The following is a 274615-nucleotide window of genomic DNA, read 5'->3' as shown; positions in this document are numbered from 1 at the left end:
CAACAACCAGGTAGGCGGTGCGGCGGCTCGCCAGCCCCTCCCGGGCCCGGCCGGGGGCCCCGCGCGGCTCGCACCTCAGGCGGGTGCGGGCGCCCTTCCTCTGCACACGTGCCCCCTCACGCCCCGTGGTCGCGGGTCGGGAACCGGACGTTGTCATCGGAAAGGGTCGCTTCGAAATCCACCCCGTGGCGGGCACCCACGGCCGTCCCCGCCCCGCCGGGGCCCGGGGCCCTGCCCGCGAGCCCGTTCCTCTCGGGTCCGGCGCCGTCCTCTGCGCCCGGGGCGCGTGGGGCAGGCGCGCAGACCGGTGCGCCTTGAACCGTCTTCCCGAGAGGAGCTCTTTCCCGTTTCCTCGTAGTCTGGCCCCAGGGCCCGCGCCCTGCCGCAGGGGGGGGGGCGGGGCGCCCGGGCGGGGGCGAGGGGCGGGGGGCCCGGGCCGGGGCGCCGGCCGCCGGTGACGCCCGTCCTGCTGCAGGAGATCATCCTGAAGCGGGCGGCCGACATCGCCGAGGCGCTGTACAGCGTCCCCCGCAACCACAACCAGATCCCCGCGCTGGGCAGCACGCCCGCGCACGGCGGCATGATGGGCGTGAACTCCTTCAGCAGCCAGCTGGCCGTCAACGTCTCCGAGACCTCGCAGGCCAACGACCAAGGTGCGCGGCCCCGCCCCCTGCGTGCGCTGTCGGGGCGCAGCCGCAGCTCGTGCGGGGCCCGTGCGGGGCGCGCTCGGAGACCCCCGGCCCCGGCCGCGGCTCCATCCACCGGGGGCTCCCTCGCGAGTGACCTGGCGTTCCTCGAGAGCCCGGGGCCAGCCTCAGGGGAGCCGGGACGGAGCGAGAGGCGGGGCCCCCCTGGGTGCCCGCGTGGGGGGGTCCGGCGTCCCAGTCAAGGGCGAACACGCGGGAGGGGCCTCCGCGGCCGCCCCGTCGCGCGGCGCCCCAGGCGGCCAGTGCCGAGCCTGCTTCAGGTGCCCCGGGACGTTCCGCGCCGGCAGGCAGCCCCGCCGCCCCCCACGGCAGGCACGAAGCCCCCGCTCCCGCCCCCCGCCCACAAACACAGCCGCAGCGACGAAGGCCCCGACGGCGCTTCGCGGGGCGCTGCGGCCGCCCGCGCGCTGTCCCTGCCCGCAGCAGCGCAGAGGCCGGCGGTCCCCGCAGCGGGGTTCGGGCCGGGAAGCCCCGCGGCCGCCCGGGGTTCGGGCCGGGAAGCCCCGCGGCCGACCGTTGCTCCCAGAGAGGAACGTGGAGGCAGCTGGCGCTTAGGCCGCAGCCGCGCGCCCCGGCCGGGCCCGGCGGTGACAGGTGCAGGGGTTGGCGTGACGAGGCTGCCCGAGCCGCTCGGGGCCCAGGGCCGAGTGACGCCAAGGTCATCCAGGAATGTTTATGATACAGATTTGCGGGGAACCCCCCCCTCCCAGTGTGTCTCCCTGATAATAACGTTATTTTTGGCCGGGGGGGCGGGGATTTTAACAGTCGGCTACAGTCGCAATACAAGCAGCGTGTCCCCACGAGGCTACGTCCCCAGCAGCACCCCCCAGCAGTCCAATTACAGCACAGTCAGCACTAGCATGAACGGATACGGAAGTGGCGCCATGGCCAACCTAGGGGTCCCGGGCTCGCCTGGATTCCTTAATGGCTCCTCCGCCAACTCTCCCTACGGCAGTAAGTGTCTGTTTTTGTCACACGTCATCACACAGCGTCACTTCCACCGCGAGGTCAAGCGTGTGCATTGCTCGGGTGTTGTGTGGCGTGAGCTGCTGGACACAAGGAAGGGTGGCTCTGAGGCTGGGCGTGCGCGCCGCGCCCCGCGCGCTCACGCCTTCGCTTTGTTGCAGTCGGGCCGGCCAGCCCCACCGTGCCAGCCTCTGCCGTCACCCTGCCTTCCAGCTGTAGCAGTGCGCACGGCATTTTCTCATTCTCACCTGCCAATGTCATCTCCGCAGTGAAACAAAAGAGCGCCTTCGCGCCCGTGGTCCGGCCCCAGGCCTCCCCTCCTCCCTCCTGCACCAGCGCCAACGGGAACGGGCTCCAAGGTGAGCGGGCGGCGGTCCCCGGGGGGCGCGCTCCGGATCCCGTGCGCGCGTGGTGGCCGCTGCATGCGGGGGGCCTGCCGCGGTGCCGCGCCCCGCCCTCCGCGTGCTCCCGGGAGTGACGCGCCTCTGTCCGGGGCCCCGAGTGCTGGCTTCTCCCCGCTGCTCCCACGGAGCCTTGAGTCCTTGCACGCAGCTGGCAGCTGGGCAGCTTGGGCCGCTCGGGGGCGGAGCCGGGGGCGTGGCCAGCGTGGCGGGGTCTGCCCTGTCCCTCTCGCGAACAGGCCTTCATGGCCGGAGCTCCCGCAGCCCCTGTGGGCAGGAGGCAGCGACGTGTCCCGTGGGGACAGGCTGGCGGGTCACCGTTCCACCCACGGAGCCCGTCTCAAACCCGGCCCGGCCTCAGAGCCTGTGGGTCCCAGTGGGCTGTGCCCCTCGGAAGGGGCTGCTTGTGCACATCAGTGCCTCTGCCTGGTCTCTGCCAGATCCTCGGGGCAGAGGGGCCGGCCCGAGGCCAGAGGGAGGTCCGGCCTGGACACAGCTGCCCACAGAGGGGGCCATAGGCCCCCAGCGCCTGCCCGGGGCCCTGCGGGACCTCCTGAGGCCCACAGGCACCGAGACCAAGTGGCCGTCATCGGCCTTTCAGACACCACCTGTGGTCCATGCTCCTCCCGGTGAACATCAAATCCAGTTACTCCTTTAGAAAACGAATCCCTTCCACCAGTATTTACTGAGCGCCTACTATGTGCCAGGCTCTCTGCTGGGTGCTGAGGACGTTCCCGTGGAGAAGACAAACTGGCCCTTTTGTGAAGTCGGTGGCATATTTCACTTTGATGAACTAATGCTCAAAAAAGGAACTGGAAAGGTATCAGTGATTTGAAATTGTCTTCGCAGCACCCGTTAGCATAGGAGAGGGACACCCAGGCCCCCGGAGGGCCACCGACTAGCCCGCGGGCCGGCAGCGGCCGCCAGAGCTGCTTGCGAGGCCGGTGGCCAGGTGCCACGGCCTGTCCTCCGTCCACACAGTGTGGACGCCTCCCGAGCGGCGTGCACACACGCAGGCCTCACACCCCGTAGTGGTAACGGTGAGTCGGAGACAGGTCCTCAGCGTCGAGACGGACGCAGTGAGCGCGAAGTGTGCATCGCCGCACGAACGAAGGTGCCGACACGCTGTAGGTCGTTCTGGCAACAGTCAAACGCCACTGAAGTTAAAAGATTTTAAGTTACGCTCGTGCCAGGAGCTCGCGGGGTCGTCCGCCGCGCTTGGCGGTTCAGCCCTCAGTGTCTATTCCGGTGAGCCTGCCCAGGCGGAGCCGTGGCCCGCGTCTCTTCGGGGCCCTTGCCCTCGAGACGGCGGGGCCGAGTGGCTTTCACGCCGGAGGACGGGTGACTCACCATTACGATGCAGAGCGATCAGCAGGAGGGCAGAGGCGAGGGCTAGCGCCGAGGGGAGACTGAGGCAGGCGGTCCCGCTTTCGCCAGGGAGGGAGCGCAGGTCGGTCCACAGGTGTGGGCAGAGGCGGCCTCGGGGGAGCCCGGGCCTCCAGCCACTGTGAACCAGCCACCGGGACGCGCGGGAAGCCTGGCGTCCGCCCCAGAAGGGCCAGGAGCCCTTCCCCTGCCACAGGAAGTCTGAGCAGGGCCACAGGGCTTCGTCCCCTCTCCCCGCCCCGCACACGCAGTAGGCGCCCCGCGCCGTGACCGAGCCCCCGGCAGGTTACCGGCGAGCCGGGCAGACCCGCCGGCACCACCGACCAGAGCGCGCAGAGAAGGCCGGCCGCCCGCGCGCCGGCCCCGGTAACGGCTCCTCTCTCTCTCTCTCGCAGCTATGTCTGGGCTGGTAGTCCCGCCCATGTGAGCATGTGAGGGCCCTCTGCCTACCCCCGCAGCGCCCAGCACCCACGGACGGACTTCGGGGGGCACGTCCAGGACACTCAGACGTGCCGAGGGAGGCAGTGTCCAACACGTCGGCAGCGGTCGAGATGCTACGAAAGACTTTGTTTAAAGATTTTATTTAAACTATTAAGAATCGACATGCAAACAGCCTACTTCTTCATGAACAATTCCATTTTATTGACTGAACTTTTCTCATATTTTCACACTTCTCGGTCCTGAAGAATAAGGAAAACAAAGCGACGCCTATTTTGTATAAAGTTTCCGACTCCGTCTTGGCCATGTCTAGTACTTGCTATGTGTTGGGAGAAACTTTGTGAATGCACCATGCTGAGTATCATGAAACACTGATGAAAAACGCCTCCAAACATTTTTCTGTACTCATACTTAGATTCACAATGGTTGTGTATCTCTATAATGTGAAATATTTTTTTGTGGTGGAAAAAGGGGGCCAAGGAGGTATGAGCCATCAAACTGGAAGGAAGGATGACTATATGAGGAGGAGGATTCGGGGTGGTGGGGTGGGGGGAGGGAGGGTTTATCATTGCTTACCTTCATCTTAATGAAATGAAACTTTGTAACTTATTGTAGTTAGAAATTGTAACTTTGATATTGAATTCTCTTGCCTTCAACAAGCACACTGACAGAGAAAAAAAAAAACGCTACTGTCTGTTGGTTAAAATATTCTCCCACTGCTAGAGCTTCCTGTTAAGCAAGTGTGATCTGCAACATTTTTCAACTTTTGCTAGCACTGTATACTATTGCATTCTTAGGCTACTGTGAGGTCCATGTTTCTTGTACCAGAAATTGTCCTTTTGACTTCTAGATCCTTCCTCCCTAATGTGTTTTGTATGTGGTTATAAAATTGTAGACTTTTGTGATTTTGCCAAAGTTGTAGCTAAATATTTATACACTTGTCTTGAATTTTTTTCAGATCCACTTAAATATTTAGAAAAAGGTTTTATTCCTTATGCGTCTCATAAGGAGTGAAATGGTCTCCATTCGACACTTTTCCATGAACACTTGCAGTTGCTAAGGGACTTTATTTTGTAACATATCAATTATAAATATTGTATTTATCTTTGAAATTTTGTACATTGCTTTTCCCGCCGTTTTCTTTTCCTCGTCCGCATTGGTTTTGGGTCAGGGCCTGGGGCGATGCTGGGAAGAGCATTCAGCCAAGAACTGTCTCTCCGATCTGTTTCCTTCAACATGAACCAGCGTCCTTGCATTTCATTTGTACGTAAAGAATTTGCTATTGTTTAGACTTTCCATCTTTTTTTTTTTTATTATTTTGAGGAAAGGTCAAATTCATTGTTTATTTTTATATTATTTTTAAGTTATCTGAACAAATACTTTTGAGAAAAAGAAGTTTGTTGTATCGTCCGAAGGGTGCCCCCGGCTGCGACGCGTCCCGTAGACCCTGTGCATGTGGAGAGCCGGCGGCGCCGGGGGCTGCGTCCGTATTTTATTTTTCTGTAGAATGTAAAGAGTCATTTTAGCTGCCACCCACGACTTTGCCACATAGCTGACCTGTGTTTACTGGAAAAATTCAGAGGCCTAAAGTTTAAAATAAAATTTACTTCTGACGTTTTAATTAAAATGTTTGCCACATTAACTTCTCTGATGCCTTAAAAGTGGACTTCTTTAAAAAACAAACAAACGAAAAAAAACTTTTGCTCTTTTATCACAGGCTTACACAATTGTTAACCAATTTTTCATTTGGAGATTTATGGTGTCAAACACACACACACGACCACAAGCACAAACCTGGTGCCTCGTGGGGCGCTCTTCCCTGCGTCCTTCCGAGCTCAGGTTCACAGAGGTTTCGAGGGAGTCGGGAAGACTGCTGGCTTAATTTTTTTTTTTTAAACAGTACCTTTTTGGCGTGGTCAGCCCCAGCAGCACGGTCCGTACTTTTTACACTGAAATGACCTCGTTCAGACCCTGTGCCTGTCAGTGCCAAACCCGCAAAGAGACCAAAGGGGTCAGCGCCCCCCGCCCCCGCCCCCATGCGTGGCTTTTAGGTACAGCAGAGCAAATGTTTTGCGAACTGCAGCAGAAATCAAATTTAAAACAAAAAGGAGGGTCTTTTTTAAAACTTAACAAAAAGCAAAACAATGCACAACTTAGTAAAGTGTTCAAGGGGCTCAGTGAACACGCAGAATGTCCCCAGAGGTCAGCAGGCCACAGCCCGGCCCCGCGAAGGCCGACAAGGCTCAGCTACGTGGAAAAGCCTGAGATGTGACTTGGGAACGAAGCTGCCTCCGTTTCGCTGTGTGCGAGCCAGGGTTCGAGCGGAAGGCGAGCTCGCGGGTACCCGCCGACGCGTGCCTGCGCGCGGTCCGCATTCTAGATGGTCAGTCGACGCCCGCATCGCCTCGTCGTCTCAGACCTGAGCGCTTCACCGGTGGGTACATCTTACCGTTCAAAGACCCCACAATACGATGGTTTTTCTGTACATTTTTTTCAGATATTTGTATAAAAATGTTCATTTTACACACTATTTAATTAAAGTATTTCTTGTCTGTGAGTTTCACTTTGGGTAGCTTTATGTTTTGATGACTAAAACGACTGGGTGGACGCACGCGGAAGCCCCCGGCCCGCCATGTGCATACCGTGGGATCCAGGGCGGCTCCTGGCCGAGTCGGACGTGGTTCAGAGCCGCAGACGCGCCTTCAAGCAGAGTGACCGACCCTCATGCACTCGCGCACCTGCAGAGAGAGACGTGTGCAGCCACGTGGGTGGTCCGCCCCCCTCCCCCGCGTGTGCGGCGCCCCGACACTGCCTGCACGCGGCCGCCAGACGCGGGGCCCCAGCAGCTCTGTGGCACCCACACAACCGGGCGGCCCCTGGGGCTAGGCCGCCCTGCCCCCTCGGCGCCCGCTTCTGAGCGGAGGGGCCGGCAGCAGGTGAGCCGCACGGGGGTGGGAAGGGGCCTCAGGGCAGCGAGTCGGCAGAGGCTGGGGGGCGGGGGCGGGGGGGCACCAGACGCCCGTGCCACCGAGGTCTGATGAGACGGCGCCGCGCGGGCCACCGTGGGCAGGCGGGTCGCCGCCGCTCGGGCCGGGCCGGTGTGTTCAGCACGCCCAGCCACGTCGTCATTCCATTTCCTCCTGAATGGGAGGCTGGTTCACGTGTTTTGGCTTGCAGCTCCACAACACACACGCACAAGTGTGATCCAAATTAGCCCTCACAAAAGTCCTCTTAATTACTTGTTCTGCTGAGCAAAACAGGAAACAATTATTCAAAACATAAAGAAACTTGTGAATGCCTTTCTCCCCTGTCAGTGACAACCAGCCTCCTTTGACTAGTTCTTGTTTCGGCCTTAAAGAGACAGCACAGAGGGACTCATGGGGGTACAAAGCTGCAGCCCACCCGCCCCCCGCCCCCCGCCCCCAGACTCCCGCCCACGGTGCTGGGGGCGGGGCTGGGGACTCTATTCACCCCCTTTCCTACTCTGAGCCGGCGCCAGGATGCCAGCCCTGGGGAGGGGGCCCGGGGGGGCTCCCTGGAGTAGGCTTTCGGGGCGCTGTAACCTGGGGAGGAATTATTTTCTGTTTGCGTTTCGTTCTGAGTCCGAAGCGGGAAGGAACGACCTCTCGGAATGTATGCCGATTATTGTCAGGCCGCCTTTTAAGACCTTTCAAGCTTTCAAAGATTATTCAAAGCACTTGAAATGGGCTTCAATCTAATGCCTCATTTCATTGCATTAAACAGCCTAGTTAATAAAGAATCGATATATTCAGAGGGCAAGGTTATCTTTTGTCTATAAGGGGTGGTGTCGTTCTGAACCTTTTATAGTTCAAATGCTGAAAAAGACCTCACGGAATCCATACCCATCAAGCGGGTCAGCGGGAGCAAGGAGGCGGCCGGGCGGGAAGAGGGGCCCCCTCCCCTGCGCGGCTGTGGCCGTATCTTCTCGCTGGGGCCACGGAAGTCCTCAGAAAACGTCAATTTCTCATCAAGACGAGAGGCCACGATGATCAGTTTTCCAGAGAATGCGGACAATTAAGAGAAGGCAGAGGCGGCACCGCGGCCCTGGGCGGCGGCCGCTGTCCTCGGGGCTGCGTGTGCCCCCCCTCCCCCCCCCCTCGGAGCTGCATGCCCCCCGCCCCCCGCCCCCCCAGATGATGAGAGCCGTTGATAACTCGAGTGTCAATATGCCGGAGAGAGACTTTTGAATGCGAGCCCTTGTGTTTCCGGCTCCGCCGATCTCAGGCCCGATAACGGCCCGGCTGTCCGCGGCCCCCGAGCCGGCCTCACAATTAACGCGACGAGCAAGTCACACAAAAGAGGGGGCCGCTTTATGCTGGTGAGACAATCCCGTTTTACCCTTCAAGGGTTCCTTTTATGTCGGAATAAGGTTGCTTTTAATGAAATTTAAACTCATCAGAGGAAATCAAAAACCTCCAATCAGATTACAAATTGATTTTTTGGTCATTTGTCATTTCCCAGTGTGGAGCCGCAGGGTTCACAGGGAGCCGATGCGCACGCAGCTCCCGGGCCCGGGGGCAAGCGGGAGCGGCTCGTCACTCCCGTGTGGGCTCCAACACGGTTCGACTCCGCCCGCCGCCGGCTCTGAGCCCAGCCAGCGCCCAGCCTGGCGGAGCGGCCAGCGGCTTCCAGGTGCCAAGCGCGCTCCACCCGTGGCCAACGGAGACGCGGAGTCTTGGGGCTGCGGGCAGTTTGGGGTCGTACCCATGTCCGGAATCTGCACTGCGTTGCTTCCACGAGCAAGTCACGCACAGAGCTCAGGACCTGGGCTGACGACCCAACATGGCCGACTCCTGCCCAGACTTTGCCCTGAGCCCAAACGCCGCTCCCTGGCGAAGCCGGCCCTGCCCCGCAGGCTGATGGCGGTCCTTCCTAGGACGCGCCTGAGGCTGCCCGCGCCAGCCTCCCGAGGTGCTCCTGCGGCACCGACCGGGACGGACTTCGGGCTTCTCAAGGTCGAGACAAGGCCGTGCCTTCCTCGCCTTCCGCTCCTGCGTTGGGGGTCGAGGCCGAGGGGTCCCGCCGAGAGCCTGGGACTTGGTGTGCGCTAAGAGCGCTTTGTCCCTCTTGGAAAGACTGGGGCCGGGGACAGAGGCGGGTGGTGTGACCTCGGGAGGGCAGTGGACCCTCCTGGCCCAAGGCTGCTTGGGGCCGCCCTTTAAGTTGTAATCTCTAAGGGGAGTCGAATCCACACGTTTTCACACAGCAAATAAGCGGGGCGCGTACTGGCCACGTCGCCGCGTGGGCTGTCCCCGGGTGTGCTGCTGGAGTTGGCCTCCTCCCTCAGGGGACAAGGCTGCAGTCTGGAGAAGGGAGAATCGGCCCCAGGCCAGAACGCTGGAGGGACCAGCGTCGGACGGGGCCTCCTCTCCCCAAACCCCCCGCCGGTTTCTCTGACAGGTTCCAGCAGCAGAGAGACCATCTCGTGGGGTGAGGACCACGGCTCCCGGGAAGGTCGCAGCCAAGCTCAGGGGGGCTGCATGCTGCCCCCAGGGCTGAGGGGCCTGACCCAGCCGGACCCCTGGACAGGCCGCACGATGGGGACTGGCTTCTCCAGCTGGTGTGGCCGGGCCGCAGGAGCCTTTTGTCAGGACACAGCCAGCGGCACACGATTACAACCCCGCAGGGCAGGCAGAGGCCCACGCCAGGGCCTGCGGCACGGGAGAATCCCGAGGAGCCCCTAGCTTCCCCCCGCGCCCTCGGCTCACGCGCTCCCCATGGCCGAGGGGACAGGCTGCCTGTCCCCAGATGCCCCTGTGCCAGCCAGCACGTGTGGCGTGGGGTCCGCGCCCCCAGTGCCAGGACAGGAGGGGTGCAGGCTGGGGCCACCGAGGGCCCACAGGAGGGGTGCAGGCTGGGGCCACCGAGGGCCCCCCTCTGCCAGAGGGGCTGGGCCGCAAGGGCCGAGCCCGTCAGTCGCCTCCCAGCCGGGGCCCGGTGACCGGCAAGGCGACGACGGAGCGGGCGGCAGCGCGAGAGGCGCGGGGGGCACCCCGGGCGTCAGGCCGCCGCTGCCGCCGAGCTGACGGGCGCTCCTGACGGCCGCGCCCCGCCGAGCCGCCGCCGTGGGGCCACCGGGCCCCGGCGCACAATCCTGCAGCCGGCGCGGCAGGTCCACGGTCCCCAGACACCACGAGCTGCTGCCGATCAGTAAACCCGGAAGGAAACGCGGCCAACGCGGCCAACTCACACGGGGACAGGAGATCGATAAGCTTAGGAAAACATTTGCGCTCACTTAAAAATGAGTATCAGGACTAAAATCACGGGATGAAAAAAATTTTGTCACTTGCAAAATTAGAGAAGATTTTTCTTACAAGGTAACAGTCCTCTCGAGCTTTCTTGACGGCCGTGGACGGGAGAGTAAGCAAGCAGCCGCCTCCGGAACCCAGCCGCGCTCCTGGCCTCCGACACGCTCCCTCCCTCCCAGGAATCGATCCTGAGGAGCTAATCGGGGATTAGATAAGACTGTACGTACAAGAATGTTCGCTGCTGTAATATTTATTTAAAAAAACCGGAGAGAACCCAAACGTCTCACAGTGGGAATCATGAACTGTACTATGGTCTAGCCATGTGATAGAGTATTACGTGTTCTACTGCGTTTGTAAGATCACGTTTTTAAAGTACATATAATGAAATGGTAAATGCTAATGACAAGCATGTAATGCTGCGCGTATAACATAACACGGTTGCGACCGGTAGATTTCTACACAGAGAGAAGAAATACGCATTGCGAAGACACGTGGGAAGATCGTGGCATTGGGAGCCGCGGGCTCACCTGCTGCGGGCTCACCTGCCGCGGGCTCACCTGCCGCGGGCTCACCTGCCACGGGCTCACCTGCCACGGGCACGGGGGTTGGGGGGGCTCCGGGAGCATCCGCCCCCTGCGCCACGGAGGGTAGCCATTCGCCGGTGCCTGACTCAACACCCTGCTCCTGTCACCAGCAGGGGGGCCAGGCGCCTGGCTCACAGCCCGTCGGGGTGCCCTTGGCGGTGAGGCCAGGGGGCCCAGGGGCGCTGGTGCCGCAAGGCCCGTGGCCGGAGCCGAGCCACCCCTGGCGACAAACCCTCCAAGCCCGCAGGCCGGTCCACACAGGGCGGGGTGGGGCCCAGGGCTGGGGGTCCCAGGCAGGGACCCCCACCAACGGCAGCTGACGCCCCTGGCTTTCCTGGCATCCTGTGGAGCCCGGTTCCAACGTCAGCTCATCTGCACTTCCTCGAAGGGATTTCCGCTTCTTGTAACCCAATGATTACTGGCCAAATTAGGGAAGTTATTTTAAAATCAGTGTTATAAGAAAATTCAAAAGAAGCTACAAAGTATTAAGTTTAGCAAGACTGATGGATACAAGGTCAAGAGGCAACCATATACCATATTTCTGTATCAATAATTAGGTAATGGAATTTTAAAAATCGCACCATTTCTGGTAGCATAAAACTATCAGATACCCAGGAAGATAGTTATGTAAGACGCCTGCACAAGCAACCGTAAAATCGTCCTGAGAGGAAATGTAAAAACCATAACAGGCGGAGGCATGGGTCACATTCATGGATTGGAAAACGACACGCCGAAAGGATGCCGATTCCCCCAAAACGGCCGACGCATTCAGGGCGGCCTCGGCCACGTCCCAGCCGGCTCCTTCCCGACGTGGCCGAGCTGGTCCCGAGGCGCGGGCGGAAACAGCGCGCGCCGTACACTAAAGCGACTCAAAACGGATCGAAGGTCTGAAGGAGGAGCTGTCACCGTAAACTCCTTAAGCAGAGGGAGGGGCGCCCGCACGACCCCGGTTCTGGCCGCGGGGGGACACGGGCCCGGCGATCGCGTGTGGGGTGTGACGCACGTCTCGGACGTGAACCGGACGAGAGCACGAGCCGCGGGAGGCGACACACACTGGACTCCACGACGTCAAACACGCCCGTCCGCAAAGACGCCCCCGAGAAAGGGAAAGCAGCCCGCCGGCCGGGAGAGGCGCTCTACCCACACGCCGGCGGGGACGTCGCTCTAGAAGCAGTGAAGAGGGTGCTCACACGCGCCGGGAGCCAAGCGGCCCCAGGTAGAAACGGGCAAATGGCCTGAACGGACGCGTCCCCGGAGTGGGCACACACAGGGCCCGCACACGGGCGCTCGGTCAAGGTCGCCGGCCCTGAGGGGTGCGGCTGGGGCCCACGGACACACACCCGAGTCTGGGGCGCCTGCGGTCGGAGAGGCAGCCGGTGGCCCCCGCGGGAGAGGAGGCGGGGACATCGGGCCCCGTGGGCCCTGCCGCCGCACCCAGCCAGCGCCGGGCTGCCCACGCCTAGGAGGTTACGCCGAAGACACGAACACATCTTCACACAGCAACCTGCGTAGGATGCTCGCAGCGGCGTTACTCGTGACGGCGACGGCGGGAGCCACCCCAAGACCCACTGCGAGTGGAGCTTCAGGATTTGGTGGGCCGCACAATCAACGTCATTCAGCCGTGGAAAGGAACGCGATGGGGTGAACTCTGAAAATGTGGCACGTGAAAGAGCCAGCCACCAAGAGCCACACGCTGTACGTTGCCGTGTGTGTGGCAGGCGCAGAGCAAGCCGTCTACACACGCAGAAAACAGGTTCGCGTCTGCTTAGGGCTGGAGCACGTGGGCGGGTGACAGCTAAGGACACACGGGTTCTTTCTGAGGTGAGGAAAACGTTCTAAAATTGACTGTGCCAAATACACTAAAAACCACTGAATTGTACATTTTCAATAGGTGAATTGTATGGTGTGTGAATTATTTCTCAATAAAGCTCTTACAGAAAAGGTCCTGCGGTCTGATCAGAGCATAAAAAAGCCCAACGTTGCTCTTCACGGAGAATCTCTCCTACGGGTCCCGGTTGTCCTGGGAAGCAGGACTTCCTGCGGAAAGGGGCCGGGGCTCCCGGCTGGGGCGAGGAGCCGCTGCGTCCGTGCCCTTGGGCGCCAGGGCCTTCCCGGCCGTTACTCCCGGGAGGGGCCGCCCAGTGTCCGCATACGTCAGAGGGGAAGCTGGTCAGACGGACCCTGCTCGGCGTCTCCAGGGAGTCACGGCCACGGCCCCCAGCTCCTGCTGCTCCCTTGCTGGGCTCCCTCTGGCAGAAGCTCCCACTGCGCGCTCCGCTCAGGGGCGCGTCCCCCCCCCCCACGCCCGCGTCCGACCGGCACCGCCGCCCCCGCCTCCTGCTCTTTCCCTTCCTCGGCACTTACGCTGCCCCGTAAAGCATCGGCCTCACTCGGGAACCTCTGCCGCGTCCCCCACTGCACCGCAGCCGCCTCGCGGAGGGGCCCGTCCCGGGTTACGGCTGCGTCCCCCGCCCCCCGCGTTCGCAACGCAAGGTTTCGAGGCGGCGCCGCTCTCGACCATGTTCCAGCCGCGGCGGGGGCCCTGGCCGGGGTCCGTGAACTTGAGTGGGAAACGAGTTACATCTTCGTTTCCACGACCTTCTGCAAAGGCTAGCGTCTCCTTCCCTCGCGGACAGAGGTGACCAACTCCAGCACTGTTGGATTCCAGGGACGTTCTGCAGAGGTCTTGGCCGACCGGCCACGGCTACCGCGGCCTCAGAACTCCGGCGGGCGATCAGCGGGCCTGCTGCGAGGTGTTCCGGTGTCCGGCGCCGAGAACAGAGGCGGCCGCACGACAGAGCCGCGGCCAGGACTTCCGACGTCTCGATGGCGGTTCGGTACAGTTAATTTCCTGTGGAGTTCTGTATGTTCGTTCTAGTTTACACATTTAAAAGGCGGCTCTGAGCCAGGGCCCAGGGCCCGGAGACGATCGAGGGCGCCCGGCCCGAGGCCCCTGCGTCTGGGCCCGGGGCCCGCGCACTGCGGGCGCCGCGTGGGGCTGCGGGGGGTTCGCGTTGGCGTCTAGGGCTCGTTCTTCACCGTCACAGACATAGAACGTGGGGCGAGGCCCACAGTCCCCGGGGCCCCAGCACGGAAGCTCCTCATGGGACGGACTGCGCCCCGCTAAGTGTCCTTGGGGATGCGCCTTTGTGGGGGGCCCCCATCGCTCAGTGCTGAGGGCCCTGCTCCGCAGCAGACGGGGGCCCCTGAACAACATGGCCGACGGCCCCCGCGCCGTCCGGCGCTTGGCCGTAATGCAGAAAGTGGACCGGCCGCCGCTTCTGCCCTGGAACTTTCTAATCAGGATGGATCCCGCTGTCAGGAGGCCCGGCGGCTGGCGGGGTGAGCGCCGGCCCGGGCGGCTCTGCACCTGCCGATCGCGGGGGCCCGGGGCGCTTGGGCTGTTTTTTTTTCAGTCTAACAAGAATCAATATTTAAGATTATGCAACGTCCGTACCAGCCCGGAGCAGCTGCCAACCCAAGGACAAGGGCTGGATAATTTACAATGCAAGGAATCCATCCTTTTTGAGAGGGGGAAGGGAAAAATCAAGATTTAAGCTTTTTATCCCGGGCTGAATTTTTCTCCTCCATTCCTAATGGCACCAGACGTAAATAAAACATCCATTTTGCTTTGTACGAGCGGGCTGCGCTCTGCAGACTCCGGACGGACGCCGGGCCAGTTTCAGACCCCTGACCCCGGGTCTGAGCGGTCACTGCCTCGCCGGCTCCCCTCACTGACACGCCCCCAACTCACGGCACTGTCACTGAGCCCGAGCAGGATCCGCCCCGGCTCCTCTGCCCCTGCGGGCGGCACAGGAAGCCTGTTCATTGTCAGCTACTAATGGTCCCTCTGCCCATGTTTTTAATGTGGAGATTAAATACTTATATGCCTCGTCGATAGCATCCCATAAGCTGACCCCAGAAGCCGCAGACGCGGGCCGGGCTCACTCACACGAGTCGGAGGTCGCGGGCCGAGCGGCAGGCTGCAGCGGCTGCCACCAGGACCCGGCCATCAGCCACGGGGCAGGGCTTCCTCCTCAGAAGGCCCGTGTCGCCGCTGGGGACAGTCTCCTGCCTCCAGGTACTGGAACCGCTGGCCTCTGCCTCCCGGAGAACACCTGCCAGGCGACCTGCCGGCGACCCACCCGGATGTGGTTTGAGCAAGAACAGCCAGAGGGCAGGACACCGTCCGCGAGCGCCAGCGGCCGGGGAGGGCGCCCGCGAGCCCTGGGCGCCGGTACGGCCACGTCCGGCCAGACTCAGCGGCGTCTCCGGCGCCGCTCATGGCTCGCGGGCCCCACGCTGCTGCTCCCGCGCCTGTTGGTTCCAGCAGGCGGCCATCCACCCCGCGGGCGGCTTGGGCTTCGCTCTGACCAGCAGCTGTGACCGGAAGCCGGTTCTGCGCGCGCTGCGAGCCTGTGATCTCGGGGCTGAGCGGACAGCAGGACAAGGCCCCGGAGTGGGGGACCGTGAGCCGGCGGGTGCACGGAGGTGTCATGGGCAGGGCCTTAAGGGGACACAGGCTCTGCCCAGGGGCAAGGTGGCACCCCGGACAATTCAGCAGCCCGCAGAACGGGGAGTGGGGGGCGGGCTGGAGCCAGGGCCTGGGGCCACGCGGCGGGGCCGGCAACTGGGAACGGGCGCCCCAATGCGGGCAGGGCCGGCTGGGGCCGCTGGTGGGTTTAGGAAACGGAGTGAGCGGCCGTGTGCCGAGGGCCTGGGCACCTGGGGGACAGGCATGAGGGGCCAGGGCCGCAGGGGTGCATCCCCGAGGGGGGAGGCAGGGGATGGCTCGGACCAGCGCAGCCTTTGAGCAGAGCAAGGAGGCCGCTGTGGGGCTGACGGACGGGCAGGACAGGCACGGCCGCCCCGAGCCGGAGCAGAGTCCACACCAGCCACCGCAGCTCAGCCCTCCGGGGACCCCGCCATGCAAGCCCGCGGCACCCCCTGACGTGGGTGTGCCTTCTCCGGGCCGGGATGCGATGGGGGAGCAGGAAGCTTGGGATGATCTGGGGCGAGCCACACAACCTCCGCGGGACGCGGCTGACCCCCGAAAAGTGGCCTGTTTCCCGCACGCCAGCAGCCTCGGCAGCGCGGCAGAGGCGGGGTGTCCGGTGCGGGGACGAGGGGGGCGCGGCCTGTGGGCTCGCTGGACCCGGGCCCCGCACCCTTCATCTCCCGGCACAGTCTGCGTCTCACGACCACGCAGAGGAAGGTCTGAGGAGGGACTGTCGGAGCTGGACCAGGAGCCGCCTGCATCGGGCAGTCGCAGAACCAGGGCGTTAAACTCGGAAAATAGAAAACGTACCTAAAGAACTTGTAAATGTGAATGAAACATGCTTCTAGGAAGACCGTTGAGAGTGATCAGCTTCCTGTCACTGTGTGGAGGCGGCGGGGGGCTAAGAATCAAGGACCGAGGACGAGGCCGCCTCTTGTGAGCAGGACTGAGAGAGACGTAGACGAATCGGGGCGAGCTGGCTGGTTGGAAAATAAATGCATTTCACGTCTTAGTTTGGACCGTCAGTGAAACATTCCTAAAGGAAGAAACGGCTCAGCGCATAGACCAAACTAAGCGTGTGGCCGCAGGACCTCGGAAAGATGAAAGGCGGCGCCTCCGGGGCCCCCCCGACCGGAGGGCAGGGGCTTCGCGCAGAGCCACACACGGCTGACGTAGACGGGCCTGTCCTGCGAGGACTCACGGGGCACAGAGGGAGCCCCACTAGATTCACGGGAGACCCACGACACCTCCAAGAGAATCATGTTAACACAGGCGTCTTCAGAGGTGCAGAAAAAACATTTGATAAAATCCGACTCATTCACTTTCAAAACTCTCGGCAGGCAAGGAGCGAGAGGCGAGGTCCTCGGCGAGGCTGCGGCATCCACGAGGAGCCCGCGGGGGTGTCGCGTGTGGCGGTGCAAACGAGGACACGTCCCCCCACCCCCGGGCGGGGCCACGGCGAGGACGTCCACGCGTCCGGCACGGACGGGAGGTTACGGCCAGCGGAATGAAGCTCAAAGGAGGCTCGAAAGGCACAGACGGAGGGCAAGAGGGAGTAAAACTCGTGTTCGCCCACAGGCGACGGGATTCTGCGCGTGGGGAAGCCTAAGCGATCGCAGAGAAAACCGCCAGGACTGGCGAGTAGACCCTGCGAGGCTGGGAGAGTCGGGGACACAGTGAAGCCGGGAAACCGGCGGCGTCCAGGCCGTGGGCGAAGCGCCGCGGCGGGGGGCTGTCGCAGCTCGGTGGGGACCGGGGGTCTCGTCCCGGGACGGCGTAGGGTCGTTGGTGGGGAACCTGGAGAAACCCGAACACAGCCTGCAGTTTCGTTTAGTCGCCCGTTCCACGCCCCTCGGGGGCACCGGGCCGCTCCCGCTGCGGCTGCTGTGGGTGGGGGCGCGACGTCTGTCTGTCTGTCTGTCTGTCTGAGGGATGCGCGCTGTCCTGCTCGGGGTGCTGGCTGCGAGGGGCACACATCCCACCTCGCTCGATGGCACGCTGCCGCTGCGCACGCTCGGGTCTCACACCCGGGACAGGCCCGGGTCCAGGGCACCACCCCCTCTGCCCACCCCAGGGCTGGGGGGACAGCCCCACCCACCCTGCCCCCCACTTCCTGGAGGCCTCCTGGAGTCAGGGTGCATGTGGGGCGCGCCAGGCTTTCCAGGAGGTCCCGGTGGCCGGCCCGCGCATGTCGCTCGGGCCTTCGCGGGTCACCCCCGGGTCCTCGCGCCGTGCGGCTGGGCCTGGAGGCGGCCTGTGACTTCGGTGCAAGCACAGCCGGGGAGGGGGGAGCGGGCGCCTTGGCGGCACCGTCCTGGAGGCGCGATCGCTCCTAGTCTTGCGCTGGCCACGCTGCCCCAGCCTGAGGGGGGGAGGAGCTGGGCGAAGCTGCGTGAGGACCAGAAGCCGAGCGGACACAGCGCTGGCCGTGGCTTGCGAGCCCCGCAGCCCCGTCACGACGCCCGACTGTGAACCTGGCCCCTACAAGGTTTTCCCCTTACTAGATTTTTAGGTGCAACCAGTTTTCCGGTTACGATGGGAATCACTGGGAAAAATGACCATCTGCTCATGAGCTACATCTAACGAAATCTAGAAAAGTTGAAACGAAGGGATATCGAATACCATGCGATAAAAGGCACCGGCAGGCAGTGGCCCTGCGTCTAAGGAGCCGTGAGCCCAGCGGGGGCCCTGGCCGAGGGCTGGGCTGGAGGGACAGTGTCGGGGCCAGCGACGGTGGAGGGGACGCGGCCCGCAGTGTCAGAGGGCGGCGTGGGGAGGGGACGGCACTCGGCGAGGGCGGCGGGGGCGTCCTGGACGCCGGCAGGAGGCCGCCCTTCGTCTGCGCCGGGGGAGCCCCACTCTCTTCGTGCTCCGAGGAGGGGTGCGCTTTGCCGCCCTTGGACGCCCACCGTGCGGGGCCCCCAAGCAGAGGCCGCAGAAGCGGCCGCCGCGGTCACCTGCCGTCAGTTGCTACGGCGACTGTACCCTGACACCAATAGCAGAGCGCATTCATCAGGGCCTGAAACTGGGGTAACCACCTCGCACGCCGTAGGTGACTTTCCGTGGTGCCAGAGCAGGCGGATTCCACACCACTCCTGAGTGAGGAAAAGAATCGCAAGGCCCGTGTCATCAAATGCCCTGAGTCTCCTGGTTCAACCACGATGGCCACGTCCACGCAGACATCTCCAGCCCCCGGATGGATGGCAGGGGTCACTCGTTCTGGAGGTCAAGGGCATCTGCGGAGAAAGGCAGGCTTTGCCATCCACCCCGAGCCCTGTTTCCAGAATCTGGACCCCGGCTGCAGCCTCGTAAAGCACTGGCTGGCAGGCAGCTTCCCGGCCTGCCCCGGCCCCTCCCGCGGTCACCGCGTTGCGAGGTCGGCAGGTGCGCGCGCCGCCCTTCCTCTCTTCTCCACCGGGTGGGACCCCACGGGGGGTGGGGCGGGGACTTCACCTGTCCTGCTCAGCGACGTCCCTAGACCCCAGAACAGTGCCCGGCCCGTGGCGAAGGCTCAGAGCCTTGCTGGGGAATGAACCACTGGTCTTCCAGACAGCAGCTGCTGGGTGTCACGGACTGTGGGTCCCTTTGAAAGAATCCGGTTCAAGGCTCTCGGGGAAAAGATCAAAACTTCAGTCAAAAGGCCCGATTCAAGCTCTCCTCCCGGCCCGACTGCTTGAATCGGTGGGTCCTGGCGAATTTTACATCGCAGCCTCAGGTTCTCTGCTGTGAGAGGGATTAAGTCTCCGCCTCGCAGCCCTGGAGGGCTCAGTGGGAAACACACAGTGACCTCGGAGGGTCCGGGACTCCACGGCCTCTGGAGAGGGTCGCTGGCTGGGGCTCAAATGTGATTTTTGTTTTAGGACTTTCTGTACTGAAAACTATTATGAAGTGGTTGGAATCACATTTTTAAAAGATTGCTACACACCCAAGGTATCAATATCAGCATTTAGGAAAGAAAAGGACAATTTTTTTGTTTGTTTGTCTGGAGTACCAGCTAATTTATAACAATAACTTACTTGTGAAAGGATGCATGTGAACGCTTTTGGGATAAAAATCCAAAAGACGACAGCAGTTTGGAAGTTTCCTCCCATTTAAACGCTGAAGTTTAACTCATGATGCACTTCGAGTGTGGAAACTCTGACACGACTTTGTGACAGCGCAGTGCACGGGCTCGTCAAAAAGACGCGGATGGAGGGAGGCGTTCAGGGCAAGTGTTTAGTGCAGGGGCCTGGCGGCTTTTAAATTTGCATCTCGATCTAAATGTATCCGCTGACTTTCCATCTGCTAATACTTCCCCATCTGCTAAATACCTGCCGTCTGGGGAAGAGGACGCCTTTGTCATTCCCCCGCTCGACCTCCACGTCCTTCACTGAACTTGGGACCAGCACCAGCCCTCGCCAGAGCACAGACGCACACACGGCCCCAGGCTCGGACCACGGGCACCCGCCCAGGAGTCCGGGCAGGGGCACTCAGGGTCTGGCCTCTGACAGGCCGCCCCTGGGTGCTGTGGGACTCGGAGCTGAGGAGGTGGCAGCTTCCTAGGGGGCAAAGCGGTCTGCTGGCCTGCCTGGCAAGCACCCACCACAAACCACACACCCCGCGAGGCGAGACCGCCCCGCCGGTACCCCCCTCCCGGGGTGGGAGGAAGTGTTCCGGATCCGCCTTCCGTGCCCAGCTGAGGGCTGGGGCCTCGGCGCAAAGCACGCCGTCCCCGTCCCACGTTTGACATCAGACCCCACAGCGGCAGCGGCGCCGGGGTCCTGCTCTCTCCCACACCCCGCACCGAGCGCACGGACCCTCACGGTCGGTGTCCGTCACTTACACCACGACGGGCTCCCCTTTTCTCAGTTTTAAGCCCCAAGAAGCCTCGGCACCAGCTGCTCACCTCGGGGGGGCCCCGAGAGCGGGCTGGCCGAAAAGGCGCTGCTGTGCGCGGAGCACCCCACTGACAGACTGGAGCACGAGACGGCCCCGAAGAGCAGGGGCGCGTTTTATGCTGAAAATCCGGTCCATCCCACGAGGTGCCGACCGCGGAGATGCCTGATCGACGGAGCAAACAGCGCCGCTGTTCTGCCGGGAGCCGCAGAAGCCAGGACGGGGGGACAGATGTGCGCACTCCAGACGGCGCGAGGACCGCACACTGCGCCTCGCGGACGGCGGCGGGGGCGGGGGCCCGACCTCGGTCCACGCCGGGTCCGTGTGCAAACGGGGGACGGCGCGTGGACGCCCCCGGGGGCCCTCCGCGTCGGGGAGCAGCTCCTTAGCGGGAGCGTCTGAGCAGGTGGTTTCTCCCGCCTCTAAGCTCCTGGGCACGGGCTCAGCCGCCGCCCCTGCTCCGGGCCCTGGGGCCCCTCCCCAGAGAGGCCCTGGCGACGCTGTCCCTCGCTCTCAGCCCCGCGGGCTTTTCCCTGCCGGCGTGAAGCACGTGCTCCCCTGGGCTCCGCTGTCCTTTACCTTCGGGACGCGGACACTCACGCCTGCGGGCTTTGCTGTCAGCGCTCCGAGGGGCAGGGGTCCAGGGTGGCGGGCGGGCGGAGGGGGGAGAAGCGAGGCGGGGGGAGGGGTGCGGGGAGCAGCGGGGCGAGGTGCCAGGGACGGAAGACGTGGACGGGTTCACTGGACGTTCGGCATTTGGAGTTCTGGGTTTGCCTAGGGGAGGTTCTACTGGACGTTCGGCATCATTTAAGAGGGAAGTAAATATCTGGCAAACATCTACACGCCGCCACCCAGCTGCGGCGCCCGCTGCAGACAGAACGCATCCCGAAGGGCCACGCAGAGACGGAGGCGGGCCCGGCGCGCGGCTGCGGGCGGATGGTCCCCGCCGAGCCCAGGCCATCACACCGGGCGGTGCAGATCGACACGTGGAACCAGGGCGGGGGTCAGGCGGCACACGATTCGGGGACGGGGGCCTGCCGGGGGCTGGGCTCTCCTGCAGACGCGCTGGCCCTTTAAGGCGGGTGTGACGGGCTCTAGGGCGGGCTGAGCACCGGCTGGGAGCAGCTCTTCTCCCGAGAGCGCTTTCACGGAAGACGAAACCTGGTGACAGGCAGGGGACTGTGCTAGGGTGACCAAGGGGCCACGGATGGGAGAGGCACGCGGGCGGGGCGTCCGTGCCGGCGGAGGAGGCCGGCCTCTGCGTCCCCGCCCCCTGCCCCCCCCCCCCCCCGCCTGTGCCGGAGGCGCGGCCGAGAGCGTCGGTGCCGCCGCCGAGAGCGTCGGTGCCGCCGCGTGTGCACACGTGCATGCGTGTATGTGTGCATGTGCGTGCACGTGTATGCATGTGTGCGTGTGTGCATGCGTGTGTATGTGGGTGTGCGTGTGTGCGCGCACGGCCCAGCGCGCCCCCAGGCTGCCGTGGAGCCTGTCGGGGGGCCAACGGGCGGACACCTGCTCGAGACCTCGGCCTCGGCCACGACCCGAGCTGCTTCTCTGGCTGTGGGGGCCGCGGTGCCTCCCGAAGCCACCGGCCTGGCAGGAACCCACTTCCGCCGGGGCCTTCCCGCCCCGAAAGGCGAAACCTCTGCAGCCTGCAGCTGCCTCCCTCGGTCACGTCCAGAAAAGCGGGCATGTGATTTCAATTTGAAATTAAAAGTCGTGTCTGAATAACAGAACTGCATTCTCATTTCCTAATACCCTGGTTTTTACTACTTTGCATTCAACTGTGAAAAGTCTTTTAAAACTCGGAACAGCAGTAAAACTTGAATGAATTTTTGACCCATTATGGCATAGCGGGCGTGCCTTCCAAGGCCTGGAGACTGCCAGCTTCTCCCCACCTAATATTTCCACTTTAATTGTGCCACTTGAGAAATTTACGTGCCTCAAAATATGGCATGAATCTTAGGCTTATTGCAGCATCATTAGCAGCAACATTTAAGCAACATCTGTGTGCTATAGAACTAATTGAAGTAGCAGAAGTGGCAGCTGTAAATCCACGGGAAGATGGCAGTTTGCGCCCACCACTGCTGAGCTAGCTGCTAACTGTCAGCCTGTCCCCGCAATCTGCTCCGAGCGCCGCGCACAGGCTCGCGGTGCCCAACAAAATGCGGCGCGGACGCTAATGGTCCTGTTAACCACTTTGCCGCACCAATTTGGCTGTTTTTCCAGTTTCCTCGTTGAATTTCATTATAAATTTCTCCATCCCTGTAAAAAGTCCAGTATGAGACGTGTCTGAATTTAAACTACTTACCTGAGCCGAGAAACGCTCGCCTGGCCAGATGCAAGCGAGGATTGATTTTCGTGTTATTTAATAATTCTGCTCCCCCTTCCAATCGCTTAAAAATTTTTATCACACACGTCTCCGTAAAAAATAACTTTAAAACTCCTAGTCATGTTGATATTTAAAGCGATGGCATTTTCTTCCCGTGGACATAACATTTTCAATAATCAATACAAGATGGCAACCGTAATTCATGACCGGGAGGGGTTGGGGAGAGAGGCCCGGGGTGCTCGTGGCTGGCAGCGCCTGCCGCAGCCCGAGGGGGCGCAGGCCGGCTGCTCGGGAGGCGGGCAGCGCCGCGTGGACCCCCGCCCCTGGTCCACACACCACGGCCCGCGCACGGGAGGCCGGCCGCACCCCGCGGGGGCCCGGAGGGCGCTGGCCACGTTCCCGCCTGCGACGCTCAAGCCAGGCCCCGGCTCCTCCGGCAGGGAGCGAGGCGTCGCCGAGGCCTCTCCGTGGGGCGGCAGGGCGTGGGGCCAGCGCTTTCATCCGGGACGTGGTCTCCGTGCGGCACGGCTGGGGTGCGCACGCCTCACTCCCCCACGGACGGGAGCCCGTTCTCGTCCCTCGGCGCTCGGCCCTCGCACGGCGACGCGGCTGCTGACTTTGGAAGCTGGAAACACACCGAAGACCTCCTTCCGTCTACGACGACCGCTGTGTTTGCCAACAACCCGACTTCATTAGAAACTTGGCACGTCCACCCAGCTGCCATGTGACATGCCGTTAACTGTGGACATTTGTCGTCTTAATGCTCAAACACTCAGGGACTCGACTGATAAGGGGGAAACTGCCTGGGAGCTGCTGAACCCCACGCTCGGTGTGGCACGCCACCTCCCGGTATTGAAAATCAATAGCCGTGCGACTGCGGAGAGGTCGGAGGTCGCCAGAATCAGCTTTCCAGTGCTCAATTACCACCCTCGTCCCTTGGTTTACTTTCCGACAATAACACATTTCCAGGGCACCTGGTTGGAAACCACGCACGGATCGCGGAGGGAGAGGGCGGCGGCCCCGGCCCGCAGCGGCCCCCGTCCCCGGCCGGCTCCGCGGCTCGCGGAAGGCGGGCGCCACGCTCCGCCCGTCTGCGACGCCCGTCTGTATGTGTGTTTTTTAAAGCTATTTCTTCTCCTAGTGGTGGTACTTTAATTTTTACAGGAAAGGGTAAGGGCTGGTTTAGAAACAACCCATCCATCTCTACCACAATCACGCCGCCCAGTGTTCACGCGAGTGCTGCTCCCGCCCGGGGTGTGACGGGGACTTCGCGGCACGAAGCGGGGTGACAGGAGCCCCGGCCCAGTCACGACACCGTCTCTTCGGCCGTGACTCCGAATGCCGTCCCTGCCTTGCCCCTTCGCGCTCAGAACCGAGGCCCCGGCGGCAGAGGTGGGGGCTGCCCCCCCCCAACCCCCCCCCCCCCCGTCGCTCCTTCCATTGCTTAGGATGCTGAGGAAGTTACTAATTTCCTAAAAATAACAAAACCAGTGGGCGGAGTGGCTTTCCAGTCACGTGACCCCCAGAACCTGTCTTGCCGAGGACACGGCCGTCCCTCAGACTGCGGCGACCGTGGTCTCGGCTGCAGCGCGAGGCAGAGGTGGCCTCACGGGGACAGGTCGCTCGGGGGGTAAGGGTGTCTTCGGAGCCGCGGCTGTTCCTCTGCCCGACGCCCCCACGCCACGGCCGGAGTTTCTTCGGGTCGGGGCCGCGTGGCCAGCTCCTGCTCTGCCCACCTCCGGGGCCCCCGCTCCGTGACGGGGCCCGTGACCGGCATGTGGTTTGGTGACACTGTGGCCGGTTCTCGGGGTCACACGGGTCTCCCGGGCGCTGGCACATCTTGCGTCGTGACAGAGAAGGCCACCGGGCTCCCGGGAAAAGCCCAAGGACTCAGACGCTGCGGAGCTCAGAGTGGCGGATTTGAGTTTCAGAGTTCACGTTTTTGCCCAGGAACGTAGATTTGTATCATTGGTGACAAGGACCTTGAGGGGACAGCCACGGTGTTCACTTTTCATGCCACGTCGGGCACACGTCTGAATCGCCATCGTCAGCGTGAAGACCCGTCGCTGGCAGGGTGGCCAGCCGCCCCCCAGCCCACGGCCCCCCGACTCCCGCTCTGGCCTGACGTCTGCGTCACCTTCGCTGTGCCCTGAGTCGAGGCACTGAGCCCATCGGGTTTGTGGGTGACAGTTCTACCCAGATACGGCGCGCCTCGTCTCGCTAGGCCACCGGCCTCGGAACTCCTGGGGCCAAACCTCGTCCCCCAGGCAGGAGACCCCACTGCCAGCCCGGAGGCGGCGCCTGCTCGTCCCACGTGGCTGCTCCGACGTCTGGGCGGCGAGAGTGAGTGCCGGGCTCAGGCGGGTCAGGGGGCAGCGAGTCGCAGCCGGCTCGCCCGCCCCGGCGCCCATGTCGCTTCTTCCTGAAAAGGGGCACAGGACCTGCCAGCCAGCCCCGGGGGGTCAGGACAGACCCGGCTCACGAATGCCACCACCCAGACGACTCTCCTGCCAGAGGCCCGTGGCTCCGTCGGGGAGACGGGAGAACCGGCCAATTATGCTACACATCTGAATTTCTTATGTCTCCAAAGTGTTTCACACTAATTACTTAGTTATCGTTAGCTCTAAGGATTAGTAGCTTCTCTAACAAGACACAGCGACACTAAGCGACTCACCTAATTACGTGAGACCTGGGACGCAGGGGCCAGACCCGGCCTCTCCGCCCCGGGCTGGGCCTCTCCGCCAGGCGGGCGCCCACCACGCCGGTCCTCGTGGGTCCCGGGGAACGGGTGCCGCGGGCCTGACCTGGAGGACAGAGGGCGGCGGCTGCCCGGTGCAGACTAGACCAACGAGTCAATGTTTCCCTTGCAGCTTCCGGGTTATTTTCCGAGACGTCGCCACAGACACGGCAACAAAAATGCTTTTACAATGTTTCGATCGCTAGTGTCGCGGGGATTCCGCTTTCACTCTGCTCGGCCAGGCGTCCCGATCGCGTCTGTTGGACCATCCGCTGCCCCCCTGGGCTGAAAGGCCGTACTGGACCCCGAGACCCCAGGTGCCCCCTGGCCTGTGGTCATGCCACTCCGACCTCTGTCTCTTCCCAGGGCGTCCCCTGCGTCCGTAGCTCTCCTCTTCCGTTCCTTAGAAGGGACACACCTGTCATTAGATGCAAAGCCCACTAGGAGAATCCAGGGTGGTCTCACCTCAAGATTCTCTGCTTTGTCACTCTGCAAAGACCTTTTCCCCCAAATGAGGCCGTGTGTGAAGCTTCGTGGGTTGGAACGCCCCTCCTGGGGCCCCCGAGTCCACCGCAGCAACGAAGATGTGGACAGGCCGTGTAGCCCACGGCACAGAAGGCCCTGCGGCCAGGGGTGGCCTCGGCCTCTGCTTGGCCGCGCCGCTGTTCGCGAGAAAAGCAGCAGCGGCGGCAGCGTCACCGTGAGCAGACGGGGCAGCGACTGGGGGGCGGGGGGGATGGGAGCCTGCGCGCACGGGGCCCGCCCAGGCCGGGGCCGCCCCGGACCCCCGCCCTCCCGCCCGCCCCCACCAGCGTCTGGCACATCCCCTGCGAGGTGGCCGGGGGACTGAGGTCTCTTCCCGAGGGCTCTGCGGCCCCGTCTGCTGCCGCGAGGACACAGCACGGGCGATTAATTCGCGTTGGGGACCCGCGTGGCAGGGGCTGTCCTGCCGCTCGGGGCACGTTCTCACGCTCCTGTTGCGGCCACACTCTGGGCACGGGCGTAAAAGCAGCAACTGACAAAATCTCGTCAGGATCACAGCTGGCCCCGGGGGCAGGCGTGGCCCGGCTGTGCGCACCACTCCATCTGCCACCTCTCCCCGGACCCTGTGGTTTTCCCTAAGAAAATAAAAAAAAAATTCACACATTTTCCCATGAGCCTCCTGGGGAACCGCCCCCACCCTATGGAGAGCTTCAGTAGCCAGGGTCCCCCCCCCCCCAAACCTGAACCCCACCCCGAAGCCCAGACAAGCCGTGGCCGAACCCCTTGGGTGAGTGTCAGTTTGCAGGTCTGGACATTCTCGGAGACCAAGGGTCACGGAGATGGGCGCCCACACAGATGCCGGCCCTTCTCCCCGCCAGAGTTTTCTCATTAAAATATGTTGACTAGCTCCTCTCCTCTCCCGGCCCCCCAGAAAGAGCACACGTGCCCTCGGAAGTGTGGCGGCCGCCATCTCGCCAGGCTCCTCCTTTTGGGGCAGATACCTACCTTTGGTCTGGCGTTCGGGGCCACCTCCTGCCCCATACTGCCACACAGGGATGGGCGTCTTTCCAGGGGACACACCCAGGCTGGCAGCATGCACGACACCCCACTGCTTGGCTCTAAACAGGCTTCTCCGGCCCCTCGCCGTCGGCGGCCAGACTGGTGCCACGTTCCGCGTGACAAACGCCCTCGGCCGAGTCTCTTCGCACGCGAGCCATGAAGAGATGCTCCCACCACCCGCTCTCCATCTGCGTGGGCCCGGCAGGGGTCCCAGCGGTCTCGGCATGCCTGGGGACACCCCGATGCTGTCGGCCACTCCGAGGTGCCCTGTCTACGACGCTGCCACTGGGTGAGCCTGCCCCCGGCCGGGCTCGGCGCTTCCTCCCGGCCCTGCCCCCACCTGGCTGCAGGACGCCCACCGGGCGGGGCGCTGCGCGGCCGCGGAGGGGGAAGGGGCCGGGGGGCCGGGGGGCCGGGCCTCGCCTCGCCCCGACACCAGTAGGGCGACATGAGCCACGTGAGCCGCCGGGGGACGCGCAGGCGCGAGCCGGGCAGCAGGTGGCTCCCCGTAACGGTGGCGGTTTTAACTATGAGGGGCCACTTTATCCCCCTGAAAGACACACCGGCAGGGACCGACGGGGAACGAGATGAGCTGGGTGCGCGGCACGGCCTCCCCCGTCCGCGGGGCCCGGGCGGGAGGCGCCCCCTGCTGATGGACAGCGCTGGGCGCCCCGCTGGGCCACGGGGAGCGGTGAGCGCCCCGCTCTGCTCTGTGCTGCTGTGCCCGAGCTGGGGAAGGGGTGCGCCGAGCTGTCCTCGCCTCGGGCGAGCCATCGGGGCTGGGGCGCGGGAGTGTCCACGGTGCCGGCGGTCGCGTCTGAGCGCGGACCCCACCCGCCGTTCACGTGAGGGCAAGCTGAGCTCTGGGACGAGGGGTCCCCTGTCTGAGGGGCGCTTTAACCCAGGCCTGGCTGAACCTGAGGCTGTTTTCTTCCCTCCCCCGGGATAAGACCCCTCCCCTCTGCAGGCCCCTCGGAGGCCTGGGGGGCGGCCGGGATGCCGCCCGGCGCAGAGCTGTCCCCGGGGCCTGGGGCCGAGTCCGCCGGCTGGAAGACGCCTCACCCCAGCCCCACGCGGCTTGCCAAGGCTCCCGCCTGCGGCCCCTTCTCCCCGTAGCTATGGCAATCAAAACAGGCAAAAGCAACAGTTTTTGCACGGCATCACGTGTTGCTTAATGTTTGGACACTGATATTTTCTCCAGTTGGGTTTTTCTTAATTTACGTCAACAAACGAATCTGGAAGCAAACACACTATTTGCGTTTGGGTGCCAAACAAAAACACTCAGTAACAGGCAGATCTGAGACGTGTCCGGGGTGCGTGTGGGGAGACGGCCTGAGAAACAAGGCAAGGAGCCGGACAAAGCCCCCGCCCGGGCCTGGTGCACTGTCGAGGGTCCGCATACAGCGGAGGGGCCTCCGGGGGCCCCCGGGTGGGACCACAGGGGTCGCCGGGGCCCGGCGCTCACGTCTGTCCTGCGCCGCAGGCTCCCCGGGCTCCTGCACCCACGCTGGAGCTCACGACAGTGACTGCTTGGCACCTCCCAGCTGCAGCCCTGGACCACAGGGACTCCTACTCGAGAGTCCCACCACCTACGTCCACAAACTGGCCACCACCAGCCGCCTCAGTCGCCCAGGACGGCGCTCGGACCCACGGCATCAGTGGGGGAGCCTCCGAAGGCGCCCGGTGCCGCCGAGGCCGGTGCTCAGGGTGACCCGACTGCTGCCTGCGTGGCATTCTGTGGCTTTTCTCAGTCAAAACAACGCGAACGAGGAGCCGCTTCGGGCTTGCTAACGACACCCTTTCACCAGCCACGGTGCCCTCAGGCTGGGCTGGGCCCTCACGTGCACCTCGGCCCCCCTGTCTACGCTCCTCTCCCCCACCTCGCCCGCCAGGGTCCTGTCGGAGCCGACCTGGTGACGGAGGCCAGACTCTCTGTCTGTCGGCGGCTGGAGCCACGGGGTCCAGGGACTCTGGGCAGCTGCCCTCAGTCACTTAGGGACGCGCCGGGACCTGCAGTTTCTCCAGCTCCTGGCCTCGCTTTCAACTGCCACCCCTGTTCCATCAGAGAGACAGACAGACGTACGAGGTTCTGGGCCGAGCTCCCTTTAGACCTCGTCTTTCAAACTGATAACGGGAAAAACTGATGTGACCTTCAGCTTCCTAAACACAGACTTTCAATCAAACGCCCATGAACGAGAAAGGAAAAAACGCTGCAGGGGCTGAAGGCGGACCAGCCGTTAGCCCCCGGTCGCCCGAGGACCTCCGAGGGCCTCTGTCCACGACCCCTCCGCCAGGACCGCGCCAGGATGCACGCGGGGGCCCAGACGCATGGCAGGGCGTGGAGCCCGCGGGGACCGCCCGGCGTACGAACGGCCTTCTGGGAAAATCTTGTGCGTGAACTAAAAGGAATTCTTCTTTTCCCTTGGGTCCCACATTAAGCCAATTTACTGACCACTCCGGAATCTTCCCGTGCGCGGAAACCGCAACAGCACGCAGCTCTGTGGCCAGCCCGCGGTGGCGTGAACGGTGTTCGCTGACTGACACGTGACTGCCGCCCGGGCCAGTGGCGGCGGAGGGCTGAGCGGGTGCTGCGGCCTGGGGTCAGGGGTCAGCGCTGCTGGTGTGCGGTGGCCACGGCGGCCACGTGGTGCTGCGGGGAGGGGCCCGGACACCCCCGTGGCGCCCCGTACGTCCCGTGAGGGCCGCGCCGGCGACGACCTGTGCAGGTTCCCGCACGCGGCCACGTCGGTCGGCCACGTCCTCGCCCGGGGCCACCCTCACGCCGCAGCTGCCCAGGAGGTGACGTCGGGGAGGAAGCTGCCGTTCACAAAGGGCCAAGCGGCGAGAGCGACGGTCCCCCGTGAGCACGCCCGTGCCGGGGGCGCTCGGCCACGCAGGAGGAGACGGCGTGGCGGCCGGCGGGGGGCGCGGACCAGCGGGGCGCCAAAGCCGGGTGGGGACCGACGCCGCAGCCCCAACCCGGCCGAGGGCCACGCTGCACGGGGTCGCTGGGCAGACATCCGCGGGGCAGGAAGTGGACACGCGCTCCACCCCCAGGTGCGCCACGAGCTGGTGAGGCGGCTCACCTCCCCGGAAATGCACCCGGCCCCCGTCTCCAGATGCTGCTGGGCCCTCCGGCCCCCGGGGTCCCCGCTCCTCGCTGGGCCTCGGCGCGCCCGGTGCCCCGTGTCTGGACAGCCCGGGCGAGGCGGCGGCAGGCTGGCACCGTGGCTCCACCGCGGGACGCGGCCGCAGTGCGCAGAGGACAGGGCCGGGGCCGGAACACGACGACCCTGCGGAAAACAGCCTCCCGCGTGGCCCAGGGCGCCTGGCTCACTCCAGTGGTTCCGGGAAAAGATACTGTTTCTGCATCTTCCATCGCCTGGGTGTCTGGAAATGGGGGGGAGCAGGGGGTGGTGTGGCCAGCCGCCCGTGGACCCGCGTCGGCGTTCAAGGCTGCAAGTGCCGGAGGGCTGGGGGCCAGGGGCCGGGCACGGCTCCCCCGTGCCGACAGCCCGCTCGTTGGGGGGCCGGAGCTTACTTCTCTGCGCCTTTCCCGCCCCTCTTGATTTCCACGCACCCTGCTGCAGCCCGAGCTGTGGAAGCGGCTCCAGGCCACCCGCGCTGGCTTTGCACGTCCCTCTGCGGAGCTTGTCCTTGGAGTGGTGCGTGGCCACGGCGCGTGAGCCCGGCGGCCACTTCTGTCGGCAGGAACCTCGGGGCGCGTGTCAGGCCGGCTCTGACAGGGCCAAGGCACCCCGGAGACGCACCGCGGACATGCGTGTGCTGCAGCGAGGCCGAGGCCCAGACGGCCGGGGCGGGGCCACCGCGTGGCGGGGTCACCTCGGATGGCTCTGACGGTGGGTGGGTGGGGGGAGCCTGGCTGCACGTGAGTGGCCGCTGAGCCTGGACCCCTCGGAGCCTGCTGGGACCCAGTGACCAAAGATTGGGGCTCCCGCGTGAGAGGCCCGCAGTCCCCTGGCCCGGGAGGCGGCCCCGGGAGCAGAGCGCGTGGCGGTGTGGGGCACCCGGAGCATCGTCGGGGCCTGACGGTGTCGCCGACGGCCCTGCTGACCCGCCCGGGGGCTCCGTCCTCCCGTGGCGCGGAGCCGGGGTCTGAGGCTGCCTGTGGGGACGCGTTCGGGAGACCCGCGCGGCAGACGGCCGAGCCGCCCTCCCACTCCCCCCCAGCCCTGCGCGAGCAGACGTCAGGGATGACCCGCAGCGGCGAGGGGACAGAGCGCGCGCAGGATGGACGGCTGGCCCCCCGAGCCCACGGCCGCAGACGTGACAATGAGGACAGACACGCGCCCCGCGGGATGTGCCAGCTCTTTTAATGCAGCACGGCCGCCACGCGGCCACTCCGACGGGTGGTGCCGTCTGAGCACGTCACTCGCGTGCTCCAACCACACACACTCGACTTCGGCCCGCGGGCTGCGAGGCTCGGGCCAGGCGGGTGCCTCCCGCACGGGCCAGCCTGCCCGCCAGGCTGCCTTCGTGGGTCAGAAGCCACTCCTTCACGGCCGGCCCTCCGGTGTAGTTGCCCACGGCTCCGCTGCTGCAGACCACTCGATGGCACGGGACGAGGATGGGGACCTGCAGGACAGTGAGGGCCACTGTCAGTCTGTGCGCAGCACCAGAGGCTGGGCACACTGACCAGGGCCCGCCCTGCGGGGTCGACTGCCAGCAGGTGCTGGCGAGGGGCTGGGACATGTCCCCAGGCAGCTGTGTCGGGGACCCCCCCCGGGGGTTTCTACGGAGGGCCAGGGCAGGGACACCATGCCCAAAGGTGAACCTGCAGCGGGCTCTTCCGGCAAACCCTCTGCACCAAGCTTTGGGAGGAGAAAGGCTCGTCTGGTCAGGGACTCGTAACGTGCGCTTACGAGAATCACAGTTACGCTCCCAGATGGTGGCCGCGCGTGAAGCTCTCACACGTCGCTGGGAGTGACGGAGACCTCGGCGAGGACGGTCCTCGCAAAGGCCACCCCGCCCCGGGGCCGGCAGCCTGCCTCTGTGCATCCAGGTTTGTGGGCACACGGACCCCCAGCGCGGCCAGCCGGTGGCCGCCTTGGCAAAGCCCCTCGCAGGAAAGGCTGCTGCCCGCCGCCACGCCGCCGCGCCCCAGGATTCCCGGTCCTCTCCCGCCTCTGGAGCCTCAGGACGTCCGCGAAGCTCCGGCGTCCTTCCTCCCCGGCCGAGTGGCTGCAGCCGCTGTCCCCACCCCGGGGGCAGCGACAGGCCAGCAGCTCTTCCACTGACCCCTCCCACAGGCACCAGCCTCCCCCGACCCCCAGACAGTGTGCTGTGACCCCGCCCCAAGGGCCTCTGAGACGTGGCCGGCGCCCGCCCGAGTGGGGCTGGCGGCAACACCGGGGGCCTCGCTCTAGCAGGGGCTCCGGGGGGCCCCCTACGGCTGTGCCACCTCTCCCTGAAGGCCCCGACACCTCGAAGCCCTCTGTCCAGTTCTCAGGGCGCTCGGAACACAGCAGCAAGAGGAAGGGCGTGATTTACGGCTCCCCGAAGCCACAGGGCGTCGAGTCGTCTTGGGTGGCGGGCCTCTCCCCCCGAGCAGTCTGCGGCCACACGCCACGGAGCGCCACGTGCCCCGTCTGCAGGGGCTCTGGGGATCACAGGGTGACTGCCTGGAGATCCCAGCAAGCAGTTCGCAGACATGGGCAGAGCACTCCTGGGGGGCTTCTGGAAAGGGGTGCAGTGGGGTCTCTGCAGGCTTCAAGCTCAGAAAAGGGTCTGCCTGAGGGTCGGGGAGACAGCCTCACGGCTGAGTCATTCCGTCATGACGCTCTGCGGTCACAGGTCTCGTCACCGTGTGCCACATCACGGTGGCTGCTCCACGATGGACGTCACCACCCGCGAGCACAGGAACGGGGCCGTCCCGAGAGACGGGACCCGGGGCCCCCGCAGACGGCACTCGGGAAGGCGCGCCACACTCGCCGTCCGCCCGTGTCCCACGGTGCGGGACACGGCGCTCACGGCAGGCCCCCGCGGGGAGGGCCTCCGGGGCTCCGCCGCCTGGCTCCTCCTTCCCCGCGCCCCCGCCGCGGCCAGAGAGGAAGTCCGCGGCCCGCCTCCATGTTCCACCTCCAGGGACAGCCACGCGGACCGGGTGAGGAGTGTCTCGGAAGCGGCTGACCGGCTGCCCAGGATGTCCTCTCGCAGCGTCTGGTGCCCGCTGCTCCCTGGGGTGGCCACTCCCACCTCCGCTATCCCTGAACACCCCCACCCTCCGCAGTGACCGGAGCTCAGGCGTCACCGCTGGGCACCGGTCCCTCTCGGTGAGCCGCACACACCCGCTCAGCCAGAGAGCCGAGCATGCTCGCCCCTGAGCGATGGGGTGAGCCTCGCCCCCCACCCTGGACGTGGCGCTTGGGACCGGGGAGGGTCCGACAGGGCACGTCGCGACATCGGATCCTCCAACGCGCCCCGGGCCAGGCACCGTCAGCCTCACGTCCAAGTTCCCAAGGCCGTTCGGAGGCGGAGGAGGGTCCAGGCCGGCAGAGGCGGAGTCCAGCCCTCACGTGCCCCTCCGGTCCCGGCACAGCCCGGCGGGGCCTGCGAGGTGTGGCCGGGGGGCCCGGGCTTGGAAGGGGGGGTCTGACCGCCCCACGTCACACACGCACCCTGATTCCCGCTGTGAGTTCGGGTTGCCATGGCAACGCGTGCAGGCTCAGCTGGCCGGCACCGTGAGGGCGAGAGTCGATTTCCTGCGTGGCATAGTTTCACAGGCCCAAACGCAGTAATGCTGCCTGGAGCCCCCTCTGGGAAGGGGCGACAGATTTGAAGAATGGGGTGTGCACTCAGACGATACCATGGTCACGTTGATAACTGCTGTGAGGACGCGATAAGCTAGCAGGCCACTCGACCTTTCGACTGACTGATCAAGAGGTAGGCACTGAATTCAATTCAGTTTTGCAAACATTTAGGCACCAATTCCGCCTTCCTGCCTCACAGGCTTCACACGTGGACTCATGGAACGTGGACCTGTCTCTTTCCGCGAAGGTGCTGGGCCCAGGCCTGTCTGCCAATGGGAACCTGCGGCGACCTGTCGCGACGGCTGCGGAGCAGGCTTCGCGGGCGACACCCCAAACGCACAGCACTCTCACCGCCGGACGTGGGGAGCACTGCTGTGCACCCTGGAACCCGGCGGCGGGTTCTGCTGCCGAGATGCTCCGGCGCCCGAAGGACGTTCCGAAGGAGCGGCGCCCTCCTCGCCCAGGCCTGTGCCGCATGAAGCGCCGTTGTCGCCGATAACCAGACGGCGCACGTCACAGCCGCACGGAAACCTTCACGCTGCGCGATCCGGCTCATCCGACACGCCGCCCGTCACTCGCGCGGGCCCTCTCGCAAGCGCTGTGAACCTTCCAACCCAGAGATCTGTCTCCAGCGGAACGCCGCGGAGGGGTCTCGCGGTCGATGGCGGAGCCCGGTGCGGGGGCCGCGCTCCCGCCCACCCCGCCTTTGTTCTCCGCCTGCGGCCCACGGGGAAGCTGGTCTTCACTCGCGGCCTCGTCAATACCTAAATCCTGGCGAACGAGTGACACCGAGAAGCTGTAATCAATAGTTCCCTGTGCGTTTTCTTCTTCTGGTCAAATGGTTCAGCCCCACTGACAGCCCTGACACTTAGAACACGATGCTAAATCTTTATCAACAGCCATCTGGGTGACGGGCAGACGAGGCTCGGGGTCATTAACGCTCTCGGCAGTCTGTGAATAAACTAATCCTCCGGAATGCGCTTTGTTTAGAGAAAGGTGGGGAAACTCCCCCTGCACGGTATTGATTGCCTTTGAACTGCATTTAGCAAATTCTGTCTGAGGATGAGCAGAGGGTGCTTTGTGGGGGGTGGGGGGGTCTCCGGTCTGATCTGCTAGGAGCTGACTGTCCTCCCAGCCGGGCCCCAGAGCGCCTTGCGGAAGGCTGCCAAACTGTCTTCCCGGGCCAGTGAGTCCCTCCTGGAAAACTCTGGAAAAGTGAGGTGTCTGGACGGGACGAAACTCCCGCACAGCGGAAACCGCCGCCTCCTCCGGCGGGAGAAGGGAACGATGCGGGCGGCAACGTGAGCCGCCGAGGGGGCCCGGGCTCGGCCGGCGCGAGGAGGCTGACGCGCTCCCCACACTGCAGGCCCCTCGCCCCCCAGCCCCGCGCACGGGCGCTCCGTCCAGCCCGCAGGGCGCCGTGCTCCACCTGAGCCCCCGCTGCGCACTGTGCGGGGGCCCCGTGTGGTCCTGCCCAGCCGTGCCGCCGGCACCAGGGGACGGACACACCGCACGGGCCTCCGACGTCTGCCACGGTCCGGCCCGGCCGGGCCCCTTCCGTCCTCAGCGTGGGTCGCCTCTCGGCTGCCCCAGCCCATCCGCCCTCCGGAACCCACGGGGGACCGCGCTGCGGGCGGCCGCTGCGGGCAGCCACGTGTCCGGAGCCCTCTGCGGGAGCACCCGCGACGTGCCCGCCCGGAGCTGGGCGCCCCTCTCGGGTCCTGCGGCCGCCACACTCCTGCGATGTCCCGTCAGGTGACGGTCCCTGCAGGGGTCAACGCAGTGCCTGGCTGCAGAGGAGAGGGGCCAGGCCACCAGGGGCGCAGAGGGGGCAGGTGCTAACAGGGACTCCCAGTGGGTCCTCCTGCCCGGTCCGCGGTCACCGCCGGGCTCGGCCCCCGCCCACGACAGGCACGTCAACACGAGGACTTCACGGACATCAGAGTTTTAAGCCCTGTGAGACCCTATTTCACAAATTCCAGGGGCTGTGGCCACACTTGGACAGAGACAGTCGCAGAGATTAATAGCAGGAGGAGGGGGTCACTCTGGTTGCAGGACAATGAATGTCCCTGAACAGCGCCACGGGCGCGATCACGGGACTGCGCCCGCGTCTCCGCGGCCGAGGGGGGCGGCGGGCGATGCAGGTGAGCGGCCGCCCGTTTGTACCTGTCGGTTAGGAGGCTGCTCGCTCCAGCAGGAGGCGGGACGCAGACCCACGGAGGGAGCAGGTGGTGTCCCCACGGTCCACGTGCCCGCGTGGGCTGCCACCCTGGACGTCGGGGGGGGGGGGCGAGAATGAGCGACCTTCCCCAAGGGACGCGGACCACAGGGGCGCGGCCGGGGACAAAGGGAGAGCCGCGGGGCGCGGCACCGCACTGGTGGCCGGGGCTGCCCGCTCCGCTTCCTGCTGTGACCCCCGGCAGAGTGTCGGGCACACTGGGCGCCCAGCTGTCGACTGAATGGGTGGGTGTCCCCCTGCCGCCCCCCCAGGCTTTGACCCCGTGCTCCCTGTGACCAGCGGCAAGGGGGAGGCCTTCCAGCGCTATGTGGGAAGGCTTCTGTGCCCCCTCCCCAAAGGCGCGGCTCCCCCCGCCCCCACCACAGCTCAGGCTGCTGAAAACAGACTTAAACCAGACGACAGTTGGCCCGTCCTCCCTGCCGAGGCCCCTGCCAGCCCCCCACCGGCCCCTCCCAATCCCCACTGGCCCCGTGGGCCCCCCACCGGCCCCTGCTGGCACTCCACCGCCCCCCCAATCCCCACCGGTCCCCATGGGCCCCCCTCCAGTCCCTGTGGGCCCCCCACCGCCCCCCCCAATCCCCACCAGTCCCCATGGGCCCCCCATCAGCCCGGCTGGCCGAACTCACCGGGTTGCTCCTCATCGCTCCGCCCACTGCCCGCGAAGCCCTGGGGTGGCCTGCCAGGGCCGCTAACTGCTGGTAAGAAACCACCTCCCCGAACTGGACGGCCGTCAGCAGCTTCCGCAGCACCTGCCCGGTGAACGCGTCTGGAAGGAAGAGCACAGACGGCGTTATTCGCGCCGACGGCTGTGGCGGAGCTGACGCGCGCAGCTGCCGGCCGCGGACGGGAAACGCACGGACACAGACGGAGCCGTCGCGCTCAGGTAAGGGGCGGGCTCCGCGCGCGGTCGCCATGTCGCTGGCGCAGGGGAACGAGAGCGAGGCCGGGCACCGAGCGGGCCTCCCCGACGCAGGCCACGGCCTCGCGGCTTCTTCCCCGCAGCGCCCGCTGCCGCCCACGCTGTCCGGTCGGGCCCCGTCGGGGCGCAGGGGTCGGCCTGCCCCCCGCTTCCAGCCTTGCGCGCTGCTGGTTCACTCCCAGCCTCGGCTGGGACGCGGCAGGAGGAGGGGCCGCGGACGCGGGATGCCAGGCGCCCCGGACAGGTGCGGGCGGCGGCCTCGGCTGCAGTAAGAAAGTCACGTTATTCCCCTTTCACTGGATTAAGCGCCTCAAATTGTGTTTGGCCTTCGCCGTGCCGCAGGACCGGCCGGCGAGTGCGGAGACATGCCCTCCCTCGCCCCCAGGTGCTGCAGCTGCTTCCTGGGCCCGAGTTCGCGGGACGGGCCCGGGCGCGTGCGGGAGGCTGGCATGAGTGGACGCCTGTTGTCTCTGCAAAGGGGACACGTGGCTGGGGAGCACTGGACCCGGAGCTGCGTCCCCCACGGCGGGGCGCCGAGCCCGCCCGTGGCAGGGGTCCTGACGGTGACAGAGGGGCGGCCTCCTCGGGCAGGAGCTGGGCCCGGAGTGCGCCCGCGACCACGCCAATCCCACCCGGGGCCAAGCCGGCCGAGTGCAATTTGGTGCTTAAAGGAAACGCACCCTTACATGCGTGTTAAATAATAAAAATCACTTTTTAACTGAAGGGAACGATAATCACTTCACTGGGAAAAAAATCTGTTTAGTCTTTATTATAACATTAAGCAAATTAAACATCAGCATAATCCAGGTGATACGAGGAAAGGGTCAGCAGAGAAATTAACTTTGTTGTTCATTAATTTACACGGATTAGGAGAGGGCAGAAGATAGCGCATGTGCTCCAGTTTTTTATGATATAATTTCAAACTATACACCATTTGTGGCAGGAGGGTGACTCTGGGGTTAATCAGACTGATTTGTCCTTTTAATTGCTTTCTATTCAAAGAAAATTCATTAGATAATGTTCTCTTCAAAATTCATGAATCAATTTAACTGAAGAAACCCCATTAACGGCTTTGGGTTCATTAGCAGGCGGTTGCTTGCTGGCAGGGTTTCCTTAGGCAAACAGACTCTGTTTACTGTGATTTCTTCAGAAAGTGTTTTGAAACCAAACTGTTAATCATTATTATTGTTGCTGTTGTTATGCCTAACTTAAAAAAAGAAAAAAACACGAAAGGAAACAGCGAGGCGGCCTGGCGGTAACTCGGTAACTTGGAGGAGGGAGAATTCGGGGGCAGCCGCCTTGGAAAAGAGACGGCGAAAGCCGCGGGTCTCGTGGCCGCCACGGTGCGCGCTGCTTCCCGGGGAGGGGCCGCGCAGGACCCCGCCCAGCCTGTGGGGCCGGCAAGAGGGGCCTGGGAACCCCGCGGCCACACGCCTGCCCGCCTGGGGTGGGGGGGGGCGGCAGGCCACCTTCCTCTCCCTGTGCAAAGCGACCGCACGCATCACACCAGCACCACGCGCCCGCGCGCACGCAGGGTTATCAAACATTTTCGGGTCCGTCGTCAACTTTTCACGGGAAACGTGTGCACTCCGGGCAAGGTGCCAGGGGGAAGAGCTCAGACCGGGCGGCGGCCCGCGGCCGAGCACGCCGCGCTGTGAACGCTTCGGAAACGCAGCGCCGCCCCGCAGGGCGGGTCGCAGTCATCAGCTGAAGCGGCGATCGGATCAGGGACGGTCCGGCAGCCCCGACCCGGGCAGAATCAGACGCGGACTTCATGCCCGTCTCCGAGGAGGGGCCAGCGCTTTGGGTTGCTAAGTATCATCCGAAAACGTAGTAAAACTCGGTCATAAAAATTCACATAGTGATATTTTCTTGACGGTGAGGTGGCCACATGTGTCGCCAGTGGCTGGTCCAGGGCCCCTGAGGGGCACTGTTAAAATATTACTCTCCTTCTCCCCATGATGGTCCCCCCCCCACCCCGGCTCCCAGCCAGCGGGCTGCGAACCCAGGGCCACATCCGGGAACCTCCCCTCCTTCACTCGCCCCCTGATCCCCTCTCTGGCCTGTTCTGGGGTCTGCCTGCCGCTGGCCCCGTGCACACTGCGGGGTGCAGGCGGGACCTGCTGCAGGCGAACCCCCGCCCCAGGGCGCCCGGACCTTAAGACATGCCGTTCGTACTTCGCTTGGGGTGGCTACTTAAAACGCATGCACTGTGACCACCCAACCCTGCGGACACTGTTTCCCACATTCTCTGCCTGGACTGTACGTCACCAGCCAGGGGGTGACGAGGCTGGTTTTCGACACTGGCCGTGGGAGACGCCGTCCCATGTCACGGACGCCGGGACCTCATGAGACCGCTTCTGTGCCCCGTGTGGGCGTGGGCATCGGGGTGGACTTCCCTGACACGCCTGGGCTGACACGGGTGTGTGCGCTCTGGGAAGGGTGCCCTAGGCGGGGCACCGCACACCAGGCACAGGGCAGGAGACCCTCGGCCCCCCGGGAGGAAGGACCGACAGACGCGAAGGCGCAGGTGACCCGGAGGCTGGACCTGCCTGACGACCTTCTGCCCCCGCTTCCTGAGGTGTGACGGACCAGCGTAGCGGGTGCCACACGACGACCTGATGTGCATCATGTGACCACGTACAGGTCCAATACGAGTGCCGCAAGGTGGGAAACCACTGTGTCACAGACAGGAAGTTAAGAACGAAAATTTAGTACTGAAGAAAAAAACAACCAAAAACAATGAACACCATTTAAGAACTGCAGAGCATGGGCTACCAGCAGGAGAGAGTCGATGGAACTGAAGGCAAATTGACGGGAAGGATCTGACCTGAAAAAGAAAATGTTAAAAACAAACAACGAAGAGCCAAAAAAGCCGTGGGGACATGGGGGACAGAGCCAGAAGGCCTGACGCTTGTGTTGCTGGAGTTTCGGAAAGAGAGGAAGAGTGTGGAATAGAAAAACACAGCTATAAGATGTCCGGATTTAGCCAAAAATATACAACTACAGATTTACGAAGTCTAGCAAAGGACAAACAGGACAAACACCCCGAGACACCCCCTCCTGGACCTGTGCTCCAGCCGCCAAAGTCTAAAGACTCAGAAAACGCTTTAATCGGCCAGAGGAAAACGCTGCATTGCTCACAGTGGAGCAACTGGGGGACAGAATCCCCCTCGGAAACGGCTGAGTCCGGAAGAGAAACAGCAACTTCAAAGCGCAGGGAGGAGAGAAATATCAACTCAGAAGTCTAAAGAGAGCCTTCGGAATTAAAATACTGACATTTGCAGGTAAAAACACAAACAAACAAAGATAATGCGTTCCCAGGAGACCCGCGCCGACGGGAGGGCCACCCGGACGCTGGGGGACGGGGACGGGGGACGGGCGTGGAGGCCGCCGTCCCGCCAGGGGCTGCCGACGGTCTTTAAAATGCCTTCGACGGAAGCGACATCGTGACGTTGTCGGGAAAGGTTTTCGGCGTGTGTGGGGCTGACACCTGTCGCTGTGACGTCACGGACCGCGGCCGAAGGGCCTGCTGGTGCTGGGGTCCTACGTGCGAGGTGGGAGAAAACCGACTCCAGCTGGCTGCTCAGAATCGTGCCGCCCAGAGCAAGGGCTAGTAAAACTGCAAAAAGGGGGAACCAGCAGAAAGCTAACGGGTAAACGAAAACGCCAAAGACAGGCTAACACAGCTGAAGGAGAGGGAGGAAAGGGAAAACGAACGACAGCGGGAAAGGCAGAAAACAATGAATTGTGTAATGATCGCAAAATGTAACACGGACAGATAACGAAATAAATGTTTTTACCTAAATCCAATCATATCAGTAATTATATTAAACATAAATGGTTTAATTTTACCAGGGAAAAGATAGTGAGTGTCAGAATGGATTAAAAAATCACGCTCGTGTGTGCCGTCTACAAAATAACAGCTATAAGTGAGAGAAAGCTAAAGAAATGGGAGACAATATACCATGTAAACTAATCTGGAAAAAGTTAATAATAAAGCCGTTAAGAGCAAAAAACCTTTCCAGGGGTAAAAGCAGCATCACATAGCGACAAAAGGGACAGCTCTCGAAGACGCCACACCAACCGCAAGGTTTACACGCCGAACGAGACGCCTCCTCCACGCAAAGCAAAGCCCGACAAAAACCGAAGGAGACGTAGGCGAATCGGTCTGCGGCTGCACGTGGGGACCCCGCCACCTCCCCCTCAGTGAGTGACGCGGGGACCCCGCCACCTCCCCCTCGGCGAGTGACGCGGGGACCCCGACACCTCCCTCTCGGTGAGTGACGGAAACAGCTGACAGAAAATCGAGGACACAGAAATGAAAAACACCATCAACTAACCAGCTTTAACCGACATATAAAGAGCACTCAACTCGACTCGACAAAGCAGAACACAGACTCTTTTCAAATGCACGTGGGATACTGACCAAGGTACACCACGCTCTGGGTCATAAAATACATTTTAACAAATTTAAGGTAACTGAAATCAAGTTATGTTCTCTGATGACAATGGAATTAAGACTAAATATTAACAAAAACATAATACAAAATTTCTGAACATGTGGACAGTAAATAAATCACTTCTAAATAATCGATGAGTCACAGAAGTCTTAAGTGAAATAAAATACACTGAACAGAAGCAATCTGAAAATATAGCCTATCGTAATCTATAAGATACCTAAAGCAATACTTAGAGGGAAACTTATAGTAGTAAATGCATGTTTTAGAAAGAAGAAGGGTCTCAAATCATCTGCGCTTCCAATGTAAGAAACCAGAAAAAAGACGAGCAAAAGAAAACCAATCCAAGAAGAAAGTAAATAAGTAACGACAGGAACCAACGAAATTGAAAACAGAAAAATGAGAAGAGCGAAAAACCCAAACTGGGTTCTTTGAAAAGAGCGATAAAATTGGTAAACCTCTAGCAAGACTGCTAAAGAAAACAGAACAAATTACCAATATCGGAAGTGAACGAGGGGATGCCGCTCCTGACTTCGCAGACAGTCAACGGGTGACCGAGCGCCAAGGGCACAGACGAAACGGGCCGATGTATCAGAAACTACAAGCTACCAAAACGCACCCGAGGGGCAGCAGAGAACTGGAACAGTTCTGTAACCACGGAAGGACTTGAATCCGTAGTTTACTATCTGGAATCATTAAGGCCAGATAATTTTACCAGTAAGTTCTATCAAACATTTAAAGGAGAAATATGTCAATTTGGCGTCATCTTTTCCATAAAGCAGAGAGGGAACACTTCCCAAGGCATTTTGTGAGGCTACAATTACTCCAATATCTAAACCAGAAAAAAAACAGGAACCAGAAAGGACAGATAAATATCTCTCATGGACACGGAGGCAAAAATTCTCTACAAGATATTGGCAAATCGAATTCTGTAACAGATAAAAATAATAAGACACCAAAACTAAGCGGAGTTTGTCCCACGAAGCAAGACTGTTCAGCATCTGAAAACTCGAGTATCCGAAGCCACAGTAATTGGCAGGGTGTACTGGCGAAAGAATGGGTGCCTGATCAGCGCAGCAGAAGGGAAACAGACCCGGGATGTAAGCGCCAGGGTAGTGCCCCGGAAAAAGGGCGGTCTCTCCAACGGAAGGTGCCGGGACGGGGAGGTGCATGCAAAACAAACAAGTGAACAGATAGACAGATGGACGGGTGGACAGAGAAGGAAAAAGAGAGCCTAGCCGCAGGTCGCACATCGTTTATAAACTAACTCAAAGTGGATCGTAGATGTAAATCTAAAACGCGGACCTTCAAAACATTTAGAAGTTAACACAGGAGAAAAATCTAGGTGGCCTTGGGTTTAGGGAAGAGATTTTAGATACAGCGTGATCCATGAACGAATAAACTGGTAAGCCGGACCTTACGAAAACGAAACATTTCTGCTCTGGGAAAGAGACTGTGAAGACGCTGAAAAGCAGCCCCGGGCTGAGACGCGTCCGATGCGGGGCGTGTCACCACGATGTACAGAGACGCTGAAACCCCGACGGCAAGGAAGCGAGCGAGCCGATGAGGCGGCGCGCGGAAGACGGCAGCCGACGTCTCACCGGAAAGACGCGGCCGGGGCCGCCCGCACCGCCTGTCGCCGGGGGTGACGGGCGGACGGACACCGCGGGGTGCGCCCGCGCGGCCAGGGAGGCGCCCGCAGAGCCGCCCGCGGGACCCGGACCGGCGCAGCTGTTCTGGAAGACGGTTTGGCAAGTTCTCGCAGAGCTAAACAGAGGCTCGCCGCGTGAGCCGGCGGCGGCACTCCTGGGTGTTTGCTCGGCGGGTCTGAACACTTCCGTCCACGCGAAAGCCAGCACGTGACCGTTTCCAGCGGCCCCATCCACCTGTCGCCAGCGTCCGGAAGCAGCCGACGAACGGCAGAGGCGAACGAGGGGCCGCTCCGCCGGCAAGCCTGCCCCGGCTCCCGGAGACACGGAGGCGCCTTAAACCCAGACGGCTGCGCGAGGGGCGCGGGGGCGGCGGGCGGTGCGGCCTCCGCCACGCGACGTCTCAGCGAAGGAGACGGGGAAGAGCTTCCCCGCGGCGCACGCAAGTCGCCAACGGAAACACCGTTTTGGGGGGGTCCCAGGAAGGAGTGCGGAAGGCGCTGGGCGTCTGTGTGTCTGACACGCGTCGGAACAGCGGCCCCGGGGCGGGCGCGAGGGCAGAGCCGCTCTGGACCCGCCGGGGCCTGTGAGCTGCAAGGCGGGAGGGGCCGCACACTCGCCGGACTCCGGCGGTTCCCCGTGGGGCACAGGTCAACACCGCGTCGGCTCTCCAGAGGATGGGAGGCAGGCGCCCGTGCCTCGCCGGGGGCCCGCGGGCGGGCCGGGACCAGCCGCTGGCGCTGCGTCAGGGCTGGGGACGGGCGGGTGACCCGAGGCTCGCCGGCCGAGGGCGACGGCACCCTCCGTCGCGTGACCCTCGACCCGATGCCACGAAAATGGCACTTCACGCCTGTGGCCCCCTCAGGACCCACCGCCTCAGCCTAACCGACCAAGAGAAAAGTGATGAGCTCATCGGGTCAGCTCCAGGACGGCGGCATTCTACCAATCTCCTGACCGGTACTGTCGACGCCACTTAAAACGAAGAAAACCGGAGAAAACGCCCCAGCTAAGAGCCGCCTGAGGAATGTGACTTCCTAAACAGAACCCGGGACGCCGGGCGAAGCTCGAGGGGGTCCGGAGGAAGACGCCGCAGGCAGCACCGGCACCAACGTGCCGGGTCGCTGACGTGACACGTGCACCGAGGTCACGTGAGAAGTGAGGTGCAGACGCGACAGGTGTGGGCGTCGGGGAGCTGCGCCGCGTCGCGAAGTGTCCTGGAGCCCTCGCGCCGTCCTGAGAGGCCGGTGCGTAACAAACCGGTGGGGTGCACGTGGACGGCCTGATGAAGGGAAACGCCTGACTGTCTCAATTGGCTGGACAGTGAATTCAACAAAATTCAACGTCGATCATGATGTGCGCCCTCGGCCATCTAGGACATTACCTTCCAGAAACTTCCTCAACCTGATAAAGGCGTTGACAGAAAGCCTTCAGCTAACAGCACACCTAAGTGTGAACCGCTGAACGCTCTGCCCTCAGGACGGAGGAAACAGCAAAGACCCCGCAAGCTCAGTGTCACAGCTGCGTTTCAAAAGGCAGCCACGCCGCCCGCGCAGGAGGAGACTGACCAGCGCCACGTGGCTCCGGGCGGCCACCCCGACGTCGGACGAAGACCTGCCAGGAACGAGCTGGGGCTCTGGACGGCGACCCTTCAGGGGACGCGCTGACCTCTGTGAAGCCTCTTGGGGCGCACACTGCTGGCCGGGCCTGGTTAGCACTCTGGGGGGTGCTCGGCTGCCCTGGGGACAGTGGGGTCCGGGGGCACATGTGCCTCTGGGCCGGCCAGGAGCAGAAACGCTCCCGCAGGCTCGTGGGTCCGGGTCTGGGTGCCCGAGCAGAAGCTCAGAGCTCACCCGCAGACCAGACTGGCTGCCGGCCCCCCCAGGCGCGGGCGAGGACGCGCTCGCCTGGGCAGGCCCGCTCAGGTGACGGGAGGCGCACCCGCATCACAGCTGCCCCTGGTGGTCGGGGCGCCCGAAACGTATGCAACACAAGAATTATGCCCAAGACTGCGAGCTCGAACTCACGGCAGCCCGTGGAGAAATGATTAGGCTGCGACTGTCCTGGAAGGAATGGGATTTCACGCGGACGCCGCCACCATCCAGACAATCGCCGGTCGGCTCGAAGCTGAGGAACTGACTTCCGAGCAGGTGCGAGCGGTTTCTGAGCGCTGCGGGACAGCGGAGCAGCACCCCGTGCAGACGTGCGGGGGCGGGGCGAGTGTTCAAGGTCAGGGTCACCCGCCCCGGGGGGCGGGAGGACAGGAGGTCACGATCGGGTGGGTCCTAGTTCCACACCCCTTGAGGGCCCGTCCTGAGGACTTCCTCTGGGCGGGCCCTGCTTGGGGACCCCACGCTCTCTCCTCTCCCTAAACGCACGCTTGGGGCTGGGACACTGTGCCCCCTGACCCTTGGGAGCCCACGGGAGGAACTGCACCCTCTGTTCACAGGGCCTTGACTCATGGAGCCATTTCCACCCCCTCCCCCAAAACCCTTGTATCAAATCAACGAAAGAAGAAAATCAGATTTAAAATGGCACAAGGTTGTTTACGGCCACGCCACCCTGAACACACCCGATCCCGCCTGATCTCCGCAGCTAAGCAGGGCTGGGCCTGGTTAGCGCTTGGATGGGAGACCACCTAGGAAGCCCAGGTGCTGTAGGTGTGAAAAATAAAAAATAAGGGATTGTAAGCTGACAAGGTCCTGGCAATCTGTGAGGTCGACTCGCCTAACTAACAATAATAATAAAATGAAAAAATAAAATGGCATGAAGTTATCAACACATGCAAGACAAGGTCCCTTCACCCCACCCAGAGTCAGCCACGAAAAGGTGACATCGAATCAGCCTTCCCTTTGGTGGCTTCGGTCAAGCGGCAGAAAAGGGACCAGCTTCTGATTTCAGACCCGCTTCATGAGAAACACCCCAGTGCCCTCAGATACGTGTCAAGGAACCCACAGACCCTGGTGCGTGCACTGACTCGCCAGCCCAGTTCAGGGACTCCCACGCATTCCACCATAAAGTTCTAGAAGCCTCCTGCTAGCCCTCGTCAGCATCCAGGAGCGGGGGCACAAGCCCCGCCAGCTTTACTGGCAGACGTACCTCGCCGCCCCCGCGAGTCTAACCGTGTGCCTCCTGCAAGACCTGGGCGGCGCCCCAGGGTCCCGGCCCGGCAGGCAGAAGCGTCCGTCGGCGTCACTTGGCGCATTTCTGGGAGTCCTGGTGCATCTGGGGGGATGGGGTGTCTGAGTGGCCCCGCCAGGGGCCCTCTAGGGCTGGTCTGAAACAGCCCTGAGTCTGACCAGTAATTTTCGCTAACTTGTGAAGACCAACCCAACAGAAGGGGGCTGAGCCCCCCAACTCCTTAACGAATGCTCGTTACGGCAGGACGGGGTCTGCGTGGAGGCCGCGTGCCGCCCCTGACAGCCGTCAGCACGGGCAGGGGAAGCCGGCGAGCATTAATTTCTCTGCAGAGGACTGAGGGGCTCATCGGGGATTAATCCCGGTATCAACACGGAGCCTCTGCCGCGGGGCAGCCGAAGAATTCAAAAGAAGTCGTGCCTGGTTTCCGAGGGCTGGCATCTCGCTCCCACTGCGCAGCCGAGTCTGGTTTCTCACCTGTTTGGGGGGGCACGGGGCTGAGCGGGCGCGGGAGGGGCTCCCCGCGGACGGTAACCGCGTGCCCTCGGGCAGGGCCACACACGGACCCGCACGGGATGCCCACAGAGCAGGAGGGGAGCGGTGGGCAGGGTCGTCACCGCCTGTCGCCCAGCCGGGGCTTTGGGCCCCAGTGCTAACTGCCCCGCACGCGGCCGCACCGGGGGCGGACGTCCCGTCCAAGGCCAGCGACGCACCTCGGCACCGTGGCCGAGGTCCTCGCGGGGTCGAGAAGACCACCGCAGAGCCCGGCGCCTGGGTCGCTCGCCGCCACGGGGGGGAGGGGGGCGAACGTGCCGGCCGCGAACGCAGCGCGCCCCCTGCTCGGTCTCCGGCGGCCCCGCCTCGCCCTCGCGACTGCTCTGCGCATCGCGGCACTGTCCCCACTTTGCGGATGGGGTAGCAGAGGCTTTGAGAGGCTTTTTGGGGGGGGTCTGTGTCCCCACAAAAATTGCACGACGTCCTAACCCTAGAGCCTCGGGATGGACAGACCCCTGAAGAGCTGGTTGGGCTGAGACGCGGCCTTCTGGATGGGCCTGCGTCCAGGCTGACGACTGTCCTTGCAGGAAGGAGACGGGGCCAGACACCCGAGGGCGTCTGTGCAGCAGGACGGCCAGGTGAGGAGGCAGCCACGGGCGGCCGCCTGCAAGCCGAGGAGAGGGCTCGGAGGAGCCGCGTGCAGCCCGCCGCCCGGCCCCCAGGGCGGGGCGGGGACCCTGCGTGCTCTGTGAGCCACCAGCCTTTGGTGCAGCCCGCGCTCAGGCACAGGCGAGGACGTCCGGGCTGCTCGGGCCAGAGGTGGCGCTGGCCCCCGACACGGCACGGGAGCCTCCACGGCTGTTCCCCAGGCCCCGGGCCACCTGAGGCCCCGGCACGAAAGCGAGGACCCGCGTGGTGATGGCAAGTGTGGCTTGTGGACCGGCTCCTGGCCACCTCTGATGGAGGCGCTCGCCGGGGAAGGTCACAGGGCAGCGAGCAGGGAGCTGGGCCGCAAACCCGCAAACCCTCGCTGGACGGGGTTGTGTCGCGGTCGCTACCCAGAACCATGCTGCCTAGAAACGTCCCTCATGCAGCGGCTCCGGCCTGCTGCGAAGAGCTGCCTGTGGACACTGTGGGCCCACAGGGCGCGGGGCCTGGGCCTCACCTGGCTCCCCGGGGGTGGCCAGCCGCACACCGCCACAGGCTGCTGGACCCCAAGGCTCCAACAGCACGAGCTGCCAGCGCGAGAACCCGCTGCCCGCAGACCCAGGCCCGTCACAGGCCAGAGCCCGGAGCGTCCGGAGCTCACTCAGCGCACGGAGCAGAGTCGCTGCTGTTGGCCGTGCAGCTCTGGCCACTGAGTCCCATGCTCTGCAGGGCCCAGAGCTGTCAGCCTGAAACCAAGACATCGCAAAGCCCAGAGCGCAGGCAGGTGCCCTGGCTCTCGCTGTCCAGCTGTGCTCGGCCCCGGTCAGCTGACTGACGCAGAGGCGGCCCATGTCTCAGACAGCCAGGGTGCTGGGGGCGCCTCTCAGGGGACCAGAGCGAGGCAGGAGCTGCGAGCACCCCCGACCTTCGCCGGACGCTTTTGTTAATACAAACTGGCCCCCGCTGACACGTACACGCATCACCTTCAACACGAACAGACGAGACCCCCAAAGAAATACTTTACATGGTTCCTGTACTCTAGGAACGAAAACGCGGCCCGGTGAAGATTGAGGGGCCCCCGGCCAGGTGTCAGCGCCCTGACCCCGGTGAGCCGTGTGAGTCCGGGACGGACAGGGACGGACATCAAAAGGCGTTAATGGTTTCAATATTTATCTGCTGCAGGGAAGCACTCCACAGACAGAAAAAAATTCTGCTAATGGCTGCGTCTCTGCCATTAAAATGAAAAGCTTAATGCATCTTATAATCAGAGGACAATTTGCAAATCATTAAGAGAAATGTAAAATTCCATTAAAATACAAATCAAGAGACTCTCCCTGGACTAATAATCTTTTTGATATTATTTTGCATTTCACTATTTCTGTTCCAATACCCAGGCCCCACAAATGATCAGGTCCTGAACACGCTGCTCACCACAGCCTGGTTCTTTAACGAGGGACCGAGAGGAGAGTAATCTGCTATTCAGAGCAGGTACTAATGAAGAATTCCATATATTCTGAAATTTAATTAAAACCCCAAAGATTTCAAATTAGATGCAATTTGAAATGCCTGGGGCAGAAAGACATGCACCTCCACGGCGAGGGTGCCGTGCTGAAAGTTGATCCCGTAATTGGTCTTGATGTATTTTTGTGTTGCTGGGCTGAGACGCGGAGCTCATAACCATATAAAAATTCTCTGCAGATCACCTGCTCATTGCGAATGCCATCAGTCAGGTAGCTCTCCACTAAATTACCGCGCTGCTAAAATGCACAAAGTGATTCGGGGAGAGAGGCACAGCTGGCCGGCACTGCCGATGAGTTATGCACGCGTCGGCGCGGCCTTTTTTCTTCGTAAAATATGCTCGGTTGAATATTAAAATATAATTGGCATTCACCCTAAGTAGCTTAAACCATTTTGTTATCTTCTTTTAAACCGATTTGGCTCCTCCACAGTTATTTCCAAGGATGCGATTCACAAACTAATGACACCATCGCATTCAGCCAGATCCGTGCCGTCTCACGCTGGCCATAACCAGGCGCGGCTCCCACAGCCCGCTGGGGAGGCCGCTCGCACTGGCCGCTCTCGGACACCCAAGGCCCACTTCTTAGGGGGAAAAGCCGGGGCAGGATATGCTGTGTATGCTGGTTCTTGCATGTTTTATTCTAAAAAGAGGCAGGGATGCAAATTTCCTATGAAAAGTGGATGTCTGGGCCAAGCGGTGCGCCGGCCGCCATGGCCCCCGAGCTCTGCCGCGGAGAGTCCCTCCCGCTGCCGGGCGCCCGCCCAGGAGGGGCGCGGGAGGGTGGCATGTGCACGTGTTTAGAAGCTGACGATGTGAGCGCGCACGCACGCACGCGGTCCGGGAACGGGGCCTCCCGTTCCCACAGCGAGTTTGGTACAACGACTAACGGCAGTGCTCAAGAAAAGGAAAAGTAGTTGCCATAGCAACGAAGGTTGAGCGTGACTGTGTGTATTCATGCTGAGGGGCGGGGCTCCCGGGAAACACCGGTGGAAGCGGGAGCCTCGGGAGCCGGGTGACGGGGCTTCCTGCCCCCACGTCGCTCTTCGGCGAGCTGGGTATCGGCACCGCAATGTCACCTGTGGCCCAGCGAGCCCGGCTTCCAGGAGGTCGGCTGTCCTGGATGCTCCCTCCCACGGAGTCGCGGGGGCCACAGACAGGGCCGCACGTCCCCTCCCCCGCAAGTACCCGATTCCGGTGTCCGGCAGGCGGGACAGGAACTTTCAAGGGGCTGCCCCGTGAACGACGCGTTCCGAGTCACTCGGAACGTGAGGGCTACAGGTAAGAGGCCGTGGGGGTAAAGCATGTACATTCAGTGACACCTCGTACACTCTCGGCTCCTACAGAGAGTTCTACAGCATTACAGCCATTAATTTGATATCGGTATTTACATATTTAAATATTTATAAGCTACAGTACAATTCTGTGTAATTTTTATTAAAACATTTTCTCTAAATCCCGGGCAGTGGCGAGAACTCTCGTCTCGCCAGGATGATCTCGAAACGTACCGAGGCCGCCTGCAGAACGCGGGCACACGGCGCTCGTTACGACAGGGGGAGCGCTGGAACGTTCTCTTTGGACACACTGCGGGTTTGTCTGATAACTACGAGGAATGAAACATTTAAAAGCACCTTTAAGTGAAAAGTCTGTTTCTTAATTTAAAATACAGATGATAGAAAATTCGTACTTTTTAAAGTGCATTTCGAATGCAAAATCACGGAGCAGAGCGACCGATCGGCAGAGGCCGACTCCCCGGTCCCCGCCGAGCGGACGCACGGCCAAGGCCAACGCGGCCGTGCAGGGTGGTTTGCACGTGTGAGTGGAACCAGGGCGATCTCGTTGGGGGGGGGGGGGTCGCCGCCGCCCGCGGGACCCCGCTCTGACTCCAGACAGCGGCGTGTCTTCCCAGCACCCAGGAGTCTGACCCGGTCGCCTGATTCTCACGCTCCCCAGCTCCAGCCGCTGCAGGCCGGGCCCAAGTGTCCTCATGCGTCGTCCCTGAAAAGCCACACGGCAGCTCCGAGGCCGAAATTCAGAAGCCGGTGCCTTCCCGCGCAGGCACGGCGTCGGCGAGTTCTCCCCGGTAAACGGGCATCGGGCGGTTTGCCACCATGCGGCCCCGCCGGGCGCCGTCCGGGCGAGGCCAGCCGCGCGAGCCCCGAGGTGGGGGGCGGCGACGGCTCCCCAGCAAACGCAGCTCCTGTGGTAGCTGTTCTCTTCCCTTTAAATTGGCGATGTTTTAAGTTCGGAGACAAATATCGGTATGACCTGGCGAGAGCACAAACCTGCCTGGGGGTGCACGGGACACGAAGGGGGAGCCCCCGCAGGCAGCGCAGGAGGCCTGTGGACAGGTGGCTGCCCCCCGCCCCCCACGAAGCAGCTCGAGGGGGGCTCGGTGCCCTGCCCCGGGGGACCCGGCTGCTTCCGGACTCGAGCCACATGGGGCGGAGGGGCTGGGTGATTCTCCCCGGGACGGACTTGTCATTTTGAAGGGAGGCGTCCGGGGAGGGTCTGAGGCAATGGCACGACTGGCCCCCTTGTCGCGGGCCCCCCCCGCCTTCGGGGGCTGACTCGGCCTCCCCTGGAAGGCAGGTGCGAGACACAGGCGGGCCGTGCCCAGGACACAGGAGCAGGTGAACTGATTCACCCCGGAAGGGCCTTTAGAAAAAAGAGTCTGACAGAGACGCAAATACGAGAATCCTGAGAATCCTTTCCGAGGCTCTGAGACAGAAGTTACGAAAACTTACTTCCAGCCAGCAGGCGTAAAAAAAAAATGCAGATTTCGCTACTGTCATGCAACTCGGTTTCATAGCGACGTGCTAATAGCTGTGGCGAAGGAGTTATTACAGTGTCAAATATTTCATTTAAGGGGCAACGCTACAGTCACCTTAAAAAGAAAACTCAGAACCCATCTGCTGAAAGCCGCCGCCTGCAGGCTGGCCCCGGGGAGGACGGCTGAGGTCGACCAGCACTCCCGCGGCGGGCGGCCTCGTGTGGGCGTCCAGCGCACAGGCCCCCGGCCTGGCCTGGCGGGAGGAGCGGGGAGGCCCGGGATGAGTGGCCCAGCTGCCCCCTCCCCGGCCGCTGCGGCCTCTGCAGTGTCCCGCTAGGACGGCGCCCGCGGGCAGGGGGCCCGGGACGAAGGCGGCGTCTGCTCGCGCTCCGCACCCGAGCGGCCTCCGCCGCCCGCCCTTCCCGACTTCACTGCGCAAGGCTGCTGTGGGGACAGCGCTGCCTGTGCCCTTCCGCCACTGACCTCTGAGGCCACTTTAAGACGCACGTTATGTAAAGAAGCTCGTTTTTTTATACGTTAGGGAGTGTTAACGGAAAAGAAGTCTAAATGATGTTTCACCATGAAAGAAACATTAACTGAAGATTTATTTCAACACGAAGGGCGTCATTAAACGACTACTTCTTGGAGATAAATGAATTCAAAACAAACAAGACTGACCTCTGAAGGTTCGTGGGGAGGAACGGACCTCCCTGCAATGCCTCGCTGAGCTACCGGACTCGCGAGCGGCCGTCACGGAGTGGCCAGAGAAATGGCTCTGCTGACACTTTTAGTAAACCAGATTAGCAAAAACAAAAACCGACCCATGCCCTCCGCCCCCCAAAAGGAAATATTTTTAGAGCAGGCTCTACAACTAAGACAATGTTCTCGCAAGGAGTCTCCCCCCTCAGCAGCTCTAATTTCTTCACCGGCACAAGGACCCCGCTTCCCGCCCAGACCCGCACCCCCACGGAGGCCCCGTGCACCCGACTTCCGGTGGGGAAGGGCTGCCGAGCGTTGCCTGGCCGGGGGTGGGGGGTTGGGGAGAGCGCAGTATAACGGACATGTTACCAGTCAGCCTTCGGAAATTCTCCAAGGAGCTGAACCACGGGAAATATCCAGCGTTTGATGTATTAAACATGAAAAAACAGCAATCTCGTGTGGGTCACCCCAGCACAGTGGTCCCCGACCCCCGGTCGCAGACCAGTGTTAGTCCCTGTCCTGTCAGGAACTGGGCCGCACAGCAGGAGGTGAGCGGCGGGCGGGCGAGGCTTCACCTGGGTTTGCGGCCGCTCCCCAGAGCCAGCACGGCCGTCCCGGCTCCGCCTCGGACCGCCAGGCATCAGATGCTCACAGCAGCCCCGGGCCCTGGCTCTGCCCCAGCACACATTTTTGTGACTCTTTAAAAAATGAACCTAGAAGAAAACATAGGAACTAAACCCAAGGACCTTGGACTCAAAGAGGATTTTATAAATCTGACCTCAAAGGCAAGGGAAGTAAAGCCAAAATAAATGAATGGTACTCCATCAAACTAAAAAGCTTCCGCTCAGCTAAAGAAACCATCAACGAGGTAGAGAGACAACTGTCCAAATAGGAAAATGTGTTTGTAAGCAACGCCTTCGATAAGGGTCTAATATCCAAAATGTACAAAGAACTCATACAACTCCATGACAACAAAAAAAAACACAAATGATCCAATCAAAAAATAGGCAGAGGACCTGAAGAGACACTTTTCTCTAGAGGATAAATGGCCAACAAATATATGACAAGATGCTCAACATCGCTAGCTATTAGGGAAATGCAAATCAAACCACACTGAGATACCATCTCACACCTGTTAGAATAGCTGTAATCAACAGGAAAACTAACAACAAATGTTAGAGAGGATGCGGAGAAAAGGGAACCCTCATACACTGCTGGTGGGACTGCAAATTGGTACAGCCGCTATGGAAAACAGTGTGGAGGTTCCTCAAAAAACTAAGAATTGATCTGCCATGTGATCCAGCAATCCCTCTACTGGGTATTTACCTCCAAAGACTTGAAAACCTGTATCTGAAAAGATATTTGCACATCCATGTTCATAGCAGCATTATTCACAGTGGCCAGAATGTGGAAGCAACCGAAGTGCCCTACGATAGAGGACTGGCTAAAGCAGCTGCGGTACATATGCACAATGGAATATGACTCAGCCATAAGAAGAGATGAAATACCGCCATTTGCGACAACATGGATGGACCTTGAAATAATCATACTAAGCGAAATAAGCCAGACAGAAAAAGTTCAAAATCACATGGCGTCACTTATATGTGGGATATAAACCTAAAAGCAACAAATGAACAGGACAAACAAACTCATGGGCACGGACATGGACTAGTGGTTACCGGGGGGGGGGGGGGAGGGGGAGGCAGATGGCGTGAAAGGGGTCAAATCTGTGACAGAACGAAATCTAGCTATGGGAGGCGAACACACAGTGTGTGTGTGTGTGTGTGTACACGCGCCTCACTGTTAAAACGTACAGCTGAAACTTACCCGATTTCGTTAACCAACGTCATCACTGAAAAAAATATTAGAAGAAAAAAAAAAAAAAGACCTGACCGCGAACAGCACAGTCGCCTCACATGAGGACCCCGAAAGAAAAATGGTCTCGTCCCGGCACAGGCCACGCCCGGCCTGCGGAGGGGACACGGAGGGCCAGCGGCCGCGGTCACGACTTACGGGCGGGGCTTCGGCACGAAGGACTCACTGGGCCGTGAGGGGGGCTCGCCTATGGTACTCTCCCTCAGCAAGTCGAGATCGGGGGACCCGGCGTAAGCTCAAAGCAGGAGCGTGATGCGAAAATGCTCGGCGGACTCAGACTCGGAAGGAGAGCCTGGCGAGGGGCCTGGTTCCAGCTTCCACAGGGGGGCCGTTCCTCGCGAGGACTCACGGCTTCCTGAGCTGAGCCGGCCTGCGATGTCCGTGCGGGGCTCGCCGTGTCCCCGCGACGCCACCGGCTCCCAGACACAGAGCAGGAGGAGAGCGGAGCCCAGCACCGTGGGGCAGAAAGGGGGTGTCGCCACACCTGGGGCTAGCTAGGGCCAATGAAGTCCGCGCTGGCCACTGTCACAGCCCCTGCCGCCTCCCTCCTTCACCATAAAACCCGCACCTGGCCGCGGCTGGAGAGAGCGTGACTGAGCCCAATGGGAGGCGGCGGCGTGGGGAACCCTGGCCCTGCAGCCGAGTGTCAGCAGGAAGGCGCCGCCCGCCCCTGGCCGGCCGCACGGCCTTCCTCCTTGCCCAGCGCCACGTCCAGCTCGTCCTGGTCGCCGGGCCTACCGTGGCCGTGGCTGGCTGGCCAGGGGGACGGGCCGGCCCGGCCCGCGTGCGCCTAGAGCCGGGAAGCGGCGTGACAGCGGCCGGCCCCAACCCTCCTCGCGGGCCGAGGACGGGCCCCCCAGAGTTCACAGTCGACCCGCCCCCCCACCCCGCCGGCTACACAGCCCCTTCCTGCTCAGCCTTTGAAATTTCTCTCTTCTGAAAATGTCACAGCCTCGAATTTCCAATTGCTTATCTGACAGACTTTCAGGGGAGGACAGCGGCTGGAGAGCAGCTGGACAGCGCCCTGGTTCCTGGCGGCGGAGCAGGAATCCCGGAGGGCGGCGGCGGCAGAGAAGCCACGGGTCCTGGGCTCCTGCCTGGCGCGCCGCCTCCGGCTCCGTCTCCGCGCGGAGGGTGTAGAACACCAACGTGAGCTGTGACGTCGGTGGCGGCTGACGAGCCGGGCTCCCCGGGGGCGGGGCGCGAGGCGCCGAGTGACTGACCTTGCTGGAAGACGGGGTGGTGCAGGGCAGGCACGGGCAGCGCCGGCAGGGCCGCGGGCTCGTGGAAGTAGCTGGCCAGCCAGGCCGCGCACTGCGCGAGGGGCTCTGGCACCTCCCCCGGGTCGTCGAGCGGGTCGCGAGGCGCGGGGGCCGCTGTGGGGCTGCAAAGGCAAGGACAGGAGCTCAGCGAGAGGAGCGCACGGAGACCAGCGACCATGGCGCGGCCCGGGGTGCGCCGGGCAGGCCGGGGGGTGAGGCCCCTGCCCCCGCCTTCGGCTTGACAGGCTTTGCAAACGCGGGCAGGGCGACCCCCGGGAAGCGGCGTCCCAGCCCACGGCTCTCCGTCTGGGGCTCTGCGTTCGCGGTCACACCGCGAAGCTGACGCGATCGGGCGGAGTGGGCCCCTCTGCAGGGCAAGTGCGGGGCAGACAGACGTTTGCACCTGCAAAGTCACCCACTATCCATCACCAGAGCACTTTCCGGAAACGCCCCCGACTGCACGCCTCGCCCCCCCGCCGCCCACCGGACTCCGGCCGCAGGCCCGCGCATTCGGCTCCCCCCACTCTGTGCTGCGTTTGGGGGGCCCTCCCCCGGTTTGTTCTCCATCTCCCGATCCCCACCCTGCCGAGCGTCTGACCCCACGAAGGTCGTTCGCGAGTCGGGTCGACCGCGGCCCTGAGGCCAGGTCGTCCTGCTCCTCGTCCACGTCCTCCGGTTTGCTCGTCACGGCCGCCGGTCCCCTTTCTCCCTCCGGTTCGAGCCCCCGTGTTTAGGACGTGCTTCCGGCAGCTTCGCGGCTTCTCCCAGTTGGGGCACCAACCCTCCCGCTGCAGCCCCCGCCCCCCATGGGGCCGGCGCCCTGGCAGCAGAGACTGGTTTTCTGGGCTGACCCACCGGACCGAGAAACCGCCCCGTGGACACGGTTCACTGCGCTGCCTCTGCAGCTCCGGGACGGGCCGCGTCTCGGCTCCCTAGGCCCCACTCGTGGACGGCGGGAAGTGACCGCGGGGCCGGTGCACGGAGCTGTGCACGGAGCTGTGCCCGGGCCCGCTCGCACACGCTGCCCTCACCAGGGCCCAGGGAAGCGGGGAGGCCACCGTCGCTTGGCAGGTGCGGCCGGGCGCCCAGGTGTGCGGGGAGTGGCCGACGCCCTCCCGGGTCTCGCAGACGCCCTTGTGCGGCCTGAGGCCCTCGTCACGGCGCTGTGCAGGTCTCCGCCGAGGTTCCCCACTGGGACACGCACAGTCCCTTCTACGGGTTTTCTCGGTGGAAGGGAGATGGGTCAGGGATGGCACTGAGGAAGGAACCAGGGGACAAACAGGAAGAGAAACGAGCCCCCGCAATGACCAGCGACCAAGTGGCGGCTGAGACTCAGGCCCCACAGAGCTGGCCGGAGTCGGGCAATCCTGCGGATGAAACCACTGGGCAGAGCGGGCCCGGGCCCCGGCCAGCGGCCACCTGCCCTGGACCTCTGCGAGGGGCAAGGCACGGAGACCTCGAATCCACAAGGATCTCATGGGACCCGGTCACCAGGAGGCCCCACGGGGTGCGAGCTCCCTGCACGGGCAGAGAACGGGGCCTGGGGAACGGGGGACGGAATGGCCTCGCAGACACCCCTGGGCCCGAGCTGACTAGTCACTGCCCTGGTTTTCCTCTCCCTTCGAGCGTCTGCACACAGAAGGGAGAACTGTCCCCAGGTGGCTTAGACAGTATTCAGGGTCAGGGGGAAGCTCCCGGCCCCCGCTCTCGTCTGCCCCTCACTCACTGGATAAACAGACCGACGGTCCCTGGAAAGGAGGATGAGAATCACGCCACCTGCTTCGTGGTCATGCTCCCGGGGGACGGAGAGCGCGGGGGGGGGGGGCCATGGGCGGAGCTCCCGCCAGACAGCCGAGGCCCCGCGGCCCCGCGGCCCCGCGGGGGACGCGCACTCGGCCAGCACTGCGCGTCGGCCGCCTCCCGGACACGGCGCCTGCTCAGGCGGGAGGTGCCAGGGCTGATGTGCCGGCGTCCGGCTCAGCCCGCGGGGACTTCCTGAGGAAGCGGCAGGGGGACAGGGACCTCAAGAGCCCCGCGTGGAGCCGCCTTGGCCCCGGGCCTCCGGCAGCGCCCACACGAGGCCGGGGGGCCGGCCAGGGACGGCCTCGCAGGCCACGTGGTCTTCAGGGCTGTGGGCTCTGCTGCCCCGTCGCCGACACCCGCGGCAAACGGGGCTCCGGTGCGGCTGGCCCCCCAGCCGCCGCCTCTGCTCAGGCGCCCCCAGGGCCACAGGGCCCGTCCGGGCGCCCCGAGGCACTGCCCACACGGGGCCACGGCCACAGGGCGCGAACACAAGCTGCGTTTCCAGCGTCGCCCACTCTTAGCGGCGCATCTGAAGAATTTTCATAGTAGTAAAATTCATCTAAAATTGATTTTTTATGCCTGTGCTAAAGATCCCAACCCCTGATTTACTCTGTGGTTCTCCTTTTTAACTCTTTCTCCATTGGCATTAGATTACTATTCATGGGTGAAATATAATTAAACAGCTTTGATTCTGAAGCCAGGATTTATGATCCTACATTTCAAATGAATGGCATTAAACACACACACGAAACCAGATTTTTGAAGCCGTGACGCAGGTTTCCGTTTCTACAATAAAATGGAATTTATTCTCCGCCCTGCCCCGTCCTCCCCTCCGACCTTGCTCTGCTCGTCGCCGAAGGAACAGTGGTGTGAGTGACATCTCCCGGCACCGCCGAGGGCCGCTCATCGGGAGGGAGTTCCTCCAGCCTTCCTGCTGACGAACCCTGAAACCCCAACAATTATGGGCTCCACGGCCCATGTTTATTTAAATCCCACGTCCGCGTTGTCTCGAGAGCCTCGCAGCCCCCTACCACTGATGTGCGAACACCTGTGGCCGACTTGCCATGGCCAGGTGAGCCCCCGGCAAGCGGGGAGCTGCAGGGGGACAGACGTGCAGGAGGACCCCGTCCCGAAGCCGGCAGTGACCACGCAGAGCGGGGGACAGCTGCCGAGACCTCCTCCTGGGGCGTCATCGACGGCGTCCCTGAGGCAGGTGCTGTGATACCGGAGGCTCCTACTTTGTCTTTTACTTCTGGCTCAGCACGGGAGGGCTGGCCAGCAGCTGGAAAAGGCCCTGGGCTCTGTGGAGCTTCCGGCAGGTGACGACAAGAGCACGGGGAGGCCAGCTCGGCGCGGCGGCCATCAGATCACACGCGTTCAGTCTCAGTTTTTCTTCAAGAAGCACGCGACTGTTGGCGAGCCGGGGGCTCCGTAAGCAGCAGGACCAGTGCGCTGTCGCGGGAGAAGCTTCCAGAGAGCCATCAGGGTGGAGAGCCCATGGGCCGTTCTCCTGGGGCTGTGACCTGGGTCCACTGCCCCCCTGGCCGTGGAGGAGGAGCAATCCCGGTGTCGAGTGCAGTTCAGATGCGTTTGGACAGAATCCTGTCCCTCGCCCCAAACCAGGACACGGAACGGGGTGGGGGGAGGTGCCACGGGTCTGAAGCGCCCGGGGGCGGCGTGGCAGGGCGTGAGGCGAGCGGAGCAGCCCCGGACCACGGCCTCCGGTCCCCTCCCACGCCACGCGCGGGCTCCGCGCTGCGAAGCTCGACCAGGATGGCGGGGGATCTGGGGGCTGGGTTCCGGGGTGCTCCCGGCTTCATCGGCACTGCAGACTCACTACTGCCTCAGTTCTGGGTTCTGCTCCCCAGACATTAACGCGCCACACTTTTGGTTTACGTCTCGATTGACGCACACACACCGGCCGACGGCGCTCAGTGCTCACACCGGCCTGCACCGCCGGCCACCCCGTGGGCGACCGCGTGCCACTCGGCATGGGGAGCACTGTGTGCCCCAATGACGCGCCTTCCGACCCCAGCACTTCTTCGACCGCCCTCCCCCCGCAGGATGAAACCGAGTCTCGCGTTTTGGGAGTGTTGACCGGTGTTGCTGGAGGGTCAAGGGTCACCCGACAAGGGTTCTGCAGACGTGGACTCTCCCACATTTACCCAGAGGGCGACGGGGAGGCGACCGGGACGTGTCCTTCGGCGAGGCCGGGCGGTCGCCTGCGTGGGCATGCGTGGCCACCCGGGTCCGACGTCTGGCAGAGGCAGAGCCCGGGGCCTGGCAGTGGGGCATGTGTCCCCTGCTGAGCCCGTGGAGCAAATCGCGCCGTCCCTGGCTTCCAGGACACGGCGCGGAGAGACTCCGGGCACAGCACGTGCCAGGCCTCGCAGCTCAGGAAGGCACGCCCTCTCAGCCAACATCTAAAACGGTGGCATTCGAGGTACCTTCACAACCATCGCATGGATACTCTTGCTAAAGACACTGGAAAACACAATTACGTCCAATTTAACAGACCTCTAGTGGATTCGTCCTGCATTTAATTACACCTTCTCACTAAAGCTCTGATGCTTTTCTTCCAATGGTGGAAGTGGAGACAAGAAGTAAATTATGCCACCTGCTAGCGATAAAGACCTTTCTAAATGGAGAAGCGGAATAAAGCCTCTAAACTCTATGTTCCAGCCGAGTTCGGGGGCCTGACCCCACCCGAGCATTTACTGAGGACGCGCTGTGCACGTGGCTGACTGGCCTGAGCGCCAGCTCAGGGTTTGCTGTCTGACCGGGCAGGCGGGGCAGGCGGAGGTGTCGGCAACCCTCCCCGAGTTTCACTGATGCTCCCGCGGAGCCCGGCCCCCCTGGTGAGGACCGTCGCGTGTCACCTCGCGTGGCGGCTGTGACACTGGTGGCCAGCGGCTGTTTAGGCAACATCACCATGTAGGTGCAATAGTGTTTGCGCACGTATTCGAACATTCTCGAGTTGAATTAGGACATGGAGCAGGAAAAGAAAAAATTACGGTGTTGGTGCTAAGATAAGCAGCGACCTCGGGCAGCACAAGCGAGCCAGAGGCGAAAGGCGGAGGCGCGAGGCGCGCCGGCCAGCTGCACCCGCCACACGCCGGGCCCTGTCGCCGCTGCTGCGGGCGGCGGAGGTGGTGGGGCCCGCCGGCCGGCGCTCTGACCATCGGCTGGGCCAACCCCGAGCTTCTGTTCGCGTTCATCACAGACGGGACACGAATCCTGCCCCTCGCCCGACACCTTTCATCTCACAACCACACCCCCAAAACGTGGTCTGCGTTTACCGTCCCACCAGAGGCCACAGCGGCCCACGTCCCAAGGCCAGCGACAGGAGGAGGAGGCAGGGTAAGATTTAGCTGCGCCCCCATTCACGCGCTTTCTGGGGGGTCATAGGTATGTTGCTTAAATTGGATAGCAGTTTCCAACTGACATCCTAAGCTGTCCAAATCTAGGGCTCAAATTAATGTCAGAACCCCAAAGAACCACAGAGGAATTTATTGCAGTATTTTAAAATGCCCATGAAAAACACAGAAAACTTTATGTAAATTTTCAACTCCTCCCATATAAGGTATGGGTCATAAGAACTGTATATATTTTTAAAATAATCAATTCTTAAAAATACATCAATAAAACATTTCAAAAAGACAATTTAAATAGTATACTTGGCTGACCAGAATGCCTTAAAAATCCTATTTCCTTTCTCCCCTAAATGTTCAAATTGTTAAAAGGAAAACCGTTTTATCAACACTTTAACATATCATTAAAAATCTCTACCATTTGACAGATGAAGATAAAAACACCCCAAAACTATGGATGAATTATCAGGTCCCTAATGATTCCAAAACAATTACAGGATGCGGAGCAATCTAGTTAAATTTTATTCAAAAGCTTACTACACTTGTGTTTTCTTTTATTTTTCTATCAAGAAACCCATGAGGTTTAAGCACAATTCATTATGTATGAGACCCTACTTGGAGCGCTCGGCTGTTGATTAATAGCAAAGTTGGCTGTATGTACATTTGCAACATTAGATGCATACAATATGCTAACTTATTCTTTCACTGAAACTAATTATTTACAAAAATGACTACTTGAGACTACAATTTATTAAATGCATGCATCCAGTCTCAATTTGGCCCCCAAAGACAGCCCGGAATGAAGATCTTTTACTTGATGTGACAACTTCTAGAAACGCAGTTATTAATATTGTAAATGTGGCAAATAAGGAGTTCAAACAGCCCCGTGTCCATGTGGCGTTGGCCTTGCACCGCGGTGAGCACAGCGGCTTTTTAACATTTCACACGCGTGTGAGGTGTGTTCCTCTTCCCCAGCCTAATTTGGCTTCTTATAAATAAAATGCTTATGTATTAGCAATGAAACAGCTTGTAAATGGAATAACGGCTAACACAAAAGAGGAATAAAAGGTCTAATCAAATTGCCGCTTAAGTAGATTTATTAGGATTCTGTCAGGAATTTAGTTTATTTGCTGAAAAAGATCTGTAGAAATATAAAACTTTCAGAGAATCATTCCGTCAGTCTCATCGAATTATTGGTCCTCCCACAAGGGCACCTGTCCCCAAAGGGGTCCCTGGTGCTAGGGAGCTGGGCACGATTTGACACTTCTCCCGCTCCCAGAGAAGGGGGGACAGAGGGGCTTCAGTCCAGACAGGAGTCACAGACGTCCTGCGCTTGGCTGGAGAGTCGGGTGGGGCATCTGGTCAACCAGCAGTCTTTCAGGGTAGCTCCGTGACGCGTGCGGCCCGGCACGGGGGCCGCCCGCTCCGAGCACCCTCCTCCGGCCCGGCCTCTCTCTGCAGCTGCCCCCTCCGATGCCCCGGAGCCTGTGTGGCCTCGCCCCGCGCTGCTGAGGGCGTGTGCCCCTGCAGGCTCCAGAGGCAGAGAGAGGACTCGGATGCCGCCCCTCACACGCCTGAGGAGGAGAGTCGACATCTGTACCTGGGGGGCAGGGTGGCCGCTCCGCGTCCCAGAGGCCAGCGGGGTCGTCGAGGAAGAGACGGTGCGGGTCTGCCCGAGGCCAGCGCCGGGCCACAGCGTTTTAGGGACGAGAGGACCTGGGACGCCAGTGAGGGGCTTTGCTTTTCACCACAAAAAAGTAGGGAGCATGAGAACGGAGGATCTCCGGGGCGCGGTCGAGACGGGTCAACGGCGGGTGGCTTCCTCCCGCGCCGCCGAATACCTGACACCCGGATGGGACGTGCTGACTCCCGCGGGGGCACGGCCGAGGCTGGCGCGGCCAAGGCAGCGGAGCGCACACCTCGGGGCCACCGCCGTGACGCGACGTGGCGCCTCGGAAGGGGGGTCCGCCCGGAGCAGCCGAGGGCCGACTGCGCACACGCCCAGGGCGGCCCTTGCTGCGGGCCTGACCCGCGCCGGGCTCGTGTTTGGACAGCAGCCAGCACCCGCTCCTCCCGGCGGCCCTCGCGGGAGGCGTCGGCACCTCCGCGCCCCCAAGCCAGCCCCAGGGCCGGGGGTCACGCAGCAACCTGCCCCCCGCAGAGGAGTCTGAACCGACCTCACTCCCTGGACCATCTCCATGGAACCGACGTCTCTGGAACGGGAACCCACGGTCACCCCTCACCGTGAGAAGCCCGCGTGTTCACACGCTCTGTTCCCGGCTGTGCGCACGCGGCGTGGTGTCTGCATGGACTCTCCCGCATGGGGTCACCTCTGTAAACTCTGCCTCGGCCCCGGGGCCATAGCCCCAGCGTTCAGTGACCACGGGACTCGGGGGCGAGTCCAGCTCCCCCAGCACCCCAGGCTCGTGCACAGCGCCCGCTGGGCATCGCTGGCCCACGCCCTGAAGGCCGGCCGCGCTGGCGCTCCGCGCCTCGGTGCCCAGCACGCTCGGCTCGTCACGCTCCCCGACGCGGAGAGGAGGCCCAGGTCCCGGAGCCTTTCGGGCCCCTCATCCTCCCCACCATCAGGCCTGCGAGGCCTGGCGAGGCCGGGGCCCAGGCCCGCGAGGAGGCCGCCTGGTGCCAGACGTGGAGCCACGCACACCGCCGAGCTCGCCGGCCCCCGCCGCCCGGCCTGGGGCCCTGCAGGGCGCGTGCGGTGCACGGGCGTCGACGCGGCCACCACGGCAGGCACTGGATGCGCCCGCGTCCCGGAGTTCGTTCTTCCAGCGAAGGGCCTGCTGAAAACCACCCGGGGGAGAGACCGCACGGCCCCGAAGGGCGGGTCGGGGCGACGCAGCGCGGAGTCGGTCAAGCCCAGGGGGCCGGCGTCGCCCCCAGGGCTGCTCCCAGACGGGGGGCCCAGGCGCAAGCCGCGAGCGTGTCGGATGCGCAGACGCACACCTACGCGGCGGCCCGCCCTGGCCCTGGCCGTCCCGCTCCCGACGTGAGGCAGGCACCGCGAAGCGAGAGGAAACCGGCGGACAGTGGGGCCGAACAGCGCCCCGGAGCCTCCCCACGTCCCGTGGCTGTGGGTGGGTCTGCCGAATGCCACAGCGGTGATGGCGCCGACTCTGCGAAGGCCACGTCCCCTCTCGGCTCCTCGGCCGTCCAGGAGGAGCCCACTGGGTCCCCATGGGGAGGAGCCCTCGACCAGTGGGGCCACCAGCAGAGCTGCCTGCAGGCACGGCCTTCCGGCCGACACTGTGCAGCCGAGACGAGCCCACCGCGAGGAGGGGACGCGCCGCCGGGCCCCCCGCCACGCGCGCACGGGGCGGAGGATGACAGGTGGGGACGCGTGGCGGGTGGCGGCCTCGCCTCCAAGGCCGCCTCCGGGGCCAGGCCACCTCGCCCCGACGAGCAGGTCTCGACTCGCCGTCTCAGTAAGGACGTCTCCTTCTTCTCTGAGCCCGCAGTGAGAGATGACATTTTGGTACCAACAGGGCTAAAACACAGCCATCTCTAAAGACGTTTAGAAAACCCATCTCTGCACAGGTTCAAGACCGCTCTGCTACGATCCCGTTCAGAAAAACGCCACTTTTCACCTTAGCGAGGGAATACGGTCTAATTTAGGAGTTAAAATCATAACGATTTTCTGAACACACGGCCTCTTTTTTTTTCTCTCCCTGAAAGCATGTATTACATGAGGACTGACCCCATTAACTTGTGTACTGGCTCATTAATAAATAATCCTGCCACCGAATTACCTGTCTCGCAAATTGGTTTGTACAGTTCCAAATAAATAATGGATAGTTCCCTATGATCAAACGCCATGGAGTTTTGGAAGAAAAGCGCAGCTCGTGGTGTGGCCGTGGCCCTGTCCGCCGCCCGCTGCCGCGGAAAGGCTCCGCGTGGCCCGTCTCCTGTCGCAGCGGCAACGCGTCGCCGGGCAGCGGGGCCGAAAACACCGCACTTAACGTCAGACAGGTGCATCGACTGCACGTTCGTGGCCAAAAAAATCTTAGGCAACCATTAAATGGACAGTTAACGTAATTGTGTTTTAAAACACTGAAGTCATATTTAATTTCAAATTGAAACTCTTAAAATGTGCTTTCTGGCAAGGATCTAGAGCAATAAAACAACATTAACTGCAGAACAAAACTAAAACGTTACTGAAATAAATCTTTCTTCCGGAGCACCGCCGTGTGCGAGACGTAGATCGTACGAAGCGGAACGTGGAGGTGCGTCTCCCACGGCTCCGCCGCCGGCCCCGGGAACCCAGACTCCCCCCGAAAGGGCGACATCGCCGGCCCTGGGAACTGAGACTCCCCCCTGAAGGGTGACGTCGCAGTCCCCGGGGCACAGACGCTGCCCCCACCGCTCCCGTGCGAGGGGCTGAGGTCCGGGGCGCTCGCACGCGGCTGAGCAATGCCCTGACGTCTTCCGGTCACGAGCGTCCCCGCGGAGAGCCCAGCTCCGTCGCGGGGCAGGCAGAGAGGCCGCCGGGGCCCAGCGTGTCTAACGAGGGGGAGCAGAGGCATGGCGGACAGCGAGGGGCAGAACGGGGCCGAAAACCTTTTAGCTGCAAGGGCGGCCGATTAAAAAACCCCTTCAGGAAGCACCAGTTTCTACTCAAAGCAGGTTGGAAAGTCCGATTTTACATGCCTTTTTCCTCCTCGTAAAAAATCAATGCGGCCGTCTGGGAGGCTGTCATGGTTGCTGGACCGTAAGCTTCCCGCCTGGACCCGGTTCACGGCCGTCCCAAGGGGGGAGAGAGGGGACAGTGACAGAGATTTCAGCAGAAACGACGCAGCGTTACTTCCAGGTGTCTGGTGACAGCCAGGACCAGGGGGACCAGGGGGAGGTCCTGCCAGCCGAGCCCGGCGCCAGGAGGCAGCGCTTCCGGGGGCCCACGTCCTGCACGACCCCGAACCCCGAGCCCGAGGCGGGCAAACGGGTCGCGAGACCCCCCCGCTTCCCGCCCGTGAGAATGATTCTCACGGCAGCTGGAAGGCGCCCTCTCGGTGCGTCTGGGTCTCCCGTCCCCGAGGCCGGAGCACGGGCCTCTGGCCGCCACCTCCTGCCACCCGCGGCCACTCGGGAGCGGCTAACGCTGCGTCCCCCTCGTCACCTCCGGTCCTGGTCTCCAGCCCTTTCGTGGGGCACACACCGCCTTTACCTCCCGTGAGGACGTGCGCCCCAGAGGCCTGAGGGCCCCGAGTTTGCGCCGTTCTGGCTTCACTTACCTTTGGCTTTTCGACCCGAGTGTCAGGCCTAAGTGTGGGAAGAAAAGGATTCTCAGATGCTCCAGAAACTCAACGGGAGAAACAGTGACTTAGAAAAGGGAGGTTCTGTCACGTGGAAGCATCTTTCGGCTGTCATCTAGTTCACAGAAGCAGCATTCATTCAAGATGTTCGTGAAAGGTTTTTGCGGCAACGCAAACAGGCGTTTCAAAGCCCCACGGGACTCGCGGGTCCTGGACGTGCAGACGCCGCCCGCGCGGCGTGTTGGAGCCGGGCCGAGCGCCGGGTGCCCCGGCCCCTCGTCCAGGCCCGTCAGCGCCGACCGGGCTCGGAGAGGCCCAGCGACCAGAACCCGCAGCCGCCTCTCCCCGCCGTGCGGCCCTGCCCCACGCCACACACATGCCGCGAGGCCCGGATGACACGTCCTCCTGGGCGCTCTGCCGGGAAGCATGGTCGCACCGGGTCACTGCGTGCAGCGTCACCACCCCACGGGCACGATGGACGCCCCGCCACCCAACGGGAAAACCCAGGGCCCCCGAAGCCCTTCCAGAGAGACCGCTCGCTTCACGCGGTGACGGCGCGGTTTGCCCCTCCAGCTGTCTTTGCGCCCGGATGGCGACGGAGCTGCTGCCCTCCGTCCCCGCAGCCTCTCGCCCCAGACCCCGGCTCGTGCCGGGCCGGCGCCTCAGCAGCCGCCTGCACCCCGCCCCTGCTGACCGCCGCTCGGTGCACACCGGTCACCACACAGAGCGTCACGCGCTCCCCGGTCGCAGGCCCCAGGTGCAGATGCCCGCAGTGCACAGCCCGACCCAAGCGCTCTGCCGCCCGGCCCTGCACCCCGGACCCCAGCCCCAACTCAACCCCCCTGCCCCCCGCCCTGCTGCTGCTGCCGCCAACCACCGCGGCCATCTGGGGCGCCTGGTGTGGCCGCTGCATGGGCCCCCCCCGAGGGGCTGGATGGGCCGCCCAAGCGGAAAGGCGCTGGGCGGGGCTGAGGGGACCGCCGCCCGCCAGGAGCTCACGCCGGCTGCCGGGCCGTGTGTGGCCGGGCGCCCGCGGCCGGGAGGGGCCTGGCAGACACCGGCAAGGTTTCCTGCTCATTGCCGGCAGCACCTCGAGCCTCGGTCACGCCATCACACCCCCCCGCGAGACAGTCCCGCTAGAGTTTTCTCGCTCGTTCTCGTAACTGATCAATTCGATACCTGCGGCGTACCTGAAAATCAGCACATTGCGTGTGTATCTGACTTTCAATCCATCACCTGCTTCCGATTCAGCTGACCAGTGACATCAGCTCAACCGCTGCACAGAATGACCTGGGAACCTCCGCGTGGCGACGCTCAGGGCTCCCGGGACGGCGCCGACGCGTTTCCGCGGGCCGCCGAGCACCAGCTTCACAGCCCAGACTCAAGCCCCTCAGCAGAGCCCAGTCGCCTGCAACTGAGGAGCCCAGGGAGGGTTTCCCGAGGGACCGTCACCGTGAACGGTGACCGTGCAGGGGACAAGTCCATGCGGGAGGTCCGAGAACTGGCTCCCGTGAGGACTGCACCGCCTCCAGCTGGTGGTGCTGACCGCGCGTGGGCCTGCGGCAGACACCTGTCCCCCGACAGGTGCGAGGAGCCCCGCGTGGCACCGAGGTGCGGGCCCTGCCCCCCCTCTGGTCCGCGGCGGGCGGCGCCCCCGTCAGGCTCACGGCCAGACCACTCCGGTCCGTCCCTGCCCCATCGCACGTGACCAGCGGGAGCGGTCACTGCACACACCACCATCACCTGCTCTTACTCGTAGATTTAATTGGATTTTTTAAAAAAGAAACGAGATTTGAAAACACACAGTTGCCCTTGGAGGGGCATAAATTAGGTGCAGATTTAGATTTGCAGAGAGAGGAAGCTGGCCTGCCCCGCGCACGGGCTCCCACAAGCCCCCCGGCCTGAGCCCCGTGCCGCGCGGCTGTGTCCACAGCTACTCCCAACGCCGGCGACGGCCCCAGCCTCCCCATCGGCCACCTCCCAGCGGTGGCTCGCGCGCCCCCCGCCCCCCAGCACGCAGACACGACAAGCGGCGCGGTCGTGGGGTGTCTGCGAGTCCGCGCTGCTCGGCCACGCGGGGCGCGGTGGCTCCGAGGGCCGCCGCCGCCGAGGGGCTTATTAATAGGCAGAAATTAATTGTATGTAGACTGAATTAACGAGATGGAAAACATGCACACGTCCCCCCACACGGAGGGGCCCGGCCGCGGCGCCTGTAATGAAGTGGCCAGGCCGCGGGGCGAGCGCACGGCCGCCACCCGCCAGCCAGGGCCCGTCTGCGGCCGGGCGGGCGGGAGGGACGGTTCATAAAACACGCTGCCGAACGTAAACACCGGGCGAGGCTGGCGCGCGAGGCTGACCCCGCGCGCGCTGCGACTGCCACCTACGATCCATCAATAAACGACTAGATGTGAAACCTCCAGAGGCTTCTGCTCCTCCACAGCAATCACAGGAGCGGGTTATTACCGTTCCCGGGATTCCCGGGAACGCTCCTCGACGGGCAGGAGTCGCTCGCCGCCATGACAGGGAACGCAGTGTCAGCGAGGGCGGGGACGCTGTCACCAGTCAGGGCCGCACACACTGAGGGGACGCGTCCTCCAGCAAAAACGCGTTGGCGCCAGTGGCAGGCTGAGGGACGCGTGGAGCTTTGACCATGATCAGCGGCAGGAAGTCGCCCGTGCCCCGGCGGCACACGGCCGCACGCTGGCGTGAGCGAGGACGCCGCACGCCCATGCGCGCTCCGCGCGGCACCTGAGCCCACGCGCGAGTCGGCACACGAGGCCGTGAGGCTGGTCAGAGGCCGGCGGCGAGCAGCGCCGACTCCGCCATGCCGCGTTCCGGCCCGAGCGCTGCCCTGCTTCCTGAAACTGGGAGAAAACCCGACTTTCAGCCGAGATCGGCGCTGAGTCCGCGCCCACATCTGCACGTGAACGCCGGGTTCCCGGGGGCTCGGCGGCGGAGCCAGCAGGGCCCCTCCCCATGTCTGAACCGTTTGCTCTTTTATTTTTAAAACTGGTATCGCCTGGAAACGGATTTTGAAAAACCCTTTAATTCGAGATTCACCAGAAATCGCAAACAAGGCAGGGAGAGTTCCCGTGTGCCTGTCAGTCAGCATTCCCCCGGCACCTCGAAGGAACCGCACTGCGTCATCAAAACCTGGACGGCGACATCCGTGCAAAACTGGTAACGAAACCACAGACCTCGTTTGGATGTCAACACGTCTTACGCAAGTTATTTTCTAAAACTTTATTTACTTCCATTTTGAAACACCTTATGTGTGTTTACTTTTACGTGCAGTTTTGTCCCACATTCGGACTGACGCACCCACGACCCCACGCAGGACGAGCGGTGTCCCCCCGGCACACGCCCCGTCACGGCCCCTGACGACCCTGACGTGCCGCCGTCGTCTGAAGTCTGTCACTTCGAGAGTGACAGGAAGCCACGCCTGGGGGCCGGCGGGCCACCGGGCAGGACGCCTGCCCCGCGCCTCGCCGCGTCTCCTGGGACGCGCCCGCTGCATGCAGGGAGCCGCTCCGTTTCCTATTTGCCTTTGGAAAAACCTGGCTGGTCCCGATTTGGGGCCACCGTAAACACAGCCGCTGTGGCCATCACGTGCAGCTCTGTGTGGTCCTCGTCTCCACTGCTCTAGGCCACGGGACGGGGAGTGTGCGTGCCGGGCCACATGGATCCCAGCTGCGCTCGCGAAACGGCCACCTGCCCGGGTGCCACGCTGTGCGACTCCCTGGTGGCAGGAGTGACCTGTCACGTGCTTGCCTGCGGCCAGACGCGCGTCCTCTCTGGTGCGGTGTCTGTCCCGCCATCTGCCCACTTCCTGGTCAGGAGGCTCGCGGACCCGCCGGGCGGTCCAGAGCTGGCTGTGCGGCCTGGGCACGCCCCTTCCCGGCCACGGTCTGCAAGTCCCTGCGTGTGTGTGTGTATGCATGTGCCTGTGTGTATGCGTGTGAGTGTGTATGTGCCTGTGTGTGCATGCATGTGTGCCCACGCATGTATGTACATGCGCACAGAGCGCAAGCTCAGAACAGAACTTCAAAGGGGACACATTTGATTGCTGATCCTGAGCGGCCCCGGGGCTCATGGAGACCCTGCCCCTGGAAAACGGGACACAGCGTGCTCTCAGCGCACACGGGGCAGGCATCGTCGGAGTGGAGGCCGCATGCACCACACTGGGGTTCCACGTGCGACTCTGCCCACGCAGGTGACTCCCGGGGAAGCCGTGGCAGCGATGTGTGAGCCCTGACGCGTCTGCCGTGGGCGAGGGGCCGTGGACACGGCACAGGACAGCCCTTCTACGTGCCACCTTGGGTGCGAGACGAGAATCCTCCAGTCTGTCTCCCCTGAAAGCTGCGTTTTCCCAAGGGAGACGCGTGGGAGGTTAAAGGTTGTCCCCATGGCTGAGGTAACTGGGGGTGACCCCTGCTGTCCCCTGGTCCACTGTCGTGTGCCCCAGTAGTGGCAGCCCCTCCAGCAAGGGACGAGAGACCCTGCGCCCCCCACCCCCCCACAGTATCTGTCCGCCGGTATCTGGGAGACTTAAACCAGGGCGCTGAAGGCGCCCAGGAGCGGTTTCATTTTTTCCAGAAGACACACCCTTGGTGCCCGGCCCAGGGCTCCGCTGCACTGTGCACGAGGCAGTCCGCGTGCCTGAGCCGTGACGGGTACGCACGCGCTCCGCCCCCAAGGTCGGCGCCCGACGAGTGCGGCTTACGAGACATGTCGCCCCTCACATGCTGCTCCTGTGGTCACTCTGCGTGGTTCCTTTCACTTACAAGAATCAACGTAGCAGCTTAAAAGTGATGGCCAGAATCAAAGGGTTACTTCCCATCAGGCTGTAACCTGGTCTGCGGACTGGGTGCCCGGCACACAGCCGACTCTCCCTGCCGCTCCCACGGTCACTGTCACGGGCGTGTGGCTGCCGAGCACTGGGGGCCGGGCTTCTGCAGGGGGCCCCGCCATGCTGGGTCTGCTCTGCTCCCTCTCGAGCCCACTTTCGAGCCGGGGTACATGCCCTCCGGTGACCCCATGGTCCCAGGGCGGCCTCCACGACACTGCGCCGTGTTTATCTCCCAGGAAAGGGACCGGTGAGGCACGCCGCCAACGCCCAGCTGGGCCGGCCGGCCGCTGACGGAGTCGCCGCGTCTCTGGGCTGGAGCACGGAGCACGACGACTCTCGCCGAAGCAGGAGCGAGAGCTGCCCAGGACAAGGACGCGACGGCGCGGGGGGCGGAGGGAACGTGGGGACACGCGCGGCACAGGGCGCGGCCACACGCCCCCGGGAGCGGGGCGCCCGCCGGCCGGCCTTCCGTGTGCACGGCCGCCGCGGGCCGGTTCTCTCCCAGGAGGAGGAAGCTTTGGTCTCTTTGGGTCTCCTTTTGTTTTCTGTTTCCAATTTCATCGGTCTCTGCTCTCTATTACGGCCTTTCTTCTTCTTGGTGAGGGTTTAAATTTTCTCTTCTCTTTGTAGTTTCTCATGGTGAAAGCGAGATCAAGGCGAACTACGACCATGGCAAGAATGTTTTCACGTTAATAACTGCATGATCCATTGGTAGAAGCTTTGCAAAAAATACGAATCTATCATGTTATTGGAAAACTATAATCATTTGTTCTATACTTAACCATCATCAGTTCTGTGAAATTCTGTCAGAAACCAAAGCTGGAAATGCCGATTCCCCGCCACAGCACACGCTGGCGATTCAGAAGCTGCAGTAAAGGCTCATGGCAATTTCTGTAGCTCAGAGCTGATACTGAAAACACTCTCAGTCAGAACTGCCTTCAAGCCCTATTATCCAACAATAAATATCTCTGGAAATCAGCTTTTGCTAAGGGCTTGATAATGTTTCTTAATGAACTCAACCCCAGATCACAAGGCAGAATGGCACGTATACGCCCGCACTGCAGCAGAGTCACTTTGATGACAAGCAACGTTTGAATCATAAGGAATGTCAAGCGGTTTTGTACACTTCTCGAGATCTCAATTTCCACCCAAATTTGCAGTGGGTATATTTTCTGAGCATAAATTACTGTTCCGGCAGCTTCTGTTGGATCCCAAGGCAAGTACAAAGGAGATTTCCATATTTCAAAATCCTTTTAAATGTACAATTGAGGAGCTTTCACTTAATCTTTAATTGGAAGTGATTAATTTGCAGTGTAATGACATTCCAAAACTAAATCATCAAGAGGAGAATCCGACGGAACTTTATAAATGCCTTCCAAGTGATGAAAACACTCAAATAAAATTATATCTCTAACGACTGATATCACAGAAGAAATCAATGAAATAGAAAACAGGAAAATAGACCAAAAAAAAAAAAAAAATGAAACCGGGAGTAGGATCTTGGATAAGATGAAGAGAACTGACAAACATCCAGCTACGCTGATCAGGAAACGAAGAGACTGAGTGTATTCTCCCTGAAATTGGGGACAAGATACGGACATCTATGCTCATCGCCTCTAGGGAGCATGATGCAGGAGGTCCTAGCTGGTCCAATTACTCCAAGGAAATGAGTTGCTAAAAAAATAACCTAAAGAAAAACAAGAAGTCTGAAATGTCCTATAATTTTTAAATTTCCTTATTGGGAAACAAAAACAAAAACAAAAACTTTGGAGTTACATTCCGACAAACATTTAAGGAAGCACTGCCGATTTAAAAAACATGCCATTTACAATAGATCATACATATTTAAACACTCAACCAGCAATAGATCCGACAAAATGTGTACGAGACCTCTCCAGAAAAACACTATAAACCATTGCAGAGAAAAACGCAATCTCGGGACATGAAGGAATATCGTGTGTTCACAGATTTGATGACTGACCATTGTAAAGATGTCGATTCGCTTCCAGCCAATCTACAGAGTCAATCCAATGTCAATTTAAAATGTAAAAGGCAGATTAAAAGAAAATTCTTTGGGATGTGACAAACCAACCACAATGCGTATGCTACCAGAAGGTCTCGGCCACCGCGGCTGTGGCAGGAGCGCTGAGGGGCACCCTCCCGTGGGTGTGACGACCGGCAGGGGCTGCGGTGACCAGGACAGCGTGAGGGGCAGGCGAGCAGCCGACGGAGCAGCGACGCGGAGCGGAGCGCCCAGGGGCGGGGGCAGCCGCAGCCGCTGGCCCGACGCGGGCGGGCTCGGGCTCCCGAACGGCGCTCGTTCGGACACTGCACCCAGCCTTCGTCACGGAACAGTACCGAACCACCGGCTGCAGGGGGCTGTAGCTCTGAACGAGAGCAAAATGCCAGCTTCCAGAATGGGAACGGGCAGGCCACAGCCGCAGACCAAGAACGTGACGGAGCCATGTGCGGTTCGCAAGGACCGAGGTGTTTCTCCTCTAGCCCTTCACAGAAAACGCTCGTCAGCTTCCGTTCGAGAAGATAACACGAGGGGATACTGTCACTATCTGGGGGAGAGAAAAGCCTTCTTAAATATGACATAAAACACACTAATCATCAATAAGAAGATTGATAAAATTTGACTACTTTAAAATGAAGACCTTCTGGTCACCAAGACGCCACTAAAAAAATGAAAAGGTAAGCCATGGAATGTCATATATTTTTGGCATAGGTGGCCAGCAAAGGATTCATACATAAAGAATTCCTATATAAATAAGAAAGAAAAAGACAACCCAACAGGAAGACGAACGAGTCCTGCACGATCACTTCAAAGGAGCGTCAACACGGATGGCCACTGGCCCCATGAGAATGTATTCATTGTCGTCATCGCAGAATTACCAACTAATGCCACGATGGTAAAGGAAACGTACGGGGACGGCTAAAATTCAAAAGCTCATAGAACCAAACGCTGGCGTGCATGTGCCGCAGGAAGTCCCGGAAACTGCTGGCGGGAGTTACATGGACTTGGTCTCGCTGGAAACTGGCATTGCCTGTCAAGGACAGTTACCCCTGCACCCCACGACGAGCGCCCCCGGTGCCCGGCACACGCCTGACAGATACGCACGCAGGCGTGCACCGAGATGGGAGTGAGCACAGGGCACACGCGGCTGCAGCAAGAAGCGTGCGGCCACCGAACGTCCATCGGCAATGGAAGATACATGTTGGTGATTCGCACGATGGGAGAAATTACAACAATGGACATGAACGAGGCACGGCTACGTGCATTTGTATGTGTGCATTTCACAAACATAATACTGAATGAAAGAAACCTAAGTGAAACAACACATCACATGATTTACTCACAGACGACAAAAAGTATAGAGCTGTGGTGTTGAGGGCTGCATGCTTCCCCGATAAGACTATGGAGAACAATCAGGAACTGATTCCTAGAAAAATCCGAGTGGGGGTGGATTTGGGGGGAAGGAGGGGAGAAGGATGGGGAGGCAGCCCCCGGGGGCTTCCGCAGGCTGCCCGGGATCGCGTCCTTGGTCTGGGCAATGTTCACAAGGATACCACTTGTGTTGGGCACGGCTTTCCGTGTGCATTCCCCCCCACCCCACACACAACACAAATAGTTTAAAAACATCGTTGACATTTCAAAAGTCTGATTCCCAAGACAGGACAGACACCACTCCGGTTTGGGGGGCATCGTGGCCACACTGCAGCCAAAGCACATGCTGATGACGCAAGGCGAGGCCACCCTCGCCACGCCGCGGTTCTCAGCACGGCCGTTCCTGTCCGCTCAGAGCGGAGCCAAGCACCTGCTGACTAATCAGCACCTTGCATTTAACACGTAGCGATCAAGACCAGGGACACCAGCTTCCAGAAGAGTCTGTGTCGGCACAGCCAGCATCGGCGTCACTGCTCCGGGTGTGACTGCCTGGAGCTCGGCCCACTCACGACAACACGGAGAAGTAACAGATACACCAACAAGAACAGACGAAATGGTCCGTACTTCCAGACGTGACTGTCTGCTGACTAAAGGAATCATGTGAGAATAAGAATTAAGCAAAGTGGCCAAATACAAGTCAATAGCTTTCTTTATGTCAAGAATACCCAATTAGCAACTTAAAAATTAAAACGATAAACATAAAAAAGTATACAAGTAAACTTAAAAAATATGAATTCTAAGAATAAATGTATAAAATTTTAGAGAAGGGTAAAAAGGAATTGCCGAATAAATGAATACAGCACGTTCCTGAATAGAAAACATCACATAGAAAGTTTTCAGAATTAACATAAAATTCGTGGTGATCCCAAATCCATCTACAGTCGGTGTATTCTGAATCATATACAGCCGGAGGCGGGGAAGTGGTTTCTAAAAATCATAGAAAAGAATAACTATATGGGCAAGGATATGTAAGCAGATTTTCTTCATTAGTTAAAATTCTTCTTTCGAGTAATTTCACACAGACACGAAAGGAGCTGTCACTCGCTTGTCACTCGCTCGTCACTCGCCATCTTGCTCCAGGCTCATTTGCATCTTCCCCGCCCAGCCCTAGAATTAGGCATTTGTCTGAGAGGCACTGGGTCCTCTGAGTGAGTGGTCGGTGACGGTCAGAAAGCAGGGCTGGGGACGCGGGGCGCTCCCCGCAGGCAGCGCGGGAGGCGAGTCCTCTAGCGACGCGGCGTTGGGGCGGCGGCTCCGCGCCGCAGGCCCCGCCCCGCTCCACCCCGCGTCCTCCACCCGGAGAGCCGCTTCCGCAAACGCCGGCGCTTCAGTCACGTGCTCACGTCTACGGATAGCTTCGCGCCACCGGGAAAAGCCAACTCGCCAACACCGGCCGTCCCCGCACCGCTGCGCGTTGTGCCATCGGCTAAGTGCTTGAAGATTTGCACGGGCTCCTCTTCCCCGCCCCGCGATGGTCATGACTTTCGTCTGCAACGCAGTTACCAGATCTCCTAATATCAAGCCAACCTTGCATTCCTGGGTATAAACCCAACTTCCTCGCGCTATATTACACTGTCAATGGGCTGTCAGAATTTCGCTGTCGGAATATTTTATAACTTAGGATTTCTGCATTAATGTCCCCAATATTCCCATGTGGTATTAGAGTGGACTACCTTTGTCTGTTTAAGTTTCAACGTTAGACTTGTCTCATAAAAATGTTAAGTTTCCTTATACTTTTTATGCTCTGAAATAATTTATGTGGCACTCGCATGACCTGTGCAAAAGATTTCATAGAATTCCCTTGTGAAATCAGCCAGGCCTGGTACTATTTTGTGAGAAAACTCCTTGAAAAAGGTTTTCTATTTCTCCCATGTAAATTGGTTTATTTAAGCTTTATCTCTCTACTGAGGTTAATTTTGGTAAAACTGACTTTTTTCTAATTATGCATTTCAAATAGGTTTTCAAATGTATTTGCAAAATAGGTCTGTGCTTTCTAAAAATTTCTTCTATATCAATATTTCCCTGGTGCCATTTCTTATTCTGTTATATGTTTTAGCCATTATTTTCTTAAGTAGCTAATGATTTTATCTATTTTTTTCCCAAGGAACCTGGACTTTGATTTAGTGTGTGTGTGTGTGTGTGTGTTTTCTTTCTCTACTTCATTTTTCTGCTTTTATCTTTATTATTTCCTTTCTTGTGTTTTTTTGGGGGGAGCTTTCCTTTCTATTATTTCTAGTTTCCTGAGTGTGGAATTCATTTTTCTTCTTTCACAGTTGTTGATTTCGGTGGCTACAGCTGTCAATTCTCCTCTGTTGCTTTAAACACGTCTGACACGCAACTGCTGTTTTACAGAAATTCCGTGATGCTGGCTTGTGCTGGCGCTCTCGCCCGGCTTTAACAGTGGCTTTTAAAATCTTGTCTGTTAACAATTCCCAGCTTCACTGCAGCGAGATCAGAGAACGTTGTTTACAACAATCCGAATAACACTCATGTTTTCTCTGTCCCCTAATTTTGCTAAGTGTTTGTAAATAGCGCGTGTGCTGGAGAAGACGATGCGCCCTCTACTCGGGCGTGCGCTCCGGCCCGGGCCGTCGCGGGCTGTGCGGCCGCGCCTGCCACGTCGCTGCCCGCGCGCTCGGCCCGTGGCCCCTGAGAACAGCGAGCCGCGCCCTCTTGCCGCTTCTGTGCCGCTCTGTCTCCTGGCACGCGCTCCGCTCTCTGCTAACAGGTGGTTTCTGTGTAACAGGGCTTCTGTTGTCTTTACGAATGTGTTCGAGGGTCCTTATTTGTCTCCCAGAGTGCTTTTCTGTGCCTGATTCCTACTTAGTCCGATGCCAGGGCCGTGACCCCGGCTCTCCCACCCATCTCGTGTGCCTGAGTGTCCGCCGTCCCTCCCTTGCTCGCATTCTCCCGGGGTCGCTGTGTGTGAGAAGCGCGGCTCGTGGGTTTTGCCTCGCAGGCCGGCCTGGAGTCTTCCCACGCGCGTGGGCGGGTTCCGGCCAGCGGCTGCTATTAAGATGGCTTCACGCTGCTGTCACTTTATGACGTCACCACTGGGCTTATTCTACTGCTTCTCTACCCGCCTGGTCTTCTTCACTGAGAAAGCACGGGTTTTGTTTCAGTGGTGACCTCTGTGCCTGTTATAGTGCTGAGAACGAGGGTGGCCCACGTGTCCCGTTTTTCCTGGGACTCCCTAACTTCAAAATTGGAGTCCTGTGTCTTGAGACCCCTTCGGTCCCAGGCCAGCGGGCATGGTGGTCGCCTGGTTTTAACGCATCTTCCTTACCTCATCTTTCACTTTCTGCTCAGTCTGCCGTCCGTCTACTAAGTCCATACCAGCCATTACCTCCTTCTCCTTCCCCCCTCTGGCCACACTGCCCCTGCCAGACCATTTGTACACTCTTCTTCCTCCTCTGCCCCCTCCGCCAAGTAAATTTTTAAAAATTACACTGGAAGGAGTCGCATCCTGTCACGTGCCAAGCTGTCGGTAGAGCTGCACGTGTTAGGGGTGGCCCAGGGCTGAGCGAGGGCAGCGGTGGAGCTGAGCGGAGTCACGGGGAGCCCCGCAGGGCAAGGTGACATGAAACCATGCGGACGTGTCAGCTAAGAGGGTGGCTGACGCTGCAGAGGGGTGGCGTGCAGAAGCTGAACACCCGGATCTCAGACCATGCAGGAGCGATTCCCTGACGTATTAAACACATGAACACGAGACCATGAAAAGTCCCAGAAGCAGAAGCCAGAGGTTTTTGCAATCCTGCAGCAGTGATGACCTTTCAAAGCCAAGACTCAGAACTCAGAAGCGCCAATAAAAGGACTGTCAGGTGGGACTCCATAAAAATTTAAAACTCCAGCATGCCGAAGGCACCTTTGGAGACGAGGATAAAATATTTAACACCTATCAGACAAACGACTAATAGCCACGCTTTAGAAAGTTACTAAAGTTAAAACTAAAACGGCAAACAATGGGGGGAAGTGAAGAACACGCGTAAACACGTCAAAGAAGAAGAAAAACCCAGTTGGCTAAGAAATACAAAAAACATGCATGAGCTCAATGGTCGTCAGAGAAATGTCGATTTTTTTGAAAAATAAAAAGCTGTTTAAAAATGTCACATTTGTGAAGAAACAGAAACGGACACGCTCTGTCACTGCTCACGGCCGCGAGCGTGCTCGGCCTGGCGCGGGGCGTCTGGGCTGCGTCCGTCAAAACTTTAAACGCACCGGCCCTTGACCCGGCAAAGCTTCTAGACATTTATTCCACAGAAACACTTGCAAAGGGCGCAGAAATGCAGACACACGTGAATGCTCGCGAAAAGGGAGAAACAGAAAGGCTGTAAGTCAACTAACTTTCCAAAGGAAAGGGGACAGGTTAAGAAATTGCAGTAATCAATAACACGGAACAATGTGCAGCTATGGAAAATCGGCAATCATCGTGATGTTAAAGTCCCAATTACTAAGAAAACACTGTACACTGGTCGGTCAGGGTCTGTAAGGATAGGGATGTTTGTTTACAAAAACAGAAGCAGATCTGCAAGGCTTTATTCTAGCAGATCGCGACTGACCACCCCTGGAGAGAGCATTTCGTTTTTTTACGCTCTTATATTTAAATTTTCAAAGCAATAAGCTCGTGTTACTTTAACATTTTTTGAGATAAAGGAAATACCAGTGAAGATCCACAGTGACACGTAGGCGGCTCCCGGAAAGGGACGCGGACCCCACTGGGACAGAGGTCCTCCCGACATCGCCCACGTGCGGGGTCGGCTGCGACCTCGGCAGAGGCGTCTGTTTCACGCGACGGACACCCAAAGCGGAGGAGAGAGACGGAACCGGTTCCGGGCTGACGAGGGGCCACGTGAATCTCTTAATCCTCAGAACACAGTAGGTTCTCATTAAGTATTTATTAAAGGAAAAGCTGGTGTATCTCTGGCACATTTCAAACAACATTACTTGCCCATGAATAGGTGGCCCGGTGGTGACTTCCTGAACTTGGGGAGGAAGCAGAGGGTGGGCCGGGAGCACAGGGCAGCACTCGGAACCGTGCGGAGAACCAGGGCTGCAGGCCGGCAGCCTGCGGCAGCCGCGACACACATAGACCCCGGCACACGGTGTGCGTCCCCAGGCGAGGCGGGGCCGTGTTCCTCGGGACCCGCTCCAGTCACTTAGAACTTGACGCTGGTGACAAACCCCTGACCCAGTTCACAAGGTCCAGGCAACTCGCCGGAGCTTTGTCGATTTTAGGTCATTTGGAATAAGGGTGTCACCATTTTTGCTGTTCTTTTGGTCTAGTTAGGGAGCCGTTTCTGTAAAACGAAGGGTTGATTTCAAAAGGGGTCTGGGCATTCTGGAAAGCCCCCTCCCCAAAACGGCCACACTGAGCACCGTGTCCCGGGCCTGGGAGGCAGGGACCAGGCCTGAGAGGAGCCGGTCAGTGGAGGGAGGGCCACCGCGTGCTCGGGGACGCCAGCCCATGTCACTCACAGAGGAGCACGGGCCCTGCTGCCCCGTGCGTGGACCGAGACGCACACGAGCGACCCGCAGCCCCGGCGCGTCCTGGTGGGTGGGGGCAGCGCATGTGACAGTCGGTGTGAGGAGGCCATGCTGCTCAAGCCCACAAGAACCCCCCAGGGCACTGGGCACGCGGCACCTGGGTCCCCCTCCCTGGCTTCTCGTCTGGGTTCCTGAGACAGAGGGTTTACATCTGTGATGTGGCCAGTCCAGGGCTGGTCTTGGAGGAGAACTGCCCCCTCTGTGGTGTGACCTCAGTACTGGGCTGTGACTGCTGCCCCGTCGCTGGCTTAAAAGAAACGTCACCTCTCACCCACACTCCCAATGCAAAATCAATGCCTCTCCTTCGACACTGCACCTTTGCGCCCAGAAAACGCACGTGCTCCTGTTTTTACAAAGTGCTTTTGCAATATTTAGTGAGCATGAGCATCAACCGAACCCAAATCCACCCGAAGTGCGTTCCCTCCTGCTTGTGAAGTGACAACCTACGGCTGCTTGAGGAACAGCTCCCTTCCTGCACTCACTGTTCAAGATGATTTACATTTATATTTTTCTCCTTTTCAAAGGTTCACAAAGTGTTTCACAAGCTCTTCCCACGTCTGTTTATGCCACTCACTCGGCCCAGGCAAGTCCCATTCACAAAGGCACGGGAAGCGACAGAATGCTGTCAGCGCCACAGTCAAAAAGGAAGTCACCGACACCAGATGTCAACACCGAGGGGCACACCTGGAGATGGAGGGGCCAGGAGCCCAGTGGGCACAGGCCTCGCCCTGGGCCAGCTCGCCGGGGCGGGGCTGGAGCAGGCGGAGTCACTGGCGGTGTCGTGGGCAGTGTGACAGGTGCCCCTTCCCTCCACTTCATAGGACCCTCTCCCGTCCCCTGTGCCCCTGGCTCCGCTTACATTCATCTGACCTGACCTCTGCAGCTCTCCCCAAAGCCCCCGGATGCGAGGTGGGAACAGACCCTTCCGGCAGACGGGGCCAAGTCAGCTGCCGTCCACCCTGAGGCCGTCCCGTCCACCCTCAGGCACGAGTCCCTGTCCCTCCTGCTTCTCACGGGCACTTCCACCTGCGTCACCCAACCTCCTGAGCTTCCCAGGTCCTGCGAGGGTGAGGCGATCGCTGCCCACCAGCGCCGAGCTCCGGTCACCGGGGAGGTCGGACCGGATGTGGCGTTTGGCAAGTGGGTCTCCCTGCCCGTCCATGCCTCCCACGTGGGCTGTCACAGTGGGACCTCAGCACAGAGGTGCACTGGAAATCTGTGGAAGGTTCCGGCCCTCCCCATAAAAGCCATGTACTGTTTAATGATCAAATTGTTTCAGGGTGTGCGTCAATGAGTTCGCTCTTAACAAGTCTGGAGTATTCAAAACCACGAGGCCACGCCGGCCGCCCGCCTAGGTGGTGGGGGCTGGAAGTACTCGACTTCTTCTAGTATGGAAGGACAGGACCTAAGGGTGCTAACTCCGAAGACCTGTGCGTCTCCCTCGAACTCTTTAATCGGGATATTTTAAGTTTAATTTCAAAGAGCAGACGTTACGGCAGGTGGAGCGCTCTCCGTTAGCTCTTCGTTAGCCCAAAGTCCTCGACAGCGGATCCTCGACGCTGAACAGGTGTGCAGAGGTTATTACAAAGAAAAGGAGGCATGAACTTGAATGCTTTTATCCTTTCCCCATTGACGTCATAACCGAATAATCTGGGCAGGATCAGTGCCCCTCCCATTGCCCTGGATACCACTGTGGAGAGCAACTCGAAGGACGGCGGACCCCAGTGCTGCGGACTGAACGTGAGTCCCCCCAAACCCACATGCCAAAACCCCAACCCCCAACATGATGATGTCAGCAGATAGGGCGTCCGGGAAGTGGTAAGGTCAGAGCGTGCGCCCCCGTGAACAGGATTGGTACTCCACAAGACACCCCGCAGGCTCCCCGACCCCTGCCGTGAGCGGACACAGGGAGGAGACCCCGTGGAGGGGGCGGGCTCTCACCGCACACGGGATCCGCTGGCTTCAGGGTCCTGGGAACCATGGGAAATAAATGTCTGTGGCTTTTTGTCCCAGCGGCCGGAAGGGACTGAGGCCCCCGCTGGCCCTGCGCACGCGCACGGCTTGGGAAACACGCGAAGGCAGCGGACAGCACTTCCCCCGCAGGTCCCCGAGCTTCGCGCATTTTCTCAGGGAGGGCTCGATGCTATTCTGGCCGTCGGGGTTGGGGCGAGCCGCCGCTGGCCGGCGCACGGGGCGCCTGGGCGAGCTGCTGGGCACAGGGCAGCGGGCCCTGCTCACAGCGAGGGCGCTGCGCCCTCCCCGGGGCCCCGGCGGAAGACAGGCTGCTCTCCCCCAGGGCCACCCCCAGCACTGCAGGACTCTGGACAGCAGCGGCCACCGCGGCGAGCCCCGTGCCCTCCACTCTGAAGGCCCCGGCCTGCCCCGCACAGCCCGCACTGCTCCCGAAGGCGCACGCGCACGTCCCCGCGCAGACGCGCCCGCCCTCGGGGGACCCGCAAGGGGCGGGAGGAAGGGGGCGCTCACGCTGCTGCAGCTGCAGCGTCACCTCTCACGGGCCACGAGGACGGAGCAGGGACGAGTCACGCGCCCCAGAGCTCGGCAGGCCCGGCCCTCGCGGCCGCCCGACAGGGCCCCCGGCGGGCGAAGGCCAGACCGGCGGGGCTGAGCCGGTCACGCTCCACGCGCGCCCCCTGCCCACTGGTCGCACCGTCAGGACGAGGCTCTCGGCCGCCAGTCGTTATCAACGGCGCCTCGGACCATCAGCACTGGACTGGGGAGGTGATGCCGGCCACCACCGGATGTCACCTCGCCACAGGCCATGAAGTTCCAAGGTCCCCAGGGGACACTTAAAGAAGGGACTTTTTGTTCCATTATAAATGGAAATCCAGCGCTTTCTGGGCTCAGTGCAGCTCAGAAATTAGGGTTAAGAAGTCCTCCGCCGTTCTCCTCCACGAGTACATAGAACTCAGATGTGGAACGAACACTCGGCACAGTGATTTTTTTTTTTTTTTGACTGAATCTTGTCTTTCATCGAGCCATATTCTAAATGAAAAACATCTGGGCAAACGGAGTCCAGCAGGCTGTGGGTGGCGGTTCCCCCTAATGCGACTGACCTACGCGAGTCCCACGCGTAACGATTTTCCTGCTCACCGGTCACAACGACTAGCATACAACTCCGGGGTTTGCACAGCGGGCCTACCTTTCCGTTTGCAGAGAATTAGGTAGACAAATACGTCGGGCTAAATGTAGCGGATGAGGATGTAAATGGCATGAAAAGGGACAATTTGTTCGCTATAGAAAAAACCATTTAATACTTTACATCTTACTTTGCCATTGAACGTTTCTATAAAATGCTTCTTAAAAAAAGGGGTGTGCCTAGAGTCAAATGACCTTTCATAAAATCCGCTGACACCAGCTCTTTAACTTATTGGTCCCCTGGGACCACTGCATCCCTGACTGGCGCAGCGAACATGCCAGAGCACCGACGTGGCAGGTGTGGGAGAGCAAGCGCCGAGGGCAGGTCCAGCAGGGAGGAAGGGCACACTGGACATGGCTTCTGGGGCCGCCTGGCCGGTCCCTCCTGCATCCGGCTGCAGGGGAGGGTGCTGAGCAAACTGCGAACGAGGCCGTCCAGGCCGGGGAGAGACCACCAGCCAGCATGCCGGAGCAGAGGACCAGCCAGGGCCGAGCAGGGCGCGGGGCGGGGTGCGACCGGGCGGAGTGTGCGTGCGCGCATGCGCGTGTGTTCCTGGGTCCGCCCCACCCCCCCGCCCCTGCCCCGACCCCGGATTCCTTCCGATGGCCAGTCAGTCCTGGCGCACGCTGCCCTTGCCCGAACACAGAGCTAGACAGGACTGCGGACCCCACGGCCATGGCGCTGTTAGGGACAGTCACAGTTTACCGCCCAGGGCAGGAGGCGTGACAGGCGGCCGGCACACCTAAGTGTCCTTAGACTCAGTGTGCATCATACCCAGGGGGATGAAGGGTGACCGAGTTCTCTTACCCTCATCAAGGCCACCCCTACAAGCACCGACATCGGGAGACTGGTGTCTTTCTTAGCAGCGTTTATCCGAGAAGGCTACAGGTGACAACCCTGCCCCCGCGCCCTGGGACACCGCCCCGAGGAAAGGCCTCCTTTCCTGCGCAGAGCCACTGTGGGAGGCGACATGGGCAGGCTCTGTCCCCGACGTCCAGGGCTGCTATACCGCGAGCCATGGCTCTCGCCCCAAGACAGACACTGCGGCCAGCAGTGGGGGTCCCTCTGTGCACGCGCGCTCTTCCTCCACACCCCTGCACCCGGTGGGAGGCGGGCCTCCACGCCCAGCAGGCTCACGTCGCAGCTCGCACCCGGCCCTTCTGGGACGCTAGAAGGACAGCCTCCATGCCCCCAGGAACCGGTCCTCTCTGGAAGCCGGGGGTAGGACGGGCACCTCTGGCCAGCAAGTGGCTCTAGGTCACAGACTCTTACCTGGACCTGCTCCCAACGGCTTGGCCGAGATGAATTAAGACTGGCAGAGCTTACAGAGGGGCACCAGAGGAGCAGTGACACCTGGTTTGCATTAAGGTTCAAAATTATGAGTCTGTGCGAGGCTCCAGAGCACAGCCGGGGTCATACTCTGCATCACGGCTGCACAAGCTCCCCTGAGACCGGCCCTCGTGGGGGGTGAGCCTCGCGGACCATGCTCTGAGAGCACCACCCAGGATTACTGGTGAAGAGCCCCAAACACTCTTAATCAGCTCTGGCCACGAGCCAAGTGCCTGTGCGTTTATTCTTCACGTGAATTAATGATTAATATCAAAAGTATTTCTCAGCTGAGACCCTTTCAGGTTTGCAAAACCGATCCACATAAGAGAGGGACTCTAGATGCAGAAGAGGAGAAAGATTAACGTGAAGGGGAAAAAAGGAACATGAGCAGAATGCGGGGAAGATGACGAGTTTAGATGCTGTAGTTGCTACACTAACGCCAGCAAAACTCCCTATAAAACAATCTGCCCCGTTTAAAAATGAAGACGACACGCCAATCGGCATCTTCACTGGGTAACTTCCACGGCGTCGTACGGCACATCGGGGACTGCATGCTCGCGCCTCTTACATGCAAATCCCACTACGCAGAGCAGCCTTAGCCTAACGACGTTCCCGCGGTGACACCTTCCAGATTCACGACCCTGGGCGCCGCAGCCCCGGGTCTCTCTCTCTCCAGCTTCTTAGATTCAGCCCCTCAGTACAGATTCCAATTGTGCCTTTGATGTGACCAATTACATTTCATAGTTTCCATAAAGAAAAGAATTAGCTATCGACATCTGCCGCCTCCAGAATGCTGCTTCTCCCTCGTACCACTGACGAGCACCACTGTATTTTCCCTGCTCGTCTGGCCCTTTAAACAACGCCCCCCCACCCCTACCCCCACCTCTGATTTTAAAAACTTTCAGCACTGTCTCCATTTTTATTTTAAGTTTGCATCACCTTGTTCCGAGGAAGAGATATAGTGACAAGGAATGTACATCAATCACAAAAAGTGGTCCGGCTAAAGCCATCCACTCGACACAGTTAAGGGGGCAGAAAGCTGTTCCCGGTCCCCTGAGATGACCTGCTGCAAAAACTCAAACAGATAACAGGCGGGTTCAGTCGCTTGAAGTAATCCTTTAGTGACTAAGATGACTGGAATGACAAAATAGGGGCCGTGATTTACGCTTCTGGACATTAATAAAACTGGATACTTGGAGTGTTCTGTTGAAGCCAGACACGGAAAAGGGTTTTGAAAAATCCCACAGCCACGGGGGAAGGCAGGGGCGAGCCATCAGGACGGAAACCTCGCAAGCGTGAAAACCGAGGTGCCCTCTCCCATTGTGCTCGGAACGCCCTCGGTCCGGACCACGGGTGCTCTTCACTAGTCGGAGCCGGGCTGCGGCGTGCTGGCCACTCTCCTCTTAATTAATTTAAGATGTCAGGCTCTTCAGGAAGCTGTAGCTTCGGGGACACTCCTCGAAGACTCTCCAAGCGAGTCTGAACGTGGGATCTCGTCTGCACATTACTTAACTTCCTTTCTAGTCCAAAGGAACGTTCGAAAATAAAATATGCCAAACCTTTCAAAAACAGACATGAGGGAAATTTTATCCTTTGGAACTCCGCCAGGAGAAAGAAGAAAAAGAGGGGGAAAAAAAATACTTAGCCGCAAAGTCAGAATCATTTCTTTTAGAAATCAACGTTAAACTGAACTACTGAAGAGAAAAATCATTTAATTTCTTTCTTGCATATTTGTTATTAAGCTTCTAACAGTCGCTGATTCTACAGACATACATCATACACATTTTATGAATCTGGTTCTGAGCACAACTTAAGCAAGAAAGGAAATTACTTTCAACATAAAAATTTGAAATGCAAAGTCTGAAAATTGAATTATGGGTTCATTTAAAATGGTGTCTCGGAGGAATTAAACTATAAAAATTACCTGCAGTAATTTGGAAACATTTAGATGCTTTAAATGAATTGTTTTTTATGCATGATTTTACACAGGAAGATTGTGCTACCTTACACACTACATTCATTTGTGTGAGAATATTGAGGTCAAAATCTCCACAGACTGGAGTTCGCGGTGCAAGATGAAATATTTTCCCTTGACAGCAAAAGGTGGAAAGTGTAATAAATAAAATATTATGGAGATGTGTTTCTAATATTGTATTGTCACAATCAATTCCCCATTACCTATCTAGATTTTGATATATACTATATTACTTCCTCCAGAAATTCACTTTATGAAGCAACTGACTCCAGTTTACATATAAACTGCTCTGTGAGCTGAAGGCTTGAAGGAAATGAAAAGCCCATGGCTATATTTATGGAATGAAAAGGGCATTTAAATTACAATTAAGTTAGTATGTAAACAGCACAGCACATTTATGTTCCTTCACAGACTCGCAGGCTTTATGTAAAAGAACATTTTTGTCATTTTCAGTAAAACACTGCAGAGGGAAATTGAATCAAATGGGCTGCTAGAAAGCTGATGAAATGAGCCATTCCGTCAAATCAAAACCCGTAAGACGCGACTGTCATCTGTTGGTAAGAGCAGCGCAAAATCACCTGAAGACACTTGTATTTCTGCTACAGCTATTTAAACCGAACAGACACAAATTAGGCTCCATAACGGGAGATGAACTGTTTTTTCTTCTTGGATTTGCAAGGATTATTGTTCAAAATAGGCTGTTATTTTCTATTAAGCCAAAGAATGTTCGGAATCTGCTGGCTGCTGATCCCGGCCTTGTTATTTCAAACATTTGGAATCTCGCCGGTTGAAAACCAACCAGCGCTTCACGGGGACGCAGCTGAAGCCCCACTGATGTCCCGGGGACACGTGCAGTCAGAGCGCACCGAGTTCTCATGCTGGCTTTAATCTCGGGCATTCGGCGAGTTCCTCCGTCGCCCGTGGTCCACAGGACACTGGGTGCAGGGTCCACAGGACACCCGCGTGCCAGTGTACACACAGGGCTCTGATGACTGCCGGATGTGGTGGCCCATCTGTCCCCAGCTGCCTGTGACACTGGGCGGGTGAGCAGAGCTAATGAGAGCCGCCGCCACCCTGGGCTGCTCCGGGGCAGGTGAGGCGTCCATCAGGGCCACTGGGAGCAGGGGACCAAGAGGCGGCGGCCCGGGAGGCCGGGTGCCCTCACCACTGACCGAGGGGGCAGACCGCTGTCACTGCTGACACGTGCGGTGGGGACAGCTCTGGCGACATGCAGCCCGCCGGGCCCTGGGAGGAGGAGGCTGAGAGGGGCAGGAGGGGCCACCCTGGGCCACCCTCGCATAGGCCCCAGGATGTGACCGCTTCCGGGAGGGCCGCGTCGTCCCCAGGGCACTGCGCGGCTGGCCTGCGCCATCCTTCCTGCCCCTGACCCCTGCCAGGCGCCCAGGGGGACGCAGGGGCGAGGCCAGGGTCGGCGGGCACGCGCGGCCCGCCCTGCAGCCGCCCACGGCCCCGGGGAGCCCGCGAGTTCGCACACTGGGCCCGTGACGGGGCCGGGTCGCACGCAGGTCCCACCGCCCGGCCTGGAACCAGGTGGCCAAGACGGGTCCACCGGGGACTTGCCACCCGGTGCAGCGAGGTGGGAGGTCGCGCGCACGGCCCGGGGACCACGGCTGCGACCCGCAGTCTGCATCGGCCCCGACGCCAGCGGGGGCGGGCGGCGGGGCCGAGGAGTCGGCCAGCCGGGGCCCCTCCCGCCCAAAGGGGCAGTCGGGGGCCTGCGCGTGGCTCCCGCGGTGCCGGTGCCCGCGCCCTCCTCGGGAGGGCCCCGGCCATGGCCCTTCTCAGCATTCCGCCCGCCCGGCCGTCTGCCTTTGAACCCGGCCGGCGGGACCGGTCGCCCCGAGAGACCTGGCACATCAAGACCAGGAAACTCAAACCCTCCGCAACTCAAAGTTCCATTTCTTTTCATGTTTTAAACATCTGACTTCTCCAAACTGCTTACTCCAGATTTTCTCCTCAACTCAAACTTCCTGTTACCTTGTAGCTCTCTCGGGGCCCCGGCCCAGCCCGGGGTCTCAGGCCCTGCCGCAGCCCAGGGCGAGGGGCAGGGAGCCGGCGGGACACGCACGGGACAGGGCTCCCGGTTTTCCGACAGGCTTCCTCTCGTGTCCATAAGCCATCAATGCAAACGGCGTCAGAGAAACGCTCGGCGCTGGGCCCCGCGGTCCGCAGGCGGGACGGGGCATTAGCCACGCACCTGCGCCCCCGCCGCCTTGGGGGGTCCCGCCGCCTTGGGGGGTCCCGCCGCCCAGGGTTCTCAGCAGGGCGCGCGCGCGCTACCCAGGTGTGGAAACGCAGCGGCAGCTGTGGCCGCCACGTGACCGGCGGATGCAGCCGGCACCCAGGCAGCGGCGCAGTCCGCTGGGGCTGGTGTGTCTCCAGCCAGAACCCTGCTGGCTCCTCTGGGGCCACCCCGGGCAGTTACAAGCTACCGCCATCCCTCCTGCCAGCCATGGCCTCTATCTACATGTTCCTTTTGGTCTTTCAATCATTTACACCTTTAGACAGATACATTCAGGTGGGATGTTTATAAAGAAGGTCTTCCTTTGTCATAAAGATCCCTGGGACCATCATTAAAAAGTGCGGAATATTTCCATGAGCAGATAAATCTTGATTTACTTAACTGCCTCACTGAGTATGGGGGGTGGGCATTCGGAGTATTTTCATTTTTCGTAACCACGGTTTGTCATGGGGTGAACCACTCACGCGCCCCCTCCCCACGCGGTGGCGTGTGCGGGACCCAGACTAGGCGAGGCTGCGTTTTGACAAACAGCTCTGGGCTCTGAAACTGCCCTCCCGGGGACCTGGTGTGTCCCCGCCGCTCCTACTCCTGCTGCTGCCAGCCGGGGTTCCCCTCCTCTGCGAACTCTCCAGTCTTCAGAAGTGGCCGGAATTCAGAGAGTGTCTAGGAGGGAATAAGCCTTCATTTGTCTTGCAAATTAAACTCTATTAACCCCACAGGCTGCTCCTTGAACATGCTTCTAATATTAGTTTCGCTGCATACATTATGTGGATTCTATGTTTTCAGCATATTAGATGCAAAATATCTTAAAATTCTAGAATGTTTCTAAAACCAACAATTCTGAGTTTGTATGATGTTCAATTATACAGATTATTATTGTCAGCTAAATATCAAAAATCGAAGACAGGAAATAATCCTGTTTGCTTCTTTTGTCCTCCCAAAAGTGAAAATACCTTAATTTGAAACATTGAAAGGTTGTTTCTTGTGAGATATGACCTAAGAGAGAGTCTGTGAAAGGCAGAATTTCCTACTTCTTGAAGGAACTATAAGATGTCAGCTACCTCGTTTGCTCCCCAGTGATGGATGGACCAACGGAACAGTTTCGAAAACTTGTAAAACTGGAACGTTTCCATACAAATTTGTGAATAGTTTGCCAATCTCTACAAAAAGTCCTGCTGTGACTTTGACTGGGTTTGAGTTAAACCCGCTGCTCCATTTGGGGAGAATTAGCAAAATAGTCTTTCAAGAACACAGTATGTCTCTCCAATTACTTAGACTTCCTTTCCTTTCATTAGTTTTGTAGTTTTCAGCATACCTATCCTGCAGATGTCATCAGCAGAAATCGATTTCATTTATTATTGTAAATGGAACTCTGTTTTCTAAGTTTCCAATATTGTTAGTATATAGGAGTACAGTTGAGTAGTTCTGAAAAATTTTTGGGATTTGTGTACGTAGACGATCATGTCTATTATAGAGGAATTTTATTTCTTCCTTTTCTAAAATGCTGTTTTGCCCTGATGTACTGAGTTGGTTAGGACCTCCCGTTTCATAGGTGTCGCACGGTGGCCTGTTTGCTTCGACCCTGATTTTAGAGGTAAAGCATTCACTCTATTATTGGCTAGAGTGTTGGATAAAGGTAGTCACAGATGCAGGGGTTAAGAAATTTCTTTATATGCATCTACTGAGATTATAGATGTTTTTCTTTTTTCTGTTGATATGGTACATTGATTGGTTTTAAAATATTGGTTTTAAAACAGTTTCATATTCCCGAGATAAGCCCAACTTGGTGATGTTGCATCATCCTTTTTAAAGTTTCAACTTGCTAAGATCCTTGAGGATTTTTGCATCCACGTTTATGAGGGAAGTTGGTCTGTAATTTTAGCGCCTTTATCTGCTCATGGTATCAAGGTAATGTTGGCATCTTAAGGGAAGATGGACAGTGTCTCCTTGTGTAGTTTCGGGAAGAGTTTTCGCAGCCTTGACGTTTCCTCTGCAAACGGCTGGCGGAATTCGCCAGTGGAGCCATCTGGACCGCGCTGCCGTTAGGTCATGTCTCGCTCTGTCCCTCGTGCTGTTCACCTCATGCCACTGCGGCCACTGCAGGTTTCCTGGATTGGTGTCCGCAGGATCTTTTCCCCTCCTTACACTTTTAACTTGGCTCCATCTTCCTAAAGTGTGCTCCTTGTGGATAGCACATATTTGGGGTCTGGATTTTTTTCCCTTGCAATTTTACATTTTTGTTTCATAACTGAAAACGTAAGCTGCTTACATTCAGTGTAATTATTGACACGACTGGTCAAAATGTGCCATCTTATTAGTTTTATCAACTGTTCCAGCTGTTCTTTGTTCCTTTTTCTCCTTTTCTGCCTGATTTTGGACAGAAAACCACAAAATGGTCATAGCCAATTTTTGTCCCACAGAAAAGCTTGGCTTTGGCCCCAGATACAAAGATATTTATTGAGATCCAAGAGATGTGATACATTTTGTTTATGTAGCAGAAACTCACTGGCACCTCACTGGCGGCGGGCGGCGGCGTCCGAGGAGGGGAGTCTGCTGGCCACACACCTGGAGGCCCTTCTTGCTGTACCTGGCTCTGGTCGTTCCCCCCGGCCCACCCCGACACGCACGTCTGTAAACAAGCAAGACGGTTCCAACACTAACGTCTCTGGGGGAGCCGCCACGTCAGGGAGGGTGTGGATGACTCACGCCACCTCTTATCAGGCACCAGTGTCCTCAGAGGACCCGAGAAGCAGGCTTTACTCCAGAGAGGATGATGATGAAAACCACAGGCTCCGAAAGGTTATAAAACACGTCCAGTAAGTGCTGCGTGATGACTGTTCTAGAACATCACGAGTTCTCCTCCTAAAGTTATGAATCCTTAGTCAAATATTTCTTAGAAGAAAACGCGCATTTACTGGCTGATTTTATCGAGTCGCGTCGTCGCCCTCGGAGACATCCAGTTGGCGATGCTGCCATTTGTGCCCACAGCGGTCCGCGCTGCCGGGGACGGCGCCCTCAAGCCCCTCCTCCTTCCCTCGGCAAAGCCGTGCGGGTCGACCGGGCACACGGGGGGCCGTGTCTTCATGTCCCCCACAGGACAGCTGAAGGAGCAGACAGGCAAGCCCTGGCAGGCTGGTCACAGATTACGAAAGGTAAAAAAAAAAGAATATGCTTCTATTTATATATCGTGACCCATGTGAAGGGGAGAGGAGAATTATTAGTTTCATGTGCTTATTGGCTTTTACGTTCGATCAAAATAACGTCCAAATGCATGAAATATCTAGATTAAATTAATAGGGAGTGACCCTCGCTATGAAGGAAGCTACGGCAGCCGACAAGCCCACGACCCTCGGCCTGACGGACAGGAAGAGCACCGTTCAACGTCCAGCGTCTCCCGCATCAGCCTTGAGATGGTGACTGGCCTAGGACGACTGACGGATTCAATCCAGGCAAACAAATGTGTGTCACAAAGGGGCCCATTCTGAGCTGGTCAATGTGCTAGAGGGAGTTAAAGTAGAGGTAGCGAGAAGTTGTATGAGAGATAGGATACTTATCTTGGTTGAAATTCAATTTATCGACTTAATTGAAAAATCAAATCATACATGCACCAACTATGAAAGGCGCTGTTTGCGAGTACACATGGGACATTCACCAAGACAGAACATGTGTTGGAGTATGAAGTAAATTTAAATGAGTTTAAAGGACCAAAATGACAGGAGAATTCTGGTTGTCTGATTGCAGTGGGATTAAACCAGAAATAGTACAAAGATAAATTAGAAACTACACATGGATCAAAGAAGACACTGAAGAAATCTTGAAAATATTTTGAAACAAATAACAGTAAAAGTACAATATATCGAATCTTGTGAGATGCAGCTAAAGCTGTATTTAGTGGGAAATATATAGCTTTAAAAGACTGTATCAGAAAAAAAGGATAGTTGAACAATCAAACAGGAAGCTTCCTTCTAAGTAGCTAGGAAAAATAAATCAAACCTAATAAATGTAGAAAAACATAAGATAATTTTTAAGAGTAAAATAAGTAAAGAAGGAAGCAGACCATCCATTCCCTAGAAAGAAACACACATTGCCCTTTCAAGAATGAAAAGCCATGTAACTAGACACTACAAACATTAAAAAGAAAAAATATTATAAATAGCTTTTGCCAATAAATTAAACATCTTAGATGGAATGAAACAATTCTGTGAACAATGCAAAATACATAAACTGATTCAAGAATAAAGAGCAAACATAAATAGCTATGTCAGTGAAATAACTTGAATCTGCGATTAAAAACCTTCCCAAGAAAGAAAACTCCAAGCCCAGGGCGCTTCAAAGGCAACTTCTTTCAAACATTAAAACTATACAAATTAGACACAGATTCTGTCGAAGGACAGAGAACAATGAAAAACTTCCCATCTTGTTCCTAGTATATTCCTGACATCCATACCTGGAAAATACATTGAAAAAAATTACAGGCCAATCACTCTTGTAACAGACACAAAATCCTAAACAAAATATTAAACCAAAGTTCACAATATATAAAACTGATAAATCACGATCAACTTGTATTAAAAAAATGAAGATTAGTTTGTAGCACTAAAAAAAGTAATTCACTATGATAATCAAGAAAAAAAGTCAACACAGAAGATCTGAGAAAATTCATCAATTTGTATTCATGGTGAAAACTCTCAAGCAAACTAGAGACTAAAAGGACTGTCCTTATTCTAATTAAAGATATTGATAAAAAAAAAAAAAAAACTCTTGAGAGTTAAATATTAATCCTGAATGGTGAAACAGTAAATGCTTTCCCCTTGAAGTCATGAACAAGACAAAGATGTCTACATTACCAATTTTATTCAACATTGTACACACAGATACAATGGTTGCATATAGAGAAAAGTCAAAAGACTACAAAAAATTAATAAATGAATTTAGGAGGCTCACTTGATAAATTAATATATAAAAACCAATTGTAATGTTGTATACTAACAATTTAAAATTGGTAAGACCATTTATGATAGCAACAAGAACATAAAATATATTCAGAATACATTTAAAAACCAATGTATAAAATTTCTACACTAAAAACCATAAAACACTGTTGAAAGAAATGAAAATTAAATAAATGACAAAAAATATCAAGTTATTAAACTGTAAGATATTACTGATTTTGCATTATCCTCCAATGATCTATAAAGTCAGTGTAATCCCAACCAAATTTGCAGGAGGCTTTTTTTTTTTTTGGAGGTTTTAATTACTGATAAGTTGATCATAAAAATCATAAAAATTCACAGGCTCCAGAATAGCCATAATAATAAAGAACAAACTTGAAAGATGCACAGTATCTCCTTTCAAACTTGTAGGGTGAAGCCACAGTCACGATAATGTGCTGCTGCTGGTGGAGGAATAACAGATCAAGGAAACAAAACAGAGAATTCAGAAACAGACATCCACGTATGATCGACTGACTTTTGTCAAACACACCTAAGCGAGTTAAATGAAAGCTTAAGTTGGTGGAACCACTGGACAAAAATGCAGAGGAAGAAAGGGCACCTTGATGTCCTGTGTCACATTGCACTCGAAAGTAAATTTTATGTGGGTTACACGCCTAATCATGGATGACAGTGCAGAAACTCCAAGGAAGCAGCATCCTGGAGGAGGCAAGGGATCTTTGTTCAAAGATAGGTCTCAAAATTCATCAATCGTGGGAGACTGACATTTGGCTTCATTAAAATTAAGGACTTCTATTCCTCAAAAGGCACCACTGAGAGGGTAGAAGGCAAGACCTGTCCTAGAAGGAAATATGTGTAATGAGCATGTGAATAAGACCTGCACAAATATATAAACCCCTGCGATTAAATAAGGAAGAAATCTGATTTTTTGAATGGACATAAGGAAGATGTAAGTACAGTTAATAACCACATGAAAAGAGGCTCAATATCATTATTCAGTAAAAAACGCAAATTAAAACCACAGTGACCTACTCCTGTATAGCAGTAACATGGCTAAAATCAAAAAAGAATGAAAATACCAAATACTGGCAAGAAAAAATGGTATTCTCATATCTTGCTCATATAATTTTTCTTTTTTTTTGAAAATAATTGGCAATATCTACTAAACTTGAACGCAAACCTATTCAATGGCAAACTAATTCCACTCCTAGGACTATTCCTAAGAGAAATGACTGCCTGTATCCACAAAGAGATCAGAGTATTAGTGTTTTTTTAGCTTTATTTGAAATAGCCAGAAACTGAAAACAATCCAAAACTTCAACAGTTGAATGGATAAAATGTATTATAGTCATATAATAGAATGCTATTCAAGAATAAACAAAAAACAATCTCCTGCTATATACAGTAATATCAATGAATCTTACACACATAATGATAAACAAAAATATCCAGACGCGAGAGGCATCATTCATCCAGCAGACAGAATATCAGTAAGGACATAGTTCTACACAACACCGCCATCAATCAACTGGCTGTAATTGACATTTATGGACTACTTCAGCCAGCGGCAGCGGAACACACATTCTTTTCAAGCTCTCACAGAACAGTCACCAAGACAGACTGCATTCGGGGCCATAAAACACACCTTAACACATTCAAAATAGAAATTTTACAATGTCAGCTCTCAGAACACAATAGAATTAAACTAGAAATCAAAAACGGAAAGAAAACTGGAAAATCCCAAAATATGCAGAGATTACCCAAACACAGTTATAAATACTGCATGGGTCAAAGAAAAGATTTCAAGATAAATGAAAAAATATTTGAATCAGAACACAACTGATCAAAGTATATAAGATGCAGCGAAAGCAGTGTGCAGAGGGAAATTCATAGCACTGATGCATACACCAGAGAAGGAGACTTGTCTAAAAGCAGTAATTAAGGTTCCCACTTTTGGAAACTAGAAAAACTGGCATGAATTAAAACCCAAGTAAGCAGAAAAAAATAATTAGAACAGAAATCAACAAAGAAAAATCAACAAAATTAAGAGCTAGTTCTTTGTAAAGATTAATATAATTGACAAGCCTCTAGCCAACCCAACTAAGAATGAGAGAGGACACGAATCATTTATATGACAAATGAAGATGGGACATCACTACAGATCCCATGGACATGAAAATGAACAACTATGTCCACAGATTTGGTAACCTAGGTGAAATGGACCGATTGTTGGAAAGACACAATCTGCCACATTCATACCAGAAGCAACAGACAACCTGAATGGGTCCATCTCTATTAAACAAATTTGTATCAGAGAGGTACAGTCTTACTGGGGTGACCACTTCATAAGGTATATGAAGACCTAATCACTATTACACATCTGAAACTAATGACATAGTGTATGCCAACTATAAATTTTAAAATACTTAAAAAAAAAGAAATTGAATCAATAGCAATTAACTTTCCAAAGTAGAAAGCACCAGGCCGAGATGGATTCAATGGTGCAGTCTACCAAACATTTAAGGGAGAAATAATACCGAAACTTCACAATCTCTTTCAGAGGATAAAGTCAGAGGAAATACTTTCTAATTCATTCTATGAGGCCAACATTAACCTAATATTAAGACCGGACAATGACATTACAAGAAAAATATAGATCAGTATCTCTCATGAACATAGATGTAAAAACCCATACCAAAATACTAGCAAATCACACATAACAATGCATAAAAATAATTATACCACCCTATAACCAAGTGGGATTTATCTCAGTTATGAAAGGCTGGTCAAACATTTGAAAATTAATATAATCCATTGATCAACAGGTTAAAAATTAAAAATCCCAGGATTATATTAACAGATGCACAGAAAGCATGAAAAATCAAACACTGACTCATAACGACTTTCAATAAACTAAGAAAGAGGGAAAATTCCTCAATTTGACAAAGAATATTTACAAAAAACCTCATCGTAATGGTGAGAAACTTGAAATTCTCTCACTAAAGTCAGGAGAAATGCCACTACCCCTCCCTCAGTCTCTCCCAGCTGACACCCAAAAGTGCTAGCCGATGCGATAAGACAAGGCAGTAAAAGGTGCATCAGTTAGGAAGGAAGATGTAAAGCTCTTTGTTCACAGATGGCATAATCACCTATGCAGAAAACCCAAAATAACCGACGAAAACTGCTAGCACTGATAAGTGCCTACGGCACGGCTGCAGGACATGAGGTCAGTCTGTAAGACAACCATTTCAGATGACCAGCAACGAACAAGTGGAAAGTCAAAAGCAACGTCATTGATATTAGCACCCCAAAAGTGAAATACTTAGGCAAGTATATAACTGTGTATAAATATATATGGAAAACTACAAAATGAACAAAAAGAACAAGTTTGGAGGACTTAACACTATCTACCTTCCAGACTTACTGTACAGCTACAGAGAGAGTGATGTCAGCAGAGAAAACAAGAGAAATAAATCAACGAAACAGAACAGAGAGCCAGAAATAGACCCACATAAATACGATCACCTGAACTTTAGCAAAGAAACAGAGGCAATGCAATGGAGAAAAGACAAGCATTCCAACCAACGCAGCGGGAAGAACTGGACAGACACTTGCAAAAAAAAATCTAGACACATACCTTACATCCTTCTGCAAAACTAATTGCGACTGAATCTTAGATCTAATGCAGTTTGTCTTAGAGTCATCATACATACAAATATGGCTATTCCAGTTTTCTTTTGGTTAGCATTTTTCCTAGTATGCTTTCTTTCATCCATTTACCTTTAATGTTTAAATGTTTTCCATATCTCTGAGTGGCACAGAGATTTATATTCGATTTATCAGTGTCTTTTTCACTGTTGAGTTTAGTTCACTTACATTTACTGTAATCATTAGGTTTCACTTTTGTACACAAGAAAATAAAGTTTGAGCCACGCATGGAATTCTGCGTTCTAAGTCACTTCCACGCACCGACACCCCCCTCCAGTGTCTTCTTACATTTGGTGCCGCTGCTGAAGAGTGTGAAGTGAACACAGTTGCGGTTTCTTCGCATGTGCTCTCCGGATCCGTCACGTGAGGCACCGCCGGGGGCCAGGGGGAGACGACAGGGCTGGGGCTGCGCCTGGCCCCGGAGCCCGCACGGAGCGCCGCGGGCTGCCCTCAGGCGTGGCCGGTCAGCCCGCGAATGAACCCCGCTCGGTTTGCTTAACGAATCTTAAACACGAGACCCAAAAGAATCAAGACATCTCACGAAAACTACCTGCATCTCAGATTAAACTCAAAAACATTCATCAGAACGCAAAACTCCCCAGTGCCCGACAAAGTGAAGTGCACCGTTCCGGGCGTCCAACAGCAGATGATCGGGCATGCGAATGAACAAGAAGAAGAGACGCATTGGGATGAGGTAAAACCATGAGAGAATCACCTGGAACTAGTTCCGATGTTACGACTCGATAAAGCATTGTTTTTCAGAGTTCAAAAAAGTAGAATTTAAAAATTTCTGGGAAAAAAAAGCAAGTGGAACTTCTAAGGATGAAAACTACAAAATCTAAAATGAAAAATAGGCTGGATGGAATGACAGCAGACTAGACACTTCAGAAGATAAGATTAGTGAACCTGAATACGTTTCTGTAGAAACTACCCAAAAAGAAGAACGAAGGAAGAAATTACAGAGCACGTGTGAGCTGTGGGACAACTCCAAGAAACTTAATATATGTGTAACTGAAGTTCCTGAGAGACGAAAAGATAAAAAAATTTGAAAAAATAATGGCCAACACGGTCCCAAATTTGACGCAGGCTATGAATGCACATAGCCGAGATGCTCAACGGAAATAATTACTAGAAACATGAAGAAAATGACACCCGGACTCACCACTCAAAAACACCGAGGAAGCGCCTTACGCGTGGCCAGAGGAAAAAGACACGCCGCACAGAGAGGCACTGAAAGGGCGGCGGGCGGCCGAGAGGGCGACACCCGTCCTGCCGGGCGGCCCCCCAGGGGAAGCGCCTTCCGCCCCCGGCCGCGGCATGGAGGCTCCGAGCGCCCCCCAGCCCACGGCCCTCGAGAAACACTAGGGGTCCTCAGGCCGACGGAGATGCCGCCGGGGGACCCGGACCTAGGCAGAGGACGAGGCGCAGGACGGCTCTGCTGGGACACGGCCACGTCCCTCACTTGCCAAGGGTGCCGGGGGCCGTCCCCTGCCCCGGGCAGAGCAGCCGAGGCGGACGGGGGGTGGCGAAGCGCCCGCTAACATCAGGTTCCTCACGGAAGGTACTGGCGACCCTGGGTCAGATAAACCCGTTTTAAGGTAAAATGATTTGCCCTTTGGTATCGGTGAGGCTGCGGCTCTTTTGTATGGTCACAGGTTGGTTTTGAGAGGGATGTTCACCAAATATCACCACTGCTTATTTTTGGAGCTGGGGCACGAGGAGTGATTTGTCATGTTTTCCGTGGCTTCCTTGTATTGCTTGCATTTTTAAAAGAAGCATGTCGTTTTAATAAAACGAAGTCATAAGTCTCAAAAAGTAATATAACCGCATCACAAAAAACCTTTCAGTACAGACAAGGAAACAAACGTCCTTGACCTTTACCCCTAGGACTGCCACCACGGCCACCGAGCGTGGTCCCCCAGGACGCCTTCTCTCGCCGCGAGGCCGGAACTGCAGTGCGCACGCGGCTCGCCGTCTCCATCGGCCTTTCCGGCTGGCTGGGCGTCTGTCCGCGATGACGCGGCTCCGGGGCACGTCGTCACAGGCCACGCTTGGAGACAGATGCGGCGTTTTCCGAACGACTTCACGATCGTTGGGCGGTCAGAGGTCTGTTTCCATTTTCCGTTATGACAACTGATGGTGCAACATGTGTTGTTTTCTTTATTTTGTATTTTCCGCAGAAAACGCACCTCCAAGCGAGATCCCTGAATCGGAGGATTTTACCGTTTTTATGTGGGTATGCATGAGGTCACAAGGTCAGCATCGATTTACTGCACCGGCGGCATCATATGAAGACACAGCGGGTTCAGCCTGCCCTGGCACCCGCTGCACGTTTTTATTTACATTTTTTTCCTAATTTAAGGGTGAATAAAAGCATTTTGTCTCCATTTACATAACATTTTGTTCAGAAGATATTTCCAGATACAAGAGATACTAAGCGGTTACTTTCAAAGGATGTATTTCAATACTTCATCCGTGACTTAACTTATCCCGTCGTTTCTAAGCCGCCCGAGCCGCGGACTCACTCGGCATTGAGTGTGAACAGCCTCCACTTGACCTTTAAAAACATCATCGCCCCCAGAACGAAGGCGACCCTCCGAACCCGCTCCGCACTGCGGCTGGGAGGGAACCCTCGCCTGTGACCACACACGTGTGCACCAGCGCTCCGGGCGCCCGGTGCCCGCCGGCCTCCTCGCGGCGCGGGGCCCAGAGCGGCGCCCGGCACGTCCTGCGCTCAGGCACCTGTCAGTCACGCGGGAGTCGCCGCGAGGGGCGGGGCGGAGCCAGCGTGGTCTTCGATCGTTAGCTCCCGAACCCCCGGCCTTTGCTTTCGTGCTGAGCCGAGCGGTTACGTTTTCGAGCGCTCGCTTTAACCTTCCCGAGCCTTGGTGTCTTCATTTGCCTCATGGGGTTAACTGTGCCATCAAATGAGATCCGACGTCAGAAAGCGCTTTATGAACTGGGAAGCAACCCGCAGGCGACTCGCCTCGAGGACGGCGTGGGCATTGCAGTAGCATCTGACACGGGTGACGATGAACATAACCTAAGTAACTAATCACGGGGCATTAGATCATGTTAAAGTAAATTGTGACACATCCATAAGTCAGGCTACTATGTATCCGGTAAGAGCAACACTTAACGACATGGAACGACACATAGTATCGTGTTGTAATTGTCCCCGTTTTTATTCGTCTGTGCACTGTGTGTATGAGAAGAACTAGGTGACTGACAATATGTAAGTTACATCTGTCGTGGGAATGTGAATGATTTTATTTTCTTTATACTTTCTTTTCAGCACTGAACGTGTATTTCTCTTATAAGCTCAAAGATCACAAAGCCACACGCACACGCAAACCATGCCGCTGCCACGACGTGAGGCGCGCGGATTTCCAGACGTGCACGTCCGTCAGGGCCGCCCCTGCCCTGGACTCTCCCATCCCTGTCTCAGGGTCCGAGCCACGTGCGGCAGGGCAGGTGGCCTCTTCGGCATGGCTGACGAGAACAGAGGACACTTCACCTATTTTCGAGGTCATGGTCTGCCCTCCCGGGGGAGTATGTCAACCCTGGGCCGCGTTGTCCCAGCTGGACCCCAGGTTCCTAACAAGCGGGGACACTGGCGGGTCCCGCCGCCAGGAGCCGTGCGGGGAGGCGCGGCGTGGAGCCCGCCCCTGGCCGTGCTCGTGGCCACGGCGCTGCCGCGGAGGCTGGGGACCGCCAGGTGCCCTGCCCGTTTCCACACACAGCAAAACGAGCGCAAACCAGTGTTTCTGGACAGCGGCGCACTTCTCTAAAATATTCACAAGACAAAGCAACTGTTTTGAAGGTGAGTCATTTTGCTTTGAACGAACAGCATCAGAAGCAACTCGCCCATTTTCCCCGTGTGAGAGCGTTAGCATGACAAAATAATTCGCAAAATGGCTTCACCTTCTGATAGCGCTTCGCCCGCTAATTGGTATTTAGCAGCCTTCGCCGGCGCGCCATTGAAAACGGATTACTTTATCGATCACAACACCTTGAGCGAAGTGTCCAGGCTCTGCCTACGAAAGCCTGCCTCCCGCGCCACCCGCCCGAGCGCGTTCGACCCCACTCGCGGCGGCAGAGTGGAGGCGGCGGGGTCTCCGGATGAACTTTAGGCACGGCGGGGCGCGCGTCTGCGGGGGCCTGGGCGCTTTCTGCGCGCGGACAGGTCTTGACCCCGGAGCAGAGGCGGGAGCGCGGTGGCACTCGGCCCGCGAGGCCGTGCTGCAGAGGAGGGTTGACCCGCCTCGCGCCCGGCCACGAGCCGCACCAAAGAGCTCGGCGCGGCGTGAGCCGGGGAGGGATTCCGCTTGATGTTGCTCGAATACGGCCGTTAAACTGCCCTGCAGAGGCCTCTCCAGGCAGACGAGCCGACCTTCCAGAGGGAGGTCAAAGGGAGGGGGAACCGCAGCGCCAGGCCCTTTCATGTGGCCGGACAACGCCGGGCCTGGCACCTGTCGCTCCGGGGTGGGAGTGGGGGGGGGGTGCTGGGAGAATTACGCATTAACCAGGCGCATCCAGGACCGGCGCGTGCGGGTGGCCGCGGCTGCACCGACTGCCCACCTGTCACCCGAATGCTCTTTCAGGGCCCGCCGCCGCGGCGTCTCGCGCCCCCGTGAAGCGAGCAGGTCGCTGGACACACGCGCCCCAGCACGTGCCACTTCCCTTCCCATCCGCCGGATCGACTCAGGCCCACGCGAGGGAAGGCGAAACGCCTCGCTCAGCCTGGCGCCCCTTCCCTGTGGCCCCCCAGCTGTGAAAACCTGAGCTACTTAAACCTCATTCGGGCCACGTCAGCACCCAGGCCTGCCACAGTGCGAGTCCCGAAAAACAAGCCGCTTGGGGAAGAGCCGGCCTCACACTCGCTCACAAGCCCACTTCCCACTTCAGCCACACTCCTAGGGAGGCGGCACCAAGTCTCACCCCCCCGCCCCCCCTTCAGCGCCGAGTGCCCTCCGCAAAGGCGCGCGGGCCGCGTCTGCGCCGCAGTCGCCACCGCCAGAACGAAAAGCGCCCGGCGCCACGGCTCCCGGGGCCGCGGACAGTTCACAAGACCGTCACCCACCTTCCGGGAAACCGTCTGCATGCCAACGGCGAGGTGAACACACGCAGCCTGAGGCCGATTTCTGGAGCTTCCACCGTGGCACTGTCTGCGCCTAAAAGCTGAAACAGGGCAAAATCTGCAGCAAAGCTGAGGACACTCTGGTGCTGAGTCCGGGTTCGGGGCGGCACGGACCCCGCGACCTGCGAGTCCAAGCGGCACCTGCGCCTTGAAGGTGCACGGTCTCTGGCGCCCCGCCCACACGTCCTGCTCCCCCCACTTGCTGCGCCATCTTTATTTAAAAACGACAACGACGATGAGCACCCTGGGGAACCGGCATCGCCCTCTGCTGTGCACCCTACAGTTACCCAAACTCGAGAACCAACACGGGGAATTGAGCGTCTGCGCCACAAACCACTGGTCACACTCAGCCGCGACTCGATACATGTCACAACCACGACGCATACACGTCACACTAGCTGCGACTCGTACACGTCACCATCAGGACTCCATAGTGAACACTCAGTCAGGACTCTAAATGGATAAAAGATACAATGACTCAAAAACAATCGCGTCTATGTTGCACTTTGACTTACCCTCTTGGATCGCAAATTCTAAGAGACAGACGGCTCCATTTATAGGTGAGGCGACTCACAACACTAAGGGAACGAATGTTTTCTAATTAGCGTCATGCACATGGGTACGATTTTTCAATGTCCACGACTGTTTCTGACAAGCAAACGGGAAACAGGATGAGGACGGGGGACACCGCTCAGACCACCAAGATACACCCACATGCCCCTCCCACCGGCCCCTGGAGTACCACGCTTCCGAAAAGATCCCAAGTTTGACCCCTTGTCACCTTCACTCACACCTGCTCCACCTCAGCAGCCTTCCTAGCTGACCTTCTGCTCCCAAGACTCCCTGCTCCCCAACCCCAAACCACAGCCCACAAAGCATCCGTCTGTCTGACGAAGCCATTGAACCCCTCCTCTGGGCTTCCAATATATTGAGAACATCAAAATAGGTATAAAAGAATACTCCCATGTTCAATTGCTATTCAAAATGATTATTTGTAAGCAAGTGATGGCTTAAAGCGAAAATAGCAACACTTTATTTTGGAGTTTATAGCATGCAGAAGTAAAACCCATAGCAGGTGGTCAAAGGACAGTAAGGGACAGATGGAAGTTTACTGTCGGGAAGTCCTTACGTTACATGTGAAGTCACAGGGCAGCACTGTGAAAGCAGACCCCGAGACATCGGAGGTGCGTACCGTAAACCTGACAGCCACCGTCCAATGCAGCAGCGACCGCCCCCACACGCACAGCGACGTGTGCTTAAACCATTTCGGGTTCAGCGCCCTGCCCCCCAGTTGCACCAGCCCTCTGTCCGGTGCTCACCATTCTCAACGGGGTAGATGAGGACGTCCCATCGGTGCCACAAGGTCCAGCGGACAGTGCTGTGCTAGACCAACTATGTACTAAGCGCAAAGCCAGTAAGGAACCGCGGTGAAACAATGGAGTCGCAAAACGCACGCCATGAGGCAGGAAATCGGGGGAAAGGAAACGGAAGGAACGGCACGAACGGGCCGCGGACGGCAAGGCGGTGGGTGGGCGGAGCGTCCGCGCCGGCGAGCAGGGCCAGCGCCGCGTTTAGAGCGAAGGCGGGTGGCTGGACGGCCACGTCCTGTCCACGGGAACCGCGTCCCGGAAGGGGAGACAGAGGTTAGAGGTGCCGGGATGGCAACGGGCAGCAGGCACAGGCTGCCGAGGCAACGGCTGGTCGGAGGCGGAGCTGCCCGCGGCCCGGGGCCAGGGTGGGCTCGCTGCCCTCCCGCCTCCAGGCCGGCTCTGGGGGCGGGAGGGACATGTGTTCTGGCCTCTCGGCTCTTTAAGTCGATTTGCTGTAAGCGAGGTCTGATGTTGTCGCGAGGGGTGGGGACAGTTGGCCACTGTCCACTGCACCATTTCCTTCTGGAGATAACTGTGCTTGGCTTTGGCCTGGCCTGTCCCTGCCCTCTGCGGAACACGCCTCATGTTCCAAAAGCTTCCGCAGGCCAATCTGTGCTATGCATGCAGCCTGGCTGCTCCTGTGACCTGGGCTGCTGCGCCCCCCAGGGGGCCGGCCCCGCGGGACCACGCGGGTGGGGCCGGGGCGCCTGTCCCGGGGCAGCACGGCACTGTGGCGAGGACGGTGCCCTGGGCCACACGCTCGAGGCCCGGCCGTAAGCTCAGCAGACGGAGTGTGAGGACCTAGGCACAGCGCTGCACGGGCGGGGCCCTGCCGTGGGGACAGGGTGCCCGGGGTGCGCCGAGGGCTCCTGCTGGTAGGCGCTGAGCAGCTCTGGTTTGCGAGCGGGTGGCGGGCTGCTCTGCAGTGAGCACGGGGGGCTCGGGCCGCTATCCGGTTAACATCTGTGCAGGAGTCGCAGCTGGTGGACGTTACAAACGCCACCAGACCAACGGTCCCTGAGTGCCGCAGCCCTGACCCCGACTGGCATTTCGGACATGCCAGGGGCCAGCCGGCGCCCTGCCAGCCCGAGGCTGTGCCCACGATGCGGGCGACACACCGCACTCCCGGGAATGCGGGAAGCACCTTGTGCCTCGGGCGGTGGCCGCTGGACGGCGCTCCGCTCTGCACGGGGACCACGCTGCCTCCCCGCAGACGCGGGCAGCACGGGGCCACGCCCGGCGCCCCGCTTTCCGCACGCGCCCACGCGCCTCGGCTCCGAGCAAACACGGTTCTCTGCAAAAGAAGGGTGCGCGACGGCGGTGGGGGTGGGGGGCACGGGGGGCCGGGAGGGGAAACGGGGCTGGGGGGAGCACGGGGGGCCGGGAGGGGAAACGAGGCTGGAACACAGACCACTTCTGCTCACGCACGGGAGGCGCGAGCCGCCAGGGTCGGCCCGGCGTGAGCAACACGCTGAAGGCTGGTGTCAATTTAAATGCATCGAACACCAGAAAAATGCCCCCGACCAAGGCTTCAGGCTTGTACAGCACATTTCCACTCAACCCAACTAGATTGCCTGTCACATCTGACACGGCTCGTCAAAAGTTATCCTTCACTGCTCACGGGCAGCATCGAGGTCAAAGACCAAGTGTAGCGGTCCACCCCGCCCCCGACGCTCCCCTCAGAGCCGCAGACACTGAGCTCTAAAATGACAGGACAGGGCGGGCGGAGCGGCTGCGGAGAAACAGAAGCTGTCGAGGCCGCTGACCCGGAGGAGCAGGACGAGGGCTGTGTGCGGGTGAGGGTCCGTGACAGCCCCGAGGAAGCCGCCGCCAGCCCAGGGCGACCGGGCTGGGGGCTCCCGCGTCTGACGGCACACAGGGCTCGGGGCTCCGAGACGCTGCTGGCCAAGACCAGCGTCGTGCGTGGGCCCCTGGCCCGACCACGCTGGGTGGACACGAGCATGGCAAAGCTGTGCCCCCCTCCCCGAAAATACTCATCACAAAGAACGCTGTTCTCCGGCCCGGTAACGGAGGGAGGCTGACGCAGGGGGGGCCACGGGGAGGGGCCCGGGGCACATCGAGCCAGAGGCAGAAGGACGCGCACTGCCTGAGCCCCCGTCCACGACGCGCCTGGACCGGCGGGGGCGGGGTGCAGGCGCTGGGGGCAGGGGTGGCAAAGCTGCTTGGTGCGGACGGAGTTCCGGCTGAGCAGATGGAAAGTTCTGGAGGCGGCGGCCACGGGGCACCAGCGTGGGCGTGCCTGCCGCTGCCGAGCTGCGCACTGCGACGGCGTTAGGATCAGTTTCATGCGCTGTGCATTTCAGCACAATTTAAAAAGCTCCTCATCTCCGGTAAGAACTGAGAGCCACACCGGGGACATTGCTGCCGCCGGCTCTGCGTCCCCTCCCACCGGTCCGGCGGGCGCTCCGGGCGTGGCCCGCACGTCCCCCTGCACCAGGGACCTCGCGACGTGAGTGACGGGGGCAGAGTCCCAACAAAGCCACAGAGACTCGCGGAGCGTCCGTCTGCAGCTGGTCCGGGGGGGAGGGGCGCGAAGGAACGTGCGTGGTAAACACTTGGTCCTTTCCTATTAGAAGAAACACTGACACTCTGCGGAGTCGAGCTGAAAACACACAATTCTGAAAGAAACGACGACACGCCCACCACGTGGGGAGTTTTCACGGCATGGTTTAGGGGTTGGGCCAACCACGTCCTGATCCCCAGGTGGGGCCCCCGCCCCTCAACTCCAGAAATGCTAAGTAAGACAGGGATGCATCTTTGGGGATAGGGCCCAGGCGAACTCATGCACAGCCATAAGCCGGGCCACCCGGGCTGTATCAGAGTCACCAGGTAAACGGGACCGGAATGCCACTGGCCTTTGATCACTGGGTGGTGAAGAGCACCTGACTCTACCTGAGACCTTCGAAGGTCTTCCTGCCTAATTTAGGCCGCATGTCAGCCCTCGGGGGTTTCTCCTCTCTGCTAGACCCAGGATGTTAAAGAAGGTTCATTTCCACATGAATCTTCCAGAACACACCGAAGGCCCTGGCTGGTTCCGATCTCCCTTTGCCTCGATATTCCACAATGGCTTGTGGCACGGATCCCGACCCCAGTGAGCATAGGGACGAAAAACCACGTGACGGCCACGTATCACACAGCCCGGACCTTGGGGTCCGCAGCTCTCCATCTGAACTCCACTGTCACTCGGCGTGGGACCGAGGGATGTCAACGGGGGGTTCCTGGGAATCCGACCAGTGCCGCGTGGAGCAGTAATGGTGGCTCCAAACCCGGGGCTGTCATGGGAGGAGGCCGCTCAGAGCGCCACGGCCGCGGTCCGGAGCATCTGTCTGCAGCATGTGACACGGCCCAGCCTGTGCTGTGTGGCAGAGAAAAGGGGGGAGGCACGGAAAGGCGGGCTGGGGCGCTGTGACGGGAGTGGGGGCGTCACCGCACGCGGCAGGGGCCTCAGGAACAGGGGGCAGCTGCGTGGACGGCGCGGGAGTGCGCCTTCCCGGCAGGGGGAACGGGGTGCGGGGCCCCGGGGTGCCGCGTGCCCTGCACTGGGCCGCGGGAACTGGGGGACACCGGTGCGGGGAGGGCCGTGGGTGGACGTGGCTCGCGGGCCCTGCGAGTGTGTGAAGGCCTCTAGCTTCACTGTGACGATGGCGTCCAACAAGACTAAGTGACATCGTCACGAGAGCAGCGTCTTGAACAATAACCGGTGCGGTCTGACGTTAAGAAGACTTTCATGTATTCTAAGTCTTTGAAAATTCTGATTCACACACGCACTGCATGACAACCCTGATGGGACATTTAAACGCATCAGGACGTGTTCCAAAACCACCCCGGCGCCGGTGTGCCGTGCTGCTCCTGCCCGTCCTCACGGCCACGCTCAGACGCGGCCCCTGCCGCCCGCCACCCTGCCGGCCACTGCTGCGGCACGTCCCCGGTGAGGCCCCCTCAAACGCTTTCGTCCCACTCCACACCGCACTCGGTGGCCATGCTCGGACAAGGCGGCCCCCTTGGGCAGCGTCCGGGTGGGGACGGACCTGACCCGCTTGTCCTGGCCCCTGCTGGGGGCTGCCGTGTGAACCCCGAATGAAGCACCAGCTTAAGGAGGAGCCTGACGTGCCCTGGGGTGCGACGCGCCACCCTCTGGCCTGAGGGTTTGGAGGGAAGTGGCCACTGCCCCCGGAGCAGCGGGACCCCATCGCCTCGGGCCTTCAGATCACCCCTTTGCCTCCCTGAACCCCTGAACCCCTGCCAGCCGCGTCCTCCGCGCTGTCACACACACAGCGCCCCCCCGCGATCGCCCAAAGCCACGCGGCTCGGACAGCCCCACGGGCTTCCGAGTGCAGGGGGGACCCCGTCTTCCTGCTGCCACGGCCGATGACAGCAGCAGCCCCCCAAAGGGACGCGCACGGTCCTTGGGCTTTATTTCAGCTGCGTCGACGGTTACATCTCCTAAACACACACGGGGGAGAAATCCGGAGTCCACGTCACGCGAGAGGCGACGAGAGGGCGCGGAGAACGGAGCTCGGCGCAGGGCGGCCACGCGTCCGGCTGCCCCCGCGCGAACTCTGCCGCCCAGCGTCCTCACTGTCCTCACTCCAGACCCCCCCCACCAGCGAAGAAATTACTGGAAACAGGTGAGATTACGGTCCTCACAAACATTGTTCGTGGAATAAATAGGCAAGGTGAATGAACAGACTATTAAGCAGAAAAACTAAACTGGAGAGCATATAATTATATGCAGAGAGATTACAGCCCATTTTAATACCAACTTTTTAAGCGTAAGATAAAAAGCCATGCCTTGATACGCCAGTTTTCCCATAGAAAACACTCATTCCCAACAATTCTCGTAATTGCAGAATGACAGTGTTTGCTGTAGCGGTCTTATGACGTATACGTTTTGCAAGGGGTGGGAGTAAAGAGGTTCAGCACATCTGGTAAGGAGAACGCTGGCCCCAGGACGCAGCGGCCGCCAGGACCACCCCCGGCAGACCCTCTGTGCAGAGTGCGTCTCTGCACCCCGCTCCAGGCTAAACATTCTTCTGTGTACATACTAGTAAATTCAACAGCCTCTTTAACATCTGAGAACGAATTACTGACAAGTCATTTTTTGCTCCCTCCTGCAAGTCAGCGCGGCAACCCTGCTTCTTTTCTATTATAAACATGTGCTGCACCTCGGCTCCAAGTCGCGCTGCAAGCTGATACAGGATTCATAATGGCTGTCAGAATCCGCAATTTTCCCTCTTGTTTTATGAGGTCAGGCAATATTACATGCACTGATATATTCCATTTTCCCAGCTGAAAACCTTCTCATTTGAGCCCGACAGGTTGAGGGAGCCGGGGCTCTGCAGCCCCGCGCGAGAAGCGCCGTCCGAGGGGGCAGGGGGCTCACCCCACGTTCTCCTCTCGCTCTTGTCCACTGGCGACAGTAAATTAAACTGTCAAAAACGGAATTGTCCTGCCGTCAACAGAGCCGCGGCGCCACGAGCGCCACTCCGTCAGACCCGTCCCTCCGTCTGCACCTCCCCGCACCTGCGCTTCCGTCAGAGCCTCGCACCGGGCCGTGGCGAGGAGCTGTCCGAGGCACACGGCCACCGCGAATTCCTTCGGAGGCCTGACATGGCCTTTCAAAGGCGGAAATCAATGAACAATTCCGGCAATTTATAACATATATAAACAGCGTGCTCAGTGTGAGGTCGCGACCTTCGGCCCCTTAGAAGGGCAGACGTGCTGACGTGGACAGGACGCGCTGCTCAGCAGAGACGAGGCCGCGAGCAGCCCGGCCGTGCCTGGCCCCCCTGGAGGCGCCTGGCCCCCAAGTCGGGACTGCTAAGAGACATCTAAGGGCGGGAATAAAGCAAGGCCTCTCCTTCCTAATGATATTTTAATGGTATTTAAGGCAGAAGGGGCTTCAGTCCTGAAGTGAACATGTCACTCTGTGGTCTATTTTCATCGTGGGCGTTACCCCAGACCGTTCAGATTTCTCTCAGGTGACAGCCCCCAGGGAACACGCCTGCCCCTCCTCCCGAGGTAAACGTGGGCACAGTGCTCCCTCCGAAGTGACCGCCCACCAGGTTGGAGCCTCCAGTTTCTCTCATAACTTGGATGAAGTCAGCACGGCCCCCCCGCCGACCTGCCCCCCACACCGATGACGCGCCCACTGGGCGAGGGGCGACACGGGCCCCCCGAGCCGGCCCACAAGCTCCCACAGAGGAAGTGGGCTTCTCTAACCTGTTTCGAAACAACAGAGAATCACAGATCTGGGCGTTATTAATTAAATATTGCAATCGAATACTGTTATAGATTATCTTTACAAAAATTCCTTGTTTATCAATCATTATGCTCAAGATAGAAAGCTAAATTGAGATGAGGCATCATTTCACAGCTTAATAGTCAAAGTGACTCGATGTTCCTTTATTAATTCTCATTTAATATCACTTTAAATCGTGCCATTGTTATCCTGCTGTAGACGAAAGATTCTGTGTAATTAGTCTGTATTAAGCCCTTTTTATTTATAAGGAGCCAAATAAACAAACCCACTTTAATTACCTGGCCTCCACAATATTGATCTGAGCATCAAAATTTAATATGACTTTATTTCAAATTTCCATATGACTAGTATTTAAATTTGTTCCAGCAATAACAATTTTGCAGGCACAAATGACTTTTCATTCAAAGTATGTAAATGACTGCGGGAGCACTGGGGAGCGCCAGGCTTTCTGTGCCCACAGCATGTTTACCGAGACCTCTGGGGCCCCCTGCTCCGCGCTCCGCTCCCTAATACGGCAGGAAAAGCCACCAATTACCAAAAGAGACAAATGTCAACGAAGACAGGGAGCCGTCCCCTCCCCAGCCATGTTCTCTCCCTCTCGGGCGCATGTGCTAACGACACGCGCACTCTGAGGCCGTTGAGTGCGAACAGGAGCGGGCAGCGGGCGGGCAGCGGGCCGGGACGTGCGGACCCCCGCACCGCCCGGCGCCCGGCCCCACGGCGCGCGTTCCGGCGTCACTGTCGCAGTTTAACGCGCATCGGAACCCAGCACCTCGCTTCCACCGCCGGCGGTAATCTCCACCGGCACAGGCCATCATCACTTATGTCGAGCCTCTTGAGTTGTTATGAATACGACGTTGTTTTACGAGAGGGAGGAAATTAGTGCCGGTCCCCTGGAGTTTTGGGTGCTTAACACTGAAGCGCGACGTGGCCCTCGCAAACCCCACAGCAAATCCTCGCTTAGTGCCACATGGAGATAAGGGCTTTGCAGCAACGCTGGAGCATAAATAACTCATGTCCCTCTTTATTTGTAAATGTCAAAAAAACACACAACCGCGGTTCTTTCATGTCGCTCTTCCCGCAGACTCGGCCGCACCTGCCTTTTCGGAGCGGGAGCGCACCAGCTAGCGAGGACGCCCCGCACGGGCTGCCACGCGGCCGAGACGCGGAACAAAGGCGTGTCCGCGACACGTGTTGGAGGATTACCGCAGAATGCTGGTTTAGATGTATGTTTAATAAAAATGAACTTATCAAATCCAGGGAAACGTGTCGCCGTGACACCGGCCGCCCTCCGGAGGACAGCCAGGGAGGCAACGGCCGCCGCCTCACGTGGGCTGCATGCTCGATGTTTTTTAAAACATGATCCACTATGTTGTTGGAGAGAATCATTTTCTGGTATTGTAGGGATCTTTGCATTGTCTGTTGATTCTGTTTACACAGCAAATGAAACCTACACTAGGAGTAGGTGCACTCCCCCGGGAGAACACGAAACTCAGAAATGATGTGCAGATGGGGACAGGGGCCGTGGAAACGGCATAGAAATTAACGTGCCCTCCACGGTCGCATCTGGGATGGAACAGGCCAAATAAATAATTTTGACATTAAAAGAAATTAAAGATCAAGCACCGCAAATAGTAGAATAAGTTTTTTTTAATAATATCATTAGTTTACACGATGTTTGAAATGGCATTCAAAATAAAATCATCAACCCGCGCGGGTCAAAGTCGGGCCCGGGTCTGCTTCCTGTCCCCTCTCTCTCTCGGTAGCTGGTAATAACCTTTTCAAAATATCGCTCCCGCAGAAGCGGCCCTGTCTCGCCTTCGAGTACTCCCACTGAACAGAAACAGGACGCACCCAAGTTCTGCATCTTGAACTCGCTTGTGTTTAATTCTGTAAAACGGAAGTCTCCGAAGGGGCACCATCGCGTGCCCGCCCACGGCAGGAAGCCGTGACCCAAACCCAGGGCCCACGCCAGCGCGGTGACGCCCCTTCTCCGTCCAACCCGACCCCGTGGCCACCGCGTCACAGCTGCAGGAGGACCCGGCGGAGCCGAGACTCCTGCGGCCTCCTTCTGAATGCGGGAGAGGAGGTCTGCTGGAGACGTCACTATGAGGAGCACGGCAGGGCCTCGGTCACTGCCTGGCGGCCGACGGCCACCACCAGGCACAGGGGGCAGCCTGCCGGGCGCCCGGTTCTCAGGGAGAACCCCCGCCGGCCCCTCGGAGCCACCCCTGTCATCTGCCATCCTGGAGAGCGGATGCCGCGACACGTTCTCAGATGGAGCCATTGTGAAGAATGGCTTCTGACAGCGCACGCAACCTGCACGAGGTGACGGAACGGCCGGGGCGGCGGCACCTAGCGCCCACGAGGCCCCCGTCCGGAGTCCCGGCCGTCCACGACCCGCACGAAGCACCCCTTTCTTCAGAGAACAGAACGCTGTCCGGAGTGTGACAACAGGCGTGACTTGCTCAGAGCGAAGCGTGCGGCTCTCTGCCGCCTTGGGAAACGCAAACCGCAGTCTGCACTGCAGACTCGCCAGCCACTTCACGAGCCGGAGCGCCCACGGCCCGAGCGGCCAGGCGGAACGGCCAGCGTCTCCGGAGCAGGGAGGGGACGAGCCCCGCCCCACCCCCAGCCGATTTCGCCAAGCCGGGAAACTGATTCCAAAGCTGCTTTGGGTAGAAAATGTGCGCCAAGGCCCCGGCGCGGGGCGCGCACTGCTCAGAAGGCGGAGCCTGGGCAGGCGGCCGGGACGCGGCCACGTGCGGTCACCGGCGCGCCCCCCGACGGAGCCCCTGACAGAATCGCAGTGGGGCCCGGGGCCCCATCTTCAGGCTCCTGGTCTGAGCAGCACCTTCTCAAACTACAGAATCATCTTCATCTCAAATTACAGAAAAATAAGTCACGATTTCAAGACAGCACTTAAAGAAAAGAAAGTTTCATTCCTCGCAGTGTAAGTACTGGCATGTTTTGTGCCCGACAAGCTACCCATACAAGAAGCCTAATATTCTTGCCAACAAAGGCATCTGAAATTAGCAATTGCTTTTAGAAACTTTAATTACAATTTTAAAATGCTATTTCTGCTCTATAATAGATTCCAATTGTTTCAGTATTATCTGGCTTGCAAATAAAATCTACAGTAGATGACAATATTCCCAGGATTAATCACTCTTGAAATTCTAATATGCTCTTGAAATACCAAATAAAAAAGACAGCAATGTTGTTGATGTACTGAAAGCTTCTTGCTTTTTGCAGCTCGCTATTATTATGCATATCCAGGTAGAAAGTTAATTAACCCAAAGCTTAAGCTAATTATGATAGCAGAATGCTATCAACCCAGCACGCTCAGTCAGACAGCTGTCCGGAATTTCATTTGCTAATCATTTGTCTTTTGGTTGAGCATATGGTACATTTTCATGCTATCAGAGGAACAACAAACAGCTGAAAATCATTAACTAAAAACAATGTGCATAAAATCAGAAGCAGTTTTTTATACAGCTTTGTGTCAGACAAAAAGCCAGATCCTTGGCCTATAAAAATTAATGATTATTTTGGTTCTTGTCACTTAAAAATTTTAGCTGATAGTACAATAAATATGTGACAAGAATTTCAGTTGTGTCAATTACCTGTTTATATGAGTTTGCAAAAGTATTCTAAATTTATAACGAGGGCATTATGACAAACAGGTTTTGGGGGGCGGTGATAAAGTGTGTTCACGTTGATGCCCAAAGACATCAGCTTCTGCAGAAAACCTGTTCTCTGCGCTGGGCCTGGGGTCAGTGCACAAAAACGCTCAGGATGACTTAACTGCAAAGCGAAATGCAGGGACCACGTTCGCACACATTCCCGAAGCCGCACGTGATGCTTCCGAGGCCACCCAGACGCGTGGGCAGATGTCGAGGAGCCACAGCGATCACAGAGCGAGTCCATCTCAGGGCCGAGATGCGGACGGGAGCGGCGGGGCGGGGGCGGTCACACAGGTCGAAGTCACCTAACACACGAAGACACCGTCACTGGGCTTGGTCGCCAACAGCGGGTCCTGAACGGAAGACGGCGCGGTCCGGTCAGGGTGAGTGGCGGGGGGCCGGGAAGCTGGCTGGGTCAGCGTGGGGCTGGGAGGCTCATCCCCGCAGCTCAGCAGCCCCGTCTCCAGACAGAGGCGGTGGCTGGGAACCTCGTGGGACATCGGAAGCCACCGCGGCGCCGAGCACGCTGGGAAGAGGAGCAGCGTTCACTGGGGACCGAGTTTGTGCGTTTCCGTTCGCAAACTGAAAAAGACCCTGCGGCCCGCTCCACGGGGACGATGACGCCAAAGCTGTGACCTCAGTCACGAGGGGCTGGCCGCCGGCAGCTCGGACGCCGGCGCCTCCTCCCAGTGTGTGGGATTTTCACATCTAAGTTTCTGAGTTGTTTAAAAAAAAACATGCTCTCAGATGAAAAATGCTGCCAACAAGGCAGGCGGGTGGAGGCCACCTCGCCGGCCCCACGCCCCCCTCGCCCCCCAAGGCGGCACACTCAACCTGATGTCGATATTAATATTAATTTGTCATTAATACTAATGTTTCACTAACCAACTAGGACGCTTCTGAAACATCCAATTTCTCTGGATAACGAAACTCGGGTTCCACTGTGAAAAACGTTTTCTAATTACTGCTTTCCGCAAGCCGTCTGGCAATGCGGCGAAGTCCCCTCCTTCAGCGGCAAGCCGGCCCCCTCGGCAGGTCACGGCCACTCCGGGCACGCAGGACACCCCAGGCCCAGCTGACAGCCGAGCAGGCCACCCTGCGGGGCGGTGAGGGGCGACACAGGTGTCCCCTAATTTGACTAATCGTGAAACGCCCCAGTGCAGGTAATGGGTGTTGGTCTCGCTGGCTCGCAAGCCGCCTGCCGCCTCCCCCCCGTCAGGAGCTGCTCCCCGAGCAGCGGCCCCCACGGCAGGGACGCGCAGGGCGGGGTTTTGTGTCCCGCCTCCTCAGTGACGGAAGCGGGTGACGGCTGAGCGCATTCCCCGAACGTCCTCCGCGTGGCACACGGACAGGAGGATCTCCTCTTCCGTGGTGCCCGTCACGTGACCAGGAGCCAGGGGGCTTCAGGCCAGGTGCGGGGACCGAGGTGAGAACTCCCATAGCCAGACTGGGCCACGGGGACCCACCCAGGACAAACGACAGCTGTCCTGCGAGGCCGCGGCTCCCAGAGAGCACGGCGGCCCCCGGAGCAGCAGACTCTGAGGGCGACGGGGCCAGGCCGCTGCTGCGGACGCTTACGGCTCCCTTTCCCGACACTGGGCCGGTGGCTCTCAGGTGTTCCGAGGTGACCTTCTGTTCACTCATCTCAGCAGACACGTCGGTGTGTAACATTTAACACAAGTATAAAGACAACAGCTACGAATTACTGAGCCCTCGCTAGGTGGTTTACGCGATGGAGATGTGCCCGCTGCACCCTGTCGCCAGTGAGGGGAGAGGCGGAGGCGTGAGGTTGTCAGGACGATGACCCTAACTAAGGGGCAGTGAACTACGGACGGGCAGAACGCAGACAGAAGCCGAACACAGCTCCACTTACAGAAAGCTTAAAACGTAAAAGCCCGTATCACCTTTCTGTTTACGCGTGACAAGTTACCACAGACTCAGTGACTTAACAACACGCGGCATTAACTCACAATGCCCATGGCTCAGGTGACCAGGCACAGGCCGGCCGGGTCCCCTGCTCAGGGTCCGCCAGGCCACACTCACAGCTTAGCTGCAACCGGGCCTCCCTCTGAGCTCACACACTGTTGGCAAAATTCCTGGACGCTGCAGGACTGAGGTCCCTTCTTCCTTGTCACCGAGGGCCAGGCACCACCCTCAGCTCATGAGGCCACCGGACGCTCCCAGATGCAGCCCCTCCAAGCATAGCACTGCGCCTGCCATCGAGGCCAGTGAGGCACATTTCCGACTTCTGCCTCTGACCTCAGGCCCCTCTGCAGAACACACCCGATGAGGACGAGCCCACCCACGTAACTGCTTTCATCCCGATTAGGTGATCGACTGATTAGGGACCTTAATTATACACACAAAAATCCTTTGCCGCAACAATGGGAGCTACACCCCACGGGATGGGTGTGTCCCACGTACACGCAAAGGGGAAGCCTGACTCAACGGGGTCGCCTTAGAATTCCACCTCCCACACATACGAAACCCCGTGACGAAAATCGGCATAAAAACTGACCCCCCAGAAAGACACTGGCGAGGTGGACGGTTACGGTTACAAATCAGGCACAGCCCAGAGGACTCCTTGGGGGGGGAGGCTGGAGCTGCGGCCTGGGGGACAGAGCGGCCCAAGGCTGCGGGAGAGGGTGCAAGACGGGACCTACGCGAGAGGATGCCGGGCACAGGCGGAGGCCCCCGCGTACCCCGCGCACTGACGGCCCCGGGCACCAGCGGGCCGCTGCCTGTAGGTCAGGACCACGTGAGGATGCGTGGGAGCGTGAGAGGCCACCAATGCGAGGGGACAGGCCAGAAGTGCTGGTGCGCCCTGCCTCAGTGCGCGGGCGGTCAGGCCCCCCGTGATGAGGTCCCACTCTGGTTCTAAGGGATTTTAGAAGCAAAACCTCAAAAGATGAAATTATCTCCACATCACCTACCTGCATTTCAAAACAAGCCTAAAGAATCCTTATTAGACAAACAAAAGTACCCAGCACTCACCCAAGTAAAAGTCACACGTGGAGCATCCAGCTAAAATTTGTCAGAGGCAGAAGAGAAGGAAAATATGAGCCACGGTGAGGAGAAAATCAATCAAAAACAGCCCCAAACTGACACAGACATTAGACTCCGCGGACAAGGATGTTAAGTCATTATAACTGTATTCCACACGTCAAAAAGGTAAGAGGAGAAACATGAGCTATAAAAATGACAAACGGCGCTGCTAGAGACCGAAATTATGCCGTCCGAGAAGAAAAATGTACTGGTTTGAATTAATAGATTAGACAGTACAGAAGGAAAGAGTTGTGAACTTGAAAACAGCAGAAATGATCTGAAGTAACACTCGGAAAAATAAAGATTTGTAAAAACTCAAAGTATTAGGCAACGGGGATGACTGAAAGCTGCCCAAATATGCATGTCACGGGAGGCTGTGGAAGAAACAAAAATCATTTAAAAAAACATGGTTATTTTTCAGATTTTATGGAAACTATAAACCCAGTAAACCAAACTCGACGAAACCCGAGAAACATGAACAAAATGACACAAAAGCATAAAACAGTGGAGTTGTTCAAAACCAGTGATAAAATCTTAGGAACAGGTGAGGGGGGAGGGGCAGCCCGACATAAGGACAGACGAGGAGGACGGCAGACTTCTGATGAAGCAATGCGAGTCAGGCGGCACTGGAACGAGGCCTTTAAAGGGAAAGCGCCACCTGAAATTAAGATTTAAGCACGACGAAAATAATTTTTCAAGTATTAAGATTAACGTGCTTTTGAGACCACAAAAGCTAGACGAATGTATCACCAGCCAACTCCCATGGTGTCCTTGGGGTGAAGCGCTGCTCAGAGGAAGCTGGGCAGAAACCCAGGCGCCACCCCCACCCGCCCCGACTGACACCGCCACCACGTGGAGAGGAACCCACGACCATGCAGGTGCCCCCCCCCCCACTCCCGCCTGCCGGCGAGGACCTCCGAACACAGCGCGGGTGCGTGGAAAACGCCACGTGCCATGGAGCCTGGCCGCCGCCTGACTGCGTGGTCCTGGGGGGGCCGTCTGGACAGGACCCCGAGATGGCCGCCGCGCAGCCACGCCCACCGCGGGCTGCCAGGACGGGAGGCGCAGCCATGAGGACGCGACCCACGTGGCGCGGTGGTCACGTGGTCCCAGGGCTGTGCTGTCAGCTGGGGCCACGTAATCAGGAATCGGAACAATGGCTGTTTTTCCTTCAACTTGGGGAAATGCTTAGCAAATTTTAATCTCCTGCTTTAATTTAATCTGGACATAAGATATTTAAATCATCCTAAAGTTACTTATCCTTTCTCATATGCAGTCTGTTACAGTTACAACAGGTTTAAATGAGGCCATGTTGGCAAAGTCACAAATGACCAATGTCAACGGCACGTTGAAGCTTTCAGAAGCCTGGACCATGACCCTACCGAGAGGCACACGTTCCAGAGTGAAAACCAGAGAGACCTGAAATCATCTGTAGTAAAACCAATACAACTTAGAAGAGGTCGTGGTAAGGAGAAAAACGTTTTAATGGCTTTCTGACGCCAGATCCTTTAAATAAGTTCCCATTACGTGACATGCAACCTGCACCCACTTCCAGGCAGGACGGGCTGCCCAGTATCCCCGTGGCCAGCGTGGACGGCACAGCAGGGGCCCGCGAAGCGCCTAAGACCACAGGGCGACTTGACGGCTTCGCAGACCATGGGTCAGAGGGGTCCCTGCCCCCCCTCCCCCGGGCACCAACGCCCCGCTGGGAATGAGCGCCCCGGATATGCGGTCTGAGAGAAGCAATGGGAAATGCTGGCTCTGAAGCAGCTGTACAGGCAGCAAAATCTTAAGTTCTACAGTGGAAAACTCAGTAGGAAAAACTTGCTCTACTGAGGTTTACGATAATGAATTGGTAGGAAATGGGTTTACAGACCAACACCGGCATGGCGCCCAGTAGGACCACCGGGAGCCTGCTCCCGGCTACGCAGCGGGATGGCGGCCGGTCAGGATTCGGAGCCAGGTCTGTCTGCAGTCGCTGCCGAGGAACGCTCTAATGTCTCTTTTACACCGATCATTTATGTACGTACATGTGTTAAAAGAATGAAATCCAGTCAGTAAAATACGGTAAAGTTACATGCATCAAAATACTAAATAGTTATTACTATCTTTAGCAAGTTTTCTAAAGTTTTCAGAAAAATAATCAGTGAAGTATGAGAGTTCATAGTAAATTGGAAGTCAACTTTAAAAATGCAGTTAGGTTATAACCAGCTTAAAATAGGCTTATAAATGCGACATGTTTTATGTAAGCGTCACGGTAACCATAAATCAAAACCCTACACTATACTCAGGAAAGGGCAAGACTCTAAGTACGCCGGGAAAGAACGTCATCGAATCACGAAGAGAACGCGAGAGGAAGGACAACAAAAACACCCAGAAAACAACTGACGGAACATCCACGGCGAACCTACACCTGCCAATAAACGTAAACACGCTAGTTCTCCCAGCAAAAGATACGGAATGACCGAGCGGATCTGGGAAAAGGAAAAGACCCAATACCCGGCCCCGCGCTGCCTGCGCACGGCTCCTCCCGGCTTCGAGGACGCACAGAAAGTGAGGAGGTGGAGACGCCCCGGAGACGCCCCCGCGCCCGGGGAAACCAGCGCAACGCGGGGAGCCTGTTCCCACCGCGGCAGAGGACAGACCGCGCCAGGTCGCTGAAGAGCGGCAGAGGGGTCGCTGCCTCTAGGTGGCGTGACGCGGGTCGGTACGCAGGCCCCGGCACAGGGGCGCCTAACCGTGTAGCGCGAATGTCACAGACCCAAAGGGAGAGAGAAACAGCAGCACGGTAGCCGGGGACTTGAACACACCACCGCTGACAATGGCTCGTCCCGACAGACGATCAGCCAGGAAGCACCGGACTAAGGCCACGTCCGAGGAGACGGCCCCGAGGAACGCGCGGGACGCCCAGCAGCACGGCACGCGCTCTCCCCAAGCACACACGGGACGTCCCCGGGCGGGGTCGCACGTCGGGCCACAAATCAAGTGCCAGGCAGTCGAGACTGAGGTCGCGTCCAGCACCCCTGCCCACCGTGGCGGTGTGAGGCTGGAAAGCAACTACACGGAGAAAACTGGAAATTCCACAGATATGCGGAGATCAAATGACGCGCTTCTGAACAACCAACGTGTGAATGAAGAAATCAAAAGGGAAATAAACAGTACCTTGAGACAAAAGAAAATGGAAATACAACATACCAACGCTTATTTGATGTAGCAAAAGCAGTTATGAGAGAAGTTTAAAGCAATAAATGCCTACATTAAGAAAAACAAAGACCTCAAATAACTTATCTTTATACTTCGAGGAGCTAGGGAAAAGAACCAAGCCAAAAGTTAGTGGTACGAAGGCCATAATGATCGAAGTAAATTAAATAGAGGCTAAAAAGACAATAGAAAAGATTAAACCAAGAGCTGTTTTTAAACAAACAAAAGAGACACACCTTTATAGCTAGACTAACCAAGAAAAACAGAAGGGACATAAAATGATAAATGGAGCCTAAATAAAAAAACTGATACCACAGAAATACAAATGATCGTAAGAGACTGTGGATGATTATATAACAAACTGGACAACCTAGAAACAATGAATGAGTTCCTAGAAACGTATAACCTGCCAGGACTGACTGACTCATGTAGAAATAGAACATCTGAACCGACCAGTTACTAGTAAAAAGACTGAATCATTCATCAAAAACCTCCCAACAAAGAAAAGTCCAGGATCAGATGGCTTCCTGGGTGAACTCTGCCAAACATTTAAAGAAGAACTAATACCAATCCTTCTTAAACTCTTCCATAACACTGAAGAGGAAACGCTTCCAAGCTCGTTTTGTAAAGCCAGCTTGACCTTGCTACCAAAGCCACACAGGGACATGACTCAGAGAGGCAATCACAGGCCTGATGAACGCGATACGAGAATCCTCAAAAAAATATTAGCAAACTGAATTCTGCAGTGCGTCAAACGGACTATTCAGCATGCCCACGGGGGATTTATTCCAGGGATGCAGGGATGGTTCGACACCCATGAGTCGACAAACGTGTGCGCCACAGTAGCGTAACGAAGGACAGAAACCACACGCTCATCCCCACGGATGCAGAAAAAGCATGTGGCACAACTCGACACCCTTTCATGATGAAAACTCTCCAACGCTGGGTACAGAGGCAGCACATCTCAACATACAAAGGCCACACGTGACGAGCCCGCAGCTGACGCCTCGCTCAACAGTGACACACTGAGCGCTTGTCCTCTGAGCCCAGAACAAGACAGGGATGGCCACTCTCATCACTTTTACTCAACACAGCACCGACGGTCCGGGCCGGAGCGATTACTTCCAGAAAGGAAGTAGGCGATTTGCCTGAAGATGACATGACATTGTATGTAGAGAACCCTAAAGACTCCATCGAAAAATGTTAGAAAAAAGCTGCAGTACATAAAAACATTCGCAAGTTAGTTGCATTTCTATATACCAACGATGAACTACCAGCAAGAGGCATTATGAAAACAATCCAATTTACAATAGCAACAAAAAGAACGCCCCTAGGAATAAACGGAACCAAGGAGGTGAAATATCGACACACTGAAAACTGTGAGATACTGATGAACTGAAGGTGGCGCCGATAAACGCGGTGACGCTGCGCCTGTGCGCACCGGGAGGACGCCGCGCCTGCGCACAGCGGAAAGACGCTGTTAAAGTGCCTGTGCTGCCCGAAGCGAGCTGGAGTCAACATGATCCCTACCGAAATTCCAATGGCATTTTGCACAGAAATAGCAAACGACCCTAAAATTTGTATCGAACCACAAAAGACCTCCGAATAGTCAAAGCAATCAGGAACGAAGCTGGAGGAATCGCACTTCCTGATTTCGAACTACATTACAAACCTATGGCCATCAAAACAGTGTGGTAACTGCCATTAAAAAACAAACCGGAGTAGCGTGCCCAGATCCAAACTTTGGTGTACGTGGTCGATTAGTTTTTGAGAGAGGAGCCAAGAATACACAATGGGGAAAAACAGCACATGCCGAAGGCAGCGACTGGAAGCCCACCTCGCGCCATGCACAAACGTCGACTCGGAATGGACTCCAGATTCTCAAGTGAGACCCGAGACCGCAAAAGTCCTTGGAGACACGGACTGTGGGCTCCTGGACGCTGGTCTTGGCGATAACTTTTTGGATTTGACGCCAAGAGCAAAGGCAACGAACACGAAAGTCGACACAGCACACCACAGGGCTGCGCGGCAAAGGGACGGGCCGCGGACGAAGCGGGGCAGAGACGTCCCGAACACACATGCAATTCACGTGGCTCCGCGGCAAAACACAGCCGGAAAATGCGCTCCAAATGATGGGCGAGGGACCTAAACACACGTTTTTCTGAAGAACACATACAAACGGCCGACAGATACGTGAAAAGGTGCTCAACATGCCGAATCGCCAAGGAAATATAAATTAAAACTACAATGAGTTATCGCCTCATGCCTGTCAGGATGTCTACGATCAAAAAGAAAACAGATGCTGGTGAGGACGTGGAGGAAAAAAAGACCCTTGTCTACGGTCGGTGGCGCTGTGACTGGGCACGGCCGCCACGGAAAACGGGGAGGGGCCGCGAGAGAGTAGAGAGAGCTGTCACGTGGTCCAGCGTCCCGCTTCTGGGTCCATATTCAAAGGAAGCGATGCCTGCACCGTGTTCACTGCGGCATCGCTCACAGTAGCTGAGACGGGGAAAGGCCCAAGCGTTCATTGACGGACAGAAGAATACATGTCTGGTCTGCATATGCGACGGAATGTTATTCAGCCATCAAAAAGGACGTCCTGCCATTTGTTCCAACCTGGAGGAAGGCAGAGAGCGTTCTGCCAAGTACAATAAGCCAAAGATAAATACTGCCTGGCATCACTTACGAGTGAAATTTTAAGAAGTCACTCGTAGAAACGGTAAAGTGGATGCCAGGGGCTGGGGGAAGGAGGTGGGTGACAGGGAACAAACTTGTGTACAACTGGAGTTTGCGCAGAGAGAACTTAAATGTTCTCTCAAAAAAAAAAAAAAAAGTAAATATGAATTAACTTAATGAGGGGGACCCTGTCATAATGTGTATCAAATCATCACATCGTACACTTTATCTTACAATTTTATTTGTCAATTACACCTCAACACAGCTGGAAAAAAAAATGACGAGACGTGAACAGCCAACGTCCTGAGTGGAAAACGCTGCCTGGCCAGGCCAGGCCTCGGACCAGTGCTTTTCTCTAAAATTAATGTGATTCTGTGTAGCAAAATAGAAAGTAAAAGTGTTGGCACTTACTTTCAAAGTGCTATTTTCCCAAAAAGGCCACGGAGCTACAGAGAGCATTCAACCTATCTGCCGAAAACCCAGCACATGGAACCTCTAGGCGAAGGGAACAGGCGCGTATAAAGACCCACCGCCTGCGATGCGGTAACAATTAGAAGTTCGATTTCTTCCTTGACTTCAGGGGACACTTCACAGCAGCGGCCCCCAAACTTTGTGCACCAGAGGCTGGAATCCCATGAGCATCCAACACTGAGGACCTGAGGCGGAGCTGAGGCGGTGATGCCGGCGCTGGGAGCGGCCGTGGACACAGAGGAAGCTTCGCCCACCCGCCGCTCACGCCCTGCCGTGCGCCCCGGGTCCTCAGGGGCCCTGGACTGGGACTCTCATATAAAATGACAGAACATTGCACAGTTGGCCCCCTATATCTGCGGACTCCCAGCTCCACACTGAAAATACTGTCTTTGATCTGCAGCTGATTAAATCCACGGCCCGCAGATACGGAGGCCCAGCTGCATTTAGTGGCGGGCGTCACGAGGCATGCTGGCCCTGGGACGCCGCCGAAAACCTAGTAGTGGGTCAAGTCCTTCTGCCGCCTCCAAAATGACTTAGAATTGCTTAATTATATGAAAATCCAACTATCAAAATTATACCGCCATTTATTTCGGCTCCAAGAAAAACATTTTCAATCTAATGTTCTTAGAATTCTTACAACAAATATTAAATAAATGAGGTTTTATACTTTAAAACATATATATACATTGGCTATCACAAAAAATATGGTCAAGAATCAGATAATAAACCAGGGCCAGCAGGCCGTTTTTGTCTTTGTAAAATGTGTATAGACAAAAAGCTGTATAATTAAAAACGATGAAAAATTTGTTCAATAATTTGGATGAAAATAAAGACGAGTTCCAACCAAATTCCTTAAAAACAATGCAAATAAATCATAAATATGTCAATACCAGAAAAGTGATAGAAAATAAGCACGGGTGGCTACACAAACTAAGGCAGCTGAGGCCTCTGCGAGCGCTCCGCGATGCTCGGAAGCCACCGATGGCTTAAGTCTGACGATTTCACCAATGCCGAAAGAAAAGTTAGATAAAATCTGACTACATAAAATGCTCTCTTAGAAAATCTTCCATGGGCAAAATCAAAATAAGAATGAGAATCTTTAATATGCAAAAAGTTCTTACAAACCAATACGACAAAAGTCAACGATCCAATAGAAAAGTAATAAGCATTTCACTAAGGAAACACAGATGACCAATAAGACACAGGAAGACGTTCAACCTCGCTGAATTGCAACATAAAAACTTAAAATAAGGAAACGACTTGACAATTGTAAATTTTTAATTCTACTCAGAATTTATTCTACATAATCTTGCACACACACATAGAGATGTCTATATAATTCACAATTAATGTTGGCTGAAATAACTACAAACCAAAAAGGACCACTCCCCCTGCCACTCCCAAAACCCTAGAAAAATCTAAACAAAAGTTAATAGGGGATTGTTTAAGAGAAATGTTGGTTCGCCATTTAGATGCACATGTATACAATAAAATGAGGCAGTCTTTGAAAAAAAAAAAAGGAGCTATCACAATAGTGCTACATAACAACTGTTAGAAGGCAGGGTCTCTATCCCAAGTTGTCACGATGGGCAATTGTGTTTCAAGACATTTTTCCACAGGAATTAATATCCACATGTATTAATATCTACACTAACTGGAAAGACTTCCGACGACTTTGTCAGTTTATTTCCATCCTTCACCACCCATTGGATAGTAAGTTTTCAGCATGCTCAGTATTAATTTTAAATTCTGAAAAACTGGAAAAAAATAGGAAGCTCAAAGGAGAACGTGTCACGTGGATGGTCGCCAAGCACCCAGAACATTCAGTTATGCGGAAGGCTGCTGCAGAATTTAACTGTGACCAATTAAATTCGAACCGGGGTCTTTTGTAAAGCCAACCAATTTAAATTAATTTCCTTGAATTATATCTTTTCTGAAAAAATAACCTTAATGTGTTAATCAAAGATTGGAAAGAGCTGTTAGGAATCCACACGGTAATTCTATAATTACAGGTTTCCCACACAGAGTTTCGCTGGAATTGTGTGTTCATCTTAGAATTAACTACTCCTAACATAACTTGATCCTAACGAATCCCAAACAACAAAAAAACCACCAACTGGAAGCTCAACGCAAGCCCTTCCCTTCAAACTCCCGCATCTGCACCATGTTTTCAAAAACAACGCTGCGACTCTAAGCCGGGTTTGGATAGGTTCATCAATCCCAGATGTACTTACTGTAGGAAGATTATAGCTTAATTAAATCCTGGCAGGGTCAGTGATGTTCATATGCAAGATGTTTCCGCAGAGTGTCACTTGGGTACAATCGATTAAAATGCACGGTGAATTGTTAAACGGAAAAATCCAAAACAAGGGCCTGTTGTCACACTCGAGGCTCTCCCCTGCATTAAGAGGTTAATTTATATTTTGCTCCGATGCATGCATGTAAGAGTAATATTTATATCACATATTCATAGCTTACTTAGATGATTGATATCAATTTCTCTTCATAATATGACCAGCAAATAAAACACACGGCAGTTCTAATATAAAGAAATAACATGTGACAAGGCTCCCTAAAACATTTCTGTTTTGGACCTCACAAGCTAAATTGCTTTTGCTGGCCCCTTCCACCTCTCAGCATGCTTGACAGACAAATTGATCGAAACATTGGAAAATAATATGCTTGCAAAATTTCTCTGGGTGAGTTTTCAGTCTTTTGAATTTTTCATACAAGAACAAAATGAAAGATTGCCTCCTTGATTTTTCCTCCATTATGCGGCCTCATCTCATGTAGTACAGGAAACACACAATGCTTCAAACAGCAGCGACACGTTGTAAACAAAATGTGTAACATTTTTCATAAAACACCGGAGCGGGGTGAAGTTAAGAGGCTGGGCAGCGGGCACCTCGCCCTGCAGATTACATGTTCAATTATAATGAATTCCTACATTTGAAGGTGCCTTAGGGCCCCTCATTAGACTTAGGGGTGTTTATTACAGGAAATACTGCCCATATCAGCTAAGAGGTAAGGAGCCGGGTGATTTGATCAGAGGGGCTGACAGTCGGGGTGTGTAAGGAACGCCACTCACTCCTGTTTTCCAACTTCGCTACCAGGACCCTTCGTGTTTTATGACTTCTCTCCATCTCCCTTTGAACAGCAGAAATGGGGAACGGGGAGGAAACTTTGTGGGGAGCAGACCGCACGGCAGGACCCGATTCCCAGGCGACGGGTCTCCCTGACGCGTGCTGATGCCACTTCGCAGGCAAACAGGTCACCACGAGATCGCCCTGCGGTGACGCTGAGCCACCGCGGCCGCCGCTCCCGCTCCGCGCGCTCCACACGCCCAGGCCCTCGGGCTCTTATAGAATTTTTAAATTAATGTCTGTACTATTACAGAACAGGCAGAGTCCTCATACATTTAAATTTACACCTCATGAAAATTCTTATTAACTAAATTTTTCCCTCAATACTCGCAGGTCAAGAATCGATGAATAGTCAATTTTTTTCAGTCAAAATTAAACAAATCATAAAAAATGGCATAATTTTCAGCATTGCAGATTAGATTTAGTGGGTAATATCTGCCAGATATGAAAAACAGAACTCATTATGTGGCACTAAAATAATTTTCACCGCAGTATTTTTATTTCACTTCATCAGCTTCACCGGTCTCGATAAGTTCACTACAATATTTCACAAAATAACTTGGTTTGAACACAGACTTCGCAGGTCCCTGTCCTGTGGCTCCAGGACGGAGGCAATGGCGGCAGGAGCTCGGCCCGGATGTGGGGTGCCCCGAGCAGCACGCCTCAGCGCCGGCCCGCCCGACTGGAGCAGAGGGGGGGCCGTGGGCCTGCGCCCCAGAAGCCAGGGACACGGGGTGTCTGCTGGACTCAGCTGAGAACGCGAAGGAACACGGGGTCCTTTGCTCCGTCGAAACCCTGAGTCTTGTGCCACGCGGACCCCGGGTTGGTTATTAGTGACAGGGGATCCCTGACCATGTTCCAACGAGGCGCAGCCCGCGTGGCCAGCAGCAGTGGCCCACGTGGGGAGGCACGGCCCTGGGGGACGCGTCAATGTCCTTCTAGGAAAGGGGCCGCATTCCAGCTTCCGCTCGAGCCGGCCAGGACTTGGGGCCAGCGGGCTGAGGCCACAAGGCAGAGACGGCTCTCCTGACAGTGACGCGAGGTCAGAAGGGACGTTCTGCTGCTGCTCGCAGCGAAAAGCAACTTGCAACCTGCAAACAGCCACAGCTGCAGCTCCTACGAGGACGCACGGTGCCCGTGGGCACCGGTCCTGCGGGTGCTGGCACACTACGGTGGCACTGGCTGGTGCAGGGCCCTCAGCGCGCTTCCCCGCGGGCCCACCCCAAAGCACTCCGGACCCCTGTCCCCCGCCCCCCACGCACCCAGGCCAGGAAGCACGGGAGTCTCCAAGTGGCCAGGCCCCTGACGCTGTCAGCTCTCAGCTCAAAACGGCTCTCACGTGGCCGAGCACGTGGGCGACAGCAGAGGGGCCATACGACCACTGTCCAGGGAGGACGGGCGGGCGAGGTCCGCCCCAGCCCCAGCTGCGGGAGCTGCCCGGGCGAGCTGTGGTGGCCACGCTCGGCCTGGTGCCGCCGCACGGGAGACCGGCCTTCACTGTGGACAGGGGGGCGAGTTGCCACGTGAACCCCCGAGCAAGGCCGTGGGGCTGAGGGAAACCTGCGGGCGGATCCTGAGTCGCACAGGGTCTGGCACGAGGGGATGCCCACGACACCTCCACACCACCACCGCCGCCGCCGGGCCCCGCGCCAGGGGCTCAGTCGCACCCGAACCCTGCGAGGCCAGCACATGCCACCCGCCGAGGCTGCGGGGGGGCAGGGCCGAGCGGGGACACAGCGTGACCTGCAGCCCCGCGGGCGGACGGACGAGCTCGGGCACTGCACGGCCAGCCCTGCGCCGGCGTCACGGGACGCGCAAGCCGCGTGTGCAGAATGCAGTTTTCTGACGTGGAGACAGCAGAACACGGTGAAACCCCGAGTTCTGATCGGCAGCACGGGAAGGAAGGGCCCACGGTGGCTTCCGGCAGGAGGCGGGGTGACCACGATGGCGGACGGCAGCGGGCCACCCTGCGTCACCTCTCCTGGCCCCCGGGGCGGCTGTCCACAGAGCCGCTCAACGAAATCGGCTTGCTGGGGTCTCGTGGTCCCCAGACTTCCTAAACGGCTTTTCTTAAAACAGGCTAAGAACTGGCCACCAGTGGCGATTTCCGGAACGTCCCCCGCGGCGCCTCGGACGCTCTGCAGGTCTTTTTAGCGATCGCGTGGCCGACGCTTGGACCCAGATCAGTGTTCAAGCTGGAGGCGAGCGCGGCGGAAGCTCCCTGGTGAATTCTTTGGAAATGTGATTCGTCTCTGCCTCTCAAATCCCAGGACACCTGTCCTGTGCAGGGCTCCGAGTGACATCGCCCGACAAGGAGGGAGCCAACAGCAAGACCCAGAGGCCCAAGACATCGCCATCATCCTGCTCCGGGAACCTACTCTCTGTCAGGACGGCGCCAAAATGACTTCAAATCTTGAGAATTACATTATAATCAGAGTCCTTAAAACAGGAAAAAAAAAAAGTGAGGTGATTGCAAGGGACCCGGAGGCCGCGGTGCCAAGGTCCAGCCCTCCGGGGATCAAGTCGAGGGCTCGGGACCCGGAGGTAACGGGGGCCGAAGGTGCCGTCCCAGCGTGCCGGCCCGAGGTCTGCACTTCCAGACGCTTGGGTTCCATTTACGGGGAGCGGCTATTCCTCTAAACCGTTTATTTTGTTTTAATACGCCTTAAACGGCAACACTGCTTAATACCCCGGAAAAGCCACAGCGTGCAGCAGCAGCAGTCTTAAGTCAGGAGCGACGAATCCGAGAAAACCTCTACAATTTGGCTTCCATATCTCTGAATTGGTGTTTCAATGACAGATGTTTGTTGCAGCAAAAACCTCTGTCAGAGCAAAATTAGGTGATCTATCATTCTAAGATATGGTCTTCATATACTGTTTACTCGAAGATATCACTTGCCTCAAGCCAATTTTGACCAAGAACATTTTGTGATATGGAAGTGATTTGTATATCATCATTTTTGTGATAAATGTGCCTCTTGAACACAAAATAACCTCCCATTCCACAGTGTTACTGTTAAAACTCCTGCCCAGTAAATCTGCGCTCGTGTTTTATTACCTCTAAGACACTGCGCCCAGACTCCAGCCGATGTTTTCCCTTGAATGAGGCTGCCACTTGCCGCCTGCCCGCGGGCTGGAGTCGGGATTTCTCGGCCACTGTCGGGGCCCTGCGCCCCCACTCTTCTCGCAATGTCTGAGTCTCCTCGGGGACACGGTGCTCCTGGGGAGCCCCGAGATCTCGGGGATGCTCAGTGGCCCTCGCCAAGCCACAGCTCCTTCCCAGCGGGCACGCATCTTGGGGAACAAAGCCATTAGCTACCCAGGGAACCCCTCCGCTGGGCCACGACACAGCCCCGCAGGCTCCTGAGCCCCGAGGCGTCAGGCGGTCATGGGTGCCAGTGAAGGACCAGGGAGCCCGTGCCGCGGGACACCAGGCACTAGCGAGGCTTCTCCGCCCCGTGCAGGAGCGGCTTTGTCTGGGGGACGTGGTGGAGGGCTCCGTGCTGCTCCGTCTGCGGGGGAGCGGGCCAGCCCTCGGGTGCGTGAACGCCTCCTGTGCGGCAAGGAGAGGCCTGGGGAGGGCGGTCCCAGGCGGGAGGCTTGGAACTGGCCGCCCTGCCCTAGGAACACGGCGCCGAGCCAGCGGCTGCTTCCCAGCAGGATGCGCACGGTGGGCGGCGGTAGGCGGGGGGAGCATGAGGGAGAGGCGCTTCGCAGCAGACGGGGCAGGGGGTGCCAGGCGGGGCCGGCTCCCACTCGCGCTGCCCGGCAAGGCCGTCCGCAGCCCCCAACGAGGCCCTGACTCACCCGGCCACCACCTCTCTGCCTGGCCTTCTTCAAACACAGATGACGACAAAGACAGACCGAGGGTCAGCGTTCACCTTCTGCTGGACACACCGCACAGACGCAGAGACAAAGTGCTCAACTACCGCACACTGAAACCCCTGAACCCCCCATCGCCAACGGCACGGCGAGTCATCCTCACGACAATCCAGCCTCAGCCCGGGGAGAACCAGGGGGGCTCGTGGATCAAAGACTCGGTCTCGCTCAGGGGGATTGTGAGGTTCGACGTATTTAATCGCGTCGCAGTGCTCCAAACACCAGCCGCCCAGCGGCGGCAGGAGCTGCGCCCGCCCCCGCCCTGGCCGGCGAGCGGGGGGACGGGGGCTGCCCTCCTGCCACGTCCCTGCCGCGACGTCCCCACGACAAAGCGCGATTCAAAAATACGGTCCCTCGTAGCAGTAGTTTTTAAACAGACATGAGGTGAAACCCCATAGAGCGTACGGTACAGACAGACGGCGGAGCCGGAGGCCACACGCCCGGCCAGCGAGAGCCGTGACCTCCAAGGAGCCCCAGAAACCCTGCCTCCGACACCAACAGGACCCAGCGCCAGCCCAGTGCCAGCGAGGGCCGCGGCGCGAGGCCAAGCCCCTGTGCACGCCGCCGATGCAGGGCACAGGGCGGTGGCCACGCAGGTGTCTGCAGAAGGGGTGACCGGGGACCTCCGTGCGCCGAGCACAGCGTGACTGAGTGCTCTGTGTTCCTGTGTATCCCTCCCCAGATAGGGTAGGGTCGGTGTTAGCCTCGTTCGAACACAGTGACCTAGAAGCTATACAGCTCGTTCAAAGTCACGAGCTGGTCAGCGGCAGTCAGGACTGGCCTGGCCCCACCTCCTCAGCCTCCAGGTCCAGTGTTACTCCCAACCGCAGCCAGAGTCACCGTCACCAAGTAAGGTTCAGAGGGCAATCCCAATCCCGCCCACGCAACATCCCCTGCCCCCGGGGCGCATCCCGGGACCTCCGTGGACGGCCGAGGCTGCAGATGGAGCCGCACCGTGCACGGGGCATCATGTCCCATGCACACAGCGCTGTGATATGGCGACTTACGAACCAGGCCCAGAAGAGATTGACGGACCAGTCACGACACAGTCACGAGCTACGCGAACGTGGTCTCTCTCAGAGCACCGACTGCCCGCTCCCCCCCTTCCTGTCGGGGGGACGTGAGTCGACGCGGTGCCCACATGATGAGGGGAAGCGGGGTGAGTGACGCGTTTTCAGGCATCTGAAACCCAGGAAGGGGACAGCGTGGGCGAGGGCGCTGGCGGCAGTGAGGGGCAAAGCGACACCGAGCCGCCCGGCCACGAAGCAACCGCTTTCAGGACTTTACGTCTGTCACAAAAGCGCCCGTCACATTTAATGCAGAGAGTCCCAAAGTTCCATCTGTGCTGAGCGCCCCGACAATAAACCACGCAAGCGCCCATGTCACCGCACACAGGACGTCGGCCCGCGGGCCCATCGCCCAGGCGCGCCGCGGGTGACGGCACGGAGCGGCGCCCCGAGCACCATTAAACGGATGCTTCCCAACGCCGCGTCGAGAGACGAGTGCGATGCTCAGAACTTTAGCTGCAGGTTCAGAGGGGAATGGTGACAGACTGTTCTGAAGGATTTTGGTCATGAATGGCATATAATTTTTTACAACAAGTCTTGCTCCGGCAATAAAACACTTCATCCGCCCGTGCCTGAGCCCACAGCCCGGCGCGGTCCCCACGTGCTCGCCAGGCTGTCGTCCGCATGCTGAGCTGCTCGGGAGGACGCAGTCCCCATTCTGGTGGAGGGTCCCTATTACACAGCTCATTACAAGTGTCCCTGACTCTTAGGCAACTCTTAGTTGGTGACGCGGCGTTGGCGACGTGGCTAATGAAGTAGAAAGCTTCAGCAACAAATCATTGACAAGTCTGGGCGCTGCACTCCTAATGGAGAAGTTTTAAATCATAAGCAAATGTAATCATTTATGTTAAGCAGCCCGTGGACCTGCGCAGCGCAGCACAAACAGCCATTAAGCAAAAATCACGACGACCAGGAAACGGAGCTGCAACATTGCAGACGCGGCAGTTTTGGCTTCTGTGGACTCTACAACACGTGGGGCTAACGCTGGGTGCAGTGGGGCCAAGGCCAAAAGAGCCACGTGCGTGGCAGACCCGTCCCCAACCCTCTCCCCGGCTGCCTTACCCACCGCGTCGCTGTCCGCGCCGACAGAGGGAATTCCAAGAGCGTCCACACCTTGGGACGGTCCCCGTCGCAAGACGGCCTGGCCCCCACCTGTCCCTGGTAGAGGAGGAACAGCAGAGTGAGGAGAGTGGGTCCAGGGAGGGTGCGTCACGGCTTGGGGACAGCCGGGACACTGCGCAGGTGTGAACGAGGCACGACTGGGCCCCAAAGACGTGTACAGGCGCCTGGGCCCTTGGGGGTGGACCTCCGCCAGAACCAAGACACGACCACAGCGCGGCCTGTCCCCCGCTTCTGACACGGCGGCCCATCCCCACCCTTCCAACACGGTGTGGCCCGTCCCCCCCTTCCGACACGGTGCGGCCTGGCCCCTCCCTTCCAACATGGCGCGGTCTGATGCGAGAACAGGAAATGTCCATTTACAGAAGTCGGCATCAGAAAAATGGCTAACAAGGACCAGTTTCTGCAGGAGACACTGAGGTCCCCCGTTTTGGAGCCTCACTGGGACCCCACAGCAGCCACAGCGAGAGGACCGGTGAGGACCTCAGCGGCAACAACTCCATCCCTTAACGGCTGAATGAAGAGAGTCTGTCGATAGCCCACACTGAACGAGCTTCCGCTGATGAATGCGTCACCTGTCACCTGCTCAACGATCTACATATTCGCACTGAACTTTAACACTGAGTCCGCAGGACGCGTAACATGCCCAGGCAACGTGACGCGGCGTCGGCCCCACGCACGGCAGGGCGCGGTGGCCAAGCCACACAGAGGAACGCGGGGCGGGGAGGCTGGGCGGCTCGGCAGGGGGCCAGCGTGCGAGCTCCGCTCACCATGGACATGGGGCACGAGAGACTGAAGACCCTCGCTGGCCCCCCAGATGACAGCGCCGCACAGACGGCCTCCACCCGCCGGGCCGGGCACATCGCCCTGAGCCAGCAGAGCGCCGTGCCATGTTGCTAGCTCTGGCCTGGTGCGCTCACGCGCAATGGGCCCATAAAACAGGTGGTTTTCCTTTTTCAAAATCTCGTAAGATTTGCTATGTTAATGACACATCTTCAGAATGCAACGATATTGCAGATGCACGTGACTGTTTTTACAGGAACCACGCGGGCCCGGGACCTGCGTGCGGAGAGGCCGCTGGTCAGCAGCGCCCGCGGCCGCCGCTCAGAGTGATTAACGAAGGCACCTTTCCCACAGAATGTCAGACTCTGCCTTTTTAACAACTGACCTTTCACGGGATACTACTGAACTCATAATTCCACTTTTGTTCAGTTTCTTATTAGTGGAGTTAAAATTAATACTTAGGGGAATGACGGCCGAGGCGCCGCACAGTAAATCCTGGGCACGGCGGCCGGGCAGGGCCGCCCGGGGGCAGCAGCACGGGCCTTGCCGCGTGAGCGCCCGCCCGCCTGTGTCCTTTCGGAAGACAGAGGGAGGGCAGCGTGCAGGCCTCTTCGGAGAACAGAGATGTGTATTTTGAGACTTCAGAAGTTTCTGTTTCTAAAAAAAGGACCTAATAAAATTGCTAATTCCAATCATAAATTTAAAAGAATTTACTCTTATTCAGTTTTCTTAAACATTCCTGATGACTAAAATGATGTATGGGACAATATACTCTATAACCCACATTCATCTTTTAGAAGCGACAATTTAATAACCCATCAAGGCAACACAATATGCCAAAGCCACTTACCTTCCAGTGGGATCACAGGAAAAAAATTAGCTGCTAATACCAGAACTCTCCCCTAAAACTGCCAAAAAGAAAAAAAAAAGATTGGGAAATGGAGCCAGAACAAGGGGTTTCTTCTAATTATCAATGGGAATAGCAAATTACTTAAGGACTCAATTGTTTCGGCATGCCAGCCATTTCCATATCAGACGTATCTAATTTCTATAAACCCCTTAGGGGCCCAAACTAGTTTTAGCTCCAAAGATCTTAGGGGACCCCAGGGCGAAGGAAGAAGGCGAGAGTACATTCAATTATTAATCCTTATTAAATATTTGAGGAAAACCACTCTGAATAAACATTGGGACTGTGGCGCACAGGTAAACGTGCAGCGAGTCCACTCGACGCGCCTTGTACCTCGCTCGCCCCGCTGCGGTCACGCGCCCACGGAGGGGCCACGAGGCAGCAGCCAGGCAGGGCGCCACCGGCAGGCGGAGGACGGCGCCCGGTCTCGTGAACCGTGCAGCCAGGTGCGCGTGGCCCGGCGACGCGGTCATCGCCCCACGGCTGACCGGGGGGCCCGGCAGCCCGGTCAGCCGTGACGGAAGAGCAGCCGCGTGTCTGCCCGCCTGCATTCTGCCCTGCGCCCCCGGACGGGCAGGGCTGCACTCTAAGCACAGGCCACCTTCCGTCCCGTCGCGGCCTGGCAGCCCCCGTGGCCCACATCCCTGTCTGACCATTTAGCAAGGACGGATGAGCCCGGACCTCATGGAGACTGAGCCGGGTCCTGGACACAGCAGGTGCCAGGGCCGGACCCCCTGGTGAAGGCCCCCCCGCCTTGTCCCGACCAGACAGGGCGTCACGGCAACCGAGGAGAATCGGGGGGCCTCCCTCTGGAATACATGCTGAGGCGAAGCCTGGACGACCTTCCAGGACCAGGGGAAACGCGCCCGTGGGGTACGCCCTTCATTTAACGCTGGGCAAAGGGGGCCGCCCCGGGCCACCTCCAAACGCGGTTTCGTATTTGTGGATGGGCATTTTCAAATACGAGCTCTTTTTGAGTACGTCTGGCTCGGCCCAGTTCTTCTCAGAAGCGGGGAGCAACAAACCAGGCACCCCACTTCCTCCACACCTGAAAACATGCTAGAGACGGAGTCTTCGGGTCAGGGGCTCTACCTCAGTACTGTAACAGGGAAAAATGAGTTCCTATCCTATCGAAACCCACCACCAGCTCCCCTAATGATCACGAACACACTTTGCAAACACCTACATAAAAATTCAAAGACTTCTGCATAATCTATATCATTTAAGACACCAATTACCTAATTACTTAACGTTTACTGAACTCATTAGTGAGCTCGCCTGTGCGCGGTTCTCGGGGATGTAGGGCAGCTCCAGAGGCGAATCACAGCTCGGGTCTAACGGGAGAGCCGCACCACGCCGCGGCGATGCGGGAGGACGCGAGGCTCTCGGGCTGCAGACGGCTGACGCCCGGCCGAGGGGAAGGCCGGACGCGGAGCCAGGGCGCGGGGGCCGAGACGCGGCTGGGGACGAGGCGGGTGCGGAGACCGCGCCCTGCGCCCGCCGGCTGCCCGTCAGCCTTCACGCCACTTGGAACCCGGGGACGAGGCTCTGTGAGCTGTGACTGCATGGGGAAGGGGCCGAGGGATCGCTTCTCCCTGCTGCTGACTTTGGGGACCGTGGATTAACAGGGACAGGCAGGTAAGACAGAGGCGACAGAGAGCAGGACACCTCGCTCGGAAAAAGCGGTTTCTAAGGCGTGTTCCGCAGGGGCCCGTGGACTCGGCGGTCACCAGGCTCCTTCCATGGGAGGGCTGGTTCAGGCCCACGTCCAGTCCATTGGACGACGCAGAGGCGGCCTCACCGGTCCGCAAAGGCACACGAGGATCTTGGGGGAAAGTGCGCATCATTCGGGACGAACATCGCTCACCACGGCCAGCCCTCGTCACTGCTGAGTCTGATCTGATTAAAGCGTGGACGCCTTCGCCACGAGTGACCTGTGACATGAACGACTCGGGGTGATGGCGCTGTCACCGTGGGTCCCTCGGACCGTCTGCTGGGGATGCCGACGACGGGGGAGGCTGTGCGTGTGCACGAGCAGGGGCTGTGCGGGCGACTTCCGTACACAGCCCGCAGCTCTGCTGCTCTCAGAAGTCACTGAACAAAGAAGCCTCCTCGAGCTTTGCTTTTCGACGCTACCTGCCACCTTGGTCATCCCCAGCACTGCCGGCGCCCCCGGGGGCTGGCCATGGCCGGCAGGCTCGTCGTCAGCAGCAGGTGTGGCTGCAGCGCGGGGGAGGGACGCCCACTGCGGCACCCGCCCGCGAGGCCCCCGCCGCAAAGGGCCGCAGGCTGGGCCTCGGGCCGCCAGTCTGCACAAGGCGGCTCCTCCTGAGGCCTCACTCCGTGGCTTCCGGAAGTCACCCCCTGCCTGTGTCCTCACGGGCTCCGCCCTCTGGGCCTGTCTGTGCCCTCATCTCCCAGTCACGTCGGATCAGGGCCCACCCTATGACCTCAATTCAACTTAAATACCTCCGGAGAGGCCCCTCTCCAAACGCAGTCACGTTCTGAGGTGCTGGCAGCGAAGACTTCCATGTGTGAATTTTATAGGACACGATTCAGCCCGCACACGTGCTCAGGGACACCAAGGAGCTGGCAGTGACAGGACACAGAGATCAGCACCAGCAGCGACAGAAGCCTGCCAACCCATCGCCGTCCAACACGGTCACAAAAAACGTGGACTCTGGACGTCTAAGGAATGAAAGGCGACGTGGAAGCCAATGTTTTAACAGATCGCTGTTGCTTCAGAGGAAGGCCGAGCAGAAGGCCTGGCGGACCCCAGGGGCCACCACGGGAGAAGGCCCTGCCCACCAGGGGGCTCCCAGAACCGCAGGCCCGCTCACTGACCGCTCTGGAGAGTAAGCATCAGGGAGAGACCAGGCCCGGGACACGTGTGCCAGACCCGGCGACTGGCTGAACCGCACCCCTGCTCTTCGTGCACGGCAGGCCCCTGCACGGGCAGCGTCACCTTCCGCCACAGTGAACAGACAATGTGCAAACGTGACTTTCGGAAAATGACATTTATCTCAACTCACTTGAACGCAACACATTATTACTAGTTTTAATAAGTTTAGCTCTGGAAATTGTGCGGCCTCCCAGAGAGTCTGTGACCCAAACATCAGAGGACATTAAACCAAGGACGCTCTACTGGTGCGCAGCGCCGGGGCGATTTGCATTTGTGCCCCGGCCGGGGACGGAGCCCCGTGCACGGCGGGGGAGCCGCCCTGGCGCAGCCGGGCCCGATGTCATTAATTTTCCCACTTTCCCTCATTAACAAGTAAAATGTTTTTGCTGCTTGAAAAGTTTTAATAAATAGAAAAAAGCTGAGCAGCTGACATAGTTTTTAATGTAACATACGAGGGCTTTTAATATTTTTGCATATATTAATGAAAAAGCTGGGGGGGGGCGGCGGACGCTAAAGGGGCCTGTAACGCGGAACCAGAGACTCGCGTTCCGGGAAGGGCCCCGAGCGTGTCTCTTCCAGGCCTCTCGCTTTGGGCACCTGCACCTCGGTCCTTCAACGCTGTCACCAGAAAGCCTGTCGCCTTCGTCCAGTGGCCCCGCAGCGCCAGGAAGGACCGCCGGCCAGAGCCTCCTCGCAGTGGGTGCGATGCCCCCGGGGACCAAGAGCACACGCCGAGTCGTCCACGCAGCTTGACCTGCTCGCCGGACACAGGCACGGACGCGGCGGAGGGGCCGAGCGGCCGAAGGCTCAGCTGGCGGACGCCGCACTCGCGGCCCCCGGGCCAGCTCGGCCCCTCCGGGAGTGGGAGCGCAGCCCGGCCTCTGCTCTCTCCGCCCACCCCATGCCTCCCCCTCAGGCCGGGTCCGTGCGGTGACCAAACGGGCACGGCCAGGCCCTGGTTGCCGAGACCCTCGGGCACGGGACACGCGGGCTACGTGCCTCGCCTGGCCCCCGGGCCGTGCACGGCGCAGGGGGTGCCGTGCTGGGCCTGGTCCCCAGCGCCCGGGCTGCGCAGGCTGGCAGTCACCTTCCTTGGAGCAGAGGCCTACCAGGGCCTGGCCCCTTCGAAAAGCCCCCCGAAATCCCGTGTTTCACTGTGCCGGCAGCTCAAGGCCACAGCAAGTCCCGTGGCCAGCCCCACCTCCGGCGGCGGGGCGTCCACCGCTCCTGGGGCATCTGGGGAGCGAGATGCTCCCGCCCCGGGCCCACCACCCTGATCCGCGGCCTGTGGCCCACTGGCCACCTGCCACCTCACTCTCAAAAGAACCCTTTGAATAGGTCAGTCTGCTATAAACAATTAGTTATTTTCTGACTCAGAAAATGGGGTAAAAGTCGTCTTTCTGTTCCTATCCTGGCTTCGCACCGGTACAAACTTCTCCCCGTTTCCCCCAGATAGAACGGGACCGCCCACTCCGTGAAGCCTGACTGCCGTCGGGGGTCACGCAGGAGGGAGCCCGCGCCCTGCTCCAGGGCCAGCCGGTCTGAGGGCCAGCCCCGCTCCCGGCCGGCCGGCTCTCCTGTGAGGCCAGGCCGCGTGCGCGCCCCGGCGGGCCCCGCACCGCGTCAGGCGTAGGCGGCTCGCGTCCATCGCCCAGACAACGGCAGCCCTCGCAGCTATGCAAAAACCACACGGCCAATACCAGGGCGCGCAGCACCCCCCCCCCCGCCCCCCGCCCCCGCACAGCCTCGGGCCTGCTGCCCTCCCCGCGGGCAGCGTCTGCGCCCCCCCACCGCCCGCTAGCCCTTCTCTCCTTTCCCTGGAACGGCCCTCCGACATCGAGATGACAGTGACGTGCACAAAGCCAGGGATCGACCAGCCTCCCCCTAGCACTAAGTGAAGGCCGGCACCGTCCCTCGGTGTCCACGCCGAGTTCGGCCCCCACGCGCTGGGGCCTGTTGACCGCCGAGCCTTCCCCACGAGTGCACGGAACTCCCCACTTCTTCCAAGTTCTCACCTGTGAGCAATACCTGCCCGCGCTGGCGCTGCGGCCCCGTGCTCCGGGGAGGGGGCGGGCAGTGCCCGAGGAAGAAGGTACCTGGGGCCACCTGCTGCTGCCACGTGTAGGAGGGCCCGGGCGCCTCGCTCCTCCAGGCTGGGCGGGATCCCGCCATGCTGGGTGCCAGGGGCAGCGGGGACTGGGCTCAGAGCGGCTGGAGGACTTGTTTGATGACCACAAGTCTCAGCGTGGGAACATGGCAGAGCTGGGGGGCAGTGAACACACTCAACGCCACTGAGCTGTTCACTCAAGCGATTAAAACAGCAAATTCCCTTTGCCGACTTCGCCACAGAAGAAGGGTAGGGCTGGGTCAGGGCGGTGCCGGTCACGCAGGCAGGAAAGGGCATGGCGCCCCGGTCGGGCTGCAGCCTGCGCCCGTCCTGCGAGGGGCAGCCGTCCAGTGAAACGCGCAGCCGGCCGGGTCCTGCTCACGCCAACCGAACAACAGCCCCTCTGGGCCATAGCTCTGCACTGCCGTACGGGTAAATGACTGAGAATGGATTTCAAAGAGTTCACACAGCAGTTGTCAGTCCCAACAACCCCGTGACGCCTTGGGAGGGCAGGACCCTGACGGGCAGGCCCCCTGGCCGGCCTCCTACGCAGCCCGGATTCTTCCTGCCGCACTGAAGTCGTGCTGACAAAGTTTACCTCGAGGCTGCTCCGTCAGCAAAGCCGTTCAAGTTTGGAAACACGTAACTTTTCATGCAAACTAATTTCCTTAGACACAATTTGTCAGAAAGTAAAAACCTAGTATGTCACATGCTAAAGTAACTAAGGGTTTTGTAATAACAGATGCAGATGGAGACCGCCCTTAAGAAAATTTTATTGCTTATATTTTAAATTCAGGAACTCCATAAATCCTGAACGTACTTTTGGCCCTCAGATATTAAGGCTAAAAATGCAACTATAAAGTCATTTGTCGATTTCGTCTCCAGAAGGCAATTCACAGTTGACAGTGATCTGTCTAAGGCATATGGATCTTCAGGTAATAAAAATCTGGAGAGCTCCTGAAAACTCGGGCAAGAGAACAAGGCGGTAGGCACCACGCGGTCACTTATCCCTTCGCCACGGGACCCCGAGCTGGCCACCCAGTGTCAGCATTCCTCCGATCCCTTGAAAAGCAGCTTATGGCCGAATGCGGACCGATGGAAGCCGAGACAGACGGAGACACCCCAGAACCAGGCGGAGGCAGACGGGCAGCACGGAAGCTCGGGACAGGAGAGCCCCGGAGGTGCGGGACGCCTCCCTACGGCCACCTGCGGCTTACGGTCTAAGTTCCCAGAGTGCCGCTTCCCGTGCCCCCGACTCCCGTCCCTCCGCCCCACTTCCTGACGGCGGGAAGGGGGACTGACGCCTCTCCCCTCCGCCCCAGCCCGGGCAGCTGCACTGGGACCCAGGACCAGCAGAAACGAGGGGCTTCGGTCTCAGGCCCTTGTTTCCAACAAAAGCTTTGTTTACTAGAGAAGATTTAAACACACCAGACGCTTTGAAGGAAGTTAGTGGCCGGCTCTGACCAAAGCAGCTCTGCCACACCATGCTCTTCCTAGTGGGGCCTTGGACGGTCAACACCAGTCAGAAAGCTCGTGTTTCCCCAGGTGACAGTCACGAAGACTATTTCTGGAAGGCTGCTTTTTAGGCATCTACGATTCAGGAGAACAAGCCAGCTCTCCCCTTTCGGGAGCGCGTGCTTAGTGGAAGGACGCAGAACTGACACGTCTAGAACGCACTTGTAACACACGTGTACAGGCACACGCCCTCACACACAGGGACGTCCTCCTGTTTGAGAAGTAAACAGTGAACGGCCAGCACACCCCGCAGCTTGTTTCCCTGCTGTAACGGGCCGAACCTTACAAGTGGTTTTCCCCGTGTGGGACCCTTCCAGAACGGCCTGTGTTCCGCTCATAGCTGGTCTGAGCGTGCCGGCAGGAAGCTCCAGCCGAGAGACTGGGGCCCGCTCCCCGCGCATCCTCAGCCCAGGAACTCTGCACCCCGCCCCGGCCCCCAGGGAGCCTACTCCAGGGCGCTCACAGGGGTCAGGGGCACATCTACTTCACCAGCCAAGGGCTGTGTGCGATGCTGCTCATGGGGGCGCAGCGGCCGCGCCCCAAGCAGGAGGGAGCCATGGGGGCCACGCTGTCCGGAGGCTTCGCCTGCGCTGGGCGGCAGGCGTGGGGTCACTTTCTGGAAGGCGGCATGGGAGAAACAGCCTTAAAAGCAGGAGTGCGGCTCCCACCAGCCACACTCGCGGCAGGGAGACCCTGCTGCAGCACAGGGGTGCCGGGCGGGGCGCCCCCCACAGGGCGCCGGAGAGCCTGCGGGCCTGCGGCACCCCAGCACATGGGCCATCCCTCCTCTGGGCAGGGTGTGCCTGGGGTCAGCCCTGGAGGCCAGGGAGGGCCAGGGACGCCCGCAGGAGACGGGCAGGGTGCTCAGAGAAACAGCGGGACTGCGGAAAGTGAGTCAGAGGCCCCACGGCACTGCTCCGCGCCGCCCGTGGCCGCAGAGAGCGGCAGGACCGGTCGGCCCCTCGGCTGCTCTGACCCCCACCACAGACGTGTCACACGCGGTCACTCACTCGGTGTCCGGGGTCTTCCCGTCGAGCAGCCTAATCCCATGCACGCCCTGCTGACAGCCAGAGACCTCGAGCGTCCCCAAAGGGCTGGTCACCCTCTTGAACATCAAGCCACAGGCCTTCTCCATTCTCCCGAGCACCTAAGGAAACAATTTTTGAGGTAAGTAAGCGTACGTGAAAGAACTGCATTTCTTTTATTTATTTTTATTTCTTACTCCTGCAGCGCCTGGTGGCCTCCCATCCAAGCACTAACCAGGCCCAACCCTGCTTAGCTTCCGAGCGGAGACGGGATGGGGCTTGTGCAGGGCGGCGGGGCCAGACTGGGTTTCCAGGGAAGCACAACAGGAGGCCTCCCCCGCACCGGCTCACCTGCCCCCCACACACCTGCGCGTGCGCAGCCCGGCTCTCGTTCACGGCGCTCACTTCCATGCCGCCCTCCCCGGACCCCGTGGCGCGTGGGAGTGACGGCTAACGACGCGAGGGGCCGCAGCAGGCTGCAGCTCACCGGCCGCGCCCCGCCCGGCACCTGCTCTGCACAGTTTTCTTGGGAGCAGCCACGCTCCTGTTTGCACACGGGCTGTGGCCGCCCGCACACCCGGGGGCAGAGCTGACCGGCTGTGACAGGAGCAGCATGGCCCTGGAACACGTACCTTCGGGGCCCAGACAGTGAAACCCGTGCTCTGTGGCCCCCGCCCTGCCCGGCAGCCTGAGTCCTTGGGTGCCCTTTCATTCCGTGTGGCTTTGAGTCCCGGCTTTGACCGTCCTCTCGCTGCCTGTCCAGGCTGCATCGCGTGGCCTGACTGTCCACTGTGCTGTGCAACCTCCACCCAGCCCGTCGCCCCCGCCCCTCACGCTCGCTCCTGCCCTGCCTCCAAGTGTTCCTAACACCACACGGAGTCAGGTGACCTGCTCCTAACACCACACGGGGGCAGGTGACTTTGCACCTTAAGGTCAAGCCACGTCCCACAAGCCCCAGGAGTCCATCCTGAGCCCCCCTTTCCAGTGCACGTTGACGGTCTGAACCGAACTCCCGCCCAGGCCCCCACATGCACACAGCTTGCTGGGGTCCTCGTATAACCGCCTGACATCAGAGACCCCCTGACGAGTCACCTCCCAGGGCGCCCACAGCCTGAGGGACACAGACAAGCTACCGAGAGGGTCCTCCCTGCTGCCACCACGTGGAGGCGGGAACCCCACGCACGGCCCAGCATGCTGAGGTCACCTGAACTCTGGGCCACAGTGCTTGCCCCGAGGCATAGGGTCGGCATGGGAGCAGCAGGAGCTGTGTGCAGACCTGGCACCCAGGAGGGACTCAGGGACGGTCACGCCTGCCGCAATCTACACTGCAACCAAGTGGCCTTGGACTTCGGTCCTGGCACCCAAGGGCTCTGCCCGCTCCTTCCTAAAATCTTATCCAGCAGCAGCAGACGCTAACCACTCTGCAGAGCAGATGGCCACACCTCCTCACAGCCCCCTGGGGCCCTGGCTCAGTTCCTGGAGCCAAAACCAACTGCTGCCCCTACCCTCCCACACCTGGGGACACCGAGCTGCTGGTGGGGGTGGCGGCATTCTGTGAGTGTGGGGCCCCTGCAGGCAGCGCACGACACACGCATGTTCAGCTGGTGAACAGCGCGTCCACCACGCAGGCCCAGGGTCCAGCACCGCGTGCTCCGAAGGACGTTCCCAGGTGCTGGGGGCGGGGCACGCAGCCTGGACCCGCCGCCCCTCCTGGGGGCCCCGCCCTGCACCTCAGCGCGTTACAGTCTGGGGCAGTCCTGCAGCAAAACCAGCTTACGTTTGTTTACATAGCTTTGCAAACATGTCCCCATGACCCGGGCCCTCCCGGCGAGCACAGGCCCATCAAGCCAGAGGCTGTCTCTCAACGGAGCGGGCGCAGGCCTCAAATGTGGAGCATGACGCGCCCCACCCCCACCTCGGGCGGGCTCCCAGCAGCGAACCTCAGAAGCTGGCACCGGCTAATTGAAGCACAAAGCAATTTCCTGAAAGGCCACGCCACTCCGTAACTCACGGAACTTCTGGGAAGGCTGGGGGGGGGGGCCTCCGGACGCTGCAGGAACCCAGGCTGGCCAGGGTCCAGCCCCAGCCAGGACCGAGCCTCAGGAAACATCTGTGGGGACAGCCAGGGACTGCAGGCATGCAGCTGGCGCTACTGCCACCGTTGCCCCTGGAAACAGGACGTGAGAGCCGCCGCCAATTCCCCGCGGCCTGGCCACCCTGTCACTCTCCTCTGATTCAAGGCCCAGGCTGGAGCCCAGAGCTGGCTCGGGGGCCAAGCCAGCGCACGCCTGTGCCGAGCGGCAGGGGACAGGGACAGCTGCCAGGAGAGGAGGGCTCTGCCCACGTCGGCCCCCGACGGAGGCTACGGGCCCAGCACTGGTGCAGAAAGCAGCCGGCACGTGCCCCGGCCAGGAGGACGGTCGAGCGGGAGATGTGCACCCCGTTCCAGGCCGCGTTTTTCTCATTGGCAAAGTGGGAAAAACAAGAACACTGACTGCGGCAGTGTCGCCGGCTGTTCCGTGGGCCCAGCTGGAAGACGCGGGGAGCCGTGGGCCGGCCGGCGGGCGCTCTGCAGGAAAAGGACCCTCGCCCTCCGGAGGGCACAGCCCGCCCTCGCCCCAACGCCCAGAGCCAGGCGAGCGGCGGAGGATCCAGCAGGTCGAGGATCGGGCGGTGAAGGTGGTGAGGATGCGGGGCCACCAGGGCCCGCCTGTCGGACTCCCTCATGGGGCAGCGACGAGCAGCGTGGGGAGGAGAACCTTGCACGTGCCTAATCCTCGTCACCGCCGCCAGGGTCTGGCCATAGGCCGGGCCGCAGCAGGGAAGGGCAGGGGCCAGGCGTAGCTCAAGCCGCAATGGCCACCTCTCCCCAGGTGATGCCCAGCACGCCCCACCTGCGCTTCTGAACTGAGTGGGAGACTCTGCAGCCCGGCTGCCACCGCCGAGCCGCGTGCCGTCCCCGCCCAGCACGTGGCCCTGTCGCAGGTCAGCCTGGGGCACCCTCCGAGGTCTGCCGTCCACACTGCCCGTCCCTCTGCAGCTGCTGCAGGACGCCAGGAAGCGAGGGCACCTCCTCTGTCCACATCACGCTGGACCAACACAGCCACCAGTGCCTGTCACTCCCGGCCACGCCTATCGGCTAGCTGCTTAGGGACGTGATGTCTGAGGGGCTGGGCTTCCGTATCGCGTAAACAGAATCGGAATCAGACCCCAATTAGTTTTCCGGAACGGGGGGACTCGCTGGCACCACCCCCCACATCGAAGGCCTGGTTCCCACAGCCCCTCCCGGACATGGCCGGGCCAGACTTCTGCCAGCGCCTCCAGGGTCTGAGCCCGTGAGCAGGACCGCTGCTGGCCAGCGATGCTGCACCAGCGACGACCGACTGCTACTTTGCCAAAAGAAAAAAAATAAAAGAAAAGAAAAGTGGCAATTTTAACATGATTTTCCGTCGACCCTGCCAGGAAAGGGACCTGAGGCTGCACACACCCGTGTCCTGCTCCGGCCCACACGCGGCAGGACACAGGCCTGGCAGGGGGACGTGCACACGGCAAGGACGGGGGAGGCAGGCGATGAGGCCAGGTGCCCAGAGCGGGCTGTGGGGGACACATGGCCAAGGGCCAGCCATGCAGCCTGGTAGGCTGGCATCAGCTCTGGCTTTTCCCCGGGAATCCCACGCTTTAAAGGAAAGAGACTCCGCCAGGTTCACGTTTTCAGGAGCTCCCTGCGGCAGCTGCCATGAGTGGGCGGGAGCGGAGGCTGGGAGTCGGTGAGGAGGCCGTGCAGATGACCACCGAGGACGGATGACGCGCTGGACTGGCGCAGGAGCAGAGGGACACCCGGGAGCGGGCGGTCAGTAACCAGCATCCCGGATGCTCGTCCGTGGAGCCTTCTGCACCGGCTGCGGGGCCAGAGGCTGGGACAGGATGACAGGTCCCCTGCGGGGCGGCCGCGGGCAGCGAGCCTCGCTGCTCTGCCTTCGCAGCTCACCCGAGATAATTCCGGAATGAAAGTTTACTGTAAGAAATCGGTGCAGAGGGAGCGGGACAATTTCCTACCTGCATTTTCCAAGCTTTTGGCAATAAATGTGAGTTCCTTTTATAAGGACAACAGGGTCTCTGGAGGCCCGACAGGCCGGTTCTGGACCACGTGCCAAGAGCAGTGACCGGGCCTCGCGACCCTGCGCGGCCAGCACCCCCTCACCGCCCAGCACCTCGGGCAGAGCCGGGCTGCGGCGCCGGCTGCTCACCTGGCCCCCACGGGGACACCACAGGCCACGCGTCCCTCCCCGACGCTCACGGAGCTCATGGCCCGGCAGCCCCGCACGGCCCACGGGCTCCCTGCGTCACCGCATGGCATCCACCTAAAGCTACGAGAGCAGCTGACATTAATTGGTGGCAGAAAAAAATTGATTTTTCACGCTTATTTGGAGACCTGAGAAACTGAAGTGAATTTCGTTTCATTTCCCTTTTAACATGAACGGCGTTTAATGCTCTGAATCCCACGGCTGGAGCCAGAGGCTGGGCTCCCAGTGAACCCGCGGTGAGAAACCCGGGCACACGGCCGCGCTGCTTCTTCCCGGCCGTTCTCCCGGCCGGCTGCGCCCGGCGCGGACCTGACCCCGCCGAGCCCTCTCCGGCCCGTCCGCCGCCCTCCTGCCACTCCCACTGTCCACGTCCCACGCGGAAACGCCAGAGGGGGGCTGGAAGCAGGAAACGGCGATCTTCGTCGCTGCCGCTGGAGGTGGCCCGGCGCCGTCCTGGTCAGTGGCAGGTGGCTGCAGGGGCCCTGGCCGCACCGAGCTCACGCACCCCTCGTGGAGGCGCTCGGCGTGCGCAAGCCACAGGGACACTGCGCCCCGTGCGAAGGCCTGCGGCAGAGCAGGGCTGTGCAAGGACGTCCACGGGCGTGTTCCGTCATCTTGCAAACAACCGATGAAAAGAAGCACGGTCTCCCTTTAAAAACTGAACTTAAACTACAACTTGGCTTTCCCAACTTCTCATTTTTTGTTCGTCTTTTCAAACTAAGGACAAGCGGAGCAGGATGTAACTGCTCTTCTGCTAAGCTCAAACGCGGTTTCGAAGCTGCTGTCACGCAGGATGAGGGCGCAGTTAGGGTACAGACTGCTGCGTGTGTAAGTGAAACAGATCACACCCGAAAAGCATGGACCGCCTGTGTGCACGGCTGACCGGCCTGGCCCAGGCGCCTGGGGCTCCGGGAGCTTCGGCGCATTCTCTGCGCCTGGCCGAACCGGGGGTGCAGTGCAGAGCTCCACGCGGCACGGCCGCAGGCCCCTGGAAGTTTATTAAAGTGTCGCCATCATTTGTGACGGCCCAGTGAAGCTCTCCTGCGGACCAGTCGCGCCTGCGTGGCCCCTCAGGAAGCAGCGCACTGGGGCCAGGGCACTCACGGGGCCACCCCAGGGTGCAGGCGGCCAGCACAGAGGGAACCGCAGGCGGAACGCTGGGCGTCATCCTCGCTAATTAATTTTGTGGGGAAACATTTTTATACGAAAATGGGGATGAAATGGGGAAGTCGCAGTCGTGCGAGGTACAGGAGGAGACTTCTGACAGACGCCCACCCGCGGGGCCCTCAGGGCCCCAGGAGCCAAAGGTCTTGGCCCCCCGCTCTGAGGGCGCCTGCTTTGAGGGACGAGGGGACAAGCACCGCTCATGGCACCGTCTGTTCAGGCTCCTTCGCTTCACTCCCTTTCTGACAAGTCACTGAAACAGTAGGTTTGAGCACTTAATAAAGGGAAAAACGGGCCTTTAAAAACAAACGTGTCACTGTGCCAGCCGAAGGACCAGACCCCCAGAGGGTGAGGACACCTGGCTGCAAGCGTGAGGGAGGCCGCACCTGCGGGAGGCGTGCGCAGCGCAGGGCGGATGAGAACCCCGCGGCGATCCCCGCGGAGCAGCCTGGGAGGCAGCAGAGCGCCCCGACTGGGCCAAGTCCCGGGCCTGCCGCGTCGCCCCGTCTGCACACTGCGGCCTCTGGTCACGGTGGGTGGCAGCTGCACGCCGGCCCCCTCGGCACCAGCCAAAGCTGCGCCCCGCCCCGGGCCAGGGGACCAGTGCTCACAGGGTCACCACACCCATGTGCCAGTCCTGTGAGCCAGTTCTAAGAGCCGGGGGCCAGCAGGGCCTTGGGAACCTGAGCCAGGACGGGTGGGGACAGAGCCGGGCACCTCCGTGACAGAGCGTGGGAGGCATCGTGGCTTTGGCTGCAGGTCGCCCGCGGCTCCGTCTCCCTCACCGCCCTGGGGGTGAGGCACCAGGCTCCTGTCACACCTTCTTTCCAGGTGTCTTACTTAGGTTGAGACAAAGACGTGACCACACGTGACACCTGCACTTTCTCCGAGGCCACGTCAGACTACATGTGGGTGTGTGTGATGCGGAAATTTGTGGCAGTCCATCGGGGCGGTGCGGCCTCCTCAGGGACACCTGGGGTGAGGAGCAGTGACACCTGGTCACCTGCCTGGCCATGATAAAGGGCTGGGGGTGGAGGGCAAGTCCAGCTTACCACGGGGGTCTTGGTACAGCCGATGGGCTCAGAGTGGTTTTTACATTTTTAAATGGTTGAGAAAGTCAGAAAAATAAAATGGAAATGACATGAAATGCAAATGTCAGAGTCCCTGAATTCGGTCTCACTGGAGCGCGGCCAGGCTCACCTGTCATCTGTGGGGGCTTCTGCAAGCACCTGTGACCAGACCCAGCGCCTGCGCTGGGAAGTCTGCCACCCCGCCGCAGGGCAGGCACAGGGGTGCCCAGCGCTCCCAGTTCCGAGCCGCCTGTGCCTTCTCCCCGCCCGTAGAGGCCGACCCAAGGCCACTCTGACCCTCGGGCGCCCACCCCTTTGCTTTCAGAGCATGACCCCGACACCCACAAACACCGCTGGAGGTCCGGCACGGAGCCCAGGCGGGGAGGGCCAGATCCAGGCCCCCTCACCCCACACAGAACAAGTTCCACCACGCTGCACCATGAAGGACCCTCGCGTGAGGGGTGCGGCGCGGCTCATGATTTACGACTGGGTGTCTGGGACGGAGGCGCCTTGTGTTCTGGACATGCTCCGGCAGCAGGCGGCACGGGTGGCCTTGAAGGCGCGCGGCTCGCGGAGGAACAGACGCCGTCCCCACAAGGCCACGCTGCCACGGAGGCGCGTGCTGCTGCCGCATGGCTGATGCGAGGCCGGAGACCAGCTACGTGCTGCCCAGAGCCTGTCAGGGGCCTGATACCGCCGGCACATAATTCTCTACCTTTTACTCTTTAAACAATAATTCAACCTAATTCTGCGGCCGAAGCCAAGATTCCAGACCGAAAGTGCACTTCCCGTTTGATTAAATACTGACAAATGCAAGAATGAAACACCAGCCTTTTACCTTACAGTAAATTCTTCAAAACCATACACTCAGAGAATTAATTATTTCTCTGCAGAAGGGGACAGGTTCTTCCCCTCAAAGACAGTTTAGTAGTCTCAAAGTCTTAATTACAACAGTTAAAACATAATTTACAGCAGTCCAAGGCTTAGAGAAAATGACATCATCCTCCTCGTTCTGACTCTAAGTGACCTGCCAATCAGCAGGGCCTCGGGGGGGGGGGGGTGCGTCGAGCCGGCGGGGCCAGCGATAGGATGAAGGGGGCGGGCGGGGCCCCTCCGCAGAGCGGACCCCACGCAGAGAAGCAGCCCCGGACCAGGCGCGGGACCCGCCGGACACCAACCGGGAGGCGCAGACGTCGTCTGGCCTTCTTCCGTGTGTGTTTGGCGCTTGAAAATGTATAAAATGTTGTCACATATTTCACCCGTTAACAAGGAAACAGTGAGATGCCGCCGGAGGAGGCCGGCGCTTGCCGCAGCAGGATGTGATCTGTGTCTGCCGCGGAGAACTGAACGGGGGCCCGCGCGGACACTCACCGCGCTCCCTGCGGCAGCGTGACGGGCGAGGGGTGGCGTCCGAGCGGCGTGTGCGACGCCCGCCTGGGCCGCGGGTCGGAGGCGGTGCGGCCTCCAGCGCGAGGACCAGGGCCGGAGCCCGCGGAGGCGTCGGTGCCGCCGAAAATGGCGGGCACGAGTGCGCCAGTCACGTGCCGCGCGCCGGGGTCACGTGCCGCGCGCCGGGGTCACGCGCCGCGCGCCGGGGCCGCCTCATCGCGGGTGACGAAGCAGCGACCCATCTCCTTAGGAAGCTGGAGAAAACGTCTGTGGAGACCCGAAGGGCGATGCCCGCTCAGCGACCGCCCGGGCTGCGGCGCCCCCGGGGCGACGGTGGGAAGGAGCGTCCGGCCTGGAGGGAGGGCAGCGGGGCGCTCGGGCGGCCTCAAGCGTCCCGCGCCTGCGCCCCTGCCGTCACCGGGTCCCTGCGCAAGGCCGATGGGCACCTCGCCCCGGCCCCCTGACAAGGTCACTGCGGGCAGCACCTGCGGGGGCCAGAGCCCGTCTGCGCATGCGCGCGCGCCCGTCCGCCGCCGCCGCGCCCCCCTGGCGCGGATTCACAGCGACACGGCGACCAGGGCGCTGGAAGGTGACGCGGGTGGCGAACGCCGCCCCGGGAGTCAGTCGCGGGCAAGGCACAGCCGCCCTCGCCCCCTCGGGCCACTCCCGCGCAGGCCCCTCTCGCTGCAGGCTACACCGTTACATGCGGCGCCGGATGTCACGGTCTCAAGACTGGCCTGAGGCCGGACTCGGGGACACACCACGCTGAGCAGACGCAAAACCCCCAACTGAGGCCGGACTCAGGGGCACAGCGCGCTGAGTGGTCGCAGAACTCTGCACCCCCCCCCCCACCAGTGCTGCGCTCTCGCCCACGCGTGCGCCCCTCCCAACACCGAAGCACCCACTGTCCAGACCGGGCCACGTGAGGCCGGCCTTGCCTGGCGCCGGCAGCTAACAGGCTGGTCCCGCCCCCTCAGGCAGTGCACGGAGCTTACCAGAAAGGGCTCTGTCCTACTTTGCTCTGGGACTTGTCCCTGTGCCCTAGTCTCAGCCCCTGGAGCTGTCAAGGACAGGACGACAACCCCCCCACCCCACCCCCGACGGTGACCAGGGCTCAGGCCCTCCATGCACCCCCCCCCAACGTCTCCACAGTGGTGAGCTGCGAGTGCCTGGACCCCCTTCCCCTCTTGCCCTGGAGCCCCAGGGCCTGGCGGAAGCAGCACTGCGGTCACAGGATGCCCTGCACACGTGTCCTCTCAGAAAAGACCACAGGCCACGTTGCACCTGCAGGCAGTCCAGTCAGCACGGGCCTCCAAGGCTCCTTCACTCCCCCGGTGTGGAGCTGTGCCCTGCTCCCTGTCCTCCGGCCACTGCAGGAGCCGAGCACCAGAGAGGGGCACACAGTCTGCTGGGGACAGTCGGAGCCACAGGCACCCAGGAACCAGGAGGGCTCCAGAGTTCTGCGCCACAAACTCCAAGAGCCAGTCAGAGCCCAAGGGTGAGGCTGGCCTGGCACGGGGACCGCCGCCTGTGCGCACACCAGGGTGAAGGCGTGGATTAACCCGGGAGGAACACCCGTGGCTTAAATGAGAACTTAATGTTTAATATAGAAGAATCATTTCTGCTCAAGTTATTTGATTTGAGACACTTGTTATATACATGGAGAAGATATACATAAAATCCACATTTATACACAGAATCTGTGTTTCAATAAAAACAAAGACCAACTCATAATCAATTTATCTACAAATGACACAATGACTAAGTATTGTGCAAATATTTTTTTCTTGGCAATCGGGATTATTACAAAATCATATGTAAGCTGCACCCAATCTCCGTTCAAACACCTGATTGATGTAATCACCTCTCTCCCATCGTCCCGCTTCCACGAAGAAACCTCTACTGTGTATTTCAAAGACAACAATGTAAAACTTTGAGAACGTTACTATAAATTCAGCTGGCACATTTTATCTAAATTACAGCAGAATGAGTTCTTCAACAACACCCACAAATGAAAATTTCATGGATCTACAACGTTCATTTCAAAGGTAACTTGAGTTAGAAGAAACACCCAGACTGTCACAGAACGAAATGGCTTTCATAGTTAACTACTCCTTTAAACTCCAAGAACCTAACCCTTTAGTGAGCAAACTAACACGAACTACCTTAAAAAAACTTGTGAAGACACTGCCCTTTTCTCCATTCCAGCTGGGCTCCCTCAGGGGCTCAGGACACGCTGACTGTGGCAGAAAGGACAGATGGACAGAGTCTGGAAAGGGGGCATCTGTCCAGAGGGCGGACAACACCCGCCCTTCCTCACGAAGCACTGACGAGTGTCCTCAGACAGCACTGGATGTCACCGTCCCGTTCAACGATGTCCTTGAGAAAGTCGAGGCGCTGTCTTTCTCCTTGGTGTGGACGGACCCCCTTTGGGTACATGCCTGGCGGTGGCTCTGCTGCTGCACATGGAGCCACCGCACCGATTTCCGCAGCGGCCGCACCACGTGACATTGCCATCGCCGACGCGAAAGGGTTCTAATCTCTCCACGTCCTCTCCCCGCGTCATAAATATCATCAAGTCAAATTTGCTTCTTATGTCCAGGACGCTGAGTGGTACAGACTAGAACCCAACGATCGTTCTGGCCCTGCCCAACCCCAACCTGACCCTGTACCAGGCTGTGTGTTTGCCCACGATCCTGTCTCTGCCCAGCACCCGGCTCTCTGCTCACCGGGGCCCTGCAGATCCGGCACCCCCGTTGCTCTGAGGATGGAAAACCCGCCGCTCACAGACACAGGAGCGACCTTCCCAGACCACGGAGGTGGCTGAGCAAAAGGATGGGGTCGCAGGGCTCTGGGGTGCTGGCCAAGCCCTGGGTGGGTCAGTTCAGGTATGAATTTATCCATCATGGGCTAAATTAACGTAAAGAAAACAATAAACTCACGTCAAACTCCTGTCTTCCCCGAGGTGTTTCAGAACAGGCTAAAGAAGATGTTAAAACCAAGGCTAAGCTGGTCAAAAGTGAACGCTCAGTGTGCTTTACGACGGGCAGCCCAGACGCGAGGCGTGACGGCCAAGGAAATGCCAGCCAGTGGATGGCAACATGGGGACGGAGCGACGGCTGGCCGTGCCTCTTCCGCAGGTCTGGGGGGCAGGGCTGGCCTTGCCTCCTGCGTCTACCATGTCTGTGGGGCAGACACTCTGCGAACGGGATTCGCTGTCCTTTCTTGCCTGCCACATACCCAAGACCAAGCTTTAAGTCCCTGCCAGACCCGGGAAGACAATGGCCAGACCGAGGCCCACGGCGGAGAGGAGAGACGGCTTTGGGGAGGCACATGCCCCAAGACAGCGCACTCCCTGGGGGCCTGGGGCTGGGCAGGAGCGGGCGGCCCACGGCGTTGGCGCCACGGGCGTTCGGCACAGGTTCGGCCGCGGGCAGTGCTATCTCGGAGGGCTCTGAGCCTTGGTTAACCACACAGGGGTCAGCTGCCCTGTGAACCGGAGGTGCCAGCCCCCTAGGTGCCGACTATCCCCAAGGCCATCAGCTCACTGAATTACGGGCAGCCGGTGGGCGTGGCCCGTTAAACAAACCGTCCGGCCCGACACTGGAGCTTCTCGCGGCGGCGGGTTTGGGCCGGTCGCGGTGCTGCCCACGGGCCCCGGCCCCCGGCCCCCGGCCCCACAGGAGACGCGGGCCACGACTGCAGCGCTAGCCACTTCCCGGCCCGCCTTCCTGTGCCCGCCGCCCTCGTGCGGGTCTCACAGGCTTGGCACTTTTACAGGCACGTGCGTTTCCATAAACCTCCTAAAATTCTTCCTTGGCCCATGGCAGATACAGATGCATAAAATGACGGCAGTGCCCGAAATGACGCGCGAGCCTGGGATTTAGGAACGAGCATCGGCCTGTGAGCCACGCCCAACGCGCCCCGCAGTGCCCACCGCCGCGGGTCACCTCCGGCGCCTCCTCTGCTCTGAAGGGCCCTCGGGGCCGCCACCGCCACCAGCACGACGCCGCTGCGCCTTGGCCCCACCCCGGCACCCCACCCTGCACCCCCTTTTCGCAGCCACCCCGACACCTGGCAGGGGGCTCTGGCTGCAAGGGCGCCCCCACGCGCTGCCGAGAGGGGCGCGGGGGGCGGCACGGAATCTGGGTCCCGCCTTCCCGTGTTTCACCCAGTCTCAGGCTCCGGGGCCAGAGTGCTCCCTAAGAAGTGTGGGTTCCTACAAAACCACGTATTTTTGGCAACTGTGTCATACTTCAGCCTCCGTGAAATGACCAATAAACGGCCAGGGCCGCGTGTTGAGGGGGGCCAGCGGGCGGGTGCCCTGCCTCTGCGCCCCCACGTGGGCTCCGAGTGCAGCCCCCATGACCCCTGGGAACTGGGGTCCGGCCTGGGGCACCCCCACGCCCCCTGCTCTTCCTCCTCTTCCCTGCTGGCTCTGGAGCAAGGCTGGTTGACAGGAGAAGCGTTTTGATACTTAAAATTTAGATTTAAAAAAATTTTAAATATTACATGTACAGGTTTCAATGAGCCAAGCAACTTTATATCCCAGAATCACATATAACCAAGGAAGAGCTAAATAGACAATAGAGAAATAAATCGTCTGGCGGAGTAGGATTACTTTTCTAAAGTCACCTATGGATAAATTGGAAAACATAACATGGCAATTATAGCCTCTCTCAATTACTCTACAGTAGAATTTTAGCTGAAGATTTAGTCATTCTATCAATTTTAAACAACTTGGAACTAAAATAATTACCTACTATTACTATAAAATATTTTGTGTGGTAAAACGCGATTTTTCCTATAGAAATCACGGAGAGCACAAAGAAACATTAACGTGCCCGGCAGAGAGAAAGCGGCAGCTCGGGGAGCGGGGGCCGCGGTGTGCGACCTGCCTGGGACGCGACTCCGAGCGCGGTCTCGGGGGGCCGGAGCCGCCACGCGCCCCGCCGAGCGGCAGCCCGCACACTCTGGGAATGCAATAAAAATTAAACCGTCACGAGAGTAAGCTTTATCCCTCGGCTTAAAGCAATATATATTCCAGACACTTCTGGGTAGCAATAATAAACATCTCATATAGGAAAAGCAAAAATTTCAACCTAAAAGGAAAGAGCAAACAGAACCCTTGTAAAGCCAAATGACGGACAAGGATCTTGGCTTCCCCGGGGACTTACGCAGCGGCCTCCACAAGCCAGAGCCCCTCGGAGCTGCTTTCTGAAAGAACTGGCCAAATCATTCAACTTCTCTAAATTTCAGTGTACTGATTAGTTCTTTGAAATAATTAGCAACATCCAAAAACCTTCTTCGTGACAAAAAATATCACCTTTGCTTCTTTCAGTCAGGTGAGCCATCTGGCCCAAGACGTACGCTTAACTTTCCGAAGTGAACTGAGCCTCACGCGTGCGGAGAGGTCGGCACCGGCTAAGACACGGTCGGCCTCGAGCGCGTGAAACCTGGACTCCAGACCCCAGCAACACGCGCCTCCTGTGAGGTCGCCGGCGTGCACGCACGTGCCCCCCAGCTCCGCGGGCCTCACGCTGCCTTCGCCCCTTGCTCCGAGGCCCTCGGCACAACCGTCCCCATCAGGCCCTGTGGGGCGGACCACGCACGGCGCTTCCTTGTCATCCCCAAGGTCGCCTGTCCCCGCAAGGCACTCCTCGAAGGGAGGTGTGCCGAAGGGGGGTGAGGCACGGGGGGGCCCCTGGAGGGGGTTTCAGGCCACACCCAACCCCCTCCCTCCGGCCAGCAGTCCCTGGGAACCCGCGGTAGCCAATGGGCGGGGACCGAGCGAGGCTCCTGCGTGTCCCGGGACAGGAGCCAGGCGGGTGAGGGACAGCAAGCCCCCGGGCCCGGGGACCTCGGAGGACAGGACGCGCCCCTCCCTGCCTGGGGCCTGGCGCACCACCTCGGACCCAGTGGCTCCGTCACGTGTTCGGATTCAAGCCCTACAACCTGCTGCGGAGGAAGGAGAGACGCTCCAGGCTGTCCCCGCCCTCAGACGGGAAGGTGTCTGACCCCGGGGCCTGTGAGGTCATCCGCCAACGCGTGCGAGCTCGGCACAGCGGCAGGGGTGACCCTCCCACAGCGGGCGACACACGCCCCGGCCTCCCCGCCGCGGCCGGAGTGCGGGCTCCGCAGGCGCCAGGAAGGTCCCCTCTGGGGCTCCGGGTCCCCATGCAGCAGCGTCCCCGCTGAGGCCCCGTCTCCTCCAGGGGGCGCATCTGAAGCCAGGCCCTGCGTGGGCGCCGCAGGGACCTGGGCAGCTCTCCGGAGGTGGCTGTCCCCGTCCACGTGGAGCTGCCTGTCTGGGCTCCGTCTGGACAGGCCTCCAGGCCGCCCCGTCGCCCAGCGTCCTGCGTCTGTGCCGTGAGGCAGAGAGGCGCCACGCCAGTGCCGAGGAGCGCGGAGCACGAGCCGGCGCGCCGTCCCTCGGGAGCCTGCTCCGGGGGCGCGGCCAGGGCAGGCTGGGCGCAGCGGCGCTGGCCCGGGAGGGCCGGCGCCAGGTGACCTGCGGCGACGCCGCGTGGGCACGCTTCAGAGCTTGGCACGCACGGTCTCCCCGGGCCTCACGGCCCTTCCTGCCCAGCTCCCCGCTGTCACGCTGCAAGCACTGCGGTCGGTCGCCCCATCGCAGAGGGGGAGACGGAGGCTGCTGGGGTCGTACGTGACGTGTGCGAGGACACACAGCCGCCGGCGGCAGAGATGAGGCTGGCCCGCCCCTGACCCGTGACATCGCCCTAAGACGCACCCAAAGAATGGGCTCGGAGGGGCCCCCTGAAGAACACGACGCCCATCTCACGGCCCAGGGAGGTCTCTGTGCAGGGTGGGGAGTGGGGGGGGGGGACGGGAGCTCAGAGGAGCAATGGTAAGTGTCACAAGCGGGAGGGCGCGCGGGCGCACACGCGCAGGACAGAACGGCTCCCGCACGTGGTTCTGGGAATACCGGGCGGACGGACGGATGGTCTGGCGCCAGCAGAGGGGCGCGCGGCTGCGGGGGGCTGGCCGAGGCCTGGGGCGCAGGCGTCGATGACGGCCCGAGGGCGCGGTGCAGCGCGGACGCTCGGGTGACCCCGCCGGCCCCCTGGCCAGGCGAGAGCCGGGAGCGTCCTGACCCGACGCTGGGACCTCGTCCTCCGCGGCCGCCTCGGCAGGGGCGTGGGGAGGCAGCTGCTGTGACGACTGCTGGGGCCAGTGCCACGCGGCGCGGTCTGCACGAGAGCCACGCGGCCTCCCGCGACGCTCCCGGGCGCCCTGCCCGTTCCAAACGCAGCCTGGCCCCACGCGGAGCTCCACGCAGAGTGGTCTGCACGGACGCCGTGCCCTGCCACGCACAGGCAAGGTGGACCCGGGACGAGACCGAGGGCTGGCCACGCCCGCGGCCACCTGCGGCCCCCACAGCTGCTCGGCCGCCTCCCCGCGCCCACGCCTCCGGCCTCTCCTCCGCGTCGTCCTTCGCGTTTCTACACAGCGCATGAAGGACGCGTTCCCATGAAGTTCACGTCAGGATCGTGAAGGGGGACAGGCCCTGGGTCTGCCCGTGCTGACGGCCACCAGGCGACAGAGGAACTTCCTGTCCGCAGGCGCTGGTCGGAAACAAGGCACATGAGAACCTCCCCTCAACATTTTTAATGAAATTAATGACAATACTTACCTTTGACAGCTACATGATTTCATGGAACGCTTTCTAAACACTCGCATTCAGACAAGGGAGAACTCAGCACCCGGCCCTCCAGCCCGTGAGGAATCCACGCTGGCGGCTACCTGAGCATCAAAAAGCCGAAGCCAGGAACCCCCAAATCAAAGGCAGTGCGAGCAGGCGTAACACAATAAAAGATATTACCTTCAGGATGCATTATTGGTGCCAATTATAAGAATCGCTTCAACTTAATTTCAAAAGCACAATCACCCTCGACAGAAACAGTCTCTTTTTTAAATTTCAAGGAGTATTACATTAAGGCAATAACTCACCTTGCAGCTATAATACCGCCCTCCCTTATTGCAACACTACATTTCATAAATACTTCTCATCGACAAGTCGAGCTAATTCAGGTTAATTTTATTGTATTTCGGTGCTATCCCACATTTGTGTTGCAATTACCTTTATCATTTTATTGCCAAGGCAGAAAGTAATCAGAACAATTATTTGAAAATGGAGGTTTATAAATTCTAAATCACAGTTGCTGGCAGTTTTGATAAAACAGCAGCTTCATCTCGGGAAGTGGCAGGGACGAGGGATAAATCATGCGCCAGCCACGTGCGGCTGACCCCAAGTGCATTGCACAATATCACAAGTGCCTCCGAAGAAACTTTCCGGCGTCATCCATCATCCTTCCCGAGACTGCAACAGTGACACACCTGAAGACCAGAAGCTGGAGGATAATAGAAAAAGGGAAAATGCTGAGCGGCGCGGGCAAAACCATTACCTGCCCTCCCCGTGAACCACAGGATGCGGTCCCTGCCCATAAACAGCATGGCTTCCACAGGAACGCTAAACATCTGCATTCGCAGCCGTCGGCTCAGACTTAGACGTAAACGAAACGCGGAGGAGAGCCGTGAGGAGACGCGCGGGTCTGGGCAGCGTGCGTTCCGGTGCTGTCGGGTTTGGCTGCTCCCAAGCCCGCTGCCCCTGTCAGGGCCATGGCACTGCGCGCACGGCCGGGGGCTGCGACCCTTCGCCTCACTGGTCCTCGTCTTCTCTGCAAGTTAACTGCGCAAACCAGGAATGTGACTTGATGTGAAGGACAAAGAGAAAGGCAGAAACCCTCGAGTCCTCACAGCTGTCTTCCCCAAGTTAATTACAGGTGACAGGGGTGTAGGTAAAAGTCACGAGGACACCGGAAAGACAGCTGGCCCGAGCCCCCTCACGCGCCTCCACACGGGAGGGACCACCTCCGACCCTGGCCGCGCCTCGGCCACGTCACCCATGCCGTGTTTGGCTTGTCCCTACGAGGCAAAGCCAAATAACCACGTGACCACTGATTTCCTTTTTGTCGAACAGCAAACACGTATTCCCAGAGAAGGATGCCTCTGCCCCTCTGGGCAGGTGACCTCACGCCAACGGACTATGGAAAGGTCTAGGTGGCAGGGACGAAACTCAGCTGCCTACGCCTGGCGCCGGGCCAGGGGCTTCGCGCGCATCAACTCATTTACTCAATCCGCAAACCTCAGGAAGAGCAAATTACTTGTAGATGAGAAAACAGATTGAGAGGTTAAGTAACCAGCCCAAGGGCGCAGCACGTAAGTGCCAGGTGGGTATTCAAGGTCAAATCCGACATACTTCAAAGCCTACACTTCTGCCAGACTCACGACTGTCTCTGAGGCAGACTCGTCACACCCTGCGCTGGTCAGCAGAGGCCCAGCTGTTGGGCAGTAACAGGCCACCAACCCCACCGGGGTCCGGGCCGCTCTGCGGAGGAGCTGCCACGTGGGGCGCGTGCCCACAGGGCTGCTTCCCCCTCGTGGTGTCCGAGGACACACGCGCCCGCCCGACAGCCACAGCAGGAGCGTGGCGGGCCACGCACAGGCACGTCAATGCTCCCGGCCCCCAGGAACACGATCCAGACACTTCACGACAACGCTCGACCACCTTCGGCCTCCGTCCAACAAAAACTGAGGGACCCGTTTGAATTTCTGTCAGCTAAGTGTCATAGTCCTTTGCCACCACCAGACTCCACTCCAGGACAAACCCCATGAAATGTGCGTCAGGTAGAAGGTACCGCGTAACACGGGCCCCGTGAAGACGGGCGACCCTTTAAAAACCGTGCGGACAGTGCCCGCCCCCGCAAATGTCAACGCAGCTGGGCCTTTTAAAGGGTTTCAGGGCCGCCCAACGCATTTTCAGAATCTCTGTTTACAACAAAGAGAATAATAATAAATCATATGTAGGTAAAAAGTACCATTTCAACCAAAACCGAGAATTAAAATAAAATGGGTTAACGACGACAACAGTAAAAACCTAAATTAGCAGAGAATGCGATAAAGGGAAATTATCCCTCTTCACGTGGCGATGTTCGCGGACCCTCACTGTTTTATTTCTTCTCCACGAGCAACATTTGGATATTTGAGAAATAAGTTAATTAGCCGTTCCATCTATTTTGAAACAAAACTATTTCATTTTCTGTCCATTCCCGTGGTGTCAGCCCTGCGTCCCCGAGCGGGCTCACGTGGATAGTGAAGAGAATGTTCCTTTCCGCCGAGCAAGCACCGGCAGCTCCCGCCTCCACGAACGGCTCCGCCTGCCACCCCCCCAGCACCAGCGAGGCCCACAGCCAGCCGGGCCTCCCGCCGCCCCAGGGGGGCGCTGCAGGCGTGGGAAGGACGCAGCGGGGTGGAGCCTGCCCGGCTGGATTCGCGCTGCAGGTGTCTGGGTGACGCTGCCGGCGAGATGACACCGAGATGCGCACGGAAACCTGAGCCGCGAGGCCACGAGCCTCGAACGACCTCCTGGGCACCTGGGGTCACGGAGGGGGCGGCGGCAGCTTCGTGCCTGGAGACGCGTGACAGGTCCCCGTAACCAACGGCCACCAGCATCGCCGGTGCTGACGGACGTGCCGTCCCCAGGACGGGCCGCCCTGAGACGGCGCATCGCTCTGTGCGCGTTACTGCGTGTGAGGCTCCGTGCGGCCGCGGACGAGCAGCAGCTCAGAGCCCACGAGGCCACCAGCGTCGCCCGGCCAGTGCCCAAGCGTCCAGGTCCCGGCAGTGAGGAAGGATTCGCTGTCCCAAGCCAGAGAGGAAGGTGACGTGGCGGCGCGATGTGGGGGCCCGGGCAGCGGGAGACGGACCGCGTGGGCGCGGACGGCGGGGAGGTCCGGCCCAGGCCAGAGGTGTGGCGCCACGGGGACGCCTGCGGTGACCGTGCAGGGCGAGGTGTCACCCGCAGGCGAGACGAGAGCCTGAATGCAGCCACTGCGGCACGTCCGAACGTATCGAATCGAAGTGAACAGTGGACAAGGCTGACCCAACGCCCCGGGCTGTGTGCACGCAGGGCTGTCCGCACCGCGAAGGCCCCGCGGCTGGGGACGTGGACGCGGGGCCGGGAGGGGGGATCTGCAGGGCTCCGTGGTCCCCTCGGTGCTGACACCCTGCGTGGACATCCTGGGAGGGACCGCGATGCCATGCCCGCCTCGGAACCACTGGCACAGAGGCGGGTCCCGGGGACGGGACTGCGTCGTGGCCGGGAAATATAAAAAGGTTAGATGGGTCATAAATCAAGATTAGTGTCAGGTGGCCAGCAGCGTTCTATCACATCATAAATCAGACGGGCAGCGAGCTCCTCCGGCTGAGCTCGGGAACCGCTCAGAACACCCGCGCACAGCCGCTACCCCGACGGGCCGCTCCTGCCGAAAAGAGGAGGAAAGCACCAGGCCCGCTCCGCCGACGCGCAGGAACCGAGAGGCGGAAAGGTGCACACCGCGCGCGAGTTCATTCAGACCGGGACAGAACTCCGCTCTGGGGGATATTCTGTGTTTTTTTTCCAGAAACGTCCAGACCATGGAGAGGGCGAGCATCATGTGTCATGGCTTGGACCACAGGTGCACAGGCTGCCATGGTACAAACAGGACCACCTGGCCCAGGCTCCAAAGCCTGAGTGGGTTCCAGGTCGGGCCATGTGAGGAAGAGGAGGGTAACGGCCAGCAACGGCCACCAGTATTTTATTTAGACATTTTTAGCAGGAAGCGACAGGGGGACGGTGCAGCCGGGATAACTACACAAATTCCGATTTTGCTGAAATGTCATGTCCCTTGAGCCCAGGTATTAATCTTGTTGTAAAAGTCGTCTCCACTTTCACTGGCCATTCGCTCGAATGCCATAAATTTTAAAACGTACTTCTTGTTCTCAGATCATATCGAGAAGGCAAACGGAAAGTCCGCGGTACAGATGGTGGCTCCTGGCGGGCGGTGGCTGCGGGAAAATCTAGTGACAACGGAAATTCTGGACGCTTGTATTTTTTAAGTATTTATAAAACGGCTTCCTGTTTGATCCCAAAGAAATGATCAATTTCCTTAAAAAGGGTGAGATCGAATGAAAGGCGAGGTTGCCAGGGGCCGGCAGGAGCGGCCGCTGGCACCTCCTCGTCAGGAGGCCACCGGTGCTGTCCCCGCCACACAGCGCTGCGGGGCCTGGCAGAACAGTCCCGCGGCGGCCTTGGGAACACCACGGCGTCCTCTGTGACCAGATGTGGGGCCGATTCTGCAGGAGCCTGCGCCCCAGGGGGCCCGCCTGCCATGCTCGCTACACACACGGCCCCGCCTGGAAGACGCTGCCCTGTGTGAAGGGACGAGGCCCAGGCAGACCCGCCCCACCCCACCCCACCCCGGTGCTCTCGCTGCCCCCCCGGGAAGCCGTGAGGCAGGGTGAGGACAGGGCCATGCTGACCGGTGGCACAGGCGAGAGCGGCCCCGAGCAAAAGGGGTGAGAACTTTCTTTCCCTACAAGCAAACAGGAATGTGGATGTTTGGTGGGTCACCTACCAGCTGGGAGCAGTCACAATCGGTGAGCCAAACGCAGAGGAAGTATCTGGTCACTGGGCCTACAAAAGCTTCGGATCCACGTGGTAAAACACACCGAGCCTTAACGAGCACGCCGCTTCCACAAATAAACCCAAACACCCCGTTGCCAAGTGCCTATTCACAGTTTCCAACATCACCTAAGCCAGTTTCGCAGAGCAGCTATTTTAAGATGCGCGGGGACCCCGCCCGCGTCCGGCCTCAGACCCCACGTCTACCGCGCCCAGACCCAAGGGGGTCAGAGGTTTGTGACTCTCAGGCACGTTATTTGTGCCATAAATCCAAAAAGAAATTATTCTCATTTACAAACAGCAATTACTTACAACAAAAAAAACTGCATTATAAACTCAAATTGTTAACTTCGACAAAAACCCAAAGCCTGGATGAAGGAAAGCTGCAGAGCTGACAGAGACCCTGGCGCGGTGTCGCGGTCCCTCAGTTTACCTGAGCGGTTTCACAGCACGAGCCGGCGTCCGGCCGAGCTCTCTGCGTCCGACTGGGCGCGCTCCAGGCTCCTCGCGTCCTGACAGGCAGGTTCCTCCCGCGCCGAGGCGGCGTGGGGGGCGCGTGGGGTGCGTCTGCGCGCGGAGGAGGCGCCGATGCTCGGAGCAGGTGCGAAGAGGCCACGTGGCGAACGGGCGGCCCGCGCGGGCCCACGCCGGCCAGCGCCGCGGCCGTGAGCCTCGTGGGCTACTTCTGTAAGTTAACTGGGATGTGAGGACATTAAGAATTCAGCCCTAAGCATCGCCGGTCACCTGTCGAGTGCCACGCAGCCACTGTGACCAGCAGTCCCCACAGCGGACAGCGCAGACGCAGGTTTCTGCCGTCGCCAGCGGTTTCGCGGGCTGCGCTCACCCACCCGCTGCCACGTGCACGAGGGAGACGGAGGCCCAGGAGGTGACGAGGCAGGAGCCCAGTCACCAGGGAAGCCGGTGGCCGCGAGCGTCACTCTCCACGGTCAGGGTCCCATCTGGCCAGCTGGCAGGCGGACACACGTGTCCCCCGAACCCCACCCGCCAGGAGCTCCCAACGAACAGCAGGGGCCGGTGCGTCGCGTGACGAGGCGATCGAGTGACAGTGACAGCGCCGGGGCCGACGCGACGAGCCGCGGCCCCTGCCCTCGGGAGACCGCCCCGCAGCCTCCCCGGCCCGGCCCATCTCCCGGGCCGCAGTGAACGCCCGCGAGCACGGAGCTCATGCGCTCGTCAGGACGCAGCGCAGGTGGGAGGCTGCCCCGAAGCCCCGAACACAGGGCACGGCGCCAGGGAGGGACCGGGCCGCCGCGGGGGGGTGCTGGCGGGGACTTCCTAACAATGCGCACTGACAATAAAAAGTCGGGGGCAAAAGGCAAATAGACCGATCGCCCCGTGTACAGAAACGGGCGTGTGTGTGCACGTGTGTGTGCGTGTGTGTGCATGTGTGTGTACCACACCAAAGGAGGAAAAAACAAAAAAATGCAAGCAGAAGCGTGGGCAATCAAGATATTGGTATTAGCAGACCAGAAATTTAAAATTAAGATTTGTTTTAAAATAAAGAGACAAAATAAATGAGACTGGAGAATTTCAAACACAGAATTGAAATACACGTTAAAAAATCAACGTCCTAGTTCTGAAAATTACAAAATCTGAAATTCAGAGCTCACTGGGTATGATTAATAGGAGACTGGACAGGGCAGAACACAGGACGTGTGACCTGGCGGACAGAACGACAGAAAACATCCGAACCGCGGCACAGACAGAGAAGGGACTAGAAAGGAGCGAGAGCGTCCCGGCTCCGAGGGACGCCGCCGGCAGGACGGCCCCCCCCGCCCCCCGTAATTCCATCCCACGAGGAGAGGAGGGGGGGTGCGGAACAGCAATATAGGGAGAAATGAGTCGAGAATTTTTCAAAACAAACGACACATCAACCCACAGGGCTATAAATCTGAGACGCGACAGACGAGATCCCAGTCAAAATCTGGTTCCTAAGGATGACAAAAACAGGCACGTGACCCACGGGACGAACACGTTAAATGGAGAGAAAGTACAACATGCAGGAGTGCAAACGAGCGTGAGCGCAGGCTTAGAGCGTGCGAACGCTGCGAACGACTCTCCGTCTCCAAAACGTGAAAACCTGGCTCGATTAACGTAATGAGCTAAAAAATAATCTTGTATCTATAAAAGCAGTTAAATTACTAGTTCAAGAGTCTTCCCTCAAACACCCCGTTACACGGGCAAAATCTACCAAATTTTCAAAGAAAAGATTATTTAATCTAAATTCTTCTTCCAGAGAAGAGAAAATAGAGAATGCTCAATCATCCTACAAGGCCAGTTTATCTTTGCAACCCAAGGACAAGGACACTATAAGAAACGAAAAAAAAAAAAAAAAAAAAAAGCCAGTCTCATTCATAGACATAGTTGAAAAACCTTAAAAAATTAGTAAGGCTACTCCAACAGGTGTTTAAAAGATGACGCTCAGTCACCACGTCAGGTTCAACCCAGAATGCAAAAACAATTTAACATTAAAAAGTCTAGAAAAGTAATTATCTACACTAACAGACATGGGGGCTAGGAATCACAGAATCCTTTCAACTGATGCAGAAAAATAATTTATTAAAATTCAAAGCCCATTCATGACTTTAAACTTTCCCTGATACCAGAAGACAAGGAAACCTTTCTACCAAAAGCCTGCAGTGAGCACTGTTTCTGATGGTGAAAAATTAGCAGCTTTCTCTTTAAAACAAGTAACACAATATTACTTGTCACCGTACCCTTACCTGACATGGCGTCACACCTAGCTAGCACAATGTGGCAAGGAAAAGCAGCAAACAATTAACGGAGTAGAGTGAAGCTCTCATTTGTAGGTGACGCTATCGTCCACATATGACTCAACGAATATGCAGAGAATACCAAAATTAAAAAGAGAATTTAGCAAGGAAACTGGATATACGATGAGCACACAAAGATTAACAGCATTCCTATACACTGATCGTAAAGAAAAACCTCATCCTAAAAAATGATAAAAGCAAGAAAAACAACAAAAACTATGAATAAGGTCCTGGGGAGACGTTAGGAAAGGCGGGAGAGCTCCTCGGCACAGAGCTGGTGACACCCGGGGACTGAAGGCTCGAGCGAGTGCTGACGGCACTTTCCCGAGGCTCGCACCTGGGTGGTGTCCTCGCCACGTGCACCTACGGGTCCCGGAGCCTCCGCTGGGGCACCGAAGCGCTTTGCCGGACATCACACGAGGAACGGCCCTGCCCGGAGCTCCCGGCCCCGGCGCCGTCCCCCCCGGCAGCCCCGTCCCGGAGGGCACAGGGCACAGCACCGGGCGGAGCGGAAACAGAAACGCTCGGACAGCCTCTGGCAGCCGACTGCACACTCCCCAGGGGCTCCCCCTCCGGCTCCTCCAAATTCCGGGGTGGACCCGCCCCCCCCAGCCCTCCGCCTGCATCACGTGAGCCCACCCACTGCCCTGGGACAGTCCCCTACGCAACGTGCCCTTGGCCTCTACTGGGGATCCACAACAAAACAAAGAAAAAACATTCTTGCATTTTTTTAAAATAAAAAAAGGCAACATTAAATTGCTTACTCTCCCTTACTTGAAACAACAGAACAAATTCCTCCCAAAAGAAATGGATTTTCTCTCCAGAATAATTTTCACCTACTAATTACACAACGAGTGCTTGGTAGCTATTTCCCTTTTCACCACGGCTGCCTGGACACTCAAGGACAGACTTCATTTCCATTTATATACGCTATCGATAGCATAGGTTCTCTGGCGTATTAAATTTCCTCTCTTAGTACATGGCTCTCTGGCAACCGTAACTACCTAAATACAGCCAAGAATCAGAAAACAAAAAGAACGTCTTCTGGCAGCCAAAGCAGCTGTCACAAAATCCACACTCTAAAGGTCGCAGGCTACAGAACCAGTCTCCCTGGGTTAAAGTAGGTGCTATAAATACGTCCCACATGTTCAAAAAGGTAGAAGAAAACATGAACGTGATAAGAGAAACGAAAGATATAAAAAAGACCTAAATGGAATGTAAATGTAAAACGGAGTATCTACAATGATATGCTCTTGGTACGATTAACAGACAACAGAACGGAAAAAATAAGTGACAATGAAGACGTAACGGTTTTTAAACTACACGGGCAAAGAAGAAGAAAAAAAAGGCTGAAGCCAATGAACACAGTAAGCTGTGGGGCGATATGAAGCAGTCTAACACGCGTGCAACTGGAATCCCAGAACAATAAGGTGGGAAAATATCTGAAGAAATAATAACTGCTTAAGCAGTTACCATCTCTCCAAATTTGGTGAAAATTCTATACTCAGAGATGCCAGAAACTCAAAGAAACCAAAGCAGAAGACACATAAAGAGAACTAAACCAAGGCAAATCATAACTTGCCGAAAACGAGTAATAAAGGAAAAACAGTAAAGACTTCGAGGCGGGGAAGGGGAGCAGATCACAAGCAGAAGCGCAAAATTAAGGATGACAGCAAACTGGTCACCAGAAACTACGCAAGGCAGGACATGATGGCACGACAGATCTGAAGCATGAAAAGAAAAAAAAACAGCCAATCTAGAATTCTATAAGCTGCAAAGTATCTTTCAAGAACGAAAGTGAAATAGTTTTTTTTTTAAAGTAAGACATTTCATGTACTAGCGATCCTGCAGTTGAGAAACATTCGTGCAATTCCCTGAGGAGTAAGAAAAATGACGCCAGACAGAAACTCGAGTTCACACAAAGGAATGGAGAGCACAGAAACGGTAAATAAGCAAACAAATATAAAAGCTGATTTTCCCCCCTATTTTTAATCTCTAAAACATAATTGACTGTCTAAAGCAAAAATAACAACAATGTATTTTGTAGTTTATAACACATGTAGAAATAAAATGTATTAAATACAGCAAAAAATGGGATGAGAGGAACGGAAGTATCCTGCTGTAAGTTTCGTGCATCGTATGTGATGCTGACAATGTTACGTAAACGCAGACCGTGATAAGCTAAATCAGCATATTGCACTCCCTAAAGCAACCACTAAAAGGGAGAGGAAAGACAGCTAATAAGCCAAAAGTGTGGACAAAACTGAGGTCACCTAAAACATTCAAATAATCCGAGAGACGGCAGGAAAAAGGGTGGAGGAGAACAATGGAACAGACGGGAAAGAGCCAGCTGGTCCACGTCACCTGCCCAGGCTGGGAATTACGTAACACGTGCGTGGTCTTCACACTCCAGTATTTAAAGACCTTATCGGATAAGATTCTCAAAAAGCAAGAAACCCGAATGTATGCTGTCTGCACAGAACGCATGCTAAATAAAGTGACAAAGTAGGTAGAATGCAAAAGAATGGGAAGACGTTGACTATAGAGATACTAACGAAAGGAAAGCCGGGGTGGTGATCTCAATACTGACCAAGGTATTTCAAAAAAGGACTAAGAGCAAGGCAGGCTGCTCCGTACGGGCAGAGGGGTCAGGTCACAAGAGCTCACGGAGCTCGCAACGTGCACACGCCTAACGAAAGCGCTGCGTGAGGACCGGGAAGGAAAGGGGAGCAGAGCGACCCCCAGTTCGGGCCGGAGGCTCGGACGCGGCTCTCCTGGTCGTGTGCAGGACGCCACACGGAAACGCGGGAAGGGGACAGTGACTGCGGCCGCCCCCTCGCAGCCCCGCCCAACCGCAGGACACACACGTGCACCAGGACAGGTCACACTCTGGACAATAAAACCGCTCTCGGCAAATTCAGGAGGACTGAAATCCTAAAACGAATGTCCGCTGACCACAAGGCAGCTGAACAGCGAGATATCAGAACAATCCCCAAATATTTGGAGACGACGTGACATGCTTCTCAGTAACCCAGGCGTTAAAGAGGAAGCCACAAGGGGAACGGGAGCCCGCACTGGACGGACGAAGACGGGAGCCCACCCAGGCGAGGCCGAGGCGGGGGGCACGGGTGGGGTGAAGGGCTCAGCGGGAGGCACTCAGCTGCCGCCCCGCACACCACGAAAGGCAGCGACTCGCCCCAGGGGGTCAGAGAGAGGGCATGCGGAAGAGCAGAAACCAGCAGGAGAAGAGACAGAAAATCAATTATAACAAAAGCTGGTTCTTTGAAAATAAATAAACAAACCTCTAACTAGACCAATCAGGGAAAAGAGAGAGAATACAAATTATCAACGTCAGGAATAAAACCAGGCATGACTTAAAATCCTAAAATTAAAAGGATGGCAAAAGAATAGTAAAATAACTCGAGGGAATAAATTCAACAACGCAGATGCAACGGCCGGTCCTTGGAACACACAAACTACCCAAAAGTAACTCGGGACGACCTAAAAGACTCAGATGATGCCCCGCGCGCCACAGGAGCCGTTCCCACAGGGAAGGCCACACTCGCTTCCCTGGGAACCCTGTCCACAGTGAAGAAACGATGCTAACGCCACACACACCACCCGGGCGAGAGGCCGCACCCCGCGAGTCCTGGGCCGCCCCGACACCATCCCGCAAAGACACCTCCCAAGACGGAAGCCTCAGGTGGGCGGCCCTCATGGACAGGCACACACCCTCGGAGGTGCCGACCCGCATCTTCCGACAGCACCCGGACGCCGAGCCGGCTTGGCACGTGACGCCCAGCGAGGAAGAGTCACGCGCCAGCCCCGCGGCCTGGCCCCGCTCAGCGGTCAGAGTGCAGGACGCGAAGGCCAGGCTGGGTCAGACTGCGGGAACCTGCCCCGTGCCCGCCGTGGGCCTGGCGCGGGGCCCGGAGGGAGGCCGGCTTCCCTGGGGTGCGGCCCCGCGGCACAGTCGGGCCCCAGCCCCCTCCTGCCCCTGCACCCCGCGGGAGCTCGGCACAAGGGCCCGAGGGCGGGGTCCGTCTGGGGGGCAGCACGCGGTCACCGCTGAGATCCGGGGTGAACGGCAACCCCTGCATGGAACAAAAGCCGACTTGCGTGAATGGCTGAGGACCCGCGGTCACTCGGACCTGGGTGTCGGCAGACATTTTCTGAAAGATAAAGTGAGCCTGTCACTGCGAGCGGCAGTGACAGGGTTCGCTGCTCATGTCACGGCCAGAGGCTGCGGTGACGATTACAACGCTGGGAATCTGCACCGGCTCCTCGGCGTGACAGGCTCCCGGCTCTGAGGGGCCTCTGAGAGGGAAGGTGATGTCCTGACACCGCGGGAAGGCGTGTCCACGTCCGGGAGGCCCGGGCGGCTCGGCAAAGGGCCGGTGGGTGCTGCCACCTCGCTGGCCGAGGCGCAGGGCGCGCCAGGGCTCGTCACGGGGCGGGGCGCGACGCTCACTAAGGGCGCAGACCCACACTGCACGATCCTTCCAGAAACAACCGCTGGCGAGCGCCAGCACCGAATCCCCGTGACCGTCTGCCTGACGTCAGAACGCCCCCCTCGCCGGTGCCGGTGCGAAGCCGGCTTCTCTCGGTGGGTTCCAGGCTCGGCACGCACCGTCACCATGCGAAGCGGACAGGAGAACCCGGCTGCCCCGGGCTGATCCGCTCATTTAAGAGTCCAAATAAAGGACGACACCAGTCCTTGCACTAATTCGTTTTAAGGGAAATACACTAAAAATGTGTTGGCTATGTTAAAATGTAATAGGTTTGTTGCTTAAATGAATTAATAATTTTTTTAAATGTTTACTGTTTCTCAACATCTAAATCTACATTTAACATGGTGAACATGGGTGTACGACTCACGTAAGCCCTTTGGATCCCTGGTAAGTTCAAAGGGCATGACGTCTCCGAGAGCAAGCCCCGGAGGACCGCTGGCGTGGGGGGCAGTCCTGAGGCCTGGCCCCGCCCTACGCCACCCCCAAACCCAGGGCCTTTCAGATCCCAATGCCCCACCTGCCGACACCAGCAAGAGCCGGGGAGCACACCTATGGCCTCCGCCTGACACCTGGAGCATGGCCGGAGGCCTGCAAGGGCCCCGGCCACCATCCCAGGAAAAGGCCCCTTCCCCATCCTTTCTGATGCCTTCCGCGCCCCCAGCTCTCCCACCACATCCAGACCTGACGCGCTCCGCCAGAGAATGTCACTGTTTCAGCTCGGACTGGGAAGAGAAGAACTAAAGAATCCGTTGTTACAGCAAGTCGGCGCACAAATACAATTCCATGTGAAAACATTTAAAATACATTAGATTTTTGGTCAAGATGAAAGACAAAAAAAAAATTGAGCAATCCATTCTAATTGGGTTCCCATGGCAACTGCACAATTGGGTTTTTCAATATAACTTCCCCAAGGCCCCACGCGCACTTGCACAACACACTTCAAACGGCCCGGGCTGTCCTCGCACGGCCACCCACCCAGCAGGATCGATGGCCTCACCCCGCGGGGGACGTCGCCTCGCTCGCCACGTGCGCCAGTCGCGGCCGGAGCGCTGCGCTTCGCGACGCTCACGGAAAACGCACCGCACGCGTCAGACTTGCCAAATCCGCTCGGGGCCATAAACCAGCGCGCACTCCGTGTGCAACGCGCATGGCCACGTGACAGTCACTGCGCAGGCGCCAGCGCTGAGTGCAGCACGGTGCCGCCCCCCCCCCACGGAGACGCGGGGCGCGGGGCGGCTCGCGAGCCCCCTCCGCCCTGGGGACAGTGCCGGAGCCACCAGCAGGGCAGGACCGTGCAGGGCCAGGCGCTGTCCTGCCTCCTGCCCCCCCGTCTGTCCCTGAATCAACAGCTCACACCCCGAACATGCCCCCCCGCCCCCCGGCATGAAAAAAGTGATTGTAAACGCGGTCATCCCCCACGGCCGCGCTGCCTCGGCTCCGCCGCACCCCTCCAAGGGCCGCCCCACGGACGCGCGCGCTGCCCCCCCCACTGCATGTGACGCGCGGGTGACGGGACCGTCCCACGTGCGGCTGCTCACCCCTCTGTCCCTTCCCCCTCTGGTCCCCTGCCCACCTCGCCACGCAGAGTCCAGGGCGCTCCTGTGGGAGGCGCTGATGCGCCGTGTCCCCGCTCGCCGGGCTCAGAGGGAACCGCGCCCCCCTCAGCACAGCTCTAGCTTTGGGGTGTCCACTCCAGCCCCCACGCATCCCACCCCCAAGCCAACTGAACGACTGCCAGGTCCCCTCCGGCCTCCTAGGGCCCAAGTCCCCGCTGCTCAGCCCAGAACGCGGGCCCTGGGCCGCCTGGGGACGCCCCTGCACCTCCGCCGGACCGCGCCACCCACACTCGGCTGCACCGGGGCGAGCCCGGGCCCAGAGGGGCGTGCTGAGTGTGGCCGACGCCCCGGACTGCGGCCTGCACGCGGGAGGCTCCCCCTCCTGCCCCGGCCGCTGTCGGGCGAGGGGAGGGCCTTGAGCACTTCCCGCCCGAGGCTGGGGCGCACAGGTGCGGCTCATCAGCGCATCCTCACTGCTGGGCCCTGGCTGGCGGGGCTGCTCCCGAGCGCCCCCAGCAGGGACGGACGTGGGTGCGCTGTTCTCCCGCAATGCTAAGATATCGCTTGGTCACCAAACTGTTCATAAAACGCACCTGAAAGCACAGGTGTGTCCATTTGTGCCACGTCTCGTCCCCAAAAGGGCTTAACAGCTCCCGGCTTCACCACCACAGAGCGCACCGCATGGCGATCGGCTCAGAGCTCCGCTCCGGGCCCCACGTGCCCACCCCCGTCACTCGCCACCCCGGAGCCAGGCTCCGCACCTGCAAAACAGAGGGGCCGACAGTGGCTACGCAAGACCCTGGCGCAGTGAGCCTTCGACGAGCGTCGTCATCGGCAGGGCCACCATCACCCCAGCCAGCGTCTCCGGGAACCTGAGCGGCTCTGCGGCCCGAACCGTGATATGGAGGTAAAGAGACACCCCCGACAAGGCCACGTCCGCACCCCCACACACAGATGGCCGCAGAGTCTCTAGTTCTGACAAAGCCTCCCTAATGGGCCACGTGACCCCTTGCTCCGCGGCATGAGCTGTCGCACACGGGAGACGGCTGTCATATTCCGGTGTCACTGCCGGTTCCTGGCCACTGCCACAGTGTCAGATCCCACGTCTGCCCCTTTGGGAACGTCTTTCAATTTAACAGACGATTAATGTCAAGCCTCCCGGAGACAGTGACTCAGGCTGCCGGGGACGAGGGGCGCCGGCTGGCTCCCGGCCCACACGGCACCAGCTTGCTGCCGGCCGGGCACACTGGAACACCCAAACGCTGCCACCTGATCGGGGAGCCCTGGGAGCCGCCGCTCCCGCAGCTCTGATAATGTCCACTGTGAAAACGCCAACGGCCAGCAGAGCAAACCACCTCCTCAGAGGAGCTCGCCAAGACGCGGGCCCCAGGTGCTGACGCAGCGGGTCTGGCGATAATCCGCGTCTCTGAGCAGCACCCCTGGTAATCGACCCCAGCGGGGCTGGGACACTGTCCAGCATGGCTCACGGTTCCCCGAGGACAGCGACGCGTCCCGCACCCCAGGGGAGGCCACCGAAGGGGCAGAAACCAAAGGTGACGTGCGTGGTCCCTACTTTTAGTCCTTTTGATCAGGGAGTAAACTGTAGCTGAAAGTTTTGTAAAGAATGAGAAATAACTACCATTTACTTATTAAATTCCGACACTTAAACATCCCATCCCGTTTTTCACCCTGAGACTCAATTCCCTCTCCTCAGGCATCCAGATTCCTCTGAATGTCCGGGCCTGGAATTGCCCGACCTGTCAATAAGGTACGAGTTTTCTAAACTACTCTCCGTATGACTCAATTTGTCAGTAAAAACTGCCACCAGCACTGTGCTTGCAGAAAAATGTCCATAAATGTATCACTGCGACCGGCAGATGGATGTTTACAATAAAAACAAATAGATTTACCCAGCGCCTGCGGACGGCGCACCCCAGGTCACCCCCAGGCTTCAGGGGACGGGCCCGGGAGCTGGGGCGGCATGCCCTGACTGGCGAGTGCCACGGGAAGGAAACTGTCCAACAAGGAAGCTTCTGAAGCGGCAGTGAGCAGGCAAGGCGTTCGGAACGGGGACAATTCCTTCCGTGGCTACACACACGTGCACACGACACCGAACTTAACTGTAAGAAAACACGTTTGTGGAATTTGTAACTGGCTTTACCACAGCTGCCCCACAAGCCAAATGAGTTCACTCCAGGCGGGAGGGAAGGGGACATGAGGGGACCCCCTCACTTCTCTGCTGAGCCCCAACCTAACTGAAAACCGCTTGTGCTATCAAATACAAGTTTTTGTGTTCGACACGTGGCCAAGGATGTCACTGCTCTGCCAGGGCCCCTGGAGCGGCCTTCTCTTAGTCAGGAGGGGGCTGCCGCAGGCCGGCTGAACTCCCAGGGGTTCATCTGCAGCGGCAAGACACTGAGGCAGGTGTGCACGTGAGCCGCACCTGCCGAGAGCACTCTGATTCCTTCAGAGGTTACAAAAGGTCACAGAAACGATGTGTCCATCTTCTTAGGCAGTACGTTCTAGCAGCTACAAAACAAGCAAGGTACTCACTCGACGTCGCGTACCCGTCACACACTTTGCCCCGAGCCCTGTGGCCCTCCTGTGTAAGCTTCGCTACTTCTAATGGTTTTAAGTCAAAGAACACTAGACGACTTCCCTCCACTGACCAGCAGACGTGTGGCAGTCACCCGAAGGCCACAGAGCACACACCCTGCAGGATTCTGTCTACGACACTGGGTCTCAAACGTCCACCTACCTGCGCCCAAGGCAGGCCGCCGGGGCTAACGGAATGGGGAACCTGACCGCAGCCAAGGGGAAACGAGCCCTCCCTCCCCCGGCCCCCCGCCCCAGACAAATCACGGGCTGTCGCTTCAAACAAGAATGGGCGTCGGCTGGCTCACTTATCACAAGTGCACGTGGGAACCTGGTGCGCAGCCAAGCTTTCCGGAAGCAGCGGAAGGAGAGGCCAACCCCCGGGGAACAGAGGGTCGGAGGGGCCTGTGACAGCAGCCCAACGCGCTCGGGGCCTTCCAGAGACAGGGGCCCACCGCCCGCACCTGCGGCCCAGACGCCACAGGAGGTGGACCCAGAAGACAAGTCTCCACCGGGGCAAGGACGCCGGGCGGGTCAGAGTGGACACGAACCTGACGGGGACCACAGGAAAAGCAGTCTAGAAAATCCTGTTGCGCCTCCTTCTTGCTACCAAGGAGAGTAGAGCGTCAACTGAGGGGGACGCCGACGGCCACGAACGGGAGCCGGACCAGAACAGGCGCGCGGCGTGGACCACTGGCGGCGTGTCCTCTGCGAAATAAAACAAAGACAATTCTATGAGATCATGTGATTAAAAAACCCTGGGAAGAGTAAGCTGTCTGCGTTCCCAGAAGAGGAAGAGACGTGGAGGGGGGAGCCACATTCCTCCACAGGCCCAGCCTCCCGTCCTGCCCTGCACGCAGGACAGCCACGGGGACAGGGGACGGAGGGCACAGGAAGGCCTGAGGCCCTCGGCAGCAGGGCCGGTGGGGACCAGAGCGGCCACGCCGAGGGCCGGCTCTGCGCCGGGGAGCCTCGCCGCGGACTCTAGCTCCTGGCAGACAGACCTCTTTAAACGAGGACGTTCGCGTAGGAAAGTGGCTGTGTACACTGTGCTGGAGGCCTGGCGCCCCCAGACTGCCCCAGACGCATCCCTACCAGAGTCTCCCCCGAGACGAGCACCCCAGAAGCAGGGGGCCTCGGCCAGGCCCAGACCACCCTCCCGCAGACTCCGGGCCTTCGCGAGACCGCCTCGCCCGGTCACATGCCTGAGCCGACCCCGCGTGAACTACCAGCGCGGGGCCGGATGCGCACCGTTTCCCTCCAACGTTTCACGCCCACCGGTGACAGCTTTCCGTTCCGTGCCCTTTTCACCGCCTGGGGTGTTTTATCCACTGAGGATTCACAAAAGCAACAAAAGCACTTTGTAACCCGCTGCCGTGAGGCAGGGAGGCAAAGGGGAGGCCCTGGCTGCAGGGCCGCGTGGCTCTACCTGGAGGTGACCAGGTCGGTCCTCAGTTCATCGTATCCAACAGCTTCACCGTCTGCCTCTAACAGCTGTGACCCTCTGTGGACAAGGCAACCTCCCTTCGTCTGTTGACCACCCACCCAACCAGGCAACGTGGTGCTCGTAATGTGCTTCCAGGACGGAGGGCCCAGTGCTGAGCTCAGGCGCTGAGGGAGACACACCTGGGGTTCCGTGGGTGATGGACCCGGGGAGGTCGGGTATGTGGTTTGGACCTGCTCCCCGGTGTTATCAGGACTTGAGAATTGCCGGGCCAGGTGCAAATGGCTATCAAACTCCACCTGCTTACCCCACGTGTCCATGCAGGCAATCAGAGGGCAGTGTATACACGCACCAGCCAGGAACGTGAGGACCCCAGGACCCGGGCCCCCTCCCCATCTGCCTAAGAAGGAAAAGTGGAATTCTGCACAAAGAGTGTGCTGAAGGCTTGCTGCAAGGAAGGGCCAGAGTAGGGGCTTCTGGAAGCTTCCTGGGAACTGAAGGCTGAGCAGAGGATGCTGGGCGCTGGTCAGCAGTGAGGCAAAAGAGTGGGCAGTGATAGCTTCCAAGGTGTTGGCCCCTTGGAGGTGGGGCGCACGCAAGCTGTGTCCCCACCCCGGGCCGCTGTCACTGCAGTGCAACTTGGCCTAAGAACTGCCCATGTGTAGTAAAGCAGGTCGCAAGTGGGCACACCTGGGCATAAATGGACACACCTGGGGCCCGTGCGGAGTGGGAGGGTGGTTGAGTGCGCGCACACGACAGTGAGAGAAAGGCCGCGGGACCACCTGGGGCTGAACTGTCCCACGCGCTCCAGACGCCCGCTCTCCCCAGGGAGAGCCCTGAACTTTGGCTGGAGGGGGTGCAACCCACACACTCACCGCGTTGCCCAAGGCGCCTACCGCGCGCAGCTGAGCTCAGAGGAGCGGAGGGAGTGGGGGACGCGGGAGAACGTCCCAGGCAAGTCCCAGGCACGTCCCAGGCACGTCCGGGTCGCGGGGGCGGGGCGAGGCGTGGGGGCGGGGCCTGGCCCTGACGGAAGCGCGGCCGAGGCGCACGGAGTCCGGGAACGCGGGGGCGGGGACCGCACCGAGGTTGGGGGCGGAGCCCGGAGCGGGGCGGGGCCGGGCGGGCGGGAAGCTGGGCCGCGCGCGGGGGCGGGGCCTCGAATGCGGCGGGGCGGGCGGGCGGGGCGGGGCGAGGCCGAGCGCGGCTCCTCCTCCCCGCCCTGAGCGCGGGCCGCCGTCGGAGCATGCCCAGTGCGGCGGCGCCCGGACCGAGCCCTCTGCGCAATCTCCGGCCTCGGCTGCGGCCCGGGCCCTGCCTAGCTGTCCGCGTGCTCTGGCTTCTCCGCGTTAGTCCTGGGATCCTGCATCCGCAGGCTCTTCTGGATGGGCAAGCCGGGCCGCGCCCTCCCAGCCTGTCTCTCGGGTTCTGTGCCTCAGTTTACCAAATATCGGCCCCTCGGGAGAGGTGTGGAGGCGCGGACGGGTCTCGAGGGCAAGGTGCGCCCAGCAAACGCGTTCTGCCCGCCCCGGGTTACTGTGCGCTGAGCATGGGCCGCTACCACGGGGCAGGGTCTGCGGGCTCAGCTGGGCACCGTTCGGATTCCATGCGTGAGCGAATGGCCCTGGGTCAGCACCTCGTGCCCGTGGCAGGCAGCAGCCGTCCAGCGACCCTCAGGTGCTTCCTGGTCCCCAAGACCAGGACACACCGCAGCTACCGGGCCCTGGCAGACAGGCCCACTCTCGGCTATTCAGTGAGCATATGGGTGCCGGGCACTGCTTGGTGTTATGTGGACATCCTTAAGGGTTTAATTGTGCCCTCCTCCCCCCAAAAGACGTGTTGGAATCAATCGCCAGTACTCAGGATGTGACCTTATGTAGAGATAGGAGGCAACAAGTTAAAAGATCATTAGGGCCCGAACCTAGTATGAATGGTGTCATATGCAGAAGGACATGCGCAGACAGAGGGAGCCCCCTGTGAGGACGAGGATGGGAGCGATGCCTCCACAGGCCAAGGAACACCTGGGACTGCCAGCAGCTGAGGAGACGCAGGCGACCCACCTTCCCCAGAGCCTTCAGGGAGAGCTGGCCCTGCCCACACCTGCATGCCACACTTCTGCCTCCCAGAAGCGGGACCCCCAGGCATGTCGTTTCTAGCCCCCCAGCTTGTGGTACTGTTTATGGCAACCCTGGGAAAGAAGACAGACTCCTGCATCCGACTTGATTGGCCCGATGACCCTGGGGGAGTCGTCTCCTGAGGCTTCTGGGTGTTCACACACCCTTTGGAAATTTCAGGGGTTCTGTCCCCGGTCTGCATGCCCTAAGCTGCCACTCCATGGGCCTCCTAGGTCCTGTGTCTTCAGTAGGAAGGAAATCTTCACCTTCCTGGTCATGTACAACTCCTCTGTTGGGATTTGGCCCAAAGTCACAACTTGGTATTGTGACTCACCTGACCCGATGTATGAGCTTCAGTAATAAAACCTTGTTCAGGGGACCTCAGTGTGTTCTGTGATGAGCCCCAGTGACTCTCGAAAGGCTGCATCACGGGTCCTCTGGGGCCCTCCCCCGCACCCCAGGCCACACCTTGATTGAGACATGTTTGAAGTAGGTGTAAATGAAGTAAGCACTGAGTACACAGAGGTGATCAAATCAAGGCCCTTCTTCCCCAGTGGGCCCGGACACAGCTCAGAATCCTTCTCGACACAGCTCTGGACAGCCATGGCGTTGAGGATAAGATGGCAGAAGAGAAAGAAACACCTTTGCTGTTTGCTCCAGTCTTTTCCATTAGCTCACTGTGAAAGTTTGGAAACTCTTTATCTACCCTAACCCTTCATTTCATCACCTGTAAAAGGTTTTTTATAATAATCTGCTCCACGTAGGGTGTGCGTGTAAGGGCAGTGAACATCAAGGAATGCAGTACACCTGTCCTGTAGTCTGCTATGGCTGGGGCCCAGCCGGAACGGGGCCCGACAGACAGAAAAGGGCAAATAACACCGATATTGAATCCGGGTGCCCGCCGGTCTCCTGACATATGTTACTATGTAGTTTCACAATTAATGCACAAATCCTACTTTTCTTTTTATCTGAACTGTACTTTAATATGAACTCCTAAGCTATTAATAAAAAGAGACGAGCTATAGCGTTAGCATCTCTGATTCCCACCCCAGGAAAGAGAGGCCAGGATGGTGATCCAGCGACCCTTTCTGTGGATTACGTGGCATTGGGAGGGTGGATAAGGGAGAGGAGGGTGTGGCCTCCAGGGGAGCCGCGTGGACCTGGCTCTGCTGGCAGGACGCGGTCGCCCTTGCTGAGGAGGTCGCGGGATGAGGCAGCCGCCTGCACGGGGCTCCAAGTTCAAGAGCCCAGGGGCGCGGAAGGCTAAGAGTGGAGTGCAGTACCTCGGCCTCCCCAGCGAGTGGGACCGAAACCCGCACTCCCTGCGCCTGCTGGCAGGTTCTCCCCAGCTTGGCGATAATTTTCAAGCCCTCATCGTCTTCTGAGGTCCCCGTGCTGTCCCATCTCGCCACGCCCTCACCCACGAGCCGGAGCGGCCGAGGTACCGCACGCCACTCTTAGCCTTCCGTGCCCCGGGGCCCTTGACCCTTGGAGCCCCGTGCAGGTCGCCGCCTCATCCCGCGACCTCCCCAGCAAGGGCGACCGCGTCCTGCCAGCAGAGCCAGGTCCACGCGGCTCCCCTGGAGGCCACACCCTCCTCTTTGGGTTGGTACGTCACACGGCGTCCTTCTCCCGACGCAGCTTCCCAGGGACGGCACTTCACGGAAGGGGCGGAGAACCACGGGACCACGCTTGTCTTCACGTTGAGGCCTCCATGGCCCGGCCCGCGGCATTGAGGTCAGCCCGCTCCCCTTGGGCTCTGGGGACGATGTCAATTTGCATTGCTTCTTTAAACGTCCAAACGTCCAAAAAGCGGTGCCTTTTGGGTTAAACAAATGAGCAGGATGTGCGATCGCGTCCAGTGATTTGCAACCCAAGAAATGCATTTAGGAAGCCTCCATCCCAAGCCGCGTGTGTGACATGAGAGGTCACTTACAGCAAGCTGTCTCTAACAGCCAACCTCAATCCCCCCGCCCTGCCTTTGGGGAGGGAGAGCATTTTACGAGGATCACATGAACCCTGGTGTGGTGTGAAAGCCCCACACTCCGGACAAACGTGCACGGACGTGCAAGGCTCGCGTAGCAAGGAAGCCTGGCAGGGAGCGGGCCCCTCCCGGCGTCTTTCCGGGTGACGGATGGCGTCTCCTCTCCAGCACGGAGCCCGCCCAGTAGCACAAATGATTTCCTCAGCCCCGTGTTCCTGGAGAGGTTGGAGCCGAGAGCCGGCCGAAGTCGGCAACTAGGACGTGGGTGGGGGCCCAGAGGGGTCTGGAGGAGGGAGCCGGGGGCCACCAGGGCCAGGGCTGGGCGGCAGCTGTCTCTGACTGCTGTCCCGTCACGTGACGCTAGCTCTCGGAGCTGGAGCCACAGCGGTGCATTTGCAGGCGGGAGCGTCCTCTGCAGGTGAGCGAGGGAGAGGGCGGGAAGGGAGGGCTTCGGGCCCCACCCTCCGACAGCACGAGGGGGACAGGACGAGGGGGACAGGGCGAGGGGAAGGGTGCAGGGTGGAGAAGCGAGGGAGGCGCGGCCATCCGCGGGGGGCGATGCGTGGTTAGCGCTCGCACCCCTCCTCCTGGGAGCCCCCGGGTGCTGTGAGGATACCTGGACCTCCCCTCAGGCTCAGCCAAAGACTCCCACTCAGAAGACTTTTGCCGGGCCCTGCTAATGCTGGCCCGGTCGGCACAGGGGCTAGAGATGCCGCATGACATGGGACTTGTCGCAGTCCCCACGACACACTGGCGTGGAGCAGACAGGTAAGGAAGCTTTGCAATCCGGGACAGTGAGCATCCCTGGGAGACACACCGGGCGCAGTGGCAACGCAGCGAGGGTCCCTTCAACCAGCCCCTTTCACACGCCCCGCCAGCTGGACGCTCTGGCGGCCCCACCTGGAGCAGAGCCGGTGGCAGCCTGGGAACCCGCCGGGGCCGCGGGGACCGAGCAGGGAAAGGCCACTGCTACCCGCGCACGTGGGATCGGGCGTCCAGGATGGACAAAGACCGCCCCGCACCTTACACGGGGAGCTCTTCCTTCCAAAGCGCGGCGACTTCCGAGAGCCGGATCTCCGGAGAATGTGCCTGATCCGCGTCAGCAGGTGAGCCGGAGTCCGCCACCGGCGTGCGTGTGTTTGGGTAGATGGCTGCGAGGGCTCCGCACAGGGAAGGCGTGTGTGGGGGGTGTCACTCAGGCCCGGGCGTCTGGCCGGATGCTGGCCTCTTTGAAAGCGGCTCCTACACTCATTACAAAGTGTTTCTGATCCATTTTCGGGAAGGGCTTTGTTGCTGACACACCGTTGGCGGTTGGGGCAGAGTCTTTTAAGTGGTGTGAAGTGCTGGGGAGGGAGCGCCCGGGCGCCAGGGGGGGGGTGGGTGTCCCCGCCGCCTCCGCCTTCCGGAAGGGGTCAGAAGAGCCTGGTTTTCAGAGGGCTGGAAATGAAGGCCGGAGACTGGGGGATTTGGGCGCTGAGGCCGTGACTCGTGCTCACTCACTCTACCTGGGAAACGACGAATGAGAATCGAGACGGGAAAGCCGGCCACGCCGAGTGCTGTCTCGGCCTCCAAAACATCGGTCTGGAAGGAACGGCGGTCGTGGCCCCTCCGAGGGGACTTTTCGGTCTCGCCCCAGTGCACTGAGCCATTGATTTAAAATAATGCGAGGAAAAAAGGGAACAATGAAAAACGCATGAGCGGCAAAATTGGTGGCGACGATGCCGCGGGTGGCTGGCTGTCTGTACGCCTGTCCCATCGTCGGTGAGCGCGAGGTCACCCGGTGTAATCGGGGAGGCGGGAAGGCCTCTGTGAGGGCCTGGGAGAGCTCCCTCCGCCTGTCCCACCAGCAGTCACTGGAGACGAAGCCCTGCTCGGTCCAGGAGGCCGCTGGGCAAGAATAGGACGGAACTCGCGTTCCCGGCCAGGGAGGGTGGAGGGTGGCGAAGGCTGAAGCAGCCCCTCCCCAGGGAGGGGCTTCGTGGGGCGGCCTCTGCCAGCTGTCCCGGCTGTTTCTGACCACTGACAATCATCAGCAGCTTACTAACTGGCAGGCCCTGGGCCGGGGGCCTGGTGCGGGTCACCTTTTTGGATCCTCACAGCAACTGTGTGAGGCAGGTGGTGGTATCATCCCAGTCCTGTAAACGAGGAAACAGAGAGGTTCAGCGCCTCGCCGAGGGCACACAGCAGCGGGCGCCAGAGGCGTCCGTGCCCCGGTTTGCTGCGTCCGTGACATGCAGAAGCAGCGAGCAGGGCATCTGCCGGCCGTCGCGGGGGACGTTCGCGGCGCCCCTGCACGCTCCGCTGTCGCCGTCGTATGCGGGAAGCCACCCGCCCATCGTTCGTGGGCCCGTCGGGTTCTCGCCCGAGTCGATGCTCGTTATTTCCTGCTGGGGCACCCCAGAGATGGTGGCTCTGGGGCCGTCTTGGCCATCTTTGCCAGGAGAGCCCACGGAGACCGAGAGAGGGGACCCGAGCACACCAGCGGGCCCCCGGATCGAGCCAGGTCTGAAGGAGGCCACCCCGGGCTTCTCATTTCCGCGTGACAGTGACTTCTTTTGTTTGAATAAACAAGTTCGAGCTGCGTTCGTGTCACTTGTCACCAAGACTCTTGAGCAGTACAAGTGTCCCCAGCCCCCGCGCTACCTGTCGTTACGTACGCCACCCTTTCGAACACCCCCAGCTTTGTGAGCCGAGGGTCATTACACCCATTTCGTAGAAGAGAAAGCGAGGACGAAAGAGGTCGACTCGTGCACAGCGAATCCGCGACGGCACGGCGGGGCTGGGGCGTCCGCGTGCGCAGTTGTTGGTCCCCAAGGATCAATGCTTCTAAGAGGATTCCCAGGTCCTCAGAACGTAGGATCAGGGAAGGGGAAAGAAGGAGGGAAGAGGAGAGGGAGGAGGGAGGAAGAGAGAGACAGGGAAAAGACTGTGTTAGAGTTTTTGAATTGAGGAATTTAAAATCTTTTTGTGGCAAGTTATGATGGTGTATTTCTAGGGCTTAGGAATTTTATCCTGCTATTTGTTCTTCAAATAAAAGAATCGGAATCACTGACTTAGTTTAAACCGGCTCCAAAGACGGCAGAGTTGACTGCTGATTAAAAACTTGTCTTTCTCGGTCTGAGGAGGGGAGGGCAGGCCTGACTTCCCCGAGTGTGTTGCATCTTCCAAATCTGATTTTCATTTGTAGAGCTCGAGAATGTCGATAATTGGAAAAATGCAACTCGATTATTAACAAGCTAGAAATTGTTTCTGAGCATTCGCTTGGGCATCTACCCACGCTCATGTGAGAGCGAGGCTTCGGGAGAAGCCTAGCTACGAAAGTCAAGGTGCTTCCGGAATAATTAGTCTTGCAGCTTTCCTGGTCACCCCACGCTACGGAGTCCGTGGGTTGATTCCGCAGTAAGCGGACTCCTGGATTAATAGAATCTCTCGGTGACAGTAATGGGAAAGGTCGTTTTTGATTCAATGCGCTTTGCAATTGTGAATTGAGCCTGAATCTTTTCAGAAGTAAACAAATTCCAGCCATTCTGTTTCTGCTCCTTTCAGAGACCTGCAGTCATTTTTAATGGTCAAATCTGTATCACGCTGCACGTTTCAAACCCTCATTGTTTCATTTCCTGTCAGTTCTGCCCTCTGAAACGTTTTCCCCCACTCATTTTCCCCGATTATGTGTTCCTTCATACATATTCTACAGCCACGGCCCTCGGCTCGCAAAGCACCGGGGAGGGCCGGTAGCGGGGACGGGGGAACGTTCGGGAAGGAAGGAGCCGGGCTCCGCCAACCTCGTTAGCCACAAAAAAGATTCTCAGATCCCCACCGACTTAGACAGGAAGCTGCCGGGATGAGGCTCAAGGCCGCATCTCGCATCGCTGGAAACGGGGACTGTGATTGCCGTGTGGAAGTGTGTGTGCGCGCTCGAATGCGGTCAGAGTTTTCTGCTATTTCTCAGACTCCCCCATAGATAACGTCGGAACATTTCTGAGATGGGAGACTGGCACCAAGATGTACTGCGCCTATCAGCGAGCATCCGCGGTGCTGAGGCCGGAGGGAGGGGGTCCGCGAGCCCGCGAGGGAATTTCCATTTCTGTTCCTTGTGCCAACAGCCTGGCTGGCACCTCGCCTCCGGATTGCTTTACCGAGGAATTGCTTCAGGCTCCCTGCGCTGCGCTCCGCTCAGCACTCGAAAGCCAAGGAATTAGATAGGCTGTCATTTACAAAACCGTTTATGAAAGTATCTTTGTTGGATTGTTGGAAAATCCAAAAGGAGTCAAACTTCGGCAGTTTAAGACAATGGCAGGAGGGGCCTGGCGGGGCCCCCCGCGTGGCCTCTGAGCAGCTGAGGCGCTCTCATTGAAAATGCGATTTCTTCCCCGTGAATTACCTCCAGCCTACGATGCTGCATTGGGAACTTTTGCCTTTTTGAAAGGATTTCTCTGCTATGAAGCAGCTGACAAAGGTCATATTATGAATATGTTTCTGGGATGATAACATTTTGATTAGATATGCAAGGATCTTCTATCCTTCCCCAGGATGTCATATTCTAACATTTTCCCATTATTTTAAGAAAACCATGTAAGCTGATGCCGTTCGGCAACGAGAACTTGAATTTCGTGGCTTATTTTCCTTGCCGTAGTGGGCCAGCACCGTGGGCATCGTTGCAGGGAATAAATGACTCTTCCCCAATAAACCAAATGCCTGAAGAAGCCCCTGGAGGAGGCAGGATGTCCATAAAAGTTGAAATGGATTTCATAATATAGCATTCAATTTAGTATAATAAGTAGAATTCAAAAATAATCCAATCTTCCAAAAGAAATAACCTCTGCTCCTAACCAGAGGAAGGCTGACTTTGCCTGAGCCAAGCACGTGTGGTTTAATTTGTGCCAAAATGTGTTTATTAAATTATCTGTTTTCAAGGCGTTTGTCACCTGAAAAATTAGAAATTCATCTATTTCTCTTCTTTCTCTCTCCCTTCTTCCCCTCCTTTTCTCCTCGCTCGCTCTCTCTCTCTCTCTCTCTCTCGCTCACCCTCTCGTGCATCCCTCCCTTAAGAAACGAACTCCTTAAAGGTAACTACCAGAAAGCACTCATCGAGCAGCCAGATCCCGTTCCGCGGCGTGTCGCGGACAGGTGCACGTGTGCGGCTCCATAGTCCTACCCGGAAGACTCCCGGCCGTGGGAAAGATTTCAGAAACGACACCGGCAAGCCGCCGCCGCCGCCTGTTCCCACGCCGGTCTCGCCGGTGAAGCCGAAGTGCTTCCCCGCTCAGCATCGGAAGGCAAAGCGGGGAGCCGCTCGGAATTGCGATGGACGACGTCGCGGGGTGCAGGAAAAGAGCGGGTTCTTGGGGGGAGGTGGGAGTACCCAGAGGATGAGGGACATGGGCTCCGGGAGCCCGTCCCACCGGGCTGGATGGCGAATCGACCCGAAGACGAGAGGGGGGGGCAGTGAAGAAAGACGAGGGCCCCTCGGCCCCCGGGGCGTGAGAGCGTGGCACTCCGACCAGCGCCGCGCTTGCCGAGGGCGGCCCCGGACACCGAGCCGATCCGATAAACGCCGTGAAGTCCACGTTTACCAACACAAAACTTGTAAATCTCATTTCGGAAGTGGAAGGTTTGGGAGTTCAGTTTAAATTCTTTTTTTAAAGTTTTATCCCTAAACTTTTAATAATGCAGACCCGAAAGATAATTGGCACGTACCGTGATGTGGTCGAATGGCCACACGTTCACGAAATGCCCATGCATCCGCGGTTTATCTGCTTCTTAAGCGAAATGATCCTTACGCGGTAAGCAAAATTGGATTAAAACAATTTTTAATTAGCAGCCGGTGCTAGGTGCTCCAGGGGTGCCCCGCCCCACCCAGCGCCAACGGCTGCACCCCGCATCTTCAGGCCGTCCCCGAGGCTTGTGTCCAGTGGTTGGAACTGATGGGCTGTGGCTACCTGTGAGCCACGCTCTGAGACTTCCGCTTCTGTTATGGGGCCAAAAATAACCTTTAAATAATCAAATTGCTCAGAGTGTTTTGGTGGCATGAGAACGCTACAAATTGACCTCCCCGACACCCCCCGAAGGACTCAGGGCTCCGGCCAAAGCCATCGGCCTGGACGGGATGGGACCATGTCCTCTGGGAGAGCAAGGTCGGGACTCGCGCGCCCATGTGTCCTCGAGACCAGCCCAACGGCCGATGCCGAGGAGGGGCTTAGTGAACATTGGGCGGATCAGCACGAACGGAGGAGGGGGAGACTCCATGAGAATTAAGACCTGACGGTGTGACAGAACGGGGGCACTCGGGGGCCGGGGGCGTCCCCAAGTTCCTCGGGAGTCGGGACCCAAAGGAGAGCAGAGGGTGAGGGGCTGGGACTGAGAGCGGAGGACTCGGTCTAGAATGAAGTGGGGTGCTCGAAGCGCTGCCGCAGGCATCCGGGAGGCAGGCGAGCGGGGCGGGGGCCGGGGGCCCTGCCAGAGGGGCCGGCACGGGCCCGGGCCAGGCGGGCATGGCCGAGCGTGCCGGACACTCGCACACCTCTCCTGGGACAGGACTGGCGCTCAGACACAGGGGACAGGGGACGTCCAGCTCCTTCCCACGAGCAAGGGAAACATTCCCGAGCAAGGCCCCACGGAACGGCTGAAGTTTTGAAAAGACTTTTTTTCTTATTAAATCTGTGGGGTGGGGAGGGTGGATACGTATATAGTGGCTGTAGTAATACGGCGATTATTGGCCTTCCTCGTTCGTTTTTATGTTTTTAATTGTTTTGGAACTCGGGGCTCCCGCCGGAGGGGGCAGCTGCACCAGGCGGCGGAGGGGCGCCCCCGGAGCCGGCGTCTGTGTCACCGCACTGCCGGGCGCGCCCGCGAGGGACGGGGTTCCTCGGGGAGACGTCTTCGAGCCACCAGTGGGGTCACGGAGCCACGCTTTCCACCGCCGGGTCCTCCGTCTGGGCCTCCTCGGGTTCTCCCGAGACTGGGCGAGCTGAGGAAGAACTCGCACGAAGAGCGTGGCTCTGTCTGAAGGCAGAATCGGGAACCACTGCTTAAAAAAAACAAACAAACCAACCTGAGGACAATCCCAATGATAAAAGCCTTCCCATCTCCCACCATCGAGTTTTCAAATAGGTTTTCTAAATGTGCAAAAACTCAAGGCAAATCTATTTAAAACACAGACGTCAGGCTGAAAATGAGAGAAGTCAGATGGGAGCGGAGAATGCAACCTGCGAACGCCCCCGGCCCCCCCGGCGGCCCGCCTCTGTCATCCACCTGCCCGGCGACTCCCCACAAACTCCACACCATTCTCGCCTTCGCAGGAGTTCGTGAGCCGGGCGGCCGCTGAGACGAGCAGCTCATAATACGCCTGCAAAATTTCACAGCTGAAAGTCAGGCAGCGATGATTTGCTCTGCCGGCCTGACACCACCTTGACCACGTGGACAGATTCCCCGGGCGGCGAGCGTGGTAGGCGCGGACGGCGACGGTGGTGCCGGCGACTCCTCAGTCGAGAGCCCGCCGGGACCCGGCCACCGAGGGCGTCCACCGCCCGGAGCATTAAGGCCAACGACGCCAACGACACAGCCCCCCGCCAATCGTGCCGTGCACCCCGGTTCTCCAGAGAAACCAAAGGTATACGTGAGTACGTGGCATTTCTCCTGACTAGGGAGGCCGAGAAGGCCCAGCGGCTGCAGGCAGCAAGCCGGGGACCCAGGAGCTGATGGCGTAAGTCCTGGTCTCAGTCTTAGGGTGGGGCAGGACCCACATCCGAGCTTCAGGACGGCGGGGCGGAGAGCAGAGTGTCCCTCCGCCCCTCGCCCTGCTCGGGCCTGCAGGGGCTGGGAAGAGGCCACCGTGGGCCAGGGCGACCTGCTTTCCTGGGCCTTCTGACGTGAGCGTTCCTGTCATTCGGAAATGCCGTCCAAGACACACCCGGAATAATGTTTAACCAAATACCTGGGCGCCCAAAGCATTCACCACCACGGACGGACATTTAAAGCTCTGAGCATCGTCACAGAGGAGCTGTCCGTCTGGACCCTCTGCCCCACCGCGCGTAGCTCAGACCACGCAGCCCGAGGCCCGGTGCGGAGCCTCAGTTCTCGTGCTGTTTCTTCGAGGTCCTCGTGGGGGGTGGGGGGCAGGTGCCACCAGCGCCTTCACTGACGCCCCTGCAGAGAGCCGCGGGAGGCGTGCGGCTCCCTTGCATCTGCGCGGCCCTAAAACCGGGGCTGCCGTTGAGATATCGCAATGTGCGGAGGGAGTATTTTTATTTTAATCTCAAGAATTTCGGTATTTTAAAAATCACGCTCGCCTTCCAGCTCTGTGGCGAGATCGCTGCGTCTAAACGGTGACTCAGAGGTGACGTGTAGTCCCTGTCCATGACGACAAGCGTCTGCCGGCCGCCCTGTGAGCTCACGGCCTTAAGAGCAATTTAGGTTTGAGGTAGAAGAAGCGCCTATTACTGTAACCATCCTAATTACTCACAGTCAACGGAGTCATCTGAAAAAGGCTTCAGGGACAGACCCCTGGAAAAGTAGGAGGGTCGGACACAGGCAGCTGTCTGGGTATCCGTCCATATACTGTATCCTATCTCATCTCATCTCATATCATATCTATCGTATCGTATCATATCACATCACGTCACATCACGTCGTATGTTTAAGCCAGTGGATTCGGGTTGTGCTGTTAGCGGTTCCTCGCCGACGCACTGTTTCTCGGAGCAGGAGGCTCAGCGTCACTAACTTCACATAGGCGCAGTCACGAAACGTCAGGTGGGCGCGCGTGTGGCGCGAGGGGTCAGTCTGTGAGCCTCTCTCAGTTCCGAAGCGGAGCGCGGAGGACCGACCCCCCCGAAACCCCCGCCGCGCCTCCAGCCCGGCGCTCTGGGCCTCGCCCGCCTCGCCCCTGTTCTGCCCCTCGCCCCTTCTCCTGCAGGGTGGGCGCTCGCTGTGGGCAAGGTCACGGCCGGAGCGGACTCGAGCACGAGAGAAGACACTCCCCTACTCATGGCCGGGCTCGTTCATTCATCCGTCATTTACTTAAAAAATAAATCAGCTGTCATCTGGCTGGCAAGGAGGTGACGGCCCTTCTGAAACATTAAGATGGCACAAGGGAGCGGAATTTAGAATTATTTGGACAACGACTGTTGGAATGGCAAGTGGGCGGGGTGTGCCAAGGGCCTTGACTAAGAGGGAAGGCGTGGGCGCCACGGACGGTAACCCAGGAGCCTCAGGCGGGGGGGCGCCCCGAGGAAAGACAGCCGCGAGCAGTCAACAAGACAGCCCTCTGCAGCCACCCTGGCACCCCCACACCTGAGGCAGTCTGAGCTGGGCAGGCAACGGTCCTGCCTCAGGGAGCCACAGGCCTGTGGAACCAGTCTGGCCTGGGACGAAGGGCACCGTTGGTCCCTCCTTCTCAGCCCCCGTCGATGGTCTCTCACCTTGTCCCCGAGTCTTCTTTTTAAATCTCTCTCTGTTTTCTAAGTTTCTAAAATTTTGGTGAAATATACATAACAAAAAATGTTACAGTGTTAACGATTTTCAAGTGTAGAGATCAGTGGCTTGAAGGACACATTGCCGAGCGGCTGTCACCACCCGTAGAATTCTTTTCATCTTGCAACACTGAAACTCTGTCCCCATTAAACAAGAGCTCAGCGATCCCCGACGCCCCGGCCGTCAGCCCCACGCCCACCATTCCGCCTCCCGCCTGTGTGAACTCAGCTCCCTGAATACCTCGCATGAACGGAATCACACAGCCTCTGTTGCTTTGCGACTGGCCGAACCCACTCAGCTCACGTCCTCAGGGTTCATCCGTGACGTGCCGTCGGCAGGACTTCCCTCCTGCGCAAGGCTGAATGATGCTCCGTCTGTGGGTTTGCCACAGCTCATTCGTGGTGGACGCTTGGGTCGTTTCCACTCGTGGCCGTCGTGAACGGCGCTGCTGCGAACTCAGGTGCAGAGAGATCTCCCCGAGGCCCTGCCTTCGCTCCTTTAGGGTGCATACCCAGCAGTGGGGTTGCCGGGGTGCAAGACGGTGCTGCCGTTCAGGTCCGAGCCGCCGCCGGCCCGTCTCCCACAGCGGCTGCCCGTCCACGCGGCCACCAGCGGCACACGGGGCTCCGGTCTCTCCACGTCCTCACCAACGCTCGTTATTTCTGTCTTCCACGTTAACGGCAATCATCCTAGTATGTGTCGTCCCCGACTGTGGGTGCCCCACGCCCCAGGATTCCGCCCTTGGACTCTCGTCTGTGCGCACGCTCCCTCCCTGGAGGCCCCTTCCACTCCCAGGGCCCACGTTTCAGAACCTCCACGATGACTGATGCAACCCCCGGCCTGGGGAGCTCGCACACTCCCCTCTCCCCTCTCTCTCCCTCCCCCTCCACTCCAGATTCATCCGCAGAGCTTCTGGCTAGCTAAAGGACATCTCGGACTCGAAGTTTTCAAACCCGATTGCTGACCTCCCCCCACTTCCCTCACAGTGTCCCCGTCTCAGACGATGGCAAATCCATCCTTTCCCGGTCGCACTGCGTGTAGACCTGGCCAGAGACACTTCTGAGGGCACCTTCCTTGGAGGACTTCTCACTCTGAGTGTGCACGTGTGTCCACACACACATGCGCACACACGCACACACGCACACACTCCGTTTTCTCGAGAACACGTGTGATCCGGGCCTTGCCGCCGGCAGGGCAGGAAGCCCCCCAAGTGTTCACTCTCGAGGCTGTCAAGTCTGGCACCGTTCAGGCCCCAGGACCCCCTGTCGCCTCTCCCAGTCATCATGTGAGTGCCGGAGAGGTTTTTGGGGAGCACAGTGGATGAGTCTGCTAAGTATGGACGAGTCTGAGCACCCAGAAGCTTCCATGAGGGCAAAGACAAGCGCGCCAACTGGTCGACCCCCCGGGAAGCAGGGAGGCAGGCAGTGCGCCCCGGGGGGTCCCCTTCCCCAGAGCGCCTGCGCCCCGTTTCTCCTTGCCTTTCTTTCCGTTTGTGACGCCAGAGGTCCTTACAGAGTGTGGCGTTCACGAGGCAGGCCGAGGTCCGCGATGTTAAACGACTCATGGTCTCCGAGTCGCACCCGCGGGAGCCTCTGTGACACGAGGCGGCCTTTCTCACATTGCCACCTAGAGGAGCGGAGCCCAGGAGAAGCACACGGGGCCATTTCCACCGAAACATTCCACACATTTGAATTCAACTGTCGAAAATCTAAATACGAATTTTCAATTAATAAAATGTGTTCTGATTTTTAATTTCAACAGCTAATTTTGAGTTTCAGAAGCAAAACAAATCTTGAAACCATTATTTCGAAAAATAATGTAAATGTATTTATTTTTTACATTTAATTCACATTTTTGAAAAACACTCACATTTCATACACTTGAATGCAGTTCAGTTTTTGATCCTTTGTGTCATTGATGCTACTAAAAGATAAATTTTGTAAAAATCTTGACCATACAACACGATGAATGATTATACTGAAACGAGGCAAGACTAAATTCTGTGGGGAAAGCACATAGTAGTGCACGAGTTCTAGACGTCTCTAATTTTACCTCTGAGAGCACTGCCGGGCGCGGCTAGAGCCCCGGCGCGGGCGGTGAGCGTTAATTCAGTCACCGACGTTGGCCAAAAACCATCGCTTTTCGCGTTTTCTCTGTCGTCGAGAAAGCGCGAGGACAGAGAAGGCTTCCCGGCTTGCCAGGGGGACTCCGCGTGCGGGCGGAGCCGTCCACGCGACCTCCGGCCCCAGGCCCCAGGCCCCAGGCCCCAGGCCGCCGAGGCCCCGAGGCCCGGGCGGGCCTCTGCGCACACCCTCCCCGGCCTCGCGGCTCTGTCCCCCGTGCGGGTCGCGGCCGCACCCGTGGGCCTGCGCTTCGGCTAGATCCGGAGTCAGCCCGCCTCCTGCCGTCTCCGCGGTCGGTCGGGCGTGTGCCACCTGGTCCCCTGGCCCCGACTCCCTCGTCCTTGCAGCCCGTGCCCCGCACGGCAGTCAGAGTGACCTTGAAACGCAGCCTGCGGTCGGTCGCTGTCACCGCCCAGTGCTCAGAGCCCTCTCTGTGCACCCCTGCAGACCCGGCCCCCCACTCCCACCCACCCCGCATCTGCCTGTGGTAGCCCCGCCCCCGCCACACCCCTCCTTCCTCCCTCCCTCCGCCCGCCCCCGCGGCCCCTCTGCCCACCTGCCCTTCAGCCAGCAGCCTAAGTTTCTCGCCTCCTTTGACCTTGCACTCAAACACCTCCTGTGTGACCACCCACCTTCGATCGCCCCTCCCCGCTCTGCCCCGCTGCCGACCCCCAGCCGCTCAGACCTGCTCCCATGCTCCACGGCCTGGCCAGCCGCCCCCCGCCCGGGTCATTGCTGGCCCTCCGCGCCTTCCTAGCTGCGTGAGCGGCAGGCTGCTGAGCACGCGGCAGCCAGAGGCAGGAGACACCTGTGGAGTGCGCTTGCCAGGTGACTGGGGGTACAGAGGGACCAGACATGGGGAGGAGTCTCGCCCAGAGCCTTCCCCGCTGGGTGCCGCCCAGGCGCCCAGGCCCTGCAGCCACCCACCTCAGCACCCGCGGCTTCCGGGCACAGCCGGACTTAGCCAGTAAAGGTTCAGGACGCCCTGTTAAACTGGCCTTTCAGATAAACAGCAAGACTTTTAGTATAAATCTGTCCCAAATGTTATCTGTATAGTTCATGCGAAATCTGAAATCACCTGGACATCCGGCATCTTATCTGGCGATCCTGCCCCCAGGCCGCTGCCCATCTCCATGGTCGCTCCCTTCTGCAGGCCCAGGGGTGCCATGGGCCCGAGGCCCAGCCACTCCCCGGCTTCAGCTCGGGGTAAGAGGCGCCCCTCCCTCTCTCCTTGAGTGGGCCTCTAGTTGGGACTGGAACTCACTCACCGAGAAGAGCATTTAGCTGTTCCCCGACTTAGGGCTGTCCAGGCCCTGGGACGGGAAAGGGAGACTGGAGGTCTCTGTCTTTTTAGTTTGTTCGTTTGTCTTTTTTTGCTGAGAAGTAGATAGAAGCCGAAAGACAAGATTTAGCTGTTTTGCTAATAACCGCCCCCTTACACCGAGTTTTAGGGACTTGGGACCCCACGGAGCACACTTAACACGAAGCCTGTGCTGAGCGTCACTCGGCCTTCGCTCCGAGCGCACTGTGTGACTCCGACACCCTACCGCCCACTGATCGCGGGCAGGTAGGAGGCCGAACCGCGGGTCTCAGATCAGAGTGGGTGTGGCCCCCCGGGCAGGGACGCCCCTGCTTCTCCGGCCCTGGCTGGCCGGCACCCACAGAGCACTGAGGGGAAGGCGTATTTTCTATTTCTTTCTTTAGCAGGTAAAAAACCGCACATTTTGCTAATGAGAAACAGCTCGCGCTGCACCACAAAAGGGCGCTTTGGCCCATTCCCCGGGGGACAGGACCCCGGGCCGCGCTTCTCCTCCAGGTGTGGTCTCCGGGCCCAGGGAGCAAATCGCTTCTATAACTAGAACTACATGCAAAACGGAGAGCCTCTTTAAGGGGCATCTCCGCGCCCTTGGCCTCGTGAGCGCCTGTTGCCATGGCAGCCGGGCGTGCGCCGCAAACCTGGCGGTGAGCGGCCCCTACCCGCTCTCCGCTGATGGCGCCTTTAAATAAAGTTACCTTCTCCTCCCCCCTTCGGTTTCTGAATAAACATAAACCTGGGTTTTTAGTGCAAAATCTTGATTTCAAGGTTATTGATGCCACACTAAATTAATACAGTCCGCGAGGCAGCGCACACCACCCCGCAAAGCCGAGGATACTCCTGTCCTCTGAAAGCTTGACATTTGTTTTTCATCATGAACTTAAAGGTCAAGAGCTGCAGATGGATCAGGGTACCTGCCTGAGTTTACATTTACATGCGTTTTATTTTATTCCCACATGCGCTTTTTATGAGACCCTTCTCTGCGCACACCACTCGGCGCCGCGTTCTCCGGGCCTGCTGGACTAGGAGAGTTATCAAGATGCTAGCTCTACACAATCTGAATTAAAATAAGAAATACATGCTGATTTGATCTTTCAAAAGCAGGAGCTTTAAGTCTCACATTGGCTAACGCCAGCCCAGAGAGAGAAAGTACAAATTTCTCGACGCCACTTCCTCATTAGTGTAATTTGGGGGTGCGGGGGGGGGGGGGGGCTGGACCAGGACGGACGCCGCTCTCATCATGCAGTTTTATTTAGTGCTCTCTAAATCAGGCTCCCGCCCTCCACGCAGCGCAGACACGATGAGCTAATAATCGATTCGGAATCGACGGGGACACGTGTGTGCTCCCCTTCTCCGCGGTGAATCTTCTGTTGACGTGTACGACTGCGTTTCTGCTCGGGCGAGCGCGCCGCTCGCACTGCTGAACCCCGTTTTCTGCGCTCCCAAAGAACGCTTTACATTTTTACCAAAATACCTGTGGAGCTGACAGAGCACGATGCATTCATTTTCCCTGATTTTGTAGTGAGGGAAAAGGCTAGCATGAATAATTCAAAAATAATGCTGAGACTGTTAAGATTTAGTATCGGAGAGGTCATCACAGTTGGGAGAAATGAGCTAGGAGAGTATTACTATTCCACGATCTTTGAATCTCAAGGTGACATCATTATTATTTCTCTATATCTATAATGTGGTGCTGCAACCGGCTTATTGCTGTGTTTCTCATGTAGGGGAGAAAGATCAATTACATACAGACCTCAAAATGTGAACCGTAAGCATAGCGCCCAATAAAACCGTCGTTAGCGGTCCCTACCACTTTAGCCACATGCTTCCAGGTCAAGCGGCTTTAAAAATGATAACTGACATTGAAAGGTTGAATAAAGAGCATTCGTTCTAAAGGGAGCCATTTCTTAGCCAAATAACTGAAACCCTTTTAACGGCACTCGCTAATTTAGGTCTGAGCTACAAAGAGCACCGTGGCCGTCCACTTAGCACCGCGGGTGCTCAGAAGGACCCAGCATCCCCCCTTTGAAAAATAGGTTTGCGACGAGACCCACCTGAACCGCGAGCGCTCTTCGGCATGAGGCAGCCCCGTGCAATTGTATTTAATTTATTCCTATTTTCAACCAGAAGCGGACAGATATCACCAAAAATTAGAATGCCAGGTGGAGAGCGTTCTCGGCGCTTCCCTCACCATTTGTTACCAGGATGGAATCGGTGATAAATCTCGCTTTCTCTGGAACGGGATGAAAAAACGCCTCTACACTCAAAAATATGAAAATGACACAGAGCTATTACTGCTGAAAAATCCCCCTTTTTTCCCTACCCCAAAGGGTCCCTACATGTTTAAAACATCTTTTTCACTTCACGGAATTTTACAAACCTTCCCACCAGCTTACTTTTTAATTAAAACGTGTCTGTTGGTGTCAGACCTTTGAAACGCCACGTTTGGTTTAAAGGTGTAACAGTTCAGAGCGCTTGTGATTTTTGCAAGCGGGAAAACAAAGGTACCACAGGTTTCTCTTGTTAAGTGATGCAAAAGCAGTTTGGGGCGATGTTGGTCACCGCCGACATGTCACATTGCTGCGTGTCCTCCGGTCTGTTGTCCCTGGTCCGCGGAGGGCACCCCGTGTCTCCTGGCGGGGCCACTGACAAAAGACACCCCTGAACCTTGTATCTGAAGCCGTTGCTGTTTTTTTTTTTTCTTTTTTCAGGTAACTTTGATAATGATGAGTTATTTATTTCTGCACCAGCTAGCCATAATAATGCTCTGCTATTATTATTGTTATTGTTATTGTTATTAATAATAATTCTCTGCTTTACTTCCCTGAATTTTATTCAGATTTTTATCATTTGGCATTCCTTGTGAAACGACGATCTGCGGGTTGAATCGAGGCGCCTGTGACAGTCACGGCGCCTGAGCTCCTGAGAGGCGGTCCTCCTCCCTGCCTACTTCATCTCCATCGCTTTCCAGCCTGTCTGTGCAGCGGCCCCCCGGGGACTCGCCACCGGAGGACGCCGAATGAGGGGCGGGAGGTCCAGGGTCCCCTGGATGTCATGGCGCCCCTGACTCACCCACACTGAGGTCTGCCCTTCACCTGCGTCTCTCCGTGGGGCTTTGTGACTGTCTCTCGGCCTCACGCCCCAATGCCCCCGACCCACGCAGGGCGAGGCACACGCGAAACTGGACGGGGCCCCGCAGAGGCGGGGGAGGCGAGGGGAGGCGAGGGGAGGGAGGTCCCTCCGCCCGCGGGCCTGGGGAGCAAGGCGGCGAGGACGAGCCACGGTCCACGGGCTCGGGGGCTGTGCCTGGCTACCCGGGGCGAATGCACCGCCGATCGGCGATGTTTGGCTGAGAGAAACATGGAATTCATTCCTTTCAAAACATCGAAGGCACATCGATGGCCTGGCGTCCACGGGAGCTGACAACAAAGGCATGAAACGCGACGTCGGTCTGCAGCCGCGGCGTCTGCGGTACGTGGGTTTCAGCCCCGCGTCCTGACGCCGCGTTCCGCCGCCCGCCGCCTTGGACCCGAAGCCCCGGGCGGGCGCGGGCAGGTGCGGTCCCCCGCCGCCGCGTCTGAACCCGGCTGGGTCTGCGGAGCCCTCGCTTCCAGACGAGGTTGCGTCGCGGGTCCTGGCCTTAGGCCTCGGCCATGTATTTTTGGGGACACAGTTCTCCCACCACTCGTTGTCCCCGGGGGCGGTGGCATCTGGCCGTGGGAAAGGGCCGGCGGGTTTGGACACACGCGGTTCTCCCTCCCCGGGGCGCGACATCTTATGGAGGGTTTATCCCGCGCCCCTAAGGAACTCGGAACTCTCCCTTGATGCTGGGGGGGGGGGGAGGGGGGCGGGGGAAAGCCGCAGCCCGGGAGAAGTGGGGGTGCCCGGCCCCCCGAGAGGAGTCCTCGCATACCACAGTCCTTGCGACGGAGCGGGGCGCCAAGCCCCAGTGGGCTCCGTTCTCCGCACCCACACTCTGTTCCAAGGCGACGTCCAGCAAATACCAAACGAACGGCGGAGCCCGGGCCTGCTGGAGCTGAATGCGAGGCCAGACCCTCCCCCTGCCTGGCGCGCCTCCCCTGCCCTGGGCCAGCAGCACGTGTGACGGGGAGGCTGCCCCGGCCTTTGGTTCTGTTTCTAATATTCACTACGCTGTCCCAAAGACACTCCGTTCTGAGCAGGTGGAACAGAGCGCGGCTCCTGCTCACTCTCCTGTGCCCGGGGAGGGCGGCGGCGGCACCAGCCCGGCTGCCGGGGGTCGGTGCCTTTAACACTCAGAAGCTGTAGCAGCCGCCGGGCTCACCGTGGCTGTATCCCCTTTGGTCCATAATCACAGCTAATGGGCTGGCCACAGAGGCATCAGGGACGCAAAATGGTCTAACACTACATTGACTATAAATAGCAAAGCCATAAGTGACATTACTTTGCAGATAAGAAACAATCACATCATTAAGCAAAGGTGTTTAGTGCATCAGTCACCCTAACTTTGATTTATAGCGAGGCATTTGTCTGTCACCAGCACAATGGAAGCTATAATGCAACTCAAGGGTTTAAACGGAAAATTAAGATGAATATTGCTGCTAGCACTTTGGTTTGCACAGATGCAAACTGGGCGGGCCTCCCCCGCTGCCTGCGGGGTGGGCCTCGGCCCGCTCCCCAGGCCCAGAGGCCAGAGCCTGCCTGGGGGCGGCAGAGAAAACAGCCCCGGGGGGTGCGGGCCGGGCCTGCCCAGGGCGGGAGGCGGCAGCGGTAGGGAGACCAGAGGCGTCCCCACCTGGGCTTCTCTGTAGGGGATAACCCATCCCCAAAGGCCAGGGCGCCCCTTTTATTGCGGATTTTACCCCAGATACATGGAATGGGAACGAAGACGAGAGTTCTCCTGACAAACGTCGTGCTTTAAAGCACCACCTTGTTCCACACGAATGCTCCCGCGCTGAATTCCATTTTAATCCAGAAGACAGTGTTGGGAAACCTGCTGTGAGCCAGGCGCTGAGCCCCCAGGAAGTATGGTGAGGAATGAGGCAGTGACTGTCCCCCGGGGGCGTGAGACACCTCTCCACCCCCCGCCCCCACCCCCCTCACCCCCGCGACCCAGGACCCCGCAGGGTGGTGGCTCGGCATGTGCCCGCTGAGCGAGTGTGAGCTGGCTGGCCGTGTGAGCGAGGAGCGTGTCGTGGGAGGTGTGGTGGCATGTGGGGTTCAGCAGAACCCTCTGGCTGGGAACGTCAGGAGGGAGGAAGACCTTTAAGGACCTTCGAAGGCTACAGAGATTCTGGGCAGAAATGGAACAGAGAGGTTCCCAAGAAGATGCCATTGTGTGTCAGAGACTTGAGTGTCTGCCTGGGGCCGGCTGGGACACGGGGCTCCAGTGTGGCTGCTCCACCACCTGGGAAGGGAGCTTGGGGAAGAAAAGGCTGGAAAGACAGTGGACGCCTTGGGAGGGGCTCACGTGCGTGGGAAGGAGGACGTGCTTGTTTGGGTGGCCGGTGGAGTCGCTGCGGCTCCGCCTGGACGAGCCGCCTGTCCGACTCGGGGAGCAGCAGAGGAGAGGCAGCGGGCAGCCCCGGGCCGTGGGCCGTGGGCCGAGGCCGGGAGTGGCCGGGGTGGATGTCTGGGAGGGATGCAGACAGTGGCAGCTGGGGGTACGCACAGAACAAGTTACCAGTCAGGCCGAGGTGAGCACCCAGCTCAGTCTCAGCTGTGAAGTCGAAGGTGCTGGTGGGAAGCCCTGCGGGACAGGTACATCCAGAGGCCACCTCCGTGCAGGAGCTGAGATGTGGGATGAGTCACTTTCTCGAGATGGTGACAAACTCACCAAGACAATGGAATCGACCTCTGTTCAGTCGCATGGCTATTAAGTGGCTCCTGGGGCACGGACGAGACGCTGTCCAGTCAAGGAGGCCCTCGCGAAGAGGTCGCTCACGAGGTCCCTCCCGCACGCTTCACCTTGCGGGGTCCTGGGTCGGGGAAGGACCGGGGCAGGTCGGCCCCTCCTGCAAGAGCCGCAGCCCTCCGCCTCCGCAGGGCCCTCCCCCGCACCTGGACACGTCGGACGCGGCAGCCTGCAGACCCTAGAGAAGGAAACCCGTCCTTGCCGCCAGGCACGGGCCCTGCGCTTCAGGTGTGACGAGCATCCCCGTCTGCAGTTGGGAAAGGCATGGGGACCCCGGGAAATGCCGGGAACACGGCGTCTTCAGTGCTGTTCCTTGAAGGGTCGAGTTGGTAAGGAGTGATCTCGACGCTGCTACACAGTCTTTTAACCACTTGCTGAAAAACGCTATGAAAATCTGAATAGCCTCTGGTGCATTTTCTGCAAGCAGCAATTTCAGAATGACTTAGCTCGTCGCTGCAATCGGCCAGACCGAACCCATCTCTGAGCCGGCATCGCTGGCCGGACCTTCCAGATGGCCCCGGGTGGGGCAGACACCTTTGCAAATGCACCTCCAAGTGTCACGGCACCGTGTTCTCGTCCAGCCAACGTTATCCGAGAGTTCCCGGCCGATCGGCAGGCTGGGGCTGCAGCGGTGAAGACCATGAACGGCCACCTCGCAAGATCCGGAGCCATGTAGGGGCGGCGGGGCGGACCAGGGTCCGGGCGGACCATGGAAGGGGGGGAGAGGGGGGGACCAGGGAATGGGGCGGACCAGGGCTGTGGGCGGACCAGGGCCCGGTTTGGACCAGGGAAGGGGGCAGACCAGGGCCGGGGGCGGACCAGGGCCTGGGCTGGCCGGAGAGGCAGGTTGCCCGGCCCTGTCCGCATCCGACTCCTCCCTTCGTGCCTGGCGGCTGCGGGAACGGCTTTCGCTGTCAAACTCAGCCACAGCCAGGCTTCTCGCGGACTCAGGGACACCCCGATCACTCCCGTGCGTCCCAGCCCGGGGCCCGCTCAGCACTTCCTGCTTCAGGTCTCATTGACTTTTGCCAGTATACGTCCCAAGAATACCCTTATTTTAAAACCTAATTTGAACATCCATTTTTACTGTAAGTCAAATGTACGGGTTTGAAGCTCGCCGTATTCAGGCGGATGACCTTCCAGGCAGCGGACGCTGAGGAATGGCAGGTGGCCCCCGCCCACCGTTTCCTGCTTGTGGCCGGGTCCGGGCCTGTTCCCCCGCGCCGCCTCCGCGTCCTCCCCTCCCGTCACCCCGGAGGGGGCCTGGGAGTGCCTCCCTGGCGGCTTGCCAGCCATGCGGAGTCCTGGGCCCCGCCTGGAGCAGCCTGATCCTGCAGGTGGTGGGGGACCCAGGACTCTGCATTCCGTCCGCCCTGCTGGGGATTTCACCGGCTGGAGCTCGTCCAGCCCGTCAGTGACCCGTGGGGACCGAGTGCAGGTCTGGACTTGTGGGCACCCAGGCCGCCGCCTCCTCCCGTGCCGTCTGCCCCCTACTCCTCCGCAAGGGCAAAGGCGGGCACGCAGGGCTGTTGGGCCTCCGCTCCCCGGGGATCCGGCTTGAACCAGCCTGACGTGGCTGTCCCCATGGGGGTCACGCCGTGCCGCCCGGGGCTCTGGCCGCAGCCGCGAGGGCGAGGCCACATGCGCTGTCCTCGGTCCTCGGAGCGGTGCGGCCGTCAGCCCCGGGCCGGCCCAGTGGGGTCCAGGCCGGAGCCAGAAGCGAGCAGGGACGCGGACAGCGGAGCCGCCTGGCCTCGCCGTCGCCCCGCACACGGGCTGTTCGTTGTGTGGTCCTCGCGCTCGGAACGGGGTCTCGGGGGCAACGGGCGTCACGCGGCCGCCTCGAGACAGGGCGGGTGGGAAACAAAGGCTCCCGTGGTCCCCGCCTCGGGGTCACTCAGCCTGTGCCTCTCGGGGTTCCCCGGATGTCGTGACCCGCGCGGACGCCTGGGCCGCCCCGTGGACGCCGCGGTCGGAGGTTCCGGAGGGGCTGGATATCCGCGTCTCGACGCGCTTCGCAGGCGACTCCGGAGCCGCCGGGCCGTGCCGCGGGGGCCGGTCCTTTCCGGCCCTTCCGCCCCCCGTTCTCGGGGCGTCAGCTCGTGTCCCGAAGCCGCGGCCCGTGGTTGCAGGGTGGCGGCCACAGCCCCAGGCAGAGTCCGGGTTTAAGGCCGGACCGCCGGGGAGCGGGGGGAGGCGGGGGGGCGCGACCCCGTTTGCCGGGAAGTCAGAGCGGCGCCAGGAGCAGCGCCCTCGCGCACCCCTCGGTCCACTGCGCTTGACTCTCGGGGCCGGAGGGAGGCCCCACGACCACTCCGGGCCGCAGGGGGGCCTGGGAAACGGGGGCAGAGCACTCCAGTGACCCGGCGCTGCGGCTGGACACGAAGGCTGGAATCCGGGAACTAGTAAGAGGGGCTCTGGCGACCCAGCGTGCGCACCCCAAGACGGGAGCGCGCCCGCTGCCGTGCGCCGAGGGGCGCGACGCGGCTCACGCATGGCCACGACATGAGAAGGGCCTTGGGGACGCACGGCCGCCCCCCGCCTCACGGCGCCTCTGCTCTCGCCCTGACAAGCCTTAAACCACATCTTTCAATCAATGCCTGAAAAAAAAAAAAAAAACCGTTGGAGAGAACCATTTCTTTGGGGAAAAACGAAGGCGGAATGGGAACTTAGGGGGCTCTGCGCGCACGGCGCCGCGTTGCAGCCCGAAGGAGGCCGGGCGCCCTCCCGCGGGTTCCGAGGCGGGACTCGCGCGCGCGGCGGGTCCCTGGGCCCCTGGCCGGGGCCGGGGGGCTGGGGGGCTGGGGGGCTGGGGGGCTGGGGGGCGGTGCCGGCCCGACGCCCGCGCCAGGTGGGGGAACCGAGGACGTCGCCGGCGGCGGCCGCGGACCAGAGACCCGCGAGGCGGGGGGCGACGCCCAGGCCCCGCACAACCGCCGCTGCGCGCGGGGTTTTCTGGGAAAACGTGGATGCAAACGGAGTGCGGTCCTGCAGCTCCCGCATGTACGCAGGTGACAAGGGACGGCCGTCGGTGGCGCCTCACGTCACCGGTGATTCAAATTAATGTCTGCCTTCCTCCGCGCCTCGCCCCCGACTCCACGAGCGCGGCTCAGAGCCCCTGGAACTCACATCTATTTGTAATCTCGCTGCTTACACTCCACTGAACAATAAAAGAACAATAAACTTAATAAAAAGCCCAAGTGATTGGAAATTGCTCTGGGAATGGCAGTCCAGTATGAAAGCTATAAATTTCCTCGTGGGCTCATGACAATGTCAGCTAATTTTTATGAAAAGCCCATCACAGAACACGGCACCCAAACACTGCGCTCACTTGCGTCTCAGCCATCAGACCTCCCCCGATGACAAAACGGAAAACGCATTGTAAAATGATGTTTCAAGCCGGAGATTCATCTTGAAATGCTCACTCTACCCGGAAAGATTTCTTCTCTGACCCTGTCTTGTACCTGAACTTTGAATTAATCATTCCTTTTCTACCGTTACGCAATGCGCACCGGCACAGTTGTGGGGTGGGGGCGGGGGTGAGGGCTGGGAAAACAACCGCCAGAAATACCCCCCCACATGGCGGACGGATGGCCCACATAAGTGGCTCTAAGGTAGACGTAATTAGCTCACAGAACAACAGCGGCAATCAAGGAGCCTAAAAACTTAATCTGAAGCCATTATCTTCGACAATACACTTTTAAATAAACCATTAGGGGCCCATTCCTCATGCCCTGTAACCCAGGGGGAGCACACTGTTACCCCAGCATCCCCTGGGACCGCACAGGAGAAGAAATTGGGCTTCCCTGTAGTGTGGAAAACACCCTTATGCCTAACCTTCTTCACAGCTGCTAACCCGCTCTTCAGAACCCCCCGATTCTGCACGTTCTAGAAAATCAGGCTGGTTAACAGAAAAACACTGGCTGATGACTGAGAGGAAAAATGGCCATCTCGAAGAAGAATGTTCTGTGTAAATGAGCTACGTATCAGCCATGGTAATGCATCCCCTGGCCTTGGAGAGTTTGTAAACTTTATGGCTGCGAGCTGAGGACTGGAGCCCATCTGTCCTGGCTTTGTATGATTATAATCACCAATAGATAAGGCTTTAACAGTTATGGTCACCCGGGGAGGAGGGGCAGGGCAGCGGGAACCCACCCAAAGATGATCACTGCCACGGCCGTTGGTCTCCCGCCTGGCCATTCATCTCGTCTCCCTGGTCCCTGCCCTGGAGCCTGGCACCAAGCTGGTTGGCGGGCATCTCTGCCACACTCTGGGTGGGCGAGGAGGAGGGCAGGCTCCCCGTGTGACGCTGGAGCCCCGTGGGGCCCTCGCTGGGCAGAGGCCTGACCAGAGGGTCCTGCGACCTCTGGCGGGAGGAGATGTGAGTGGGGGTCGAGTGGAGAGGGATTCAGAACAAGGGACCTCAGTGCCCAGCACCTCCTTTCCGTGTGCCAGTAGACACACAGGCCGGGGACACGGCCCTGACCACGTCCTCAGCCCCAAGTCCACTAGGCCGGGGGCGGGCTCCAGGCAGCGAGACTCTCAGCGGGGACTGGAGGGTGACGGCGCTATCGAGACAGGCCCAGCCCTTGGTTTCCCGGGGGTCTTGAGCTACCGGAGACCCCTCAATTCTGCAGAGCCAGGGGATGCTTGAGACAATGTTTCCTAGACCAAAAATGGCTTTTTTTTTTTTTTTTTTTGGTGCAACACACGCTATGACCGCTCTTTCTGCTTGGATGCTCCTGCCCTCCTGCCTCCCCACTGCCAAACTCCTGCTCACCCTTCAAGGCCAAGCTCAAATGCCGCCTCCACCGTGAAGCCATCTGAGATCCCTCCAGGTCAAATGAACTTGTCTCCTGAGTTAGCACAGCCCTCGATCGCACAGGTCACAGGTACCCGAGTCCTCGCTCCCCTCCCACCTGGACTGTGGGCAGCCTGGCCCGAGCGCCCTCACCTGCACATCGTGGCTTTTCTGTTCCGGCGCGGTCCCTGCCACAGTGCTGTCCTCGGCGCTCGCCTCGGCGCTCACCTGTTTTTGCCGTGTATGAAACACAACTCCACATCGCAGGCCTTTTTTTTTTATAGGCTTTAAAAAAATAGGAATCTTCATTTCATCTGCTAAATGACATGCAGCTTGCCGTTCGAATAATAAGCACGTTGTGTACAATCAGCTAAAAAAACAAACTTCGGTGTTTATTTTTCCAGAAATGCACTAATGTCGCACACGTGGAATCGAAGTCGCTTTAATAAAGGCGGAAAGTTAACACTGAATGAACCGAGCCCTCGCGCGCAGCGACGCAGCGTTTCGCCCGCTTAGCGGCTGTTTAGCACCAAGGAGGTGGTGCCTCCGTGTGCTCAGTCCCTGCGGCATGCGGCAGACGCGTGCGCTAGGAAAGCCCCTTTATTTCCAGCCCGGCTGCCAGACTCTTTCCCCTGTAACATCGCCAAATGCGGTGCTTTCTGATTTCTGTTGGAAGCATGGCGTAAGCTGTACCTGCCAGACTCAACTCGGTCGAGGGGGGACAACGCCGTCGCCTCCAAAGCCACTGGCGTAGCACGCTCCGCATTGGGCCGTCAGCCCAGCGTCACGTCGTGAGTGTGAACCGGACACGGATGTGGCTTCGTGTTGTCTTCCGGGCCGTACAATTTTGCACGTCTCAATTCCAGCCCCGTAAAATCTACTTTGGTCTTTTGTGTACAGAAATAGGCCCGGAGCGGGAATCATTAAGACGTGAACATGGAGAGAGATGGGTACGTAGATTTATCACCCATTTCTGTGTAATTAAGACATAGCTTTTGATTTCGATGAAATGACAATTGCATAATGGATTTCGAAAGCAAGATAAACACGGAGGGGACGCGGCATGAAGACACCCGGAGACGAGCGGGAAGATTTATTTTCCGAGCGATAAAACACCCTCCAATCGCAACATTCACGTTTGTGGTTACGACTCGCCAAACGATCTCCAATCTTGTTAATTAAAAAGGGGGAGGGTGATACAACGAAACGCAGAAAAGCCGCCTTTCGTGCTCACAGACAGAGAGGTGCGCGCCGACCTGAGGGCCGCGCCGCCTAAGCGGAAAGCCGTCGCTCAGAGGCGTCTAGCCAGGGAGTAGAGCCCCCTTTCTGGATGGTTCCTGTGTATACCTCTAGATATTAAAATCTGCTTCATAGAGGCTACCAAAACATTTGAGAATTCCTTTTTTAAAAGTTTCACGTTCTCAGTGTTTGATTTCCAGAGAATGACAAGAATGGTGTGCGGTGCTACCTTTTTTTTTTTTTTTCGTGACTAGTGTAGTTTAGGGAGCCGCTCTGCCTCTTACCCAACGCGTGGCTTGCGTTTTTAAAATTAAGGGTTTTTATCTTGCCCGCAATAAGTACGAGGATGAGGACAAGGATGAAGACATCTATTTAGGCTCTGAGCCAGCTGAAATTGACCAAGAGACAAGTTTCCTATCATTTGAAGATTTGCAGTAAAAAAAAAAAAAAATGAACCTATTGTTGTTGCCAGCCTTTATTTAGCTCTTCGCAATAATAAAAAAAAAAGTTTCTATATTGCTCTAAAGAAAACCATTCTTATAACTTCCAGTTCCACGAGACAGGAAAGTCAGCGGCGGCGAAGGAATGTACGCGGCTTCCACGCGACCCTCTGCTTCGCTAGCTCCCACGCCCCACGGTCGCGGCGATGAAGCCAGCGCTGCTTGTCTCCCGGGGTCTCGCGCCCCCCTCTTAAAAAACAGCAAAAGCACGCGCGCGCCGTGAGAAAGCCGACGGAGAGCGCAGGAGCCCCGTGGGAAGGGCGCGCGGACTGGCCGTTGTCACCTCTGCACTGACGACGTTGCGGGGGACGCCTGAGCGCCTCGCATGACGAGCGTGCACCTCCCAGTGCTCGTGCAGCTGACCGAGCCCCGGGATCACGTCCCGGGCACTGGCGAGTGGGCAAGTTCAGGGCTGTGAGTGTCAAGGCAGGGGTCAGGTCCTCCCGCCGCCTGGCTTCCCCTGCGTTGGTCGCGCTGTGCGTATGCGCAGGGCCGTCTTGACCGGCGGAAGGAGGCCGACTTCAGGGCCAGTGACGATCGCGCCGCGCAGCTAGCACTTCCTGTTCTAAGTGCTTTGAACTTGTCAGCTCGCAACCGCCGCACGGAGTAGGCGTCACTGTTATCCCCACGTCGAGGATGAGCAGATTGAAGCGTAGGACAATGGCCACCAGGAAACGGCAGAGCTGGCTTTTAACCCAGGGACCTGGTGTCAGAGTCTGAGCTCTCAGCGGCTGTGCGGGGCCGGCGGAGAGAAGGGCCTGGCTCCTTATTCCCCGGGGCCAGCACCTCAACCCTGAGCCTCCAGCCGGGACTGTTGTTCCGTTTCTCTGAAAAGCTGCCAAACTCATATCCTCACCATTAAAAGGACAATGGACAATGTATGTGATGTGATTATCGAGGAAGGCAGGCAATTTGGTCTAGATGTCCACTGCAAACGACAAGGCCGGAGACCCACAGCTGAACGCAAGTCAAGCCACAACCGAAATCTGAACCCCAACTCCAGGAGCTAGAGATCCAAGAAAACACACTTATGTTGTCTCAATCCAACCCTCAAAATCTAGGGTCTCATTACAAAGAAAACCACGCCCCTCCCCCCAGAAAAAGTACAATGTCAAATAGAGGTTTTTCTAAAATTACCTTTTGTCCTCCACGTAAGAGTAGAATAATCCCCTAGCCAGGCAAAGATGATGTGAAAGTTACATCTTTTTGGGGGGCTGTGGGGGAGGGAGATTAAAGTAGCATTCAGCTCTTACATCCTTCGGACTTTTTAAATGTTCAGAGCGATTTACTTTGGCTACATTTATTTTGTTGTAAACCTTTTCGTTTGCCCTGAAGTTCGCGATCGCCCCATTTTTTTGCCCCACTCGCTTAATTTTGCCTGCTGCATTTATCTGCTTCACACCCCGAGTCTGGGGTCCGAAGCTTCTCTCAATGCGGTCATACACCGGGCGGTCAGTCGGCTCCGTCTTTTGGTCAGAACCGTGTCCCCAGACCTCTCGTTTCCCCGCATCGGTTTCAGCCCAGGGAAGGTGTGTGTGAGGTAAGTTTGCGAGGTAGTTTTTGAGAACTGGCATAACCGAAAATGCTGATTCTCATCTCAAGCTTTACCGATCGCTTGGCTGTGTGTACAATTCTGTGTTGTAATCGGTCTTACCTCAGAATGCTGAAGGCGTGGCTCCACTGCGGCTAGCTTCCAGTCTACTGTTAGGAGCCCCCATTCTTGCTTTGTTTCGTACGTGATCTTTGCTGGAGCGCTCTAGAGCTTGCCCTGTGTTCCTGGCGCCCTAACGTTTCGTGACGATTAGTGCGGGGTTCCTTGCGTTCATTGGACCCTGCATGCGGAGAACTTAAATCCAGGGACCGATGGCCTTTACCTCGAAGGACATCGAAAACACAGTCCTTATCCATCCCGTTCGCGTGCGCGGTTTTCTCTTTATGGCCCTCCCAGTGTCTAAACGTTAGGCCTCCTCCATTAGTCCTCCCGCGCATCTTAGTTTTCTCTCGCACTTTTCATCCTTAACATGTTGTCCTACTGTCTTGGAGGGCTCTTCAACGTCATCTCTTAAATCTTCTATTGCGTTCGAACACGATTTTACCGTATCTTTAGTTTCCAAGGACTCTTCACTGTTTTCTGAGTGCTCCTTTTTAAAAATTAGCCTTCCGTTCCGGTTTCATGGATGCGAGAGCCTCTCGTCTCTGCGAATGTTAACTGCACATCTATGTGACACCTCCTTCTGCTCCTATCACTGTCTCCTGAGTTGTCTCACCATTTCCTTACTTTGACTCAATCTTTCAAATTGGTGGCTTTCTTCAAATACGCGGGGCCTCCCCGCAGTATGGTGCGAGGCCCGACGCGGCGTTTTGCAGCGCGTCAGGAGGGGCTTGTGGGCTTTGCCGTCGGTATGCGGGCAGGGACTGGCCCGGGGGCGGGGGCGGGGCGAAGGCCAGCATCAGGGGTCCCTCCCTTCGAGCGTCAGTCCCTTGGCAGGAGAGTCCGTCCTGGAGGCTGAGAGGGGGAGCAAACGTGCACCGGGCTTTCGCCACGCGGACTCCACTCGATTCTCCGCTTTCGACGCGGCGTCTCACCTTTACCCCATGTGACCCGGTGTCCCCAGGCCTACTCGGTCTCGGGTTCGACCCCCTGCCTCTTTTGCCACAGTGGAGGAGGGGCAGTCACAGGGCAGCCTGGGGTGGGGGAGGGGAATTTGGGGTCTGAGGAAGGGCCCTTTCTGGAGCCTTCCGATCTCTTCTGTCTTTCTACCCATTATGCATACGGAAGCACTCGGAGTGACCAGGCGCCTCTAGCTCGGAGGCTTTCTGGAGCCCTTCATTTGCGCTGTTCGCGATGTCGCCGCCATCCGGTGCCTTCCGCACCCCCGGACCCGGCGTCTCTTCTCGCGGGCTGCCACCCCGTCTCCTGCCTCCTTTGTCCTTACGAGTTCGCGACCTTTTATAACCCCATCGCTGCCGTTTCCGTGGCCCTCCAGGAGGGGACGGCGACGCACGAGTGTGTTCGGGCTGCCGCAGTTCACCGGAGTTTCTGCTCTTTATGTTTATTAAAAAGTGATTATTTTCAGTTGTGAAAAATGGTGAAGACAAATGGAATTATCCTAGAAATACATCAATTATTTTTGCGAGGCGGAGAGGGGATATCGGGAGGCCCCCTCCCATCCGGGCTCGGCTCCTTCGTTGCTTCTCACTGTCATTGACGGAAATGAGGCTCTAGTCGCCGAGAGACAGCGATGCTCCCGCAGGGCCAGCCGTGGGGCGACTTCTGCCTCTTTGTGGCGTTCCAAGGGACAGCGCTCTCTCCGCCTACACCCTTCCACTTCCTGTGTCCAAACGGCCCTCGGTCGTCAGGACCGAGTCGCAGAAGGATGGATTCTTCACGGCTCTGACCTAAGCTGTTTTGTTTCACTTGTTTCATTTATTTATTTATTTATTTATTTAATTTTTTTGAGGTAGTCACGCGTTTTGGGCCAAACGCTCATGGGTTTGGATAATTCTTAATTTGGGGTCTTGGAGAACGTGCAGCATGAGCAGCCCCTGTCCTGCGAGGTTCGGTCTGTCCTTTTTGTTCAGGGGATCAGGTAGAGTCCCACGGATTTGCGTGTAGAGTGTGTGGCAGGTAAGACTCGCTTCTCCTGGAGAGCAGGTGACCCTCTAACGGCTGTCCGTGGACCAACCCCAAGAGGCACACTCTCACTGAGGCACCGCGACACCCCCCGCGGACGACACTCCTCAGATACGCCACCTCGGGTTCATTTAGCTGCATCGTCTTTTTCATGCCAGGAAAGAGCTCCCACATGGCAACCCGGGTGTGCACTAGGGTCCTTCCTGCTGGCACCCGACTACGAGGTGCTTGGGAAATGGGGTCCTTCTCTGCAGTGACCTGGTAGCCAGGAAAACCGTCTTCTCGGCAGTGGAACCAGCCTCCTTCCCAGTCCTTGCCGGGAGGGATGCACTTCCCCACGAATAGCGCGGCTGAATTACTGGGCGACCCAGGAAGCCGGTCCCCCTTCAGGGATCATTTGTTCCCCCACGAGGACAAGTCCCACGGAAGGCCGAGGTGGCTTAATGCGCAGCCGCGCGTGGGAGGAAGAAGGCGGGGACTTTCGTGTCCTTAACCTCCGCATTTCCAAATTGCTGTAAACAACTTGCACCCTCCTGACACAGGCACGGAACAAGAACGGATGGACTTCCCACGACACGTTTATATCCAGCCGCGTTAACGTGAGCCGCGGCCGACCTCCCCTCATCGCGGAAGCGGCCTAGGACCGGGAGCCCCGCCCACGCGTGGAGCTCGCGCACCTGACCCACGCAGCCGTCACCTGGGCACCTCCAGTGGTCCAGACTCCTCGGGTTATTCGCTCAGCCCCCTCCGGCGACCCCTCTCCCCCGTCCCTGGGTGCTGCACCCCCCGCCCCGCCCCTCCCCAGCCGCTGCGCAGAGCAGCCCTTTGTCTTCCCGGCTCCCGACCTCGTCTCATGGCCGTGCTTCTGGGCTATACCGGTCGATGGCATCGAGTTTGTCCAGTCAAAGCGGCTTCGGGTCCTGTTTCTTGAAGCTGTTTGAAGCAAAGAGTTCCTGCAGTTACTGAATCTGAGAATCGTTTTCTTGTTTATACCTAGTTCTTTAGGTTACTGCTAAGGAGCTTTTACTAAGCTTTCATTTTTATTGATCGGGTTTCCCTTAGAGTTAGTTACAGGATGTGCTTTTTATTTCGACGAACTTTCAACGGAAAACAGATCTGCACTCACTATCGGTTAAGCATTAAATCTTTCTCTCCACCAACAGTTCCTGAGTAGAATGCAGTTGTATAAACTGGAAACAGAAGAAAGGAGCATTTCGATGAGAAATAAGAGGAAAGAAAAAAATTTTTCGTCTGGTGTCAGGAGACTCTGGAGAACCGGTGTGTTTATAGCTGCATCGTGCGGTCGGATCCCACGTTGCACAAGCAGGGGACATGCATGACACAGACCGCGGACGGTGCGTCTTCCCTGGAAACACGTCGTTCGGATCCACTCACCGTGCGCGCCAGAGACTCCACCGAAGTCCGAGGATTCGCGCCGTTCAGAATCCCGGCTCCGGCACAGCTGGGTCCGGAGGTCAAAGGTCACTCCAGGTCCCCATCTTCTCTCCCCGTTAGGCTGCTGTCCCACTTGGCGCCTTCTGTGGCACCTGCCCAGCTGCCAGGGCAGCCGCCGACTCCCGTGAATGTCCTCGGGGGCCTGCGCCTGAACCGGGGACGGGGCCGCGGCAGGGGCCGACTCCCGCCCCACGCCCACGCTGCGGCCAGCGGGGAGGCCAGCGGGGAGGCCATCCTTGTCGATGGGCACGACTGCTCTCAGGTGAAGGCGCGCGGGTGCGGAGCAGGTGAGGTAAGCGGTCGCCCACTTTGCCCCGTTTAGGGGAGCCGTGGCGGAGAGAGCGCTCAGGCCGCGCGTGGGGCCGGCCAGCACAGGGGAGAGGAGCGCGTCTTAAGAAAACGCCCGCGTTCTCGGCTCTTTAAAATATCTTAAAAATCGAGCATTTCAAATGTTATTCAAACTACGTGGGTACAAATACGGTCTGTTCTCTAAACGGAACTTTCCAGACAACCGCAATGGTTTCAGTTGTATCCTTACAGTAGGTTCCGGGATATATTTCGTAACTATTATGTTACAATTCGTAGTCCTGCTCTAGTTACTACCGTCTATATCCATTTATTAGTCCCTCGGCTTATAACTCTAGTCCTTCCTCTGGCTCTCGATTTTGCTTTCCAGAGCGTTTTTTTTTTCACTTATCCAAGGCGAGAACAAGGCCGATGCCAGGCGGCGGAATGGCACTGCACCCCAGGGCACCTGGGCTTGATGTGGCCATGGATTTGTTAGGGGCAGGTTTGAAAAGCGTTTGTGACAGTCCCTTGGGGGCACTAAGAGGGTAGCATGTCCCCGGCAGCTTCGTCCCCTCGCTGGTCAAAGGCCATCCCGTGGCTGTTCTTCCAGGCTGTGCTGGCGCGGGCAGCCTGGGGCCGGAAGCCGGAGGAGCTCAGTGCCATCTGGTGAGAGACGCCGTCGCCATAGCTGACCAAAGGTGGCCGGAGCCTGTGCACTGCTGAGCGCTGCGGCCCCGGGAGGAGGCGGGGCCGAGAGGACGCGCAGAGGCGCTCGGGGGGCTGGGGGGGGGGCGGCAGGTGCCGGCAGGTCGGCCGCAGGGCCCAGGGCCCAACGGGAGCCCGAATGGGGACAGGAAACCAGCCCCTGGGGCTGGTTGGTGGCCTTGCCTCCACACCAGGTGGCCGGTCTCTGCTGACAAGGCAATACGTGGCCCTGGACTCAGAGGGTCTGCCAGCCAGATGCCGCCCACGCCGACGGCGCCTTCGCGCTGCCCGGTCTTCACCAGCTGCGTGCGCGCGGGGGGGAACACGGTGCGTGCAGACGGCGGACGACAACCGGAGCAGGAGCTGTGTCGCATGCCCAGGAGCCCGACGTCCCCGGGAGGGAGAAGCCATTCCGCCCTCGGCCACTGGGGCAGGTGTCGATCTTGCCGGCGGCGCCGTTGCAGTCGGCGAAGGCCCGCACCGCCGTCACAGGTGTACGCTGACCGCGGAGGGACCACCCCCGGGGCGGCCCCCGAGACACGCGCCACCCCGGGGATCGGGGGCGCGAGGCAGGAGGCGAGCGAGGTCGTGCGGGGCACAGGACTGGACAGGCTCCAGAACTTGCAGAGGTCAAGGTCACGGCACTTCAGTGCGATGTTTTAAAGTCAAAATGAACGTGAAACATCGCGGAGGACGCGAATTCCAGAAGCTGCCACGGAGAGCCGCCCGGTCCCACGCAGCAGGGTCCCACTGGGGGTTCAGACTGTATCCATTACCGAGTTTTTTGCACCTCCTCCAATTTGGTGCCCCAGGTGAGTCCCTCGCTCTGCTCGCCCTGCTCTCGGCCTGGCTGGAATGTTCTAGACTAGTCATGGGTGCTCCTCCGCTTGGGCCCAGGTCACAGGGTTATCTCCGACTGACCTTGAGCAGTCATGGTATTTGTTGCTCTCCACTCTCGGCGTGGGCTCCACAGGGACAGGCGTCTTTGTTTTCCAAAGCAGGGGTCTAGTTTGAGCCCCTCAGCTAACGGAGGTTTTGCCACGCTGCCTCTGAGGAGAGCAGAGGCAGGTCCCAGGGCGCACGGCTAACCAGAGAGTGGCAAGCGGCTCTCTCTTCCTCTGCCTGCGGGGCCACCTGCCCTCCACCCGGGTGAGGTGACGCCAGCCGGTCCGGGCCCGTCAGCGGGCGCTTGGGAGAGATTTCCTCCCTTGGCTGCCGGCTGGGAGGGCAGCCCACGGGCGGGCCGGTGAGCCTCGTGGAGGGACGATCTGAAGGAGTGACGTCAAGGAGAAGCCAGGGGAGGTTGGGCGTGGGCGTGCCTGAAAAACGAGAACTCCCTCCGTGAGACATGGGCGGCCAGCAGGGGCAGCTGGCTCTGCCGCCGTCTCCCTGCGAGGGGTGGGCCAGCTCTCACGCCCCTGCCCGCAAGGACGCTGCGAGCCCTCGGCCCGGCTCCCCGCTCACCCCGGCAGTGAATTTGCTGCTTCTTAATATAAAACCTGCCTTTTCTGGTCATCGTGCCATTTTATTTACGGCCCGTCTTTGGGGGGTTCTGGATCAATAGATTTAGTTCCGCAGTGTATTTCCTCCTCTAGGTTGTTCTTAGTTGTACTTTCAAATTACATGGGGCTGCTGCTGATGGTACCACTTGCCCTTGAGTGGGCGGGGCCTCGGCGGCACGGCCGGGCGTCCACGGGGACGCAGGCACCTCGCTGCCACCGAGAACCCCATTTCAGGCCTGGGTCCCCGCTGGGAGATGGAGGGGCGCTCCCACCCGAAGGGGGTGGGCGGCCTGGAGGTGTGCAACCAGAGGGGGCCTGTCCTCGCTCTAGGGTCCACCTTCTCCATCCTTATAGTCACAGCGACTTCAGACAGAATTACTGAGGCCAACACACCAAGGTCCCTCTGTCCATTTGTCCACTCGCCACCTCGCTGGCTTGTCCCTTCCAAATTAACAGGACAGGCCCCCATGTATCTCGGCCTTGACGTCCCCACAGTGTCCCACGGGTGGGGGGGCAGCATCGCCTTGTGGGCTGACACCTTAACGACCACGTCCGCACCCCACAGGGGCCACAGCCCCGGCTGGCGAGCCCCGCCTGGTGGGAGCGCACACGGGCAAGCTCAGCATAGCAGATTTGTGCGATTCAATTAAATTATCGTTTGCATTTTCATGCAAATGAAGATAAGTTCTTTTTGGCACGTGAATTGTGCGTTTAATAAAAGCCGCAGTTTTGGGCCGGGAGCAGAACGAGTTAACTTGGGTTGCTGGGGGTGGTCCGGGAGCCGTGCGTTTCCAGGCGTCTGCGGCTGGGGCCCAGTAATTCCCACCGACTCAGTGATTCATGGGCAAGGTATTCTCACACCTCCCTCCATCCTCCTCCCCATGTTCCGCAGAGCAGCCTCCTCTCCTCCTATCAATTACGCGGCATTTATTTATTTCCTGTACCTTTCTCCCCGTGCTTGGTGGGGGCATGCATGCATATATATATATAAAATTTTTCCCCCCCTTGCTGGAGGCTTTCGTGAGACAAGGCTGATATTCGGCACTTGGGATTTAAGCTGCTGCATCTCACGAAGTTTGGACGTGTTAGCGAACAACCAGAAAAACACAGAGAAGCTGGGAAACGAGCAGCCAGCAGAGAGCATGCGAACAGGAAACTGACCGATGACGCGCATGGGGGCGAAATTAGTAAAAGAATCTGAAATCGTCTTGTGCGCAGAGATTCCATTGTTTTCAAAGAATAATTCCATCTATTTTAACATGTTCAAGTGCAGTGCCTTCGGTCACAGCTCTTCCTCTGATTGTGCGTGGTTTTAATTGAAAGGTGTGGCTCCCCGTCTGTTTTGGCAGTTTAGACCGCTGTCTTTTGTTTCAAAACTCCAAGTGCTCGCTCTCCAGCCCAGCCTCCCTCCGCGTCTCTGTTTTGGTGACGTGATGACAGACTTACAGTGTTTCCTTGTGTGTATGGTAACAGATGTTTATGTGAATAACAGACTTTTTTATGAAGGCATACACTTTATAGCCAAATACTAATTAAAAATAATTGCATGTAAGCATTTTTGTTTATTCCCTGTTGTGCGTCTTTAATCATTTGAAATCACCTGCAGTTGAAAATTGAGACAAAGATTTGATGCTGCAATTATAAGAGGCCATCTGACTGTATATGAGGTAGAAATAGCAACATATTTGAGGGGAAAAAAAATATTAGAGCAGGATGCCCGGTCATTCTGAAGTCTCTTGTACACCGGGTCAAAATACTAATACGTTACTTTGTTAAACTAATAGGATTTTAAGGCTTCCTCCAGCCACCAAAACAACTGCTTCATGAATAATCCCCTATACCTGACACGTTTGGTGCACTAACAAGCTCATTACAAGTGGGTTTTAATTAGAGGCGTAACAGATGGTTCCCAGTAAATACGGGCCGTGGCGACTCCCTGGCCTTTTTTTTTTTTTTCTTTTTAAAGATAAAAATTGCAAGTAATTGAAAGACTCAGACTCTTAGTTCATGTTTAACAGTATATGTTCAGTTAAAACAAAGTGTAAAGTGCTGGGGACGTGACTCAGAGAGCTAAATACTGAAAAAAGAAAGCGGGGCTGGAAATCGCTTTCCTGTTTAGGAGTGAGCGTCCCCACGCCATGGCAGGGCAGGGACGTGCCACGTGCAGCCCCTGGTGACTCACCGAAGCTGCTCGTCCGGGCTTTGTTTTCTAAGCGCTGCCCGTCCCCGCGTTGTGAAGAATTAGTAAGACATTTTGAGCTTCTTGAACTCCGGCCCCGAACGCTCTCGCCACTGTGACATTTAACAAAAACATTTAAGCAGAAAATAAAAGGAATGGTTTTAAGAGCCGCTCGCGCCTCTCTGCGTAAGCGTTTGAATGTTGTTTGGGGACGCGAGGAGAGGAGGGAACAGATACACCGGGCAGCGTCTCTCCCCGAGAGTTTTCACTGGCAACGAACCAGCCTGACATTCGTGTTGCAGGCGGGGAATTCTGTGGTGTGTGTTTGCAGGCGAATTTACTCTTTGTAAAAAAAAAAAAAGAAGAAGAAGAAGAAATTGTTTGCCTTTGGTGCAGAGAAAATTCTTACCTAAAATGAACAAATTCTGACACAAAAAAATTTTAGACATTGGAAATAAATGTATAAGAATTTGGAGAAATCATCGTTTCATCAACTATTCTCTTCAAATGTGCTTTTGAAATTTTATTTTTGTAAGGGTGGGGGAGCCACCTGCAGTCCGCTGATGAGTGCTGGTGGCTTTGTGACCTTCCCCCCACCCCCATCTGAAAACGTGGGTTCTGAGGCGAGGGGGCCGGTGTTGCAGAGTGAGGAGGGCGGGCGCGTGTCCCCGCTTCGCACCCCAGGGGCGGCTGCGGGCTGCCCCTCCGCCTGGCCCTGCGGGCGGCGTGTCCCGTGCGCACGTGGTGGGGCTGTGTTTCACGGTGTGCCACTGCCTGGAAATAAGGCCACTTCAGGTGTAAAATATTCCACCCGTATTCCCCGGGGCGGATCGCTGACATGCAGCAGCTCCTGTGACGGGCCGCCGGGCCGACAGGCGCGCGGAGAGAGTCACTCGTCTGCAGCACCCAGCTCCACAGCCAGAAATAGCATTGGAGTGTTAAGGTTTTAATTTCATTAAGAATTTTTTTGACAGCATGACACTCCAGAGTCGTGTTCCAGTTGCTTCTTATCACTCAGGTCGGGGAGGGGACCAGGAGGTGGGGCTGACTCTTCAGGCTGGACTCGCAAGGAAATGTCACTCTCCGAGGAAAGAAGCCCCGATCTCGTCAGCTCCACACGCGCGGGGCGGAAGGCCCGCGGACGCCCATGGGGGCGCAGGGCAGGCCGGTCCCCGGCCCGAAGCTCTCCCTGTGGGACCTGGGCTCTGAGGGCGTGCTGCGTGGAGCCTGACGCACGCATGTCACCGGAGTGGCATGTTGACTGAGACGTAAAGGAAGACAGGGACGTGTCACTCTGCGTGACTTCGGGATGGAAACAGCCAAGGCTTCCATTCAACAGATGCAATGAAGATGCGCCCATCGGCGAGCCGGCGAGCGGGTCTGCATGTCGCAGAGCCAGCCAGTTCTGAGGAGGGCGCTCCCCGTTCTCACGGTGACAGCGACGAGGTGCTTCGGCCGCGGCCCTCCCCCTTCCAGGCGGTGCTCCCCCCCCATGGATGGCTGACAAAGGCGCGGCGGCAGCCTAACGACGGGTCCTCACCGCCAGGACTCGCCCCGGGCCTCGGGGACCAGGGGCCAGCGCGGGACCGAGCGTCCCTTCTTGCTCGCGAGATGCTGGGATCACAACGCCCAGGACCTTCACTTGTCAAGGCCCCAAGGGCTCGGGGCTGTCACCCTTCACGCTCGGCTTGTTCGTGAGGACCGTAGTGACAATGAATGGACGCCGGGGCCTCCACTGTCATCGGCGCAGAGACGAGACCCAGCCACGCGCCGCGGTGGGATTCGGGAGGCCCGGGCCGACCCCGGGAGGCCGCTCCTTCCCGTGCAGGACGGCCGTGCTCTCCCCTCCCCCACCGTCTCAAGGGCCGCTCTTCCCGCCCGGCCTCCCAGCGCCTCCCAGGAGACGGGAGCTCAGCGCCTCCTCTCCTCTCAGCAGGAGGCTCCGGTGTGTCTGGCGCCGGTGGCCCCATATCCCGTGGCGCCGAGCGCGGGCTCTGTCTTATTCCGTCCAGGCTGCTGAGACAAACTGCCACGGGCTGAACAGCAGCATTTACGACCCACAGTGTCGGAGGCTGGAAGTTCAAGACCAAGGCGCCGGCAGATGCAGGGTCCGGTGCGGTGCTCTTCCTGGCATGTAGATGGCCGCCTTCTCGCCGTGTCCCCTCGTGGTGGACGGCAGGAAGAGGGTGCTCTCGTGTCTCTCCTTATCAGGCACAGGTCGCATCCTGGGGCGCCGCCCTCAGAACCTCACCACCGCCCAGGGGCCCCGCCTCCTGCCGCCGTCGCCCGCGGTTCAGCCTTCGACGTATGCTTTGGGGGTAACGCAAACATTCGGCCCACAACAGGCTCCTCAACACCCGTTCTGATGTCTGGGTTTTCCCGGTCCAGACACAGCGTTGGCGCCTGTGCCGAGCCAGTGACGTCATTTCCAGCGGAAGCGCCCTCTCCCACCCCGGAGCCCACGCTCCCCGTCACAGCCCTGTCCCCCAGGCGGGCACCTCGTCCGGGCAGGCACGCCTCTGAGCCAGAAAAACAGGCGAGAGAGGGAGTCTAGGGGAGCGGCCCCGGGCCGGGTTTTGAAAACGGCCTCCTTACTTTATTTCAACTTGATTTTCATGAGCTTTCCCAGCTGACTGAGGAAGAGGAGCCGGCCGGCCCACCCCGAGTTTGAAGTTTGAAGAGGGACGGGAGGGAGCGTGGGGGGCGGGGAGGTAGGAAAGGATGATGGTGAGGGTCCCTTTCCCCAGCGGGCCGGCCAGGCCTCGTGCTCTGTGCCGGGCGGTGTGGCCCAGCTGAGGACAGGAGCTGGGCCCGGGGCACCAAATCGGCCCCTGCCTCCAACAGCCTGCCCTCGGCGCTCGCAGGGCTGAGCGCTTCCGCCTGCACGGGGTGGGGGGGGGGATGGGGGGGGGACTCCGTCTTGTGGCGTTGAAATGTGCTTCGGCCCCCAGGCCTGGTACCCGTGCCTTGCACCCCAATCCAGAAGCTAACAGGGAGCTGGCATGTTTAGGGTTTGCCATATCCTCTCTCATTCATTCACTCACTCACTCATTCATTCATTCACCCACTCATTCATTCATTCACCCATCCATTCATTCATCCATCCATTCATTCACGCCCTAAAGGGCCCCCTCCTGTTTCTGAAGCAGAGCAAAGCCCTCCGTTTGTCTCCTGCCAGCCCATCCCAGAGAGCGGCTGCCTCACTTCAATTAAGTTTGAATTAATTCTTGCTGGTTTCCTTTACGAAAACATCCAGGTTTTAATTGTTTCACCTAATTCCTGGACTGCGACCCAGATTTAAGACCCGACACAGGTGACAGGAAGCGCCAGGCTCCCTCTGATTACTTTCGCTCGCTGTCTCACGAGCGGTGTGCAGGAGAGCAGCCCCGCCCCGCCTCCCGCGACCGCTGGTTGGCGCGTCTGACCTCGCGCACCTGCGGGCCGCGTGAAACGCCCCTAGAAAACACGAACTCTTTAAATGCTATGTCCTCCCGTTTAGCATCAAATTTGGCTGTAATTCTCCTCGGAAAAGGGTGACAATGGTGTTTGATCGAACGGGAAAAGCCTGTGCTGGCGTCCACAGCTCGAGTCACCTGCCCGAGGTGTGCCGCGGCCTTGAACCGAGAGCCACGAGTTCTACGGCTCCCGGTGACAGTGTTCATCCCGAGCCACGTCTCCACGTGCAAATATCAGCCTGGATGCATTTGGCACCGAGAGCACCCCGAGGCTCCCGTCTGGCAGATGGGCCCTGGGTCACAGTGGAACTTAACAGTGCCTGGGGGCCTTGGGGCCCCGTAGAGGCCCCGAGCAACAGGAGAGCGTCTGCCGCCGCTGCCTAAGACGACAGTGCGGGCTTCACGCAGCGTCCTGGCCGGAAAATATTTCAGAGGTGGCTCGGGAAACCGTTTGGGCTGGTAGCTGCTTTCCAGCAATGGGCCGCAGACGGCCAGGCCGTTTCGGAAAGCAGGACACTTGAGATCACTTTATTCTGCCTTCCTCTCCTGGAGACGCGTCAGCGGGGCGAGCAGGTCCACTCCAGGCAGCGCATGGGGCCCCCCCAAACCCTGGGGTCAAGGCCCCGCCTTCTTTCCCTCACAAGGAGTATTGCAAAGCTTTGGAGGCCTTATCCTTTCCTACTTTGCAGAAAGAAACACACTCATCCAGAAAAAAAAAAAAAGGTACAATCAGCGCGTTTCAAAGATTGAGAAGTTTCTGAGAGTCGGCAGATAGGGCCGCCGCCGTGGCCAGTCCTGGTCCGTGAGCAGACAGCGGCGTGGGTCCCAGGGAGTATGGGTTCGGGGACCCCGCCCAGCGCCATTCTCTTTCAGCCATCCGCTCTGAGTAAGCGGACAGGTGCATGCGTGCCCTCGAAACCAAACGACAGGATGTCTGAAATTAAAACGGGAGCAAAGGAAGACGCGTTCAGAACAGAAGATGCTCCTCCCAGCGCCGAGTCGGGGGAAGCGGACGCGCCCCCCGCACAGAGCGGAGGACCGGAAGAGGCCCCCTTCCTGCCGCGGCCACTTAGTCACGTTTTTGGAACGATTTCAACATCTGCCCCCCCCCACACACACATACACACGGGCTTTCGGAGTTTTCTGAACCACGAGCGCTCTGGCTGCGCTTCCGAACCGTGATCCTTTAAGGTAGAAAAATGGACTTAGGAATCTGATACCTATCAGATTTATAGATGTCCAAGGAAATACGTTACTCGGTGGCTTTTGATTCTGTATTATTTCCTCGAAAACTTCCTTGCCTTGATGGGTAAAGCAAACATTTCTGGTTTCCGCAAAGTCTTAGGTAGTGAAAAAAACTGGGCAAAATATCCATAGGTGTATTTTCATTTTTCATAATTTCCAAAGACATTTGTAATAAAGGGCTAAATCCCCCTCTGGCCCCAGCGCCCCGCACGCGCCTGCGCCCCATCACGCCCAGCGCCCCGCACGCGCCTGCGCCCCATCACGCCCAGCGCCCCATCACGCCCAGCGCCCCGCATGCGCCTGCGCCCCGCGCCCCATCGCGCCCCGCGCCCCATCGCGCCCAGCGCCCCGCATGCGCCTGCGCCCCGCGCCCCATCACGCCCTGCGCCCCGTCACGCCCTGTGCCCTGTCATGCCCCGCGCCCCATCGCGCCCCGCGCCCCATCGCGCCCCGCCATGCCCAGCGCCCCGCACGCGCCTGCGCCCTACGCCTCGTCACGCCCAGCGCTCCGCATGTGCCTGCGCCCCGCGCCCCATCGCGCCCTGCGCCCCATCGTGCCCTGTGCCCTGTCATGCCCAGCGCCCCGCATGCGCCTGCGCCCTGCGCCCCGCGCCCCGTCACGCCCAGCGCCCCGCATGCGCCTGCGCCCCGCGCCCCATCGCGCCCAGTGCCCCGCACGCACACGCGCCCTACGCCCCGTCACGCCCAGCGCCCCGTCACGCCCAGCGCCCCATCGCGCCCTGCGCCCCATCGCGCCCTATGCCCCGTCACGCCCAGCACCCCATCTCGCCCAGCGCCCCGCATGCGCCTGCGCCCCGCGCCTCATCGCGCCCAGTGCCCCGCATGCGCACGCGCCCTACGCCCCGTCACGCCCAGCGCCCCGCCTGCGCCCTGCGCCCTATCGCGTCCTACACCCCGTCGCGCCCAGCGCCCCGTCACGCCCAGCGTCCCACCTGCGCCTGCGCCCCGCGCCCCATCGCGCCCAGCGCCCCATCACGCCCAGCGCCCTGCACGCGCACGCGCCCTGCGCCCAGGCACGCCCGGCCACGCCTCCTCCATGATTCTCGCTGCGCTAGTTTCTGCTTCGGGGTTTGGGCAATGCCGGACTTCACCTGGAGATCTCTTCCTTCTCTCCATCCCCCCGTCCCTTCCGCAACACCTTCTGCCTCCTCGGCCTGATCAATGTCAGCTCATGCTTCGGGTTTCAGGTAGAATGAGCGGTCGAAGTTGGGTCCCGATGCGTGGGACCTCGCTGCCCCTGCTCTGCTCACCCGCTGACAATTGCTTGGACCCCTCTGTCTGCCTCTCTGGGCCTACGCTCCGTGGGGCAGGGCTGGCTCTGACCCTTGGGACCTGGTACAGAGCCGTGCCCACAGTAGATATCCGATAAACAGTTGCCGGCCGAAGCGGGGAGAGATATCCCCAACATCCCCTGGCGTACCAGCTGGGACCGAGGACAGGCACAGGCTTACAACACCTTTAAAGTGCTTTAAATGTTTCAATTGAATGAAGTATCCAAAACCTTTTTTGAGATGTTCTGTTAATCAAGAGAATAATTTTTAAGTTTCAACTTGTTCCTTACCTCGGCCCTCCCAGTCCCAGTCCCTGTCCCCAAACCCGGCCCTCCTGCCATGATGACAGCACCTTCCACGTGTGTGTGACAGTCGCTACGGGAGAAGGATTATGGTTTTCCCCATTTTACAGACGGGATCCCGAGGCGTTCAAGGTCGCCCGGCCAGCAAGCGGAGATCGAGGCTGGACTCCGAGCCCGGCCTTGGAGGAAGAAGGGGAGCGACTTCAGAAGCCTTGCAGTAATTGTGCCAGAGGCCAGCAGGGGAGCCGAGCACGTTGCCATTGACCCTGCTTTCACATTCGATTCATAATGATCTCGGTTTCCAGGCGCCTGGTCCGCCGGAAGGAATGCGGCAGGACTTTCAGGCGATGGCAGGCTGACAGCAGCAGTGACGGCTGACGGCCTGACACGGGCTTGGGGACGAGACTCAAAGGCGGTCTGAAGCTGTGTGCTAGGCGTTCCCGGAATAGGTGAGTCCCACATCATTAGGAAGCATTCGGATTTTTCTAGAGCCTCTTATACGGGCTAAAAAAAAAAGAGGGGGAGGGGGTGATTTAAACTAACCAGTCTTCTTTAAAGCAGCGGTCGTGTGGCAAATTAACGTCTCTGTATCCAGCAAAGGGAATCGTGCCGTGCATTCCTGCCAAGTGAGCCAGAAGGCAGTGCCCACCTCGGGCGCCTTGTCCTGGGCACATCACTGCGCAGCAAAGTGTCACCTGCCGGTCCTCGTGCTTGGGGACCGAGAGCTTTTCACATCTGTCCTTCCCTGAATTGTCAGTCTTTAATTCTCTTTGCCTTTTCTTTGCTTGGCTATCATTTATTTGCAACCTTTTCAATTAAGAAATACATAAAATGATAGCTTATTCACACCCAGGTTATCAAAGGAGCTCAGAACATGGAGTTTGATACAGAATTGCCCAGGGAATGAGTTCTCGAGGAGAGTTTTCCAAGCTGCTAATCTTTCAGAGGTTGAGAAGAGTTTTGTTTGTTGGGTTCCCCCCCCCCAAGAAGTGCTGTAATTAAAATGGGTTTTAGCGATTGACGAACTTTTGTTTTGTTTTCACTCATCATGCTCATTGTACAAATTGGAAAGTTTCCCTCCATCGTAATGCAATTTAAATTGGATGGTAAACGGTCGTGATTTTCTCCTGCGATGAGTTAACGCTGGGAGCTGAGTTACCTCGGGTGTAGGTGTGTCTGAGTAATGGAGTGAGTCACATAATCTTTAACCTGTTTAAAAGGGCAAAATCACACTTTCAAAGGCTCGAAGTGGCCCTTCGAAGGCGAGGCCGCTGGGGGCCTTGCCCGCGGACATGGCCCTGGCCGACGCCGACCCCCACGTCTCGTGCTCCAGGTCCTCCTTGTCCAGTGGGCCTTTCACCCACGCACTCTGTGGTCAACCCATCGCTCGGCCTCCCTGGGAAAACAGTGTCAACGAACCGTCATGTGGGTATATATACAATTCGTAAAGACATGAGCATGCGAGTTTCATACACGTTTCAAACGTTTATTCTAAATCTGACGTATCAGCAACCCGAAGCTCCACAAGCTCTCCTGTTTCAGGGAGTGCTGGCGCTTTCTCTCCAGGGTCCCCTGCCGCCTGCCTCCTCCCAGAAGGCCTCGTTCTCCGCTGGGTCCCCGCGGCGGCGGCGGGTGCATGGAGGCTCACTCCAGCTCGGCTGCAGGAGTGGCCAGGCAGCCTCACCCACCGGGGTGGGGAGGGGGCACAGCTGTCGGCTTCGGGGCAGGCAGGTGACCTGAGTCTCATCGGAGAGACTCGCCGAATGTTTGCTGGCAGCTCTGGGCGTGGCCGTGCACCGTGAAGACGCGAGGTCTGGATTCTCGCAGTTACTTCGCTGCTGTGCGGTAAGCCAGCCGGGGGAGGAAGCCCAGGAGGGACCAGGAACCTGCCCAGAGCTGAAGCTGCTAGGCAGCCGGTCAGGTCCCTGAGCCCAGGACGCTGTCCTCTCACCGGGCTGGAGCTGAGCTGCATTTGTTTTGTGACACTCAGAGTCCCGACTGACATGCGCACAATGTCTGTCTGGTCGAGAGAATCCCCCAAAGTTGTGACCTGAGATGACAGGTAGGCCCAGCCCATACCATTGCCACCTGCTCACCTGTGCTACCTGCGCAGGTGGGGCTTCTTTGTTTTTTTCTTCTTTATGCTCAGTTTTCCAGCACGATGTCTTTTCTTACTCATCTGAGGGAAATCTTTGTATATTAAAAATACTAACCGTTTTTAATATATGTAGCAAAAATGCTTTCCTCATTCATTGTTGGTCAATTTTACTTGCTCATGGGGATATTTTTCTGGGCATAATGTGTATTTTATTTTTTTATATGGCCAGAATTAGTAACCTTTTTTTTTTTTAAAAAAAAAAGGCGAAATGGCAATGTTTGAATTTATTCAGTTCGACAATGGTAAGAAAGTATTAGAAATCATTATGACATATTTTTAATTTTTGAAAATTAAAAAAGTAGAAGTACAAAGAATAATGGAAGAAATATTAAGAAACAAGACTTTAACATATTTACTTTAAGCTTAAAAAGTTACATAAAATGAAAACAAAGACGAGATTTATCCCTTTGTCGCTTATCTCTAGGCTGGGTCACCTCTCTCCACGCATCTAATTACAAGGTCATGTGTACAATCATACAAGGTCATAAAAACATTACTTGGTAATGTAGATAACTAGCAAGTATCAGTATTGTTTTGTGTGCATTTAAAAGTTCATAAATAGTACAGTTTTATTTGGTAACTTGTTAAGCTCGGCATTGTTTAAAGATGTATCCATTATTGATACATAAACGTACATGGTTTAAGAACTTGTATATGAATGAGTATCTGGGTTTTTCCCAACTGTAACTATTGTGAATAAGGATGCGATAATCTAGCAAACATCTTTGAGAGTTTCTCAGGCGTGTACCTGCGTGTGACATTTCTGGGTCGTATGACGTGGATGTACTTGGTTTTTTTAGGGCCTGGTAGCTGTGCTTTCCTAGGAGGCTACACCGGCGGCACTTACACAGGGGGGGCGTGTTTCCTGCTTCCTGTCCTCTGCCGATTTTGAAATTGTCCAATGTTTAAATTTTTTCCTTTCTCATTTTGTTTTTAATTTTTACTTCCTGTAATATTAATGCGAAGGAGTATTTTTTCCCCAATATTTAATTGACTTTTCATTTTTTTCTCATTTGCGAAGAGCCTGTTTAAGTATTGTGTACATTTGTCTATTGGATTATTTCTTATTGATTGGCAGATGTTCTTTACATAGGCTGGCTCCTAATCGCTTTATCTGTGAAGTCTGCCAACCTTTCTGGTTTCCACATTTAATAGAGTTTTTTACAACCCTGTTATATATGTATAAATCTAATTATTTTTATATTTTTAAATATTTATTTTTAAACATTAGTAATTAAGTTTGCAGAATTGTATGAAGAATATACTTAACTGTCTTTGTTCAAATAAATAGACAATTTTTCTGATAGCATCTATTAAAGAGCCAATTCACTGTGACTTTGATTCTTTCAAACCTGAGTGGTTGTATCCACTGAGGATTCAGCCCCGTTTACCACACGGCCACTCACCTCGTGAATACGGTCATATCCAAGGTCCGCGAAGACTGCCGTGTCCCCACACGGGCCTCCCTCCGTCTCTGCCCTGACAGGCAGGCCGCTCTGGCCGGCGTCTCTGCACCCCGTGGTTCCAGTTCCTGTGAGTGGTGCGGGTCACTCTCCTGACTCATCGTCTCATGGACTTCCCTGCGGTGGTCAGTCCACTGGGAGGCGTTTGCCTAGGGGACAGACCCGTCCTAAAGCTGAGTTTGCTTCGGGACGCTTCCTAGAATGGTGGCCTGTCTGGAAGCCCCGCCTCCCCAGGCCTCTGCAAATAGCCGAGAGCTCCCCGGTCTCCTCTCTCCTCGCCGCCAAACTTGAGTTTCGCAGCCATGGGGCTGGCTTTCCAGGCGACATGGGAGACGCTGACTAGCTCGGGTTCCAGGAACCGCACGCCCTTAATGACTTTTCAGGCTTTGTTCTTTCCCTTCCCTGCACCCCAGACTTGTGGGTCTGATACAACCCAGGGATTTTCCCCCAGGAAAAGGGGTGTGTGTGTAGGTATACACGCACACCACACGCACGCGTACACATGCACACACGGCTACATGCGTGTGCATGCATGTACGTGGATGTGGGTATGCATGCGTGCGGGGCACACACACACACACAACTGTGAATTCAGTTCCGACGGTCCCGAGGACCAGGAAGGCTCCCGGCTAAGGGGCCCGACGTGCAGGAAACTCGGCCGGAGGGCGCCTCGCTCCCTAGAGCTGAGAGTGGCCGCTTTTCCAGCAGCCTCGTCAGCGGCAGCATCTGGGGGTCATCCTGTGCCAGGCCCTCTGGCGAGAATGCTGTCACACTTCTCATCTCTCATAGGGACGCTGTCCCCATGTGGAAATCCAAAACAGATTCTCCGGGGCCGGATAGCTTGTCCGAGGCCAGCTGTTGGCAGCGACTCGGCCCGCCCGGCGCCCCCACTCGTGGTACTGCCTCCCCTCCCAGGACTCGCGGGCCCTTGTCCCCCGTCAGCTGCTGCTGAGCCCCTCTTTACCGTCACCGCTGCTGCCGGAGGGGGTCTCGCGGCCCCTCCGGGTCCCAGCCCCTCTGGACCTTGGCGGGAAAGGTCTCCGGTCGGGTGGGGGCACAGCCTGAGCAGCTCCCCCGACTGGTCCCTGTGGGGCTCTCATTCCTTGTAGATGCCACCGCGGCGGGTGAGGACACCGGTGGGCTGCCCAAACCCGCGTCTGAGTAGGACACGTTGGGGACGCCTGGCGGAAACGCACAGGCACGTTCTGGAAAACAGCTTGACGTGGTGACCTCTACCTTTGCGAGAACATTCGTTATTGTCATGTGACTTCGCTGTGTTTATTGTCAAAGTGGCCTTTTCCCTTCACTTACATTTTTAGGCCCAGAGGGGACCCACTCTGGAAAGGCCTCACACGGGTCTTTGTGGCTCTTTGGGTATACCCTGAGGACAGCGAGGCAGAGGCACCTGCTGGCAGGCCCCTCCAAAGTTAGTTCAGAAACCGTGTTTTCTTCACCAGACGGTCCCACAGGGGACAAGCGATGGGCCAGCACGCTGGGCAAAACCGTACACTGACCTCGCCAGGTAACCCGGCCTTTAGCACCTTGGGCAAGGGCTGTGGGATGAGGGGAGAGACCAACACAGGTAAACGACAGCCGTCGCTCTCAGAGAGGACCTGGTCCCTGCGACCCCGCCCCCTTCATCCTCCTTTAGGGCCCTGTGACCTGTTACCACGCCCAGCCCCCGCCCTCCTTGCCCTCCCATCCCCCACCCCGGGATCTGACCTCGGAGCATCACTGGGAGCCACCTGCTCGCTTTCCTTCCTTCTCCCCAGCGGGGCTGCCTTCCAGAGCCTTCCACCAGACCCTCCTCCCCTGAGTCCCCCATCACCCTCCTGGTGGCCCCGAAATGCAGTTCTCCTAATCGAGCGTTTCACAGCAGCGACGTGGATGTCGCTGAGCCCTCCAGGTCGCCGGAGTCAGAGGAAATCGGCGCTAGTCGTTGAGCACTGAATGGCTTGTTTCAAACTCAAGTGCAGGGCTGCTCTCCGCAAAGATGGTTATTGCCGTTAGTACGTCTCCCTGTACTTCCTGTCGAACATCTTATTATCAATTTGCGGAAGCATCTGCTCGCGGGTCCAACTTCCATACTACACTGTTGACTCCAATTTTATAAATGTGTAAGAAGTGAGTAAATTAAGCGGCGTGAACCCTGCCAGCTCTCTGACCCCGCCGGCCCCGGGTGCGGGCCCGACGCTGCTGTACAGCATAATGATTACATTACAATCTTGTGATATTATTCAAAATGACTCCAGATAAATGGATGATAAACTAGGGGTTATGCTGCCTTTATTACAGAGCTGATAGGTAGCTAATCAGTGTCCAAGTATGTGTCATTACATAAATTATGAAGCGGAGTTTGATGGCAATTCCCAGAGAGGTGGGTTTTGAGCATCATCTGGTGTGAGGCCACAGGCTGTGCTCTGAATTCTGGAGACAACAGGCCTTTTAGCTCTCATAATTTCTGTAAATTACTAATAGATGTCTTTAAAGGCCTGGGGAATATGCTTTAATCCACTAACAGACTTTCTTCCTGGTAAATGATCAACGCTTTTCTTTTTCAAAGAGTTTTTTCCATCCTCTGTATTCTACATCCATTTAGCGAGAGGGTTTTCTTATTCCTGAAGCTGGTGTGTGGAGAATAATAAAGACCGGGAAACGGGTGGTCAATTACAGGCCGTGGAAGAGGCACGAAGCCGTCGCGCTCGGAATTCTCCGAGTGGAAATCAGAAGTCACGCCGTCCGGGGGGCCGGGGGCTTCCCGGCGGTGCGTTTGCAGGGCGGGCACTGGTTGGTGCCGAGGGGTCCCAGGTCGATGTCCGCTGGGCGGACGACAGGATGACGTCGTCGTGGAAATGATGCTGCCAGCGGCGGAGCCGCAGCCCGAGGCGTTCACGTCGCGTCGGGGGTGCGGGGCGTCGGGGTGACGGGAAGCCAGCAAACGGGCGTGAATCCGGCTTCTCCGCACTAGCTCACATCCTGGGGCCCGCGGCTGAAGCGCTTTGCCTCTCGATCTCTTTATTTGTAAAATGGAAAAAGAGAGTAGACATTTACATTAATTGCAAGGACTTCGTGAAATACCGAGAGAGTTTGCCAAAGACTTCTACTGTTCAGAGCATTCGATCAGCACCGCACACCCGAGGGCTACGGTTTACTGCCCTCGTCGTTGTCTGTGGCATGATGTGTGACAGTTCCAGCCGTGACATGCTTGCCCAGGAAGCCCTGAGAAGAACTGGCTGGGCAAATCGTACCCCTTGCTCAAAGTTCCCGCCGTTGGATGATTTTAGTAGATAACTTGTCAAATTCTGGGAATAACCGTGGCTTCCTTTTGCATGATGAGCCGGTGTCATGGTCTAGGAGGTGCTCCCCCTACAGACGCCAGAGGTCTCTGCAAGGCTGTCCTTGCAGGGGCAGAAGGGCGGGCCCTAGGGGAGAGAGCTTCCGCATCTTGCATTCACCAGGGCAAGGCCGCCAACGGGCCACGTGACCCTGAGCACGTGTATGAACCATTTTAGGCCTCCGAGAAGCGGTGCGTGCATGTTCGTAACCTCTGAAGTCCCTTTCAGCTCCCTGAATTCTAAAACACTAAAACACGCATTTTAACATCTGCTCCCTCTTCCCCATCATACACGCGACTTTTAGAATCCTACATTTATTGTCAAAGGACCCAAAAAGGACCAAAATTGACACAGAAATGAAGAAGGCCGTGAGCATCGAAGATTGGGAGGGATGAAGCGCTCAGTCCCAGGGCAGAGGACGAATACAATACGGTCCCTTAAAAAGGGTTCGATTGAATTTGAGAACTCAACCCAGGTGGGAGAAGAGACCAACCACATTAAATTCAAGGGAAGAAGAGGAAAGAGAAGGAGAGAAACTTGCTCTGCCCGCAGACGGCAGCGGCATGAGAAGGAGCTGAAAGGCGTGAGGCTGGTTCGGGAGGCGCGGGCTCTCTGTGCGGCCGCGGGGCTTCCTCCCTAACGGCGTCTCTAGCACCTGAATCATGGGGCCGCCTGTCTGCTGCCGACTCACGCAGCAATGTGGGGTGAATAGGGCTTGCGTGGCACATTTTGATGATAACTTAGAGTTGGCCGGTTGTTGCTTCTTTGCTGTTTTGTTATGAAGCACGTAAGGCACTTCGCAGAGGCGCTTTGACTGCCAGCGTTCCTCTCTGCTCAGAGCCTGTCCTCCGGCGACCGAGGGGCCAGGACCCAGCCCGGCATGTGCCACTCTCGTCCTGGACGCTGCCTCTGCTTGGAAAGGTGGAGACTTCTCGTCGCCTCCGACGGCAGGAGCCGTGCGATCGAGTCGGCTGTGATTTTAAGAGCATCGATGAATATCGATATTCCAGAGGAACGGTCTGAAATGTATCCTAGCTTTAATTAGCTTACCAAATACGTTCGCGGGAACTCTAGAGATTCATTCATCGCCAAATAGCAAGATTATAAAAACAAGAAAGAATAGCTGTTGAGAAAAATTGTGATTTTCAGTGAAGCCAGGGGAGAAAATTAGATCCGAGGATAATCGGTGTCATCGGCGTGAGTTTAACTGGGTTTCACCACAGCCGAAGCTTTCGGCGGCCTCAATGTTACGCCATTAAAGTGCCGTGATTTCTCACTACTGGGTCACATGACGCACGTGCTTGCACGTGTTTAATTATGGCACTGAAGGGGAGCGAACAAGAAGTTACGCTCAGGTAAGGGTCCGCGTGCAGCCCTGGGCGTCGGGATGTCGCTGCCGAGACCGCAGCGTGGGGCGCGGTCCCAGCCCCACTCAGGGACCTGCCCGCACTGCCGCCGGCTGCCGGGAACAGCCGGGCTGCGTTTCTCTGCGGGCTGAGGCTAAGCTCAGATCAGTGTATTTCCCAAAGACGTTTTCCTCAAATTTTGATAAAGCCAGAATAGGAATTAAGCTGGAATTCTCCAGCTGATGGCATTTATAGTAGTTTCTAGTAACACGAATCTTATGCTATTTTAAAAATGAAGAAAATTGGCCTTTGTCCCAGAAAGGCAACGCTGGGAGAAACCAGCAGAATTGTCTGTGGAAGTGTTTGTACACACAATAACGGCTGTCTCCCCTCCGCTCGCTGTCCCGCACACACATGTGTGTGCGTTTCACACACTTTTGTCACCGCCGTGGAAGGCTGAGCAGTGGAGAAGGCGCCCCATCCTCCGGGAAGCTGCCGAGCTTCAGTCTAACAAAATTTCTTAAGTTGTGGTCAAAGCTGAGCTCGGAACTCGGAGGTTCAGAGTGGGACCGTCTTTTCTGAAGGGTCCCACGAGTCCACATGTGCTCGTTTCTTCTCTAAACGTGTTGAGTGTGCATGTGTGTGTGTGCACGCACACGCGTGTGCATACTGCAAATGTCTGGGTGCGCTTTTTGTATTTTTAGTGATTCCCTCACTGAGTTTTCTGGATCTCGATGCTAAATTCACATAGCCCTAGCCACTGTGAGAATTTGGACTGTCAGACAAAATAATTTAAGTCAATTCAGAGAGAAAATGAAACGCTAGTAAAACCTTTTAGGCCGAATTGTCTGTTTGTCTGTTTATAAGGATCAAGCAAATCATATCCTGTTGCTCATTCATTCATCATTCCTTCATTCATCATTCAGCGAATGATACGAGCTGGCCGTATGCCAGGCCGTGTGCTAGGGCCGACAAGGGTGGCAGGTGTGGCCCTGCTTTCTGGGTAGTCACCACGTAGAGGGGAGCGAATCGCGAAGTCAGATTGCACGAACCCAGGGAAGACAGTGCTGGGAGCAGGAGGGTACAGGAGGGACCGTGATCTGCGATCTGCCATGGCAGGCTTCCTGGAGGAAGTGGCATTTGAGCTAGGTGCCGACACAAGGCCAAGAGAGGGTGAGCCACGCTCCTGGCCAGGGAACCAAATCTGCAGCCGTTCAGGGCCTAGAGGGTAAAGGCCCACGCAGAGGAAGCAGGCGAGGGCGACCGAGCACAGGTCACTCGAGGGGACATGTCTTTTGAGGGGACAGAAGAGTGCGAGCAGGTTGTGCAAGGCCCTGTGGGGTGCAAGCCACTGGCGCCAACGCCGGCAGCAAAGAGTGAGTCTGTGTGCAGGAGACCCTGGGGGAGAGTTACGCTCCCCCCGCGGGGTCCCCGGCGTGGGAGTCATTTCAGCTGTCTTTCCACACGCAGGGCAGAAAAGAATGTTTGGACAATTGGAATGGACAGTTACAAAGTAACACCTCACGACCGTTGTAACAATACCGACGTCTTAAAACACGTTTTTGCAACGCAGGATGTTCAGCTTGGAGAAGCATCTCCTACCTGTTCACCCTTTCAGTAAAAGTGCTCATTTTCACGGACAACTTTTTGGGTAATATACTGCCTAGAAACAGTAAAATCCAAATGAAACTTCGGTCCTTAATGCCGGATAGGTTACGTGGTGCTGTGGGATCTTCGAGGGACCCTTGTGGCGAACACATCCGGGAGGATGCGCTGCCCCTCTGTGTCGTTGTGGGGGTCTCCACGACCCGTTTTCTGTGCCTTCCATCATGCCGGTCACCACGAACTGGCAGTACGCGGGAATGCAGAGCAGAAGAGGGGTCTTGGGAAAACGGTGTTTGAGTATTTGTTTCCACGTTGACACGCTCCACTGATGAATGAAACAGTAAATATTTAAAGCCTGAAACTCTTTTCATTTCTCCGTCAAAGACCCACTCTGAGCCTGTCTGGCCGACGTGGCACCGCGGTTCCCCAAGCCACTAATCACTCTTTGTTTCGGTTTATTGTTCAGAATTGTCCAAATCCTGCTCTGGATGGGAGAGCAAGGAGGCACTGAGCTCTTTGTCAACACGCTGGCCCCGTGCGCGCACCTGGGACCCGGGGCCGGCACGACTCTGCTGTGTAGCGAGGCTGACTCGGAAGTCAGGTGTAGCTTTCGAAACGCGCCAGGTGAAAGAGAGCATAAACCGAGGTCTGTAATTCTGCGGCGCGGCAAATACTTAGTGGCGATTTTCAAGGCGTCACCTTAGGAGGGGTCGCCTCTCCAAGAGCCCCGTCCTCGTTCATCTAAAAACGGGTATCGAACAACGAACGTTTTACTGGCGACCGATGATTTCAGGGGATTTCTTTACGTACTGAAGATCATTGCGGTTATGCGATGTGCAGAAATAAAAGAATTACCAGAAGCGCTTTGTGTTTTGCAATTTAATTCACAACGAGGAATTACATAGCTAAGCGTGGATCCTAGGAGGCCCGAAAATGCAATCCATCATTAGGAGATATTTAGGGACATCTTTGGAGAGCTCTGACCATGTACGGCTGGGTGGCTATGCTAATGTGATTTAGGAATAAAAAATAATAACTTTCACCCCAAAATCACATCACGTGAAATATCTCGTGTCAGAGTATGATTTGCGGGTGGCATCCTGCCCGTATATATATATATCGGCAGTTCTTCATAAGATGCACACATTTTTATTTTGTTTACCAGCATGCAAGGCACTAAAAAGGGTTTTATTAGGAGCACATGCTCCAGATTTATAATATTATAGTCGAGTGTACACATTTTCTAGCGACAACAACAAAAAAAGCTCCACTGTATCCACACCAGTGACAAATCTGCCAGGAAGTGACTGGTAGATACGCCTTTTTATTACCGCAGCTGCCTTGTTTTTTCTACTCAAAATAAAAGGAAATCACGGGATCCTTAAAATAATAGCTGGCGGCAGGTAGTTACTGGGAAACGCACGTCCCTGACTCTTCACTTTGTAGCAGGCATCGGGTGGCAGATGAGAGACTGGGATCTGCCGGTCGGTGACAACCACGCGGGTAATAGCATTCAGCTCTCCTAACTGTAAAAGTGAATTCGCGGGCCCCCTTTGTTTGATTGTCGACCTGACATGTCGGATGAGAGGGGCCCCAGGATCACCTGCCAAAACAGCAGCACAAATAAACGCCAGACACCGCGGCTGCTTGATGTCGACTTGCAAACATCCTTCCCACCCGCGATTCAAACTGCGCTGATCTGTACAGCCGCAGGGTGGGGCAGGAGGGGACAAAGCGCCTCCTCCCCGGGCCGCGCGCCGGCGGCGCGTCCTCCCTGGGCCAGGCGGGTGCTGGGCTCTGGGAAGAACGCGGTCATATTTAGCATTCATTGGTTTTCTTCTGAAAGTCCTCTTGACGGTCTAATGTGACAGCCCTGGCACTGGAGACTGTGCGGCTAGAATTGCCTCCTGCAGTATTGCTCGATTCCAGCTCGAGGCGGCTCAGAGGACCGAGAGGGGCAACCGCGTGCGCGTTTGGCGCGCCTTTTCCTCTGCGTGTTCCCTTGGCGTCCACACACAGCTCCCCGCGCCCCCCCCCCCCGCCCCCCAGGAGGCGGCGACCGCGGGAGACGGCGGTATTTATTGGCTGCGTTCTGTCTAAGGTTTACAAAAAGCCTTACAGAGCTGCTGATTACAGCCTTGCCCGTGATTAATCCCTACGATTAATTGCAGGCTCTCTTGCATGGGTGTACCTTGTTTTACAGGATACGCAGGCTACTCAGAAAGAATTTTTAAAAATGTTTCTTAAAATAATTCTTGATCTTTCTCAAAATAAAAGAGTCTCTTGTGGTTTTTTTGAAATTTCGTGCCAAGCTGTGATTTCTGCCACCCTGCTCCAGAATGGTTAAGCTAAATTTTACTTTATTTTTATTTTTTGCACAAATGCACAGGTGTTGGAAGTTGTAGGGAATGCGTGTTGCCGCAGGCCTTCCCCTTAAACGTTTTTTTTTTTTTTTTCCCCCCCCTCCTCAGGACCGGGCAGAATGCTCCGGGCCTTAGTTTGGACCCCGCACTGCTGTGCCCGGGGCGATCAGATGCCCTCGCTGCGGCGCGGCCCACACACGCGGCACACCCCTAACTACCTACAAACCAACCCGAGGCATGAAGATCTTAAATGAAGAGGCGTAAACGATGTCCAGTGTGAGGAGGAAACGCCATGCTGGATGAACTGGCCCGCGGTGCTCAGAGGAAGATGGATGGCTGCTTTGCCTCGGTCTTAAAAATAACCTGCATTTTAAAATTATGCCGCACTCTTAAAATACATCTTCCCTATTTTTAACCATGATGTAATGACCTTCCAATTAAAAAAACAAAATTTCGGAGAACTCTATGTTGGTCTGAATTCCTTAAAAATTGCCGCCGAAAGCTGTGGACTGTGATTTCTGGGTCGCCACGGTGACTCCATGCCACGCACCTGCGTTTCCGAGTTTTTAAAAAGGGCTGCAGGTAACGTTTTCGTGTGAGGGTCCAGGGTCTGTCAACACTTAACGATGTGCTTGGCACACCGCATGGCATGTCACGGCACTTCTAGCCGTGAAGTCTTTCAGCACCGCGGTGACATTCTCACTTCTCAAACAGACTCTTCAATTGGAGGACTAAATTTGGTTTCTGCAAGAAGGTTGTAAGAACTAATTTTTCTGTTGCTAATATTGATGATTAAGTCACCATAATTTGCATGGTCTGAGCTAATCGTAGCGTGATTTATTTACCTGCTATGTTTACATGAAGTAGATGGCAACAATTAAGTTTATTTTAACTGTGGTTATTAGAAATACAGTAAATGGTAATATATGCCAGAAGCAAATAAACATATTAGCAGGAAATGTTTAAATGATCTGAGTAACCCTACGAGCCAGCCTAGCAGGTGGTGATATCCTGTTTTTAAATTACATTTCAGCAAGTGAACATAATAAATCCTCCTGTGTTATACATTTCGCTGGTAGCAACTCATACTCACATTATTTAGTTTGACCTCATTCCTGCTAATCAGCATCCCGGTTTTAATAGCTGCCACGGTGAGTGAAACAGTTAATGCACTATTTCTTGCCGAAAGAGAGTCTGTCAGGCTATTGGTGACAAATTAAAATTAATAAAGAAGATCTGCGTTGCGTTGGGAGGGATGGAGTAAGCGGCGCCCACGAGCTGGCGTGTCCCCGGGCGCTGTGGGGTGAAGGATGTTCCGGGGACCGCGTCGTCTTGAAAGGCGCCGGGAGTGGTGGCCTCGCCTCGCCGAGAGGTGGCGGGCCGGGAGCTGAGTCCTGTTGGCCCTCGTCGCTGTAATTTATCCCTCGGAGAGTTATCGCCCGTTCTGCGCGCCTTGGCTCTGCGCTGTCATAACCGTGTGTCTCCACGTGTCTGCGATTTTATCTACCCGGATAAGAACCTCTGCGGGGACCACCGCGCGCACACGGGGGCGCGGAGGGAAGGGAACGTGGTGCAGAAGAGAGGTTCAGCCCCGCCCCCGTTTCAGGACCCCAGGCGCGGGTGAGGGGGCGCCCGCTGGAGAAGCGCTGAGTATTTCGGGGTTGTTCTTTCCTTCCTTACGGAAGACGAAGTCTAATCACAGCGCGTTTATCTTTTCGATGGGTCCAAAACGAGAAGGCAGACGTCTCTGGAGACTAAACGCACTCGGGAGGTGCGTCCGCATGGCTTGTGTGTGTCTCGTGGCTGCTCACGACTAGTGCGTTGGTTGAAAGAGAAGAAGACAGACTCCGGGGGGGACGGGGCCCCGGGGGGGGCTGGGGGAGGGGGAGGCGACACCGCCCACGACCCCAGCGGAGGCCGCGATGCGCGCTGAGCGGCGGCCGCGCAGGGCATCACCGCATCCGAGTCCGACGACCTGATTTGGACCCTGCACAGAAGACACGCCCCAGACGCTGAGTCCTGTCCCCCAAGAGGGGCGGCGCGTGGGGGTCAGCACGGAGGTCGCCGGCGGGCGACGTGACGGGCGCTGAGCTGCGGCTGGCCTGGGGGAGAGGGGGCAGAACGAGGCCTCTGCCCCCCGAATTTAGAGGATCCCCCACGGCCGTCCCACAGCCCTTGATGAAACGAGGAGTCAAAGGGCACGGCTCGGGGGCCAGGAGCTGTTGGTCCAGGATCCACGGGCCGCCAACCCCAGGGCCCGGCTCTGTGACGTCAGGTCTGTCCCTCTACCCGTGGACCCGGGCTGCTCCTGGGTGTCCTGTCTCTGAGTTGCCAGCTCCAGATGCTACGGGAATAAAGAATGGGGCGTGGTTCTGTCTCCGGCTCCGGGGCCCTGGATTGACGATCTGCGCATGCCCATAGCCCCTCTCCGCTCCCAACTGGCCCTGTCCACGGTGGGGCTGCTGGCCGGGTCTCCTGGACCACCCCCAACCTTGGACGTCTGCCGCTTCTCCTCACTGGACACCGTGCGTCAGGGCGCACACCGTGCTCTCCTGAACGCGAGTCATCTTGGGAAGAGATAACCCGCGATGCGGCCACTCCCTAACGGACTAGGACATTGGCCTCAGGTGGGTGGACCTGCTCGTTGTTCTTCTCCTTCTCTTCCGAGAGCAGCGTCGTGGCCCCGCCTTGCCTCGGTAGGAATTCCAATATTCAGTCTGGCTCAACGAGGCATCTCAGACTTGGAGGACGTCAACAGAGAAAGAGAGAACAGAATGTGAATTTTCAAGTAACAGCCTCTTACCAGACGTCTGCGTCTTTGTCTCACTTCTGTAGAAGTTCATATCTGGGCTTTATTAGAAACTGACACAGCATATTATGACCTAATGCAAGCTATAAACCTCCCACATCTCGCCCAAGTGTTCAATGATACGGTTTATGCATCGCGGTTATATATTCCGGCTGTTGCATAAATGGCCATCCATTTAACAGGTGTGCAAAATGATGCTGCACATTCATCCCGATTCTGAAACGTGGAATTGTTTTAGGATAGGGTTAAGAAGGCTGGCACCTTGAATAATTGAGAGGAGGTCCTTTGCAATTCATAGGGTTGACATATACTAGTCAAATTGCTCTGTCTCTGGGTTGTAAAATAAAAATACAGAAAATGAGGAATTAATTCAATTAAACATTTTCCCACCCACATTTTACCTTTCCCCACTGCTCTGGGGAATAATTTATGAAATGTATATCACCAGAAGACTTATTTTTGCCATTATTTTTAACTTAATGAGTATACCTTGCACATCAGAGAGAAAGAACAAAGGTTAAATTTTACATTAACAGCACATTGCAACATGGTATGCAAATATCTATATGCAAATATAAAGCCCCTGGAAGATAAATGTGTTATATTTTTAACCAGTTAACTATGACTGTGAAGTATTGTGTGAGATATTCAGTGGTTTCATTTTTATATCTTTCTTGTAAATAATGCATAAAGTATGTAGATGGTGTCAAAATATGATTAAGCTATTAGCTTTATAGTTTTCATAGTTAGTTAAGAATGTGTTCACCATGGAGCCTTAATAACTCATTTCTAAAGGCAGCGACCATTATGAAATATTTCTTGTTCAAGTGAACGTTATCATGTGACATAATGATTTCGCTTAAAACCAAGTTAAATGAGGAGTAAAATTAAACAATATTGCATGAATTGTGTTTGACTAATTTTGTGTCACATTATATTAGCCAAGCTTTCAGAATATGTGTTAATGACAAATAGTGTAAGTCCCCAACATACTTATATGTCTGCACAACCACCCTTAAGTCATTAGCTTTTTAAAGGTTCATTTTGTTTGCAGTTTTTTTGCAGCCAGTGGCTTTTCCTGACTATTTTTGCCCATAAGAGAAGACATAATTCGGAAATAAATTTTACGTACATCGTGGGGACTTCATTTCAGTAACAGGGGCATGATTTCTACGGGAGAGGCCAGCCACTCAAATACTTGCGAGCTTCGGGGAGATGAGCGCTGTTTCTAAGTTAGACACCATAATGACTTCTCGAAACACGAGTAGCGGCCTCCAGCTGCGCTCCGACTGCGGGAAGCAGATTTCTCCAAATAGATTCGATGAGAAGACGTAGGATCATCAACACTGCAGTCCGTTGTGTCTCAGGACCTTCCCACCTTTAAGACACTTGGAGGCTGGGGTGTCTGCGGTGGCCTGAGTTTGCTCTTTGCACATCATCCGAGCCGTGGTCCGCAGGCTGGCTCCTAACTTGAGGGGGAGGGGGCGGGACGTCGGACAGGGCAGCAGTGGGCCAGAGTCCCTGGGACGGCCGTAAGGGGCTGCGTAGCGCTCAGCTCGCGGCCTTGGGGCACGCTTGACCTTGACCCTGAGCGGTGGCGCCCTCCTGAGTCACAACAGTGATCTTGGGGATGGATCGCGTGTGGACTGATCGAACTGACCGAGAAGGAAACGAACACAGTGCAGGTCACAACGGCGCTTCCGCAGGTGCTGGCGGTCCGTCCGGCCACGTGGGGACTCCGGAGGCGAGCAGCAGGCTCGGCGGACGGTGTGGGCGGACAGCAGCGGAGGGGCCGTGGGGGTGCATGCGCGCGTGGGTGCACACGTGCGCGCGTGGGTGGGTGCGTGCGCGCGCGTGTGCACCTGTGCACGAGGACCTGATGAAAAGTTCGAGACGCCAGCAGACGTAACCGAGTTGAGATCAGGTGGCACTGACCCGAGTGAGTCCTCATGTGACTGATGTCCCCCCAAGGAGAGGAGCAACGAAGCGCCACGCAGAGGGAAGACGGTCATGTGACCACGGAGGCGGGGCCGGGGTGACGCTGCCACCCGAAGCTGACAGAGACAAGGAGGTTGTCTCCCGGAGCCTCCGGCTGGAGCGCGGCCCTGCCGAGGCGCCCACTTCGGACTTCTGGCCTCAGGGACTGAGAGGGGACAAGTTTCCATTGTTTTAAGCCCCGAGTTTGTGCCGCTTTGCCCCGGCAGCCACAGGACACTGCATGGCACAGGGACCCTGAGCGCGAGGGCGGCCCCGTCCTCAAAGCTTAGGACCATCTCTGCCGTGCTGAGCCGATGCGAACACGCAGAAGCACTGTTTCCACTGACATGTTTAGTAAATTCGAGCTTACTGTTCCTACCAAGGAGAACTGTTGTTCTGTCATTTGTGTGCACCCTGGCCGGTCTTCCTTGGAGGTCACTGCCTGGCAGGGCCGCGGAGAGGACGAGGCGACCAGGCCTGCGGTGGGGGCAGATGGACTTGGGGGAGACGAAGCGAAGGCTCTCGGGTGTAGGCCGCACGCTGCGCCCCGGGGGGCGGGCCTCCTGGGTGCTGGGTGTCCGCCAGCAGGGCCCAGAAACAAACTGGCACCCACGGGGATAGTGACGTGCGTCTTACGTTCGCTGCACGGCGTCTGCCACAGAAGGTGGCCCCTCCTCGGGGGTGACACTGGCCCCGCGCACGGCTGTGTCCCTGGGGCCGCTCCTTCAGGGACCGTCGCCGGATGAAGCCGAGGACTGCTGGGGGAGTACCTGGCGGGTGTTGACGGAGCACTCAGGGACTCCGAATCTGCCTCCGGATGGTGCGCTGATGAGCGTGTCCTTGCACTAGGCCTTTGTTTAAAAGGAGCATTGAAGACGTTTTTGCAGTCGCACTTGTTCCTTAAAGAAACTTGCAGAACGAGGCATGTGCAGGGAGCATAGAACCCACCCCACTGCCGCCAGAGAAGTGCGCGGACTCCCCAGCGGTGCCCCGCCCCCAGGTCGGCCCCGCCCACCCGGGCTCTTGCCCCGCCCACCCCGGGCTCCTGCCCCGCCCACCCCGGGTTCCTGCCCCTCTTGAAGCTTCTCCCCGCCCGCCCGAAGGCGTCCTTCTTCTTTCCTTTCTCCCCCTAAGGGAAGACACGAGAATGAAAGCAGAAGCTTGCTTTTGTTTTGTTTTTGTTATTGTTATTATTTTTATAGCTGAAACTTAGAAGAATGCACAGACGAGCAGTTCCCAAAGCATAGTCTAGGAACCCCTGGGATTCCGGGGACCCTTCCAGGAGCCCGAGAGGTCAGCACTATTTTCTTAACACGGGGTTAAAACTAGTTTCGAAACAACAAAGACGTTGTTTGCCTTTTTCACTTTCATTCTCTCATGAGGATGCAGTGGAATTTTCCAGAGTCTTCACGAAGTGTGATATCACAACAAATTGAATACAGAAGCAAATGTGGGAATCCAGCTGTCTTCTATTAAGCTGGACTCACAGAGATTTGCAAAAATGTAAAACAGTACCACTCTCTCTATATGTTCCTTGTGGTATTAACATGTTGTGGATTTATTATTTCTTTAAGAAAGGAATTAATGAATAAATATTTTTTAAATGATCAATGTTAGTTTTACTATGGTGAATATCAGTAGATGTAACCCATATGTGATTCTGAATAATTTTTAAGAGTATAAAGGGGTCTCGAGATCAAAACGTTTGAAACACTGCCGGCTGAGATCAGAGTTGGAGCTCAAAAATATTTGTTGAATCAAGGAATGAGCCATTCAATTGAGGCTACTAGTTTGGAGTAGTTTCCGGTTTTCTTCATATGTATTTAAAATTTTTATAATTTTGTGTTTTACTTTTTTTATAATTAAACATACAACCTGGAGCCCATTCCTGTATCATTAGATGTCCTACGAATGTCGTTGTGGACGGCTGTATCAATTCCCACTTGGGGTGGTGAGTGTCAGATTGCCTACAGAGCGTTGAAACCCACGCAGGCATTCCTTGGTGGGTTCGGTCATATGCAGGCTCTTGGAGGTCGTTGCCAAACTGCTTCCCGGAATTCGTGCTGATCTGCGTTCTTGTTGACAGCGTACATGAGGACCAGACAGCCTCAAGGTCAGCAGCATGTTCGCGAGCAAGGCCGGCCGCTCTTGCCTGGGGGCGTGTCCACGGTGACGGGGCCCAGGCCCCTCCCTCGCGGGCGCCGGTGGCTTTGTGCACGGTCTGGTCCTGCGCTGAAGGAAGGCCCGCCCTCTCTTCTCACCGTGTCATCTCCTCTCAGACCAGGCCCCAGTCACCAACCCTGTTCTCCAGGGTTCTTCGGGAGGGAGCCATTGCTTTAAAATAAGGATCTGTAATGCTGACTTCGAGTACTGACCCCCTGAAGACACGTCCTGTCTGTGTCCTGAGGACGCAGCTGGCATAAGCCGACACCCAGCCACGCTGGGCCATCGAGGCGATGATGTCGTTCTGTTTGTCTGGGTCTCTGTTTGCACCACCTTGCTGAGTGCGAAGGGATTTTCACGGAGGGCAGAGCGTGTTAAGCAGGGAAGTGTCGCCCTCACTCCTTCCTTGTGCACACTTGGAGGACCTGCCTCCTTTCCGGAGGACAGTCTCCGTGCGCTGCGAACCTCCGTTCTCACTACGGCGGAAGCCGGCGGGCTGCAACCCCGCACGGGCGTCGTTGGCTTGTTAAATGGAGATGTGGAGGCCACCTTGCGAGGGGTCAGAGTCACCACCTTTCAGAACTTCTAACTGGCTGGGCCTGAGCTGAGTGTGCGGGTCCCTCTGCCACTAGCCTGAGAGCCAACGAGAGCCTTTCTTACGTTCCTGGGTGTGGCTCTGATCCCATGCCATCCTCCAAGGCACTGTCTTCTTTGGGGTCCACTGGCATCATGACAGCCAGTTCTGCGTTGGAAGCAGGTAGGGGCTGCCACAGCCCACCTGCCCCCCACACGGGCTCGGAACCAGCCACCTGCAGACAGCGGAAAGCACACCTGTACTTGCTGGGGGGGGGGGGCAGGCCACAGGGGGCCCCTCTCCCCTGCCCACAGAGCAGCCTGGTCCACGGGGAGCCCCGCCAGCCCACTCGGAGAACCACTCTGCTCACCGACGGGGCTCTCCTCCTCCTCCTTCTCCTCTCCTTCGTCAGCCTGTGCGGCACTTGCTGCGGGGCTGTCGCTGGCGGCTGACGCGCTCAGGCCCGGCCGCCGCGTGGCGCGCGCCGCTCGGCTGCAGTGTAGGCGCAGTGTCAGGTCGAAACACAGCTGTCTGCAGAGGAGGCCATCAGCCTGCTTTGAAGCTGTGCTCGGAGCCAAGTTCAACGCCCTTGCGAGTACCGTGGACCCGTCTGGGCGCCTCTTCCCGCCCGTGGCCGCCGTTTGCAGAAGCACTCGCTGATGCTGAGCAGTCGGCCTGGGGCCCGCCGCTAGACCCGAGGACGTCCTCATCGGGCCCCGGGGCCCACTGGGCCCTAAGCCGGCGGCCACGTGTCCGGACCGGTGTCTCGCACTGCTGGGCGGGAGGCAGCTCTGTTCCCTCCCGCTGCTGTCTGCCGTGGTCACAGATCTGAGATACCTGAATGGAGCCCCTTCCATGTTGTAAAATGACACCCCCAAAGCCCCCCGGGCGCCCCGTCGCACCCCTTATGGCCCGTGGCTGGTGCCCTCACCCTGGGCGTAAGGGGACAGTCGCTCGTCCTGCCCCAGAACCGCTCACGCACCCCCTGTTTGGGACACCCCACTCAGAGAGGTGGACCTCGCTCTCAGGGAGAAACTACTGTGCGTCCTGTGCCACCGAGATCGTGTAAGGGACAGAGACTCTTCTGCGGCGTGGTTTTAATGTTTCCAAGACTCCCCCGGTGGGCGGTGGCCTGGCGGTGGCGCCCTCCTCAGGGACACGGTGACATGAGGACGGAATGGCTACGCCGGCGTGAGCAGAGCGGGGGCGTCAGGACGAGCCGCTCACACGCGTGTCCCAGCGCGAGTCTCCCCGGGAGGGGAAACGGGCCCAGCGTCGGGGCGCAGCTCCCTGAGCGCCTGCGCCGTCCCCAAACGCTCCTGCAGCGGGACTCGGCGTGACGACCACACAGGGACAGGCAGCCCACCCGAGCGCAGCCGCCTCCTCACTGCCACGGCCCACGTGTTAGGCGTGAGGACAGAAGACTCTTCTACCTGAGGGAACCTGGGAGAAAACACCTCATTTAAAACTCAGCATCTACCCCCCTGCCAGGCGCCCCCCCCCCCCCCCCCCCCCCCCCCCGCTCTTCTGAAAGCCTCCAGAATCCTGCGAAACTCTCTCTCTCTCTCTCTCTCTCTCTCTCTCTCTCTCTCTCTCTCTCTCCCCCCCTGTCTGAGATCAGGGCGTTGACGACTTCCTTTGGGAAACCATATTAGGATATCAGATTTCACCCTCAAGAAAACCTCTAAGTATTTTAGCAGAAAGCGCGCGATCAAATCGATCCCCCGGGCGCCGCGGTCCCCCGCCCCGCTGGCCGCAGGGGGGGCGCGCAGGCCGGGGAGCCACTCGCGGATGCGCCGCGCTTTGCGTCCCACCTGCTCTGCTCAGCCACCCAGATTCAGCTGTTTAAGTTTCCCTCATAAATCAGCCACTCCTCGCATCTTAATCATCCCCTTTCAGGGTGTCTATAGCTCCCTGCCCTCCCAGAAATAAATTACCCGCAATTACTTAAAGTTAGTAATTGAATTTATTTTAGTGGTAGAGAGAAAATTTATCCATTTTGCTCGTAATTTGTAGTCATTTTTAGTAATTGATAGTAATTTTCTAGTAAATACTAATTAAATGTTTCACTAAGTAAAAGAAGTACAGAGTAATGTATTCACTAAGCATTAGTATTTCCAATTTATCTTTATACCAGCAAGTGATTTAGGTCGAGCTGATAGGATCCGGTGGAATTATTCCCGTCCTGCTAGGCTTTAGCGAAGCCGCAGCAGCGAAGCATTGAATAGTGCGCTCACGACGGTCCGCTCTCGTGTTCTGGGCGTGGAAACTGAGGCGCGACAAGGCCAAGGCGCGTGCGCAGGCCCAGCTGCACCCGGTGGAAGCGGGGAGGTCGGCTTCCTGTCTGGGGCGCCTACCTTTGGCCCCATACGGCCTCCGGGGCGGATGGGGAGGATGGAGAACAATGGACCCCAAAGAGAAGAGTCGGGCTTCCTGCAGGGGGCTGGTGCACCCCGCAGTGGAGGCACCCGGGGCTCGCCTCGCCCTGCCCTTGGCCGCCCTGGCCGCAGGGTGGTTTCACGCGCGCCAGCCTGGCCCGCGCGGACCCTGCGCTGTGGGCCGCTCTGAAGACGCCGTTCTCGGTGTGCAGGGTCCACACGCGGCACTTCGCAGACGGACAAGAGCAGAAGGTTTTGTTCCACCGAACGGAGCCATTCATCCATCTCCACTTTGGTTTTTAGCCACTACGCTAATTTTTCCCCTTTAAAACGATTCTGCGGAAACGTCCTGCGCAGTCATCTTCTCCCTGTTTTTCCGGACGGGGCCTCCGAATGTGTTTGTGGGAGAAAGAGAGAACTGGCGATTTTCCCTAGGACATGCTCCTAGTTAGAAAATAATATCCCTCTAGAATTCATTAATTAATGGGAGTTGATACAATTAACAAATACTGAGCGACAAATTCCACGGAGGCGCCTTCTCTAATGAGTGCTGTGACTTGGGGCGCACGGGCCTCTGCGCTCCCCGCTCCTGCCGCCCGCGCCCTCGCCAGCCTCTCCGAATGGAAGAACACGGTTAGGATTTGCTTTCGTGTTTACAGTCTTGAGGAATATTATGAAACCTAAAAAACCCCACACCAAACATTGAAAATCATCCTTCGTTCCCAAATGGGATTAACAGACCAGTACATTTTTTTCAGACTTAATTTTCCCTGAAGATTTTTTTTTCTGGTTGTAATCCATCAGAATATAAAACTTGAACTTGCTGTATTTGCCTTAGATGATAAGTTTAAAAAGATTATAATACGGTCTTTGCAAATATAGTTTTTAATGATTACATACAGTTCCATCACATGCAACAGCCGTGATTTGCTTAGTCGCTTCCCTATTTCCGTGGCATTCATTATTTTAAATGTTCGCAATTTTCCATTATTATAAATAACGCTTCTGTGAACATCTTTTACAAGCTTTTCATGTATTTAGAGCCTTTTCTTTGGTTGGAAGCCCAGGACAAGATTATGAGGAGAGAGGACACAGGCTCCCAGGGCTCCTGCTGCTTCCGGCCAGGCTGGTCACAGACGTGGGGTCCCCCCCCCCGTTTGTCGGGGAGCAGCGATGGTGGCACATCTCACCGGGCTTCTGCCTCGGCTTAGGATTTTACCACGAGCACTTTCTGGTGGGTGAAGAATTGTGTCATATTTAATATCCATTTTTTGATCAACCCCGTATTTAAATATTTTTCTTCATATTAAAATTTGTATTCTCTCTTCTTAGAATTACTCATTTCTGCCCTTTTCCTATTGATCTATTGGGATGTTTATGTTTTTCTTGCCCATTTATACGACCTGCTTATATGATAAAGATATTAACCCTTAATTATAGTTCTGTACATTCTTTTTCTTACAACACTGATTTCCGAATCGGCTTTCCAGCTCAACGTAATTCTCATGTGAACTGGGGAGAATGCGCTCTCTCTACCATCTTCCCTTCCGTTGAATGCCAAGTTCAGGACAGGTGCCAGCAAAACAGGACCCTGCACCATGAAGGTGTCGAGTGGTTTACATGTCAGGTGGTCCAGACATCCGCGCAAGCCGGGCTTCTCGAAGTCTCTCCTTCCTGAACAAGGAGTCCTTGTATGAATTAAATATGACGCTTCCGCCCTTCACAAAGAAGACGGGTGGTGCTACACTTCTTGTCCCCATTTTAAATCAAGCCTGCCTTCTGATCACACATGAAACAGGTGACTCTTCAATTAAACATACATTTTCAAGTAAAGCTCAGCCCCCCGGGTGGCGGACGGACCGTAGCCCACACTGCTGGGCAGGGCCGGTCTGGCGGCCTCTCAGCGGCCAGCGGCGGGTGCCCGCTGAGTCCGGCCCGGGCAGAGGTGCCCCCAGCCCTGCTGAGACGCCCACCCTGCAGGCCGAGCCAGGCCTTTGAAGACCGGGGGAGGGCTCACTCCCCCTGACCTGGTGGCCCCGACGTCGGCCAGCTCAGCGTGTGGCTCTGAGGTTATTTGAAAACGGCACTTTCTGGGGAAAGATCCAAAGGCTGAGGGATGCTCGGGGCACTTTTCAAGCTCCTCAGGTCCCGCCAGCCCCTTTCTCATTATTTTCAGCAACCGTGAGCCGAAACGGAACGTGTTCCTCTGCACGAGATTTTTTTTTTTAAGTCTTATGAACTTAAAAACTTGTAGCAATTACATAAAGTCACAGCCCCTTTGAAACCTCTGTGCCTCCTCTGTCCTGCCCAGGGTCCCTCCCTGAGGGGACCACCACAGTCATTCTCAGTGGGCCTTCTCATTAGACCTTCTGCTCTGCCTTCCCGTGCAGAGATGCACGCCTCGAAGGAACATAGTGTGTGCACCTGCACAGGTGTGCTTGTTTGCATGTGTGCACAGGTGCGTGTTTGTATACACATGTGCACGTGTATGTCAGTGTGTACATATATGTATTACGCTGGCACGTGTGACATGGGGACGTATCGTGCACATTCTGTGGCTGCGGTTTCCACCTGCCCAGAGGGGGCCACTCCAGGGCGGCACCCCCGTCCCACCTCCGGCCGGTACGGCTCCTGTGGGAGGAGGGTGCTGGGGCAGGGTGACAGAGCTCGGGATCCCGTCCTTGGCCCTCCGGTGGAAGGCTGCCCCTCCCCTGGGCATTTCACTTCTTACCCTGACGCGACTCCAGGGCCCCTCCAGCTGTGTGAGCTTAGCTTACGAGCAGTTCTTCGGTGGAAGAGTCACAAGATACGGAGACAACAGTGTCGGAAGAAACTAAAATATTTTTTTGTGTTTCTTATTTACGAAGTAAGAAATGTACCGTTTGGTTGACATTGATACTATGTTACAGCCGCATGTATATAAAAGTGACTTTACAACTTAGGGATCAGTAACGGCTCCTGGCACACAGCGGGAGGCACTTGGGCTCAGACCGAGGACCACGGCTGGAGCCCGGACCTCCCACTCGCTGCCCAGGCCCTTGTCCCGGGCACTCCCTGCCTCGGTGTCCTCATCTGCGTGATGGGATGGTCCCACATAGTTGTAAGAACAGAAGGAAGTGACGAAGTGTGTGAGGGCGCGTGTGTGAACTGTGAAAAGATATGCGAACGTTGGCATCGCTGCTGTAATGGGAGCAAGGAGGAAGCTCAAGGGTAGCGGGCCACGTTGCGACCAGCGACCCACAATTTCCCCAGAAGGAGCCGCTGAGGAAGCTTCCAGAGGCGTCCATCTCCAACAATGTGCTTGTCTTGCATGCTGAGTGACTGAGTCCAGGGGAGACGGGACTTTCCCAGCGTGGGGAGGATCGGTCGGCCGAACAAGCAGGCTGCGGAGACCTTGGCTGGTGCAGAGTGCTCTTGGAGCACGTTAGAGAGTCTACAGGTCACACGGGGCGCATGAGGAAGCCACCTTCCTGGGCCGGCCACGTGTCCCCGGGTTCTGTGGTCAGACGTGCCGTTGGCGGCAGGGGGGCTGGAGACCCGGCCACACACCTTGCTGCACCCCCCCTGGCCCTGTCTGCGGACCAGTCTTCTCTGGGCCCGCCACCCCAGGGAGCCCTGGTAGGACCCTCGTGTTCGCTGGCTGGCTCTGTCGCAGTGCCCAGTATTGCCAGGGGTGGCCCCTGGGTCAGTACTGACTTCCTGTCCCCTGTGTCCTTGTGGTCGGCCACTGGGAAGGGACAAAGGGGGTGGGGTGTAACGACCACCCTTTCTTCAAAGAATTCTGTTACATTCAAAGGAAGTCTAATCTGAAGACAGGTATGCTAACAGTTTCAAATAAAAACCATGTTGAAAATGTATCCAGACCAGTTATTTTAAAACATGGATCAAGTCCCCAGTAGGAGCTTGAATGCAATGCACGTTTGAAGTTTAACCAATAAATGTGCAACTTGCCCTCCCACGAAGATAATTCTTTTCTTTAAAAAAATAAAAATAAAAATAAAACGGCTCATCACAACAGGCAAACTTGAGCCTGAATGAAGTCTGGCATTTAAAATTCAGCAATGCTCACCTACTCCAGGCTGTCGCATGTTTAAAAAGATCTACTTCTTATAAAGATCTACTTAATTAAGAAAAACTAATATCAAAGCAGTTTTTTGCATTTAAAATTCATGTTTAAACTTCTCCTAGATTAAGTGAGCTTAAACAGCTGCAACTCGCGAGTTTAACGGCATTGTAAAACACATTAGAGATTGGGAGGGTAGAATTCTGCCATGTTAGGTTGTAACCTAACTGCTATTTGCAGTTGTAAGGAGTACTAATGGCACAGGGACAAGATTTATTGTCGCGGAGACATTCTGCTCAACATTGGCCTTGTCATTCCATTAATAATGACTGCTTACGAGACATCTCGTTGGCATCTCTGTTGTCCTGAAAACTTAAAACTCACAGCACAATTCTTTACGACGTGTTACATTGGCCCCTCTGGGCATTTCTGACCATTATCCCATTTGGTTATATTCAAAACTGCTGCCTCCGGAGAGCGCGCTCGGCTGACCTCTCACCTCCCAATATTCTTGGTTCAAATGGCGTAATAACATGTAGTGAATATTTACAAGCGCACTCATACTATAATAGAGTACTGCTGTGAACATTAGCACATATTTTCTGCTCAATCAGGCTTTGATGTAGAGCTCACTGCACACCCCAGAGAAAACGCAGTCCCCAGTAAGCTGCGCTCCTGAAACACCCTTGAACCTAAACAGCTTACATAACACGCAGCGCAGAGACGCTTCTCAGCGGGGCGGATCCTCGGGGCCTGCCGCCCTCAGGGCCTTCGCTGCGGACACCCCGGGGCGGGAGTCCGGGCCCTCCTATCTGGGATTCGGAAGGGATCAGCCCGTGGGGCTCATCCGGAAAAAGGAAATTAAAGGCCGTAGGATGTGCAGGCACCAGGTGGCCCAAGTGCTCCTCCCCAGGGCTTTTAAATTTCCAATTTAAAAGATTTTCTTTCTTTAATTAAAAAAAAAGGGACCCACCCCCCACAGAGCATAAATTGTCAAGTACCTGCTCTGCCTGCCCTTCCCCTCTTCCCTCCCCGAACTCGCCCCTCCGCGCCCCTCGGCCACCTCCTCTGTGAGGGCCCGACCACTAGCTCCGCCCGTCGTGTCGACCACGCCTGTCACACTAGCCCCGCCCCTTTTCATGGAGGGCTCTGCACTGAGCCCTGGAACTTTCTAGCTGGCCCCACTGGCTCCACCCTCTTCAGCTAGCCCCGCCCCTTCGGTGAGGCCCACCCCCTTTCCTTCCGTCCGCGCTGCAGCGTCATTACCCCCCCCCCGCCCCCACCCAGACCCCAGGAGCAGGGGGCGGAGGAAGTACCCCCTTTCCTGCCTCCACGCCCTCCTCCGCCGCTACAGGGGACTAGAACCTTCTTCGAGAGCCTGCACCCGGGACCTGGGGGAGGGTTGGCTTTGCGCCCCAGCCAGTCCTGGCGAGAAAAGACCCCTCCTGTTAGGAGGGGCTCGCCTCCTTGAAGGCCGAAGTGTGTCCACACCTCTGTCTGTCCGTCTGCCTGCCATTACTTTTTCCCTTTTTTGCAGAGCTAGCATAAATAACGGGATGGGATTTCAGGCCATTTCTGCCTCGAAAATTCAAGAGGTCAGAGGCTTCTAATAAGATCCCTATAATTCAAAGAACCTCGTTGGAAGGTCGGCCATCAACAGTAATTGCGTCGCTGTCACCGGGCTTGTCTGTCACGGATTCCTGGGAGATTTACGCCGAAATTTACTGGTGCTGCAGGGGTCCTGCGGCCCGGCCGGCGGTTGGGGCCCCGCCCGCCACCGATCTGTGGGCAGCGGCAGGTGGGGCGTGAGGCGGCAGGTGGGGCGTGAGGCGGCTCTCCTCTGCGGCGGCCTGCTGCTCTGTGGGCAGGCGCTCGGGGGGCCAGAGGCCTGGCAGCGGCCCAGAGGAAGGGAGCGTGCCGGACGTCAGTGGGCCGAGGCCGGACGTCCCTTTGGTCGGCGTCCAGCTCCCGGCAACGCTCACATGCACGTGTGCTGAATCCTTGGCTGGTCCTGTGCGTCCTATCCGTGCCGCACGTTAGAGTGTGAATGACATAGCAATGGGACACGCGACTCCCCCTCTCCCGGGCTCTCTTATTTATGGTGGGGTCTTGTTATAATATAAGTCATTAAACAGATTTAAATGTACCGCAGGCTGAGCCGCGCGTCCCCTCAAACACTACCTAGGGCGAAAGCCTGCTATGACGCGGTTAGGCGATCCCTCGGCGCGTTTCTCTGCCTCCTGCCTTCGTCGCGCGGTCAGCGTGCAGGTGGGCTGAGCCGCCGGCGCTTGGCGGGAACTAAGACAGCCTTTTGGCATTTCCTATATTTCGTGAAACTGCTTTTGTCCTTGTCTGGGGGGAATATGGCGCTGCCTTCGCTAAAATTCCTTCCCTTTCTCCCTTCCTGCTGTTTCTTTGGTTCAGGTTTCCTGGGCCTGCTACGGCTCGGCCCCCACCTGCTACGGCTCTGCCCCCATCTGCTACGGCTCCGCCCTCACCTGCTACGCTCTGCCCTCACCTGCCATGGCTCCGCCCTCACCTGCTATGGCTCCGCCCTCACCTGCTACCGCTCCGCCCTCACCTGCCATGGCTCCGCCCCCACCTGCCATGGCTCCGCCCTCACCTGCTACGGCTCCGCCCCCATCTGCTACGGCTCCGCCCTCACCTGCTACCGCTCCACCCTCACCTGCCATGGCTCCGCCCTCACCTGCCATGGCTCCGCCCTCACCTGCTATGGCTCCGCCCTCACCTGCCATGGCTCCGCCCTCACCTGCCATGGCTCCGCCCTCACCTGCTGCCGCTCTGCCCTCATCAGACTTTCATTGTTTCTACCCTGTTCTCACTCATCCGGCTCCCTGCTCCCGCCCTTAGTTTTTTATTTTTTACTTTTATTTAAGTGCAGTTGGTATACAATCTTATATTGGTTATGTTAGTTTCTATGTGTAATACCGTGATGCAACATTTTTACACCTTACGGTGCGATCACCCCACTAATTCTAGTCATCTCCTGTCACGGTGCAGACTTATCGCAGTATTATCGACTGTAGTACCCCTCCCCCCCCCCCCGTTACCCATCCCCCACCCCTCCCTCTGGTAACCATCCCTCTGGGCTCCTTTTCTATGAGTCTGTTTTGGTTTAGTTTTGTTTGTTTTGTTTTGTTTTTAGATTCCACGTATAACTGAAACCATACAGCATTTGTCTTTCTCTGACTTGTTTCGCTCATCATGATGCCCTCTGGATTCCTCCAGGTTGTTGCAAATGGCAAGATCCCTGCATAATGTTTTTATGGCTCCGCGATAGTCCACCGAATAGATACCCCACGTCTTGGCCCATCGATGGACGCCTGGGTCGCTGCCACGTCTTGGCTGTTGTACGTAACGCTGCAGTAAACGTAGGGGTACACAGAGCTTTTTGAATTCGTGTTTTTGCTTTCTCCGGGTAAATCCTCAGAAGTGGCTTTGCCGGGCCGTTGTTTTCAGTTTTCTGAGGCATCTGCACACTGTTTTCCAGTCCGCCAGCCACGCACGAGGGTCCCCCTTCAAGACGTCCTTGCCGACACTCGTCTGTGCGATGACGGCCATTCTGGCGGGTGTGGGGCGTCGTTTCCCTGTGGTGTTGATGTGCATCTCCCTACGCTTGGTTTTAGGAGGGGAGAAACCAAAACGCCCCCCTACCCCGCACTGGCGCTGACAAGAGGCGTGGAGCATGCTGGGCCCCTGGGTGGGCCGTTTAACCCTCTCATGGGGGATGGGACGCTGAGTCTCCAAGAAGGTCCCTAACCCCCCATGGCCTCTTGGGTAGAAGCTAGAGGAGGTGCAATGCCACAGCAAGAGGGCTGCTCCGTGTGGCCCGCGGAGCTGGAGGAAGGTGGCAGCGTAGGGTCCCTTGGGAGGAGCGTCCCACCTGGAAGCAAGGGCCACACACCTGCAGAAGAGCCTCATGGCCGAGAGCTGCCAGGAGGCATTTGAAAAAGAAATATCCACAAGTCTGTAAAGAAGTGAAAAGAATGCGGCCAGGAACTGGGAGTCACAGCTCCATAGTGGGGCGGGGGTGTCAGAGAAAGTTCTTCTGCGGTGCACCCGAAAACCAGAGCTGTTCATGTCAACTGCTTTTGATACTGACCCCCTGAACCGTGGTTCACGCTTCGCCCGAAAACCACTGTGGCCAGTGACAGCTGGAGTGTGAGCCAAATCATTCCGTGCTTCCGAAGGTTTGGGGGAGTCACGCGTGGGGTTCCCCTGAGCAGAGGCAACTGGCATGTGATACGGACTCGGGTGCACGTCTTCCTCCCAGGACCCCCGGGAGAGGTTTTGGACACAGACCATCGTTGATAGATGGGAAGCGTCTTCGACCACGTCGGCGGGGGTGGGGGGCCGGACGCCAAACGCGGACATGTCCACACGCGTGGTCGTCGTGATTGATGTCCGGGGCAGCCGCCGAGGCCGCGCTCGGCCATGCCCATTCATCTCGGCCTAAATATGGATGTCTATCGACGGACCCATTAAACGGCACGGGCTTCGGAGACCTGAGATCAGATTAGATCAGCCCCTAAATTTCTTCTTTTAAAATATGCAGAGAAAAAGGAGTTCAAAATACCAAGTGCCGATGAGGACGAAGGGTGTAGGAGCCGCTGACAAACACCCTGGAATCCAGAATTAATGCTTCGCACTTCGGGCTCCCGTGGCAATCAATACGTACACGAAACTGCCATTAAAGCTCACAGGGGCTCCGACGCACATCCCGAGAGCAGACCATTTTTCTCCGCGTCGCCGGCGCGGGGTCCGAGGCGGGCTCCGCTTGGCGGGAGGCAGGCGGGAAGGGCGCTCCCGGCCACGGAAGTTTGTGCCGTGAGGCGGAAGCGATTTAATGGCTGACTTCTTCACGCTCGCCACCTTTGCATCCTGGGTGGACCGACCGCTCCTAGATCTGCCTACGTTCCCAGCTGACAGCAACCCAGAGCAGACTCCAGGGTTCTGGGACTTCCTACTCTCTCCCTAACCCCCGGCAAGCTCAGGGGGCTGCACCCCTCTCCCACCTCTTGTCTGGGCCTGCCCCTTCGGAGGGAGGGGGCTGGGGACAACGAGCCACCCGGTGCTGGCCCGAGGACCGCTGACACACAGCCTATAATTTATCATTAAAGGTTACTGGGTGTAGCTAGCCCCTCTATTATTAATCACAGTGTTCTGGCAGGCGAGGTTTCCTTCCCTATAAATATTCATTACGTTTGGACTGCTTTATAAACAGTAGCATTTCCTTCTGTTTTTAGACAAAAATCTGTGTCATCTACTTGTCAGTCTGGACTGTGGCGTAAAGTAAGTTGATGCCTTATCAAAAATACAGGTTGCACCCTCAGTGGCCGGATGTGTTTTTGCGGCTGCGAGACACCCCTGTGAATTCACAGAGCTGGGAGCCCGCAGATGCTCCCAGCTACAGACAAATGTCCCGTCCAGAGGGGCCGCAGGTCTCTTTATGAAAACACACTTTTTAAAATTAGGAAATATTTCGAGCATTCCAAAGGAATAGAGAATAATGGGCGCGCACCCACGTTCCCGCCAGCTTTATCAGATCGCGGCATCACGAATGAATGGGGGACCCTGCGCCCCTGCCTGCGATCCCCCTCTCCATCCCAGAAGCAGCCCTTAAAATGAATTTAGCGTGTATCATTCTTATGCTTAGTTTTGTACTTTTACGACATATTTATGCATCGATAAATGTTATTTATGATAGTGGTTTGAAGATTAAAAGTATCTACGGGGTATCCTACCGTCTATTCCCTTGTTTTTGGTCACTCGGTATTATGCTTTCGAGACGGTGTATTTAACTCGAGCTCCCTTATTGTATCTGCTCTGGGTTCTCTCATCAGAGGAATTAACACAGTTTGTTCGTTCTCCTATTAATAGATCGTTAGCTCGTTTACTATTTTTTTTTCTTATAAGCAGCAATGTGGTTGTACACATCTTTGTACATGTCTCAGTCAAACTTGCACATGGGAGCAAGTCTCTCTACCAAAAAAAGTCGCCTTGCTAAATCAAAGGGCACGCGAGTTCTCAACTGTCTTAGACATTCCCAAATTACTTTCCAGAATTATGAACTACTGTGTGCTCCTACCAGCAGGTGTGAAAGTTTCTCTTTTTACTTGTTCTTCATACCTGACCAACAGCTGTCATGGCCAGAGTCGAAGATGTTTGCCAGTCTGCTGGGCGCGACCAGGCGGCTCGTTGTTTCAATTTGCGCACAAGGCAGAGCGTCTCGTCTGTGTTTCTCAGCCATTTAATTTCCTCACCTGCAAACTGCCTGTTCATGTTACTAGACATTTTTTTCTTTTGGGATGTCTATTTTTTTTCTTATTGATTTGAAATAATTAAAAACATATATCTGAGGATAATAATTTATTCTTTTCTTCTGGAGGTTTTCGAGGTGGTTTTCTTACTTTCGACGTTCTGCATTTCATTATGCTATTCAGGCGTAGGTTATTTTTGCTCTGACGGGATACTTCTGCAATCTGAGGACTTACGTCTTTCTCCAGTTCCGTTAAATTCTTAGCCGTTGTTTATTTCCAGTTCTCAAATCCCACTTCTCTCCTACTCTAAGCTTCGAGAATTCCAATTCGATAACTCTTGGAGCTTCTCAATCAGCTCTCCCTGACTCTCAACAGCTTTTGATACGTTAGAAAACAATCGCCACACTCTTATACTTGGCCTCATCCCTAGTTCTAGCTCCGACTTTATTCTTTGCTCCGGTCCACGTTTCCGTTGGAGTTCATCCCATCTCGTGCATCGCAAACATTCCTCGTGACTGTATTCTTCGTTTTTAAGATGTTATAACTGGCTCTTTTTCACATACATCTAATCTTATTTCACTTGCTTCTTTTTTGTTCGTAACTTAAACGTTATTTACGGTGATGTTAGATGTTTCGCCGATCCCTTCAGCATTTCAAACATGCTTGTTTTAAAGGCTTCGCTAGGTCCTTCTGATTGTGTCTGCAACGAGCTCGCTCCGCTGTCTCCCGGGTCTCCCTCTACCGAGCTTTGTGGTGCGCGTTACTGATCGCCGGCGGGCGACTTCCTTGGGCAGCGGGTTTCTGGTTTGTGGTTCGCACCCACATCCTCTCTCCCTCTCATGCCCTCTCCTTCTCTCCCTGCCTCGTGCTTGGGCTGCTGCGTGCGCACAGCTCACCGCACCCCCGCGCAGAGCTGGGACTTCTGCCGACGCTGGGCCTAAGGCCGGGAGGGCCACGAGGTGCGCGAGGGGCAGGACTGACCTGTCCAGCCTCCCGCGAGCGGCGGGAGATGCGGGGGTCCCGCCCGCCCCGCCTTCGGGAGCTGCGCTTCGGCTCGCTTTGCGTGTTTCTCACGAGGCTCTGCAGGCCCTTGCGTCCCGCTGCCTGTCCCTGGAGCCCCCGCGGCGGACGCCACCCTCGCCACCCTCGCCATCCTGCGCCTCTGCCCCAGGCCGGACGCCCCTGTGGATCGCGCCTCCGAGCCAGGCGCTGTCGCCCTGTTCCAGCGGAGGCTGTAAACAGCAGAGACCTTCTCCTGCACATTTAGCAAGCACGGCACTGGGGGCCGCTCACGTCCTGGGTCGTTGCGTCCTGGACTCACCTGCCGCTCACCTGCCGCTCACCTGCTGCCAGTTATGTAGAAGAGCAATCCTGCTGTCTTCCCGGTCTTCATGGAGGGTTGCTGGGTCTTGACGATTTTACACTTCAAACACTACTCCGCCTTTTAGGATGCAAGGACTTGGGGAGCTCTGCTTTGATATCCCTGGCTTGCGGAGGTTATTTGAGACCCCCGAGAGCAGGAATTGGGTCAGACTCAGCCTGGGAGTGTTGCAGAGGACACATTCGGGGGGTGGTTTGGGCACACCCCTCGAAGGCAGAGGATGGATACTGCTTGGTAAAGGACACGGCACCTGCCTTGTTCCAGGTGCCCCGGATGAAGAAGCGCGAGGCTAAATTATGCGGTTCGATTTAAAACAGAGGACAGAGCGCAGCCTGGGCCCCAGGGCCGTGCGGACCAAACTCGGCTTCTAGGTTCTGGCACGTTCGTCGGTTGGGTGGGCGCTGGGTGAACATCTCGGGTGTTCTCCCCACTGGAGCAGACGGCCCAGGACGGGGACGTGGCAGGCTCCCCTCCGGGGCCCCATCCCAGGGGCTGGCCGGGGCGAGCCTTCACCTGCCTTCCTTCCGGAGGCGCCTGCGCTGTGCCCGCTGCTCCCTGAGCTCCGGAGAGACCTCTTCAAGTCCACACTCCCAGGCTGTCCGCCCATCGCTGCTCGGAGGCCCGAGCACAGGGCCCGGGAGCAGGGGCCCTGGCGGGTCCTGGGCACGGTGCGTGCGCGCGCCCATCTGCCTGTCCCCGCCTCCCACGGGCGAGCTGAGTGCGTGGCCGGCTCCCCCCGGGGCCCGGCAGAGGGAGCCGCCCCTTGGAGGATGACGCGAGCCACACACCCCGCGACCCCGCAGAAGGGTTCACTTGGCCGCGGTGTTTTACACCCTCCTCTGCAGCACGTCGGCGACTTAATTAACCTACTTGTAGATGCGGCGGCTGACAGATACATTTCCCCTGCATCTACATCTCGTTTTCAGTCACCGTAGACTTAACTTGCAAATTCTCGTGAACTGTAACCCAGGGTCTTGTGGCTCTTGGTTCTACATCTCCCTGCAGATCGCCTGTCTTCAGATGTGTCAGAGTCAGAGCGAGCGGCTGCTAGGAGAATCGTGGCTGTATGAAACCGCACGGAAAAGCTCCGTCGAAATGATGTTAAGAGTACGGCCCAACGTTCCTAGCCACAGACAATCCCGAGCTGGTTTCAAAGCCCAGTGTTTGCTCAATGCCGTCGTGCCCAGGTGCTGGAGGGCAGGTGCTGGGGGCACGCTCGGCCAGGAGGGGTGGGCCGACGGGCAGGGCGCGCATCCCCGAGCCGCACGACGGGACCCGCGCGTTCCCTCATTATCTCATAAGGTCCTCGCTTCCTTCCCCGTCTCCAGCCGGCCCTCCGCCCATCATTTCAGAAATGGCCACCTTACCACAGAGCACGTTTTTAACATTCAGAAACAACTCGACAAGGAAATCGCTGAAATAGGATCGAATCCAGCAACGATTTGTGTATGATGGTTTTTCCCCTAAGAAAGTTAAGAAGACATTTGCAATGTCCGCCCACACCAAAAAAAACAAAAAAACAAAAAAAACCCCCCAAAAAACAAAAAACCAACAACAACAAAAAAACCCCAAGAAAACACTTGATCCTTTTGAGCTCAAAAAGTTGTATCATAAGCACATTTTTTATGGCTAAAAATCGGAGTTTGCGAACGGAGAACGACAAGCCTGTAATTGGCTCGCTGGGCACGAAAGCTCGCCCGCATGGAAGAGATTCATGTTTGCAATTTCATCTCGGGAAAGCATGCGAGGCATTCGGAGAAGCCGCGGGAGGGCACGGGCTGTGGGGAAGCTCTTCTGAGGACCACCTGGTTTCAGATTCACCCATAAAAACGGAACCACATGGAGCTTCAGCCCAGCGTTCTGGGACCCCCGGACATTTTCCACCAACTGGAGACGAAATCTGAAGTGTAAACACTCGGCAGCTGACATTTTCCGAATGTATTTCCCATCACAGTTTACTTCTTTCTTTTTCTTTTTCTTTCTTTTTTTTTTTTTTTTTTTTTTTTGGCTTCCATCCTGAGCTCCCAACTAGGCCTGCGTCACACGTGGCCCCTTCGGATTTCCGGGCCGGGCACCGCTGTGGCCCAGTCGCCGCCTGAACGGCTCACGGACACCAAGGTGACAGCGAGGTGCGAGGCGCCGCGTCTGGACGCCACACCTGAGCAGAGCCGCCATCTTCCTGTCTGCCTTCCCGTTCATCATCTCTCTCTCTCCCCACCTCGGCACATCGCCATGAAATTTCCTGCACCGACTGATGAGAACAGGTGCAGAGACCTTTGCTTTGACTGTAGGACAATTTCCTTGTGGTTTTATATCTTCGATGGAAAATTCATATGGCACAAAAGGTGTAGAATGAGAAGTAAAAGCTTGTCTTCTACGCGCAGGTGTGCGTCTGGGGGGCCCTCCCGGCCCCCCGTGCCCGGGCTCTGCAGAGGAAGGCGCCCTTCCTCTCCTGCCGGGGCCTGCTGTGCAGGTGGCTTGGCGATCGCTGCATCAGGAGCAGAGTCCGGAGAGGGTGGGTGGCCTGGGGGGAGGGGACGAAGGACGCACAGCAGCACCGTCCGCTGTGGCCCCGGAAATGCACTGGCCGAGGGGGGAAGGAGAGATGACGGGAGCCACGGCCCCCGAGCACACATCCTGGGGGGCTCAGGGTGTGGAGAGACTGTCTGCCGAGGCACCCCCTCTAATGTGACCGTGGCCCGTACCTTTAAGGCCAATCTGTGGCTTAGGAGCATTCCAGAGACAGGTCCCTAACCACCCCTACATTCCCTGTGGGATTCCTGCAGCAGGGACTTGGTCCTTTGAAGCATTTGTTGTTAGCGACAAGGTTGAGGACGTTAGAGACGCGACCGGCAGGCTGCCCCTGGGTGTAAGATTTGCACAGGGCAGCGGGAGCCGGACCCTGAGGAGGACCCTCTGTGCTGTCGCCGTGCCCAGGGGCCTGGCCCCGCATCCCTGGGGACCCACCGCCTGGGCTCTGGGCCCTCCCAGCTTCCCCAGGGGTCCATCCAGTTTCCCCTCAGCCTGCACCTCGTAGCCAGGGTTCTGAGGCGCGATGAGCGGGTGGCTGTCCCCACCCAATGTGGAGCCTCAACCACCTGGGGGCTCAGGCCAGGCACCCCACACCCGGCCTGTCTGCGGCTGGCCTTTGGAGTGCTGATGTCTGCCCGGGTCAGTTTTGGCCCCAGATGGCAGGTCGCAGGGTGCTCACCTTTGTGAAGAAAGAGCCTTCCGTTAGGAAGCAAAGCCTGGACGAGGTGGCCTGCTGACGAGTGACGCCGACAGGAGCTCCTTACTGGGGAAACGCTGGAAGGCCGGCCGCGCTCTGCATGCGCCAGATGCGGGAAGGGGCGGGAGGCAGGGGGCGGGGGCGGGGGGCTCGGTGCTGCTCGCTCTGCAGAGTTTGACCGGTGCCCGCTCTGCGAGGGGCCGGAGCGTTGGGCGCCAGCGAGGCCGGAGAGCCAGCCGCGGGGGGCTCGCGCAGCGGGGACCTCGTGCAGCGGGGGGCGGACAGACACACGGGGGGCTCCGCGAGTGCGGGCAAGGGGCACCCGGCTGCCCGGAGGGCACAGTCCCCCGGGGCAGGTGGTCCCTGCACTGTGCCCCATCCCAAAGGCTGAGCAGGATCCCGCCCGCCTCCCTGCATGCAGACCCCGGGCGCATGCGCTTTGAGGGGCGGTTTGGGTCTAAGAGCTCGTGGCACCCTAACAGCACCAGACGAGCGGGGGCAGACCAGGCGGCTCCGGGCTCAAGGCAATGTGCGAAATGAGCTGAAAGTCAAGGTGGACGCACATCCGCCCGCGGGTCCTCCCCGCGGAGGCCCCAGGGCGCGGGAGAGGCCTGGGGTGGGGGAGGAAGGGGGGAGGGCGGGGGGGGGGAGGGTTGAAGCCCGCCGTTCCGAGCGTGAGCGGAGGGCACAGCCCTCTGCCGGCGGCGCGTTGTTCCTTGGAGGACGGGGGACGGGGGACGTCGTCGTCAATGCGGGTTCACTCCGCGGGGGAGGGAGGAGCCCCTATCTTAACGGGCGGAATTACCTTCTCGATCCCATTTCTCCACCAGATTCACTGTAGTCAGCTGCATGTGTATTTGCCTTTTGTCCTTAAAAAACATTACATTTAAATTTTTTTTTTTTTTGCTTTCGTACTGTCATTTTAAAGAATCAGACGATGTTTAATAATCAGTGTTAGGAGCTTAAGATAATATTGGTCGAAATTTTCACGTTCAGAGGCAAGTTTCAACCTTTACTATCCACCAAACTTCAATTAATTTATTTCCTCTTCGAGGACGTAAAGGCAATCCGAATCATTTTGACTCTCATGTAACATCCCCAAACAATGTTTACGGGGCCGAGTTTAGTTAGTGGTTAGTAGATTCAGGCTTAGTTACAGCTTGCGCACGGGCGGCTTCGTGGTGTAGAAACGCCTGTTTGTTATCAGTTTAATGCGGATGGAACTGCTTACTCTCCAGAAACTCTTTATGACCGCTAGCTAAAGTCTTTGTCGGAACACGGAATAAGTAATACGTAAGGCGAAGCCACGGGAAAGGAGAGACTGTGACGTGGTCCCTTGGCTGTGCGCCGAGCGGCACTTAATCGCCGGTGCGACACCGGGCTTGGCCTCTCGGAAAGACAAAGCACGGGCTTCGTGTTTACAGACTGCGTGTTTACGTGACTCCACCTGGCTCTTCGTAGCGGGATGAAATGAGTCGCAGGCCACGACGCACCGCACCATGAATCACGTGCGCTGGAATTCCTGGGTCCCAAACGGCAGCGTCGTCCTGACCCCAAATCGTTGGGTGGAGCTCCCGCACGTACTGCCGACCCCCCGCGGCAGCTTCGACCGCTCACACCGAAAGACGAGTAACGGGAGTGAGAACGAGACGTGAATGCCGAGCTGCCAGGTGCCGCTTCCGCCGGTCCGGTTTCGGCTTGCAGTCTGAGGCTGCCCATGGGCACGAGTTTAGTGCCATCGAGAGGGGTCTGTCTTTGCGCCCCACGGGGTCCCCTGGCCTCACCTCCCCCAGGAAGCCTTCTGCAGAGCCCCCTGGCTTTTCCGAGTGGGCCGGAAAGGAGCCGGCCCCCCAAAAGGCGGAGATCCGTCCACGCGGAGCGAGCCCCCGTTCGTGGGCATTATTACGAGGGCCGAGCTGGTCTTTTCTGCGGGAGCGGAGCGAAGGCGGTGTCTGGCCCCGGGGAGTGCCGGGCGGAACGGTGCTAGCGCCTCCGGGTCGCCCACCCCGCTGTTCACACGGCGACGGCGCCGGGAGGGCGCGCGCGGGGCGAGTGGGCGCTCTGTGGGGGGCGAGCGGCCTTCGGTGAGCGCGGAGGGGAGGGGCGGGGGGGGGTGACGGTGGGGGCCGGGCGGGGGTGACAGTGGGGGGCGGCTCTGTTCCTCGGCGTGTGGCCTCCGGCTCGGGCGGGGCTTCAGGCTGAGGACCGTGGCGGAGGACGACGCGGCCGGGAAGGAGGCGGAGGCGGCACAGGTGCGTTTCCTGTCCTGGTACGAATGCCGCTGGGTGTCACCTGCCCGGGGCGGCCGTCCCAAACCGTGCGGGAGGCCGGGCGACGCTCCCGGCCGGTCCTCGCCTCTGGGTCCTTGGCCGCCAGGGGCACTTGGCCCAGAGCGCACACGCGTGCGCCTTGCGCCCCTGTGGTGACTCCCGTGGCCAGACACGGCCAAGGGCGGATCCCAGGGGCAGCGCCTTCCGCTCGGGCGCGCGCTCTGGAAAAGTCGGCACGTGGAGAAAAGCTGAGCTTGTAGAATCACAGAATCGCGGTGGCCCCACCACCCGGTCGGACCACTGGTGACCTTTCTGCATCTCGATCTGTCCCCCGCATGCCCCTCAGCCCCTCTCCGCTCCATGCGCACTACGCCACGGTTGGGCGCTGTGTTTCGGAGCGCGCCGTAACCGCGACATCGGCCCCCGTGGTTGGGTGTTCGGGTCCCTTCCAATTCGGTGCTGTCCTGAAGTCCCAAGCGATCTTTGGGTCATTAAGGAGGGCGCCACGCTCTCCATGGCGGGGGGCGGGATGAGGGGGGCACCTTCCCGAGCCATGGCCTTGGCTTGCCCCGTCCCCAGCCGGAGCTCGGGGCGCCGCAGCCCTGGGGGGAGCACGGAGCACCTCACGGCCCACCCCCTTCGCCTGCTCGACAGGCGTGTCCCCACGCTCCCGGAGGGTGGAGGACGGAGCGGCATAAGCAGCTCCCCGCGCGGGTACTCGGAAGGGGGGGCCCACGCCCCCGGCCTGCTGGGCTGGAGGCACTGGCCAGCCGCATGCTGCTGGGTGCGGAGGGCCCTCTTAGATTTCGGGACTGAGTGGGAAGGTGTTTGGGGACAGGGCGGTAGCATGGGCGGGGCTTCGAGGAAAGGATGAGGGCTGAGGCGGTGGAAGGGCAGGAGGAGGGGTCCAGGCTGGGGCTCGGGGACTGGCAGGGGCAGGGGCAGGCACCCCATGCCCAGCCCAGCGCATCTGCCCGGAGGGGCACAAGTGGCCTGGGCTGAGGCGGGAGGGGCTGCTGGTGGAGCGGCACCTTCCGAATGTATGTGGGCCACACTGGAGCTCACTAGTCAAAGAAGCACAGAGCAGAACATGGATCGTCGCGTCCCACGCACGGCGCCGGGGGACCTGGGAGCTGTGCCCCGGGGTGCACGGCACCCCCGGCCGCCCCCTGTGGAACGCGGTTGAGACGCCCTCCGTCCGGGAAGGCAGGGCTCAGGTCTTCGTCATGAGTCCCAAGCACGTCTTTTCCGGAGACGGCTTAAACGTCTCTCGACACGGAAGATGCTTCTTTCTCGCGAGTCCACAGCTTCGCGAGGGCATCGGGAACTCAAGGCCGAGGCTCCGATCCGGACACTCAGGGGCCCGTTGCAGCATTTCTTAAACCTCCGATGAACAGGCCACTGGAAGTCTAATTATTAATCTTTGGGAAACTCGACCCTTCAATTAACAGAGTAATAATTGCACTGCGGATCATCAAAGCCTGCATTATTAACGAGCACGTAAGGTCGGTGTTCGTTTGCTTCACCGTATTGTCTGTGATATTTGTCACTTGTAATGTGACTTCCTGGTTAATCACGCAGAACCATGCAGCCTTCACTTCTGATTAATGTGGAAAGTTCACGCAGACTCGGTTAAAAAAACATTTATTGTGTGTGATGTATTACGATAAACCTCTTTTTTTTTTTTTTTTCCCTGAGCTTAGTCCTATGTACATATGTTTTCAATATTTAGAAAATTTTCCTGTGGGGAGGAACTTCCTAATACACGAAATTGAGAAAATTTAATAAATCACGTTAGCCACCTGCGCAATGTGTGTTTTCTATTGCGATACGATCTCCTCGTGGGAAGGTCGGGGTCGTAAGTTATGTGAGATGACGAATGCCTCTAACTCGACGGAGCTGCTGGGTAAGGTACCCCAGGCGCCCTGACCGCACGGGGAGCGCGAGGGGTGCAGGCAGGGGTGCGCCCCCGGCGTCACCGGACTTGGGCTGTAATTAGCTGTGTGACCTTGGGCGACTCTGCATCCCACCCTCATGAATTAACCTGCGTCCACTGATTGATGCCTCCCCGGCCCTCTGTCCGCAGCAGGCGGGAGGGTGGGAGACGCCCTGCAAGGCCTTCCTGCCGCGAGGGAGGCCACCCCAGACTGCCGCGTTCGTTCTGGGTGGAATTCCCTCCAATTCCTCTCGTGGCTGTGGCATTATCACTTGTTATTTCTGGGCAGACGTGGCTCCCAGTGGAGAGAAGCCAGTTTGGCGATGAACTCTCAGCTGCATAAACGGCCTCCTCGGATGGGTGCGGGAAGCCAGGTCCGCGGGTGAGGGGCTGGACCACATGTCTGCAAATTCACATGCTCCAGTTCTGCCGGGACCTCAGAGTGTGACCACGGTTGGAGATATGGCCCGGAGAGGGGCGGTCAAGGTGGACGAGGTCACCGGGTGGGCCCTGGTCCAGTGCAGCTGGCGTCCTTGCGAGAAGAGGCGAGCAGGGCGCAGACATGCCCAGGAAGGACCATGCGGGGACGTAGGGAGAGGGCGGCCGCCTACGTGCCAAGGAGCGAGGCCTCCGGAGAACCAGCCGTGGCCGACCCCGGGACGGAGGCCGCGCAGGCTCACGGGCAGGCCCGCCCCTCGCCACCTTGCTCAGCATCCTCGGCGACACAGGATGGCTCGGTCAATGCCGGCCTGGGGGTGGTGTGCAGACCCAAGCGAAACACACCTTTTGGTCCTGCTGTGGTGGGCCGGGGCAGGGGCCGTGGCTTCACAAGGTCTCCCGGGCACCTTCTGAGTGTGGGGTGGCCCCAAGAGGGGAGGGTGAGCTGACTTTCCAGATGCCCCTCTTGGCCGAGGGCACCTGCCTTCGCTCCCTCAATACACACCACGAGGGAACCCCAGGCCTCAGTCCCTGCGTGGGGTCCTGTTGATGAGAAGGCGGGCTTGCAAAGTGTGGCAGACCCCTGAGGGTCGGGCTGAGGTCCGTGGCTGGGGCGGGTACAGCCCAGGTGCCCGACGCGGACCTGGGCGAGGCAGCACCGGCAGCGGCTGTCCACGGGCCCGGCACGGCCAGCGTCTTCCTGGCCGACGGTCTTCCTGGAGCGTCCTGGTGACAAATGGAAATCTGACATTCTGTGTGTCCCCACCTTCGTCAAAGGGGACGCCGCCTCGTACAGTCATGTGCCGAGGGAGACGGATGTGAACATTAAAAACGCACGATTTCCAGGACTCCCGGGCCAGCAGGAACATTCCAGAACATCGTGCCCAGTCACTCTGTCTCGCATGCAGGAGGAAGGGGAGGCCCCAGGAGGTGACCTTCTCTTCTCACTCATTTGCATGTGGGAAGGTGACATTATAAGGACACACGGGGGGACTGTTCTTCGCCGGGAGAAGCAGGCAGTGTGAACTCTGATGTTAAGGCAGCTGCCCCCCCCCCCCCACCGGGTGCCGCCAGATGCGGGCGGCGGGGGCGTGCACGTCTGAGACCCCTGGGGTCTCGTGGCCAGTCAGCTACTGGGCAGTAGCTGTGGGATTAGAGAGAAAATGATAACGCTCAATTAGAGAGATCCAGTTTACAGAAATCAATGGAAATTGCTACGTGAAAGAGAAAAGAGTAATTGACCCAGATGGGGACCGCGTGTGTGGAAGCTGAGGGATCTTGGGGACACACTTCCAAGTACTGAGCACATGCGGACCGGGGGCTGTCTTCAGAAAGAAGAGTCTTATTCTTTGGTTGCTAACTTTTCTCGGGCGGGGAGGAGGTGGGGGCTCCCTCGCTCCAGCCCAGCCTCTCTGCCGTCAGTCCTTCTGGACTGGGGTCTGGTGGTCTCACAGATGATGTCCCACCTCGCTCCTTGGAGGGGGGCGGCCCCAAGGCCAGTGACTGATTTCCCAAGCCACCTTAGCTATGAAATATTCTCTTATTTAAAACATTTGTGATAAATTATCTGTCAACACCAGATGAAGGTAACATTTCTTTCGATCAATACAATAAACATTGAGGTTATGAACTAAACACTGTCTACGTCTCTAAAGTCTATTCCATCCTTCGGTGTTCGCTCCATTCCGCCCACCTGCTTTAGCCAATCCAGCCGGGCTTTTATAATTTTTGTTCACAACGTTTGATGGGTTCGTGCGACTTTCTTCCATGTGTGAAGCCTGCCTTAACGTTGGCATTCTCAAGCTGGAGTCGGTCGTGAGCAGCACCCCGCGAGATGCGAGTCGGGCAGATCGCCGCTGAGCTGCCGCCGTCGGGGCGACGGCCACGTTTCGGGGTCTGTGGACAGATTCGCGCAACTTGGACCCCGATTACTTCCGTCAAAGGCAGAGGGTTCTTCGTGAATTAAAAACCCTTGGCCACTTCGGTCCAAAAGATAAACAGTGTGAAGAGCTTGCAGACAACACTTGTTTTCTGTGTTGTACATTAATGGGCACGCTTCCATTTTTTCCTAGAGGCCAGAATCCGCTTTGAAATTCATGTCTGATAAATTCCCGGCTTTCTGCGTAATTTAACTGTCTATAGGGCTGCTGATCCTCTGAGTGTATCGGTGAGCCCCAGGGACCTGTGTGTTTTTTCTGCATATCCAAGTTCAAATATCTGCTCAAGATTGGCTTAAATTTTAAGTTGTTGATCTTATTTCTGATAGATTTGTTAGCTTATCCTCCATTTCATTTGCTCCTAATCCTCAGATATTCTCTTCTTAAACACACCTTCGCTAAGTGCACCGATTGCGGGGGGCACGCCCTGCGGTGTGGCCGCTCTGCGGGCTCATTGCCGGTGTCTTCACGTGAGGACGGGGGAGGCCGGCGGCCTGGCCGCCTGCCAGCTATCACCTGACTTCCCTGTGCCCGATCACCTGACTCCCCCCATGCCCGCGCTCCTAGGGAGGCCATTAGTCCCCCAGGCTGTTCCAGTGTCGCCTCAGGGTTTTCACCGTTTCTAATAGGTTTTTACTAAATTTTTACCCTATCGGCTATGCCCTGTAAAATGTGAGCCTCGCCTATCAACATTCCTCTTTGTTTATCCTTTGAATTCTTGGCATTTTGCTGGTAGGACAAATACGATTTTTCCAAATAAAGCTGCTAACTCATCGTTACTGACACACGTACGTCGCTGGCCCGTTCTCCGTAGTTAAGGGGGCTACGGAGGACAGGCCCGCGGCGTATGTTACGTGGCGTTAACGATGCGCGAGTCCCGCCAGCGCCGAGCCGAAGCCATGCGCTGCTTTGGCAAGCTCCCTCCCCTTGGGCATGTCGAGGTTCCCCAAGCGCTAGAAGAAATGTGTGTTTTTTGAAGTCGCGACCCTCTCGATCGTGTCTGACTGTCATTTGCGTCCAGTGGATGAGGAGACTGGCTCAGGCGGCTAGTGGCCGGGGTGTCTCAGGTTGAGCTGGTTTTGCAGCAGGTGCGCCACCCCCCAGGCCAAGTGCGGACCGGACGCCTCCGGTTTCTGCCCGGACGCCTCCGGTTTCTGCCCGGACGGGGCTGCGCTCTCGTGGGCATCTCCGCAGGCGGCTCCTCGGGTGAACGGTGTTTCCGTCCAGACCACGGGCCGTCCTCTGCGGTTTTCCTTTCTGTGCTCACCCGTCGCAGCCCAGCCGTCCCGGGCCGAGCACAGGGCCGCGCCAGACGCCCGCTCCGCGTCTCCGCAGCTCACGCCTTCCCACGGGCCGGCTCGGACTTCTGCGGCCCTCTACCCTCTTTATATGCTTCTCCTCCGTCAGGAAATGAGTCCAAAGGAAAAAAGAATCCTTCTGTGTGGCCCGTTCGGCGAGACTCGGGAACTTCCTCTCCTTACTTTTCAGGCCCGACCTGACCAGCAGCGCCAGAATTCAAACTTACAGTCTCTGGGGCAGCATTTTAATAGAGTTTTCGCCGGCGTTAGAGCTTAGCTCCGGCGTTATTTTCATCCTCCACCATGGAGGTTTAACCACCCAGTTTTATTAGCAGCAAAATAAAAGTCTCAGGCAGATGAAACCCCAGCGTTCGTGTCATGGGAGGCGGTGGCCCTGCCCCTTCTCCCAGTGGCAATTTATATCTTCCTGGGTCACGGCGTGCGCCGACGTGGGGAGCGGTGAGAAAAGAAGCCATTTGAGAACGTTTCTGCCTGAAACGAATTATGTGTAGGAAAAGAATACCCAGCCCACATTATCTTTGCCTTTTAAGGAAATAAAACTCTGACAGCAGGAGTTTGCATACAGTTATGCACACCGGACGAAGATTACTTCAGAGGCGAAATTAATAGATTTGGAACGTGGAAATGAAGATAATGACTCTGTCTCATTAAAAAAACATTTTTTTTTTTTTTTGAATTATCTCTATTCCAAGCTTTTGGGCCTTCGGAAGAGTCTTGGGTCCCGTGGTCTGGACGTGACCTCGGCGTGCCATTTGCCACAATAATGCTTCCTGCTTCCCGGCACCACGCACACGGGCCCCATTTTCACGCCGTCGGACTCTGAGCGTGAGGGGGAGTGGCAGCCAGGGCCCTGCGCGCGGGGTTAAGTCGCGTGGGTCCCAGGGCTGAACGTCAGTCCGGGCGCGCGCTCTCATTTGAAACAGATGGCTCCGGGCGCACACGTGCGGCCTGGCTCTGTCGCCGACTTCCCTACGTCTCTTCGAGCTCGGCGACATTTTCCTTTGTCCACGGCGTGCGGCTCTGTAGGGAGGAGGCAACGAGGCAGTGGGGGAGAGATGGAAGGCCTGCGGTGCCCGGCCTCCGGGAAGGGCGGGTGGCTGGGCGCTTTTCACCTGACCCCAGGCTTTGTCCCCTGCGCTGGAAGAAAGGTCGGAGGAGCGAACGTCTGTGTTCGTGAGAGACACCAGATTAAACGCTGAGCACCCAGTTTACCTGACCGCGCAGGCGCGCGAGGCGGGGCCGCGTGCTGGGACTCTCCCACAGACCGCGTGCGGGATGCTCACGCTCGGACTCGCCGCGCCTCGGCCGTGAGGAGTGTCACCGGGGCATCTCTGGGCGTCTCGCAGTTCGGCGTCACCGGCGACCCCACCTCTTCCCTACGAGGGCTTCCCTCTGTCTCTCGAAGCCCCAACAGGACTGGAGGGCCGAGCCGTTGGCCGTGACATGGCTCCCGGGGTCGGAGGCCAGATGTCCAGCCGGGGCTCGTGCTGCCATGAGTGCCGGGGTGCCCAGGGAGCCACACGGCCTCGCCGAGTCTCAGTCGAGGCTTTCAGATGGACGTCGGAGCTCGCCCCGTAAGGCTGCTGTGCACAGCCCTCCCCCGCCCCGACACAGCGGCGGCCTTCGCCCGGCTTCCTGGAGGAGGCAGAGTCCACCTCGGGATCCCTGACCCTTCCTGCCCCCGACGACGCGCCCGTCCTCTCGTCTCCGCGGCCGCTCTGGGCGCGCGGCACCCCGTGCGCCCCTGTGGTCCAGGCGCGGGGCGCACGCTGTCCCGGGCTCGCGGTCCCGGCTGCACTCGCCTTCTGACGCGCTGGACGCCGCCTCTGCGCGGGCGGCGCTCTCCGGTCCCCGCCCCCACCGGCCCCCCGCCCCGCCCCCGCCGGCCCCCCCTGCTCCCTCCCTGGTCCCGCTGTCGCAGCTGGCTCGCCTTGCTGAGAAGCAGTGTTTCTCCTTTTGGCCGAATTTTGCTTTATTCTCACAGAAGGGTGAAGTTTCACCGCTCCCCACCCCTGTGATCGATGGAAAAGAATACCGCACCGATGGATTGAGATAAAAAATTAGTGCCTCGCCATCGCGAAGCCAAATTAGCCGTCGGAAGGCGGTGCACGGCGTATTTTAAGAGCTCGGTGATTAATTCTCACGACGTGAGGCCTTTCGACACTGAGATTTACGTGCCGCGAGGCGGGCGGCAGCGGGTTGTTACATATTTTACTTCCTCCTTCCGTTGGTTTACGGACCAGCTCTTTGCGCCGTGGGATAAGGCCCAGCAGAGCCACCCGTGTCTCCTTTCCGAGGGCACAGTTCCTGCATGTGCTTTCCAGAACGCCGGCTCGGAGTTTCAGGGACGAAGCCCAAAAGACTCAGAATTCTGGAATGCTTGCGGCCTCCAGAACACGACAGCCAAAAGGGGCCCTTCTAACTCAGATAGGTGTCACTCAGCACCTAAAAGTGACAGCTAATCAATCCGTTCGTCACCCGCGCAGAGGGAGCAAACCCTAATTTAACAGAGTGTTGATAGCAAACAGTTACTAACAAGCAGCCTTCCTGACAGTGACTCGTTTGCTTTTATTTTAAAAACATAACGACACTCTCTGCTCCTTAGGACCTGTTGCCGCCTCCCCGGGTTTCTTATTGCGTCGCTTAGGAATTCGTTTTATTACAGCCCCGTGATCTAACCTAAGTCATTATGGCCACACTCACTACCCGTTGCCGCGGGAGAGCGCCACTACACACGGCGACTTCGGCTCGGGCGTGCCGGGCATTTCCGCGGCCGTGCTCTGGACCGTGTATTTCAAAAATAAGGAGTTTTTAAGTCGAAAGCATTTGCCGATGGAGAGCAACTCGACATAGGCAAGTTCGAAGAGGCAAACAGATGTGTGGAGTTCACAGCTCTACTTAGTGGGGACTATTATGGTGTTGGGACTGTAGTTTTACTTCAGAAGAGTGGCCAAAACGCCATCTTTTCAGTTAGTGGAAATATATTTAAATGTCTCACATGGAAAAAAATGCATATTTGCTTACTGAGATTAGTTTACGAACGCCTTGCATGAAACGTCACTGCAAATTATAATGCCGAGCGAAAGCATGTTAGCATTTTTTGGCGATCTGAGACAAAAAAGCCCCGCTCGCGCTCCCAACTTGCCTTTTCCGGTGGCTGTTTAAAAAGCCGGGCTGCCCCTTTCCAGTGTTCCTTCGTGATGGAAGGTTTGGCAAACATACCGTTGTGGCATCTTCACAAATCTATTAACCAGGTTGGAATCTGGGCGAATCTCATAGAAGCATAATCAGCTAATTGCTCACCTCTTGGATTTTTTATTTCTATGATAGCTTTTTTTCTCTTTTCTGCTTTCAGTAAATAATACCAGTTGTGAAATTGGGGCCACGTGCTGCTTCCTGGCTTCTGTTGCCCACACCCCCACTTCGGGAGTGGGGTACAGCGAGCAGCAGCGCCTGCCATGGGATACTGGTCTGCAGAGGAGGGTTCGTGAGTTTCGTCAGATAAGAATGTCATTCTCCTGGACAGTCGGTGCAGCGTGAAACACCGCCTTCTTTTTAGAGTTTTTCTTATAGACGCCCCTAGGCGGGGCTCCTAGTTTTTTGGCTGACGACTCAGGAGTGAGGATGACGTTCGTTAAAACAGGTTTTGCTCCAAATGACAGACTGAGCCTTGAAGTCAAAAAACGAAATGGCCCGGCGTGCTCTGGTGAGGCCTTTCTCACTCTGATGGCCCCCATTCTGCCCGCGGCACCCCGCTCTGCCTGTGGCCCCCCACGCGGGAGCAGTGGCACCCAGAGAGAAGCCCTGAGAGGCCGGTCTGCGGCCAGCCAGCCCGGTCCAGGCACGCGTTGCTTAGCAACGCACAGGCAGTGATGCTGACAGCCCCGGGAGGAGAGCGGCTCCAAGCCCTCCCGCCCGCTCGCCCAAGGGCGGGCACGCGATCCCTAAGTGGGGGAGTGGGCAGCCGGCGGGCCGTGCTCTGCTCCAGCCCGGGCTTCTTGGGGCCGAGGAGAGAAGCTCCACTTATCATCCCCTTTACGAGGGCAGAAGGGGCGAGCCTTCCGCCTGCACCATTGCCACCCCTCAGGGGTACATTTTTAGCTGTAGAATTTATGAGTTGCACATTTATTTGATTTGGCTTTTGGTTAATTTTTTTTTCTCCTCTTGTCAGCCTGACACTGTGAGAGCAGACGGATGCGGTCCCCGCAGAAGAGGCCGCACACGGTGCTCCTCCAGCCGCTGGGCAGGAGGCGTCGGGCCGCTGGCCGGCCCCCTTCCTGGCCCCTTCGCCGCTCATTTGGCAAGGCTCATGCGACCACGGCACTCCCCTCTAAGTAAATAAATCCTGAGGCGAATACGGATGTGCGTCTCGTTAACGTGACCTGTCAAATCCCTGAGCACGGACCCCAAATGGCCCCCCGGGCCTCTCAGTAGTTTCTGGAAAGCACATGAGAAAGACGATCGGTGGGCGTGTTTGGGGACGTCATTAGCAGGGCAGGGGAAGATGTGCTTATAAGTCAATAGCTCCCTGTGGCAGAACCTCGGCACCGGCGATGTGATGGCTTTGCTGACGGAAGCAAGGGACATGTGGCCCCAGTTCCATGACAATTGTCAGGAACCCCGAAAACTGGTTCGGGGAAGGCCTTGGTTATTTTATTTTCTTTTGAACTGGAGTGGATGCATGGCGCATTTTGCCAACTTAACGTCTGTTCCTTTGGCACTGCCGATCATCCAGAGGCAAGGAAACATACGATCCGCTTTTCAAAGGATGGCAAATATCGTCGAAGGCAGAATTTATGTTACGAAAGGTCCAGGGAACGGAGAGTCCGTCTGCATTCTTAAAAATCATACAGCGCCGGATTCATCCCGCGTTACCCGTGAAGTGCGTCGCGCCTTGGGGTGGAACGATCGATGTGGTAAGACTCACGCCGAACTCCGCCGTGGCCTTCCTACGGCGCCTGCGCCGTTCTTTCTGGAGGACACTGCGCTTCTCCACCAAAGAGCGTTTGCAGTTCGGGATCTCTGAACGGGACCCTCGGGCCGGCCCCACGACGACGTGGTCATGGGATCCCGAGGAAAAACGACCCGCCCACGCGGAGAGGCGCCACGCCCGCTCGTGCGAGGCCCTTTACCGCCTCTCGGAAGGGGTTGGACCCGGCGAGAACTGTTTACGGGCCACGAGCGGACAAGCGCAGACTCCGGTCTGGGTCTGGAGGACACAGTCCCAAGGCGTCACTGTCGGATTTGATGTGAGAGGCGAGGAGGCGCGAGGTACCGTGGAGCACTTTGTAATCATTTATTAGTCTTCGAAAGGGCCCTGAAGGTCCTTGAATTATAATAGAAAACAGCGGTGATAAATCAGGCCCTCGGCACGAGGGCGCGCCTCGAGCACAGGCTCCCGCTGAGGACCTGCCGGCTTCGGGCCCTCGCCTCCGTGTGTAAGCAGAGCGGGGACGGCCGGCATCAAGATGCACTTGATCTTTTTTTTTTCCTTCCTCTGAGCACCGAAGGGGCAGCGGCCGGGTCCCTCCTGGCTCAGCCCGCCTGGCGGCAGCGATGGTTGACCATGTTTCATCAAGAGCAGGGTTCCGAGCGCTTCTGACCACTTGGCTGATGGATGCCTTCACTGACTTTGGCAGACCAGGCTTGCAAACGATTTCGTTTAACATGTCTGGTTGAGCCGACCGTCAGGATTCTTGGTCCCTTCTTCCTCCCCCTGCTAACTCTGCCCCCCGTTTCTGCTTGGCTCACTCTCTCCCCGCATGCCTCCCGCCTCCTCGTCTCCCAAGGCCCCCCTCCCCGGCGTCTTCACCCCGAGTCTCCCTCCCTCCCCCCGCCCCCGCCCCAGCTCAGCTCCCTTTCTCCATCAGCCCTTCCCTCACCCTACAGCACTGGCGAGAATGAAAACCGGACGGGGTGGGGGGTGGTTTAGAGGCCTCGGCGCGGGGGCCAGGACAGCTGGCCGCAGGGGCGTGTCGTGCCCATGGTGGCCGGAGGCTCATCGGACGCCCTCCCAGCCCCAGCCGGCGTTGGGACTGGCCGTCCTCGTACCCGACTTCCGGGGCCAGACCGGACAGCACTTCTGGTCCTGCAGGCGAGCAGGGTGGATGCGGAGGTTCTGAATGGACTCGGAACCTCTCCCAGGCCTCTCGGAGGGTGCCGGAGCTCACAACCGCCTCCTCACAGGCGTCTGGGCACAAAGGTGCGCTGTCCTTAGCAGCAAAGAGTAAGAGCCTCGGCGTCCCCCATTTATGGCATTCCGTTCTTAGAATCGGGGTGAACTGGGCCATTTGGAGGAGACGGTTTCAGCTGAAGCTTCACGTTCTCATGTGTCATTTTGCGCACGTAGCCACCAGTCCAGAGAGAGGACGACACTGGGAAATGCCACGTACAATGTTACTTTCTAACTTTATTAGGGTTTCCGGGTCTAGGACGTTATTATTTGGCTTTTTACTTTGTTTGCTTAAACACAATTCAGTTTCTTTTTTTTTTTTTCCAAAAAACGCAACTCCTGTTTCCTTTAAATGAATTATTTAATTACCTAATGGAATTTTCTTCCACGAAAACCTTCACATAGGCAGTGGGAATGGACTTCAATCCGATTCATGCCGTTTCCCCGCGATCTGGCCCCTGCGGTGCGGGCCGTGGTTCTCTGGGCTCCAGGCCGACGCGTGCATTTCTCCATCATGAGCATTTGCAGTGAAGAGCAGCTTAAAAGGCCTGCTTTGTTCACTGCTTAATTATGTTATTTTACTGTTTCTGAAAACCTGACACAAGGCAAATTTACATCGCTGTGCTCCTAATTAGCCAATAATCCTTAAGGGTTTGCACGATGCGTACCCAGAGTAAGCGCCTTCTCCACCCGTCGTGAATTTCCTCGCGTCGGGCTCAGAGGAGGGCAGGTCCCGTGGCAGGGGCGTCTTGGTGACGGCAGCCCCCCCGGCACGGCAGCCCCCGGCGTCGCCAGGCGTCAAAGCCGGGCGGCGACGTCCGCAGTGTCACGCAGCGCATCACGGGAAGCCGACCAGCGCGGGGCGCCGCCGGAGCCAGGTCAGCCGCGGCTTTGGCCCGTCGCCCGCCCCCTGCAGCGTTCGCTTCACGCCGCGGGTCACGCGCGCACCCCGCCCCCCGACCTAGGCCCTCCCTGGCCCCGCAGGCCGCCCGTCGGCATGGTGCGTGTTCCCCTGGCTACGGATCCCTCTGTCCGTCCCTGCGCGCACACCTGCCGGCCGCCCGAAGCCGCGAGACCCTCTGGCCGCTCGCCGCGTGGAATCGCTGCCGACCGCCTCCCCCTGCTCCTCTCCCCTAACGGCAGCTCGTTTCGCCCAGGCGTCTGGGCCCAGGCGCCGCCTCAGACACGCCGGCCGCGTCCTCTCTCTAGGGCGCGTCAGGACTGGTCCCAGCCCACGCGGCTTAGGCGACGTGGACCGCCACTCACGGTAAGAAACGCACCTCGACCGCGTGGCCTCGCGCACACGAGGCGGGGGAAGGGGCGTGTGCATGCTCACACCCGACCCTGGGCTCGGATTTCGGTGAAAACAGGCGCGTCCGGACCTGCTCACCTGACTTCCTGGATTTCGGTCTGCCGCACCCGGTCTACGCCAGCCGCGGGCGCTCGTGGCCCTCGCGAGCCCCCGGTTTGGGCAAGGACATGTGACCGAGTCTGGGCGCCGAGGAGCCGAGGGGCCCCGACGAGAGGCGTGAATCACTGGGGGCGACTCGAAGGCGTTTGCCGTCCTCCTGCTTGTCGGGCCGCCTGCCTGGGACGCTGGAAGCCGGGACCGCGGGAGAGGCGCCGGCCCAGGGTGGCAGAGGGAGGGTGCGAGGCGGCCCGGGCCCTGCCGAGGCTGCCCAGCCGGTGCAGGAGTTCTCCCCTGAGATGCATTTCCCCGTCGCCAGGGCCAGTCCGAATGGAGTTTTCTGTCACCCGCGGTCACAAGCTTCCTATCTAATCTATGTCTCCACCGTTCCTAGGGTTCAGACCGTCCCAGCTGCGGCCGGCGGGCCGTGATGCCGATGGACCAGCATCCCATTCCAGTTACACGGGGAAGGTGACCTTGGAGCCCTTTGGTCCTCTCGAGTGTGCCAAACACTTGTTTTCAGTGGCCCGTGGGGCTGGTTTTGGGACCCGATTCAACAGACCCCTGGACTCTGTGATTTGGCCTCTGCGGTTCGGGCCATGTGTAGGTCACCCAGAAGGTGCGTGACGCACAGTTCCCTGCGACCTTGCTGCTCCCCGTTTGGGCTTCGTTTGCCGTGGGGCGTGCATGCTCCACCGTGAGCGCTTAGACAAGGAGCCGCCCCTTTAATTGAGCAGCTTGGGGACGTGGCTTTGTAGGTCCCGCCGCGTTCTCGTGGACGCGTTAACTCTTGGAAAGGACTCGGTGACGATGTGTTCCCGCGGCCACACGGTCCGCACAGCTCCGCATGGCACACGCTGAGCTGGAAAGAATCGGAGCATTTGCAGCCGAGGAGAATTCTGGATGAAGCCGAGAGTGAAGCGGGGGCGGGGCGTCCTAGGCCTGGCGTCCTAGGCCTGGCTTGAAAAGTTCCTCTGAGAGTCTAAACGGAAATAAAATGTGACCGAGGAAGTCGCGTGAGCTTCGCCTAGTGCAGACAGCACTCGCCATGCGGCTGAGAGGGAGCGTGGGGACCGGCTGCGGCTGATGGCGCTCGGACCCCAGGTGAGCTCGTGGGCAGTTCCAGCCTTGGACGTGGGGGGGGGGGCGGTGAGGTCTTGGAGGTGTCCCCAGCCTGTGAAGGGGCGTCTCACCCGTGTCGTGGGTAGGTCGGGGTGGTAGGAGGTGCGGCCTTGCAGCAGACGCGCTTGGCCCTCCGCGGCCTGGCGACGTGCACGTCCGTGGACCCGCGTGGCCTTCCTGCGCCGTCTCCGTGACTCGTCCTCGCTCAGGCCCGGGCCTCAGGGGTTTCAGCTTCCACGGAGGGAATTAATGAAACGCGTTGAGCGCCTGCCGCGCGAGGACGTGGGCGGGTTCCGAGAGGCGGGGGTCAGGGGCAGGAGGGGGCGACGCGAAGGCCCCTGGTGACAGGCAGGTGGCGCCCGAGGGCAAGGACGCGGTGCTGCGGCCAGGCCGCCGGCCGCTTGCCAGACCCGCGCCCTGGACGCAGGCGTCGCGCGGGTCCGCGGCTTCGCTTGTGCTCACCGGCGACGGCGGGGTGGCCGGGGGCGGCCGGGGGTGGCCGGGGGTGGCCGGGGGCCCCCGCGGTCGTCCGCGCTGAGCACCCGGCTGGACCCGTCGCCGTGGAGACGCCGCCCTTGCCGGTGAGCTCGCCGCTGGTCCGGGGCGCGCGTCCCTCCCGGGACCCTCGGCGCCCTGGCGGACAGAGCCGGGGGGCGCCCGGCGTCAGGAAGAGGGCGCGCCGGCGACGGGGAGCCGAGGGGACGTGGAAGCTTCCAGACCAGACCGCGCGTGCTGCGGGGGCCGCGGAGCCGCGGGCCTGGGGTTTACCGATCTGCTTATTAACAGCTGTGACGCCCCCGCGCCCTGCCGCGTTAATTAGCCCGACCAGGCGACCGTCGCTTGGGCCCGGGCCGGGACCGGGCGGTGGCTCCTGACGAAG

General features: G+C 57.9%; 2 protein-coding genes and 1 pseudogene across 11 annotated transcripts in view; 2 read left to right on the top strand and 1 right to left on the bottom strand.

Moving 5' to 3' along the window:
- EBF3 (EBF transcription factor 3) overlaps positions 1 to 5540 on the top strand; it is a 108529-nt gene extending 102989 nt beyond the window's left edge. For 2 of the 8 annotated variants that reach the window (XM_036222945.1, XM_036222942.1), the window contains exons 12-17: positions 1 to 10; positions 476 to 653; positions 1473 to 1661; positions 1943 to 2032; positions 2782 to 2894; positions 3856 to 5540. The exon at positions 1 to 10 is cut by the window's left edge and continues 56 nt beyond it. In XM_036222945.1, the coding sequence (XP_036078838.1) occupies positions 1 to 10; positions 476 to 653; positions 1473 to 1661; positions 1943 to 2032; positions 2782 to 2894; positions 3856 to 3873 (598 nt within the window). In that variant the 3' untranslated portion in view covers positions 3874 to 5540. Of the gene's footprint in view, positions 11 to 475; positions 654 to 1472; positions 1662 to 1834; positions 2033 to 2781; positions 2895 to 3855 lie in introns of all 8 variants that reach the window. The other 6 variants (XM_036222946.1, XM_036222947.1, XM_036222940.1 and 3 more) reach the window with 5 other exon arrangements.
- A 25510-nt stretch (positions 5541 to 31050) lies between these two features.
- Positions 31051 to 175524, bottom strand: MGMT (O-6-methylguanine-DNA methyltransferase). Of its 3 annotated transcripts, XM_036222234.1 has the most exons (7): positions 175390 to 175524; positions 173622 to 173778; positions 141149 to 141285; positions 55137 to 55297; positions 36371 to 36510; positions 35672 to 35774; positions 31206 to 31331 (listed from the first exon to the last, which is right to left on the bottom strand). In XM_036222234.1, the coding sequence occupies exons 3-6, from the start codon at positions 141271 to 141273 to the stop codon at positions 35679 to 35681; spliced, it is 522 nt and encodes a 173-aa protein (XP_036078127.1). In that variant the 5' UTR covers positions 141274 to 141285; positions 173622 to 173778; positions 175390 to 175524; the 3' UTR covers positions 31206 to 31331; positions 35672 to 35678. The 3 variants fall into 3 exon arrangements, with proteins under 3 accessions (XP_016013009.2, XP_016013010.2, XP_036078127.1); XM_016157523.2 differs by lacking the exon at positions 35672 to 35774 and having other exon boundaries at positions 31051 to 31331; XM_016157524.2 differs by lacking the exons at positions 35672 to 35774; positions 173622 to 173778; positions 175390 to 175524 and adding an exon at positions 171069 to 171090 and having other exon boundaries at positions 31051 to 31331.
- On the top strand, positions 45314 to 45432 carry LOC118604719 (annotated as a pseudogene).
- Positions 175525 to 274615: the final 99091 nt, after the last annotated feature.

This window comes from Rousettus aegyptiacus, unplaced genomic scaffold (genome assembly GCF_014176215.1).
Source record: "Rousettus aegyptiacus isolate mRouAeg1 unplaced genomic scaffold, mRouAeg1.p scaffold_m13_p_6, whole genome shotgun sequence".
In the NCBI taxonomy this organism is placed as follows: domain Eukaryota; kingdom Metazoa; phylum Chordata; class Mammalia; order Chiroptera; family Pteropodidae; genus Rousettus; species Rousettus aegyptiacus.
This window is presented reverse-complemented; position numbering and strand designations above follow the sequence as displayed.

Bases quoted from the DNA above. Each gene is read 5' to 3' on its own strand.
- MGMT (XM_016157523.2), bottom strand. From the start codon at position 141,273: ATGGAGAAGGCCTGTGGCTTGATGTTCAAGAGGGTGACCAGCCCTTTG. The intron at 36,511-55,136 runs GTCAGTCACTCG...TCTTCCTTCCAG, and splicing joins CCACCCCGTCTTCCAGCAAG to ACGCGTTCACCGGGCAGGTG. The intron at 31,332-36,370 runs GTGAGTTCGGCC...ACTGTCCTGCAG, and splicing joins GAGCGATGAGGAGCAACCCG to GTCCCCATCCTCGTCCCGTG.